Source organism: Orcinus orca, chromosome 21 (genome assembly GCF_937001465.1).
Source record: "Orcinus orca chromosome 21, mOrcOrc1.1, whole genome shotgun sequence".
In the NCBI taxonomy this organism is placed as follows: Eukaryota; Metazoa; Chordata; class Mammalia; order Artiodactyla; family Delphinidae; genus Orcinus; species Orcinus orca.
Window position 1 is genome coordinate 19178476 of NC_064579.1, and position 288358 is coordinate 19466833.

Sequence of the window (288358 nt, forward strand, 5' to 3'; positions counted from 1 at the left end):
TTACAATGCTGAAAAGGTAGAGGAACAACAGTCATTTCACCACTGATTTACATGGGAGTTATTACCTGCAACATCTGTATGCCCAACACAAGTTGATTTAATTTGCTCAAATTTCCTGGTAATCATATACATCAACCTAGAAAGGACATTCTTTCCTTTCTTACTTTCTTGAAAAAAGGAACAACCACCCAGTTCCTCCATTTGAATTTAATGCATTTTCACCAATGGCAGCCTTTGAGAGTAGCTTAAGAGTTGGAAGGGTTAAGGAAACTTTACTTGGTATCATTCTGGGAAAATAGAATTCTAGCATTTTGGCCTTTAGGGTTTGCTTACTAGACAGTGAAATGCAAAAACTGAAGGAAGATAAACTCTCTATTTGTAGTGAGGCTATGTGAAAATGGAAGGTGTTTAATCACTGAAAAGACGAACTATGTCATCTCCTTTTTTCCTCTGGAAATACAGGGTTATTCCCTCTGGTGTAATCTTTTTCTTTTTCTCTGTCCAGTCCAGACTTAAATGATACCAGATGTTGGCGATCCAGCAATATTTTGCTCATTTTTCAGTTGGAAAATTGGTTTTCTTCTTTTCCTCATTTCTTTCAAAAACAAAAGGTAAAAGAAAATTTAACAAATTATTATTGACTGCAGCAAACCATGAGTTAATGTCAATTATGTTCTGCACCAGTTATTAAAGAAACATTTATTAGGTGGACACTCTGAACAGAACACTACACCAGACTCAAATTGACCCCAACCTAGTAATATAAAAGTCTCAAGGATTTCTAGAATTAACAACTTTATATAAACAAAAAGCATTTATGTAAAGTTGACCTATAGCAATGGCTGTATCAGTCTGTTTGAGCTGCCATAACAAAGCACCATAGACTAGGTGGCTTAAACAATGGAAACGTATATCCTCACAGTTCTGGAGGCTGGAGATCAAGGTGTTGGCAGGTTAAGTTTCTCCTAAGACTTCTCTCCATAGCTCTCAGATGACTGCCTTTTATTGTGTCTTTACATGATCTTTTTTCTGTGCACACACATTCCTGGCGTTTCTTTTGTGTCTAAATTTCCTCTTCTTATAAGGACACCAGCCAGATTGTATTAGGGCTCATGTAAATGGCCTTATTTTAACTTAATCATCTCTTTAGAGGCTCTTTCTCTAAATTACAGTCACATTTATAGGTACTGAGATTTAGAGCTTCAACCTGGGACTTTGTAGAGGGGTGGACATATTGCAGCCCATAATGATGGACCGGATGAATCTGGCCATGGATGAATTTGGACAGGAAATGAGGTATTGAGTTGGATGACAGCATGGATAGGTGACAAGTACAGAGAGACAGCAGCTTCTCACTGACCAGCCTGTGTCTTATAAGCCCCATGAACTAGAAGCAACCCTGAGAATGCAGGCAGGGTGAGATCTTAAATTGAATGAAGAAACACTGAAATGGCTAAGATTGCCCTGAGTTAACTAAGACTGGTTTCTACCATCTGAAAAACATAGCCATTAAATGCAGTTATAGGAAAATTTTAAAAGTAGCTTTCCTCTGGCCTGTATCTGTGACTCGGGATTATACCTGCTGCATCCATACTTTCTACATTGTGTAGCTATACCATGAGACTGGGCTGCAGATAGCTGAAAGAAATTCAGGCTCATTGAAGAAAAGCAATGTATTGAACAGTTTCAGGGAACTCGCAGAATTAATGGAAGACTGTCCAGAGCAGGTAAAGGAATGACAAGCACCAAGAATCTCCAGGAAACAAGAAGCAGGAAGCAGAAGCCAAACAGCTGAATAGACCTAGACAGGATGCTGGGACACTATACTGGTGACTGCGACCACTGGGGTGAATGACTTGTGGCCATTCTACTAGTCCTTGCATCACTAGCTCCAGTAAGAAGTGTATGCTTATTTCCTGTGAGGCACTAGAATAAGGAGAGAAAGGTCTGGCCCCTGGGCTTTGTATCAGAAGACAGTCTCTTGGAATTTCCCTCAATTCTAGACTGTACACAGTAGGCAAGATCAGTGTTCAGTTGAAGATAGGGATGACGAAGAGCAGATGCTGGAAAACCACACTATGACATCACCCACCTTCCTAGCACAGAAAGAGCACCCAGTACAGCAGCTGTTGCTGTTTCTCTAATAATGATTATTGCATGTGATCAATTCCAAAAGTTCTCTAGGGAAAAGGAGAAGGGAAGATTGATGTAGCCTAGAATAGTTGGATAGAGTTTAATAGAAGATGTTCCGGTGAGCAGATCTTGAATGCATAGCATATGGATAACTAGATTGGGCATTGGACATAACCCAGGGAGGAGTAGTGTGAGCTCAGGTACGTAGATGGAAGGGAACTTGATGGATGCTGAGTGTGAAGATGGTTGCCTGAACTGACTGGGGGCTCCTTCTGGCAAGTTGTGACAGACCAGTTTGGATACTTCCAGGGGGGAGATGTATATAGAGGCTCTTATGTTTCCACAAGGAGGGGTTTGATTTATTGGTTCAAAGGAAGCCATGGTAGGTTCTTGAGCAACAGTTTCCCAGGGGTACAACATCTCCTTTGTTTGAAGTTTAAGGACAGAACAGCAGAAGTTGTTCAGGGGCCTAGGAAGCTCAGTTGTCATCAATTTTCCTTTTAGCTACTGTTAAGTGGTTCCCTGATCCCTAATATTTCTTTTTCTTTGGAAATTTTGTTAGTGCGCTTCTTTCTTCGTATTTTTTCTTTCAGTTTCAACAACAACAAAAAACTATCATATCTGCTACTTATTTGTTTATAAAACAATTTGAAAAAATTTTGTCTCATCATAATAACATGGAAAATAAACTTTTTTGAAATTTTTTCCTGTTGCAAACCAGTTTTTATTTAGAGCTGGGAAATGTTTTTGTTACCAAACAGAAACAATAAAAGCATGAACAAGGTAGCTGGGACAATTTTTGGTATTCTGAGGTTTGCACAAAACACTGATTTGGAAATCCATGTTAGATGTAAGTGTATTTCAGTTCAAACTTTGTATTTTAGCTTTACAATAAGCATTTATTTCCCCACATGCCTTACTTTATGGAATATTTTTTAGAGTTTATTTTTCTCTAAAGTCTTTGATACATTTGATTGAGTTCGTTCTATGCAGAGGTCAACACAGATCTTTGATTTTTAAAAAGAGGTTTGGATTTAAAACAACAACAAACAACTCTTCAATTACTGCCATAACTCCTGCCCTCTGCTTCTCATTTTCCCCACCTTTGATCTTACACGAATCCTTAGTAAAGTACTGAGCTGAGATGCTGGGCAGGCAGTGAAGGGCACAACGGGAATTACTAGAACAAAATGCCATGGAAATGGTTGTGCATGAATTATGCCTCCAGTGAAGAAAACATTGCTGTATCCATTCCCCCTTTGCAATGCCCCATGGTTGCTTCTACCATCAGGAGGTGGGGCCTGTTTCTCCAACTCCTTGATTCTAGGCTGGCTGGCCTCTTGATTGATTTCGATCAGTAGAATGTGGTGGAAGGGCCGTGTGGAAGAGACTGAGGTGCCCCAAACGACAGGCACCACAGATCCTGGAACTCTCCAGCCCCTTTGAGTCACCCAATCACTGCAGCTAAATGAGTGAGCCCCAGTTAGACCAGCAGAAGAACTGTCCAAATTGCCAGTGCACAGAATTATAGGGAATTCTAAATCATTGCTGTTTTTATATATATATATATATATTTTTTTTAATAAATTTATTTATTTTATTTTTGGCTGTGTTGGGTCTTCGTTGCTGTGCGCGGGCTTTCTCTAGTTGCGTCAGGTGGGGTTACTCTTTGTTACGGTGCGTGGGCTTCTCATTGCAGTGGCTTCTCTTGTTGTGGAACATGGGCTCTAGGCACGCAGGCTTCAGTAGTTGTGGCATGTGGGCTCAGTAGTTGTGGCTTGCAGGCTCTAGAGCGTAGGCTCAGTAGTTGTGGCGCATGGACTTTGTTGCTCCGTGGCGTGTGGGATCTTCCCAGACCAGGGCTCGAACCTGTGTCCCCTGCATTGTCAGGCGGATTCTTAACCACTGCACCACCAGGGAAGCCCCAGTCATTGCTGTTTTATGCCACTATTTGGAAGGAATTTTGTAGCAGGAGCAATAGATAACAGATACACATGCTTTTTTTTTTTTTTTTGGCTTAATACTCAGTTCAGGCTCCTTATGTATATAATACCAAATATGAATCACTTTAATTATCTACTACGTGTCATAGTTAAGAACTCATCAAATATAAAGCAGCTGTCTCTACAGGTGGAAGTGTTCACTCACGTCATTGTACCTACACAGGGCGATCAAAATTCAGTGTCTTGTCCTCAGTTTTGTACATAGGGCCTACACGACTGATTCACGCTAATCAATCTATCTGACAACATAGTATTTATTCAGAATTCCAATTTCTTAAAATAAGATTTTTACTGCAAGGTGGTTAGAATTGTTCGTCTCTGTTGAGGATAAAATTCTGATCTCTGCATAGCAATCTAAATGAAAAACCAAAATAATCCAAGATGTAAAGAGGATCATTTGGGATGGTATTATAGTGTCACATGGTCCTAGTGCCCCTTTCGATGATAAACAAAGGAATCCAGTAGTTCATCCCAGCAAATAGGACCACTCCCACTCTGAATAGTGCTGGAAACAATAATAGCCCCTGTTTCCTGTATTCTACTTTTTAAGACTCCACATGAGCATGGTTTCTAGAGAAACCAGCATGTATCACCTGACATCATTGCATTGTGATCTCATTTTCCTGGCTGTGAACTCTTAATGGAGATAAAAAAAAACAACTCAGTAGTAGCACATTTACCACCATTTACATATTTATTTTATTTTATTTTATTTTATTATTCAGTGAAAGATTCTTTAAATTCTGTAGAGCTTTACAGTTTTCAAAACTTTCACACACATAATTTTATATAATCCCATAATAACCTTTTTTTAAAATCCCCCTCTCCTATATTGCTCCTCTCCCCTTCCCTCTCCCAATGGTAAGCACTAGTTTGTGCTCTGTATCTGTGAGTCTGCTTCTTTTTTTGCTTTATTCACTAGTTTGTTTTTTGTTTTTTGGTTTTTTTTTGCGGTACGCGGGCCTCTCACTGTTGTGGCCTCTCCCATTGCGGAGCACAGGCTCCGGACGCGCAGGCTCAGCGGCCATGGCTCAGGGGCCCAGCCGCTCCGCGGCATGTGGGATCTTCCCACACCGGGGCACGAACCCGCGTGCCCTGCGTCGGCAGGTGGACTCTCAACCATTGCGCCACCAGGGAAGCCCTGTTGTATTTTTTTTAGATTCCACATATCAGTTGTATCATACAGTATTTATCTTTCTCTGTGTGACGTATTTCACTTAGTATAATGCCCTCCGAGTCCATCCATGCTGCTGTGAATGGCAAAATTTCATTGTTTTTTTTATGGCTATGTGGTATTCCATTGTGTGTATATATACCACAGCTTCTTTATCCATTCATCTGTTGATGGACACTTAGGTTGATTTTATAATTTGGCAATTGTAAATAACACTACTATGAACATTGGGGTGCATGTATCTTTTCTAATCAGTTTTTTCTGGGTTTTTTTCGGGTATATACCCAGGAGTGGCATTGCTGGGTCATACGGTAGTTTTATTTTTAGTTTTTTTGACCACTCACGTATTTTTGCTAAAGATGCTTTGTCAATCTTGTCCCCACATTTTTCAGCATGTCGCTTTATTTCTCGTATGTCCCAATTAAATTAACCACAAATCTCTGAGCCACTTTTACATCTTTGGCACATTCTTAAAGTTGATATAATCATTTACATTCTTCTGAATACTTGCAAACCAAGGCTGCATTTATTATATTAGGAGCTCCAGTCTCTCAAAAGCAATACTTTAAGACATTATTTTGATACAATAATGGTGCTAAAATGTCATATTTAAAGAGGTATGGCTTAAAAAGTTTCAGGTCTATACTGTTTATAGCTCTCTTGTGCAGTACATAATTACTGGATATCTTTACCCCAGTGGAGAAAAGATATTTAAGATACTGAATTAAGCATTATTTTCCTCAAAATTAACGTCTGTGCTTATATTTGCACATTCTTAATTTTTTATACTTCTTCGTCTTCTGGTCGTATCAATAAAACTATCTAACCAACCCTCCTCTCATCCGCCATCAAAATAAAAATAAATGAAGTAATCAGTCAAAATGAACAAGACACAAATGTAGCTTATCAAAATTTTTATCACTCGGTATATTAGTAAACATCCTCAGTAGCGTGCCACATTTCTTAAAAACCTCAATGCAGTTTATATAAGCAGTATAAAAAATAAAGGTTCCTAATTACTCTTTCACCTTTGTATTTTTAAAAGGAACGTATGTAACTTATCACGAAAATGAGAAAGTTAGGGAACAAAGTAAAGTTTTATGCCCCTATATTTTCATCATTCTAGTAGTAATATTTAATTTTCTATTCTCTATATGTTATAAATAAGGGAAACGCCCCAATTAAAAGGTTGAAAATACTATTTTCTATCGTTTGAGGGGAATTTTCAGCCAAAATATCTGAGTGGCACTTGTGAGGACAGGTGGACCCTTAGTATCCCTAGTCATTTTCTTCATTTACTTGTTTGGGTCAGAATGAGCTCAAGTGTGTAAGAGCCTCCAAGCCTTCGAAGCCCTTTCTGCCTCAAACCCAATGATGACTTGTCAATAAGATGTTGTCTTGCTGGTGACCACTGTTACTAACACCATGAAGTTAGGGACAAAAGTTACAATGATGGCAGCTTCTAATTCTTTGTGCTAACAAAGAGACAAAGGGCAGCCAACCAGACACATTCAATAACTGTATTTTAAAAGTTGTAAAGAAAGCCACACTTGATAAGTTTACCAGTATTTCTGATATGTTATTCAGGCACTTTGGTCCTTGTGTATCTTTGATTATTAACTCTTGATTGATTATGGCTTTTGAAAATCGTCATTTATATTTAGACATTTCTACATTGGACATACAGTTGTTAGAATCTTTTATAACCTTTGTATTGAGAAATGGGTCTAATACCCAATATGGAAGGTGAAATAGGACACACCATATTTTTCTTTGGTCTTTTTGTGAACAGGAATATCATGCTAACTCTATTTTTTGAGAGAAATAGATATATAAAAATAATATCTTTAAGACATTATCTGGCATTCATTTATAATTATCATGTATAATGTATGGTACAATTACTTTTTTTAACATGTCTGCATATTTTAATGCACCAACTAATCTATGAGTAAAATGGGGATAAAGACTTTTTGAATGTGTCATTATACCTCCAATAATAAAACTAACATGAGTAACAAGAGCAATACATAAATAGCATCTGTTCATTGAGTTCTTTGTTCCAGGCACAATGCTAAATACTTCTTATATATATCTCCTTAACCCTCAAAACCATTCCATGAAGCAGCTATTTTCCATATTTTACATATAATGGAACAGAGGTTCATATAAGTAACTTGCTCAAAGTCATGTTTTGCTAAAGGGAAGGTTCTGTTGTTTTTATTAGTGGTAGTAGCTGCGGCAGTGGCAGCAGTGAGCTGTTTACTTTCCCTTCCCTCCATTAGATCGTTTGCACCTTGAGGTCCTCTTGCTCACATTTTCATCCCACATGAAACTCTCACGCATCATTAATATAATGCTGAGGATTGAATGCCGAGGGTTAGTATGGGTCTGGCTTAAGCCCCGCTCCTAGAGGATCACATCTGTGTAAGTCAGGGGCTTCTACATGTGGGGAATCGTTAAGTGGGGGAAGATTATAAAGAGGTTTTCCTGTATATACTTTGTAATAATTTACAGTGTTTGCTCAAATGCATATCCTACATGGCAGAGCAATTACACAGGTAATAAACCATGTATCTGAGAACACAGAATACATAACATCTAACCTTTCCCCGCATACTTGATTTCTCCTGATTTATTAATAACTTTCTTATGTTTAAGTGATTTTTCTTATTATGTATTGCTTTGTATCTCACTGTGGCGTGACCTTAGCCAAGCAGTTGCTATATTAAAATTCTCTCATGATACTTCTTAATCCTACATTTGCTGGCGTATAAAATGTTTTGTTTTATAGCCGACAATATGGTTAAGCAATAGGGAAGAAAGATGAAAGCAGGAACATGCAAAAAAACCATTAAGAAACTTATTAACAAGTAAAAATATACAGAAACTAGAACCAATTCATTCTCTTCTGCTGCAACCAGTTATAAGCACATCATGGCATTTTCTGAAGCAGAAAACATTTCTACAAAGCTGTTTTCAATGCTGTATCAAACACTATACTAATTTGAACACAAAAGTTCTTCAAGTGACAGGTGATACGTTATAACACAATATTTTTAAATGTTTCATGTTATTTAAAATACAAATGACAAAGGGAGCAAAACTACTGGCATTCTCAGTTTATAAGCTAGGTTGTTTATCTTTGTAGTTTAATGACATAATATTTTCATCAGTGAATTCAAATAAGCTCGCATCTTGATTTGACAATAGATCTGTTTTTGTTGTGTTTGTTCTTAGAAGCTTTTTCACTGAGAGACAGGAATAAGTGATGGAGGCTCTAAGTAACTGAGACCATGCTAACATATGACACTGAATAAATCATAAGTGCTGATTCATTTTCACTGCTAAATGATTTGATTTGTTACAGTTAACGCTATTTGTTTACTGAAAAAGGTGAGATAGTCAGACATGTTTTTAAAATGAATGTAATGGCAAAAGTGAAAGTGAATCTGTTTTTAAATAAGTGCCTAAAGAAAACAGATATGACCTTTAAAGATTTGAGTAGTCTGACTTCCTATGACTCATTAAACTATTGTTGTGAATGGAAAGCTAGTATTTCTAATAACAACTTTGTCGACTCTCTTTAACTTACATATATTACTTCTGATTCTCGAAAGGACATCTGAGAAGTAAATACTATTCTTCTTCTTTTACAGATGAGGAAGCACAAGGCCAGAATAGTTCAGCGAATTGCCCCCAAAGGCAGTAAGTATACACTATAACTAAGATTTCAGCCCAAGTCTGTCTGGGGCTAAAGTCCATTCCCTTTCCAACGTAACATTCTACTTCCTGAATTTCAGTAAATTGGAGCAACCAAGCCTGTTTATTTCAAATTTTGTCTTTTGTCTAACATATGATCATAGTCCTCAGTAAATTCGAAAATAATTAGCCACTATCCATTAATAATCACAGTCTGAAAAGAGAGTTAAACCAACAAAAAGACTTTTCTGTCATTGCAAGTGCCTGCACGGATATAATCGGTCAATCAAAAGGTAACTAATTTCTCAAAACTCTACAGATATTTTAGAATGTCTTATGAATTGTATACTGTTAAACATTTCTATCTCAGAGCTTAAGATACCTAGTACTTATTTCTGGTAACAAGGAAAGGATTGTTTGGTGATCTGAAATCTCAAACTAGACAATTTAAATCTTTCTTATACTGGGATATAATATGTGATTAAAACTCTCCACCAAAACAAAATAAGTATGACAGGCTGCTATATGACAAGGGAGTTTCCTCCTGGAATTCTTTAGAGGAAATTTAAAGTTAGGAAAAACTAACAATAGACAAGAGAACTATTATTTCATATATAATCATATTTCAATGTGCAGTTATATACAATAATCTCTCTTTGTGTAATTCAAAAAAGGTATTTTATATGTAGTCAGTAAACGTTTCAGGAACATAGTGTCGAAATGGTGTGCTGTTCTTTAAAGATTTATCTTTGATTTTAATACATACAAGTTTTACAGTAAAAACAAGAGAATAATTGCCAAGAATTAGCATTTCTTTAGCACTTAAATTTTCATGACACTACCCAGCCTTACAAAAATGAGAAGGCATTTATTATGTAGAATCAAGACCACCTTCTTCAAGGAAAAAAAAAAAAGGTCTAGCAAGTAGAGTTCGGAAACATAATTCATTGGGTGGGGAAGGTTTTCAATGAAATGATCTTTAAGGCTCTTTCCAAGTTCCAATTCTATATTCTCATTATTCTAATTGTAAAAGCTGATTTGTTCACTGAGAGGCAGCAAGGAAACATCTGTATAAGTTGTGTTGTTCACTCAGTAGGGATAATGCAATGGAGGGGAGGGATGAGCACTTGGCTAGAGTCTGGTGATATCTGTTTAGTCCTGTGTCAGCCACTCACGGAACAATAACCTTGTTTGAGTAATTTGAATTCTTTGATTCTCAGTGTTTCTTTATAATCTATGAAATGGAAGTTAGAAAACTGACACGGGGGAATTTTTTAAAAAGGGAAAGAGTTTGTTGGCACAGGTTTGTGTATATCTGGATGGCAGCGTCAAGTGTTAACAAATAACTGCACCTAAATCAGAGTATTCTGCAGCTGTAATGAAGCAGAGGCTGTCTGTCGGGGGGCGGGGGGCGGGGGATGTGTATACACCTGAGATCCTCTTTCCACTCTGACACTGACCATGCCAAGCGAGGCCAGTACCCTCTTTGGGATTGAGGTGCCTTTGTAGAAGAAAGGTGTGGAGTCAATGACTATAAAGATTATTCCTTATTCTTTTTGATTCTTGAAACCCCTCACATTCCCTAACAAAAGAATTGGAGTTCAAGATTTAAAAAGATGGAAACAAGGATGGTACCAAAAATATCTTGGACTAAAATTACTCAAGAATGATTGAAAGCCTCCAGAGAAAAGGCATTTTTTTTTTCATCCTTTTAAAATCTTTTCTCTGCTGAAATCTCTTAGTATAAGAGTAATAGTGCTTGTAAATTTTGGAGATTAACCCTTTGTCAGTTGCTTCATTTGCAAATATTTTCTCCCATTCTGAGAGTTGTCTTTTGGTCTTGTTTATGGTTTCCTTTGCTGTACAAAAGCTTTTAAGTTTCATTAGGTCCCATTTGTTTATTTTTGTTTTTATTTCCATTTCTCTAGGAGGTGGGTCAAAAGGATCTTGCTGTGATTTATGTCATAGAGTGTTCTGCCTATGTTTTCCTCTAAGAGTTTGATAGTGTCTGGCCTTACATTTACGTCTTTAATCCATTTTGAGTTTATTTTTGTGTATGGTGTTAAGGAGTGTTCTAATTTCATACTTTTACATGTACCTGTCCAGTTTTCCCAGCACCACTTACTGAAGAGGCTGTCTTTTCTCCACTGTATATTCTTGCCTCCTTTATCAAAGATAAGGTGACCATATGTGCGTGGGTTTATCTCTGGATTTTCTATCCTGTTCCATTGATCTATCTTTCTGTTTTTGTGCCAGTACTGTATTGTCTTGATTACTGCAGCTTTGTAGTATAGTCTGAAGTCAGGGAGCCTGATTCCTCCAGCTCCATTTTTCGTTCTCAAGACTGCTTTGACTATTTGGGGTCTTTTATGTTTCCATACAAATCATGCAGCTAAATATCAAAAAAACAAATAACCCAATCCAAAAATGGGCAGAAGACCTAAATAGACATTTCTCCAAAGAAGACATACAGATGGCCAACAAACACATGAAAGAATGCTCAGCATCACTAATCATTAGAGAAAAGCAAATCAAAACTACAATGAGATACCATCTCACACCGGTCAGAACGGCCATCATCAAAAAATCTAGAGAGAATAAATGCTGGAGAGGGTGTGGAGAAAAGGGAACACTCTTGCACTGTTGGTGGGAATGTAAATTGATACAGCCACTATGGAGAACAGTATGGAGGTTCCTTGAAAAACTAAAAATAGAACTACCATACGACCCAGCAGTCCCACTACTGGGCATATATCCTGAGAAAACCATAATTCAAAAAGAGTCATGTACCAAAATGTTCATTGCAGCTCTGTTTACAATAGCCAGGACATGGAAGCAACCTAAGTGTCCATCGACAGATGAATGGATAAAGAAGCTGTGGCACATATATACAATGGAATATTACTCAGCCATAAAAAGAAATGAAATTGAGTTATTTTTAGTGAGATGGATGGACCTAGAGTCTGTCATACAGAGTGAAGTAAGTCAGAAAGAGAAAAACAAATATGGTGTGCTAACACATATATATGGAATCTAAGAAAAAAAAAAAAGTTCATGAAGAACCTAGGGGCAAGACGGGAATAAAGACACAGACCTACTAGAGAATGGACTTGAGGATATGGGGAGGGGGAAGGGTAAGCTGGGACAAAGTGAGAGAGTGGCATGCACATATATACACTGCCAAACGTAAAATAGATAGCTAGTGGGAAGCAGCTGCATAGCACAGGGAGATCATCTCGGTGCTTTGTGACCACCTGGAGGGGTATGATAGGGAGGGTGGGAGGGAGGGAGATGCAAGAGGGAAGAGATATGGGAATATATGTATATGTATAACTGATTCACTTTGTTATAAGCAGAAACTAACACACCATTGTAAAGCAATTATACTCCAATAAAGATGTAAAAAAAAAAAAAAAGTGCTTTCTAATCCAGACAGAGAAAGTCATAGGTTTTTTGTTGGGAATATTGTAAGGTAAGTTTTTTTTAACTCTCTAAGTTGATAATATGAATGTTTTATGTGTATGAATTTATGGCTTAGTATTTAACTTGGTTAATAAAATTGATTTAGAAAAAAACACTTTACAAAAAAAAAGTTTTGAAAAAGTGGTTTAGCGGTTCAGAACAGTGGTTGTTAGATACAGAAAACAAAACTCTTATGCTTTAAAAAGTGAAGGAAGTTTATTGGCTTACAAATACAAAAGCCCGAGGATAGATGGACTTTAGTCAAACTGTGAGCAGAATTCTGTCTCCACGTTTCTTGATTTACTAGCATTTCCATCTCTTGTCGGTCATCGTTACCCTTAAAATGTTATCCTGTGTTCATATGCTGTCTGTCAGCATTTTTTACACATCCAATGTGAGAAAATGACCACTGTCCTTAACTACGGAATGAATGCCCTACATTTGCTATCACTGGCCCATCTTAAAGATGGGCTGAACTTTGGACTAATTTGTTTTGGGCACAGTGAGTGGGGCCTGGTCTTGGTTTAGGATAGAGTTAGATAATGAAACACTGATAAAACAATCTTAATAGTAAAAAGCAGTGGGAAAGCAGCAGCTATCCTTGTATCTGTGGATGAAGTAAATCCCATCCAAACTCCCTGGCTGCCATACAAAATGAGTGGAGAAGTGGTATAGGATGGAGGTCGGTAAGATAACCACAGTACCTACTGCAGAATTCCACCACTTTAATAAATATTATCAAGAGTAGTAAGTTTCCCCACAGGAAACTTGGGGACAAAACATGAACTCCATGCCTTCCCAGAGTTATAGTGGCAGAAAGAAATTAAAAGACAACCTAATCTAGTCGTCATACTTTGAAGATGGGGAAATTGAGGCTCAAAGAGGTCAGATAATTTGTCCAAAAAATATAGCAGAACTTGGAGGTAGTCTCCATATCACTGCCACTAGTCCAATGCCCTTCCAATTACCATAAGCCATTTATTCATTCAAGATGTAGTGACCATTGCTGTCTCCAGTGTTGCCTATTGAAAAGTGTCTGGCTTCACAGCCCACTTCAAATGCCACCTCGTCCATTAGAATTTTTTTCAGTCTTTGAGTCAGAAATTTCTTCTCCATATTATACACACTCATGGCATGCTTTACTTCTCTCAGTCACCTTCTACTTCGTATTATATTTTTTGCCTTTATCTCTCTTACTGGAGTGTGAGTTCCTTAAACAAAAAGGCTGTGTTCTGTTCATTTCTGTATCTTTCAGAGTACTGCCCACATACTAACATTTGAATATGTGGATGAATGAGTAAATGTTTTGGCTCAGGAAATAGTGATTTGAGAATTTCTTAGGAGTAGACCATCGGCACCCTTCATAATTGACCAGAATCACATCTATCATCCCTTAGTTGTAGCTGGGATTGAACCAGGCTTGCTTTCGGTGACCCAACATTTGGACTCAGGCCAAATGTTGAAGTGAGTGCAGTCTGCTTTCTTCCCTTCTGCACAGTTCTTTTCTCCTGAAGAAGCTGGTGTGGTGTGTACACAGATAGCTGCACCACAGGTAGCTTTCCCCAGCCCTATCAAGATGTAAACTGTTCTATTCCATTCCAGCAGACTCTTCTAGGAATCATCTGAGATACATTTATTCTAACATTATGCTCCTAATGCTCTCAATGGCATTTGATTTTTACAGGCACTCTTGAGGTAGAAGTTCTAAGAAATCTAAATTAAATGTTGAGTTTGCAAGAGCATGATAAGGTAACATTGTGACCTTTAAACACAAGATGGTCTTCTATTTCTTTTTTCTACTTAATTTCCATTTCTACTTGCCCATTCATAAGGCCAGGCCAACCTTTACTATGTTATGGTTCATTTTACAATAGCCCTTGAAATTATGTCATGATGGAGAGAGGAGCAGGGATTGAGGGAACATGGCAAACTTCTCTACAATAAAATATACTTCATTGGACCCACTGGGACTCCAGTCTTTTTTGACAAGTACAAACTTGATGATATGTTTGTTATGGGAGAATCTGAAATAACTCTAACATAAGTGTCACTGCCTCAAAGTCATAACAGAAGTATTGTAGACACTGTGATGTGAGAAAGAATCTATGTTTATTAAGAGACCACACATTAAAATTTTTAGGGAACTGAATCTGCCCAGAGGGAGATATACTGAGACATATTGAGATGGGCCCCTTCTTTCTGTCAGTATTACATTATGATTAATTTGAACAGGATAGTAAATCTTGAATTGCAAATGAGATAGCTAAAACTTAGCAGTTTATCTTTGCTGTCACAGTACCACATATCAAAAAGAGAACCCTTCATATTAAATGAAAATGGTCTCTAAAAGCAATTTTACTGTATCATTAGAAATTTGGGGTGTGAAATAAGTAAATTATTTCATAAATAGATAGTCTCTAGGGGAAAAGTTAGTGATTTTTTTACACTCCACCTCTCTCTTAGGTTATATTTTTACTTTATTTTTCATACATTTTACCAGAAAAATATGGATTGACTTCTTAATATATGTCTAAACAGCATAGGTCTGTATATAACAATAAGATCAGAAAATGAAAATGGGGTGTTAAAAGTAGTGTTTATAGTGGCAAACACAATATAAAAATGTGGATTCAAATTGCCTTTTATAATCCTATGTTTTCAGTCCCTTGGATATTTATAACATTTTTTGGCTTTAGAATTCAACTTTTCCACACTTCATCTAAGTGATAAGGTGTTTCTTTTGGAAAGCTCTAAGAAAAATAATCCTTTCAGCTATTTTTGAATTGTGAAGGAATAGTTGCACTGATAACGAAAATGGCTGAACACAACCATTTAAATCCGGCATGTGGTTAAGCCTCCAAATAGCTGCATTTAAAGGAAAGAATACAAAGAAGCACACAAAATGGTATAGCCTCTTCTGAGTGCCTAGCTGGCATTTACTGAAGTTTGATTCCAGGTTAAAGGAGACATTTGTCCTTGCTTGTGTTAGATGTGATTTATTTCTGAACAAAATTTTTAAGGATATATGATTCTTATGGAATGGCAATTTGGGTTTTGAAGAAATGTGGTATTATTGATTCATTTTGCACATCATCCAAATTTGTACTTCAGATGACAAGGGATGCTTGAAACAGGATGGAATTCTATCTTACTGTACTCAGGAATCCCCATTCTATTTTATTCCTTCCTCCCCCTACACTTTGAGTATGGGAAGAACCCACATTATCATTTTTCTGATGGAAATAAAGATAAGCCAACTCACATCATTTTTATTCTTCCCATTCAAGCTTCATGGGGAGCAAACCTAACCAACACATAGTGATATATTAACCCCTCATTTATCTTTTGCTGTCAGAGGTATTTTTTCCACAAAAGCAGACTTTTAAGAAAACTAAAATCTATATACTTAAGTGTTGAATGTTTTTCTATTAAATAGTTTTTTTAATCCTAGAATGCGTTACAAATTTATTTCTTATCCTTCTTAAAAAAGGGTCAGATAGCTATAACCTCTTACAGTTTTATAATATCTCAAAATTATTTATTGTAATGCTTAATGTAATCTACTAAAATATAGAACACTATGGAATCATATGAGTATATAAAATTATTTGACCCTATAATAAAAGACTGTATATTTATGGTTTTATTTTAGTAGTTCTTGAATAGTTAAAAATTATTTGCCCCTGCAATTAGTGGTCCAGGTATTTGTGTGGTTTTGTTTGTTTTTACCATTTTATATGATGTTCTCTCATCTCTCACTTTTAAACTGCCAGTTTTTGCTTCTTTAAATATGATTCTTCTAGTAGTCATTCACTCCATCTAAAGTATTGCTTATAGTTTTCTTTGATCTGGAAAATGGAATAACTCACTGTTTTAACAAGCTAAGTACTTTTAAAATATGAATCTGATCATGTCACTTTTCTGCTCAAAACCTGCAGTAATTTCCCATCTCATGCAGTGTAAAAGCCATTCTTTATAATGGTCTCCCAGCGCCTCCGTGGCCTGTCCCCACTGTTTCCACATTCCCGTCGCCTTCCACTCTTGCCCTTGTTCACTGTGCTCAGACTTGCTACGTGATTTGCTGTCCTGGAACCCACCATGCATGCTCCCACTTTAGGGCATTTTCACCCGTTCCCTCTTCCTGAAATACTTTTCCCCCAGATATCCATCTGGTTAACTTGCTTACATCCTTTAAACCTTTACTCGAGTTTTGCCTTCACGATGACGTCTAACCTGATCCCCCACCCTATTTAAAATTACAACCTGTGCATTCTCTGCAGCGTCATGTCCCATTACACCACTCTATCTTTTCCAAAGTATTTATCACCTTAGAACCTATAATATACTTTAATAATTTATTATCCCTTTTTTTCTTCTTCCTCTTACTAGAAGATTAGTTCCAGGAGGCAAGGATATTGGTCTTTCTTATTTATTTTTCCCCTGGCAGATAAAATAATAGAACATCATGAAGCACATAGAAAGCATCAAGCAATGTGTTTTGAATTAAATGAATACATTTTCAAATTGTGTCCAACATTTTAAAATCAGTAAGAGCTGAAAGTGTTACTGCTGATCATGAAAGTTTCAAAATTTTTGTCAAAATTGTTTTATCATTTATTGTGACTGCTCAGATTCATTCTATGTTAATTTAAAGATTCTTTAATTTGAATCAGTGAGATTTGTGGACGTCTGATCTTTAGATAAAAAATCTGTTACTGTTAATAGAAACTGAAGCTATTTAATCCAAAATGTGACTTTAATCCTATATGTTAACTCTAAACTTTAACTAAAGAACAATAGAAAAGTGCTTGATATTCATTTATTCTTTGCTATCTATGACTTTTCCTAATTATTAAGGAAAAATAGTCAAGAAATTTTAGAAATAAACAAAGTGTATAATTCTCCAAGGTCACTGCTGAAATAACCTCCCTGCTGAAATAACTCCCTTATAATACCTCAGTAAGTATAGACTCCCCACATTTATTCTGATATTCTCATCAATCTGTTCTAAATTAGTTTTAAAACACTAGAAAGACAGAAGTTTCATTTATGAAATGCAAACATATATTGTCTTTATCAAACTCCTAAAAAATAGAAGCAATACAAGAGAGTTTGTCATTTCTGATATGCAGACAGAGGGATATCACTACCACGTTAAAAAATAAATCTTACAGTATTAGTCCAGGGCAATGTCTGAGCCTAATAGCTAAGTTTAATGAACACAAACAGAAAACTAAAATAATAAAAGATGTGTGCCCTCCTCTGTTTGTTCACAGTGTGAATTACTGAGCTGCAATATAAACTAAGTTTATCATGCAAGGAGTTGAATCCTAATCAGTTAAAGACTTAAGTAAATGGGAAAAGCAAAGACTAATAGAATAAAGAGAAAATTTTTCTTGTTTGGATTCAGCACATAACAACATTTGATACAATAGAGCCAAAAAATATTTTGCAATGCCTAGGACTAAACTTTGTGAGATGGAATGCAGATAAAGTATCTATTAAATGAGGTATAACTCAAGTTATTAATATTTAGGGGAAATCACATTTGATAGTAATTGTTAGTGGACTAATAGTTTTTGTAACAGTGATTTATTATCTTCATAATAAGTGGACATACTAGTACATATCAGTAGACCAATTAGAAATTACAATATCTAATTGTCAAGGGAATATCAGTATCATGAGAAATCAGTTCATATAAATAGGTGTCAAAACATGATTAGATATTACTTATCTTGACCATGGAACCTAATCATAAAACGATTTTATAAAATTAGACTTGCAGAGCAAGCACTGTCTCCTGAGACTGAGTATAAAAGCCAGTCAAGAAGAACACCCTGAATCGTGGAACAAAATGAAGGAATCACAACTGACTGGAACTCTAATGACTAGAACTAGAAAGCATTAATATGTAAAGTGTATTAAGCAATGAAACTTGCAATCTGTGGAAGTGTCAACTGCCATGGAAGTGAAAGGTCTCCGTCATCTTGCCATCAAGAGCACATTGCTGTATACCTGTATTGTAGTCAACAGTTCCAAACGATAACAGAGAATAGATGAAGATGATAGGGTGTGTGCACTCTGATGGAGCTTCGTGAGGAAAACTAGTAGAGGTGCTACATGGCTTTGGTGTTTCTAATCAAATATGCCTCCAATTTTCAACTAAAAATCTATGAGTAGTTTTAGCAACTACCCCATGTTTCAACATGTTTCAACATGTTTCAACAACTCCATATCATAGACAAAAAAATTCTCATATTTGGAAATACCTATGTCAAATTTAAAGCACCTCTTCCAACAAGGTTATACCATCAATTGAAGTGCTTTGTAATGATTTGCCTTACATGTCCTTTTATCTTTTCTTCTAGACTTTCTATTAACCAGAATGTTGATGTAACAAGTAAGCTTCTTTTTTTCCCAGTGTATTAATTAGGAGAAAGACTACACTGTTGTAAATAACAGGCTTTCAAATCCAGTGAATTAAATATGACATGTTTTATTTATCCCTCATGTAACTGGCTATCCTAGGCCACGATGGCAGTATACATCCTTATGATCATTAAAGGCCCAGGTTCCTTCTATTTTGTCGCTGGCCATCCCCTAAAAAGATACTGTACTCATCTGAAAAATTGAAACTTGATAACTGCCCCATGGTCACTTCAGCAGGGAGGAAGGATAGGAGTGGGTGAAGTCAACGTCCAAGAGAAGCAGTTTGACTTAACTTGGAAATAGATTTGACTTTTTACAAATCACTTCCCCTTACATCTAGTTAGCCTGGAGTGTAGATTCCTGAGCTTAAGAGTCCACTTCACTTTGCTCAACCACTCTTTTGGAAAAGAACACTTGAGCTATATGTTTAGTTGAGTTCATTAAACTGCATGAAATCCCCAAGTGCCAGGGAGCAAGCCTGGCCCTTTCAAGTAGTATTAGCACTTCTTAATATAGTTACTGTGAAAATGCAAAGTATTTTTCAAGTCTCATGTAAAGGATTTCTACAGACATAGGTATTATTATGCTGGTACTAAGAACATGAAAATATTACACAGAAAAATCTTGGCTGGCATCATATTTGAAAATTCAAATCAATTCACATTTTTCAGTATGGGTGTTCTAGGAGTTCAGTTTGCTTTCTCCTACCTGAAATTGAACAATGAACCAGAACAGGAAAGATGGAGTGATTTTGGTGGTACTTGAGTGACTTTTAAGGGTTCAGGTTCACTTGGATTTGAATAATTGCTCAACTAGCACACTAATCTCTGTTTAACTGGCTGCTTGTCATATATGTATGCCCCAAACTACTCTGAGTACAATAAATGGTATGAAAATAGGATTGCCTGATAAGTGTGCCCAGATTTCCTCACCTAGACCAAATATTCAATCAGACATATATTTATTTTGTACTCTAGGGTATGTACAAGGCCTCTATGATTATTCAAGCAAATATTTCCTGCTTGAGAAAGTATAATTTCTGTTGGAAAATATGGTTTCTATCCATGCGGAAATAAATGCTAAGCCTTGTTTTACACTGATATCACAGAGTACTTACTGAAGACCTTAATATTAATTGGAAATGGTTTGGATTCATGTGGGATTTGGGTTTGTGCATACAGGTAATCTCTTTCTCCTCCAGGTAATGATCCCCCTCTATTCCATTAAGAGAGTGTTTTAGGTGTTTTATCCTGGTCACAGTCTGTGACTTCAAGGCAGGGGTTATCTGAGAGGCAACCAGCATTTAACTTGCTTTTTATTTCTATTCTTCCTCAGGTAAAAAAATAAAACACATATCTGCAACAGACCAATATTTGGGGCCTGAAACGGTCTCCTTCCTTTACAAAGGGAATTTTTATGAGTTAACCAATTGGGCAGTAACCGCTTTTTAGAGTGACAATTAGTGTAATGAAATAAATTCAGGGTTCTCATCTTGCCCTCATGATTCATTCATTAACAGCATTCCAGGCATCCCTTTGACACTGTAGAAGACCAAATATTTTCAGCTTATGGCCATCTTTCAGAAAAAGGGAAAGTCTCCTCCAAGATGCTTTCAGATGTTTTATTTACTTGGTCTCCACTGAAACATTTTTTTTTAAATTGTCAACCACACAATTTCAGTTGGTTTCAGCCTTTGCAATATGGATTACTTTGAAAAAAGTTAAATATAAATCTTGGCTGGAAAGCTGCTCTTTTAATAATCTTGACAGATCTTTAGAGTGTGGAAGTTTTATTCACATGAGGTCTCTGTCCTTCTCATCAAATATTCTTTATAGGCTTTACCTTTTTTGTCTTCTCAGTACTGAGTCTCTTGGAAATTGACAAAATCCCATAGTAGATTGAGGGACAATAGAGGTAGGAGATATGGGTGACAATTAAAGCCACTAGAGGAATATATTACCTAAGGAGGAAGAAAAAACTAGACAGTGAATAGCTAAGTGAGTGGTGAATAATGAGATCCCATTGTATGCAGATATTGTGCTTTCTCAGAATTTTTGTACTCCATGGTCCCTTGCTTGCCCTGTAATTTTATTTGACAATGAACACGAAACTGACACATTAGGTGGCATCCTTTCTTCCCTCTTATTCTCTCCAGTTTTCACTATAGATATTTGAGTCATTTATTTATAATCTGGAACTTCAGTTGAATATTAAGAAATATGATTGCAGTGGATAATTTGGGGGAAAATAAATTATTTATTATTTGATTGATTCCAAGCATATATGATCTTATATTCTGCCAACAAAATATATACAAATAGTAATTTAGTGAAGCCTCATGATATCAAACTTTATGTGCCAGAGCACCTTCACAATTATCAATAAATTAAGACATGTAACTAAACTAAATTTCTTCCTTTATCTCTTCCTTTCTCCCTCCCACTCTGCCTTCTTCCATCCATTCTCCCTTCTCTCCTTTTTTCGTTTCTTCCTCTTTTCTATGTCTAGTTGTCCATCTTAACCAAGTTTTCTTGTAATTCCTCAAATCATATTTTATTACTGAAAGTTGTTGATTTTGTTCAGTTTAATATTATTTAGTCTGAATTGAACTACTTTATACAAGTCATATTCAGATATTACTGTGTTATTTTAATAGATCAAACTATCTTTATTTTGTTTTTGACTTATTCTATCATAAAAAACCTGAAATGTCAAATAAACCACTTACACATGTCACAGTGCTTTTAGAGCCTATTCAAGAGGAATACAGATTTTGAAACTGCCAAAAATCACATTATAAATCTTAATGTGTATTACCAATGTTCTTAAGTTCTATGTACAATCACTGGTAATTTTAATAAATCTGCTTAATTTCAAGCTCATTCACTATTTTCCATTTGAGAGGACATGTTTAGAATTTATGTCACAGAGAGTGGTGGGTTGAGAGTAAAGATGATTAATGAGAAAAAGTGAAAGAAGAACAAATTTCAGTTAGCCACTTGAAAAAACACTAGACTTTATGTCAACTTCAGTTTCAGATAGAACTCAGTTAAATATCCAGCATTTGCACACAGCTGAGATCTTATATGTTACACTGCCTTAAGTTTCTATTACATTTCTCATTATATCACACATAAAATATTGGGGCAGGCACTGACATTCCAATTGTTTATCTTATAATGGCTATATTTGACTGAATTTTCCATGCACTATCAACATTGCTGCTTTAGAAGGAAAAAAATATCCAAGGAAGAACTGACATTTTTAAAAGGTAGGAGGAGCAAAAGGTTGCTCCCTAAATACTCTGAGTGAGATATATCTGAAAGTAAAGATTTGATGGGAAATACGGTCTTAGACCATTAATAATAGAGTTCTGGGAACTGTCAGAAGCCAGTAGAAGGGGAAGGTCTGCTTTCCAGATGAAGCGCCATCTTCAAATATTGATATGTATTAGTTGACTTTTTATGACAGTAGATAGCAAACATTGTTGGTTTACTACTCAACATCTCTTTCTTCTTTGCATGCTAACCAGAATTCCATTTTTCCAGTTATGCCACCTCAAGGAGTGGTACCCTAGCCACAGTTTGTTTTTGGTCAAAGTCAATTATAGTAACTCCATTCCTTTTGTCAGCGACTTGTACAGGGGTGGACATATAACTCACTAACTCACTTTTGGTCAATGAAACTTGACAAATTTAAGAAAGACAGGAGTGGAGGCTTCTAGAAAAGTTTTTCTCAGTCATAAGAAGATACTAAAAAAAAGATGGTCCCTTTATACCTCTGCTATGTCTGAATATGATTCCTGGAGTTCCTTCAGCCATCTTGCTATCTGAATGAAAATGGGACAAATAGAACGAAGAAAACAGAGCCAAGAGAATTACAGAGAAGTGAAAACATTCTGGCAATACAATGCCAGGAGTGACCCTGTCTCTGGACCTATTGTTTTGTGAGCTAATACACTATAACTACACTATTCAAGTTAATTTGAGTTGGTTTTTCTATTACTTTTAGCCAAATAGTTTCTACCTGATAAAACATTTCTTTTTAATTAAATTACCAGGCTTGTCCTGGACCTTCTGTTTAGCAAACTTTAGTTTTATATAAAGATTGTTAGTTTTCATTACGTTAAACCAACTAAGTAAAGCCAAGAAAACATTTCTAATTTAGGTTGGCATGCCTCTAATCTTTCTCTTTAATCTAACCCCCTTACCCTACCAGAGTGATTCTCACAAATCTGATCATAACACTTCAGTTTAAAAACTATCTAATTGTGTTCTACCATGTAAATAGTTGCATAAAACTCCTTAGTACATTTTTTAAAACATGGTTTTTCAAGCATTACTTCTTCTGTGATTCCAGTTGCTTTACTGGAAGCATTTGAAGCCTTGTTATGCCAAAGAGTATCAGATTATATAATCCACCATACATCAGAGTTCCTGTTTCCCAAACTTCTGTCACATGGGCCACTGGGAGTTAGTCCATGGAAATACTTAGAATAACAATGAAGCAACCTATTAATCTAAAGATGTAGTTGTCAATAACATCAGATGCTACCGAGACCAATCTATGAGTCTGATACTCAAATATGCCTTACAGCATTTAAACTCAACTTCTTATACAAGACTGTATTGTCTTAGTTCCTTATAACTTTAAAAATGGCTGTCTTGACAACATTCCATAATAAATTAGTCAAGGACGAAGCTTCATATCTTTTCAAAGTGGTCTCCACACTATTACTATGTGATTCTAAGATTTTTAGCAGTTTTCATAATTACAAGTACTACTTATTTATTGCTTATTATGGACTTGGCACGTACACAGGTTCACAGAGGCGCACACCTGAAATAACATATGCAGATGTGTTGAAAATTCACTAGGAAATGGAAACACAAGGCTATTTTTGTTGACCGTTATCTTGTACCATCATTTGAAGTTGTAGTAACTGTCAGAGCAGCACCAGATTACTTTGTGTTTCCAAAGGTAATGCAAACTTTTATGCCACTCTAAAACTTTATTATATTTTTATGAAACAATTTGGCTAATGTAGCGCTTGTGTAATTCTAGGGTATGTAACCCAGAGAGTTTTGAAGGTGGTTGTTACTTTGAGCAACATGAAGTACCTTTCAGCTCCATTGTCTATTTTTTTTTTCTTATATATTTTCTCCCTACATCAGCTCAGTCACAGTTGGGTGAGTAGTGTAATACTCTTTCATTCTGAAATATTCTCCATGCATTGCTGTTATTCTTATCCTTGGTTCCAAGGGAAATCTATTCTGCAAAGCAACAGGGAATTATGGTTAAAGCTAGCTTTCTTGTAATACCTTGAATGTGTCAGAGAAAAGTTTTAGAACAGGAAGGGTGCAGTGGTTACTTCCCAGAGAGAATAATCACTTGCAAATACAGTATCCTTGTACCACAACAAAGGCTAAGTGGGACTGATCCTGTGCAGATTGTGGTAGTTCTTGCTGTGTGTTGCAACTTTCATCCCTAGGTCAGAGATTTAAACTTGCTGAAATATGCACGTACCTTAAAATTTTGCCATTTGTCTCAGTTGTTTTTGCTTTCTGTTTTGTATCAGTGCATACAAAGCAGCTGCAAAACAAATGTGGGGGAGGGGTCAGTTTGTCTGATTTCATCAGGGATAAGGGATAAGACAAAGCTCCACCATGTAGACCTGAAGAGACGTGTTCAAGGCCATAAGTCACAGGTAGCCAGAAAGACGAGAAACAAGAATTAACAGATTTATCCTGGGATCAATGGTAGCTATGTGATCCTTGATTCAGTGAAATTTGAGAGTTTCTGAGGCATTTGTCTACTTCTTGTAGAGTATAAAACAAGGTGATATCTGCCGGCATGTTTTGGCCATCTGAGTTCAAAAGGATTCAGACCAATAAATATAGAAACTCTGTCCCTTGGAATACAACTTCCTCAGAATGCTAATAGATAGTAGAAGGAAGAGGGAAGGATTTATTTGCATAACTCTGGGGAATTCCAGTTCAAATAAGATAAACAAGATTCCTGCAAGACTTTTCAGATCTTTTAATGGATTTCTAAAACATATCAGCTCATAAAAACTTTCTAAATTAAATATATGGTAGAACTAGTGCGCTACAGAAAATTCTTTAGGAAACCTTAAGGTAGTATAGTTGAACCTTGAACAACACAGATTTCAACCATGTGGGTCCACTTATATGTGGATAGTTTTCAGTAAATATGTACTACAGTACTACACATCCATGGTTGATTGAACCTGTGGATGCTGAACTGTGGACACCTAGGGCCAGTTGTAAAGTTACATGGGGATTTTCGACTGGTCAGTGCCTGTAATTCCTGAATTGTTCAAGGTAAACTTCAAGAAACAGAATCTGCTACATTGGCACATGCATTTCTATATTCCATAACTAAGAGTTGGGTTTCTAAATTCCTGGTGTGTAATTGTGGTTTAACCAGTTCTGTTGAGAAAACAAACTAGAAAGTTGACTTCTTCTGTTTTCATTTTACCTCATCCTAGTAAAAGCTAATCAGTCCCATAATGTGAATTTTTACCCCATTCTATTCTTGTCAGTTCCATATTGCAAGCTGTGAATCATCCCTAAACTACAATCATATATCTCCAGCAGCCTATACAACTATTCAATAGGATATCTTAAACCATACTCAAACTTCCCCCTTAAATGGATTGTCTAGCGGGTCTTCTAAAACATAAAAATATAATCATCACCACCACAACAGCAATAACAACAGTTACTAACATTTATTGAGACATCATATGTCAAGCACTTACATGTTTCTTAATAAACAATAATCCTCACAATAAACCTAACAGGTAGGCACTGTTATTATTCCATTTTATAGTTAAGAAAGAGAACCTCATAAATACTATGTAATTCGCTCTGTGTTCCTCAATAGTAAACTGTTGAAACAAGATTTGAACCAGTTTTTGCTTTAGACCACACATTTAATTGCTATTATTTCATCTCTTAATGTTTACTCTTTCTGTCTACAACAGTATAGTTTCCTGATAATAGAGGCTTAATAAACATTTTGGAGTTCTCAACCCTAAACTTAAATTCCATTTAGTCATTTAGTGTTGTAAATTTCTTTAATTATACTTCTCACATTTAGCCTGTTCTTTTCATTCCTATGACCAATATCATATGCTTCCTTCACTTGATTTGTTTTTATTGAAGTATAGTTGATTTACAGTGTTGTGTTAGTTTCAGGTGTACAGCAAAGTGATTCAGATATATATCCTTTCCATTATAGGTTATTAAAAGATACTGAGTATAATTCCCTCTTCACTCGATTTTTTTGTTTGTTTATTTTTGTTTTTATTTCCATTACTCTAGGAGGTGGATCAAAAAAGTCTTGCTGTGACTTATGTCAGAGAGTGTTCTTCCTATGTTTTCCTCTAAGAGTTTTATAGCGTCCAGTCTTATATTTAGGTCTCTAATCCATTTTGAGTTTATTTTTGTGTATGGTGTTAGGGAATGTTCTAATTTCATTCTTTTACATGTAGCTGTCCAGTTTTCCTAGCACCACTTATTGAAGAGACTGTCTTTTCCCCATTGTATATCCTTGCCTCCTTTGTTGTAGATTAGTTGACCATAGGTGCATGGGTTTATCTCTGGGCTTTCGATCCTGTTGCATTGATCTATATTTCTGCTTTTGTGCCAGTACCATATTGTCTTGATCACTGTAGCATTGTAGTATAGTCTGAAGTCAGAGACTCTGATTCCTCCACCTCTGCTTTATTCCCTCAAGACTGCTTTGGCTATTCGGGGTCTTTTGTGTCTCCATACAAATTTTAAGATTTTTTTGTTGTAGTTCTGTAAAAAAAAATGCCATTTGTAATTTGATACGGATTGGATTGAATCTGTAGATTGCTTTGGGTATTATAGTCATTTTCACAAAATTGATTCTTCCAATCCAAGAACATAGTATATCTCTCCATCTGTTGGTAGCATCTTTAATTTCTTTCATCAGTGTCCTATATAGTTTTCTGCACACAGGTCTTTTGTCTCCGTAGCTAGGTTTATTCCTAGGTATTTCATTCTTTTTGTTGCAAGGGTAAATTGGAGTGTTTCCTTAATTTCTCTTTCAGATATTTCATCAGTGTATAGGAATGCAAGAGATTTCTGTGCATTAATTTTGTATCCTGCAACTTTACCAAATTCATTGATTAGCTCTAGTAGTTTTCTGGTGGCATCTTTAGGATTTTCTATGTATAGTATCATGTCATCTGCAAACAGTGACAGCATTACTTCTTCTTTTCCGATCTGGATTCCTTTTATTTCTTTTTCTTCTCTGATTGCCATGGCTAGGACTTGCAAAACTATGTTGAATAATAGTGGTGAGAGTGGACATCCTTGCCTTGTTCCTGATCTTAGAGGAAATGCTTTCAGTTTTTCACCATTGAGAATGATGTTTGCTGTGGGTTTCTCGTATATGACCTTTATTATGTTGAGGTAGGTTCCCTCTATGCCCCTTTCTGGAGAGTTTTTATCATAAATGGGTGTTGCATTTTGACAAAAGCTTTTTCTGCATCTATTGAGATGATCATATGGTTATTATTTTTCAGTTTGTTAATATGGTGTGTCACATTGATTGATTTGCATTTATTGAAGAATCCTTGCATCCCTGGGATAAATCCCACTTGATTGTGGTGTATGATCCTTTTAATGTGTTGTTGGATTCTGTTTCCTAGTATTTTCTTGAGGATTTTTGCATCTGTATTCATCAGTGATATTGGCCTGTAATTTTCTTTTTTTGTAGTATCTTTGTCTGGTTTTGGTATCAGGGTGATGGTGGCCTCATAGAATGAGTTTGGGAGTGTTCTTTCTTCTGAAATATTTTGGAAGAGTTTGAGAAGGATGAGTGTTAGCTCTTCTCTAAATGTTTGATAGAATTCACCTGTGAAGCCATCGGGTCTTGGATTTCTGTTTGTTGCAAGATTTTTAATCACAGTTTCTATTTCATTACTTGTGATTGGTCTGTTCATATTTTCTGTTTCTTCCTGGTTCAGTCTTGTTAGCTTATACCTTTCTAAGAATTTGTCCATTTCTTCCAGGTTGTCCATTTTATTGGCATAGAGTTGCTTGTAGTAGTCTCTTAGGATGCTTTGTATTTCTGTGGTGTCTTTTGTAACTTCTGCTTTTTCATTTCTAATTTTATTGATTTGAGTCCTCTCCCTCTTTTCCTTGATGAGTCTGGCTAATGGTTTATCAATTTTGTTTTTCTTCTCAAAGAGCCAGTTTTTAGTTATATTGATCTTTGTTATTGTTTTCTTTGCTTCTGTTTCATTTATTTCTGCTCTGATCTTTATGCTTTCTTTCCTTCAACTAACTTTGGGTTTTGTTTGTTCTTCTTTCTCTAGTTCCTTTAGTTGTAAGGTTAGATTATTTATTTGTGATATTTCTTGTTTCTTGAGGTAGGCTTGTATTGCTGTAAACTTCCCGCTTAGAACTGCTTTTGCTGCATCCCATAGCTTTTGGATCATCGTGTTTTCATTGTCGTTTGTCTCTAGGTATTTTTTGATATCCTCTTTGATTTCTTCAGTGATCTCTTGGTTATTTAATCATGTATTCTTTAGCCTCCATGTGTTTGTGTTTTTTATGGTTTTTTTCCCTGTAATTGATTTCTGATCTCTTAGTGTTGTGGTCAGAAAAGATGCTTGATATGATTTCAATTTTCTTAAGTTTACTGAGGCTTGATTTGTGACCCAAGATGTTATCTATGCTGGAGAACGTTCCATGTGCACTTGAGAAGAAAGTGTAATCTGCTGTTTGTGGATGGAATGTCCTATAAATATCAATTAAATCTATCTGGTCTATTGTGTCATTTAAAGCTTGTGTTTCCTTATTAATTTTCTGTCTGGATGATCTGTCCATTGCTGTAAGTGAGGTGTTAAAAGTCCCCCACTATTATTGTGTTACTGTTGATTTCCTCTTTCATAGCTGTTAGCAATTGCCTTATGTATTGAGGTGCTCCTATGTTGGGTACATATATATTTATAATTGTTACATCTTCTTCTTGGATTGATCCCTTGATCATTATACAGTGTCCTTCCTTGTCTCTTGTAACATTCTTTATTTTAAAGTCTATTTTATCTGATATGAGTATTGGTACTCCAGCTTTCTTTTGATTTCCATTTGCATGGAATATCTTTTTCCATCCCCTCACTTTCAGTCTGTATATGTCCCTAGGTCTGAAGTGAGTATCTTTTAAACAGCATATATATGGGTCTTGTTTTTGTATCCATTCAGCGAGCCTGTGTCTTTTAGTTGGAGCATTTAATCCATTCACGTTTAAGGTAATTATCAACATGTATGTTCCTATGACCATTTTCTTAATTGTTTTGGGTTTGTTTTTGTAGGTCCTTTTCTTCTCTTGTGTTTCCCACTTAGAGAACTTCCTTTAGCATTTGTTGTAGAGCTGGTTTGGTGGTGCTGAATTCTCTTAGCTTTTGCCTGTCTGTAAAGCTTTTGATTTCTCTGTCGAATCTGAATGAGATCCTTGCTGGGTAGAGTAATCTTGGTTGTAGGTTCTTCCCTTTCATCACTTTAAATATATCATGCCACTTCCTTCTGGCTTGTAGAGTTTCTGCTGAGAAATCAGCTGTTAACCTTATGGGAGTTCCCTTGTATGTTATTTGTCATTTTTCCCTGCTGCTTTCAGTAATTTTTCTTTGTCTTTAATTTTGGTCAATTTGATTACTATGTGTCTCGGCATGTTTCTCCTTGGATTTATCCTGCCTGGGACTCTCTGTCCTTCCTGGACTTGGGTGGCTCTTTCCTTTCTCATGTTAGGGAAGTTTTCAACTATAATCTCTTCAAATATTTTCTCGGGCCCTTTCTCTCTCTCTTCTCCTTCTGGGACCCCTATAATGTGAATGTTGTTGCATTTAATATTGTCCCAGAGGTCTCTTAGGCTGTCTTCATTTCTTTTCATTATTTTTTCTTTATTCTGTTCCACAGCAGTGAATTCCACCATTCTGTCTTCCAAGTCACTTATCCATTCTTCTGCCTCAGTTATTCTGCTTTTGATTCCTTCTAGAGTATTTTTCATTTCAGTTATTGTATTGTTCATCTCTGTTTGTTTGTTCTTTAATTCTTCTAGGTGTTTATTCTTTAATTCTTCTAGGTCTTTGTTAAACGTTTCTTGCATCTTCTGGATCTTTGCCTCCATTCTTTTTCCGAGGTCCTGGATCATCTTCACTATCATTATTCTGAATTCTTTTTCTGGAAGGTTGCCTGTCTCCACTTCCTTTAGTTGTTTTTCTGGGATTTTCTCTTGTTCCTTCATCTGGGACATAGCCCTCTGCCTTTTCATCTTGTCTATCTTTCTGTGAATGTGGTTCTTGTTCCACAGGCTGCAGGATTCTAGTTCTTCTTGCTTCTGCTGTCTGCCCTGTGGTGGATGCTCAAACAGTATATATATATTCTTTTTCAGATTCCTCCCCATTATATGTTGTTACAAGATATTGAGTATAATTCCCTCTTCACTCGAGTTTAGTAAAAAGTATTACTAATCTCTAAGAAGTAATAGCCTCTTCTATTCCAACATAGTTTGCATATAGCTGCCAGATTAATCTTCTGCAAACATTGCTCTCACCATGTCACCTGTCATTCAACCATCAGTATTTGTCCTTTTTCTTAAAGTCCATAACCTGCAAGTGGTATTACATAAATTTTAACATGTACTTTTCATTCTTCTTATGAACTGAGCCTCCATTCCAACAAAGAGAACTACCAGTCATGGCTTCAAAGCACCCTACAAATTCTTGGTTTGGGTTTTGGCATACAATTCCTCGATTACAGAATGGACTGTCCCTTTCTTTTCACTATTCAAATTCTGCCAGTGCATTATAAATGCATGAGAATTCTTTTATAAGTCACCACATTAAAGAATGTCAAGATATTTTGTAAGATACAATTATGAGAAGTCATTCAAATTAACTATATGGTTCTGCTTCATCCTTCAGTACACTTTGCCAGCACTGCAGTTTAGCTATTGTCCTGTAAGGAAATTGGTCCTGTGATACAAGACTCTTTATCCACTTAATAAACAGTTTTCGGCCGATAATATATTTTTCTTGCTATATTTCAGGGTTAAGACTTTGTGATAAGCCATTTAGTTGATTGTGGAGGAAGAAGAGAGCTATAATAAACTCATTGGAAGCTTCTGTCCATTTATTATTTGTGTGTTGCATAGAAATCCTATAGATAAACTGATCTCTCTCACTCTTCCTCTAAAATTAAAAACTATCTAGTTAAATAATTTGGGAAAATTACTCAGTCATCCATAGTTTCAATTAAAACTCCCACGAAAAGAATGAGGAAGGCAAATAATTTTGAGAGTATTTTAAATATCCTCTATCCTAGATATCCACTATCTTAGAAACAGTTTCACTCTTGGCTCCAGGATAATTTGGGGCTTACCCACGATATTGGGTTCAGTAATTCAAAAATATCAGTATTTTCTGGCACTTCTTAATATAATCTTAATCTATGTCCACAATTTATCTAGCAGTGTTAGAGTTGATTTTTCAAAATTTTAAGCAGTGTATATAATGTTTTAACCTTTGTAAATACAGTGATAACATTTTTCTGTAGTTCTTTCAAAGTTGTCTATGTCTATGAGCATAGAGGGATGTGGGGAATTGAAAGTATTATGATATTTAATTTGATTAATTACCTCATTATAGCTTTAGTTTTCCATCTCCCTCTGTGAGTGAAACAAGCCAAAATATAAGTTTTCTGAAATATTCCAGGTATCAAATTTCAGGGAGATTATTTTTAAGGAAATACTTAAAATCTCGTGAATTATATCACCTAACCAAGTTGTGTTTATCAGTGGTAGGAAATGATGAATATTCACTTAAAATTAGTTTGCATCTTTAAATCAATCCTATAATTTTGTATTTCCTATTCAATTAAATGGATGGGTTGAATCAAAAAGCTGAGTTTTATTTTCTCCTATGTGAAGAAATATATACTGGGAATCTCAGTGCTGGCTGCATTCACAGTAAGTTTACAATTCAGTGTAACATACAGCTTAAAATGATCTGCAATTTGATTCTTAAATTTTTAAATGCCAGGCTTGTGAATTGGAGATGTTAAGGAGGGGTTTCAACGTCTGTATGTAAAACACAGCACAATTTGTATGTGGACAGAGTTACCTGCTTCTATTACACTGCATATGCTCCAGAGAGAGTTTTGTCTAAAATGAAAGAAAATACTCCAGTCATTTTTTAGCTATTAACTTGTGGAACTTCTGATCTAGCGTGATTTATTGCTATCACCACGTGCAGTTACATATCAATCTACTTTGAGCTGAGAAATATTCCCAGGTCTACAATAATTTCCATTTTCAAATTGGAGCATAGCAGCTGATGTACTCTCATCATCGTGAGAGTGGACCATAGGTTTTTGGGAGTGAGACCTAACTTACTTAGCAGTCAACACCCTTTCCTTCTTTCCCTTGTCTCTTCTCTGACACTGAGTCATGTCCAATCTAAAATACCCATTTCCTGATAAAACATTACAAGAAAGCAAAATCATGTTGATAGAACACACTTGTAATAACTACCCTACACAGCTCCAGTTTCAAATGCAATGAATGATTCACCCAGCTAGTTCAGCTGAACTGAGAGGCTCCCATCTCCTTTCATGGAATTTATTCGAAGACCTAGCAGTTAAAACTACTCTGACTAAACTTAAGTCATGTTAAGTATTTTGCAATATAGAGATGGGAATTTTAAACCAGTAAGTGTATATCTATGTTTGTGAAAGAAAATTACCTCTGATTTAAACACAAAAACCAGATAAACAAAAAAAGAAATTTCCTGTCAACAAAGTGAAAGAAAATTGGGGGATTGCAAGCTAACAAAAATATTTTTGCTTCATTTTAAACTTTTCCTAATGATCAAATTAATTACTTCAGTTTTTAATTGGAATTTATGTATGGACCTGACAGATTATCAAATTCATATTCCTGATTGCCATAATAGCCCTAGCCTTTTTAAAGATGAGGCTATGTAATTAAGCTTTAGAAAGAAACTGTGTATCAGTGAGTTCTGCCTGAAATAAACTGAAATTAATATTATCATGAACTTGCATGTATACATGCATATGGATGTCTTATAATAAATTCTACATTCAAAACTTATTTTCTTTCTCCACAAAAACAGCATGTTGTGCAATTTGCCTAATTATTCATTATCCCTATTACAACTTCCTTCTCAGCAAATAGCCAGATTAGTTCCCAGTCTCCCTTTGGTTGAGAAAGGAAAGCATATGACTGAATTCTGACAAATAGAGCAATTTAAAACACTTTCAAATCTCAGTGTGTTTTCTTGGCTTCTGAACCTCTGAGTGTTCTTCTGAATTGGTATTTTTGTCAGAAATCTCTGTAAGGGCATGGAACAATAAAATAGCCATGCTTGAATATTTTTTTATGTCCAGAATATATGTGCTCTGTAATGAAAAAATAAAGTGTGTTTTTAAATAAATTAACAATGAATTATATGTACAGTAAACATATGTTCTAGCTTGCCCAGAACTTACCAAGTTGACACATTTTTCTCTGGCATAAGTTATTTTTTAAATTTTTATTGGGGTATAGTTGATTTACCATATTGTGTTTCAGGTATACAGCTAAGTGAATCATTTATATATATATACATATATCCACTCTTTTTTTAGATTCTTTCCCCATATAGGCCATTACAGAGTATTAAGTAGAGTTCCCTGTGCTATACAGTAGGTTCTTATTAGTTATCTATTTTATATATAGTAGTGTGTATATGTCAATCCCAATCTCCCAGTTTATCCCTCCCCTGCTTATCCCTAGTAATCATAAATTTGTTTTCTATATATGTGACTCTACTTCTGTTTTGTAACTAAGTTCATTTGTACCCTTTTTTAGATTCCACATGTAAGCAATATCATATGATATTTGTCTTTCTGCATCTGACTTCACTCAGTATGACAGTCTCTGTGTCCATCCAGGTTATGGCATAATTATTAATATGGCTCCCTTTCACTCTCAACCTATTGTCCTAGGCTGCAATGATCTAGTTCTTGTCCTGTCTTTCCTGTGCAAACCACTCCTCAGGATAAGCTCATAGATGATGAGTGTTGGTTCTCTTCATGGACGTATTCTCACTAGTAAGTGAAGAATAATTGACAAAATGAGATGATTACCACTTTCAACACCCCCTAATGCAGTAATGGATTTAGGCGGGTGGTCATCAGTGGCTGCTGACACACATCAGAGAGCCACCAGATGAGCTCCCAACACTTAGAAATCTTTCTTGCAAAAACAGCAAACCCAAATCTGATTAAGCCTCCAGATTTAAATAACAATGTTCAGGAAACACAGGGACAAAGGACACAGTAAGTGACATTGCTGGAAGAAATTCTGCAAAATCCAGTGGGTAGAAAATTCTACAAGACAAAAAAATTAGTCTTTTGGAAAAAAAAAAGTCACCAAGAGAAAGAAAAAATGAGTAGGGAAACCTAAAGGTCAAAAGTTTTAGACTTCGGAAAAATATCGACCAGTTGCAACATATGGATTTGATCTAGATCCTGATTCAAATAAATAAACTTAAATAAATATGACGTACACAAAAAAGCTCTGGATATTTAATTATATTAAAGAAGACTCTTAATTTTAGTTACATGCTGAAATATTTACAGATGAAATGATACAAAGTTGGGAATATGTTTCATAGTAATCCAGGGGGAAGGAGAAATGAGAGGTGGTATGGATGAAATAAGATTGGCTATAGTTTGATAATTGCTGAAGCTGGATGGTAGATATGGCCGTTTTATTATATTATTCTATTTTGCCTATGTTTCAGTTTCTAGAAATAGAAATTTTTTTTATAAGGACTGGAGAGCATGGATTTCATTTACTTGATTTATTCTTGAGACCACATTGTGAAATGATCAAATGTCATAATGCTTCGTTATCTTAGTATTTATGAGAAAACACATCATGTTGCTCTTTTACTTTGCATCATAGATTGAGCACTCAACTTTGACAGATTGTCAGTTTGTGCCTTTATTATTCTTAAAAATTTTTTTTGTGGACGACTTTGATACATATTCATACTTATGTTTTGAATAAAGATAATCTAGTTCTTTTTGTTTTTCAGCTGGAAAAAAAAAAAAAATGGGTGTGTGTGTGTTTCTTCCCCTACTGGGTCTCCACTATCCTGCCTTTCAGGAGACACTTCCTTGTTATCAATTGTCACATGTCATGAGGGATCAGAGGGACCACTTCTTTGGGCCTTCAGCCCCACTGCTTTGGTTTCAGTTTCAGACACGAGCCAGGCCTTCAAATCCTTTTGGTGAAGATTCTAGAAAGAGGAACATGAACTTCTTATCCCCTGTGAAAGTAAGAGGATATAAATTATAAATGAGCAAATAACTGGTAAGGAATAGAAAAAAAAAAATAGAACAGCTCAACTCAAAGTGGATAAACGTAGCTGTAGGTGCACACCTTTAGTTGAAGAAATGAACAAAGTGCCATGGACTCAAAATAGGAGCCAGAATATGTGACATCTAAATAATAAAAACACCGTCTAGTGGCTCAAGACTAAAATCTAGCACTTACTAGATGACCTTTGACAAGTCTTTGAACAACTTTTGAGTCTCACTCTGTTTATTTGTAAAATAAGAAATTAGAAATCCTGTGTGATAAACTTGTATGAGCAATAAATAATGTATGTGAAAATACCTGGCATATGGTAGGAGGGATCATTTTGAATTTTATGGGCTACTGAGTACAAGTACAAAAAGGTATTTATTAATGTAGTACATACACTCAGTTATTCTACCAAATATTTATCAAGTACCTACCACAAGCTAGGCATTCTTCTTAGTGCTGAGGATACAGCAGTGAACAAAACAGAAAAACGCCTGCCTTCATAAAGCTTAAATTCTAGCAATAATAACTCATATATAATACATGGTTAATATAGTTTTCAGTATATATTTATTAAATTAAGTTGCTTTAAAACTTAAGCTATTGTCTGAGCAGTTGCACACTCACACATTCTAAGAATGAACCTTCACTCACATCTTTCTGTCATGAGTAGAGATTAATAGTGAAATTCAGGTTAATTTAAGAACCACTTCACTCATCAGTATTCTCTGAGGGTGAGAGTAGTGGTCGATGTGTTTCCTAAGAACTTGGCAATGTACTTCCAGCACTTCCTGAGCCAAACTGAGGCAGGTGGTTACAATCTGCAGCAGTTTTACTTAACTACTTTCCTCCATTTTGCAAGCTTTGCTTTCTCAAGTTCAATGACACTGCACCTGAGAACTCATCAGTATGCAAAGACACGTGCAACTCTGACTCCTACAGTAAACATAAATCCCTCTTAAAAAAAAAAAAGAACGCCACAAGACAGCACTTTCCTTTGTAGAATTTGTCACTCATCATTTCAAGGGTTGTGTTTTTCTGGGTGTAAAGCTTGTTTTGTTTCATTTTCAAATTTTTCATGGATCCAAATGGTGAAGACGCACAGGTGTGAGGATTTCAATGGCAGTGATTGGCCTGCCCACCCACAATGAATTCTAACTAGAAAATTAAGGCTGTTGCCAGCGTTTGCCAGCTTGATTGCTCCATCCAACATTAATTCATGAGGTCTGAGGTGCTTAGCGTGCCACAAGGAGATCCTCCCCATTTTTCTCTAAAACCTACTGGGAAATCTTATTATACCCATGACTAAAAATAACATACCCAGACCAGGCAATGTAATTGAAGTGATTTATTTTAATTGTTTGAAAAATAGTTTGCTAGATAGTTTCAGTACATCCCAGTCATCGTGATCCACTTGGCATTAACATTCTGTAGTACCTCGGCCCCTCTTTTTGACCAGTTAGGAAACAATGTTCAGTTAGGGTAGTGTTTCCACAATTGCTGGATTGCAATAATTTCCTAAAATAATTTTGACTTGCCTCAAATCCACACAATCTTAATTTCCATAATAGGGATTTGGGAATTCATAATTTCACAATTACTGAGGAGGCAGGTAAAACACCAACTTAGAGGATATAGGGCTGAAGATCACAAATAAACTACAGACATACGAACATACCATGCAAGGAATCCAAACTGGCCACACCATGAGACACTGGATTATGATGGTGAAAGCAAATCAGCATTTCTGATTTCAAAGTGCTTACAATCAAGTACGGTGGATAGAGTGGGGCATAGTAAGTATAGTCTTTAGAAAGAACATTACAGTTGACATTTGGGAAATGGCTGGTGAAGGAGTGAGATAAACTGTAGATGACAAGTCAATAGTTGAGATTATGTGTTGAATCCCAATCTTGATGACTTGATATTTAAGATATGATAAACCATAAAGGCTGTTCTCCCATTTCTAAGAAAAAAAAAAAAAGAATGTGAAAAATGAAAACTTAGTTAAGGCAGGATTTTACAACTTATACACAGAATAGTTGTATCTGAGGTAATAGCTGAGTAACCTTTCCAAACATAATTCTGCTATCCTCAAAAGCATTGACTTACAGTTTGGAACCCCAAGAGGAATTACATAAATAGAATTATTTGAGATTCCAAGAGAGAATATATACATAAAATTGTTCATCCTCACATAGTCCTTTCATATTTTTCATTTCTAATTTTCTCCTTGTGTTTTTGTATTAGTGGTTTCTTTATCTACCTAACAAGTGGATATTCATGTAAAGCTGAATTTACTTAATATTAGAAAAATATTTTTAAAAATTCCACCTTTGTTCTCCAGATACTTTATTTGCACAGATGAAAGATCTTTCTCAAAATTTAACATACATAAATCAGTGATTTATGAATTAATTAAAAAAAACTTTTTAGTGAATGACACATGGGCAAAGAGTAACAGGCAGTTGCATATCCTTTAAATGACAACTAAATGTGAAAAACTACTAGTTTCTTTAAAGAAGAAAAGCTTAATACCCACAGTACGTATCCGTCTCGTCCCCTATGGCCCTGCATTTCACAAGAACTGCTCTTGAACTTCTACATGTGGTTCATCTCTAAAAGGGAAGGCTTTGGGGAATCAATATTCATGGATTTTTCTACAGTGTTTACTAGCATTAATAAATGCAATATAAAATAATCATTTTCATAGAATTCTCTTTAGTTTCTTTAGAAACAAAAACATTTCACATAAAACTGGTCAGTGGTATGTTATCTGAATTCAGAAGCACAAGGAAAGAAAAATCCATAAATAAAGATTTCAGAAGTAGGGATGATTAAGTTTTTCCAGTTTTATTGAGATATAATTGACATGTAACTTTGTGTAAGTTTAAGGTGTACAACTGGTTCATTTGAAATACTTACATAATGCAAAATGATTATCATAATTGTATTAGCTAACACCTCCATCCCATCATGTATTTACCATCTTTTTATGAGTGATGAGAACATTTAAGATTTACTCTCTTACTTGGCAACTTTCAGCATATAATACAGTATTATTAGCTATAATTATCATGTCATATATTAGATACTCAGAACATGTTAATCTTATAACTGAATGTTTGTACTCTTTGACCAATATCTCCCCATTTCCCCCACTACTCAGTCCATAGTAACCACACCATTGTACTCTTTATCTGAGTCAAACTTCTCTAGTTTTCGCATATAAGTGATATCATACAGTATTTTTTTTTCTGTCTGCCTTATTTCACTTAGAATGATGTCCTCAAGTTTCATTCACAAGACAGAATTTCCTTCTTTCTCATGGAAGAATAATAATTATATCTATCTATACTTTTTTTTTATCCATTCATCCATTGATGGACACTTAGGTTGCTTCCATAACTTGACTATTGTGAATAATGCTGCAGTGAACATGGCGGTGCAGATCTTGTTTTCATTTCCTTTGGATATATGCCCAGAAGTGACTGGGTCATATGGTAGTTTTATTTTTAATTTTTCGGACCCTCTATGCTGTTTTCCAAAGTGGCTGCATCAATTTTCATTCCCATCAACAGTGTGCAATGGTTCCCTTTTCTCCAGACCCTCACCAAATACTTGTTATATCTTGTCTTTTGATGATAGACATTCTAACAGGTGTAAGCTGATACTTCATAGTGGTTTGATTTGCATTTCTGATGGTTAGTGATGGCAAGCACCTTTTTCATGTATCTGTTGGCCGTTTGTATGTTTTCTTTATGAAAATGTCTATTCAGTTCCTCTGCTTATTTTTAACATCGGGTTGCTTGTTTTTTGTTTTTGTTTTTGCTATTGAGTTGTGTGAGTTCTTTATACATTTTAGATATTAACCCCTAATCTGATACATGGTTTACAAATATTTCCCCCATTCCATAGATTGCCTTTTCATTTTGTTGATTGTTTCTTTTGCTGTGCAGAAGCTTCTAAGTTTGATATAATCCCACATTTTTATTTTTGCTTTTGTTGCTTGTACTTTTGTCATATCCAGGAAATTGCTTCCAAGACAAATGTCAAGGAACTTTTTCTTTATATTTTATTCTAGGAGTTTTATGGTTCAGGTCTTTAATCCATTTTGAGTTTATTTTTTAGAGTGGTGTAAGATAGGGGTCCAATTTCATTCTTCTACATGTGATTATGCAGTTTTCCCAGTACCATATACTAAAGAGACTGTCCTTTCCCCAATGAGTATTCTTGACTCCCTTGTCAAATATTAGTTGACTGTATATTCCAGAATTTATTTCTGGGCTCTTGAGTCTATTCCCCTGGTCTATGTCTATTTTTATGACAACTATATTGTTTTGATTACTATAGCTTTGTAGTATAGCTTTGAAATCAGAAAGTGTGATACCTCTGGCTTTGTTCTTCTTTCTCAGAATTACTTTGCCTATTCAGGGTCTTTTGTGGCTCCAAATAAATTTTAAGGATTGTTCGTTCTATTTCTGTAAAGAATGGCATTTAATTTTCATAGGGATTGCAGTGAATTTATAGGTAGTTTGGTGTAATATGGATATTTTAACAATATTAACTCTTCTGATCATGAGCACAGAATACCTTTTCATATGTTTCTTCAATTACTTTCATCAAAGTCTGTACTTTTCAGCATATGCATCCTTTGCCTTCTTGGTTAAATTTATTCCTAAGTATTTTATTTTCTTTGATGCTATTGTGAATAAGATTTTTTTCTTTATTTTTAAAAATGTTTGTTGTTAATATATAGAAACACAACTGTTTTCTGTATGTTGATTTTGTAGCCTGCAACTTTACTAAATTTGTTGATTAGTTCTAGCAGTTTTTTGGTGGAGTCTTTAGGATTATATATTTAATATATATTATAGTATATATTATATGTATAATATACATATATAATATATATATATTTGGCAAACAAAGATAATTTTACTTCTTTCTTTCTTATTTGGATGATTTTATTTCTTTTTCTTGCTTAATTGCTCTCGCTAGGACTGCCAGTACTACTATGTTGAATAGGAGTAGTGAAAATAGGCAGCCTTGTCTTGTTCCTGATCTTAGAGAAAAAGCACTCAACCTTTCACCATTGAGTATGATGGTAGCTGTGAACTTGTTATGTATGGCCTTATTATGCTGAGATATGTTCCTTCTATATACAATTTGTTGAGTGTTGTGTCATGAAAAATGTATTGTGGTAAATGCTTTTTCTGCATCTGCAGAGATGGTCATATAGTTTTTATCTTTCATTTTGTTAATGTGGTGTATCACAATTGTAAATTTGCGTATGTTGAACCATCCTTCATCCCAGGGATAAATTTCACTTGACCATAGTGTATGATTTTTTTTAAATAACATGTAACTAATTTTGTAATATTTGTTGAGAATTTTTGCATGTATAGTTATCAGGAATATTCCAATCTTATTTTTCACATTATTCTTAGTAATGTTTTAGTGAGGGATTAGCTACTAATAGGACATCTACTTATTTATATGAATGTTATATTTTAAGAAATTTAACATCTCTACTTGCAAAAAATAATTTTTTTAAAGAAACAAGATTCAAATTGAAAATTTGGGACTATTAGTTTATGTCATCAGTAAATATAATAATGTACTTCCTTTGTATATTATACAAAGGACATTGTACAAAAACAATAACTGATTTTGGATGATAAGTTGATTTAATAGACTTTCAATATTTGATTTCATCTGATATACGTTATAATGTATGAATTCCATTCTTCTGTTTGATGTCTTTCAGATAGCTATATGATAGATTCTACACACCATTCCCAGTTGGAGTGGCCTCTGTAGTAGGCAATGCCCAATTAACATTTGTCTAATGAGATTTGTCCATAATAGGAATAGAAAGCTATCTATGATCTGGGAGCCGTTACGTATCTAGGAAACTGTGCTACAACAAAAAGAGCAAAGCTTGTGTTTGTCAAGATCTTTTATTTTCTTTACAAAGTTGTTTTTCTAAATAAGATAAAAACGTCCCATCAAGATTTTCTTTAGGTTGACCCACAGGATTTGTTTTTCCTTAAGGATTTCAACCACACTGATTTTCTAAGATTATTCTCTCTAAATCCTACCTGTGTCAGATAATATGGCTGGACAACAGATGAGACAACTGTAAGATTAAATTTTTAAAAAACAATAATTTAAAAGATACTCTTCTTTTATGATCTTAAAAACTAAATTTATAATTCAGTGCGTCCATTTCTAAATTCTTTAACGTTTAGGGTATACAAAGAGGCTTCAAATTCCAAATGAAAACCTAAATTAAGTGTTTAAATCTGTATTTTAATAATCAAAATTCTACCAACTTACAACTTATAAGTTTTTTTTTTTGAGAGAGAGACTATGGGAAAGTTATTTATTTAATTTATCTATCTATTCATTTATCAAGTTATTTATTTATACATTTCTCTTAGGACCCATATCTTATTAATATCAGTTCTCCATTGACTAAGTTTGTTTTAATGTAAGCATGAATGGTATAGAACATTGTTCTAAAAATGTAAATGCTCTTATGATTTTATGAAACCTGACTCTGTCAGAATTGAAAATAAGGTGAATCACAAATTCTTGTTTTTGTCATTTGACATTTGCTGTGGTTGGACTTCACATTTTTAAGTCTCATAAGTAATTTTGATTTTAATAGCACTTTAAAAATTTATGATTTTTTACAGTGTATAGGAGACAAAAAGAGATTTTGACAATTATTTGATCTTTCTGGTTTCTAGTTCTGATTCTACTGCTAACTAGATGTCTAATCTTAAACGTATTTCTTAAACTTTCTTGGCACCTGTTTTACTCATCTGATAAACGCAGGCTTGGACCAAGTCCATAATTTTGTATACTTTTTATTCTGCCTTGAAATGCATGATGGAAGCTATTCTCCTCTCATTCACACTTCCAAGTTGTTCCTAAGAATGTCCTAGATTCCTAGGGTAATTATTACCACTGTGAACAATTGCAAGTTAATTAGTGTCTCTGAACTTCAATTTACTCACTGGTAGATGAAGATATTATTAACTATACAAAGAAAGGTATGAAAAGAGTACAGGGTCTGGCATAGAAGAAATATTTATCAAAAGTTAGTTATTATAATATTAGGACCAAATCTTATATAATTATAGTGTGTTATTAAATACTTATATATTGTTACAACTATTGTCATTATTATTTAACTCCAGTAACATTTTACCCCATTAAAAAATGTATTTAAGTACAGTATTTTATAGGAGCGATTTTGTATCTATTAACATTTTATAATGAAGTAAATTATCTGAACTTCTATGCTGCTCATGCAACACAGTTTAGGAGCCCTGAAGTACATGATTGGAAAATATCCTTTGTGTGCCATAATCCTGTGTTCTCTAGCATCCCTGTATTAATTGACTAGGGCTGCCATAACAAAATACCATAGCCTGGTGGCTTTAAAAACAGAAATTTATTCTCACATTTCTGTAGGCTGGAAGTCCACAATCAAGGTGCTTGCAGATTTGGCTTCTCCTAAGGCTTCTCTCTCTCCTTGGCTTATAGACAGCTACCTTCTCTCTGTGTTTTCACATGTCCTTTTCTCTATGCGCATGTGCTTTCCTGGTGGTGTTCCCTTTTGTAAAAAGGTCCCTTGTCCTATTGGATTAGGGACCTACCCATATGACCTTATTTAACTGTAATTATCTACTTAAAGGCCCTATCTCCAAATACAGTTACAATGGGAGTTAGGACTTCAACATATAAATGTTGTGGGAAATAAATCAGTCCATTACAATCCCATATGGCCATGCCTTCCTTAATCAGTAGTGGAGAATTTTCAAAGCATTTTCTGGGGTATATTAGCTCTATATAATGTCTTGTTGGATCATGCAAAAAACAAAGATTAAGTCCTGAGAGCAGATACCATGTTTTGCTTCAAAGTTGTATGTGTGCCCTTAAGTTACATTTAACTCGCTACTCATACAGAACACTTCTGTGACCAAATGTGTAGGTCACATTTCAGACTGATTCTCTGAAAACAGCTTGATATTCTACAATTCAGTTCATTTCTGCTGCTAACTGGAGTTAGGTCAGATCCCACAGGTTAAGGGCTCAGTCCAAAAAGACTGCCCCCTATTTCAGATGCCAATCTGAAGTAGTAGGTCCCCAGGTTACCCACAACTTCTACAATTTAGATGTTCCCATGACCCCTTCCTTGGGCTGTATAATTTGCTGAAGCAGTTCACAATCCCAAGAAAACAGTTTAACTATTGCCAATTTATTACAAAGGATACTTTAAAGGATATAATTGAACAGACAGATGAAGAGGTACATATGGTGAGTTCTGGAAGAGTCCAGACCCCAGGAACTTCTTTCTCTGTGGAACCAGAATATGCTACACTCCCAGTGTGTAGATGTGTTCACCAACCCAGAAGCTCTTGAAACCTTATATGGGGGAATTTTTATGGAGGCTGCATCACAATAGGCATGATCAATTATTATCTCAATTTCCAGCTCCTTTTATTTCTCAAACAAATAGGGGGTGGGGTGTAAGTTCCAAGCTTCTAATTGTGACTTGGCCTTTCTGAGACCAGCCTCTATCCAGGAGCCCACCAATAGTTGTCTCGTTAGAACCAAAGACAGTCTTATCACCCAGGAAATTTCAAGGGATTTAAGGACTCTGTGTCAAGAACCAGGGTCAAAGATCAAATATTAAAACACATTATTCTCATAGCACTTCTGTTTACAAGGGGTTTAGGATCTCTGTCGGGAACCAGGTATATATTTCTTATTATTTCATAGAAATTATTTCAAAAAAATGCTTACTCATGGTGTGGTCCAGACTACATTTCCATCAGAATGGCAGAACACATATTCTGAAATGTACTTATGCTATAAAACACACATATGCTGGCTGAATTATAACCATAAACATTTAAATGCATTGCTGAGTCTGTAAGAAAGTACCAGAGAGCCCCAAAGGCCTCTATACCCAAGGCTACCTTAGGATCCTAAGAAGGATGGGGGCTCTTGTCAAGAAGTGGGAGAAGCAGCTTCCTCAGTGATTTATCCTAGTGAACAAGAACTCTTCTGTCATACGCAGACATAAAAATACAATATTCAGCAGAGCCAAGCTCCCATTCAAACTATCATAAAATATGATATATTATGTCCTATTATGAAAAACATCTTTGAGCTATCTATATACTAGATTAAATATGAAAACTAAACTTAAACTAATAGACTGAATCTTTCCTTTTTATTTTATTGGCCCAAACTATTCCATGTATTCTGTTCATTCTATTCTTTGTGTAATCAAAAAGCTCTATTTTTCAGGCTTACCACATTTCATTGGAAATAGAACATTGAAAGGGACCCCCAAACTTTCAGGGTTTGTTTATGCTAGTAATATTTTAAAAGGGATAATCCGACTTCGAATTACTTCCTTACTCCTTCACCAAAAATCATGTAATCAGTGCATGCACCAGATGGGCTATGCTCATTGACTGAAAACCAGATAAACTCCCTAGCTGTGCAATGCAAAAAAAAAGAAAAGAAGAAAAAAGTTGCATTCAAGAAAGTTAATTGTTTTCAGAAAACCATACTTTGAATGGAATTGGAGCAGTGCTATGATAGTGGAGAATACAAAATACAGACACCATAACCATTAAAGTCAAAGTAAGCCAGGATTTATTTGCATTTTTTAATGGGCATGCAGAAGGAGGCAGGTGATATTACAGTGTTTACACCAAACCGTGTGAGTTAAATGGGCTAAAAGAAACAGTTGGATTATCCATGTGTCAGCATTCTAATCCTGTCATGCTTGTCAGCACTGTAATTTCCAACATATCACTTAGTTTAAAATACAGTAGGGGAGAGCGGGAATGTTTGTTTTCTTCTGATGACCCATATGACTCAGAGAGCAAGTGAGGGAGCATTGCAAATTATAGTGGTTTTGTTCACAGCTGTATAAATTTATTTTTTCTGTAAAGCAGGTACACATTGAGCCATATTTCCTAGGGCCCAAATTCCTGAAACAGTAATTTTCCAATCTTCTCTGGTTGCAAGAAACCAAACAGCTTCCAAGTTTGCCTAACTACAGTGAAACAATTTTGGAAATGAAAGAATCTTGCTTAAGATTTACTTTTGGATGAAAGTTTTCAAATACAACAAAACTAGGCTCCACAACATAGACGTATGCCTACTTTTATCCCTGTATGAGCGCCCTTATATAATATTTAAGAAATTATTTAAGAAAATAACAAAGGCCATGGGAGTCCAGACTTATATTTCCATCAGAATGGCAGAGTAGATATTCTGAAATGCCCTTCTGCCATAAAATATGCAGATGTTGGATAAATTACAACCATAAATTTAAAAAAAAATTTTTTAATTTATTTTTTTATACAGCAGGTTCTTATTAATTATCCATTTTATACATATTAGTGTATATATGTCAATACCAATCTCCCAGTTCATCACACACACACACTGCCGCTTTCCCCCCTTGGTGTCCATATGTTTGTTCTCTACATCTGTGTCTCTATTTCTGCCCTGCAAACCGGTTCATCTGTACCATTTTTCTAGGTTCCACATATATGAGTTAACATACGATATTTGTTTTTCTCTTTCTGACTTCACTCTGTATGACAGTCTCTAGATTAATCCACGTCTCTACAAATGACCCAATTTCGTTCCTTTTTATGGCTGAGTAATATTCCATTGTATATACGTACCACTTCTTCTTTATCCATTCGTCTGTTGATGGGCATTTAGGTTGCTTCCATGACCTGGCTATTGTAAATAGTGCTGCAATGAACACTGGGGTGTATGTGTCTTTTTGAATTATGGTTTTCTCTGGGTATATGCCCAGTAGTGGGGTTGCTGGGTCATACAGCATAAACTTTTAAATGCATTGCTGAGTTTACAAGATGATGAAGATTCCCCAAGGACCTCCAACCCTGCTTCTCCCCCCAAAAGTGTAAGCTGATACCAGAGTGGTAAATAAATATGAAGACTGGGCTGCCCTGAATGCAAGGGACTTTGGCAGGCATAGAGAGCTTTGATGGAAATCAGACATTAGATCTTAGGTCTGGCAGAGGAGAATCTAAATCTGAGGGTGCTGTACAAATAGTGGACAACTGAAGTATAAGTTTTAAGCTGGGAACTGTCCTTTTGGGATAAATAGAATCAATCCAGAAAACAGGTTATTTTTGTAGGCTCCAGGTGAGGAAAAAAATGATGCTAATTTTTCTCTGAGAATTGCTGAACTTTTCTCACGTGGGTCTGCGATTTGAATTTACATTCCCTGCACAATCAGGGAAATCTCAACTATAAAAATTAACTTAAAGTTCTGGCAAGTAGGTAGCACCTCCTGTCAGGAGTAAAGGAATATCCTTTTAATGAATATCATCCTTAATCCAGGCCCTCAGTGTTCTTAAGAATTAGGTTTGGACAAATAAAATTTAACAATGAAAAATATAACAAATATATGAGTAATCAGGACCTATCAGACTTATACCTAGGACTTTGTAGAGTGGAAATATCAGACACAGAATATAAGATGTCAATAAAAGTCATTGACATTTATAACTCAATGGAAAAATTAAAGAGTAATTTAGATATACCTGAAAAGAGAAGTAGTGAGACAGAAAACATTTTTGAGAAAATTATATATGTATTTACTTCCACCAAACAATTGATAAATATACCTTAAAGCACACATAAAACATTAAAACATTTGACCAGATATTTTTTTAGAGTTTAAGTATGATAAGTAGCATAGATTTTAAGGGTACAGATTTTACCATCTGTTAGGATGGTAGGATCTGTAGGTTGTTAACTGTAGAGTTTTTAAAGATGCTTTTCATCTAACCAATGATTTTCCTTTTGTTCCTAATTTTCTGCATGATATTTAGAAATTAAATATCTAATAATTTTATAAAATGATTTATCTGCATCTTTGAAAAGGATGATATGAGTATTTTTCTATATTCTTTTAATATGGTGAATACATTGGTTGATTTTTAAATATTTTAAACAATCTTGCTTAAGATCCTAGAATAAACCTCATTTGCCTATTGTGCTTTTTGTCATTTGCTGGATTCTAGGTTTTTATATGTTTTTAATAATTTGAGTCTATATTCATGATAGATACCTGTTTGTAATTTTCTTCTAATATCTTTATCAGGTTTTTATACCAGTTGTGTGGTGGCTTTATTAGATAAGTCATAAATTTTTCCTTCTTTCACTATTTTCTGAAAGAAATCATAAGATTGGTATTATGTCTTCATAAAACATACTATAGAATTTACCAATTAAGCCATTCATAACTATATTTTATTAGTGGAAAAGTTTTAAATTATAAATTTAAGATACACATATTTTTTCTATATCTTGATATGTCCATTTGTGTTTTAAAAGGAATTTTTCCATTTAATCTAATTTGAATTTACTGACATGAAGATTTTAGTGTTTGTATGATAGAAAGTGATATCCTTCTTTCATTCCTCATATTAGTAAATTATTTCATTTCTTTTTGTTTGATCAGTCTTCCTAAGTGTTAATTAATTTTATTAATCCTTTCAAAGCATTAGATTTTGATTTTGTTGATTTTCTCCATTGTCAGGTTTTCTGTTTTACCTATTTCCATTTTCATTTTTAATGAATCCTTTTTCCTACCTCCTTCTTGTTTAATTTGCTCTTCTTTTTGTCACCTTTTAAGATATAAACTTAGATAATTTATGTTAGGCTTCTCTTCAAGTATATATTTCAAAAAATTAAATGTAAAATAACTTTTAATTTCCCTTGTGTTTTTTTCCTTTGATCTTGGAAGTTTAAAGTTCACTTTTTAATTTTCAAATATTTGAGTATTTTCTAGCTATTTTATTATTTGTGATGTCTATTTTAATACTGCTGTATTAAAAGAGTAAGAATGAACATACACTCCTTAATAATTTTGATCCTTCAAAGGTTATTAAGGCTTGAATTATTAATCAACTTCCACGTTCATTTAAAAATATGTATATTCTGAAGTTGTGGTGTAATTTTCTGTAAAAGTCAATTAGGCAATTTGGTTGATAGTGTTGTTCACATCCTCTATATCATCATTTTTTTCTGTTTTTTTTTAATCAATGATTGAATGATAGGTGTTAAAATCTCTTTTTGTCTATTGACCTATTCTCCTTAGTTCTGTCAGTTTTTGCCTCATTTTTTTTGAAACATTGTTATTAGTTGTATTTAAACTTGTTTATGGCTTTCTGTTTCATTGAACTTTTATGATTATGAAATTTTTATCTTTATTTTTGGTTATATTGAATGTCTTGAAGTCTACTTTTTTTCAATAGTGTATAGCCATACCAGTTTTCTTATGCCTAATGATATCTTGGTCTGTATTTTCCTTCCCATGTATATATGTTCCACCTGTCTGTTTCTTTATATTTAAATGTATTTCTTTAAACTGCATATTGCAAGTTTGAACTATTAAAAAATAATTAATTTTATTATTTATTATGGCTATTTCTACTTTTTATATGGTATACTCAGTGTATTTTAGTTAATGTTAGTAATTGATAATGTACTGGTTTAAGTCTACCATCTTGGTATTTGTTTTCTATTTGTCTCACTTCTATTCTTTGTTTTGTTCTTGCCTTTATGCTTTAACTTGGATGAATGAAATATTTTTTAGTGCTCAATTTTACCTCTTCTGTTATCTTTTAGCTATAACTCTGTGTGTGTTGAGTATTATTTTAAAGACTAACTATGTGTATTACAATAATATTTCAACAATATCTCATAGTAATAATGGAAAAGACACAAAGTAAGTAAAGAAAGTAGGCAAGTTATGAAATAATATATACAGTTTTATCACTATTTCTCATCACACACACACAGAACCCACTTACTAACACATTTTTAGTATGTATTATATTTTCCTCTGTATGGTAGATATGACATACGTATGATAGGATAAACAGTTTTGAAATTTTAAAGAACAAGAAATACTTGTATTTTTAAAGGGCCTATTCCAATCCCCTATTGTATCTTCATATTCACCTATTTCCAAGTTCTTAAAATATGAATTTAAGAAGGCAAGGCTTATACTTTCCATTATTTCTCTAAATCTTGTTTATTGTACCTAGTAACTAAAAGTTAGGTACAACTGCTTGAAAAAGTATAAATATGTTAAACACTGACCCTGTGCAAGCTATTAATGAATAATATACCTCCTTGGGGTAATACAGAACTTGAGCAATTGTGATAATCATAGGTTTTAAGTGATGAGTACTCTGTGTATCATTTTACTGTGGTTTTTCACTAACACAGACTATCAGCCTTATACATAAACAAATGTTTGTGCCAAATTCAAATTAACTTTAAAATTAACTTTATAAGCAAAAACCCACTTTTAACAATCAGACTTTAGTTGAGTTTTATATGAAGAAAATGATTCATTATTGGATTCCTTTAATTAGCAATCTTTCCTCAGGTATTTAACTTATGAATAACTTACTAGAAAAAAAAAGAAATAGCTATATAGAAATTCATCTATTGCACCAAATGAAGCATGCCTGTTGTTGAAAGTATCATACGAAAATACTCTTTCAATCCTTTAATTTCCCCTTTAAAAAAATTATGTTGATTATAATTTTGATTTATAAGAATTGTTACTCTAAGATCTTTATTTGAGCAATCTTTTTCAATTTTATTATCCTTTAAAGGTTGATGTATTTTAACATTCACTGTTATAGTATTAGTGATGCCATACATTATCTTATGCAAAATGAAATGTTTATCTTTTACCTGAATTTTTTGCTCACTTACCACATCCCATTTGTTAAATTATCTCTCAGCCTGAAAACCCAGGCAGACTGTAACTTATCAACTAAAAATTAGAAATTACATTTGCCAGTTACAAGAAAATGGGAGCAAACTGATGACACACTATGATATAAAATGAAACTAATGGTATCTATACTAATGAAATGAATGTCATCTTTCAATGTTGTGAAACATTTATAAGTATACTTTCAATACATCTGTACCATTGTATTAGATGGCATGTATAACCAGCCACGTGTATTATAAAAACATTCCCATATATTCATAACTTTGTTTGGCAGATACCATATCATGAAAGGTAATTTTTATATGGGAAAGCACCATGATGTCTATTTTATTTTACATGTATATGTAAAATAAAAATTGACCAGTATGTGAGGTAATGTATAAATGATAAGAAGAACAAAAGTAGATAAACCTTTCTAGGTTTATCTAGGCTGTTTTCAATTTCAAATAATATTTTACGCACGTAAATATAATTTTCACCAAATTAACTGTAAAACATGAAGTACAAAGAGAGGTGCTGATCATACCCTAATATTCCATAAAGACAGTGAGGCAGCCTTCCCAGTGAGGAGCCTAGTTATCAAAATCAAATATTATCATTCTTTATCATATTTATCATATTTTATAATTTATAAAGAGAACTCAGGGTGTTGATGAAGAACCTTGTCTAGGTTTGATTCTGTTGAGTGGAGATGGTCCAATTTTCCATCTTCTCTAAAAGATCCATTTTAGTTATATAACTAATGATTTTTTAAGTTTTTATTTTCATTTTAGTTTTCTTTTTAGCTAACCTACTTCCAATTTTTCCATTGCTTATACTTAATTATCAGTATGACAAATCACAAGCATGGTCTCAGATTTTGTTCTCTAATCTATGGAAAGAAGATTTGGGAAGGTTTGGAATGGATCCCCTCTATCCCATTTCCAATATTTGGGGTCTTTGAGCTTTACATTTTATCATATGTATCATTAACCTGCACTAAAGCAAATAATTAATATGGTGAGAAGTTTCTCAATAATAATGTCTTCTTTAGTGCTGAGGTATTTTTTCAGAGAAAACTCTCTCTCTGTATGAGTAGTTCTTCTGTGCAACCAAGGTTTTCAGCTCTCAAGTAGACAAGTGGGTCCAGATTAGCTGTACAAGAGAACAGCTTTTTATTTTATGGATTCATCACCCGCAACTGAAAAAGGAGAAGGAGGTACTTCGGATGGAAAAAGTTTTCTTTTGTATGCCAGTAGCACTGCTTTTAGCAATGCAGCTGAATTGCAAAGTTTTCTAAAGGCAGAGTGACAAGCAGATACTTGTTATAGCGATCAATGAGCCTGGCTCACCAAAGAAAGGTATTACATTGCTAAGAAGAGAACTTGCAAAATGGCAAAAGCACTCTGCCACTAAATGCCCAAGAGATAGTCCTCCTTCACTGATTCTTTACAATTTCTATCAGCACATCAACAGAAATTAGCGGCTGTGTTAGCAATCTGAGACATTCTGTTCAATTTAGTAAGCATTCAGATACAGCATGCGATCATGTTCTTTGCATTGATCTGTTACTCTGCAAATATAGTTAGCTCAAAGTTGTAAAATAGCTTTGGACATAAAGGGGTTCGTAACATTTGTAATATATTCTTCATATAACATATTCCTTTATTCCTCGTGTGAATTTTTCATGCATCCAGAATCTTTTATTTTAATCAGACTTTTAGATGGAGCTTTAGGCATCTGTCTTCCTGATAGGAATGCCAGCTCCTTATGTAAAAGTTGGGGGAAAATAAAACCCATCTCCAGACTTTACACGAAATACATAAACCTAAATATTCAGAAAAGTTCAGTCAGCACTTAGGTTTCCTGAACTGCTTTGTAAAACCCAAAGGAGTTGCTGAGAAGATGGTGAATTTGAGGGGCCATTGAACACAGGCCATTTTCCAATTACAGGTACACCTGTGCTGTATGGCTTTATGCTGATTTGTTGTGAGCATTTTACAGAGTGTTATTTTAATAGTCCTTCAGATTCCTCATTCTTCAGTCCAAAATGGCCTGGGGATGTTGCTGGGAGGTTAAAACTTACCAGAGACTTCTCACTGGGTTAATTTGATATCCTACCCACTGTGTAGAATGTGTGGCCTGGTTGAGTCTCAAATGCCACCCATACACACTCTAATTAACAGCTTCAGTGTATTGGCTTCTGGGGGGAAAAAAAGAGTGTTTTCTTTCAGTTAGTGAGAAATGAGTGTTGGAAAAACCAATGACTCAGCTCTTCAGCAGTGAAACTATTTACATGGGCAAGAAAGGCTGCTGCAGCCTTCTAAAAATCTTGCTGCAGATATTTTTTTTCCTCTTTCCTTATGAAATTGTGGTTCAGGTAGAGCCATGCATTTTCAAGCATTTTTTGAACATCTATTGCTTAAAATAAACGTGCTTTGCTGCCAGAGGATCCAAACAATAATTACCTTAATTATTTCTGTTTACACTTAGAGAAATGTACTATCCAAAACTGTAATATGAGAGTTGTTGGGCTTTTAAACACCCCCTTTCTGTATAGTTAGTAAACAGTAAAGGATGGATATAAAGTTTTTCTGTATTTATGTGGAGGTTTCAAGAAACCACATTTTTAAAGTGCAGCTCCAGCATTTTCTAAATCCTTCCAACTATATTTTGGAAATCTCCTTTGGAGAAATTGTTAATGAAGTAGCATAGCTTGCTTTTCTAAAGACAAAACTACATTCGGAATCTTTTCTAGCATTACTGTTGCTGTTACTCAAAATTTCAAAGTCAGAATGTCCTGGTAGTAGTGAGACACAATGCAAAAATAATATGTCTGAGACTTTCTTTACATGTGACATCAAGAAAAGACATACACACTAACCCTTCTTATATATTGTTGGGCAAGTGGAGTACCAAGCTTCATGCCTTTATGTTCTTGACTGTCACATTACAGAAAATATTCCAGCACTGAAGTTGGTGCCTTCTTCTTTTAATTTTGACCCTGTAAATTCAGTTAGAGTATATACTTTTTTTTCTTCAGCAGTACTTAAATTTACTGAAAAAAATAGCTAAATTTATTAGCTTACCTTCAAAGATTTTGTTTTAAAAAATCACATAGCAGAAATGAATAAAGATATCTGACATTACACCAATAAACCAGCAGTGGTAAAGCCAGGAAATTCAAAGTGTACTAGTAATGAAAACAATTGTCCAGGAACTTCAATGTACAGTTACCCTTGTGAAAGGAAAACCAAAATGGAGTTGGGATTGCTAAGAGAGCTCTCTAAAATGGTGCCAAGAGGCCATTACGGATATGTGACTTACATACATCTTAGCCTGAATAGAACCTGACTTTTGACCTGATGAAGTCATCCAGAACATCTGGCAGATACTCCCGACAGTCTAACTTAACAGACCCCTATCCTAAAACAACTCTTGACCCCTTAAGGGCAGATATTTTCTGTCTCACATCAGAGTCAATCAGAATTCTCACCAGGCAACTCTTGACAACCTCATGGCTTTTTTTGTCTATATAAGCCCCTGACTCTTTCTTTTCCTCGGAATACTCTTTTGAGGTTACCAGCATCTTTGTGTCCCGAACTGCAATTCTTAAGACCCCATATAAACTCTTTTCTTATTGGCAGCCTTCTGCATTATTTGGGGAAGAGGAATTGACACCCTAAGGGTTAATTAAATACTACTTTTAGAGTCAGATTAATAACAAGGCTCATATTAACATTGGCTATACCATTAAAGTTGCTATGAATCTGAGAGTAAAATTCCTTTTTGTGTCTCATTTCCTCACCTACAATATGGAAATAAAAATATGTGCCCACCTCTGGTAAGACTAACTCTTTTCATATTGAATCAGATTCCATTTATGTATGAAGTTGTACTGAAGGTAAAATAAGCTCTTGGTTACCACTATTAACTCTTACAGGCCATTTCAGTGAATATATTAAGGTAGTAATTTCTTTATTGGCCTTTCAGCTGAGGATGGTAGGGAAGTCTAAAGTCTTCTCAGGTTATAGTAACAACTTCAGAGCTTAACTGGTGCCTAATATATTAATAGCTCTAAATAGTGTTCAACTCATTACTAGTCAATGCCACATCTGTAAAAGTTGGAGTGACTCTGTTCGTATAAACTTTCAAGTGTGTATTCTATAAAAAGTTTTGAAATTATCAATACTTTCTTCTTCTCTCTTATTTATCCTTTTCCCAGCAACATAGAAGGAGGTTGAACAAAAATTAAGTTATACATAAAACCAGTGGGAATAGGCTTGCTAATAAAATCTAGCGGCACATTTGTGATCGTAGTAGAATTCTTTGGATTGTATTCATTGTTAAATCTGAAGCAGCATTCTCTCTCTTGGTTTCTTATGTATTTTTTCTAAGCAATTGAAACTGCATGTGTTCTTAATTTAGCTCATTCTACAATTGATTATATTAAGGTTAAATCTAGGAGGAGCTTCAAGATGGCGGAAGAGTAAGACACGGAGATCACCTTCCTCCCCACAAATACATCAGAAATACATCTACATGTGGAACAACTCCTACAGAACACCTACTGAATGCTGGCAGAAGACCTCAGACCTCCCAAAAGGCAAGAAACTCCCCACGTACCTGGGTAGGGCAAAAGAAAAAACAAAGGCAAAAGAATAGGGACGGGACCCGCACCAGTAGGAGGGAGCTGTGAAGGAGGAAAGGTTTCCAGACACTAGGAAGCCCCTTTGCGGGTGGAGACTGCGGGTGGAGACTGCGGGTGGCGGAGGGTGGGGGGAGCTTCGGAACCGCGGAGGAGAGCACAGCAACAGGGGTGCGGAGGGGGGAAGCTTCGTAGCCGCGGAGGAGAGCGCAGCCACAGCGGTGCGGAGGGCAAAGCGGAGAGATTCCCGCACAGAGGATCGGTGCCGACCGGCACTCACCAGCCCGAGGGGCTTGTCTGCTCACCCGGCGGGGCGGGTGGGGCGGGCGGGGCTGGGAACTGAGGCTCGGGCTTCAGAGGTCGGATTCCAGGGAGAGGACTGGGGTTGGCGGCGTGAACACAGCCTGAAGGGGTTAGTGCGCCACGGCTAGCTGGGGGGAAGTCCGGGAAAAGGTCTGGAGCTGCCAAAGAGGCAAGAGACTTTTTCTTGCCTCTTTGTTTCCTGGTGCGCAAGGAGAGGGGTTTAACAGCGCTGCTTAAAGGAGCTCCAGAGACGGGCGCGAGCCGCGGCTAAAAACGCTGACCCCAGAGACGGGCGCGAGCCGCAGCTAAAAGCGCGGACCCCAGAGAGGGGCGCGAGCCGCGGCTAAAAGCAGGGACCCCAAAGACAGGCATGAGATACTAAGGCTGCTGCTGCCGCCACCAAGAAGCCTGTGTGCGAGCACAGGTCACTCTCTACACCTCCCCTCCCGGGAGCCTGTGCGGCCTGCCACAGCCAGGGTCCCGTGATCCAGGGACAAATTCCCCGGGAGAACGCACGGCGCGCCTCAGGCTGGTGCAACGTCACGCCGGCCTCTGCTGCCGAAGGCTCGCCCCGCATCCGTACCCCTCCCTCCCCCCGGCCTGAGTGAGCCAGAGTCCCCGAATCAGTGGCTCCTTTAACCCCGTCCTGTCTGAGTGAAGCGCAGACGCCCTCAGGCGACCTACACGCAGAGACAGGTCCAAATCCAAAGCTAAACCCCGGGAGCTGTGCGAACAAGGAAGAAGAAGGGAAATCTCTCCCAGCACCCTCAGGAGCAGCGGATTAAATCTCCACAATCAACTTGAAGTACCTGCATCTGTGGAATACCTGAATAGACAACGAATCATCCCAAATTGAAGAGGTGGACTTTGGGAGCAACGATTTATATATATTTTTTCCCTTTTTCTTTTTTTGTGAGTGTGTATGTGTATGCTTCTGTGTGCGATTTTGTCTGTATAGCTTTGCTTTTACCATTTGTCCTAAGGTTCTGTCTGAACGCGTTTTTTTTTTTCTTTTTTTTAGTATACTTTTTAGCACTTGTGGATTGATGGATTTGTTTTTTGGTTTGGTTGCTCTCTTCTTCCTTTTTTTATTTTTAATTTTTTTTTAATAATTTTTATTTTAAATAAGTTTATTTTATTGTATCTTTGTTTTTCTTTCTTTCTTCCTTTTTTTCTCCCTTTTATTCTGAGCCGTGTGGATGACAGGCTCTTGGTGCTCTGGTCAGGCGTCAGGGCTGTGCCACTGAGGTGGGAGAGCCAAGTTCAGGATATTGGTCCACCAGAGACCTCCCAGCTCCACATAATATCAAACATCAAAAATCTCCCAGAGATCTCCATCTCAACGCCAAGTCCCAGCTCCACTCAATGACCAGTAAGCTACGGTGCTGGACACCCTATGCCAAACAATTAGCAAGACAGGAACACAACCGCACCCATTAGCAGAGAGGCAACCTAAAATCATAATAAGGTCACAGACACCCCGTAACACACCATCGGACGCGGACCTGCCCACCAGTAAGACAAGATCCAGCCTCATCCACCAGAACACAGGCACTAGTCCCCTCCACCAGGAAGCCTACACAACCCACTGAACCAACTTCAGCCACTGGGGGCAGACACCAAAAACAACGGGAACTACCAACCTGTAGCCTATGAAGAGGAGACCCCAAACACAGTAAGTTACGCAAAGTGAGAAGACAGAGGAACACACAGCAGTTGAAGGAGCAAGGTAAAAACCCACCAGACCAAACAAATGAAGAGGAAATAGGCAGTCTACCTGAAAAAGAATTCAGAATAATGATAGTAAAGATGATCAAAAATCTTGGAAATAAAATGGAGAAAATACAAGAAACATTTAACAAGGACCTAGAAAAACTAAAGATTAAACAAACAATGATGAACAACACAATAAATGAAATTAAAAATTCCATCAAAGGAGTCAATAGCAGAATAACTGAGGCAGAAGAAAGGATAAGTGACCTGGAACATAAAATAGTGGAAATAACTACCACAGAGCAGAATACAGAAAAAAGAATGAAAAGAATTGAGGACAGTCTCAGAGACTTCTGGGACAGCATTAAATGCACCAACATTCAAATTATAGGGGTCCCAGAAGAAGAAGAGAAAAAGAAAGGGATTGAGAAAATATTTGAAGAGATTATAGTTGAAAACGTCCCTAGTATGGGAAGGGAAAGAGTCAAGTCCAGGAAGCGCAGAGAAGCCCATACAGGATAAATCCAAGGAGAAACACGCCAAGACACATATTAATCAAACTATCAAAAATTAAATACAAAGAAGAAATATTAAATGCTGCAAGGAAGAAACAACAAATAGCATACAAGGGAATCCCCATAAGGTTAACAGCTGATCTTTCAGCAGAAACTCTGCATATAAGAAGGGAGTGGTGGGACGTATTTAAAGTGATGTAAGGGAAAAACCTACAATTGAGATTACTCTACCCAGCAAGGATCTCATTCAGATTCGACAGAAAAATTAAAACCTTTACAGACAAGCAAAAGGTAAGGGAATTCAGCACCACCAAACCAGCTTTACAACAAATGCTAAAGGAACTTCTCTAGGCAAGAAACACAAAAGAAGGAAAGACCTACAATAACAAACCCAAAACAATTAAGAAAATGGTAATAGGAACATATTGATAATTACCTTAAATGTGAATGGATTAAATGCTCCAACCAAAAGACATAGACTGGCTGAATGGATACAAAAACAAGACCCGTATGTATGCTGTCTACAAGAGACCCACTTCAGACCTAGGGATACATAAAGACTGAAAGTGAGGGGATGTAAAAAGATACTCCATGCAAATGGAAATCTAAAGAAAGCTGGAGTAGCAATTCTCATATCAGACAAAATAGACTTTAAAACAAAGACTATTACAAGAGACAAAGAAGGACACTGCATAATGATCAAGGGGTCAATCCAAGAAGAAGATATAACAATTGTGAACAGTTATGCACCCAGCATAGGAGCACCTCAATACATAAGGCAAATGCTAACAGCCATAAAAGGGGAAATGGACAGTAACACAATCATAGTAGGGGACTTTAACACACCACTTTCACCAATGGACAGATCATCCAAAATGAAAATAAATAAGGAAACACAAGCTTTAAATGACACATTAAACTGGATGGACTTAATTGATATTTATAGGGCATTCCATCCAAAAATAACAGCACACTTTCTTCTCAAGTGCTCATGGAACATTCTCCAGGATAGATCATTACTTGGGTCACAAATAAAGCCTTGGTAAATTTAAGAAAATTGAAATCATATCTGGTATCTTTTCCAGCCACAACGCTATGAGGCTAAATATCATTTACAGGAGAAAATCTGTAAAAAATACAAACACATGGAGGCTAAACAATACATTCCCGAATAACCAAGAGATCACTGAAGAACTCAAAGCGGAAATCAAAAAATACTTAGAAACAAATGAAAATGAAAACACGATGACCCAAAACCTATGGGATGCAGCAAAAGCAGTTCTTAGAGGGAAGTGTATAGCAATACAATCCTACCTTAAGAAGCAAGAAACATCTCAAATAAGCAACCTAACCTTACACCTAGGGCAATCAGAGAAAGAAGAACAAAAAACCCCCAAAGTTAGCAGAAGGAAAGAAATCATAAAGATCAGATCAGAAATAAATGAAAAAGAAATGAAGGAAACAATAGCGAAGATCAATAAAAGTAAAAGCTGGTTCTTTGAGAAGGTAAACAAAACTGATAAACCTTTAGACAGACTCATCAAGAAAAAAAGGGAGAAGACTCAATACAATTAGAAATAAAAAAGGAGAAGTAACAACTGACACTAAGAAATACAAAGCATCCTGAGAACCTACTACAAGCAACTCTATGCCAATAAAATGGACAACCTGGAAGAAATGGACAAATTCTTAGAACTAGCACAACCTTCCGAGACTGAACGAGGGTGAAATAGAAAATATAAACAGACCAATCACAAACACTGAAACTGAAACTGTGATATAAAATCTTACAACAAACAAAAGCCCAGGACCAGATGGCTTCACAGGTGAATTCTATCAAACATTTAGAGAAGAGCTAACATCTATCCTTCTCAGACTCTTCCAAAATATAGCAGAGGGAGGAACACTCCCAAACTCATTTTACAAGGCGACCATCACCCTGATACCAAAACCAGACAAAGATGTCACAAAGAAAGAAAACTACAGGCCAATATCACTGATGAACATAGATGCAAAAATCCTCAACAAAATACTAGCAAACAGAATCCAACAGCACATTAAAAGGATCATACATCATGATCAAGTGGGGTTTATTCCAGGAATGCAAGGATTCTTCAATGTATGCAAATCAATCAATGTGATACACCATATTAACACATTGAAGAATAAAAACCATATGATCATCTCAATAGATGCAGAAAAAGCTTTTTTAAGTGTCCATCGACAGATGAATGGATAAAAAAGATGTGGCACATATATACAATGGAATATTACTCAGCCATAAAAATAAATGAAATTGAGTTATTTGTAGTGAGGTGGATGGACCTAGAGTCTGTCATACAGAGTGAAGTAAGTCAGAAAGAGAAAAACAAATACCGTATGCTAACACGTATATATGGAATCTAAGGGAAAAAAAAAAGGTCATGAAGAACCTAGGGGCAAGAGGGGAGTAAAGACACAGACCTAGTAGAGAATGGACTTGAGGACACGGGAAGGGGGAAGGGTAATCTGGGACAAAGTGAGAGAGTGGCATGGACGTATATAGACTACCAAATGTAAAACCGATAGCTAGTGGGAAGCAGCTGCATAGCACAGGGAGATCAGCTCGGTGCTTTGTGCCCACCTAGAGGGGTGGGATAGGAAGGGTGGGAGAGAGGGAGACGCAAGAGGGAAGAGATATGGGGACATATGTATAGGTATAGCTGATTCACTTTGTTATAAAGCAGGAAGTAACACACCATTGTAAAGCAATTATACTCCAATAAAGGTGTTTAAAAAAAGGGTAAATCTGTGTTCTTTACAGTGATTGTAACCTTGTAGAAAGTGTCTTGTGTAAAAAATTATTTTAAATAACATTTGCTAATGACCTTTCCTTCATTTTTGTTCATATATAGGCAAAATTAAATCTTTACTCAGAAGGGGTAGCAAAACATGCATCTCATTGTCATATAGCAAAACGAGGACACTCAGATCTAACACAGGAATGTTGTATCTACCTGTCATGAAAACAGCAGCTAAAGTGTTTGTTCCTTCCTGAGGGATCATCAGTCAATGAGGTTTTGTTTTAGAAATGGTTGTAGGTGGAAACAGCTAACGGCAAACCCTGAATAGTATTGTGTACAAACTCAGAATTCAGGAAATTATGTTGATAACAATGGCTAATATGAGGCACTGTCACTCAAAGTACATTTAAAGTGATTTCTGATGATCCATTGGCCAAATCACTCCCCAGGCAGTATGTGATAGCAATACTCCGTCCTGTAGGCAGGCCTTAAAATCAGCACACCCGTTAGCCCCTAGGCCAATCACAGAAATTATCTAGTTTTGTTTTACAGTGGCCTAAAAATACAGATGGTTTGTTAAAGCATTGCAGCTATTTGAATGCCACTTTTATAAAAGACTTACTTGGTCTCTCTTCCTGATGCAGGTCTATAGTAGACTGAAACTTCCTTTAGTTCAGTTAAGTACTGAATTATCCCAGGACCACCTTGTTAGGACTCCATTTTAAATGCACCACAGGAAGCTAGACTGACTTCAGAAAAATCTTTGATTCTTAGTAGCCTGGAAGATAGAATCAGGTTAAGGCAGGTTTTCTCACTATTACACCCAAAAGTCAAATGCAGATTTATTAAACTTGGGAACTTTTCCATTCAGACATTTCATAATCAGGTTGGTATCCATAGAGCCTGTGCACATATTTGGTGGTGAAATAACACTCTGTTGACCGGGACCTCGCTAAGGAGATCCTGGTTTGGGCAGGAAGCACACAGGGATTCTCTCTGCCATATTGGTCACCGATCATGGTTTTTACAGTGTTTTATCCTATTATATTGCAGATGCTGGATCATCATACAAGTGGTTTGAGGGAATACTGACTTCCAATAAAAGTAATGCTACAGTTTCAGACTTTGCAATGGCTGACCAAGGAGAAGTCAATGTCAAAAAGGATTCTTTATTGATGACACATGATGAAAATCATCCAGGAAAATGGCATGAGTGTAGGCGGTGAGTACCGAGAAATGTATTTTAAATTGCTTTCCTTTTGTAAGTGTGATTTTAAGGGACAGCCACAAAGATCCAAGGAGGAAAATGAGTCATTCCAAAGAGAAGAAGCAGCACAAAGAAAAGTCAGACTTTTTGAGATTAAATTTATGGTTTGAGAAAATGAAATTTTCATTCTGTAGTACTAAAATATCACATGATAACATTTACATTTAAACAGTGCATTCAGTGATACGAATGGAGTTTAAAACACAAATGCAGTCACTAAATACAAATTATTTGCTAGAGATTTACAAGAAGCATAGAAGCCCTTCAATTCACTGGAAATGTGGGGTCAGCTACACTTACTTGTTTGCTTCCAAGATAATTTGACTTTCTTTCAGATTTGATCTAACTGGGTTAACCAAGCAGACTAGAAATATTGCTGACATGCACACAACACATGCGGATCTGACCTGTTCTTATGAACTTGGTATAAACCAGACTAAAGAGGTAGGGATTTTAGAAGAAGCATTTTGCAAGTTTCCAATTTTGAAAATATTATCTCTGTATTGCAAAGAGTAACACAAATGAAAATCTGAAACTGGATGGCATAAGAGAGTAGAATGTGTTTTTTGGAAATACTGTACATATTTTTGACTATGTTCTAGGAGGACAAAGCTAGAAAAAGAAATTACTTTTTATATGCAATATACTTAGCTGGAGCCCTGGGATCAAATGATAGGCTCATGATGAATAGATACTTTGGGACAACTCAGAAGTCCCTTGGCTTTAAAATTCCTTGATACTGTACTTAACCTTTAGAACTTTCCAAAAGCATACTGCACACAAGTTCCTCCCTTGAAAATTCCCATTTTGAAAATAAAGTCTAGAATTACAGAGAAAATTATGACCAAGTGCCTGTGTCCAAAACATATATAAGTGGCCTTTGAAGAGGGGTGCCCTGGGAAAGGAGTGCTGACTAAAAGTAGAGGTGGTGAGCTAGGGGGCTGGACTTGAAAATATACTTTTCTTTCAAGTTAGAGGACATGCCTTTTTACATTGAGGAGTATCAGTATCTTTTCATTTTGTAATCAGTGCCTCGTATTTCCTGTTTGCATATATTTATTTTCTAAATGCAAATTTATATTGCAGAAATTCTCCTTGATTTAGAATTTTGTTTTGCCAAATCAGACTTTGTTCTCCAAGAGAATAGATATTAGGTGAGTTTCACCACTCTTGAGAAACACTATATATCTCATTTTACGGGTATTTTGAGCAAGGGACTGACCAAAGGCAATTCATGAAGTAAGAGAGCAAAAGGAGCCTTTAGTCCAACCTCCTTTTTTACAAGCAAGAAAGTAGAGGGCTTGAGAATTTATAGAACTGGAACTTAAGCTCCTCCTACACCCTATTTAGTTCCTCACTAGGAGTTTATTTATGGTTTATGTGGATTTCTTTGTTATTGTTTAACTTTACAGAAAAATATGTAATCAAACCATTATTGATGAACTATTCTAAAGGTGGCATAAGTTTCTTTTCTTTTTTCAAATCTTAAATTAAAGCATACATTTGACTTTTACAACCATTACTAAAGGTCTGCATTCACCGCAGACTCTCCACTGTATTGTGACTCCAAACTGGGGACATATAATTAAAGGTAAAATTTTGTGTTCCAAGAGATTTTTCTGTATCAGCTGAGGCACAAGGAACGTAAAAGTTCTTTAAAAAACAAATAACAGGAAGCAATCCACGTGTCTGTCAAGATGAATGGATAAACAAAAGACAATATATACATACAATGGAATATTTTTCAGCCTTAAAAAGGGAGGAAATTCTGATATTATGCTGCAGCATGGATGAACCTTGAGGACATTGTGCTAGGTGAAATAAGCCAGTCACAAAAAGAAAATACTGTATGATTTCACCCTAGGAATGGTGGTTCCTAGGGACTGAAGGAAAGGAGAAATGGAGAGTCTTAGTTTTGCGAGATGATAAGAGTTCTAGAGATTGACTGGCAACGTGAATGTACTTAACCACTACTAAATTGTACATGTAAAAATGGTTAAGGTGGTAAATTTTATATTATGTGCACTTTACCACATTAAAAATTTCAAAAAAGTAAACGTAAAAAACAAACAAGAAACAAACAGATAAAAATAAACAAAATAATCCCAAAGGAAAAATCAAGTCTGATGGTGAGAAAGAAATAAAGCACAAGTTTTTTTTTTTTTTTTGCTTTATGTGGTTTTCAAAGAAAAGATAATTAGCAAGATTGCCATTTGGAAAGTAGAGAAACCAGAGCTAATGACACAGTGATATTTATTTATTTTATTGACTTATTTTTGTATTTATGATTAAGAAATTATTATAATTTGAATGGGTGAAGAGTCAGCACAATCCACAGGTTAAAGCCCAAAGTCTACTCAGACTGTGTTTGACTCCTAGCTCAGCTATTTAGTGATCATTGCCGTTGAACATGTTACCTAATCTCACAGTGCTTAGATTTCTCATATTAATATGGGGGTAATCATACTGCTTATCCCACAGAGTTGTTTCTAGGACTTAAATTAAAATAGCTACTGCACATAGAAGCATTTAAAATCTAACACTTGATAAACATCATACAGTATGTGTTAAATTAAAAATTTTAAAATAAAAAAAATTAAATAATTACCAATTTCTTTATAGTACCCAATCTGTTGTGAATTATTAGTAGAAATAATAATCAAAATAATGCTTTTGTTCATTTTGTCATCTAAAATCTCTCTCCTAACATAAAACTTTAACAGATTATTAGAATGTTCTTGCATTTTCTTCTGTTTTTTAAATGACAATACTGAACAGTGTTTAACGTTGAAAGAAAGAGATTAAACATATCGGGAATTCATATTTATTATCAGGAATTCTGGGCTGAGGAAGAACAATTACATTTCTCTTGTTAGGTATCAAATGCTGGAATCACAATGATTCATTGCTTAGTTGTGCTCACATTTTTTTTTTTATGCCTTAGAATCAAATATCAGCAAGTGGTTTAGATTCGATACTGATGATACTGTGCATATAAGAATCTATTAAAATGATTCAAGTCATGTGAATAGGAATATTGCATGTCACATTTAAGATGAGTTTATTGTTTAGCAATGTATTTTGAATAATGTATTGCAGATGTGTCTTCAGCGATATGTAAGAAATTAGAACACAATTATTAAATTTAATTGGGTCACATATAATCAATATTCGTGCAAAGAAGATATAATAGCAAGAAAAAGAAAAATTCCCTAAGAAATGCATATGAAACATCTCTCACATAAGATGAGATAAATGTTGGAGAAGCTATAGTAAAATCCTTGAGGTAAGGCTAATCCAAATCAACCAATGAATCAGTCTTCAGGGGAGTTTATCATTAAAATCTTGGAGTCAAATGTATGTTGATACTATTATTACATTCATAATGTTAAAATTTTAATTGGCTACTATTTCAAAATTTAATTTTGCACATTAGACTCGTGCCCCAAAGTAAGAATCATAAAATATTGCAGAATTCATTGTGATCTCTAATTTTCAACCAGAACAAAACAAAAACCCATGAGCAACAACAAAGAGCCAACTTAAATGAGGCTACATCTAAATTATTTTTAGCAATATAAAATGCTTTAGAAAAGATATTACTAGATTCCAGTTGTTTAAGTGCGTATAAAAAAAATCTGATATCTCTCCGGAAAAAAGGTCCACTTTATGTCTCCAGATTTTGAATAATAGTTAAAAGCTCTATCCACTACACCATGTAACCATATTCAGTGAGTCCATGAACTCTTAAAAGGCTATGATCTTCTTTAAATTATAGATAACCTAATTGATAGAAGAATAGTGGCTTTAATTGTTCCTTATTCATTACAGATACATATAACTGATTGTTATTTAAAAGCAAAGTGAAATGAGTTTGAAAAACACGTAAAGTGACTAGCTCCTATGACTCCAGAAAGGAACCAACCAATCATAGTATGAAAATGTCTTATAAATCTTCATATAACTTCTTCGTATAACTCAATGGTTAAATTCAAAAGGAAAATAGCTTTGAATTGCCAAACTCTATTCTTGGATAAACACGTCTTGTCTAGTTTTCTGGGCGTGGCTGGCTCATTCAGAGATGGGTAAGTTATGAACATGTGGAATAGCTTTGGGCAAACCTTCCTGGTCTGACATCTGCTGTCAAGAGGAGTTCATGTTGTTAAATATAATGTCATGCTGGATGAGATAGGGAGCTCTCACGCTATCAAGTGGTACCTAAAGGGAGCTTTTGACTTGTTCCCAAGCTTTATAATATAGAGCATGATAAATAATGAGGATGGTACAATAGCCCAATCTCCCGACTCCAATATGCACTGAAGATTGCTGCCAAGCCATGTGGAAACACTGCATCGATCATGTCATTCTCTTGCTAAAAGACTTCAGTGGTTCCTCATTTATACCAAATTCCTTGGCAGTGTAGTTGAGGCCCTTTATAATGTAAACTAACCTATTTAATATACTTATCTTTCACTATCAACCTATTAAAAGCCTTCATTTCAGCTTACCATTTACAAGCCTTCAGATATGATCATATATTCTCTTTGCCCATACTTTTTAGATACCATGAATATTTGGCCCATTTTTCTTTAACTACAGAATACCTTAATTATCTTTCAATATGAATCAAGTCTGTATTTCTCCTTGAGAAACAGAATCTAGAGTGATTTTTATTCCCTTTTAAAATCCTGGAGCCCTTATCACTCATTTTCACCTGGCTTATTCATCCCTGCATGGTTAGCACTATGTTTAATTTTCACACACTCCTTCATCATTTCAGCAATTTAATTAGAAAAAAAACAACTAGGGAAAAAGGGGTGTGTGTGTCTACACACACACACACACACACACACACACACACACACACTCACACACTACATGCAGGACTGCATGTAGTATCTGGTATCTATTACAGTGTGTTTCCCTTGTTGGATGCTTAATAAATATGTGCTGATTGGTCTACAAATATGTCATAAACCCACAAAAGATAATTCTGAGCAATTAAGAATTGGTTTATCTGGAGGAGGCAAAGAATCGTAAGTCTGAACCACCTCTTCCCCCTAGCAACCAGTGATGCTGAAAGAATGGTAACCAAGCTAGATAACCCAGTGGATAGACTCAACACATGCTTAGGGTACCATTATACCGTTACAAAAAACTAGATACTTCTTGAAAGAACATCTGTATCCAAAACACAAAGCACATCAAATTAGTCATCATTAGGAAAATCAGAACTTGCATGACTTCCTTCCTCTTATTTTACAGTTTAACATTATTTTTACTTTGGAATCACCATGGCGGCAGGAAAGTGAAGGAGTGATAATCATTACTTAGAGTATCTAAAATACATAACCCAATCCTGAATCCTAGACGAGACAGAGTAGACTTTAATGGCCATTTTGTACATTTTTTTTATGATATGAACATTTATAAAACTTGTATATGCATTCCTTTTCAGCAAATTTCCAAGTAGAGAGAATGGGAATAGCCTACTAAATTGTGAACTAGGTGATTGGCGGGGGTTTCTCAGTGTAATGTGTGTTTTGTAGGAATATATTGTATCTGAAAAATTACTTGATCTTGTCAGTAGCTCTGACAGAAATGAAGAAAGGAAGGAGGGAGGAAAAGTGAAAAGAAAGAGACAACAAGGAAGGAAGGAAGGAAGGGAAGGAGGGAAGGAGGAAACAAATGAAAGAAATCATGAAACAGATGTATTTTTCTCTGTTTTAATATGAAACAAACTCATCATGTTAAAATCAATATTCAAGATTTATTTATAGAAGTTGGGAACTACATTATGAGAAAATATTGTAATAAGGAGAAAGATATGACAAATGAAATTTTAAAATAAGTGTTATTTTTAATATCTCCTATGTATGTACCCCTTGATTTTTATAGTTAAATGGTAATATTTGGATGAAGATGTTCCACTGAGGTTTTTTAATCACTTTGTCAAGTTTGGGGGTCAAGTGTAGAGATATATGACCTGGTGTTCTGTGGTCATCTTCTTCCTCTGAGCAGAGGATTCAGTGGAAAGAATAAAGCTGCAGATTTTCTTCAGATTCTCATAACATTCAATAGGGTAATTTCTGAAAATTGTAACACCTATTTATGCTTTTCTTAATAAGAATTACTGGGATGTAGCTGCAAATGTTTAATTTGTAGGGAGAATGGATAAATTAGTGTACCAAGGTTGGTGTATCAAATCCTGGGTAGAATTTCTGAGTTGGAAAACAGCAAATTTGTAGAAGTCAGTCTGAGGAACTCAATGGTCACACAGGGTAATTCCCATCACCCCCACCCCTTCACCCTTGCAAATCACCATGCGTATGCAGAGACCACAGAGTCCTCTGCCTTTTCCTTTACTTGGGTACACACTTTGATGTGTTATATATCTGGGGAGAATTATACTTTCAGATGGCCCCCAGGTGTGTGGGATATACTTACTCGGATTGTCATAGATAGACCGTTGAAAATAATTGGTATGAAACGAATATTTTGTGAGACTGCCTCCACTTCCTACCCAGGACTGTTTTTCCCTTTCATCTGTTATTCTGAGGTTCTGGACTCTGAGAGAGCTAATTTGGCTTCCCAAGACTGCCTGAGGCATTCTTCTTATTTATTACATTAGCAGTCAGTTCTAGTCTTGAAAATAGAGAAGGCACATTCTCAGCCTGGGTGGTGCTAATTGGTGTTCAGGTACCCACACTTTTTCATGTGCTGTCAAACTGGACGAAGTGTGACTGAGGGCAATGGGAAAATACATAGAGCAGCTATGCAATCCAAATTTTAACTTCCATAATGTGTTCTGGAACATGATATCTACAAGCCTAAGGGCGTGTCTGTATTGATAGTTTATGAAATGAAACACTACTCTTGCATTATATCTTTATCATGAGTCATTTCAAGCTTCCCAGGAAGAGTTCACTGCCCCTGCTTTACACATAAGCTTAAATGCATCAGTGAAATACACCAAGTGATCTGGGAGTGAGGTCCAAGAGGGAGGGGATATATGTATACGTATAGCTGATTAACTTCGTTGTAGAGCAGAAACTAACACAACATTGTAAAGCAGTTATACTCCAATAAAAAAAAATATTGCTGAAACAGTTTTTTAGGTAACAGGGAAAAACTTGACTGGCTTGTCTCATCACAAACCCCAACAAAAATGTAGACAGAAAAAAAATCAAACCTAAAATTACAAAGCAATAAATATTTACTCTAAATAAATATTTGTGTGGGAGTAGGGGGGAGAGGATATAATGGCTTTTTAAAATATAAAACTAAAAGCAGGGCTTCCCTGGTGGCGCAGTGTTTGAGAGTCTGCCTGCTGATGCAGGGGACACGGGTTCATGCCCCGGTCCGGGAAGATCCCACGTGCCACGGAGCGGCTGGGCCCGTGAGCCATGGCCGTTGAGCCTAAGCGTCCGGAGCCTGTGCTCTGCAACAGGAGAGGCCACAACAGTGAGAGGCCCGCGTATCGGGAAAAAAAAAAAAAAAAACCTAAAAACTAAAAGCAGTAATCATAATGAAAGTGATGAAAATATATGACTATCGAAAAAGTCCTAATAGTCAAAACAGCATTAACCAAATGAAGCACCCAAGAAACCCAAGAGAGTCAGTTTTAACATTTTCTAGGCCCAGAGAGCCCAAAACCAACTTACGATGCTGCCATATGAAGGAAGATTTTATTTCTTCTTACTTATATCATGTTTTATTTTATTTTACCAAATTCGTGTAGAGTAATACTATCAGGCACTGTTCAAAACAATTTATAAATCTGCTCCTGTTTGAAGATTAAAAAATATTGAGAAACATAATAACATATCTAATCTTGTTTAAATAGTCGTGGTATTCTAAATTTAGGAAAATATAAGGTATTAAGGATTATCAATTTTAGGGAAGGTGGAAAAGAACTAAAAACAGCTCAATTTTCTTTATCCCTCAAGAGTAACGATTACTCATTATGACCAGGGAAAACTCTATGTTTTTAAGTTTATTTGAACAAAATATAAGCAGTATGTTTATAGACCAGGCATTGGGTCAAGGAAATAGTGCACGTAGATATTTGATATAAAATTTATTACAAAATAATTTTTAAAATACTAAAGGTCCTTAATTTTGATATAGTCCACTTTTTGAAAAATCACACTTTAATAAGTTACAATGTCATTATAATTACTTTTACATGCACAATTTTATGTATCAGCTAAGATAAATGATATTTTATATTATCATATGTTGGTGCAGCTTATCAATGACCAATACAGTCAGTGGCATTATCTATAGCTGGGTTTGTAGGTATATTAAAATATTATATTGTGCTTTTATAATTATGTAGAAATTAAAAAAATATATTGTTGCTGGGAAAAAGCAGAGGTGTCACAAACTTCATAAAATTGAGAGGAGTTGTCAATCAGCAGGTATGCTGAGAACAGAGAATTTTTAGCCTTAATGAGTTGCTTATTGGACTGAAGCCAGCTGAGTCTACATTCAATCAGGAGAGAAAAGAACAAAATTAAAACTACTGATGAAAGTTAAGCAATAAACCATCCAATCTATGCTTAAAGGAAGTGGGTAATTAGGGATTAGGTAATATGAAGCTCTCCAGAAATTAAACCCTGACTTTCACATGTTTTAATTGTTTATAATTCTGAAATGCATATTTTGAGTTGAATTTCTACTGAAAGATAACATCAGGAAAAGTTTCCAAATCGTAAGTGTATAGATGGATGGATTATCATATAATGAACCTATAGATCACTTTAGGTAGTATGGACATTTTAATAGTATGATTCTTCCAATCCATGAAATTTTTTTTGTCCTATACAGTTTTAATCTAAAATCAATAAGGATTTGAGTTTTCTACATGTTTTAAAGTAGAAGGTATTTCCTGTTTGTTTTTTCAATAAGGGTATCCAGTTGATATAGAACCATTTATTAAAATGGTCTTCCTATTTCTACTGCTCTGCAATCCCACTTTTATTATGTATCAAAGGTCGACTTATATATAGGTTTATTTCTAGATTTGCTATTCTAATCCATTAGTCCACTCACCTCTCTACCCTATTTTAATATAACTATAACAAATCTTGCTGTTGGGTAGGGTAAGTTATCTCTCTTTTACTCTTCAAAATTACCTTAGCTAGTCTTGATTTTCTAAAAACTTTAAAATTATCTTGTCTTATTTTCACAAGAAATTCTTTGGATTTTTTTTTTTTCCCCCTGCGGTATGTGGGCCTCTCACTGTTAAGGCCTCTCCCGTTGCGGAGCACAGGGTCTGGACGTGCAGGCTCAGCAGCCATGGCTCACGGGCCCAGCTGCTCCGCGGCATGTGGGATCTTCCCGGACCGGGGCACAAACCCATGTCCCCTGCATCAGCAGGCGGACTCTCAACCACTGCACCACCAGGGAAGCCCAATTCTTTGGATTTTGATTGAGATTTTAGTCTGGGGGAATTGACACCTGGTCCCCAAGATTCTTAATGGCAGTGGAACTATTTCTGTGAAGTTAAATCTTACCAGATCTCAGCAGCTCATTCGTTGCTGTGCTATATCCTTATTACAGGTAAGGCTAGCACACCATTCAGAAAGATATGTCACTAATTTGTGGCTTAATGTTGAGTATTTACAGATACATGAACATTCCATGTTCTTGAGCCACACTCATTATCATCAAGTTACATTATCATGTGGTGGGAGTGATGTGAGCAGGTATACTCAGGTGTCTACAAATTTTCCAGTATCTCAGAAATTCAATCTTACTACGTGTATATTGACTAGAGTTTGGTATATATAAGAGAGTTAAGACTTGATTGAAATAAATTCCAGAGATATGATGAACTATATGCATTGGAGACGTTTCCAGATAATAATTTTTTAAAAAGTTATGTTTGAAATTACCTGGAATGATGATTCGAGTGAAATAAAGAAAATATGTGATCTGAAAATTTAAATAAAAAATAAATTATACAGTCTTCTAATAGTTAACATTAGTATCAAAATACTCTAAAATTAAAGTGAAATATAGAAAGTCATCTTAAAGATAGGAGAATGGCTCCAAAACCAGGAAAACTTTACTTTTCTCTATAGCCCGAAGATTGTTTGAAAATGCACCATCGCCTCCTTCAAGTGAAGGAAAAATTTCCCCCAAACACAAGATGCTGGTGCTGCTTTCAATGTGTGCTTTCAATATGTGACTATACCTGATTACCAGGTATAATCAGTGTTGCTGCTTTATGTGGATAATGACTCCATTTGTAGCAAACACCATTCAGAAAAAATGAGACGTATGAACAGGTTGCATATGCCTCTCATATACAAGTATGCAGCGGCAAACTTACTGGGAAAACTACTTAGGACTTGCCAAACTCCTCAGACCTCACATCATGGTGGTCTTTGGTTGTAACAAATATGGCTCTTTCAGTCATTTTTATCCTATTCCTATTTAGGGAAGGTGACTGGCTTTCTTTCTGACTCAAATATTGATTACTGTTCTTTCTGACTCAAATATTGATTACTGTTCTCCCTCCCCAAACTTTCTGCTAATCACTCTGGAATCCTCAGTCTCTTTACTGAATGTTTCCTTCACCTCTTTGCACTGAGGGCAAAATGTGTATGGCTAATTCTGCCACTCCTCACATTACTCATTATTAGGATGTGCACATGAGTCTGTCATGCTCCCCAAGACACTTCCAGACCACTACTTTTCCATATTTCTCAAAATACTTTTTGAATATACCTCCTTGACTCTTGTTCTCATTCACTGAACATTTTATCTCTTGTATCACATTCTTTCTCTGTGTTCCATGTTTTGCCATCAAGCTGGTAGACATAGCTACATGGATAACTTATCTAATATTAATCTCTGAGTTATTTTACCTCCTAAACTCTACTGATCTTTTTGTTTTTTGTTGTTGTTTTTTAAATTAATTTTTATTGGAGTATAGTTGCTTTACAATGTTGTGTTAGTTTGTGCTGTACAGTAAAGTGAAACAGCTATACATATACATATATCCCCTCTTTTTTGGATTTCCTAAAGCTCTAATGATCTTGTAAACATTTTATTTCTGCCATTGATTTGACTGCTATATTTTCTCCCAAGTAATCAGGTATTTACTGTCTTCAGTTCTTTCTTTAGCAAGCGTATACTTTGTTAAATTACTTCAATCAGTATCCTTGAACTTTCTTACCTGATTATTCTATAAACTGGACTAAAATGCATTTTATATCATAATATTGCATGAGGGAGTTTCATGCTTACTGAGTATTAGGAAGACAGACAGTAACAATATTACTTTTCCATAGATGAGCCCAAAATGGAGATAACAGGTTAATGGCCAGAGTATGATTTGGAACTTCAATAAACGCTTTTCAGTACAATTCCTTCTACTGAATGTAGGAAGCAATAAATATCTACTGAGAAAACAAGCAATTTATTACATTAAGTGAATTGTAACATGTAAGTGAGAGAAACAAACATTTTCTGAGCCGTGCTACATGCTCTAAGGTAACAGCCCAAACTCCCACCTGGGGTTTCCAAATCCATGAGCTACCCCCTACTATGCTGATGAATTCCCTCCCATCTTTCGGTATAAACTTCCAGAGGTCAAGTAGATGTAAATGATCCCATGTTCCTGGTTTCTATGACCAAGCTGAACCAATTATACTTTCCTCCTAGGAATATGGAATTGGGTCTCAGAGAGGCTCGATCAGTAGGATAAGTGCACGACATGGAGATAAGCCGAGTTACACACAAAGTAGAGTACTTAGAATCAAGATCCATTAACTCTTAATGTAGATGTCCCAGGAGGCACCTGGTTTCCTACCACCCTCAGTTCATTCGTTCTTTCTTTCTTTCCTTCTTTCTTTCCTTCTTTCTTTCCTTCTTTCCTTCTTTCCTTCTTTCTTTCTTTCTTATTAATTTATTTAAATAATTGTGATATAATTGACAAAATTATAAGATAAAGTAGACAATGTGATGATTTGATATATATACATATATTTTTATGTATATATATGTGTATATATATATATATATACACACATTGTGAAAGAATTCCCCCCCACTGAGTTAATTAATACATCCATCACCTACCTTTCTTTTGTGAGAATATTTTTCTACTCTCTTAGCAAATTTTAATTATACAATACAGTGTTATCAACTATAGTCACTATGCTATATATAAGATCCTCAGATCTTATTCATCTTATAATGGGACATTTGAACCTTTTTACCAGCCTCACCCTATTTCTTCCACTCCCGCAGTCCCTGGCAACCACTTTTCTACTCTCTGTTTATGTGAGTGCAAGTTTTTTTTTAAGATTCCTCATATAAGTGAAACCACACAGTATTTGTCTTTCTCTGCCTTACTTATTTCACTTAGCATGATGTCCTCAAGGTCCATCCATATTGTTGCAAATGCCAGGATTTCCTTATTCTCCAAGGCTGAATAGTATCCCACTGTGTGTATGTGTGTGTGTGTGTGTGTGTGTGTATATACCACATTTTATTTATTCATTCATCTGTCTACAGGCACTTAGGTGGTCTGACTACTTTTAAATATTCATTGAATCACATGTGATGTGTAGTTTTATGATAACGCCTCACTTCTCAATCCTCTCAGTCTGTCCACATATTATTTGAGAAAGATTGAATGGTTTCCTGTTCCTTGCCACCATAAAATTCTTGTAAATTGGACGTTATTATTTGTCAGATAAAGAAACTGAAGCTCAGAGAGGTTAAAAGTTGTCAGACGTACCATAACTAGGAAGAGGCACAGTCTAGACACAAAATAAAAGAATGACGATAATGGGAGTCATTATTAAAAAAAGAAAAGAAAAAGAAGCATTGATCAGAATGATATTCATTGATAATAACAGATTCTTGAAAATTGAACTTCCGTAAAAGTGTGGAGGGGGACAATAATTCAGTTTTAACACAGGAAATGTATATCAGTTGAAGTTTAATAGCCAAGATAAGTGAATACAGTTTCCTTCCTCAAGACATGGCAGCTGTAGTTGCCACCTTTGGTTTTCTCTTTATATTCCCAAGTCTCCCATCCCCGGGGATAGGCATTAACTAGGTGAGCACTTTCTCACCTTGAGGTGAAGCAAATTGCTATCTTTGATGGCAGAGATGAGAAACCTATGCTAGTGATATTTTGAAGTAGGAGAACATTCTTTTCCATAGGATTTCTTTTAATCAGCCTTTGGAAGCCACTTCTAGTACAGATTTATATACCTGTGGTTTATCACTAATTTAATTATGCTTCCAGAATGAATTATGTTTTAATTTTAGAATTCCTGAGGCTTGGTTACAATTTTATGACTACCATAAGCCTTTCTCAAGGGCGTAATTTTTATAAAGCAATCAAGTGCAAACATTATGGAAGACCAGGGGTATTCCTCCTCTCCTCTCCTTTCTGCAAGCAGTACTTTTATAGAGCTTTCAGAAGCTGTAAGGGAGTACATGAAACCATTTCGTTTTACTGCTGGAACTGCTTCTCCTATCAAACTGTTCATTAATTATGCCAGTTACATTTTGGATGGAACTAGAAGGTGCAAAGGGTAAAATATGAATCAGTGTATGATTTTAGTACTTGATTTTGTCCAGAATTTGATATCCCTTTAGGGTTATTTCTGCTCAAAAACAAGGTATCTATAAAAATTACTTATTGTTTTTATTTCTAAACTACATGTATTGAATACCTCAAAAGCTCTACCACACAGAGCTTAATAGAATCGTTTATGTTCAAAACATGCATATGCTTTATAATAAGATAAACCATATGTAAACTAAGAGAATTTCCTCTGTAAACGTTGAGCTTGGTAAGGAATAAAATGGACAGCCATGCACCCATCACCCAGCTTAAAAAATAGAACATTTTTAATAATAATCTGAAGCCATCTTTGTGTCTTTACCAGAGTATATCCTCTGTAGTGACCTAGTGGTAATCACTATCCTCATGCTGGATTGTGTACCCATTGTTCCTTTTCTTTTCCTTATAATTTATCCATTTTTATGTATATTTTCACAAAATATTGGTTTTACGTGTATTTGAATTGTTTATCTACAGAATCACTATATATATTTTTAAACCTTTTTTGCTCAAAAAGACCTAAGATTTATCCATTTTGATTCATGTAGCATGCTATAGGTCCATTCTATATATCATTCATTATTACTGTTGTAAAGCATTAGATTATATTGTTATGAGATTCTTCATTGACTCTATTCATAGATATTCAGGTTATTTGAAATTTGTTGCCCTTACAAACAATGTGGCTGAGAACATTCTCATATCAATCGCTGTTGCCACATGCAAGAGTTTCTCTAGGGAAATGATCTCCCACATTCTCCATGTAATAAAACACAAATATTCATCTATCATACTGGAATAAACAGTTGGATCTGCTCACAGGAAAAGGTGACTAGCTTATGGGCTCTGGCTGCTCTTGGCCCTGTTCCCTCCACCCTCCCAGGACTGCAGTGGAGATCTCAGACACACCCACAACCCATTCATGGTATCAGTATGCCCAGATGATGTCCAGGAATGAATTGTGAAGTCTTCAGGAATAACCATCTTAATTTTTCTGAATAATACCAAATAGTTTTTGAAGAAAAAAAAAAGTATCAAAGTAGTAGCAGGAAAAGGCTGTTACAGTTAAATAGGGATAATTGAAAATAAATGAATAAATATTAATATAATTAACTTAATAAATGAATATTTTAAAATTTTGCTGGCAGATAAATGAGGAGGGCAGAGCACCCAGGGGCTTGGAGCCTCTGGGAGCTATTATTCAGCCTTGGCCAAAAGGGAAGGGACAGGGGAGTGAGCCGCTACAAAAACCTAGAGACAGTAGCTATTGGAGAGTACCACCTGACAGCATCAGTGGCCTTAAACAGACACAGCCTAACATTGAGACCTCTCAGGAAGGGAGCCAGGGAAATAAAAACTCTTGATTCTAGTTCCCTCACATCTTCTGATCTGCTGGTCTCTCCCCAGCCAAACCCCTAGAAGCAAAAAGCAAGAAACACACTCAGTGTAGATATTAAAGTCACCCTTTTGGCCTTCAGAGAAGGATGGAGGAAAAGTGGAGAATGGACACAGAGTGGCAAATGAAAAATCACAGTAATAGCAATTTACACTCCTGCTAGAAGTGTATTAATGTCCAATGATTCCTATTCTTGCCAGCAATTTATATTATGCAACAATTATGCATGATAGCTATTACATAAATATTATTCCTCCATTTATTTATTTATTTAAAAGTCTTTCAGTAAATCCTTATATTTTCTCCATAAAAATCTCCAGTCCACCTTTTGTTAACTTAATCTTTGGGACAGCAATGAATCAAGAACTCAAATTATCAGTATAAAATTGTTGTTTTAACTAGTATTGTTATGATTTTAATAATGACATTATACATGTTTTCTTTTTATTAGATATTATCTTCAAAGATTGTTCTCTTCGTTTTTTTGCACTTTTCTGTTGGGTTTATTATCTTTTTGTAACTCAGTGCATTCATTAAATATATCACATACTAATCATTTTTCTACAAATGCAACAAATATTTTCTCTGAGTTTGTGGAGCTTATGAACAGAAATTCTTAATTGTATAATAATTTAGTGATTAATTCTTCCTTTCTTCCATTTATATTTCAGTGTGTTTTAAGAAATCCTTTTCTTGAAATCATATATTCTCTAATATTCTTTCCTAAGTTATCAAAATTTAAGTTTTTGATCCATCTGGAATTTATTTTTGTATATGGTGTGAGGAAGGGATCTGATTTTACTTTTTACTATATGATTAATTTGTTTTCCAAATGCATTTATTGAACCATTAATCTATATGACAAATGCTAACAATTTCAAATATCAAATTTCCAAAAAATGTATTAGGCTGTTTCAGGGTTCTGTAGCACATTTTATTCCATTAATTTATTGTGCTAATGCTGAACAAGTGGAAAACTATCTTAATTAATAAAGATTTAAAACAAATATTGGACTTTGGTAAGGTAATCCATCTTCTTTAATCTTTTCTAAAGTATTGTCTAGACTGATACTATCAAATAGATCTTTCCATGTTGATGGAACTGTTCTTTATCTTCACTGTACGTACAGTGGCCACTAGCTACATGAGACTACTGAGCGCTTGAAATGTGGCTCATGTGACTGAGAAATCGAACTTTTAATTTTACATGGCTGTCAGCTACTTTATTGGACAGGCCATATCCATTTATTCCTAGCACATTTTGTCTTCCATATAAATTTCACTATCACCTTATAAATTTCCATGAAATACCCTCTTGCAGTGGTGCTTTGGATAGCATTGAATCAATAGTTCACAGTAATTATAACTAAGATCTTTAATATGGAAACTTCCTATTCATAAATTTGGCATATCCCTCAATTTATGTAGATATTAAAAATTCTTTCAACAAAACATTATAATTTTCTCCATGAAAGTGTTGTTCATTTATCCCTGTCATTTTTTTGTTGTTGCTAATGGAAATAGCATATTTTACATTACATTTTTGATTGATTTAGTGCCAGTTTATAAAAACTGATTTTATGTCTTGGAAAACTAGTAAACTATTATTTCTCATATTTCATGGGATTCTCTTTGTATAATTTGAAGATGTGCAAATAATATTTTTTTCTTTCCTAATCCTTAAAAAAAATTTTTTTCCCTTTATCTCACTGCACCGACCAACATGTTGAAAGTGTTAAAAAGAAATATTCTTGTAATGATCTTATTTTAAAGAAAATTGATTTTATTTCACCACTTGGCTTAGAGTTTTTATAAGCATCCTTTATTAAGTAAAATAAGTTAATTTCTATTCCTGGTTTATCACAAGTCTGTATTATGAATGGGGTTGGATTTTATTATTGCTTTCTCTATGTTTATTGAGATAACCATATAATTTACTTCCATTAAAGTACTGTGGTGAATTATATTAATAGTTTTTCTGGAACTGAACTACCTTTGCATTTCTGGATAAACACAATTTGTATTTTGATGAATTCAATTTTTTAATGTTGTTTAGGACTTTGTCTTTATGTTGAGGCGGGGGTATAAACCTGTAATTTTCTTTCTTAGGTTACAATTTTCTGGGTTTGGTATCATAGTATACTAGAGACACAAAATATTTCTCATCTTTTTCTATTTTCTGGAGAAGTTTGTGTATAATTGCAATCACCTTCTCCATAAGTATTACACAGAACATTTGCCTTGGCCTGATACTTTCCTTTGTTAGGTATCAAACTTGTTACTAAATATTTTAATAGATATAGGATTGTTCAAATTATCCTTTTATTAAGTTACTTTTAAAATGTTGTTTTTAAATTTGTTCTATAATTTATCCATTTCATATAATTTTAACATTTATTGCCATGATGTTGTCCAAATATGCAGTTATTTTTTAGTCTACTCTTGCTGCATGTGTAGTTATATCTCTTTCCATTTTTGATATTGTTTTTCTGTTCCATTTCTCTCTCTCTCTCTTTCTCAGTTGGTATCAGTCTTGCCAAAGGAATTTGTCAGTGTTATTATTCTCTTCAGTAAGCTAATTTTGGGCTTGGTTGATTGTCTAGATATGGTTTAATCTCAATTTTTGGTTTTATTTTTAAAAATGTTATTATTAGTGTTATTTTTATTTCCTCTGCTTTCATGTGGAATGTTTTTTTCTGTTTTGGATTACTTTTTGATTTAGACATTTAACTCCTCCATGTTCAATCTGCCTTCTTTTCTAAAATAATACTTTAAATTACAAATTTCCCTCTAAATACCATATTCTGTATATCCCATGTATTAAGTTTATAGAAGCATTGCAATTATTATTCAGTTCAAATAAGAATTTGGTATTTTTGAATTTCAAGCATTCTTTCACCAATGAGATTAATGTTGCTTTTTTGTGTAATTTCCCAGTGTCTGGTTTTGGGGGTTTTGTTATATTTTTGGTATTTAATTATGTTTATATCTAATTTCATTATAATCAGAAAATATTTTCTTATGAAACTGATTATTTGATATTTACCAATGTGTGAATTATGACCTCCGTCTTGATTTTGCTCTTTACTATGTAGATGAAAGGAATGTGTATTATCCAATTTTGGGATGTAGTATTTCATATACTCCCATAGATGTTCCTCAAAAAATCAATTTCTTTACTGACACTTTTTTTTTTTGGTACTTGGTCTTCAATTAATGTAAGTTATGCATTAAAATCTCCCCCCTTTGGTGGTGTTTCTTTTCCATTTTGAAATTATGCCATTAGATGCATGCAAGTTTAGAATTGATACATATTTCTGATGATTTGAACTTTTATTAATAGTTAAAGACCTTCCTTATCTCTAGTAATACTGAAAGTCTATACTGTATAGGATGAATATAGCTACTCCATTATTAACATGATTGTGTCACATGATACAATCAGTGTTTATCACACGTTTATCACTTTATAGATTGGCCGTTCCTATTTTCTTTGCCATCTTTACCAACTCATTTTTTCTTCTTCCTGAAACCTATTGTTTGTAAGTTCCTCTTGTAAATATTTTGGCCTTTTCTTAGTATGTTTTACGTTTTTCCCTGATACTGAAAGATAGTTCAACCAATGTATAATATTAACTTGATCATTATTTTAATCTAAGCAGCTGAAGATATCATGCTGCTATTTTAATGGTTTAACTCTTATTGTTGAGAAATCAGCTACCTGCCTAAAAGCCATTCTGTTTGGTAAGCTGCTTTCTCTTTGATTTTTCCCCTGGTGTTTTGTGTTCGACACTCTCACTACAATGCATCCAAATACTGATTTCTTTCTATTTATCTCTTTTGGGATTTTTAGTTTTTCTGGGTCCAACAATTAGTGTGTTTTGTTTTTCCATTTTCAAACATTCTAAGCCAGTATCTGTTCAAATGCATCCTCTCATTTTTATTAGACTTTATTCCTCTATTTCCTGTGGCTATTTGTGCCTTATCCATATTTTCACATAATTATTTTTCTATGCTTCATTCTGTTATTTCTTCAGGTAATATATATTCTACCTCACTCATTTGTTTTTTAGCTGTGTTTAATCTACTACTTAATTAGTCCATAGAATTTCTTTAGAAAATAATTATATTTTTCAATTTTAGAAGTTTTAATAATTATTTCTTATTAGTTTCTAATATACACAGGCAGTTTTGTAGTTTCTGGTCTCATTATTGTGCTTTGAATATCCAGTTATATTCTTTAAACATTCTAAAATACTTATTTTATAATTTCAGTCATCTCTTTCCAATATCTATCTTACAGTATCTGTTGTAGGTTTTTTTTCGGTTCTCTCTCATTTTGATTTGTTTCTACATGTGTTTCATAATCTTTATTTCAAACTCATGTTTTATGAAACATAGTTTAAAATGGATTTCTCTAGTCTAGAGAGTATTTGTTTTTTTGTGTACAGGTGCAATACTTTGCATTACCAACCCAGGGCAGATTTAAATTTAATTCTCAACTTAAATTGCTTTTTTGGTAGGGTGAATTATGAATTCTAGTGTAAACCCACCTGAGAGCCAAAATTTATTATAAGTTATAAGAGAGACTTTTTTCAACTGTACCCAAAGGAATTGCTTTATTTCTTTACCACTTTCCTTTGAGGGGTTAGTTCCCCCGAACTAACCCCTCCTCTCAGCCACTCTAGTGAGAGTTGTTTTTGGTCTTTCATAACTTGGTATAGGAATTTTGAACTTGGTGTGTTTTGTAAGCCTCAACCTTTGTCTCCTGCTAAGACTTAAAATTTTAAAAGGATCACTTATGTGGAAACTACTGAAAGAGATAATTTGTATCTTTATTTCCTCTGAATTATATGTGATATTGAAATGATTTACAGTTAAGAAAGATGATTTCTCTTTTAATATATTATTCAGAATATAGCACCTCTGGAGCCCTCATAACATCTGCAGGGATGGTATTTCAGAATCAGGAGAAAATATTTACATGATTGATTCTGGTAGTTCTAGGGTGTAGAATTTTGTAAATTACTGAAAAGATAACAAGTTACAGGAAATTAAGAGATATGAACCCCGCCATCTTAGATTCCTAAAAATCATCAACTAACACAAGACAGAAGGCATTTTGAATGTATTAAGCTTAGTAGTTAACATTTGAAAGTGTGCGTTCACTTTATTATAATTCTTTTTCATGAACATATATTGCCTTCTTTTTAAAACTAAACTTACAAATTTTGAAGAATAAAAGAGGAAAATTTTTATTAAGTTTGGGGCACCAATAAATTCAGCAGTTAGCAAAGCATTCTGTCTGGGTCTGGGAATATAAAATTTTGTTCTTCTGATTGTCTCTGATTTGAATTGTACTCATTTCTTCTTTCAACCTGGTCAGTCTTCATCAATTGCCTGTCTTGCCAGTGGGTATACAGAATATGAGGAGGGTGAGAATCCCCATTAGTCACTGATGGCTGTCATGTCAACATCAGACCTTATTTTGGAGTTAAACTTTGCCTTTATCTTAATTCTATTATGAGATATGAACTCCTAAGAGGAAGTCACTAACAACATCTATATATGAATTTATAAATTCTCTTTGTCTCTTTATAGAGAAAATCAGAATAATAGGCAAGCAAAGTCCATCAAAAGAAAATAGTGACCAACAATACTGAAAAAAACTATAGACAGCGTAAAGTTATAAATAACTGTACATTTACTGAGGTGAATTCCTACTTTCTTTGGTTGAAGTCCTTTACTTGGTAAAAAAATTGTTCTTGTAAATCAGTCTTGTTGAAAATTTTCAAATAAATCTAAGATTCATATGAATTATTAAGAAAAGAAATAAAAGTAACCATACCAGTTTTTAAATAATTACTGAGAAGTTTTGGATTCTTACTAGAATTTCCACATTGTATAGGGGTTTATGAGGAAAATATATGAGTTGAAGGAAGGAAAAAACCTTCACTGTCAGGGACAGTGTCCATGAAGCATGGTTTACCTTATAAAATGACATGCAAGTGGATAGTTAATGATTAATTTATTTAGATAACAATGAACAGGTTGGAAAAACTTTGAAGAGAGAACATAGTGAGTTTCTAGGACTTAGAACCTAGTGTGTTTAAAATTTTAAAATGAGTTTTCACTCTCAGTCTTTGATGCTTAGATTTTTTAAGTGGACTTTCCCTCCAAGCCATTGTTTTTTTTGTTTTTGTTTTTTTTTAAATGTCCTATCTGTGCTATGGGCTTCCTAGCCTGAAGTCAACTGTATGTGAACAACTGTCCCCTTTATTCTTACAGCAAAGATACTATAAGTATGACTTGTCTATTTTTTCTTAATTTTTATTCTTATATAGCAGTTACATTTTATATTGTCATGGATGGTTGTGTTTTATAAGAATACTATAATTGAGATTTCATATAATAGTGATTTGTATAGAATTGGAATACAGTGCTTTTACTGCCATATTTATGTTTATTTGTAGGAAAAAAGTTTACATGTTTATTAATAACTTAACTTTGCATAATATTTATTATTTATAACTCACTTTAAATTCATTATTTATCTAATCTTTAAACCAAGCCTATAAGTTAGGAAAGACAAGTATTTCTAAAACATTGGACTAAAAGACTAGTTAGTCAGTTTTTTGATTTTATAGATAAGGAAACTTTCAAAGATTTGTTCATGGGCAGAGAGCTAGTTTGTGGACATATTTTAGGTTTTAATGAGGGAGACTTGAAGAAGTTAAAGATTTACTAAGAGCAAAGCTAGCAGGGCACAAAGCAGACAGACATTTGAAATCAAGCCTTCTATCTTTAATAGCCTATATTATTTTGCATGTTATCATGTTGTCCTATGTTTGATCTATTTTTATTTGGTTTTACATTTTTGACAAAAAAAATCTTGATTATTGAAAAATCAATCTGGCTCCTCCATAATAGTCTATGATTTGTTTCCTCAATTGAATATATATTTTTAGTTTAAGCTATCAAGTAGAAAATTGAATACCTCTTGCTATTTTTGCAAACTACATGCTGACTTCAACCTCGGTTTTAGCATATAATAGGAAGTGGGGTTAAGAATGTTTGGACCAAAAATCCCAAATCCCGACCCTTAACTTGAACTGACCTTAAGTGCACAGGAAATTTCTTAGAAGATTTATTTCCAGATGAACAAAATTGCTTTCACAGAGAGGGTGCAATCAGAACTGCATATGGGGAATTTAAAATGTAACATAGCCTTTGTTTTTTGTTTTTCTGTTTCTAATTTTTAAATAAAATATTTTCCATTACACCACTCACAAAAATTAACTCAAAATAGATTTTAAAATGTGAATGCAAGACCTGAAACTATGAAATTCCTAGAAGAAAACATAGGAGAAAAACTCCTTGATATAGATCTCGGTAATGATTTTTTTGAAATCACACCTAAAGCACAAGCAACAAAATCTAAACAAGTGGGACTATATCAAACTAAAAAGCTTCTGCATATGGGCTTCCCTGGTGGCGCAGTGGTTGAGAGTCCACCTGCCGATGCAGGGGACACGGGTTCGTGCCCCGGTCCGGGAAGATCCCACATGCCACGGAGTGGCTGGGCCTGTGAGCCATGGCCGCTGAGCCTGCACGTCCGGAACCTGTGCTCCGCAACGGGAGAGGCCACTGCAGTGAGAGGCCTGCGTACCGCAAAAAAAAAAAAAAAAAAGCATCTGCACAGCAAAAAGAAACTATGAACGAAGTGAAAACAGTAGGAAAAAATATTTGCAAACCATATATCTGATAAGGGGTTATCCAAAATATAGGAAGAACTCATACAACTCCATAGCAAAAAACAAACAAAAAAACTCCATAGCAAAAAACCAAACAAAATCCAATTTAAAAATGGTCAAAGAACCAGAATAGACATTTTTCCAAAGAAGATATGCATATGGCCAACACATACATGAAAAGATCTTCAACATCGCTAGTTATTAGGGAAATGCACATTAAAACCACAACAAGATATCACCTCATGCCTGTTAGAAAGGTCATCATTAAAAAGACAAGAGATAGCAAATGCTGGTGTGGATATAGAGAAAAGGAAACCCTGGTTCACTGTTGATGGGATTGTAAATTGGTGTAGCCATTATGGAAAACAGTGTAGAGGATCCTCAAAAAATTAAGAATAGAACTACCATATGACCCAGTAATTCCACTTCTGGGAATATATTTAAAGGAAACGAAAACACTAACTTCAAGATACCTGCACCCCCCCATGTTCGTAGCAGCATTATTTACAACAGCCAAGACATGAAAACAACCTAAGTGTCTATCAAAGGATGAATGGATAAAGAAGTTGTGTGTGCGTGTGTGTGTGTATATGTATAATATTATATATAATATATGTATATATATAATAATATATATATACATATATTTTTTTTACAATGGAATATATTATTCAGCTATAAAGGAAATCCTACCATTTTCAACAACTTGGATAAATAAAGGCATAATGCTAAGTAAAATAAGTCAGACATAGACAAATACTGTATGATCTTACTTACATGTGGAATCTAAAAAAGTGAACAAACAAAAAATACCAAACCCAAGTGTTGGTAGAGAAGGAAAAGGAAAAGAGATCAGCCACCTCTGTGGCTGCCAGAGGTGGGCGGAAGGGAAAATTGGAGGAAGGTGATTAAAAAGGTAACAAACTACCATTTATAAGGTAAATAGGTCCTAGGGATATAATGTACATGATGATTATAGTTAACACTGCTGTCTCACATATAGGAAAGTAATTGAGTAGATCCTAAGAGGTCTCATTACAAGAAGAAAATTTTTTCTTTACTTTTTAGTGTATCTGTATGAGATTATGAATGTTAACTAAACCTTTTACAGTAAACATTACATGCTGTATGTAAGTCAAACCATCATGCTGTACATCTTAAACTTAAATAGTGATGTATGTCAATTATCTCTCAACAAAACTGGGGGGAAAAGTTTGCCATTAAATATCTTCAGAAGCATTTATTTATTTTATGAAAGTAATATAATAAACCAAAGTGAATTGCCGTAACTTATAGTTTCAAATATCAATACCTCAATTCCAATCAAACAGATAACCTCATTTGTGTTTATATCCTTACTTCATGAGTTGCTTTGTGAAAAAAAAAATTGTTTAGGTTTTTAAAGACTATATTACTTTATATACATGGAGAAAAACATCAAGCAATTGAGGATACAAACATAAATAAAAGGTAATAAAGTTGTAGTAAGAATGAACAGGGTAAGAAAGGAGGGTAAATTTTAAAAAGAACTGGACTAAATAGTTTTAGTTGGCTGAGTAAAGTCAAGTGAGTCTGTTAAAAGGTAACTTCACACATGAGGTTTCGAGGGAGCCTGTGGCTGAGATTTCTCATTGCCAAGGTATTTTTGCTCTTCTACTTTTGGAAAAGGTATGGCTAGCATAGAAAAATGCTGACATGACTTCTGGGCTAGTTTAGTTGTATTCAGTGGCAAAACAAAGCAGGGAGGGAGAATTTTTACTAGGGGCTAGTTATGCTGCTTTATAACCATGAATGTTCTAATTACAACCCGAATATGGATATGGTTATCCACATTCATAGACTAGCAGAGTATCACCGGTTGTCAGGAAGCCAACTCTGCAGCATGGATTAGCGTAAGGAATTGTATTAAGGAATGCTCTTGTTATCACTATTATTAATAATGATTAATTATGATATTTAATGATAATTAATGATAATTAATAATTAATTATGATAATTATTATTGATGCTATCATTGTAACTAACTGTGTTGAAGGGATGGAAGTAGACAGACCAGGCATAGGAACTGGTGGTAATGCAGTCCTCAGTTGCTACCAGGAGGCTCTCAAAAGCTGGAATGGCCATTCAAAATTGTCCTGAGTTGAGGCAAAGGGTTTGGTTTTTTTTTAATATCATTTTTATTATGTTAATATAAATTAACGCAAACATAATTACAATACCATATGAAAAACTATATAGGATACTATAATAAATACTTTATGTATCCACACCTTGCTTAAGAAATCATCCCTCACCGCCACCCAGTTTGGTCTTTATGTAATTGCATCAACCAGTCATTTGGTGTTGGCTGCCCTTAGAAGAAGTGGTATGACCTTGAGAACGTGAAGAGGCTATGCAGAGCTAAGTGTTTTTCTTGGATAAAGCTTGACAGTTGAAATCTCTCAGTTGGCAACCTTCTCAAAAACTAGGGAATTACATTTTTCAGCCTTTAAAGGGATCTGAATGTCACAGAACAGTATCCCATGCATAGCTAGGATTTACTTTATTTAAGTACTATAATTTACTCCTTCAGATTTCTGCTGGATTTTTCTTGGGAGAAACTGAGTAGAGGAAGATTAATGAAACAAACCACAGCCTCTGTTGCTTAGCTGTTTATAAGGCTGTAACTTATACTCATTGTCTCCCTCCTTTACTCTTCATTCTAGCTTCCTCTCACCCTTGGCTACAACCTCCATTGTGTAGTCATCTTACTTTGTAAGATTACCCAGATCTTCAATACTGAGAATCTAAAGTTTTGGTTATCGTGGCTTTCTCAGGCTACAGGTTCTACTTTATCCATATGCCATCAAAATTGGACAGCTGAGTCTTCAGGATGCCCAGGTGGATCACAGGGATGCTAATGGTGCCCACCCTACCCACATTGTTTATAGCAGCCATGCCTCCTCATGATGTTCAGGGCCAATTACCCTCCCCAACCTCACCCCAGAAAGATGATTCTTCTTCTTTGTTTTTCTTTTAGCAAGCAGAGCCTAAACTCCCTGGCTTCCAACAGCAGTCTTATGTTTGATACCATTGCTGTGACTTACTCTGTGGCAGTGTCCCCGTTTTGAGAGCCAGGACTTCAAAATCCACAGAGTCTAGGGTTGCAGAGAAAGAAAGCATAAGATCTCCAAGTGGGTTACTGGAAGTGTTGGTATGTGAGGCCACTTCTTGCACCCTTAGATTCCCCAACTTTAGTGTTTTACCTGTTGGAGGACATAGCACCACATGATGGTCACTAATTTAATGAGTAGTGTTTGCCTGGAGGATGATGCTCCTTGTGCATTAGCTGCACTTTCAAAAGGCTCTTCTGTCACTCTGTTAGGTGAGCAACTTCTAGATGGTGCAATATGTGTTAAGAACCACACATCCTATCCTTTGATCACTGCCATGTTTCCTTTGTTACAAAGTGAGTCTTTTGGTCTGATGTCATATGGGTTCATGATTGGTGCATCAAAAACTGTTTAAGGCCTTATAAAATGATGCCAACTGAAGTCCTTCTGGTAGGGAAGGTGAACGCATGTTTAGGATATAACAATTCCTATGAGAATAAATTGCTGTCTTGGGGTGGAAAAGGTGCAGTGTAATCAACTTCAAGTATCTGGTTTTTCTCCTTGAGGGATGATGCTCTATTCGAGGCTCAGAGTTAACCTTTTGCTGACACACTGGACATTCATCATTGGCAGGATCCCATTCTGTTAGGCCCATGCATAGCCTCCATCATTGCCACCTAGGCTTCTCCATGATGGGAATCGTGTGCCCATATGCCAGCACTAGGGCGACTAATGACAGAGCCTGGCACACATCATCTGTCCAAGTCATTCTGTCTAGGTTGTTTAGTAATGCCTTCTTACTGAATGTTCTCTGATGGGCGTTACAACAGAGTAACATAATATTCACACCTTGTTGCCACTCCCGTAGGTCCATCAGCCCACTTTTCCTGAGTATTCCATCCTGTTCCTGATCAAATATCCTAGCTTCTCATCACAGCATGAGTCAATATATATTCTAGCCTAAGGACACTTCTCTTTTTACACAAAACCAATAACTGATGCACCACCCAAAATTCTACTAAGAGGATTTCTCCTCCCCATTGTCTTTCAAGATTGTCCACAACCAGGGCTACACTGAACTAACACATCTGTGAACCAAGCTTTGGCTTCTTCCTTTGTTAGTTTGTGTATAATATTCTCTGGAAGATGGCATGGCCTTGCTCTGGAATCTCAGGACTCTGCATTGTGATTGTCCCATTAGGGCTTGCCAGAAATACCACACAGCATCCTTTCCTCTACTGATGGATCTAATAGCATAGTTCATCTGAACCAAGAGATGGGGCCACTTGGACCTTAGCTTGGACCTTCTAGGCTCTGGACTCTATCCAGCGTTGACAGCATTTATATCATCCTGTGTTTGGGTCAAACTCATATTCCCTGGTATAAAGAGTGTCAGTTTCAGAACCCAAAGGGACGTACCAGACATTTTGCTTCCTTGCTCTGTGGTGGTCTGCTTCTGGGAAAGAGTGTGGTCTTGGACAAGGCAGCTATCTTCAGGTGAGAGTAAATCCAAGAAAGAACTAGGAGCTAAGATTAATTGCTGAGCAATGTTCTTAGATGCTGGGGGGGAAATTAATTACAAAACAGAGATCTGGATAGTAGAGCACAGAATTCATGATACTGAGGGTAAGAGTGTGAGTAACTTGCCCATGGTCACAGTGTCAAACACAAGGTTGAGATTGATTTTGCTTTGCTCCAAAGTCTATTAGGTCATGATAAACTATGTCTCATGTTCAGACAGACCTTGTGTTAACTTACCATCATTGCACATATATTTCTGCTGTTGTTTGTATATTTATTTAGTGTGTGTCACAGATAAGCATAACATTTTAGCCTTTCAAAGCCATACAAATAAATACTCTTAATTGTACACATAAAACTCTAGATGGTACTTACTAATTTTGTTATTTTTCTGAATGAGCACTTTCCTTTGCACATATTCAATGGATTCATTTTAACCAATAAAATGAACAAGGTTAAACCTGGTAAACATTACTCTAGCTCATTTTTGGCATTTCAAAAGTGAATTATAGCAAAGGATAATAGTGCTTGTGAAAGCACAGACAAGCAAATACAGTGATCTCCCAGGTCAGACATTTTAAATCATTTAATTTTTTGAAATATAGGTAATGAAATAGTGACTTGCCTCATTTTTTCCCTCAGAAGAAAGATAATGATTTCCCTGTAGGAGCTCGTAATGTGGCAAATGTCTAAAGAAAATGGCATAATGGAAAGTGAATGCATTATAGTTCTCTTTGTCTCATTTCTGGAAAAAAAAAGCATTCTTATAAATTATGTTCAATTCACAATTTATCCAGACATTCTGGCAAGGAATAGAGAAATTTGTGACAAATATTAATGACAAATGTCTTCTGGAGACAGATATAATTCAATTTGGCTTAATTTTATATTTTATTACAAAATCTTTACAAAAAGGGAAAGATTAAATTAATATACATATATCCTCATACTTTGGTCTTTACGAGTAAGTAAAAATAAGAAATGAGATTTTGAGTAAGACTTTTGATACTTCTGTCAGCCAGTGTGTTCCTGTCAAGCAACAAGGGACCAAATATGACAGGCACATAATTTTATTGTCAATTTAGTTTGCCATTTACAATGCAGTATAGGAGAATAGATTTTTTTAAAACATCTTCTACTAAGAAAAATTAGCTTGCATAATGGAATAGTCTTTTACATATGTCAATCAAATGACCACTAAACCTATGAATCATCCTAAATAGGAAACTACGGTGAATAAAATAAAATAACTTGAAGCAGAATAAAAAAGAACTTTAGAATCCTTTCACATTAATACATATTCTTATTTCTTTCTGATGGAGTTGACCTTTTTTTTCACCAACAGTAAGAATACTTAGCACATTGTCTTTATTTTTGTTTGTTTGTTATATTGAAAATGGGGGTAGTGCTTCACTGTGCTTTCCAGATTTCAGGAAATAGTTTTAGTGGTCACTTAAGGTGCTTTTTCTCAGGTCAAAGAAATAATCCAGCATTTGGCAGCAGTAATTGAACAGACTGATAACTTCACAGAAGTGTAGATAGGATCGCCAGAGCTGCCATCGATGAGAGTTTGAAAAGTACTTCCTAAAACCAAAAGTGAGTGCAAATTAATACCAAGCAGCAGTAGTTTTGTTAAGATGGAATTAAAAATCAGGTATTAAATATATTTTAATTAATCCTACTATGTCCAAAATGTCATTACTCATAGTCTTTAGCCTAGTCAGAAGCTTTTCTATTATCATCATGACAAAAAAATCTTTCCAACCTTAAAATTCTATGAAGCACTATTTTAATAACATATTAGGATGTCTGAAAAAAACTTTATTTAATTTAAAATTACTAGGTTGTCATTTTAAAATAAAATAATCACCTGTTATATTTAGTAGAAAGAATACAGATGTAAGTACAAGACCCACCTTATTGGAATACCATTTCTCTGTATACTCTCCATTAGTTGATTCCTTGGGTATCCCAAAATAATCTTGAATTTTAAATAATTAGGATCATTTATTGAATGTTGCTATATTATTACTGAATATTTTCCATAAACTACTATTGACAATCTATTTGAAAACAAACAAAAATATTAAAAAGCTTTTAATTTTAACAAGTACATAATTCAGTTAAACATATATCTTCTATTTCTCATTTTGTTCAAAGATATTGCTGTAAGTGCAGCTTTCTCACATTGTGATAAAATAGCTATTTGAATTATTTAATTTTTTTTTCTCATTTACAGTCATGCCACATTAAAAGAACTTCTGATAGGGTAGTGTAGGCTATTCAGGTAGGCACTTTTCAATGAACAATAAACTTTTTGTGCGGTTAAAAGAAGATTCTCCCATTTTTCCTTCCCACTGCAAAATGGATACCAAATGTGTTTTGGAGAGTCTACAGAGGAAAAAGTTAATTTCCATAGTTTCTGGACCAGAAGAGAGAAGCCAGCCCAACCACTGATAAGTATTCTCTAGGTTGCCCATTGCCACCTGCCCAAGTGTTTTATGATTGTTTGTTTTTGCTAATCCAATCCAAGTATAAATAAAGTAGCACTAACACCTTCCTAGGAAGACAGAGACTTCCTTCTTCTGGGTATTACTAAGTAACAAATCATCCCAAAATATGTTAACTTAAACCAATTTATTATTATTTCTCATAGTTTTCTGTTTTGATTTGGGCAGTTCTATGTAGTTTTCATTTGAGGTCTCTTAGACAGATGGTGGCTGGGTCTGTCATCATATCAAGGCTGGACCATCTCCAAGAAGGCTTACCACTTTGCTAGGAGGTGGAACTAGCTATCAGCTCGGAATTCACTTGGGACTGTCAATGACCATGACTGTAGGTAGCCTTTCCATAATGCTTGGGCTTCTCATTACATGGAGGCTAAGTTCCAAGAGGGAATTTCCCAAGAGCGAGCATTTCAGGCTGCTCAGAGAGAAGACAGAAGGATTTGGCTTCTTATGACCTATCTTCAGAAGTCACACAATATCACTTTTACCTCATTCTGTTGGTCAGAGCAATCACAGAGCCTGCACAGATTCAAAAGAGTAAAGAAATAGACTTCACCTTTTGTTGGGTTAGTGGCAAAGTCACACTACAAAGAATATGTTAAAAGTCAGATACTTTTGCAGCAGTCATTTGAAAATAAAATCTGACATAGAATTTTAAAGTTATGCTTCATGCTAATTACAAATCAGCTGCAATATATTGAGAAAGAGAGAGAATATAAATACAATTTGGGTAGGAAATTGTAGCATGACAAAATAAGTATACTCTTGTTGAGTAAAATTGTCAATTATAATTATCATTATTACTAATTATAATGATCAAAAATGGAGGTTTCTGTGAAGCATACAGTTCTCACGTATGTCTTATATATTGGTTGCTACTGCATTCTAACAACATGGAAGATTAAAACTACTTGGAATTCCATCCAAAGTGACATTATATATTACCATTACATTTCTCTTGCTAATAAAGTTGAGAAAATTCTGCTTCTTGTAATGAAATTATAACTTCCTCTCAAGGAACAACCTTTTTACACACTTCAGAAACTCACATTTTCATCCCTATACCTTACTACTCTCCATATGGTTAAAGTCAGCTCAGTTTATCCTGTAGTGTTGGTGAATCCAGATAGAAACTTTCTCTTCTACTTTTGGGGGAGGTAGGCAAAGAAGCGGTAGACACATACGTAATGGCTTTTGTAGCTCCCAGTTTAATGTTACATTCCTTAAACTTTCTCTGTACCTCAAGATGAGCCCTATGCCAGCAATAACTTTGTTGCTATGTTTTGAAATACTAACTGCCCCCATCGTGTGGAAGCATCACAATAAAATGGTTAAGGCTATAGTAAAGTATAGTCATGCTGAAAACTGGTTGCTTTTCTACTTCAGACTTTGCATATTATCCTGTCCTAAGGAGATGAGTAGTAATCAAAGTATCAAAAATTGCCTGTTATATATATTTTAATTTATTTTTATTGAGGTAACCTTGGTTTATAACATTATATAAGTTTCATGTGTACACCTTTATATTTCTACGTCTGTCTGTATACTTACCACGAAAAATTTAGTTTCCATCTGTCTCTATACAGTTGATCAACTTTGCCCATTTCTCCCTCTCCTCATGCCCCTTCCCCTCTGGGAACCATTATTCTTTTCCCTGTATCTGTGTGTTTTTCTTAATTTACTTTGGTTTGTTCATTTATTTTGGTTTTTGCCTGTTTGTTTTTTGTATTCCACACGTGAGTGGAATCATATGATATTTGTCTTTCCCCATCTGACTTATTTCACTTAGCGTAATACTTTCAAGGTCCAACCATGTTGTTGGAAATATTTTATGTTTTTTTTTTGGCTGGGTAGTATTATGTTATATAAAATCACATATATATGATATATATGGGTATATATATCATGTGTATAATCACATCTTTATACACTCATTCATTCATGGGCATGTGGGCTGATTGCATTTCTTGGCTATTGTAAAATTTATGATGGTGGAGCAAAGAACATACAATGGAGAAAGGATTGTCTCTTCAATAAATGGTGTTGGGAAAACTGGAGAGCCATAAGCAAAAAAATGAAACGACCACTATTTCACACCATACACAAAAATCAACACAAAATAGACTAAAGACTTGAATGTAAGACGTGAAATCACAAAACTCCTAGAAGAAATCATAGGCAGGACACTCTTTGACATCGGTTTTAGCAATATCTTTCTAGATACATCTTTTCAGACAAGGGAACCAAAAACAGAATTTTAAAAATGGTACTACATAAAAGTGAAAATCTTCTGCACAGCAAAGGAGACCACCAACAAAACAAACAGAACTAAAGAAGACCTATTGAATGGAAGAAGATATTTGCAAATCATATATCCAATAAGGAGTTAATATCCAAAATGTATAAAGAACCTGTACAATTTAACAGCAACAACAAAAACAACCCAGTTAAGAAATGGGCAGAGAAGCTGAATAGACATTTTTCCAAAGAAGACATACAAATGTCCATTAGGCATATGAAAAGGTGTTCAGCATCACTAATTATTAGGGAAATGCAAATCAAAACCACAATGAGATATCACCTCATGCCTGTAGAATGGCTGTTGTCGAGAAGGCAAGAAATAAGAAGTATTGGTGAGGATGTGGATAAACAGGAACCCTTGTACACTGTTGGTGGGGATGTAAATTGGTGCAGCCACTCTGGAAAACAGTATGGAGATTCCTCAAAATGTTAAGAATAGAACCACCATATGATCCAACTATCCCACCTCTAGATATTTATCCAGAAAATATGAAAACACTAATTTAAAAAATTATATGTACCCTATATTCATCTCAGCATTATTTACAAGTTTACTGTTATATTAAAGATTCCACTATATTGTTTTCTCTGATACCAGACTTCACACTGGAAATCTGTGCTTAATTTAAATCCAAAATATATTCAAAATTTGATTTATGTCAAAGGGATATTAAAGTGATTGTTTTATAAAATAATTCAACCATATATTCCCAAAGAAGCTAAAATGCACATTAATTTCAGTTACAAGAAAACTATTATATGTCAGTTAAAATGTTTTTAGTTCCAAATGTTGAAAAACTATCTTACATTTTTAAAAATAATGAGTATATGGCTCATGTGACTCAGTCCAGGTGAGACTGAAATGATATGTCTAAGATTTAGGTCCTCTTATCCCTAATGCCTTCTACTGTATTTCCTCCATTATCAGAAGTCTTTCTCCTTGTGACTCAAGACTCATTGGAATGCATAGAAATTACAGAAAAAATTGGATAATGTCTAAAGTTTGGGTTGCCAGATAAAATATAGAATGTTCAACTAAATATCAATTTCAAGAAAACAAATAATTTTTGGTATACGTATGACCCAAATATTGGAAGGGATATATTTGTTCAAAACATACTCATTTTTGTATAAAATTCAAATTTAATAGGGCATTCTATATTTTGACTTGCTAAATTTGATAACCCTAGCTAAAGCAAATGTTTCAAATCAGTAAGTTTTTTAAAAAAAAATGGTGCTGAAACAATTGATAAACTATTGAAAGTATAACTTTTAATCTCATACTGTCTACCACAATAAATTCCACATGAATTATGAAATTAGAGGTGACAAAACTACAGTTAGAAAAATGTATATGGGGAAATAGATATGATTTTGTATGGGGAAGAGCTTTACAGAGAGAAATCCATAAGAAATAGAAGCTTTATTATAATGTATAGAATGTATATATTCTATAGAGTGATTTAAGGGAATTGACTTATGCAGTTGTTGGAGCTGGCAAGAATGAAATCTACAGAGAAGGCATGCAGGATGGAAATTCAGGGAAGAGTTGGTGTTGCATCTCAAGTCTGAAATGTGCAGGCTGGAAACTCAGGCAGGGTTTCTGTGTTGCACTTTTGAGGTTGAATTGTTCTTTAGGAGACCTCAGTCTTTTCTTGAAGAGAGCTGATTGAATGAAGCCCACCCACATTATAGAACATAATCTTCTCTACTCAAAATCTTCTTTAAAGTTAACTACATCTAAAAAATAACTTCACAGCAACATCTTGTTTGATGTTTGCTCAAACAAGAGAGCACCATTGCCTAGCTAAATTGACTCAAAATCCAGCATCACAGATTTTTTTAAATATATAGTTTATAAAAATTATATAATTTAAAATATATAATTTTTAAAGAGAAATATTAACAAGCCAGAAATTACTCAACCTTGCTAATGATAAAATAGAGAAATTAAAACAAAAGCTCAATATAACAACCTAGCTACTTCTTACATTAATATAGGTCTATAGTGTCTTAATCTGTTTTCTTTGGACCCAAGAACACCTTTGAAATGTACATCTCATCTTCAAAACAGAAAAATATCAATTTTAAGTTTCTTTATGCCAAACTTGTTAAATTTCTACAATGCATAATTAAGTAAATATGTCATCTGTATTTATATTATTATAGTTTATTCTCAAGAATTAAATACACTTTGTTTAGTAGAATTTAATAGTTACTGAGTCAGAATGTACATTTTCCTTCCTTTAAGCAGATCTCACTTATAAATATATAATCATACAGATATAAGGAGATAAATCGAGTAAGAAATAGAAGCAACAGTTCCCTTTAAGTAGCAAACTTCCCTGGTTCTTAAAAGTAATTTATTTTGGAATTTGTTTTGGAATTAGTAAGCTAGATTTTCATAAATAGTAAATTCAAAAGAATAATTATTAAGGAGTTCTCTTAGGGAAAGCTGGGGAGGGGGACAAAAATCCCTTTTGGATAAATATGCACAGGAGTGGAGAGTAAGAACGTTTCAGCAAGTGTTGCAAAATTATTTTGTCTAAGAAAACTTAAAAATAAGTTATATTTATTATGTATTCGCCAGGCTCTATTTTTTTTTTTTTATAAATGCTATGAATTTATGAATGCCCCTCAAGGCTTCTCAAAGTCATTTTGACAGTAGCTTGAATTATATAGTGTAAAAGGCAGGCACCAGTTGGGACAATATTATACCAAAAATTAAATGTCAGTGAACACTAGCATTACAACATCAAAGCTGTAAGCCACATAAAATCAATGTTTTGCATACTAAGAATATGTATTTGCATCTTATTTGTGTTGTTAATGTTTATCTTCAGTGTAACCAAGGATAAAGTATTCTCCATGGAAAATCCAATATATTTGTTTCTAATGTTCAGTAAGCCTTACTTATTTAAAATACTGGGCTTTACACGTCTTGGTTCCCCTAAGGCTTTATTATTTAGCCTCCATGTTGTTTCTTAATAATCCAAGGATAGGTGTTTATAAAGTAGGGAATTTCCATCAAAATGATAGATACTTGAGTATATAGTGCACATGCAGTTACCTCAAGGCAAGTTAGTTACATAAACCCCATGGCCAAATATCCTCAGTTGGTCTAAGGGATAATTTAAAAGAAAGAAGGAAGAAAGGAAGGAAGCAAAGAAGAGGGAGTAGGGGAGGGAGGAGAGAAGGAAGGAAAAAAGGAAATACATTGAGTGCTTGTCATGTAACAATTGCTGTCTACACATTTGCGCTTTTCATACTTTTCCTCTATTCTCTATATTATCTTGCAAATTGTATACTAATTTATTAAAAAAGGAAACATAGTTTTGAGTAGTCAAGTAATTTCCCAAGGTCAAATAAAGTGAGTTGGAAGAATTGATCAACATAAAAGCAAGGATGTGGTCTCAACTCATAACTAATTCCAACTTGAAACCCCTAGGAAACTGTGGCACAGATTGAAGCAGGAGGTCTGGCCCATTATACTTAATGGTTATCAGTTATTGGACAAGGTTGACCCTAAGAGGTGGGAGTGCCTGGATGTGTGGGTGAGACAGTTAGCAGGTGAGATAAATCTTTGAGATAATGGCAACTTTCTAGAGAACAGGACAGCTGTAAATTATCAGCCAATACTACAGCAGATGGAAGTAAAGAGCTCTGCCTGTCCCTAATACATCCACTCTCCAACCCTATTCACATAAAATTAGATTACAATGACTCCCAAATCTCAAATTGCCATATTAGTAGGAAGTAGAGTCTTTGAGACTCTCTCTGCCTCCTCACCTATATTAAAAAATCCCAAAGGCACTTATCCAGTCCAGAGTTCTATGAATGTCAGAAACTTTAACTGATATGCCTTTCCAGATGCAGTGCTCAATTACAAAATTCTCATCAGTCATCTAAATTAAACCTTGTAGGGAGTAGCTTTTCCAACTCATATTAAAGTCTCCTGCAAATCCCCCTCCCCCAGGTGGCAGGTGTCTGAATCTGTCACCTTCAGTATTTGTATCTTAGAGTCTTCATGACTCTTTCCAATGGCAGAGGCTTTCTGAGATCCTTCTGACATGTTTTTAAAGTAATTGTGTCTGCACAGTCCTGTGAACATTTGATAATGCCTGTAAATAACTGCCTTCACTCACAGATAACACCTCTCACTAGCAGCTCTCTCTCATTCTCTCTCTCTCCCTTTTACTCTTTCTCTCTTCTCTACACCTTTATTTCACTCTCTCCACATATACTTTTACGCTCTTCCTCTGAAAAACTAGGTGGGTGTTCAACTTATATTTAAATGATCAACAGGAAGCAGTCAGTTTCTTTCCTGAAAACTCAGGGATGCTGAAAAATGTTTATTGCCAGTCCACATCTGGAGACCAAAAATTACTGGTTCACTTTTAAATGATAGTTCCTCAGCTTTAAAATAGATCTAGATAGATGATAGATAAATAGATAGTCTCTCAAATGGGCATTGTATTATATCTGAGTCTATTCATGCTATATAATGATAAAATAATGAGACTGAATGTTTTCCTTCACAGTGATGATGGTGAACAATTATTTATAACAGTAATGCCACCATTATCAAAAACATTCCTATAAATCATCTTTTAGAAATTCTATTAGATGTAATTTATAAGCCATGCAAAAAAATTTATCCCATTAATATATAAATATTACTTCTTTCAATTATAAAGTAGGGCGTAAACTATAAATAAATAGACATTATCTCCTCCATTATTAAATCTCCCAGGTATACATAGTATATATCATCATTGTATGATGTTAAGGATGAATATACACTTAATAAAATCTTAAATTACCTAAAGCAAAATCTAACAAAAGTTGCCATTATAATGGTGAACTTGTTGAACTCTCCTTGTAATATTGACATATGTATATCATGAAGAAATACATCAAGTAAAGAAATATTAATAAAGACAGATAACTTGAAATTAAAATTTACAAGCATGATCTACTTGGTAGCTATCAACTCTTATGCCAAAAGATCATTTTTTTCCCTGAAAACATGGAACATTTACAAAAATTTAAGCAGAGATTTGTTCATAACAGAAGTGTCAACACATTTAATAGAACTGCTATGACACAGATCCCATTCTCTGATCTAAATACAATTGCTATATTAAAAATCAAATTATATTAAGAATCAATAATTTAAAAGATTACACATATACATTTTAGAAGCTAAAAAATGCACGGCATAAAGAAAATACAGAACTGAAATTACAAGACATAGTTACTGAAGTGCAATGTAAATCCTACATAACAAAGTGTGTGGGTGCAGTCAGAGCTGCACTTGGAGGTAAATTTATATTTTTAAATTAAGGAGTCAAATACTCAATTCAAGATACTAGAAAAATCAGAGCAGAGTAAAACCAAGAAAATTGAAAGAAGGATATCATAGAAATAAGACAATTTTAAAAGGAAAAAGAAATAAATTTTATATCTTTTTTAAAAATATTTTATTTATTTATTTTTTTGGTTGCATTGGGTCTTACTTGCAGCACCTGGGATCTTCATTACGTAATGTGGGATCTTTTGTTGTGGTGTGTGACTTTTCTCTCTCTGGTTGTGGCGCACAGGCTCCACAGCCCGTGAGCTCTGTAGTTTGCAGCATGTGGACTCTCTAGTGGAGGAGCACGGGCTTAGTAGTTGCGGTTCATGGGCTTAGTTGCCCCACAGCATGAGGGATCTTAGCTCCCCAGCCAGGGATCGAATCTGTGTCCCCAGCATTCGAATGCGGATTCTTTACCACTGGACCGCCAGGGAAGTACCAAAAGAAGTAACTTTTATATCTTTAGAATTGCTTATAAAATAAACAAAGTTGTAGAAAGACTGATCAAGAAAAAATGAGAAAAAACAGTAGTTTATGTAGGCTGTAATGCCATAAACAGTATTTCTAAACTGTAAGAAATTATGAATATCAGTGCTAATAAACTTGAAAACTTCTCTTAAGAACATTTTCTAGAAAACATCAATTTCTCTAATTGATTAAGATGAATAGAAAGCCTAAAAAAGGAAAAAATTCCTAAGATTAAAGACTAAAACCCTATCCAATCAAAAACTTTATAATAGAATTTTACCTCAATTAAAAAAAAAACAACAACTCGGTGTATCTGAAAAGTAGTTAAGGATAAAAAGCAATAACGATACAGAAGGTATGAGGCTAAAACAACCTCTATTAAAACGGGGGGAAAAAAAAAAACAGTTTAAAAAAACAATTTTAAAAAGTCTTATTTTAGAGCTAAAATAATAAAATCACAGGTAAACTACTTGGAAATATAATTCAGGAATGTTTTAAAAGTATACTCTTATCAAGTAGATTATATCTCAGGAATATAAGAATGATTTAATATCAGAAAGAAATACATCAAATAAGTACTCCACATTAAAAAATTTAAATGTGGGAAAAATAAACATCTGATCATTTCAAAAGATGAAAATATACTTAGCTAACCAGGAGACAAAGACAATTTATTGAGAAGCTTTCCTACTTAATACATAAAAGGACTATCTCTTTTATTCAGCATTCAAAAGTACAAGAGGTACTAGCCAATGTAATATAATAAGGGGGAAAAAGCATAATTATTGGAAAGGGAGAGACATATATAATTTGATTTTCTATACACATAATCAAACAAAATTTTCTATGTAGAAAAGTCAAATAATTCTATTCAAAGTAATAAAATACAGAATAATCAAATCAAATAGACAAAATTAGAAATCATACAAATGTACTAATAGATACAAGGTCAATATGTGAGAATTAGTAATAGTTCTATATACCACTAGAATCTAATTAGAAAGTATATTGAAAAAACACCCTATTCATCATAAAACCAAATATTATAATATACCTAAGAATAAATCTAACACAAATGGGCTAGATCTTTATGGAAATATTCCAAAGCATATTTGAGGGCAATAAGTAAGACCTGAATAAGGGTACAGATACACTACATTAAAGAACATAAGGACTAAGATTGTGAATGTATCAGTCCTACCAATATGATATGAAATTCTACACACACACACACACACACACACACACACACACACACACACACACCCCAAGTTGATTTTAAAATCAAATATATTGAGGTTATAAAATAAAACATAATTAAGGAAATTTTGAATTAATAGTTTTATTTTACTCCTTTGATGCTTAGACTTTAAATGTGGTTATAATTATTTCAGGGACGTATTAGCACAAAGATAAGCAAATGACCAATGGAACAAAAAGAGCGTTTATGGAAACAACACAATAGAGATGGCATTTGAAAATTAAGGAAGTAATTACTTGAGCATATTTAGTTATGCAGAGAAAAATGAAGTAAAACCAGATTCTCAAAGTCCAGGTAAGGATTGAAGACCCAAATATGATATGTGACTTTACAAAAATTCTAGAAGAAAATATGGGATAGTATCTTTGTGATCTTGGTAGAAATGTATATTTTTAAAAAGATACAGAAACTGAAAATTATAAGTAAAATTTAAAAGTTAATGTTTTTACTATTAAAAGAAAAGAGGCTACCGTACTAAGCAAGGGCATCCTCATTCAAAGATATTTGCAGCTTTTACAAATAGCAACTAATAATATCCAGATAGAAAATCTACAGAAGCAAAAACCTGAAATGACATTTTACTTCATACCCAACATCATTTGCCAACAAATGATGGCAAGAATATGGAGAAATAGAAAATCCCAAACTGTTGGTGAGAGTATAAGTGAGCTCAAAACATTTGGTGAGCAATATTGTCATTCCTAGTAAAGTGAAATGTTCATAATATATATAACCATGTAGTTATTCAACAATTATATTTCCAGATTTATTCTTTAGAGGAACTCTAAATATTCCCAGAATAACATTTATTGTAACATTCTTCATATTGGTGAAAATTAAAAGCATCTTAACATATGTAACAAGAGAATGAGTAAATTGTGGATCAAAAATATCAAGTTGAATATTGCCACATATAGTATGATATTTATATAAAAGTTGACCAGGGGAAAACCTTTCTACTTTGTTTATGGATACAAACATACAAATTTTAAAAAATAATATTCATGGGGAAGATCAAACAACATCCAGTTACTGGTTACATATGAGGAAGGAGGAAACGTCATGTCACCCTTTTTCCTATATAGCAATTATATAAAATTATACAGAAATAAAATAGATGCAATCTTATTAATTCAGTTATAAAAATAATAAAATCATATCTATTTTAATATAAAACAAGTGAAACCCTTTGATCACTAATGAGGATGGTTTAGACATCTGATGGGCTGTGAAAATTTTGGAGAGAAAAGCGTCTTAGCCTACAGAGAAAATATGTCTCCTTGAGGAAGGCAGAGTAAAGTTTTCTTTCTCTCCATGGTTCTGTATACATTTAAAAAGAAAAACTTATCTGGGTACCACTTATTGGAGAACTCAAAAGACATTTACTTAGAACCTAATATAGCAAGATAAAAATTATTGTAAAAGTTACATAAACCTTTTTAAAGAAATTCATAAGTTATATATTATTTACTCAGTCTTCTAAAAATCCACGGGATTTTTATCTTTTAGATCTCCAAAATGAATAGTAATACCGCCTTCCCATATTTTCTTAATTCCTTCCCTAAGCCAGTCCTTTATCTACTTGGTCAAACGTCTAGGAAATGGAGGCAATAAATGAATTTGCCCTGAATCGTCACCAATTCAATGTTTATCTTGTCATCAGGAACAAGCACCAACAATTATCAACATTTTACGAAGTCCAAGGAAGGGCATATAGGCTTCTATAAAGATTCACAGAATGATAATTTTGTAAACCACCAGAGTGTAAAAGTATCCTTTATTTTATTTATTTATTTATTTATTTTTTAAGATGTTGGGGGTAGGAGTTTAGTAATTTATTTATTTATTTTTGCTGTGTTGGGTCTTTGTTTCTGTGTGAGGGCTTTCTCTAGCTGTGACAAGCAGGGGCCACTCTTCATCACGGTGCGCGGGCCTCTCACTATCGCGGCCTCTCTTGTTGCGGAGCACAGGCTCCAGACGCGCAGGCTCAGTAGTTGTGGCTCATGGGCCTACTTGCTCTGCGGCATGTGGGATCCTCCCAGACCAGGGCTTGAACCCGTGTCCCCTGCATTAGCAGGCAGATTCTCACCCACTGCACCACCAGGGAAGCCCCCAGTGTCCTTTATTTTGGAAGAAAAAATTTAAATTGTCCTTACTAGAGGGTTTTAAAATTACCTATAGTAGAGCAAATGTCAGTACGATTGAAAGCACAAAATTTAGCTGCCAGGTTGATTTTTTTAGAGAAAAAGAGAAGCATTGACTGCCTTTTGAATGTAGATATTCAACCGAAATGTGTTGAAGAAATACACAGCATTTCAAGAGAACTATTTTATATCTTAGTTAACTGCATCTAATTCTCAAACTACAGGGAATAACCCACCGATATCCAGTACAGAACTAAAAAACAGACAAAGTCGTTTGTAATGTACTGTTTTAAAGAATGGGAGAATCAGAGTAATTTGTTATATCAAATTTCACCTCAAATACCAATTCTTCAAGGAAGCCTTTCCTACGATGATTGCTAGTATCACGCTATACTTCTCCACTGTTACATTTTTCACAGTTGAATTTTTCATTGTAGCATTTTTCACACTAGCCTCCGTGCTCCATGTTGGCAGGGGCAGTGTCTGCATTTGCTCGCCATTGAAGCTTCAGTTATCATCTTCCACAGAAATTGCAATATGCCAGATATCGTCTAAGAAATTTGCAAGGATTAACTCATTTAATCATTACACCAATCCTTTAAAATAAGTACTATTATTTGTCCCTGCTTTACAGATGAAGAAACAGATGCAAGAAGTTAAGTAGTTTATCCCAGGTTATACATCTGTTAAGTGGCAAAATCAGAATTTAAATCTAGGCAGTAGAGCTTGCCCATGAAGGAAGCAGTGATCAGTGCTTGGGAGTTGAATATGGCTAAAAAGTATGGGACTACTACTAGAAAAAAAAAAAAAAAGGAAGCAAAAGAGAGAAAGAGCTTCAGTTCTTTCCATTAAGGTTTCCTTAAGTCTTTGGTTGAATACTGGAATACCAATCTGTACAAGCATAGGATAAAACTTTTGGAAGTTTGAAAAGGAGATGCTGCAAGAGAAAATATAACTCCCAGGAAATCAAAATTGAACCATTGCAAAAACTCACATATGACTGGGAATCAATCTTTTTTTTTTTTACCTGCTAGAATAGTGATAACTTGATGAATACCTCAGGCATTAAATGGAAATAGCAGATGGATCATGTTTTAGCTGTGGGGCTAAACTAGCCTTAGAGTAAAGACTACTCCAAACTCATCCTCAAATTAAAACACACACACACCCCTAGAAAGCATCTTTAAGTAGTTTTTGTCTTCATAACTCATTCAAAACCCTTTAAAGAAACACAATACTATTCATCATTCAACAATGAAATTTCAGTGTCCAGAATCCAGGCAATGATTTTTGGTTATCTGAAGAAACAGGAAATTACTACTAATTTTTTTCAAAAGTAGTCAATAAAAACAAATCTTGAGATGACAAAATGAAGAATTATCAGACAAGAATTTTAAAAGAACCATTTTCAAGGATTTAAAGAAAAACATGAATATAATATATACAGAAGATGTGAAAAAAATCATATGAGACCACCAGGGATAAAAAGTAAAGCATAGGAAATAAAAATTTTACTTTATTAAATTCGTACCAAATTAGATATTTCAGAAGGAACACAAAATAGTGAACTCAAACATATAGTAATAGAGGCTATGCAAAATGAGACACAAAGAAAAAAAAAGAACTGAATAAAATAAGAACCTAAGTGATTTGTGGAATAGTATTAGCAATCTATGATAAATGAATTTCTGGAAGGAGAAAAGAAATAAGGAGTAAGAAAAGTAAAATTTTTGAGAAATAAAGTAGAAAAATTTACAAACTAGAAAAAAAATTAGGAAACTTGTGTGTGTTAATTCAGTTTTATTTCAGGGAAACTTGAACAGTTGTTTTGGCAGATCAGGACACCCATTTGCTAGTTTTTTTGTTTGTTTTTTTTTGCGGTACGCGGCCCTCTCACTGTTGTGGCCTCTCCCGTTGCGGAGCACAGGCCCCCGGACGCACAGGCTCAGCAGCCATGGCTCACGGGCCCAGCCGCTCTGTGGCATGTGGGATCTTCCCGGACCGGGGCACGAACCCATGTCCCCTGCATCGGCAGGCGGACTCTCAACCACTGCGCCACCAGGAAAGCCCCATGTTAGTTTTTTTATTTTTTATGAGGTATAATTGACATATAACATTATATTAGTTTTAGGTGTAAAACAAAATGATTCAAACTTGTATATATTACAAAATGATCACACAGTAAGTCTAACAACTGTTTGTCATCGTTCATAGTTACAAAACTTATTTTCTTGTGATTATAACTTTTGAGATTTACTCTTTCAGCAGCTTTCTTTTTTTTTAACATCTTTATTGGACTATAATTGCTTTACAATGGCATGTTAGTTTCTACTTTATAACAAAGTAAATCAGCTATACATATGCATATATCCCCATGTCTACTCCCTGTTGCGTCTCCTTCCCACCCTCCCTATCCCATCCCTCTAGGTGGTCACAAAGCACTGAGCTGGTCTCCCTGTGCTATGTGGCTCCTTCCCACTAGCTATATATTTTACATTTGGCAGTATATATAAGTCCATGCCACTCTCTCACTTCGTCCCAGCTTACCCTTCCCCCTCCCTGTGTCCTCAAGTCCATTCTGTATGTCTGTGTCTTTATTCCTGTCCTGCCCCTAGGTTCTTCAGAGCCTTTTTTTTTTTTTTAGATTCCATATATATGTATTAGCATACAGTATTTGTTTTTCTCTTTGTGACTTACTTCACTCTGTATGACAGACTCTAGGTCCATCCACCTCACTACAAATAACTCAATTTTGTTTCTTTCTATGGCTGAGTAATATTCCATTGTATATTTACGCCACATCTTCTTTATCCATTCGTCTGTCGATGGACACTTAGGTTGCTTCTGTGTCCTGGCTATTGTAAATAGAGCTGCAATGAACATTGTGGTACATTACTCTTTTTGAATTATGGTTTTCTCAGGGTATATGCCCAGTAGTGGGATTGCTGGGTCATATGGTAGTTCTGTTTTTAGTTTTTTAAGGAACCTCCATACTGTTCTCCATAATGGCTGTATCATCAACTTTCAAATACACAGTACAGTGTTATTAACTGTGATCACCATGCTGTACCTCACATCCCCATTATTTACTGATTTTATAACTTGAAGTTATACGGGCAAGAGGCTGCTTTCCTCATTTACACCTAAGGAATCTGAAACCTGAAAGAATCTCAAACCCTGATGTATGTCCTAGATAGTAGAACTAACACAGCTGAGTATTCTGATTCCATGTCTATTTCTCCTTGCACTATGCTGGGTCCTTTTATAACAGATCTGTAGATTCAAAGACATAACCAATATGTAAATATTATACACAAATATTAAAGATATAAGCTTATATATGCAAAGAATATCTCTGGAAAAATACACAAGTAACGGGTGAGGAGGAAGAGTTTTCCCTTCCAATGAAAAGGGAAACTAGGTGGCTGGAAGGCTGTACGTGAGGGAGTCTTCTTTACACTCTATATCAATTCATATCTCTTAATATGCATCATGTCATATGTGCCTATATTTAAAAAATAAAATTTAACTAAATGATAAGGATAAAACAAAAATAATTTTATTTCTTGAATTTTATTCAAATTTTATTGTGAAAAAAAAGAGTCCTGTGCACTGCAAATACACAAAAATGGAGATATATCATCATATACATGTATACATACCTACCATACATACAACCACAAAGTAAATCGTTATTATTTCTATTATGTATATGAAAGAACTGTGATGTAAGGAAGATTGAACAACCACACGAGGTCACATAGCTAACAAGTAATGGTGCAGTTCAAACTCAGCCTTATTCCAATGCTCTTTACAACTTTACTATATAACATCAAAAAATACATGCATGCATACATACATATACACATACCTACCAAAAAAAAAAGTAAATAGAAAGATACATTAGAAAAAAGCAAAATAGAAGAATTGATAAATTAAAGAATTGGTTGCTTGTGGAAAAAATAATAAAACTAATAAAAATATCTAATCCAGAAAATATAGAAAAGCACAACCATCTAACATTAAATTAAAAAAAAAAAAAAAAAAGATAAACCTAAAGCACTACTTTAAATTTTGAGAGAATACTATGTACAACAAAACTATTTGAAAATGTTGATAAAATGGATGAGTTTATGGGTGAAATAAAGTTAAAAATAATTCAAGAAGATTTAGAACACCTGAATAGATCAGTAACAAGGGAATATACTGAAAGATGCACCAGTGTATTATTTGAGAAATTTTCTGGGCTGAGCATTCTTTTAGAGATAATGAATTTTGTACTATTGAAAAAATAAAATTTCTATTTTATAAACAATTCCAAACTAGAAAAAGAAGAAAAGATTCCTACTTTATTGGATTAGAAATTCTGATAATGAAGCATTAACAAGAAAGCACACATGGTTTATATGATGAAGTGGGACTTACCTCAGATCTTTTAGAATGGTTCCAAATTAAGATGTCTATTAACACAAACCATCTCAAGGGTAGGTCAAATAAGAGAAACTATGATTATGTAGACAGATACCAAACAAACTTTTGTTGAAGAGAAAAATAAACAATATTCACTATGATTAAAGTTTTTCATAAACAAGTTATCAAAAGCATTTTTTAAATGATAAAGGGAATCTCAAGACAAAATTAACCATGAAAATTACTAGTGAACTAAAAAGGCATTTTCTCTGAAGATCAGGTTCTCTGCTATTATCATTACAATTTGAGATAATTCTAGATGTTCCAGAAGGATTTTTTAAAGTTAGAATAAAATTGTAAGTATTGGCCAATGTTATCATGACATAGTTGGAAAAACTAAGAGACCAACAATGAGAAAACTATAAAACTCATATGAAAGTGAAAAAAGGGAAACATTTAAAAAATAAATAATTAAATACTTAATTCTTTTTGAAACGTGGATATTTGTAAAAGAAACATAATGAAAAGAGATAGTGTACAAATAATCACAAATAAATATATATTTTCCTTTAAAAAATATTTATAGTAGTAACTATGTTCGAAGTACTGTTATTAGAGCTATAGATACAAAGGGCAAAGTTCTTACTCTCAAGTAGTATATATTCTAGGATGTGTTTGGGAGAGATAGTTAATACGTGTATATATATACAATCTAATTTTAGGTAATAAATATTATTCAGAAGATATTCAAAGAGAATAATAGGGTACAAGATAATAGCAGAAGGTCCTATAGCATTGGAGGAATATTTATCTGTGTTGGTCGGGGAAGGCCTTCTAAGGAGATGACATTATCCTGCAGAAAAGAAAAAATCAGAATTTGCTCTTGGTTTAAATTTAGATGAACATTTGATATCCAATAATGTTAGATAAACTAATGAATATGAATGAGCAATTCAGTGGACAGGCTGAGTCTTGAGATATAAATTTGAACATTTTCAATATATAAATATTATTTAAAACCAGAGACTGAATGAACTTACTTAACCTGTACTTAACTATAATCTTAATAAGGAACATGAAAAAATTACAGAATTGATATTTAAATACAATGGGATTTTGAATAATAAGATTTGAATAATTGGTGATTAAGGTGAATTCCTAAATTTAAAAGTTCCAACAATGTACACATCTTAATTAAAAATAATGCTGTTGGATAAATGGCACCAACAGACTTGTTTGATGAAAGGTTGTCACAAACTTTCAATACGCAAAAAAACACAATATCTAAAAAGCACAATAAAGGGAAGAGCAATAAAATGAGGTGTGCCTGTATTAGTAAAAGCTTAACTTAAGAAAGGTTCTGGTCCCTTATTAAACTCAAGAGATACAAAAACACTGGTGTGTGTAATCATGGTCTACTAAGCAACAGAGTGTTTACAGGCCTTCAGAGGCAATGGAAGATCCAGCGAGGGGCTCACCCCCAGGGAAGGGAGTACCAGGGGATGAGTAGTTGGAGTAGTTTAACAATGAGACTGGTTTACTGAGGTGAGTCACAATAAAACTCTTTGGACCTGCTGTTGGTGGGTAGACAAATTGTAGAACAGAGAATCTAGGCCACTTTTTGTTGTAAAACAATTGCAAAGTGTTGCTTCTAGTGTCTGACTACTTTCCAACAGGGACGCATGACATTTCTTGTTACCCTAGAGTTCTGGGTTATTTAATGTTTTAGGTCCCGTCCTTAATTATGCTGTAATGTTCATATGAAGTGTACAAGAGCTGATATATTTGCTTCACAAACAGAATAATTGTAGAACCATCATGAATGTTTCATTATGTTCAGTTTACAAATTAACTGGAGTTAGCCTGAAGGTTTCAGCAGAAAACAGAACTAGGAATTATGATATATCCCTTTTATTGTAGTGAGGAATATATTTTCTTTTTTGATTCGTCACTCTGGCCTAGTTTATTTTCTAGTAAAACATGCATAACAAAATACCATTGCATGATAAAGGAAAATGAAGTACAGGAGTTCACTATAAGAAAAACCAATATGAAAAATTAATTAGGAAATTATTATATTTCATTTACAAAATATTCAGAGTTCTTTTTAAAAAATAAATGTACTGTGTAACTCACCGTGCAGTTTTTCAGAACTCCTGCTCATTCATTCATTCATTCAACTGATTTATACATCTCCCTATTATGTCCGTATTTTCCAGACATCATTTAGGGAAAGAGATATAAAAATTAATGGTATACAATCTCCAACCGCAAAGAGATAAATGGAACAAGTATATAAACAGGTGATCTCACAATGAAATAAGCACTAATAAAAATATGTTGAAAATGCTAAATTTATTTTAAGGTATAATGAAGTATACAAATGTGTTAGTGTGCTATTTTACTTTTTAAAAAGTGCTACAGTATATTTAAAAATGTGTCATTTCAGGTAGTAAATTGTTGCTTCACTATCGTACTGAAGGGAGAATCTGGCATGGGGTAATGAACATGAGTTTTTAAGGATTTAATTCAAATAGTCCCTAAATGAACTTTAAGTTTAATTCCTCTGAGTCTTGGGTTTTGTGTTTTTTAAATAGGCATAATTTTACTTACTTAACAAGTTTTTTTTCTTGGAATCTTAAAACAAAGGAAGAAAATAAAGAACTCTGTATACCTTAAGAATCTACATACTTTTTATCGTTACTTTAATTGTATCAGTCTCCTAAGATTCCAAAAGAATTAATACAGTTTTCAAATTATTGGATGTATCATATATAGAGAATCTGAAAACATATATCAAATCAATAATATTTTTTTCTTTTTGAAAAACTGTGTGGCTTGTATGAATCTCATAATACTAATTTAATAGGAATGCATGTGAAGCACTTGCTATTGCCAGTATGGTTTCTACTTCTGCGGTGCTTCTACTATATCTACTATTACTACCACAACCAACCATTATTACAAATAGAAGTTTACATATTTCCAGATGCTCTATTTTCATTTGCTGACTATCAGCTCTACAAAAAACTACCAGAAAATTTTGTTACAAAAAGGTTAAGTTCATTACACTTATTGCAGTAAAATAGAATATCACCTTGACATTGTCTTAGTAGTATCTTAAAAGGGGAAAATCAGGAGAAGATATTTACACTGTTTTTAGCTATGGGATATGTGATTTTTAAGGCAATTCTTCAAAGCCTTGAAACTCGTTGGAACTGGACAGAAATTATGATATAAAAGCTTTAGATTGATGGGCACAGTAGAGGGAGGATCTTGAGTAAGTCTTGAAGAGCAGCCATTAGTCTTGATAAACAAGCTATTTTGCTTTCTTTAATCTTATCTACAAGAACAAGTTTTTCTTGGAGCAGGCAGTTAAGTTAGTTTTGCTTGTTTTCAGTAAATTTTAGCATAGGACCAGAGAAGTATGTTGGTTTAATATTCATAACCATGAGCTTGAGGGAACATTCCAGAATTTGACTACCAATTTGGATTTTTGAGAACTAAAAGATGAGAAAAAAATTATAGGGAAAGTAAATGTAAACCACAATCAAAATGTTGCTAGCAACCCTCCCCCCAATCAAATTTATATATGCACACATACATAATGTGATCATATCAAGCAAAGTTATACACACTTTAAAGATATGAATACTCCATATTTATAATAGAAGTTAATGGCTTGAAAAGACTTTATAATGAGATATGCTGGATATTTTTCCATATCATAAATTTGATTCCAAAGGAAATATGTTATTTGTTCCAAAATTTGAAAGATGAAGTCAGAGAAGAGATGCCTGGATTAGAGGTGAGGTTTCATAAGACATTTGTAAGCTTGTATCTTTGTTTCACTAGTGTCTTTTGAGTTATGACTTAGGAAGACCAAGTTTGGATATTACTTTCTATTTACTGCTTATCCATATGTAGTAGAGAAGCCATCAAAAATGAAAAAAAAATCTTTGAGTTATACGTAACCATATTTTTTTGTAAATACTACATGCAATTTCTCTACCCCTGTCATTTTTTTTTTCTTGTAACTCATTGCTGTTTATTTTTTACCTGTTGCACTACTTCTTTTTTATTGGGGTATGGTTGACATACAAAAAAGTTGTTCATGTATAGTGTATATACATCTTGATGAGTTTGAAGATAATATACACCTCTGAGACTGTCACCATAAATAATGCTATAAATATAACCGTCCTTTTAAATAATTACTTTTGAGAATACATATTGCTACTTTCAGACATATGTCAGCAATGAAACTGGTTTGAAAGTTGTATTTTGTTTAGAAGTTTCAAAATGTCGCAGGAGGGAAGAGATATGGGGATATAGGTATATGTATAGCTGATTCACTTTGTTATAAAGCAGAAACTAACACACCATTGTAAAGCAATTATACTCCAATAAAGATGTTAAAGGAAAAGAAATGTCATTCTAAAGACTTGGGGCTTGGGTTTTTAAGTCTGGTTTTAACTCCTGGATATGGCATTTGCCACTTGTGTGACTGGAAAATTTAATTTAATTAACCTACTGAAGTCTATTTTCTCTACCCTAAACTGGAAATAATGACATCTCTTATGGGACTAGTGTGGGGATTAAATGAAGAAATGATAGGCAAATGCTTAACATATGGTAAGAGTTATGGGTTGAATTATGTCCCCACAAAAATTCACATGTTGGAAGTTCTAATCCCCAATACCTCAAAAGGTCACCTTATTTGGCAATATGGTCATTGCAGATGTAACAGTTAAGATGAGGTCATCAAGGTGGACCCTAATCCAATATGACAGCTCTCCTTATAAAACGGGGGGAAACTGTGCATAGAGACTTGTATGCAGGGAAAACATCACATGAAAATGAAGGCAAGTGAAGATCGGAGTGATGCTTCTTATAAGCCAAGAAATGCCAAAGTTTGCCAACAAACCACCCGAAGCCAGTCAAGAGGCCTGGAACAGATTTTCTCTCACAGCCCTCAGAAGGAACCAGCTCTGCTGACACCTTGATCTTGCACTTCCAGCCTCCTGTGAGGCAATAAATTTCTGTTGTTTAAGCCACGCAGTTGGTGGTACTTTGTTAGAATAACTATAGAGTGAAGGATCAGCAAATCTTTACCTCTTGTAATTGTTTTACTATTGCTCACAGATGATTCAGACCTTTGAGTTCCATAAAATATGATATAAAATCGTTTAAATATTCTTTCATAAAATCACCAAGATAAGTAATTTATTATTAATGAACAATAAAATTTCTAGTTGCTTTATGTTTCAACATTCTTATATTATTATGTCATTTATGTTTTATTTCTAGATAGGAAAAGGTGTCCCCAGCATCAAATTTATGTAAAACAGCAAACTTTATTATGTTCTAACGGAAGCAAAATGATATTCTGTATTTTAACAACTCATTTATTTAAATGTGTATTTATAACCAAAGTTAATTGAATTATTTTATAAATATCTTCCAAAACATAGATTTACATATAAGCGTTTTTAAAGTGATTGCTGAATAATTTCAAGACATATTCTTTTCTTTTTTGCTACACACTATTTTTGGAAAAGTGTAATCTAAAAAAAAATGTGCAGTTTATTTCTTTTGCTAAGGCTATGAAAAGAAACTCACATTCAAATGGCAATACTGTGAAAACTGGAGGTCTTGGGGCTAAAGAAAGATCCCAAAAAACATTTAGAAAAATTCAAGTATTTATTGGTTATGCCAGCTAGGAAGGTTTCTTAATTGAATGGTGTTTGGAAAGCAACAGGAATGTACTGTCAAATGTATAAAGTCAACATCTCTCCAAGAAAGAAGACAAGGAAGGGATTGGTATTTTATTACATATTTTCCTATGAGGTATTTTATAGTAGATGTAACATAGCATTTATTATGACCTGAAAGCAGGGTAAATTGATAATTTTCTGGAGGATTCCTCAGTGGAAATGACTTCTAAGAGAGAAATTAAGATAGCATCAAAGCATTTTCTGTCATTATTACTACCTACTAGCATGGAGAGAAACACATAGCCCAATTCCCTCAGGAATTGCTAGCTTAACACCTAGCAAGAAATCCACTTTGCCATCATTTGAGTAAATTATATAATGAGAACAGGCATTTGTCAGGATTTTCATTTCTTACAGCAATGAAAAGTAGCAGTAAGATAAGAAGCCCTCTGTGATATTTTGATTTATAATAAATATGTGTTTGGTCTTCATCCCCATTTCTGGCACAGAGATCCCAAAACCTTTGGAATTTCTTAAGTGATGAGAGACATAATGATGTTTTTTGTTACTTTAATAAGGTGACTTTTGGAAAGCCCCTAGATTACCTAAGGATGGGGGCTGGTAGCCAGGAGAACCAACCAGGTGATTAGAGGGTTGGAATTTTCAGTCTCAATCCCACCCCCAATCTCTAGGTATGGAGAGAGGCTGGAAGTTGAATGGATTGCCAATGGCCAATGATTTAATTGTTCATGACTACGTAATGAAGCCTCCGTAAAAACCCAAAAGGAGAGGGTTCAGAGAGCTTCCAGGTTGGTGAATGCATGGCAGTTCTGGGAGAGTGGCACATCCAGAGAACATGGAAACTCTGCATCCTGATGATGGTGTCTGAGAATTGCTTATGGTGTGAGGAAGACTGCCTCTCCGCCCCACTCACACCCATTGGAATTGGGTCCAGGAACCTTAAAATACCCTCTTTCCTTTGAAAAATAAATATGAGAACAACAGTGACCCAATAATCATTTACTAATTCATTTAACAAATATGTACTGAGACCTGCTAGATGAAAGGCAAGTAACTAGACACAGAGTGCACAGTTATGAATAAAGAAAATAAAGAGTCTGTTTCCATAAGATGCATCTACTATGGGAGACAAGTAATAAAAAATTATGTAATCTACACATTCTGAAATTCTATGAAGGAAACAAAGTAGGTGTGTTAATAGTGAATATTGAGGGCCTGAAAGAAGGGAAAGTCATTTTGATTCTCAGTCAGAACTCTCAAAGGAAGAGTAATGTTGAGACTGGGACCTGGTCGACGAAGCGAGCAAGGCTTGCACCCAGCAGGTGAAGAGCATTCTAAATCCCTAATGAACATGTGCAGAAGTCCTAGGTAGGAAAGAACTTGCTGTCTATTCTGGGAAGAGGGCAATAGGTTAAGCCCAAAGATATAATAAAGAACAAAGCACAGAACGTGGCATTATAGGTCATAATAGGAAGCCCTGATTTTAACTTTAAAAAATATTGAAATGGGATTGAAAGTTTTACAGCAGGAAGATTTTTAAGCCTATTATTTGCTTTTATGATTTAGATCCTGTGTGGAGATTACTCTAAAAGAAGACTTGAGATTCAGTGGGAAACCGGTGAGTAAACCACCACAGAGGTGGAGGACAGATGATAATTATTTGAACCAGGCTGCTAAGGTTCCTAACTATTTTTTTAAATTATAACCTGTTCAAATGTCACCCATTCAGTCTATAAATTAGAAAGGTTATCTCTACTTCTAAAAATGAGTTTTGGGCATATTTCTTGTTTTATTATTATTATTATGGAAAGTCTGTCTGAAATATGTTTACCTTGGGTAGATTAGTACTCTATTACTCTTTCAAACTAGAAAATAGAGGGAATTGCATAAATTTAATGTGTTATTGGAGGTGGAATAAACAGAAAGTGATTTAGAACTGGTTCGGGGAGATGAGCATGCCCCCAAAGAGTAGTTACTCGATTGAGCAACTCAGAGGTTGGTGGTAACCTTTCCACGGATGGGAAAAATCAGGGAGAAACATGAGCCAATAGGAGTACGTTTTCACCTTACTAGTGTTTGTCTGTTGCTTTTAATATATGTTTAAAATGCAAGGGTGTTTCAGGTGGAATCTGAGTTCTGGTAGTCTTTCTGATAATTAAAGAATTTAAACCATTCCATTTGTTAGGCAGCCACTGTGCTTAAAGCATATACCTACAGTTTCCATCTCTTCTCATTGTCACTCCAGTTTCTCACAGTTAAAAAAGTTAATTAATACAAAAGTGAAGGTGTGATGATTACCAACTTCAGTCCTGATAATTTACTTCTTGTTAAAATTGTTAGTTGTGTTTCTGCATCTCTCTGTTTTTTAGCTTTATTTAGATGCATTTGAAATGTGTAAGAATAGGTCTTTTAAGCAAATTTAGTTATAAAACAAATTAACAAAAATATGCTTTGTAGAGCTTTGGTTCTCTGAAATGAACTGCAAATAAAGGTTCTGTGATCAAGTACCTACTGTTTTTGATCACGTATAGAAAATTCATATATGTTTCTTGTATGATTTATAATACAGATTAAAAATTTGGAAAATTAAGTAAAGCAATTGAACTTGATCAAATCAAAATAAAACAAAACCACTACTAACAGCCCAAAGTCCTATTTTCCTTTGTTTAACCCGAGTAGTGCCAATCTGGCTGCTTATGACCACCGGGACTGTATGCCTTTAAATGGAACTCCAGTATCTTTGACAATGTGTGTTTTCACCCATTGTATGCATGTTTGTTTGTATTATCAACAATAAGTTTCCTTTTTTTGATCAGTTTACCAAGAGGTGATGTTTGCTTCTTGAAACAAAAAACCTATGCTTGCAGCCTTTTTCACATTCTGGCACTCTTGGAAAATCACAGTTTGTTCGGCATTATGGGATATGTAAATGAAGCTGGTCACCTTTGTCTATGGCCTCACAATATTAGGCACCCAAAGGGCTAAGGTATTCCAAATCTCACTCTGATTTAATCCATGGCATACAGATGTGTGAGAAGCTCTGCCCTGATATGTTGTTTCCTAGACTTACAATACATCAACAACAAATCCTTTTTAAAATTCTTTAAATACATATAAATACAACATGGAACTAATATTCCAAGTAAGAACATTGGCAAATACTGGTGTAAGAATCCCAGGAAATAGCACCATGTATCTGACACGGTAGCTTCTCTCAAAGAACATATGATCGTGGATGTCCTCTTTACCTTTGCTGGGATTCAAACAGACTTTGAGCATTATATAGAATGGATTTATACAAATGTTGTGCAAAATACATTTAAAATTCATGATGATTAATACAGTGTCCCACTTTGTTGAAAATACAGGGAAATATAAAGATAGTGTTTTATGGTTTGTGTTCTCACATTGATTTCCTGATGGTCTGGCTTTTAAACCTGTTGCCTTCAACCAGTGTTTAGAATATCTTTGCTTTTTTGTTTCTTTCTACTTTTTTAAAAAATCTAGTTTATCAGCCACAAAATTGCTCCTGTGATTCCTTATAGATGGTTTAGGTGAAAAGGGAAATTGTGTTGATTATTACTTGGCAAATGCCTTCCTTTCTCCTTATTTCATTAATCAGGAGTTGTGAGGGTGCTGCTGAGTTCATGGTAAAGACATTTGAGCGTCATCAAATATTTACCAAGAGCCTACTTGATTTCAAAGTGGCACAGGATTTTTTTGGGATTCTGGCTCTCGCATTTACTGCAAGTGTGGTAAATAAGGGTATCCAGCTTAGAATTATTGTGACAATTGCATGGAGTAATGTGTGTTGGGGGACTTATTTAGCACAGAGTTTTGCTATTTTTAATCATTCAATAAATCATAACATAGAAAAATTAAAAGCTACTTTGGATGTTACAGTATTACAAAGATTAAAAATCACAATGCTTTTGGTGACAAGGTAGAAAATAAAGGATAGGAAAAGAGTCTGAAAGAGTCTTGTCCAAGAGATGATCAAGTTCTAACTAGAAAAATGTTTGTGAAATTGGGCAGTAGAATTACCAGATGGTGTGAATGTCTGGAGGATATGAGTTTAAGAAATGGGATACAAAACAGGGGATCCCAGAGTCTGTCTGTATTACTTTGTGCTGTAATGGTGCTGCTCCTTCTGTGTTGGGTTGGAAACACAAGCTTTAACAAAGTTATACTTTCAGTGAAACTGCAGGTAAGTTTTCATGGCAGCATCTGTAAAGACTTCATTCCTCACACCTTTTCCTCTGAAGACCCAAGGTGAGTACAAACAGTCGTCTTTGACTATCTGTCATTTATTGGCCTTTATGAAATTCCATGTTCTATAACCTATAACATCTTTTAGGTACCTGTTTTTTGTTTGCTTGTTTTGTTCATGTTTACATATTAACCTGCTTGTAACAACTTATAATATTAAGTGATCATATGAAGCTTGTGATTATGGTCAGTGTTTGGAGGATTAGAAAAATAATCTGTGATTTTATTAGGGGAGAAGAGAAAGCAAGTAAAGAGAAGAGAGGCATTTATTGACTGGACTATAAACTTGAAACAACTGTCTACTCTTCATGTAAAAAAACTAAATCATACAATTTTTCACATACATAATTCCATTTCTCTGTCACAGGGCCCAGTGGCAAGGCCAGGTAGAAAAATCACAGGATTGGAGATAAAACATGACCACTAATCACTGTGGTTTTTGCACACAATTAGCACGCAGCACGGGTTAGTCAAAATGGAGAAAATAGGAAAGGGGGTAACAAACCACTCCAAGGAGAAGACCTGGAAGGAGGCATCTCAGTATGTCCTGTGGTCTCTGGTCCAGCAAGGGACAAGAGAAGCATGAGTGGGAGGTCACCCTCTGCTCCTACGGGGCCATGGGCAGTGTCTATCTGAACCAGCTCTCAGCAGATGGAGTTGGCAACTCAGCAAAGAGCCTTTAAGTTGCTTGGTTCTGTGGTCTCTTTTTAAGGAGTCTGTCAAGTGGAGTGGAATGGTTATGCCTCAGGGGGTCTTGTCTATCAGTTTCTCCTTCTGTTCCAGTGACACATGTTGCAAAACAAATTTCTTATCTAAAGTAACGCTCTTAGTTTATCACTCTAAGACACTCGCAGTCCTACAGCTCATGTATAAATCTGTATTTAGTGCTGGTTCTCTTTTGGCTATAACATGAGTTAGATTAAATAAAATGTCTTAGCCTTGCTTTCTTCTTTAGGATAGATCAGTATATTGCAAAGGGTTTTCTGTGAAGTACTATTTCTGAAGATGCTCCTCAAAAAAGTGTTCTAGGATCACATGTGAGTGCAAAATGCTACACGAAATACTATGGTCTTAGAGATTCACGATGCACATGGCATTTTAAAGGCTCCGCGAGGATAGTCAAAAGTGGAAAAAAAGAAAGAAAAAAGCTTAGCTTTGTTCAACTTGGTTTTTTCAGACCTGTTTAATGATGTACCATCTTCTTTATCTACTATCTCAGAAATACTGAAATAGAAGACCATTGAAAATACCTTTCAGAGGTAAATGTTCATGGTAGTTTTTCCAAGTCCTCAACAGAAACAAGGCATGCTTTAGTGAAGACTCTTGATTGTAAGAAACATGAATCTAGCCCAATGAGATTAAATAGAAAAGAAAATTCAGTAGATTACACAAATTTGGGATGAAAATAAAGAGGAGGGATGCAGCAGAACCTTAGGAATAAAATAAACCCAGGCAATTGAATAAGATTCTATCTTCACCTTATATCTCTCATTTCTTCTGCATGCCTAGGCCTGGCATTATCTTCTTTCTTAGTCTACATGGTTGAAAGCTTGGTTATAACAAATTCCAAGTTTAGATGTTCCTCTTCAGTCTCCTGGAGAAACCCTCCATAAAATTTTTCTTGGCTTCAATATAGCATTTTTGTGGAAAGCTGATTTGCCCAGCTTGAGTCAAGGACCCATACCTGGGCATATTGCCTGTTACCAGATAAATAAGGTCCTGTTGTAAAACCATGATTCCTCCCATTGTAGCGTGTAAATGGAGCAAGGAAAAGCAAGGTGATTCCTCCAGATATGGGGGAGTGAACTGGGCACAGAAAACAATAGCTATAAGTATGTGGTCAGTACAAGATTTTATTAACTGAATAGCCACATTTTAGGAATTGGAAAAAAACTGCGAAGCCAACCCTGATCCAAATTCAAATTTGGGGCCAAGGATTTTTATAATTACAGTAATGTTTGAATATGTAGTCTGGAAACATTTACTGTTAACAAGAGAAATAATGACTGGTCCAGTGTTGTTGTATATCTTCCCCGATTGACCTGAATCTATAGTGTATATAATAGAATATTTGAGAAGTACTTAACTCTAAAGATAATTAGCTCCTCATGTCCTTACTTAAGTCTTTGGAACTATTGCTCTAAAATTTTCCAGGCAATAGGCAAAAACTAATGAGTGTTCTGTGAGTCTTTCGGGGACCAGTCAACCATTGTTGACTATCAGCAGCTTAGCCATCACTGAGAAAAGCAAGATTCAACTTAGCTCCTTCTTGAGGGCAAGAATTCAAAATGTTAGGCCGGTGTATGTACTGAAGTTAATTTTGTATCAGGAATACATTTTTTCCACATCCATATTATTTGTACTTCTTTTAGGAAGGGAAAATTTTTCTCTAAAGCTCAACTTGACGCAATTAATTTCATTAGGTCCACTTAATTAATTTTAGATAATTGATAAATTTGTCACATTACTGAAATAGCTGAAGTTGTCACATTCCATACATATTATGCTTCTGGGAAAGAAATAAGAACCATTCTAGAATATTCAACAATGTCAATTCTCAGCTCTCAGGTTTCCTGCAAATCCAATCGTTTAGTGTAACATCAATGTACTGTGAATATATGGGTTTTCCTAGAAGCACTATCAAGTGCTATCAAGCACATGATTCATAGAGATTATCGAGGATTGTTTATTTCCTAGCTTCTATATGTCTTCTTAACCAATACTTGAAGCATCTGTCCCCTTTCACAAAAGCTTTATCCCACCTTGCATGCCTGAAATTAACATGGCGATTTACAAGGCTCTAGATCGGGTGATTCAGGACTAAGTAAAACTATTGACAATCTGGTTCTGATTTTAGTCCAAGTGGGAGAAGCTGGACTTTGATCCTGAAATAAAAACTCCATTTCAAATTATACTTTTCATAATCACTATAGTAATAATAACACTGATGTGTTCTTTTTTTAAAATGAAGGTTTTTATTCAGTACCCTTGCCAAAAGACCATTCACAAAGAGTCTACTAAGAATCAAGTAAACATAGTTTCAAATCCTTGCTATTAGCTTAAAATAATTCTGACTGGTGTGTTATTCTCGTTTGCTAGGTTCCATGTGTGTTTGTGCATATATTCTCTCTCTTTCTCTCCCTATGTATGTAGGTATGTATGTAGGTATGTATGTATTTATTCATCATAATAAACCAGTGAGGTATATATCGTTATTTGTACTTTAACATCAAGATACTGAATTATAATAAAGTTAAATAACTTAGACAAGGTGATATGGATGTAAGTGACAGACACAGGACTTGAAATTGACACTGACACCAAATTCCATATCAGGAAATTGAAAGAGGTAATACACATAAACAATTTTCAATAATATTAATTGTTTTTGTTATTTTTACTATGCATGCAGTCTTCCCCTCCGGGTATTCTGTGCTTCATTTCTGACCTAAACAATTCCTAGAAATCTCTCTTAGAAATCTCTGACGATTCCTAGAAATCTCTCACACTCTTGTGAGATTTGTTTCTGCCTTGCTTTTGCTGGCTGACCTTATTCTAACTACGGCTTTGTCTCAGACCACCATCACAGTTTCTGGGGCCAACTACCTAAGTACGTTCTAACAGGTTATTGTGGAAGGTGCAGACCCATGAATTGATTTCAGGCTTCTTCCTATCTCAGTTTACTCATAAAAACATCACCATTTATTCCTGCTTGGATTTCCATGAGACTAAATATCTATTTTCTTTCTTGTCATATTCCCTGGATACCTTCTCTGGCACCCACTCAATGATTCTGGCCCTAGGAGTTAGAGCAAACTTTAAATATCATCTAAGCTCTGATATAGAGTAAAAGGGTGTGTTATTAACTAATAATTATGCTGGACTACGGATATATATTGACTATGTCCTGAGAAAAAGAGGTTGCATGGTTACTCTACTTTTGTGGACTTTAACCCTGCAGACTATCGCTACATATTGATATAAATCCTATCTCCTGAATCTTTGACTAGAATTTCTGTTGTTAACAAATCATTTAAAATTTTATAACACTAATTATAAAAACTGCATTTATTGACCTATATAAGACATATAAATCATTATGCTAATCCTGTATATGGAACTGATTTATCCTTGTGTAAAATACTGGTAAGTACTATACTGTAATTGTGACCAGTTTTTTATATATGAAAGAGTATTGCTTAGAGGTTACTTCTTTTGTGCCAAGCTTATTCCTATGGTTTGTGGCATCTATATTTTAACAGATTTTGACAAAATTGAGAATATTTTAGTTGTTGATTATCTTTCTGAGACATATTCTCTTCATCTAATGAGATTAATAAGATGGTTCCTGTCTTAGAAGACAGTTGTACAATTTGCTTGTGTAGATAAGAGAGTAGTCAAGAGTCCCCAGGTGTGTGGTAAAATTCAAGTGACAGACATTGTAGCAAGAAAAGATAGTTCAATAGACAGTTTTATCAAGGATACAAGGAATGGTGTGGACCATATGACCAGAGCCAGAAAAAAAATTATGCTGGCTGCACCACACGTGAAAGTCCATAGGGCATACTTGGAACTGACAGAAGAAGAAACAGGGATTGCAAAGACCAAAAAAAAAGAAAACAAAAACAAAAAAACACAAAGAAACAGGGACTTCCCTGGTGGTCCAGTGGTTAAGTCTCCATGCTTCCGATGCAGGGGTTCTGAGTTTGATCTCTGGTTGAGGAATTAGGATCCCACATGCCACATGGCCCTGCCAGTAAATAAATAAGTAAATAAACAGTAACATTCCACAACTAAAACAAATAAATGAAAACAACAACAACAACAAAAAACCAGCCTCAGTTGAGGAGTATAAAAATATTACCCTTCAGACAATACTACAGAGCTACAGTAATCAAGACAGTATGGTACTGGCACAAAAATAGAAATATAGATCAATGGAATAGGATAGAAAGCACAGAGATAAACCCACGCACCTATGGTCAACTAATCTATGACAAAGGAGGCAAGGATATACAATGGAGAAAAGACAGCCTCTTCAATAAGTGGTGCTGGGAAAACTGGACAGCTACATGTAAAAGAATGAAATTAGAACACTCCCTAACACCATACACAAAAATAAACTCAAAATGGATTCGAGGAGGGGATTTGGTTCAAGATGGCGGAGTACAAGGATATGCTCTCACTCCCTCTTGCGAGAGCACTGAAATCACAACTAACTGCTGAACAATCATGGACAGGAAGACACTGGAACTCACCAGAAAAGATACCCCACATCCACAGACAAAGGAGAAGCCACAGTGAGACGGTAGGAGGGACACAATCACAATAAAATCAAATCCCATAACCGCTGGTTGGGTGACTCACAAACTGGAGAACACTTATACCACAGAAGTCCACCCACTGGAGTGAAGGTTCTGAGCTCCACATCAGACTTTCCAACCTGGGGGGTCCGGCAACAGGAGGAGGAATTCCTAGAGAATCAGACTTTGAAGCCTAGCGGGATTTGATTGCAGGACTTCAACAGGACTGGGGGAAACAGAGACTCCACTCTTGGAGGGCACACACAAAGTAGTGAGTGCATCAGGACCCAGGGGAAGGAGCAGTGACCCCACAGGAGACTGAACCAGACCTACCTGCTAGTGTTGGAGGGTCTCCTGCACAGGTGGGGGATGGCTGTGTCTCACCTTGAGGACAGGGACACTGGCAGCAGAAGTTCTGGGAGGTACTCCTTGGTGTGAGCCCTCTCAGATTCTGTCATTAGCCCCACCAAAGAGCCCAGGTGGGCTCCAGTGTTGGGTTGCCTCAGGCCAAACAACCAATGGAGAGGGAACCCAGCCTCACCCATCAGCAGTCAAGCGGATTAAAGTTTTACTGAGCTCTGCCCACCAGAGCAACAGCCAGCTCTACCCAACACCAGTCCCTCCCATCAGGAATCTTCCACAAGCCTCTTAGATAGCCTCATCCACCAGAGGGCAGACAGCAGAAGCAAGAAGAACTACAGTCCTGCAGCCTGTGGAACAAAAACCACATTCACAGAAAGATAGATGTGATGAAAAGGCAGAGGGCTATGTACCAGATGAAGGAACAAGATAAAACCACAGAAAAACAGCTAAATGAAGTGGAGATAGACAACCTTCCAGAAAAAGAATTCAGAATAATGATAGTGAAGATGATCCAGGACCTCAGAAAAAGAATGGAGGCAAAGATTGAGAAGATGCAAGAAATGTTTAACAAAGACCTAGAAGAATAAAAGAACAAACAAACAGAGATGAACAATACAATAACTGAAATGAAGAATACAGTAGAAGGAATCAATAGCAGAATAACTGAGGCAGAAGAACGGATAAGTGACCTGGAAGACAGAACGGTGGAATTCATTGCTGCGGAACAGAATAAAGAAAAATGAATGAAAAGAAATGAAGACAGCCTAAGAGACCTCTGGGACAACATTAAATGCAACAACATTCGCATTATAGGGGTCCCAGAAGGAGAAGAGAGACAGAAAGGACCCGAGAAAATATTTGAAGAGATTATAGTTGAAAACCTCCCTAACATGGGAAAGGAAATAGCCACCCAAGTCCTGGAAGCCCTGAGAGTCCCATACAGGATAAACCCAAGAAGAAACATGCTGAGACACATAGTAATCAAATTGGCAGAAATTAAAGACAAAGAAAAATTATTGAAAGCAGCAAGGGAAAAATGACAAATAACATACAAGGGAATTCCCATAAGGTTAACAGATGATTTCTCAGCAAAAACTCTACACGCCAGAAGGAAGTGGCATGACATATTTAAAGGGATGAAAGGGAAGAACCTACAACGAAGATTACGCGGCAAGGACCTCATTCAGATTCGATGGAGAAATCAAAAGCTTTACAGACAAGCAAATGCTAAGATAATTCAGCGCCACCAAAGCAGCTCTACAACAAATGCTAAAGGAAGTTCTCTAAGTGGTAAACATAAGAGAACAAAAGGACCTACAAAAACAAACCCGTAACAATTAAGAATATGGTAATAGGAACATACATATCGATAATTACTTTAAACATGAATGATTAAATGCTCCAACCAAAAGACATAGACTGGCTGAATGGATACAAAAACAAGACCCATATATATGCCGTCTACAAGAGACCCACTTCAGACCTACAGACACATACAGACTGAAAGTGAGGGGATGGAAAAAAATATTCCATGCAGGGGCTTCCCTGGTGGCGCAGTGGTTGAGAGTCTGCCTGCCAGTGCAGGGGACATGGGTTTGAGCCCTGGTCTGGGAAGATCCCACATGCCATGGAGCAACGAGGCCCGTGAGCCACAACTACTGAGCCTGCGTGTCTGGAGACTGTGCTCCACAACAAGAGAGGCTGCGATAGTGAGAGGCCCGCGCACTGCGACGAAGAGTGGCCCCCGCTTGCCACAACTAGAGAAAGCCCTCGCACAGAAACGAAGACCCAACACAGCCATAAATAAATAAATTTAAAAAGAATAACAACCCAAGCCAAGCTGTAGGATGTTATTTGAAATTCAAAATAGATTCTCAGGAAGATAAATAAACCAAGTGCCCACTGTTTTTTTTTTTAAAAAAAAAAGATATTCCATGCAAATGCAAATCAAAAGAAAGCTGGAGTACAGTACTTATATCAGACATAATAGACTTAAACATAAGAATGCTACGAGAGACAAGGAAGGACAATACATAATAATCAAGGGATCAATCCAAGAAGAAGATGTAACAATTATAAATATATATATGCACCCAACATAGGAGCACCTCAATACATAAGGCAACTGCTAACAGCTATAAAAGAGGAAATCAACAGCAACACAGTAATAGTGGGGGACTTTAACACCTCACTTACACCAATGGACAGATCATCCAGACAGAAAATTAAGAAGGAAACACAAGCTTTAAATGATACAATAGACCAGACAGATTTAATTGATATTTATAGGACATTCCATCCAAAAACAGCAGATTACACTTCTCAAGTGTGCACGGAACATTCTCCAGGATAGATCACATTGTGGGTCACAAATCAAGCCTCAGTCAACTTAAGAAAATTGACATCATATCAAGCATCTTTTCTGACCACAACGCTATGAGATTACAAATCAATTATAGGGGAAAAAAACCGTGAAAACCACAAACACATGGAGGCTAAACAATACATTACTAAATAACCAAGAAATTACCGAAGAAATCAAAGAGGAAATCAAAAAAATATGTAGAGACAAATGACAATGAAAACATGATGATCCAAAACCTATGGGATGCAGCAAAAGCAGTTCTAAGCGGGAAGTTTATAGCAATACAATCCTACCTCAAGAAACAACAAACATCTCAAATAAAAAATCTAACCTTACACCTTAAGGAACTAGAGAAAGAAGAGCAAACAAAACCCAAAGTTGGTAGAAGGAAAGAAATCATAAAGATCAAAGCAGAAATAAATGAAATAGAAACAAAGACAACAATAACAAAGATCAATAAAACTAAAAGCTGGTTCTTTGAGAAGATAAACAAAATTGATAAACCATTAGCCACTCATCAAGGAAAAGAGGGAGAGGACTCAAATCAATAAAATTAGAAATGAAAAAGCAGAAGTTACAACAGACACCACAGAAATACAAAGCATCCTAAGAGACTAGTACAAGCAACTCTAAGCCAATGAAACAGACAACCTGGAAGAAATGCACAAATTCTTAGAAAGATATAACCTTCCAAGACTGAACCAGGAAGAAATAGAAAATATGAAAAGACCAATCACTAGTAATGAAATTGAAACTGTGATTAAAAATCTTCCAACAAACAAAAGTCCAGGACCAGATGGCTTCACAGGTGAAGTCTGTCAAACACTGAGAGAAGAGCTAACACCCATCCTTCTCAAACTCTTCCAAAAAATTGCAGGGGAAGGAACACTCCCAAACTCATTCTATGAGGCCACCGTCACCCTGATACCAAAACTAGACAAAGATACTACAAAAAAAGAAAATTAAGACCAATATCACTGATGAATATAGATGCAAAAATCCTCAGCAAAATACTAGCAAACAGAATCCAGCAACACATTAAAAGGATCATACACCATGATCAAGTGGGATTTATCCCAGGGATGCTAGGATTCTTCAAAATATGCAAATCAATCAATGTGTTACACCATATTAACAAACTGAAGAAGAAAAACCGTATGATCATCTCAATAGATGCAGAAAAAGCTTTTGACAAAATGCAACACCCATTTATGATAAAAACTCTCCAGAAAGTGGGCATAGAGGGAACCTACCTCAACATAATAAAGGCCATATACCACAAAAACCACAGCAAATGGTGAAAAACTGAAAGCATTTCCTCTAAGATCAGGAACAAGACAAGGATGTCCACTCTCACCACTGTTATTCAACATAGTTTTGGAAGTCCTAGCCACAGCAGAGTAGAAAAAAGAAATAAAAGGAATACAAATTGGAAAAGAAGAAGTAAAACCATCACTGTTTGCAGATGACATGATACTATACATAGAAAATCCTAAAGATGCCACCAGAAAACTACTAGAGCTAATCAATGAATTTGGTAAAGTTGCAGGATACAAAATTAATGCACAGAAATCTCTTGCATTCCTATACACTAATGATGAAATATCTGAAAGAGAAATTAAGGAAACACTCCAATTTACCCTTGCAACAAAAAGAATAAAATACCTAGGAATAAACCTACCTAGGGAGACAAAAGACCTGTATGCAGAAAACTATAAGACACTGATGAAAGAAATTAAAGATGCTACCAACAGATGGAGAGATATACCATGTTCTTGGATTGGAAGAATCAATTTTGTGAAAATGACTATACTACCCAAAGCAATCTACAGATTCATTGCAATCCCTGTCATATTACCAGTGGCATTTTTTACAGAACTAGAACAAAAAATCTTAAAAGTTGTGTGGAGACACAAAAGACCCTGAATAGCCAAAGCGATCTTGAGGGAAAAAAATGGAGCTGGAGGAATCAGACTCCCTGACTTCAGACTATATTACAAAGCTACAGTGATCAATACAATATGGTACTGGCACAAAAACAGAAATATAGATCGATAGAACAAGATAGAAAGCCCAGAGATAAACCCACGCATCTGTGGTCAACTAATCTATGACAAAGGAAGCAAGAATATACAATGGAGAAAAGACAGTCTCTTCAATAAGTGGTGCTGGGAGAACTGGATAGCTACATGTAAAAAAATGAAATTAGAACACTCCCTAACACCATACACAAAAATAAACTCAAAATGGGTTAGAGACCTAATGTTAGGCCAGACACTATAAAACTCTTAGAGGAGAACATAGGGAGAGCACCCTATGACATAAATCACAGCAAGATCCTTTTTGACCCACCTCCTAGAGAAATGGAAATAAAAATAAACAAATGGGACCTAATGAAACTTCAAAGCTTTTGCACAGCAAAGGAAACCATAAACAAGACCAAAAGACAACCCTCAGAATGGGAGAAAACATTTGCAAATGAAGCAACGGACAAAGGATTAACTTCCAAAATTTACAAGCAGCTCATGCAACTCAATATTAAAAAAACAACCCAATCCAAAAATGGGCAGAAGACCTAAATAGACATTTCTCCAAACAAGATATACACTTCGCCAACAAACACATGAAAGAATTCTCAACATCACTAATCATTAGAGAAATGCAAATCAAAACTATAATGAGGTATCACCTCACACTGGTCAGAATGGCCATCATCAAAAAATCTAGAAACAATAAATGCTGGAGAGGGTGTGGAGAAAAGGGAACCCTCTTGCACTGTTGGTGGGAATGGAAACTGATACAGCCGCTATGGAGAACAGTATGGAGATTCCTTAAAAAACTAAAAATAGAACTACCATACGACCCAGCAATCCCACTACTGGGCATATACCCTGAGAAAACCATAATTCAAAAAGAGTCATGTACCACAATGTTCATTGCAACTCTGTTTACAATAGCCAGGACATGGAAGCAGCCTAAGTGTCCATAGACAGATGAATGGATAAAGAAGATATGGTACATATATACAATGGAATATTACTCAGCCATAAAAAGGAACGAAATTGAGTTATTTGTAGTGAGGTGGATGGACCTAGTGTCTGTCATACAGAGTGAAGTAAGTCACAAAGAGAAAAATACCGTATGCTAACACATATATATGGAATCTAAAGAAAAGAAAAAATTGGGTCTGAAGAACCTAGGGGCAGGACAGGAATAAAGACACAGACATAGAGAATGGACTTGAGGACACGGGGAGGGGGAAGGGTAAGCTGGGACGAAGTGAGAGAGTGGCATGGACTTATATATACACTACCAAAGGTAAAATAGATAGCTAGTGGGAAGCAGCCACATAGCACAGGGAGATCAGCTCGGTGCTTTGCGACCACCTAGAGGGTTGGGAAGGAGACGCAAGAGGGAGGGGATATGGGGATGTATGTATATGTATAGCTTTTTCACTTTGTTATAGAGCAGAAAGTAACACACCATTGTAAAGCAATTATACTGCACTAAAGATATTACCCAGAGCAAGAGACTGTTCCTTGATGATCCTGCTAAATCAGACCTCTTGCTGCTCATCCCTAGGACCCATGGACAGAGCTCATTCCATGAAACATACCACATTGCTTACTTGTCTTCATTGCACAAAGCTTTCCATTTTCCCTACTCATGGATTAGTGCCTACCAATATATGAAGTACAGATATTTACTCATAATTTCCTTTTCCTATTGAACATATATGTTAATTTTTAAACAGACTTACAAACGAGAAATCATTTAAAATTCTCTGACGATTGTTTTGCCAATCAACATTTATGTAATTCATCTCAATGCCAGTTCATTATTCACATTTGATGAGTACCGTGACCATGTTATGAGAATGGGATTTACTTTTGCCATCACAATATATCCAGAGGGGTTTTCCACAGATAGTTTACATAACTAAATTTGTCTTCTACTTAAAACATACCATAGTAAAGTACATGCTTAAATCAGAACATCAATACCCCATGTTTCCATTTTCAAATTAGTATATGGTGATAAATTAAAACAAGTGAAAAATAAAGAGCTACGAATAACATATATTGTCTTTCAGGACTATTTTCAAATGGCAGGGAACACATAAATACCCCCATCTCTTTGAAAGACATTAGACTCAATTCAATACTTTAAAGCTATTTTTCAACAATTGTGTTTTTATCTATATATGTTGTTCAGCAACTTTTTATCCATATATGTCATTTTTCACTTAGGAAGTCCCTGTAAACATTGTTCAAGCATTAAGTTTAAACAGTAATTCATATTTTTGTAAGGAACTGTATGAATGTAGCAGCTTTATATAATTTATGAAGGAAGTTTTACTGGATAAATGCCAAGTAAGAAATAGAGAATGTTTCAATTATTACCCAGAGCAAACATGCTCACTGCAGAGCAGGGACTGTGTCTTGACTTAGCATTAGACTTTATATAGACAGCATCAGGAATAAATGGCACTAAAATAAGTATTTGGATTCTGAAGAAAATGTTGGATACTTTGTTATGGCCACTTGAGACTAGACAATCATACCAAAGTATCTAAAAACATTTCTCAGCACATCTTCCCCCAAAACCCAAAATGTCTTATGGTCCTCAGATACACTGGCTGACTCTATAGATGAGCAATGTCAAGGAATTTGCCCATAATTATACAATAACTAAATCCAGTTTTGCTTCAACGCATGAAAAGTGTTGTTTCCAGTATCTTGTATTAAGTCAGTAAATGTTATATGTTCTCTATAGGCAACTTACGCTGTTGGTTTGCCATTTGTAAAATATGTTAAAGTATTTTATTTCCAATAAGATCCGAAGTTCCTGGAGAGAAAACACTTCCTTCTACTCATTTCAGTATATCCCCCTAGTACCTGGCAGAACCTTGAAAAAAATAGAAGAATATAGATATTGATCATTGTAACATTTTATTCATCTACCTGACAAATATTCACGGAGCACTAACCATATACCTGAGCACTGTTTCAGGCATTGGGGATGCAACAGTGAATAAAAAATGCTCTTGTGGAATTTATGATTAATCAGTTCATTCATTTATTCAAAGATATTATTGAACACTGACTAGATAGCACATACTGTGCTCTTAGTAAAAATATAAAGGTGAAAATTTAGTCCATTTCTTACCTTAAGTAAAGACTTTTAGTGTAGTTGGAGAAATAAATAAATAGATCATTATGCTTCAGTGCTGTGATAGAAATAAACACAAGTGATGGGCCCCTAGTTCACATTTGCACAGAGAGAGCAATAAAGAAATGCTTCTTGGAGGGTATGATACTTAAGCTGACACAGAAAGTACTAGATTGCTTTGCAGGTGAGGTGACATTGGAGAGGGCAGAGGTGGGAACTGGGAGTGGAGAGTGAGCCCAAGCAGACCCAAGCGCATGTGCAAAGCAGAATACTGAGCCAGGGCATATCCCATGACCGGAAGTGAAAACAGTTCAATATTGCTGCATAATAGAAAAACAAAAGCCCAGTGCAAATAAGAGAAGCTTCAAAGGGCAAGCTAGACACCGATCACAAAGAGCTTTGTATACGTGTGGAACAGTGTGGTCTTTTTCTAGAAGTCATTTGGGAGCTATTATGATCAATGCAGACTAAACTTCAGTAAATTGTATTCTGAGGCTTAAATAAAATATCCTTTCTCAAATTCTATAAACATTTTTGAACAACTTTCGTGTTCAAGGCATTACACTACACTAGATTTGTAGAGAACATAAAAATAATGTAGTATTATAAATCTTGTCCTCAATAAATCTGCAGCTTATTAGAGGGCATGAGCTAAGTACATAAATGAGTACATAAATCGAAGCCCCCAAGAGACAAGTTCTAAAGGACAGAAAGAAATCATATTATTTTGATGAAAAGATGAAGCTTCAGGGTTGCATCTGTATCAGGATTTGAAGGATGGGTTTTACTTCAACAAAGAGAATTAGAGTAGAGGAACAATCGTGAACAATGCAGCACTCTGGAAAATTAGAATGTAAACAAAGTAAAGGTCTTGAATCAGCCAGAAGCCAGGTTTTGCCCTGAGTGTATAAAGTGTGTTGACGTGGTTAACTTTGCAGTTTGTCTATTCTTGTTGTCATTCAGATCTTAGGGCAAATGTCTGCTCCAGAGAGAGGCTCTCCCTGCTTATGTAGCTAAAATGAAACTTCTCATTTATCCTCCACCATGTCACCCTGTTTTATTTGTTTATTTTTTCTAATTTTTTATTATAGTCCTCCCTTGTTTATAATGTAAGTGGAATAAGAGTATTGTATTGTGTGTATTTCACTACTATAACCTGCACACGTGTAATAGGCCCTCAATACCTGTTTATTGAATGCATGAAATAAAAGACCAAGTCAATAAGATCAGAAAATAGTTGGAGGCTATAACATAGAAAGCTTGCATACCAGGCAGAGATGTTCGCTAGGGCAGTGCCCATGGAGGGATCTTTGCTGAGGGAATGGCCTGACTGGAGTTCTGTTTCTGAACACCTGGAGGCCATGAAGAGGTTGGATTCAAGACTGAAAGATCAGAGGGAAAGGAAATATCCAGAAGCTACCATAAGAGCTCTGGCAAAAGAAATCAAGCACCAGAGCAAGGACTTAGCAGTAGAATTAGGAAGAAGGAGACATGGGGCAGCTAGAATGGCAAGATTTGGTTGCCAGTGACTCAGTGTGCAAGAAGGAAGTTAAAGAGGACTGTCAAGTTTCTGGAGTCAATAAGCCGGAAAACAGTGAGTCCAGGGATATTTTGAGTTTACAGTGCTGGCAAAACATTCAGATGATATCCACTTGGAAAATCAGCTGCTGAGTCCAGGAGAGAATTAGGGCTGCAGACCCACATCTGACAACTTATTTATGTAGGTGTGTCCAGGCTTCCTACCCATAACCATCCTCCCAGTAGGAAAGCCTTTCAAGTGGCAAAGGCGTCAGCAAAACTCATGAGTTTATTGTGCTCTTTACTGCCACCCCTGTATCTTTTTTTTTTTTTTTTTGCAACTGACAGAAGCATTTAAGCTACTTGAGCCCAAGATACACAGCCTGATATCACACTCTATAGCTCCCTTCTCTAGCAGGTCAGTTTTTCCTGATGCGCAGCCATGTTCAGCCTTGTACATCCCTGTACAGTTTCTCTCAGATCTCTCCTTGGCAGAGGTATTTTAGTTCAGTTGTATGTACTTGAGACTTTAATATGATTTCTCCTTGTTGGAGACAATCTGCTCCCATGATTGATATTTCTAAGTTTTGCATTCCTTTCTACACAACTCCACTTCCTTTATCCAGAAATGTGTTGTGATTTATTCCCCTGTTTAAACCAGATAAATTGGATTTATATTATAAAAAAGAAGCCTTTGTGCAATTTTGAAGAAAAAGATTGATGAGGGAAATGGGTGTACCTTAATGATATTGGTGGTCTGCAGTAACAGGAACTGAAAAGCGATTGGGTGGAACTATCTTAATATAGCAGGTAGAGCTCAGTCTCGTTGTTGAAGAGAAGTTAAAATAATATCTGCAGATTTTTAATGATTTAATTTAATTCTTTCATATGGATGATATTTCTGTGAGACTGAAGTGAAAAAAATATCAAGGCAATGATCAAAAATGGATGTGTTTATAAATTAGGATATGGAAACAGAAAAGGAACCAGGACAAAGATAGAAGAACCAGAATAGAATAGTGTTGGTGAATAATGATAATGATGATGACTAATATTTGTTGTCCTTTTACCAGGGACCTGGTAGAGATCTAACCACTTTATTGATACTATCCTTTTAAGATTTAGTAATGTCCCATTATTTTACTGTCCATTGGATAGTGGAGGATTTAATATTAGAGAAGTTAAGGAACTTTTCAAGGTCACAGAGCTAGTGTGTAGATATGACTGCTGGTCAGTTGGACTTCAAATTTCCAAGCCATCAGTGAGTAGACTAAAGCCAAGGTAAAAAAAAAAGAAAAGTTTTTAAAAAAAGAAAAAATACTGTTTTAAGAAAGAATGGCACTACAAATACACCATTGTAAAGCAATTATATGCCAGTAAAGATGTTAAAAAAGAAAAGAAAAGAAAGAATGGCAGGCAAGTGTCTTAAAGGCAGCAAATAATCAATGAAAATAACAAGGGAAAAGGCCACTAGGTTTGGTAATTAAAATGTCATTATTAATGTTTGAGAGAGCAATTTTTTTTTAGAAAGAAGGAATGGTAGAAATCAGATTGTATCCTATAAAAAGAAAATGATGTTTTCTGTAAATGGGAGATTTGGGGAAAGCTGAAAACAAAGTAATAGTGAACCAAGCATTCAATTCAAATTCTCATTTGATTTTTTAATTGCAAATTTTCATTCATACATGCAATATGCAAATAAATACATATTAATGAAGTTGTAGTTCATTTAAATCTTTCAGAATACTTTGTTCTAATCTTAATGTAAGAAAGAGAGAGAATGATTATCATGTACTAGCTAATTTAAGCTGCATGCTAAGGGCCAGTGTTCTGTGTAGAGCAATGTTTAAAAATAATAACAAGGATTTCTTTAAAAATATAAGTTAATGCTGTGCAGAAGGTCGTCCATTTATCTTCATTTCTGAGGTCAGAAGCTAAATTCAGTTGTAATTCAAAATCTGGCAATAGGACGACCTTTAAGGTGAGCTGTTCCAGTCTCTGACATGTCCTTGTATGTTCTTAGTCTAAATGTTAATATTTAAATAGTAAGACTGTGTCTTTTTTGTTAAAACTTTGTTATAATTGTTATTTCTTTAAAAAAAAAAGTCTGTCTATAGTTCATTTGGACATAGATAACTTTTAAATAGTAGTATTTGTTTTTGCCTCTAGTTTCTATTTTTATGACACATAGAGTAAGCTTAAATGTCATTGGACATATATTTACATAAAATTCAATCATTTCTTTGGGGAAATGTGAAAGATCAGTTGGGTCTTAAATTTGCAAAAGATGCTGGTTCCCCAGGACAACAGTAATGACAGATAAATTGGGTTTTCCACTGTGGAACTCCCCATAGTCTTGTGCTATAATACACAGAGTGGAAGGGCTGCCTTGGAGGATTTTGTTGCTAAAATGCCTATTTTCTACATTTACTTACTTGTAGGAAAATCTGCCATGAATTATGGAATATAGAAATTTAAAAGAATATCCTAAACTGTAAGTTTATATTTTGAAGATTTTGCAATATATAAATGAATATAGAAAGAGAGAAGTGTTTTATCTGAGAATTATAGTCGTTGAAAAATACAAAAATGTACAATGGTTTGAATATGGATATGAACTTAGAATATTTCCGAGAAAATTCTCTTTTTGGTAACAAATAGGTTATTTTTTATCTTATGTGAAATCGCCAAGACTGTGTACCTTTAAAACTATCCAGGTGTCAATGCAATCAGAAGTAGAAGAATAAATAATGAGTGTTTATTCCTTTGTTATTGATTGGCAGGTCTGGAGAAAGACAATACAATTGATTTTAAATGTATATTGGCTTATATTACATTCTAATCAATTGTGCTAATACACAGCAAACTGAACTTTACATTTTATTCGGTTGTGGCTTAATGCCAAATTCTTGAAATTAATTAGTTCCTTGAATAGGGAGGAAGTGTGGATAATTGAAAGTATTATTTTAATGATTATTGTAGAATAATCAGTTTTTACATTCTACTTAGGCAAAAGATCTCATTAGGCTTCAAGAACATAGCCATGTTCAGTTTCTATTTATTGTCACCCATAGGTTGCTTAGCTTAATGCTACATGATCAGCCTCAAAATAAGAGGTGCTACTTTAAATTATTTTCGTTAAAAAAAGGAAAATGCATTCATAACAGTGGTATCATAATTGGATTCTCACCTGAGTGTAGTTTTAAAAAATCTTTGTTCTATTTACTTCTCGAAGCATTTAACTCTTTTGTGCTGTTCCGTCCTCTCCCTTTCTCCACAATGTATAGTACTTTGCATTAGTACAGTCTGCATCTGGTCTACTAAAAGTGAATAGTTCCCTCTTTTTTTTTTTTAGAAGATGTTGGGGGTAGGAGTTTATTAATTAATTTATTTATTTTTGCTGTGTTGGGTCTTCGTTTCTGTGCGAGGGCTTTCTCTAGTTGTGGCAAGCAGAGGCCACTCGTCATCGCTGTGCTCCGGCCTCTCACTATCGCAGCCTCTCTTGTTGCGGAGCACAGGCTCCAGATGCGCAGGCTCAGTAGTTGTGGCTCACGGGCCCAGTTGCTCCATGGCATGTGGGATCCTCCCAGACCAGGGCTCGAACCCGTGTCCCCTGCATTAGCAGGCAGATTATCAACCACTGTGCCACCAGGGAAGCCCAATAGTTCCCTCCTTATACCAAATAACCACAGATTAACAATGTTTGTTGTTTAATAAGTTTATGCTGAAAAGTCATTTTATCATTAACATGCATCCAGTTCTGTATTTGATTTATGTTCCATAAAATGTTTTTAAGTCCAAATTTCTAGTAATGTCAGAAGGTTTTATAATGATATTTCAGTGGTCTCAGATGAGTCTGAATCTTACCATTATCTCCTATAAGTACCGAAAGCTTATCTTTAACAGTCAGTCCAGCCATTGTGATCTCAGTTTGTACCCGAAGTATCAGACTTCATTCCATCTCTTCTGCCTGTTCTATATTTTAGGCATAATGTTGGTGTGCAGAGCAACTGTGTTTTTTCTTAAGTTTTTGCATGCTAAACAGACACATTCTTTAAAAACCCATGGGGTATTTACTAACTGTTCTCTCTGTGCTTTGGATACCCTGGTTCTGCTTAAATTACTTTCTTCTCAAAACTTCTGCTGCGTAGTGTGATGGTTATAGATTTCCTTTCCAGCAGTGCTATTGTAGTTTATGTTTGTTGTGCCTTACCTAAAATTAATTTTGAAAGACTCATCCCATAAATGTTCTTTTCTAAATATTCTGGTCTTTATCACAGACATTGGAAAAGACAGGTAGTCAGGCCAAAGGGAATTGTCACTTGGATAAACAGGTGAGCTTTGGTCTAAAACATTTCTTTGTTTAGAGACATTTGTGTTTTGTTCAGCATATAAAAATGGCATAACTATGAGCTCAGAATATATACATCACATTTGAAAATTTGAAAGTAGTTATCAGCCCTTAATTATCAGCTTCATCTGACACCCGTGTAATAGCCAAGGAAGCTTGGTATAATATCTGAAGTTTCCTCTTACCTACTTCAGATCAAGTGACTGGGTGAAAGTAGGATTTTAATTCTGAATATCAGATCTATAAGCTTGAATGGAATTCTAGAGTACTTGAACAATGTTGACAGTTTATATGGCCTTATGACATTGCTAAATAGTCTGACTTTTTTAAAAAGGCAGAAGTTATCCTTTGGTGTTTCCAGAGTCTGAAAGTCCCTCTCAGACACTTCTTTGTGTGTGTTAAGAACATGACTTTAGGAGATTATCATTAAATATGTTCTTATATGAGTAGAAGGAGAAATAAAAGAATAAAGGCATAGTTTTTTATGAGGAAGTCAGTGGCAGAAGACCTGAAATCTGAGCTATTACACAAACGAAAATTATAGTGGAGTAATAAAGGGTGGGAGGAGAGAGAAAGGAGCCTGGGCATCAGGTCTGGGGTGAAGAGGAGGTGTAGTTGCAATAAAAAGGAGAAAGATCTTCCCAAAGGATGAACGGCACCCAACACCACATCCGTAATTATCCAAATCCCTGATCCAAAGCTTATAATTCTTCTCAACCCTGAAAGAATTCAATTCTTTCAAAATAGTTTCCTTTTAAGTAGAGGAAAACCTGTTTAGGAGGTTCTTTTCTGAGATCAGCGTATTTTCTTGACATCAGTGTGATTTTTGATAATGTACTGTCGATTATCTCATCATTTCTATTACTATTTCTTCTAAGATATAATATTATAAATACTTGAATTAATGTAATGATTAAAAATAAGCATAGGGCAAAGACTGAAATAATCTGGGGGAATTATAAAGAATTAGTATTTGCAATACATGTTTTTAAATGTTCCAATGAAATTCAGTGCTCCACAGGCAAAATTACTATGTCATTTTTGTTTATATAAAATAATCTGAAACATGACAAAGATATCCACTACAAGTGAACTGAATGAATTAGTCAAAAGTAAATTTCTCAAAATAAACTCCAATATCAAATGTCTGAAAGAAGTATTAGACCTAATTACCAACTTTTAGAGAATGCTGAGGACAGAGGAGCATGTTAACAAAGTACTACGTAGATAAACTCAGCCAATCCAGACAGAAATTACAAAACAAAAGATTCAATGTCTTCAACAAACACATTGCAGAGGGGTGTGGAGAGAGATAGAAAGATGAAAAGAGACCTATAGATTAAAGAGATAAGACTATATCTCTTTAATGTGTGGACTGTAATTTGACTCTGATTTAAAGGGATAAATTGAACATTGTATATGTATGAAGGGATTTGTATAAAATATATTTATAAAATAATTATTAAATTTGAGCACTGATGATTAGAGAATAATTTTTAATGCTTTTTTAAAAAGTGTGAAAGCAATATTGTGTTTATGTTTTTTAAAAGTTATCTTTTTAGAGGTATGCAATGAAATATCTACTGAAGAAATAGTATAATGTCTGGGAGTAGAAAAAGTTAGGAGAATCAAATAAACCAGATTTTCCATGAACTGTAACTATTAAGGTTGAGTAAAAAGTAGATGGGAGTTCATTGTACTATTCTGCTTACTTTTCTAAGTGTTTGAAATTTTCCAAAATAAAAAAGTCAAATATATATGCTAGTTGTAGGGTATGAAACACTTAATATGTAAATGCAGCCTATTTTTGAATCACCATTTTTCCATGGAAATCTCTTTACAAAAGAAGAAAATGACTTGAGAATTCACAAATCCTATCCCTTCAACCTTTCTTCATTTTTGACGAATAATCTTTACTATAAGGTATTCATTGACCAAAGATATATATATATATACACACACATATATATATGTATGTATATATATATATATGACAGGGAGATGTATACACTGTAGTCTCTAACCATTAAAAATTACCTTGGAGAAAAAAAATAAAAAATATAAAATGAACTTGAATTTCCACTCAGGAATATAGAGTATTTCATGACTCTGTCAACGGAATAATCACATTGTACAATCTTTGTAATATCAAATATGATCATTGTAAGAATCTTTAAAATATTTTTAAAAGAACATATTAATTACATCGAATGTTTTCTAACTTAATTTCTGGGTTCTCAATTTTGCATTTTCTGTTCTTTGTTTAAACTGCTGCGTGCCCAAATTCCCAGAACACTTGCAGTATAGTGCTCATGAACTTCACAAGACCTCATTCTTGATGAAGCAGGATATAAAATAATAAAAATCATGTCCCATTTGTTTCTTTCTGTACTAAACCATGTTTCATTGTTCATTTTCCCAACCTTTCTAAAGCTTAGGTAGTTACAAACATTCCCGTATTTTATGTATGGAGAAACGAAACAGGGAGAAAATTGTATCCAAGAAAATGAGTGTGCAGGTTTATATTCTCACCTGGGAACATCTTGAGGATCAATACAGGACTTTAAATGTATTTGAGAAATGTGCTTCACGTATAAAATGATAATAGCGATCTTCGTACATGTAAACAGGCTTCATTTATTTTAGCTGTTAGTCATGAGATATCCCTTTATGTATAATTATGTGTTTGGTTCCAGGTTGATTGTAGACAAAGATTAGTAGAAGATTGCAGGTTCTTATAAAACATTAATAGAACTATTTTTGTATTATCTTTTCAGAATAACTCCTGGGTAATATTCTTAGAACTTTGATTAATCTTCTTATCAGAGTTTGGCATTTATAATTTTCAATGAAATGGCATACTCTTTATACATTAAATATAATCTTTCATGGACCATAACAGTTTGAAGGTACCATGAGAGAAGAAATAACTTGGAACAGTGCAGAATGCCTATCCCGAGAGGCTTGGAAAAGAGAACCAGATTGCCTCCAGACTAGAGAGAAATGAGGTAACATTCAAATAACAACATTGTTATTTGATGCGTTGTTATTTGGTGCAGAGATATACAATATCAGCACTAATTCCAGAACGTTCTTAGTTATATACTTAGAAAACAATTTCTCCTACCTCCTTATTTTCTAATAGTGCTTATGCTAGCTTCTACCAATGAGAAAAACCTATTTGCAATTCTCTTAATGTTACGCCTTTACAGCTTTTGCATGTTTCAAAGTAGCACAAGTATTTTCCTGTTTTTTTCTCATAATACTTTAAAATTTTGGTTTTTAAAATACTTGGCTCAAGTTTTTTGAAGTGTCATTTTCAAAATAGCAGAATAAGATCATTTGAAGAGATAAGACAGAATACAGGAGCCACCATTTTGTAAAATTCTATCTGGAGCCCAGTAGTTTGAGATTTGTCTGTCTATGAAAACACCTTTATTGATGGTTGGACATTATTAGGACAGTACCATGATCTGGAGAAGAAAACTACAAATTGCTAGGGAGGTAAACTTTGGGTGAACAGACAGCACAATATGTTACCGTAGTAGCTGATCTCTCCACAAGATGGCGGTCATGGTTTAATAGTTGGTTTTAATTAGTATATTCTAAATATATTAGTATATTCAGAATTTACAATGTTGACATTACCAACATTCAGTGATACTGAGATATTAAGTTACAATATTTAGGGAGGATATTATGCAGGTAGTATTTATATTCCTGCAGATTCTTTCTCTTGGCTCCATTTTATGTTTGGTAGGTACCACCAGCCCAGCCGGAGAAATAGAATGAATAGAAAGTGGGTCACCAGTTCTAATCTTGAATGTGGAAAGGAAGAGCGGAAGAGACACAAAATCACCTAGCAATTACAGTATGTATCAAAGCAAACTAAGGCAGGAGCCAGGCCATTAGAATAGTGGGTGGTGTTTCTTGGTGGGTAATGGGTGCTAATGCTCACTCCTGAGCTCTAATTCCTGGCTCTGATTATTAGTGAAAAAGACCTGGAGGACAGAACAGTCAGCGGGACCCTGCCCTTGGATTCTTGGATTCTGTGTCTGGAATCATCATTGGTTTACTCCAAGTTGTCCCATATTTTACCTCTGACTGACACACTGACTCAGATATAGAGTAACTTGTGCCTACAAGTTGACACACATCATCAGATTGGGTTGACAGCTAAAGAAATAAATCAGGAGCTAATATTAAATCTGAGTATAATTGATTGGAATCCTCAACAAGAGGTAAATATGGATGTAAATTATGTTCTATTATAATACACTAAGATAAAAACCATGAAATTTTGTCTCTGAATTTGACAAAATTTGGATATTTTTAAATGTATTTTCTTGAACTGTTATAATTTTTCTTTTAAATAAAGTAATGGGACTATGAAATGGCAGTTATTCTTATAGCTTGAAATTCTCTAATCTCTATGTAGAAAAATGTTTTAAAATTTTTGTTAGAGAATAATATCCCAATGAATGTTTCAGAAATTGTTGACAGTTAATGTTAATATTAATAATCTACATCAGGTTTGCTCATAGTTCCAATCTCTAAAAAAGATTCGTTTTAGCTAAGTGTATGGAATGTATGTGTATATGAAATTGCGATCTATACAACACCTTAAAACTGTAAAAATGCATTATTCTATTTGGAAATTTCCTCAAGAGATCAAGAAACTCCAAATGCTTTAGTATGGAGTACAAGGCAATTCAGTCATTTTAGAGCTTAATTCATCAACATTCATGCATCCTGTGACAGAAATATGTCTGCAGTGCTTTGACTGTCCTGCACCTCCAAGATTTTACACATACTGTTGCCCTAGTTTTTCACTGCTTTATCCTCTGTTGAACTAATGAAACCAATAAACTAAATTAGTGTTCACTAAACATCATTTATACTCATACTACCCTACCATTTTTATTTTCTACGAGTAACATCTACATTCTTATTTACTTAATACTTTTTATGAATATATTGATTCTTTTAAATTTAGTCTTACTCTAAACAAAATACACTGAAACTATGGATTAAAATAAAATAGAAACTTCTCCCGGTCAGGTTGGAGAGACTGGTACTACACTAGACTTATCTATCTACCTTAAACAACTGAAAAAAACTATACACACTGTGTGAACAATTTGATTCCAAAATCAGACTTGCAAGACTGACCCCAGAGAAAAAAATCAAACAAGGTGAGTCATACAATGCCTTCAAGTTTCTGCCTAAAGATACTTGTTAGACCATGAAACAGAAGACAGAAATGTCAGAGAATTGAAAAAACAGAGATATGATTTCAGGTAGGCTGCGTCAGCTGGAATTTATAGTAAAGAGTTCGTGGAAAGGAAAAACCTAAGCAGCACAATTCCCAGAGTTCACACTGTGCTGGAGACTTGATTTCTGACAAGCCATTTGGAGAAAACACAGTCAAACACCCAATGCATTCATTAGGGACCAAGAAGTGTTACACCATAGTAATATGTTTAAACTACCTAGCAAAAGGCTACTCTCAGTGGGCTCTAGTATAATTTAAAAATTATCCTCAGAAGGACCAAACGTGTCTTCAAGTTGCTTAACTAAGGGCCTAAACAGAGTTCAAAACTAGTTAAAGAATAAAAGACCCAGGTACTCAATGATGTAGCATTTATAATATCCAGTCATTTTTAAAGTAAATAACGAAAGAAGCAGGAAAATGTGACCCATACCTAGGTTAAAAAAAAAAAATAGTCAATAGAAACACATCATGTAGCTATAGAGATGATGTAATTACTAGCAAAGATTTTGAAATAGCTATTATAAATATACTCAAAGACTTTAAAAATGTAAATATGGAGGGGAGAAAAGGAAGATAATAAAAAAGAACCAATGAAACTTCTAGAGTTTAAAAATATAATACCTGAAATAAAAACACTCACTGAGTAGATCTAGCGACAAATTAGACCCTGCAAGAGGAAGTGGTCAATTAATTTAAAGATATAGGAACAGAAACTATCCAAGTTGAAGCACACAGAGGGAAAAAAAAAAAAATTAGATAAACATATACAGAATCTCAGGGAACTGTGGGAAAGTACCAAGAGGTTCCACATTATATGTAGTTGAAGTCCCAGAAAGAGAGGACAGAGTAGGGGTAGGGGCAGCAAGAAATATTTTAAGAAATAATGTCAAAATTGTTTCTAAATTTGATAAAACCTATAAAATCAAAGACCCAGCGATATTACTGAACCCAAGGCAAAAAAGCATGAAGCAAAATACATCTAGGGACATCATAATCAAACTGGTGAAAAGGAAATGATAGTGAAAAAAATGATAAAAGCAAGAAAAGAGAAAAAAGACACCTGTCATGTAGGGAAACAAACAAATTGCAGATTCTTGGTCAGAAATAATGAAATTCTGAAGTCAATGGAATGACATTTTTAAAGTACTCAAAGGAAAATCAAAACTGTTAATCTAAAATTATCCAGTAAACACTACTTCAAAAATGAAGGAATGTATAAACTTCTTCGAGGCACGTACAGACTAAGAGAATTTGTCTCTAATAGACCAGTACAATCTGAAATGTTAATGACATTTCTTCATGTCAAAAGGAAATGATATAGGATGAAGAGTTGAAACTACAGAAATAGCATAGAAAATGTTAAATATTTTAATAAATATAAATACAATTTTAAAATTTATCTTATTTTTAAAATTTCTTTAAAAGATAAGTGACTGTTGAAAGTAAATATAATAACAATATATTTTAAAGTTGCTAACCGAAAGTTCAAATATATAACAATAAAGTCAAAGCACAGGATATAATAAGGGAAATATACTATTTGTAGATCTCATGTTATATTCGAAATAGCACAGCTAACATGCAAATAATATTATTTGAAGGTATACCATAATAATTTATAAATGCATACAGTAAACTCTAGAGCAACCACTAAAAAAATGAAACATAGAATAAACTGATAATAAAGGTAAAATCAAGTCATAAAATATTCTCAATTATTACCAAAAAAGAAGGAAAGAGGGTTAAAAAAAGAGCAAAGAGTAGATGGCAATGATAGAAAACAAAAGGCAAGATGATAGGTCAAAATGCAACATATTAATAGTTAATGAAGTAGAAATGATCTAAATAATCCAGTTAAATTTTTTTAAAATGTCAGAGTGAATACAGAAAAGACCAGTTATGGGCTATCTAAAAGAAACAGCATTTCAATATAAAGAAAGTGATAGTTAAAGAGTAAAATAAGTAAAAAGTATACCATGCAAACATTAATCAAATACATTTGTGCTAGCTATATTAATATCAGGCAAAGTAGACTTCGTAAAAAGCAATATTACCAGTGATAAACAGAGCCATATCAAACGATAAGATGACTAATACATCAAGTCATACTGTTCTTAATATGTATGCATCAAATTCCAGAGTTTCATATATGAAACAAAATGGAGAAGCAGTTAAATCAACAGTGATATCTGAAGATTTCCATATTCTTTTCTTTTCAACTGGTAACTAATAGTGTGAAAATCAGTAAGTGTATAGAATATTTGAATAATATTTCAACCAGTTTGACATAATTGCCATTTATAAAAGAATCCACTCAACAATGGCAGAATACACATTTTTTCCAAGTAAACCAAACAGTGTACTCTGATATCAATACAAAAAAACAAGTCCAGTGGTCCTTTTAAACACTAACACAAAAATCCTTAATATTAGCCAATTAAAAGTAACAATATGCAAAAAAAATTATGATACAAAGAACATAAAGACAAAAAAAGAGGTAAATTACATTCATAACAATTAAAACTCATCTTCAAAAGACCTCTGTAAGAAAATAAAAAGCCAAGCTACATACCAGTATTATCAACTTTTACTTCTTCAGCCATCTGAGTAGAGTGAATTGATAGCTATATTATTTGCCAAAGTGTTTGGTCAGATCAGTTGCTCATAGTTTTGAAAATTCAGTTGTTCGTCATTTTGTTATTGAGTTTTAGGATTCCTTCTATATCCTAGATACCAGTTCTTTTATATATATATATGAGAGGGAGGGTATTTTTTTTCCTAGAGTGCATACCTTGCTTATTTTCTAAATATGGACAAAGTTTTAGTTTTGATTAAGTCTGGCACACACACACACTACACATATATAATTATTTCTATGAAATGTTCATAAAAGCTTTGCCTACTCTCAAGGCATGAGGTTATTCTTCTGTGCTTTCTTTTTCTCTAAAATCTTTACGGTTTTCGATTTTATGTTTGGGTCAATGATCCATCTTGAATTAATTTTTTCATATGGTGAAAGGAAGGAGCTGAATTTCATTTTCCTTCATATACATGTTGAGTTATTCCAACATCATTTGTTGAAAAAACTTTTCTCTTTATCTCTAGATTGCATTGCCATTTTTGTCAAAAATCAAATGATTTTAAAAGTATGGGTGTATTGGGGACTAAATTTTCTGTTCCATTTATTTCATTTGTCAATCACTATAAAACATCAAACTGTCATGGCTACTAAAGCCTTAAAGTGACTACTGAAATAGGGAGTAAAAATTCTCCAGTTTTATTATTTTTCAGTATTGTTTTGGATACTCTTGATCTTATCATTTGTACATAAATCTTATAATCAGCTTTTAATTTCTCCAAAAAATATGTGCAGTATTTTATTTGGAACTGATTTGCATCCATGGATCAATTTGAAAAGATTTTTGTCAGTGTTAATATGTCATGAACATATTTGTCTCTTTAATTTATAAGTTATAAGATGTATTATAGTTTTCAGAGTGCAGGTATTGCACACATTTTATCCTACTGTCTTGTGGCTTCCTAGTGACAAGTCAAAAGCATGTTTAATGACTTTTTCTCTGTATCTAATACGTTTTATTTACACATTAAAACATTTCATTTACATATATTTTAAGATTTCCTATTTAAGTTTGGTTTTGATAAGCTTGACTATTATATGCATGTGCATAGATTTCTTCATATTTATACTGTTTGGAGTTTGCTAAGATTTTTGAAACATAAATACACAACTTTCAAAAATTTGAGGGACTATGTGACTATCATGTTTTCACGTTATGTCTGTCTCTTTCTCCCTCCACTTGGGAATTCAATTATACATATGTTAGACTTTTCTGATATTGTCCCATGGGTTTCTGAGCCTCTGTCCATTACTTTTTAAAGTTTTTCTCTCTTTTTTCTCCACATCAGATAATCTCTATTGAACCATCTTAATATGTACTGATACATTCCTCTGTCATCTCCATTTCTTTCTTTACTTCATCTAGTGAAAATTTAATTTCAGGTGTCGTATTTTTCAGTGCTAAAATTTTCCATATGGTTCTTTTTAAATTTTTCTATTTCTCTCCTGAGATTTTCTATGATCTCCTTTATTGTGATTATATTTTCCTTTATATCACAAAGTATAGCAATAATAGTTGCTTTAACTCCTTTGTCTGCTAATTCCAACATTTGGATTATCTTGGGATTTGCTTCTATTAATTTTCTATTATCTTAGAGTAGCATATTCAAGGTTCCTTATATGTCAAATATTTTTTTATTTTATCCTGGATGTCACAAATATTATATTGTGGAGAATCTAGATTCTGTTTTATCTACCAAAATGTCTTGATGTTTTGTTTTAGGAAACAATCAACTTGCTTGGAGTCAAACTGCAAATTTTATTGCTCAGACAGGACCTTAAATCTCTGTTCATTTATTTTCACTGCTGCTAGTCTGGCCTGCAGTTGCAGAGTAATAAACTGAAGCATGTAGTAATTAAGTGATTTGCCTGTGGTAACACAAGTGAAAGAACAGTTTTTAAATTCATGTTTGTGTGATTTAACAATACCCCCAAACTTCTAACCACTATATTGTACTTTAATTTATCTGATTATTAGATAAATGATTTAAATTCTAGTATTAGAAATTTCCCAAAAATATTTTGAGAAAATATACTTTATTATTGTGGGAAATTCTAAATTCCAGAAAAAAAACAGCAATTTCAATTAACTTCTACTTGAGGATAGACTTACCTTGTATATTTTTGTAAGATTATTACCATCTAAAATAGTAAAATGAACATGATAAAGGCCTAGAAAGCAATATATTAGTTATAAAAATCTTAAAATTATATAATCTTCTGTAAGAAGCAGAATGTTTTATGAAAAGATTTTGGGTTTTGACAGCTATCATTTACTAATTGTGTGTGGCCTTGAATAACACATAAGATCCTCAATATTTTGAGGTAGATCTATGGATTGAATAAAACATCATAAGAAGGACCAAATGTAGATCTATGGATTGAATAAAACAACATAAGAAGGACCAAATGTCAAGGAAAGAGGTCTCAATAAATATACTTTCCAAATCTACCATAGATGAAATTTTGCACCAAACTGTGTCCCTCCTGCAACTGATATAGGAGAGAGACATCCTGAATTAATCACTAACTGGCTTATTCCTCAATATCACTTCTGGGGCAATTTTGAGCCACTCCTCTTGTATCTGTCTCTGGAGACAAAGTGATAGACAGTAGTTACCTGGAAAATTGCCAGATTACGCAGCAGAGGCAGGGGTAAAAGGAAGGTCAGAGAAGAGGAAAATGAGTTTGAAACTCAATCGATGCATTGTGGGGAATACTGCCATGATTAGAACTCATTGAGTATAAAAACAGCGTTAAGAATAAAAAGGAGAGGACTAAAAGCACACAAACTTAAATGAGAGAGAAAAGCAGGAAGCAAATGAGCACAGTGTTTTCAAGGGAAAAAGTGTGTGTTTGGGGAAGGAAGAGGATTTAAATTATATTATTCTAGTAATGAATATATGGTGTAATTGAAATACAGTTTCCGCCTTCCACATGTTGTTTTCTTATTTTGATATAAATTTAGGTATCTATTCATCTATAATTAATATATTTGAACAATTACAACAAATCTTTACTTTTCTCTTTATCCTTCTGCTAATACAACTTTCCTTCTCTTAGAAATGGTCATTATATATTTAAAAACATAAATTGAAAAATATATGTAATTATTTAAAATAGCCTTAGGGTGAACTAGTGTAAAATATTTCTTTCCTTTTAATTTTTCACACATTTAAAAGCTTTTAAACTCATTAAAAAATACATTTAAAATGTATTAAGGAACTTCCCTGGCGGTCCAGTGGTTAAGACTTCGCCTTCCAATGCAGGGGGTACGGGTTCAAACCCTGGTTAGAGAGCTAAGATCCCACATACCTGGTGGCCAAAAAACCAAAACATAAAAAAGAGAAGCAATATTGTAACAAATTAAATAACGACTTTAAAAATGGTACACATCAAAAAAATAAAAATTTAATTTAATTTAAAAAATAAAATAAAATGTATTAAGTGTATGCTATGGCCTAACACTGTTATAGTTATTTCGAATAGATTAGCAAACTAATTACATCTTATTGTCAAATAAAATTTGCTCCTATTGCCCTCTCCTAGTTTTTTAACATTCTTGAACAATTTTACATTATTTATTATTATAAGCATTTATTATACTCTAGATATAACTATTTTTTCAAAAAAATCTGAAAGCATATGGTATTCTTTTTATATAAAATCCTTGTATGAATAACTTTCAAAGTCATGGGCTAGGCAAATAGTCATATTTCCTTCCATGGTTTGCTTAATATCAACATAGAAATTTATTACATGAATACAATATTTTAAAAAGAAAAAAATATGCATTGATACTAATGAATCTTAATCTACAAAGAGAATGATTGAACTCTGAGTTATTTTAATTGCTTTCATTTTTCATTGAAAGCCCTGTTCTTACAGGCTGTATTCCAATTTCTCTAACTTTTTCTTAATATGGAAAATTAAGTTTAAGCACTCAATAAATTAGTATTATATTATAAGGAGCATTTTTTCCTTATTAGAAATTCTTTTTTGCCCAGACTTCTATTTACAGAACTACCAGGGACGTTTATGTTCTAATCTAACACTTTGGATATATTTTTATATCAAAATTATCCCCCAAATATAAATGATTATAAATTAGAAGACATAAGAGGGAAAACCTTGGGGCACAGAACAGAGTAGATGAGAATTCTGAGAAGCAAAATACTTCTGATTTTAAGTAAGCACCAAGAAATGTCAGTGGAGATCATTACAGCAATAAGATTGTATTAAATTTCAAAAACCATTCTGTAGTAACCAATATTGTAAAGATACCCATGTTTTGTTTCAGTAAGCAGAGTATCTATTTTAAAAGGCCTGCTGGGTTTTTTGTTGTGTTGCTGCTGTAATGGTGGTGGTAAATTGCCTTAGTAAATCTGTATACACTATCATTTTTGAAAAATTACCTAATTTCAAACTGAAAAGAACCGTAAAACTCAAACATTTAAGAAAAAAAAATGAATTTTTAGAAAGCATAGCTATAATTTTCTTTGAAAGCAAATACATAAAATAAATAGTTATAAGTTCACTATCTTGATTGTGGTGGTTGTTTCACTGGTATATAAATATATTCAAACTTATCAAATTATACAATTTAAATATGTGTGGCTTATTGTTTGCTAATTATAACTCAATATAAGGCCATTTAAAAAAAATAGGGACACTGGAATTTCACTTTAATGTAGAATTGTCTTGAGGCCTTGCCCTTTGAAAGGCCCTTTGGTGCACAGAAATCTTACCAGTCACTCAGTTATAAAGATCCCTTGACCAGCTTCATTCAGAACTGTACATCATAATAAATAGTTTTGTAATGATGCTGTAATGAATAAATGAATATTAATGATAATTTCAGTATGTATTCTTTTACAATGTAGTTGTCTCTTGGGGTAAAACAGAATATCATTAATCCTTAAAAAAGAAGGAAATATAGACATCTGTGACAACACGGGTGAACCTGGAATCCATCATGCCAAGTGAAATAAGCCAGACACAGAAGGACAAATAGTACATGATACCACTTAGATGAGAAATCTAAAATAGTTACACTCATAGAAACAGAAAATAGGATGGTGGTTGACAAGGTCGGGGAGGAGATGGAAACAGGGAGTCATTACTCAAAGGGTACTAAGTTTCAGCTCTGCCATATGAAGAAGTCCTAGAGATCTCCTGTACAGCATAGTGTCTCTAGTTCACAATACCGTATTATATTGCAATACTGTATTGCTAAGAGACTTGTACTTATGTTGTGTTCTTATTACAAAAAGAAAACCCCAGAAGGAATAAATAAAGAGGGCAGGAGAAAACTTTTGAAGGTGATGGAAATGTTTATGGCATACATTAAATATGTACAGCTTTTTGTATGTCAATCATACCTTGATAAAGTGGCTTAAAAATAACATTTTCCTGAAGTGAATAATGAAAATTGTGAAACCTTCCATCTGTCTCAAATTAACATATGAATAATATACAACCCCCCAAACATACCTTATGGGTGCTTATAAAAAATACAAGAAAATGGTTCTAAAGTTGATCCACAGGAACAAACATGCAAGAATAACTAGACATATATTTGAAAAACAAAAAGTAATGAGGGAGACATGATACCACATGATAAAATATGTCATAAAGCCCTCATAAAAAGACAGCGTAAGGCTATGCCAAATGAGACAAATAATGAGCAAAACAGAACATATAGCCCTGAAATAGACCTACTATGTAAAAATTATGCATTCTGAAATTAAGAAGCATTAAATGTATTATTCATCCATTATATTTGGGGAATGACTAATTTGAAAATGTTCTAAGGGATCCTTTACCTATTTCATAAAATAGCATTATTGACCATTATTTATGTAGAAAAGACCATTACTGAACATGAAAAAAAGCTTATGTTTTACCTTATTGACTCTAGTAAAACATGATGAAAAATTTTAAACTTGTCTACTGGTAGATTACTACAACCACATTCTTAAATAACCATCAGAAATATAGAAGCAGAAGTATAGTAAATAGATATTTACTAGAATAGGTAAGGGGGTGATTATGCTATGAAAACAATTAAAAAGTAATTTACATTAATGATCATGAAAAGTAGTCATTAATACTTCCAGAACATAATTATCCTGATAGCGAACCTATGCACTCCTAGTTAGATTTGTTAGATAATAATTTATCTCAGTAAACACACATTAGTGTCAACCCCACTCTTACCAGTGGACCTCATAAAGCAAGATGGTTTCTATTGGAGCATTTTAATTAGAAATATGGACTGCTTCTCCTGTCCCTTGATAGATATAACAGAACTACTACAGGTTAGGGTTTTTTTAAACCTCTACAGATTTTTAATATGCGTTTTTGAAAAAAAAAACTCGCAGTTACTAAATTTAAAGCATGAGAACTGAAAGAAATGAATTTAAGTCAATGGTATTAGATTATCATCTCAATGAGAAGTGAAATCAGCACTTTCAAAATGTTAGGGAATCTAAACATTTTTCCCCCCAGTATGAGAAACAATGGGCACCTTAAAATAGCAGCTTCTGTTGTTACTTAAGATTATTAGTTTAGAGAAGCAGTAGACATTATCATACTGCTAAAATAATTATAGGTTTTATTCAGTTTTAACTTGTCACTATTAACAGCCTTTCATTGCATGGGTCAGTATTGAAATGTATAAAAGATGTTTCTTTCTGCTTTCAAAATTGCCAAATATATATAGACAGACAAAAATGGCCCAAAAATGTATATTTCTTCTTTCTTTCTTTATATTTTCTTGCTTTTTTTTCTCCCTAGTACATATTGAAAGCACAAAGTGTGTTGCAGCTGTAAAGAACTTCTCAGGAAACTGGGACAGAATTTCCTAGAATTAACCCTCCATTAACACTGAAGGAGTGTAGGTTCATTTGTTTCAGAAAGATTTTTTGAATTGAGAGTTTAGATTATAATTCTGATGGTTTCTTGCTTGGAAAATTAATGAGTTTGACTGGGAATAATAGTGATTTTGTCCTGAAAGTAAAATAATAGATTTTTCAAGTTTAAGTTGAACTTGCTTTTGGTGGAGGAGTTTAGGGAGTATAGACCTGATCTAGGAGAAGGAAACATATGCATTAGCCTTGTGTATTTTCCCCAAGCCTTTATTCCCCATTACTGAAATGAAATGGAGTAACACAAGCACATAACCTATGAGTTTGGATGAACTTGCTTTATCATCCCAAAGTTCTCTTTATTTCCTTTGGTTTCATATTTTAGCTTAGCTGTAAGGGCCACTGAAAACTCCTGTCATCTTGTTTTAATGAATTCTTCTCAAGCAATTGAATAAGCTTGGCTCATTCAAGAGATCTCATATTAGGGACCTTTGAAAACTAGCAAAGCAAATTGTAAATAGCAAAAGATTCCCTTGGCCTTAGAGAATTAGGGAACTTCCTCAAAACTGACTTTAAGTTTTGGCTTGCTCTGATCCAGACCCACCCTGAGGTGCTATAAAGATGGTAGGTTTGTCATTCTGTATCTTTCCTACACATACTAAAGTGTTAAAATTAGCTTTTAAGTTTTATTCAATAAAAACCTTATAGTGCTTTCTGATTAAATAAAACCCATAGTCATGACTGATAAGAATATTTCATGTGTATGTGAGTGTAATTCACTAGATTAATTAATTAGTAACAGAAACTAGCCTTACCATTACCTGAATCTCAAAAAAATTCAAATATTTTATCTCAATTTGCTACAAGTTAACTATCTTCTAATACTGTATTGGAAATGTCAGTTCTCTGCATCTCTCTTTCCATTCAAACACCAAGTCCCGTATATTCTTTCTTGGTAACATCATGTTCTAGCTAAAGTATTTAAGGATATAACAATTCCCATTAATATGGAAAAGTCTACATAAATGAAAAAGGAAAAGTGGATGTTTGGGGTTATACAGAGTACAGCATAAAATAGGATTTGGTCAATTTGTTAAGGTTTATATTTTTCTCAGGGTGTGAAACCATTATAAGCCAAGATGATATCCAAAATTTTACCAAACAACTGGTGCAACAAGGGCGCTGAGACTGCACTGAGATGGTCCATAGACTGGTATGGTTAGACGTCTCTGTTAGCTGAGCATCATTCCAACTTATGAATTACATAATATACTCTCAAATGAGGTGTTTATTGTCTTGTTTTGTTTTTGTTTGATTTTTTTAAGTGGGCTACTAAACATCAACATCTTTCCAGCTCCTGTAAATTGCAGTTGATTAAATCATTTATTCTCCCACAGTCCTAGATTCAGTATACTCAATATGATTAAAGGAAATAGAAGTGACTTTCCTGAACTTTTACCGAAATATGTATGTACAGATGCATGTAGCAAAAATGTTGAGACTGTGTTTAACAGAGGTGTGTTAATCAGAATTCAGCATGGTGACAGATCAGTGGAGGAGATATTCTGAAGTAAAGACTTGTCATACTTGCCACTACCTAATTCTGTAGTACACAAGTATAGGTAAAGCATTTGAGGTTGAGTGATCCTGAGAGTAAAAAAATAACAACAATAATATCAGTGACTGTGAACATTTTTTTTATTCCACTCTTGGTGGCATGAGAAGAAACACAAAATATAACGCAAGGCAGCCACATCAGAGCCTTTCAAACAAGGTGGAATATTAATAAATATATCAATAACATAAATGAAGAACTTGTTTATAAATACTTTTTATTACTATACTTTTCTCTTTCCCTTCATTCATAAAGTCCACATTTCTCTTTTATAGCATTTGCTGGATTGAGAGTGAACAGCATGCTAAAAGAAAACAGACCTATCTGTGTAACTATAAGATGAAACAATCAAGTGAATTATTTTTTAAAAAATAAGTCACTTTCCAAGTGGCTAAGAAACATGGGAGCAGATGATGAAATAATAAACATCTTGCATTATTTCATTTAGAGTAAGCTGTATAAATTCCATCATAAAATAAAGTACTTTGTACACTCTGAGAAATATGTCATCATCAACAAATACTTGTTTTATTACCTGCAGGAAGAACACAGATGGCTTGATCTGCTCATTTTGGTCTTTATTAAAATAAATTTGCTAAAGAGCATGTAGATGCCTTATTATTTTCAAGACATATTCAATGCTGTAGAAATATATTGAGATCTCATTCAGAAAGGCTGTTCAGGACCCATATGACGTCGTCATCCACTATGAAGACATTTGATGGAAAATTATTTTTTCTCCATGCAATCATAGTAATCAGTACGGTTAAAATATTTTGACATTTTCAAATGGCACCAAGGTGACAAATACCAGGAAGGGTTTGAGGAATAAGTCATCTTATCCATTCCTTTCTCATTACAAAAAAAGACAGTAATATGTACCTTACAATGTTCATAGTCACACTTCACTACTTCACTTTTAAACTGAGTCACAAGCTGAAAGAGAACTTCTTTCAGTTTTTACAAGGAATTCAATCCTATGGAGAAAAGATACTTCCCACACCTTCCTGGCTTGCCATTGTTTCAGGATTTCTCTAATTTCCTTGGTTAAAAAAAAAACAAAAAACAACTCTCCTTTATTTCTCTTATATTTTACCCATATCTTTCAGTATTGTGTTATATGATCTTATCTTTTATTTTAATGTTGTTATAATACATCTAAACCCTTTTATCTTTTTTTTTTTTTTTTTTTTTTGGCGGTACGCGGGCTTCTCCCTGTTGTGGCCTCTCCCGTTGTGGAGCACAGGTTGCAGACGCGCAGGCTCAGCGGCCATGGCTCACGGGCCCAGCCGCTCCGCGGCATGAACCCGCGTCCCCTGCATCGGCAAGCAGACTCTCAACCACTGCGCCATCAGGAAAGCCCCTTTTATCATTTTTTATTTTTAAAAAGTAAAACACAATTCCTCTTTTGAAAAGAAATGTACAAAAACTGTGTTGGAATACATACAGAGTTTTAATCCATAAAGTTATTCATTTCTATTCTGGGAAAAATACAGCAATAGTTCATAAAATGTGTTTTGAATATAAGAATAGTTAAATAATTAAATGACAAATGTATTTTGGCTTGAAGTTTTTAGGAATAGAATTGCTTCTATTTCCTATTTCCCTGCAGTGAATGTACATAGTCAAAAAACAGATGCTACATTTTATGCTTATTGGATGTGAAGTACAGTAGTCACTAAGAAAAAAACAAATATTTCAAGTGCGTGTTAGTGAACATTTGTAATACAAATAATTTTGTATAATTAACTGTCATTGGTTTAGTGGTTATTTTTTCGAGCCAGGGATTATATTCAGTCATTTGTATATTAATATCTAAATCTGCTGTGGTATAACTTCAGTTTCTTCTGGTCTATTTATGAAATGGAAAAATAATTCTTAACACTCAGAATGTAGTCAGTTATTCCATTCAATTAATATATTTATTGAGCGAGAATACAATTTTGGAAGAATTATACTGTGGTAGAAAGTGACACATAATTATTTTCTAGAAATCATAAAAAACTACCTCACTTTCCTAAAGGTTTTCACTGCTGAGATCAGAGCTCTTCCCTATTGGTAACACTACCTGATATATATTTGATGAAGGATCCCATAATATCTTACCAATGGTGGTAACACAGCTTTTGATGATGGAGTGTATATTTAAAAACATCTGTTCTGAGGTGGAAATTATACTTTACTGAGCAGAGTTTTAATGCATTGTTAATTCAGAAACTCCCTATATAGCCTCTAGGTTTAGAAGTGCACAGCTGTGAAAGAAGATTTAATATGGCTTTTGTGTTTGTCTGCCTTGTTGTTTATGTAGTTGCAGCTCCAATTGTATAATATATGCATAATATAGCACTGTTAAAAATATTTCTCTTATAAAATGCTAAATGTTATCCATTAGAGTTGAAAGTTTAGGTTTACTGAATTTACCATTTCTAATTTTAAGTTTAAAAAAATGTAAGGCCCTTTTCTGGAGTACAAATGTATAATAAGGGGGTTTCCTTTTGAGGTCCAAAAGTTTTCTCTCCAAGGAAAACATCTTAATTGAATAAACAGTCAAATGATATTTCCTTATTCATTTGCATTTTCATAAGTGTTAGCATAATTATTTATAGAAGAAGATACTTTACTAGATGTATTTAACCAAGAAAAGCAGATAACCAAGAATATACCATGACCAAGTTGATGTATTACAGAAAAGCAATGTTGGTACAACATACAGAAATCAATTAATGTAATATGCCACATTAACAGAATGAAGGTGAAAAAACTTACATGATAATCTCAATTGCAGGAAAATAAATTGGGCAAAATACACCTTTCATGATAAAAATACTCAGAAACGTAGAAATAGAAAGAGACTTCCTTAACATAATAAAGAATATTTATGAAATATTTACAGCTAGATTATACTCGATGGAGAAAGACAGGATGCTTTCCCCCTAACATCAGGAAAAAAGCAAGGATGCCCTCTTTCATCACTTCTGTTCAACATTGTCCCGGACATTTTAGCCAGATCAATTAGACAAGAAAAAGAAATGAAAGGCACCTAAGTTGGAAATAAGTAAGTAATACTATCTGTATTCTTACATGATATGATCTTATATAAAGGAAATCCTAAATAATCCACATAAAGTATTCGCACTTATAAATAAATTTTAAAAATTTAGGATTAATAATGAACATGTAAAATTTATTTGTATTTCTATAAACTATCAGTTAACAATCTAAAAAGGAAATTAAGAACACAGTTCTATTTACAGTAACATTAAAAATAATAAAAATCTGTGAAACTTAGAAAACATGAAGATAGATCTTCCTGACATTGTATATGACAATAGTTTCTTAGCTATGACACTGAAAGTACAAGAAACAAAAGGAAAAATAGATAACTTGGATTTTAAAACTTTTGTGCATCAAAGGAAACTATAAAGAAAGTGAAAAGACACTCCACAGAATAGGAGAGAAATATTTGCAAATCATATATCTGATAAGAGTCTAGTACCCAGAATTTATAAAGAACTCTTACAATTATCAACAACAAAAAAATCTAGTTTCAAAATAGGAATAGGATTTGAATAGACATTTCTCCAAAGGAAATATACAAATGGTCAACAAGCATGTGAAAGATGTTAAATGGTACTCATTAGGGAAATGCAATTCAAAAGCACAAGGAGATACCACCTCACACTCACTAAGATGGCTAAAATAAAAAATTTAAAAATGTAAAATAACAAGTATTGGTAAGAATGTGGAAAAATAGGTGTTTTCTGGTGGGAATATAAAATGGTGCATGTGGTGTGGAAAACAGTTTGATGTTTCTTCATTAAGTTCAACATACAATACCATGTGACCCAACACTTCCACTCCTCAGCATATAAATTTTTGTGTTGACAAAAAAATTCGTACATGAATGTTCTTTGCAGTGTAAGTCAAAATAGCCAAAAAGTGGGAACCTCCTAAATGTCCCTCCATGTATGAATTAATAAATAACATGTAATCACATTTACACAATGGAGTATTATTCAGCAATTACAAGGAGTGAAGTTCTGATAAATGCCACAACACGGATGAACCTTGAAAACATGCTAAATGAAAGAAAGAAGCCAGACACATAAAGTCTGGTGTTAGGACCCATTTCTGTGAAGTATCCAGAATAGGGAAATTCAAAGAGAAAGCAAACAGATTAGTGTTGCTAGAGGCTGGGGGTAATGAAGAATGGGGAGTAACTTCTTAACGAGTGTGGAGTTTCCCTTTGGAGTGATAAAAACATTCTGGAACTACATAGTGGTGATGGTTGCACAGCATTGTGAATGTGCCAAATTCCACAGAAGTGTACACTTTCAAATGATTAAAATAGTGAATTTTATGTTATATGTATTTTACCACAATTTAAAAAAATCATCTGCATGCTTATATCTGGGTTCTTGAATCTCTCCATTGATCTATATACCTAATTCCTTTACAAATACCAAACAGTCTTGATTACTATGGCTATATAAAAAGCCCTGATACAGGGTATACTGATTTTTCCCACTTTTTCTTCTTCAAAATGCTTTAGCTATTCTGGTTCCTTTGCCTGTCTCTCCATGTACATGGCAGAATAATCTCGTCTATACGTACAGAGTCTTATTGGGACGTTGATCATCTCAACAGATACAGAAAAAGCATTTGACAAAATTCAAAATCTTTTTATGATAAAAATTCTCTACAAGCTGGGTGAAGAAGGAATATGCCTTAGCATAATAAAGGCCATATATGACACATATCCCACAGCTAACATCATACTCAGCAGTGAAAGGTTGAAGACTTTTTCTCTAAGATTGGGAACAAGACAAGTGTTCCTCCTCTCACCACTCCTTTTAAAAATAGCACTGGAAGTCCTAGACAGAGCATTCAGGCAAGAAAAAGAAATAAAAGGCATCCAGATTGTAAAAGAAAAAGTAAAATTGTCTATTTGAAGATGACATGACCTTATATATAGAAAACCCTGAAAACTCCACCAAAATACACTTAGAACTAAATCAACATATTCAGCAACATTGCAGAACATGAAGTCAACATACAAAAGTCAATTGCATTTCTATACACGAACAATGAAGTATCTGAAAAAGAAACTTTTTAAAAAAATCCCATTTACAGTAGCATCAAAAACAATAAAACACATAAATAAATTTAACCAAGGAGGTGAAAGATCTGTATACTGAAAACTATAAGACATTGATTAAAGAAATTGAAGAAGACATAAACAAGTGGAAAGATATTACATGTTCATGGGTCAGAAGAATTAATATTATTAAAATGTACATACTGCCCAAAACCATTTATAAAATCAGTGCAATCCCTATCAAGATTCCAATGGCATTTTTTACAGAAGTAGAAAAAAATTCTAAAATTCATATAGAACCACAAGAGACGCCAGATAGCCAAAGGAATCTTGAGAAAGAACAAAGCTGGAGGTATCACACTTTCTGATTTCAAACTATATTACAAAGGTAGTCAAAACAGTATGGTACAGGCATAAAATCAGACACATAGACCAAAGGAACAGAATAGAGAGCCCAGAAATAAACTCATTCCTATATGGTCAACTAATATTTGACAAGGGAGCCAAGACTACTCGATAGGGAAAGGGCAGTCCCTTTAATGAATGGTGTTGGGAAAACTGGATAGTCACATGTAAAAGAATGAAACTGGACCCCTATCTTACACTACTAGCAAAAATTAACTTGAAATAGATTAAAGACTTAAATAAAAGACTCTAAGCCATAAAACTGCTAGAAGAAAATATAGGGAAAATCTTCTTGATATTGGTTTTGGCAATGATTTTTTGGACATGACACCATAAGTACAAGCAACAAAAGCAAAAATCTGGTAGAGAGGAAAAAATACAGTTTGAGAAGAAAGTTTCTGAGTTGTGTATATTTATCTTGTAATCTCTTTTTTAAATCATTAATTCTGTGTATTGTTTAATTGATAGTTTAAGTTCTATAGCTATATATATATATATTGCTTAAAAATAATAACACACTTATTTTTAAAACTCATTTCTTCTTTAACTTGTTTTATTAAAACATCAATTCCATCATGACAGTTATGAAGGTTTGCATTCTTTTTGCATGGCTGAGTTTGTAAAGAAAGGTATCTAGAAATTATCCTTGAATATAATGCTGGCTATTTTCAGGTCACCACTCTATTAAATTAAGGAAGATCCCTTCTACTCCGTTGTATAATATTTATTACATGGAAAGGAGTAAAATAGATATACATAGTTTAGCTGAGACTTAAACTATTTAACTTTACAATATGGTCACTTCTAACAGTCTTTCAATATATTTATGTATATCCTTGTGTTAAAACATAATTACATCTTTGATATAAACTTTAATTGATCGTGATGCATTATTTTAATATTTACTGATAGATCTGTCTATGAAATTTACAGAGTGCATTATTTATAGTTGGGGGCAAGAGATAGAGTAGCAAACAAAATGTTAAAAATAATTTGGACAATGTGTGTATGTTTTTAATGGGGAAAACATCTTAGATTTAGTGTTACTTTTGTATTTTCCTAATAAAATGAGTTAGCAGCTTTCAGTATGCTCCCAGGCTTTGGAAAATATTCATAAAAGTCTATTACACTAGTGACTAACAAAACCTCATGTTGGCTTTCTCGTGTGTGGCCCACATCTAGTCCTATGAAAATCATTTTTGCAGCCTTTGTGGAGGAATGGTGCCCCCAGAGTGATTTTCTCTTCGCTGGTGAGCCATATTCCCCAAGGGTATCACTGATCCAGGGACATTTGTCTGTTATTTTCTCAGCATAAGAATTTCCTTACCATGGAGGTAGTATAAATTCACATTTCATAACCACCATATTATCTTCCCAGTCGCAAACACAGACTGGAGCTTTGAATTATCATAAAACCATAATATTCCCCGTATTCAGAGCCTAAAGAAAAGACGAAAGCATTTTGTCATCTTACTGGCATTTGTCATTATTTTCTGATATCCCTTTCATGGTGGAAGGAACCCCTTAAGTGCTCTCTTTTAGGTGGGAGACTAGCTTATCGGTCTCTGCTTTAAATGGTCCCAATATCTTGTTTCTTGTGCACCTATGGGCACAAAAAACAAAGCTTATAACTGTTAAGGAATATGTTCAGGTCAGATTTCCATCAAAGTGCCTCCAACTGCCATAGTGTTTAAGCATATTCCTTGCAATTCATGCCCTCTTTGTATCTGTTCCATAGGGGTTTCACTGACCTGCAATACTTAATTTGTTTAGTAAAGCACGATTCCTAAGTCTCTAATAGAAAGCAATTTTCTGAACAAATTAAAGAAAATAAAAATGATACTTATGTTAACGCTACATAGAAAAATAATTCAGATGTATAAAATATTTAAATGTGAAAAAATAAAGGAGTGAATCATTACAAGACAATCTCGGAGATCACATGAACATTTTAGAGGTGGCCCACTTGAATAATTCTAGAAACTCAGAAAGCATAAAAGAAATGTTAGGCATTTCACAAAATATTTCTTAACAATTAAATGGTTAAAATATATCATGTGTAGTAAATAGACAAACATGATTATCTGGGAAAAAATGTAACACAAAGACAGAAGATATGAGTATGTATATATATGTATATAGATATATATATATAAAATGACCTCAGACAATATTCTTTAAAAATATCTATAAATGGGCGTGGGAATCATTGAAGTAGTGTATAAACGTTGTTCAAATTAAAAACAGTCTATATTTTTGTAAATTCTTATTCTGAAGCCATTAAGGTTTTTTTCAAAAAATTAGAGTTAAAAGGAAAGGGAATTACTTAAAATCTTAATGTCATATGTTATCAAAGATAGTAAATCTTCATCATGAAGTTTAGGTTATGACAAAGCTTGGTCTTTGTTAATGAAATCCCTAAATGACACATTCTTCTTTGAAAAAAAAGAAAATAGTTAACACATTTTTGCACACATGTAGCATTAAACTGCATTAACAGATTGCTTTCTATTATAGATTTAGGAATCATGCTTTACTAAACAAATTAAAGTGTTTTTAACTAGTATATTGTTGATTTTGTTACATGTGAGAAACAAACTACCTAAGAATAAAGACAGGTGATGATTCTAAAATCTTTTTACTGTGAATTTATGATCTAGAGGGAAAATTTAATGGGAAAATGGAACATCAACTGTAACACCTGCTCAAATATTTGTAATGAAAAAATAATGGCCTCAGAAATCAAGGGGGTTTGTTATGAGATTAATATGAATTTAGTGAACTGAAAAAATTTAAATGTTTTTGCCAATTTTCCTTAAACTATATTTTATATAAGCCAGAAAACATCATGGAAACTAAGGAGTATTTCAAACAATTTTGCTCCTGATGAGCTAAATATTTAGCCTGCTATTTGCATTCTCATTCCTTTCACTAGAAAATAGCTGCACGGTTAAGTTAATTTCCATGCTAACCCAAAGTTGGCAGGGCCCCTACTGTTAAATCAGAGTTGACAAGGAAGAGAAATCAGAGCTTCAATTATAACACATTTTGCTATATTTAAAGTCTGACACACATGAATTGAAGTACAGCTCATATATTTTGGATGCCAAAGTGCTGTAATATAAACCATTCTTAATAGTCACAAGTATTTTTTGCTCTTGTTAATAACAAAAATAGAAATTGAGATAATATATTAAAAACTGAAATAGGAAGTTATCTATTTATGGAAAGAGTATATTTGTTTCTTGGATTTGTTGTGAGGCATTCAGAATAGCTTTCCAAATTCTCAGCCTCTACAAATTCAGTTTTTTCTGATGTATAGTTATCTGCTGTGCAGTTGGAGCGCAGAGCAATAGAGGAGGGAAGACCTCTGTTGAAGCCAAAACTTCCTACGCTGAGGATAAGGAACTAGGAAGAAATTGCTTCAACCAATTATAGCAAAGTGTCTTAGCTGAGTTCTATATGAGCATGTAGAGTCTGGCTGTTTGCTGTGCTGGTGGCCAGCCACCCATGTGATGTGTACTTATTGTGTTGATGCACATCGGGGTGGTGTGGAATTGGAAAACAGGTATAATTCTGTTCAGGCACTCTTGAGAACATGAATAAAGTAAATATCAGGATAGTGATAGATCTATTGCCCTGCCTATACTAATAAACTAATTTTGAGCTCCAGTAAAGAGAGGATTGGGACTGTGTCTTACTGAACAGTTTTCATAAGAGCCATTGTGAGAATCTGACACATATATAATGCTGCGTTGCTGTCTCATGATGCCCTGGGCATTGAGTGTCACTGGCTTGGAACAGTCAGATAGCATTTTTACTTGATAGGAGTAACATACCATCTTTATAGAGAAGGATGAGCAGCCAAAAGTAACTGGGAAGTACTTCAAGGGGTGAGACATTTCTCTGTCATAAGAGTAGGGGCCAAGAAAAATTATGGGTTATTATAGAGTAGGGGCCAAGAAAAATTATGGGTTATTATAGTTATTTATATATGGGTTATTATATAATAACCCATATATAAAATATATGGGTTATTATATGGGTTATTATATAACCCATATAAATATGGGTTATAAATTATGGGTTATAAAAATTATGGGTTATTATAGTTATTAAAATTATGGGTTTATATATATATAATATATATATTATATATATTATAGTACCCAAACTGGTGAAGATTAAGAACATTCAAGGTGCCTTTCTCTAATTGGCAACTTCTAAAGGAATTAGAGGTGAGCATGAAAAACTTTCTTGTCTTTTCAGATTTTCTATTCATGTTTTGGGCTTCACATATCCAATACTTAATTTATGACCTTTCTCTTCAAACCTGCTCCTTCTATTTTTCTCATCTTGATTTTTAAAATGTCAACTCCAGCCTCCAAATTGCTCAGACAAAGAAACCTGTAGACTTCCTTGACTCCATACTTTCAAACTCCATATCTGATCCATTCTGTTGGCTGTGCATTCTAAATGTATCTAGGAGTCTGATAACTTCTGAATAAACCAGAGTTGTCCACTGGAAATATAATGCAAGCCATATATGTAATTTAAAATTTTCTAGTAGCCACATTGAAAAGAGGTGAAATTAACTTTAATGATATATTTTATTTAAGTCAAATGAAAAAGTATCTAAAATATCATCTCAACATGTAATCAGTTTTAATAAATATTAATGAGGTATTTACTTTTTTTATATTAAGTCTTTGAAATCTGGTGTGTATTTTACAGTTAGAGCCCATCTCATTGCAGACCTGCCACATTTCACATGTTGAGTAGCAGCATGAGGCTAGGAGATCTCAAATTGGACACAAGAGCTCCAAATAATAGTTTTCTGAGGTCTCCTTCTACCCTCCCTCTTACAATTTATTCTCAGTGTACTAGCCAGGGTCCTAATAAAATCTATAAAACCTATAAAAACAGATCCTTATAAAATATATAAACACAAAATGGCTCACATTCTACATATGCGATGCTTGTTTCTTTAAATATGCAATTTCACATTTTATAAGTGATGGGACTCAGAACACGCCACCCCAAAATATGGCACCTTGGCATATTGCAAATCTTAAACTGAAGGAGTTTGAGAAAATGGCCGAAGCAAGAAGGTCACTTTGACCTCCCTTCACCTCACTCTTTTTCCCTGAAAGCAGAGGATAAATCTCCCATGTGAAAAGCATCCTCAGTGTACTAGGAGGAAGGAATACATTTTTATCACCAGAGGTGGGGAATATGGGGGTCACGAAATCTGTACAAACCTTATTAAACCAATCCTTATCTTCCACGTTACTTCTTCACATTTACTCCCCCAGCCCAGAATTCTGTCAATTCTTCACAAATGTATTGTTTCTTTGTTTAAAAAGTATAAAAGCTTCCTGCTCTGGTCACTTCTTTGGGTCTTCATTCTCTTGTGAAGGCTCCCATACACATATAAAAACTTAATAAGATTTGTGTGTTTTTCCCCTGTTAATCTGTCTTTATCAATTTAATTTTCAGACCTAGCCAGGAGCCCCAAGAGGGTCTCAGAAAATGTTTTTCTCCTCTACATGATTCACTAGTGCTCACTAATAAATAAAGCTCTATTACTATTTCTCAAATATGTCTGATTTTAACAATTTATTTTCACTGACAGTGTAAGTCATCACTTTCAAGGGGAAAAACTCTAAACAATGCATAAAACAAGGTAAAACCATTTCATTGTTACAAAACAATGTAAATGAAGAATACATTAACTGGCAGTTCTTTTGTCTTTCCAGCTACTTGCCCTGCAACAATGCACCTAAAACTTACAAAAGTTTTAAAGTAATTGAAATAGTTTTGAATTAAAGGCATGGCAACTACATATGTCTAAATCAGATCCTTATAATACTAATTATCAACTTAAACATCATCTATTAACTTTGTTTTGAGAATTTGTCCTTTTTTTTTTTTTAAAGATTTAATTTTATTTATTTTTGGCTGCATTAGGTCTTCGTTGCTGCGCGGGCTTTCTCTAGTTCCGGCAAGTGGGAGCTACTCTTCGTTGCAGTGCACAGGCTTCTCATTGTGGTGGCTTCTCTTGTTGTGGAGCTTGGGCTCTAGGTGCACAGGCTTCAGTAGTCATGGTGCGGGGGCTCAGTAGTTGTGGCTCACAGGCTCTAGGGCACAGGCTCAGTAGTTGCGACGCACGGGCTTAGTTGCTCCATGGCATGTGGGATCTTCCTGGACCAGGGCTCGAACCTGTGTCCCCTGCATTGGCAGGCGGATTCTTAACCACTGTGCCACCAGGGAAGTCCTGAGAATTTGTCCCTTCTTAATGCTGTCTTACAACCTCTTCCCACACCTCAATATTGTTAAATCATATTTTTTGGTTAACTCAAGAGGCAGTGCTTACATTAATTTGACCTGTAAATATTGATTATTTTTATTGACCACAATTTTACTTTTTTTTTTTCCTTGGAAGCTATTAAATGTTTAATATTATTTTATTGGCTTGGTTTTCTATGCACTTCTCACTATTCATCTTAGAACCACTCTCACATCAAACTACTCTAAAAGTTTTTTTCTTTTTTCTTTTTTTTTTATATCACAAACCTATCCATCCATTTTTTTTATTTCTTGGAGACCTACCTCCTCCACCCTCTGCCCAATATAACACAAATCTACTATTCAAGTCTTTAGGTATATTTCTCTGTTATATTTAATCATTCTGAATATTTGCCTCAAATAACGTAGAAGTTATATGTGTTTTAGCCCTAGGATTTTTGAAAATGTTTCTACTCTGTTATCACATTTAAATGATAGTATGGATGGTATGGGATTCTAGATTAAAGATACATTCATTGCTCTAGGGATTTAAACCTTGGTGCCACCATTTTCTAGAATCTAATGCTGGTGAGAATTCTTTTTTTTAAAATTGAAGTATAGTTGATTTACAGTGTTGTGTTAATTACTGCTGTACAGAAAAGTGCTTTAGTTATACATACATATGCATTCCTCTTTTTTTAAATATTTGTTTCCATTATGGTTTATCATAGGGTAATGAATATAGTTCCCTGTGCTATACAGTAGGACCTTATTGTTTGTCCATTCTATATATAAAAGCTTACATCTGCTAACCCCAAACTCCCACTCCATCCCTTCCCCAACCTCCTCCCCCTTGGCAACCACTAGTCTGTTCCCTATGTCTGTGATTCTGTTTCTGTTTCATAGATAGGTTCATTTGTGTCACATTTTAGATTCCACATATAAGTGATAACATATGGTATTTGTCTTTCTCTTTCTGACTTAGTATGATAATCTCTAGTTGCAACCATGTTGCTGCAAATGGCATTCTTTCATGTTTTTTTTTTTATGGCTGAGTAGTATTCTGTTGTATATATGTACCATATCTTCTTTTTTTTTAATTTTTTGCCTGTGCCACGCAGCATGTGGGATCTTAGTTTCCCGACTGGGGAACAAACCCATGCACCCTGCAGTGGAAGTGTGGAGTGTTAACCACTGGACCTCCAGGGAAGTCCCTGTACCATATCTTCTTTATCCATTCATCTGTTGATGACATTTAGGTTGTTTCCATGTCTTGGCTATTGTGAATAGTGCTGCTGGGGTACATGAATCTTTTTGAATTATAGATTTGGCTGGATATAAGCCCAGGAGTGGGATTGTTGTATTATATGGTAAGTTTATTTTTCGTTTTCTGAGGAACCTCCGTACTGTTTTCCACAGTGGCTGCACCAACTTACATTCTGAGGCCATTTTGCACCCCATGTTTTGCATACGCTCCTCACCCACCCGCCCTCTGCAAGCCAGCAGGATCTTAAATGTATCTTAAAGGTTTGGAAACTTCATGATTTATTCGTGAGACAGTCTTTTTCTTGTATTGTCATGGACACTCTTTTGACCCTTTCCACCTGGAGACTTAATTAATGGGAAATTTCGCTGTGTGATTTCTCTCATAATTTCTATACGCCATTTCTCCTCTTCTCTTTCTCTGTAACACATAACAGACAGCTATTGCACCTCTTGGATATTGATTTTGTTTAAATTAAAATCGGTCATATTTTTATTTTAAAGTGTTTTCTTTTTCTCTGTCCCTTTTTTGTCCTTCTATTGTTTTTTGTTTTGATGTTTTCTTCATCTCTCTAGTTTCTTTTGTCTCTGTGTTTACTAATTTGCACTGTGCCTGGTACCTCCATGCCTGAACAACCAGGGGTTCTGCAGAGGGGACAGATTCAGTCATTGTCAATACCCTCCTTCCAACAAAAAGCTCTAGCTTCCTCTCCTCTGCCAAGCAAGGCACTGTTTTCCTTTCTGCTTTCCACATTCTACAGTTTTACTGAAATAACTTCTTTGCTATCGTCTCCTCTCACAGTCACATTGTGTGGATTAATAACTTATTTCTTCTTTTTCCTCCCTTTACTACAGATAAAGACTATGAAGCCATTGTTTATCTGGAAGCTCCTTTTCAATATTTTAATTTTATAACAAAGCACTAAGAAAACATAAACCTAATTTAATTTTTCAGAAGATAAAAATAAGGCAAGAGTTAAATTTTTCATAAAAAGACCAATAGGCTAAGGATACAAAAACAAGTCAGCAATTTTAATTTATTTCTCAGGGCAATTTTCAATTTATTGTGTTGTTATTTCACGATCTGTTTTTTTCTGTGTTAAATCCCTGTTTCACAGGCCAGTGGATAGCCTTTTATTTTTTTTTCTAATTTTATTTTAATTTTTATTTATTTTTTAATTGAAGTATAGTTGATTTACAAGGTTGTGTTAGTTTCAGTTGTACAGCAAAGATATATATATATTCTTTTTCAGATTCTTTTTCATTATAGGTTATTATAAGATATTGAATGTAATTCCCTGTGATATACTGTAGGTCCTTGTTGTTTATTTTATATATAGTAGTGTGTCTTGATACCACTTTTATCCAGCAGTCACCCTCATAATTTTGCAGCACTTTCGTACACGTGTGAATTCACATCAGAAGTCAGGACCTCCTTCATCATGAGAGGCAGCAATATCTGCCTCTTTTTACACAGTCCCGTTACACTTCCTCGTCCCACTTTATCTAAGTGCTCTCAAAGATGGCTTGAATGACAAACATCATATCAAACACCCACTATATGTAAGTTAAAATACAAAAAGCTAGTCGACGTTTTTGGTACTGGCTGTGTCCTCAGAAGGCATCCTAATACAAGACAGCAGAGATTAGTGCAGAGAATACAGTATTGGAGCCAGACACACTTAAGTTCAAAACTCAGCTCTTTCACTTACTGAGAAAGAAAAAACTGAAATCTCAGTTTTCTAATTTGTAGAATAAGCATAATAATTTCTACCTCACAGGACATATATGAATTAAATGAAATAGAATAAATAAAATGCAGGGCATAATATATTCATGAAGTTTGACTACATTTACAAAAAACACAAACTATCAGTGGCATAGCTGTGATAAGTTTATTTCTCTCTTACACAAAGTACAGGTATAAGCACCCAGGGCATGGTGATTTAAGAAGTTCCTAGGTACTCACACCCCTTCCTCAGGAACATTACAGTACTATATATGAAATTTTAAAAGCTGTTAACAACTTTTTTACTTTTTCAAATCAATAAATATAATTTTTCTCCTTTCCCATAGTTCTTGAAACTGACAAACTTCTAGTATCATTCTCCTTAAAGCTACTAAACTATTTCTGCAATTAAGTGAAAAATTAAGACTTGCTTCTGTAATGAATAATTTGTAAAACAATATCTTCCCTTGGGTTTTTTTTTTTTTTTCAGCCCAGTGTACTGTTTTCCTGTATATTCAGTCATGATAATAGCTGAAGAGAGGCTAGAAAACAAATTTAAATAGTTACCCCAGTTCTGTCTTAAAAACAAAAGGAAACAGATTATGGTGAGAAATGTATTCATAAATGACATATTTATATCTGTATCTTATCAATAGAGATGGACAGAAAGATATATAGAAAGGGATTATAGTTTGCTTGAAACAATTCTTGTGGTATTTATCCTGAGGGCCACCAGCAACACTAGAGCATTGATGTGCTGTGTATATCCTTAGGCACATTCCGTCTCTAGATTTACTTTAAAAAAATATAATTTATTGCTGAGCACAGTGGTACTCTCATGTTGAAATTTCTCTACAAATTCACCAGTCTATTAAGAGTGTTGCTGTCTACCTGGACGACTCCAACTGCATATCAAAATCATTGATTAGTTTCCATAGATTTGGCACCTCAATGTAATAAATTTCAAAGTTTATTTTTTTAATCCAAACTTTAAAAATATAACTCAAAGACTAGTTGAAAAAAATGTATTCATAGTTAGAGAATACGTAGAGTTATACTTACATATGTACTTATAATAGGTCTTAAGTAAAGTTACATACATATTACTAATTCTATATAAGAGCAATACAACTAACATATTCTAGAAACCTGTCTCTCTAGGATGATGGTGAAATATTATTTAGTAGTAACCTGAGAAGAACTCTCCTGGTCATGATTGGGATAGTCTTTCTACATCATTCTGCTTTTTATGCTACAACCTCTAAACTCAACTCTGATTTTGAATATTTGGGTTAAATTTATTTCCTTGAATCAGAATGAATTACTAATTGCTAACAGTTCTGTCCTCTGTCTAGAGTTCTTCAAAGCTCATCATTTAAATTATTGAGATGATCTGTCTCAGATAATCTTTTTTATTTTTTAACATCTTTATTAGAGCATCATTGTTTTACAGTGGTGTGTTAGTTTCTGCTGTGTAACCAAGTGGATCAGCTATACATATACATACATCCCCATATCTCCTCCCTCTTGTGTCTCCCTCCCACCCTTCCTATCCCACCCCTCTAGGTGGTCACAAAGTACCGAGCTGATCTCCCTGTGCTATGTGGCTGCTTCCCACTATCTATTTTACATTTGGTAGTGTATATATGTCCATGCCACTCTCTCACTTCATCCCAGCTTACCCTTCCCCCTCCCCATGTCCTCAAGTCCATTCTCTACGTCTGTGTCTTTATTCCTGTCCTGCCCATAGGTTCTTCAGAACCATTTCTTTTTTTTTTTTAGATTATATATATATATATGTTAGCTTATGGTATTTGTTTTTCTCTTTCTGACTTACTTCACTCTGTATCACAGTCTCTAAGTCCATCCACCTCACTACAAAAAAACTCAACTTCATTTCTTTTTATGGCTGAGTAATGTTCCATTGTATATATGGGCCACATCTTCTTTATCCATTCATCTGTCGATGGACATTTCGGTTGCTTCCATGTCCTGGCTCTTGTAAATAGTGCTGCAATGAACATTGTGGTACATGACTCTTTTTGAGTTATGGTTTTCTCAGGGTATATGCCAAGTAGTGGGATTGCTGTGTCGTATGGTAGTTCTATTTTTAGTTTTTTAAGGAACCTGCATACTGTTCTCCATAGTGGCTGTATCAATTTACATTCCCACCAACAGTGCAAGAGTGTTCCCTTTTCTCCACACCCTCTCCAGCATTTATTGTCTGTAGATTTTTTTGATGTTGGCCATTCTGACTGATGTGAGGTGATACCTCATTGTAGTTTTGATTTGTATTTCTCTAATGATTAGTGATGTTGAGCTTCCTTTCATGTGTTTGTTGGCAATCTGTGTGTTTTCTTTGGAGAAATGTTGATTTAGGTCTTCTGCCCATTTTTGGATTGGGTTGTTTGTTTTCTTGATACTGAGCTGCATGAGCTGCTTGTATATTTTGGAGATTAATCCTTTGTCAGTTGCTTCATTTGCAAATATTTTCTCCCATTCTGAGGGTTGTCTTTTCATCTTGTTTATGGTTTCCTTTGCTGTGCAAAAGCTTTGAAGTTTCATTAGGTCCCATTTGTTCACTTTTGTTTTTATTTTCATTTCTCTAGGAAGTGAGTCAAAACGGATCTTGCTGTGATTTATGTCATAGAGTGTTCTGCCTATGTTTTCCTCTAAGAGTTTGATAGTGTCTGGCCTTAAGTTTAGGTCTTTAATCCATTTTGAGTTTATTTTTGTGTATGGTGTTAGGGAGTGTTCTAATTTCATTCTTTTACATGTAGCTGTCCAGTTTTCCCAGCATCACTTATTGAAGAGGCTGTCTTTTCTCCATTCTATATTCTTGCCTCCTTTATCAAAGATAAGGTGACCATATGTGCGTGGGTTTATCTCTGGGCTTTCTATCCTGTTCCATTGATCTATATTTCTGTTTTTGTGCCAGTACCATACTGTCTTGATTACTGTAGCTTTGTAGTATAGTCTTGCCTCAGATAATCTTAATCAGCCTTATAAAACTTCCCTATCTGTATGCATTCCTGTAATCACAGAACTCTATGTAGTACAGTGGATTTTAGTGACAATGAGCATACAAAGAGGATATAAAAATGTGCTTTCTCTTGCAAATGTCTGTGAAGGATGTATAAGCTTTAGAGAGAAATTTTATAAAATTTTATGATTCAAAAAAGGAGCACAGAATGTCTTCCAGAGATCAGTAAAAGTGTTATTGGGTAGGATCATATTGCAAAGAGAGTGGTAACTTGGGATATGGGTGTGGACAGACTGATACTCATAATTATGTATTGTAGACCCCACTGAGCAAATTCTGAAGGCTACCTGTGATCCTGATGGGTTTGTGGTATGAGTCATGGAACTACTAGCCAAGAAAAACCCCATTTTAGTCCAAATTTTTCAATCGAAAGAGGTGGGTGTTGTTGGGTTGGTTAGATCTGTTGGAAAAGCATGACCCTGGTGTAATGAAGCCAAAAAAATAGATGGTAAGATTTCCAAGGGCTGATGAGATTGTGTGCATTGGACTGTGTGAGAGGGAGAGGAAAGGAGTATACAGTGGACATGAGACCTGGAGTAAAGTACTTAATTCTGTCACTCTTTTTATACATTACCTACCACTTCAGGTAGAAACATACTCTGAATATTTGAGAACAGGCAGTCCTCCAAACTGAAACAATTATGCTTTCTCCAAAAACTTCTGATTCTTTTTTCCTGGGTGTTTCCTCATGTCCTGCTCTAATAGACCTTAGCATAAATGCAGTGCAATAGGGTGTAATGCACTTGTAAGAAAATAGGCTTGAACCACTGGGTCAAGTGTTGGCTCCATTATATGTTTGCGTGATCTGAGGTACATTATTTAAACCCTCCAAGCTTTAGTTTTCCCATCCTGAAAATACTGATAATAATAGTATCTCTGACATAGGGTCGTTAAAGAAAAATAAATTCCAAAGAATTGCTAAGCAAAATGCTCAATAAATTATAGATACACAAAATATTTTAGCTACACATTTTTCATGGTGGGAAGAAAGTTCCAGTCCTGGCTATTTGGGAGACAGACATATCATCTTCACCATTTTTATCTCAAAAGGGAGAATTGAATCATATGATATCATGATAGTTCTTTGTGTTTTAAATGTAATTAAACTATGATACTTAAATTTTTTATTTGATCAAGAGATGAGTGCAGTATTTTATAGTCTAAGATACACAGCGTAAAAACTGTGACAAAGCTATAGTTTGTTACTGTGATATCCAGAAATCTCACATACATTAAATAATATTCTGATTCCATATTTTGGGTCATTGATAAATACCCATTTTGATGTATAATCAAAATGTAGAAAAATCATTTTATACTATTTTTACCATTAAGAGAATCTGCTATAGAAAAAAATTCAGAGGCTCACTATTGTTTATATTATCTTTCCATTTTATTATACTTTATTGTATAATATTTAGCATACTAAAGAATTATAACTCTCTAAAATAGATATTTTTCTTTACATTTTACTTTCTTTGGTTGTTTTGTAATTTTGCATATGCCTGCATGTATACAAATATAATATCACAAATTAAGACACTTTCATAATCTACAATCTGGTTTAGTAATGCCTTCCCAAATGCTCTCGTTACAAATACTTGTCTTGTTCATTCTTGTTATAGCTCTTGAGGAGTTATCCATTCCTACAAATCTTGGTATCATAAGAAAAATGAATAATAGTAGTAATAACAGTAAATGTTGAAAGTTGGATAAGTAATAATACGCCGTGTGCTATATGAAACAACAATGAACTTCGAAAGTGAGATCAAATTTGTATTGGTTTTCTTCACTACTTTACACATGTGATAAGTTGTGGATTTGTGAACAAACCTTAAAGAAACCAAGCCTGTGTAAAATATTAAGTAATATGAAATTATTTTTGTTGAAGTTCGTAAACTCTGCAGACTGAGGCAACTATCCTTAAACAATTTATTTTAACAAGCATTGAGTGTAGCAGGTTTGCACCATAACATGATACTCCAAATTAAACTTTTGCGTCTCAAGTGACCTTTATAGCAGTTTTACAGTTCATAAATTCTCTACAATCTTGCTCTGTGGAGTAGTTCTAATAAATCTTAATTCTGCTGTAAACATTAGTGCACCTACTAAAATGGCATTTTCAGTCCTAACAAACACAAATGCAGGAATGGGTCTCCTCTGCCATATGGAGAATTTACCATAGAGTTCATGAAATATTAGACATAATTTTGGTAAAGAGGAAAAGCACCTCAGATTATTATCATTGCCATAGAGAAAACAAATAAATCAGATGCTCATTATTTATGTATATTTAAAACAGGTTTAAGAGTCATAAAGTCTACCATGGGGGAAAAAAAACCAATTTGTTAATGTTTTGAAGATTGGAGATTACATGATGGAGAAAGAAGAATTTAAGATATGAAAGCCTTAACCCCTTATATCTTGTAAACTTTCTGTATTCAGCACATGATTATGGGTGCTGATTAAGGGTTCAGCACATTGGTTATGTTTGATTAGTGGAATCTCATTCTATTCCTTCCATCAAAATTTGATTCATCTGGAATTTTAAGTTTGAGATTATATTTGGAGAAAATTTGTGGAAATCTCTATGTTGACTAAGTAGAGCATACTCTTTTATATCTGAGCTCCTTGAGACCAGGAGAACAGTGTTGGGTGAAGGCAAATATAAATGCTGAAATTTAATTAACTATCAGCTTTACCACTGTGTTCCTTATTACCTTGTTTTACAAGACTATTAAAAAAGTCAGGAATATAAATTAATATTATTTGATCTTTTCAGACTGTGCTGACAATGTTAATACAGAGAAAATAATTTTTCAAATAGACTAAAAGGGAAAAGCAAATGACTTTGTGTATTTCCTTCTCATTTCTTGTAGGCAGCCCCTCCCCCATCCTTCCTACTTCCTCTTCCCAAACTTCAACTAGAGAGATTGTTGGACTTCTGGATATAGCTTCCATGTCCCTTAACTTATCACCTTTTTCCTTTACCTTTTGCCTGATATTCTAAGAAAATGCCTAAATATAATCATCTACTTGATTATAATTTTCTCTTTGGAATTGTCCATTCGGCTATTTACTCCATCTGTTGAGCTTTAAAAATGAAAATTTCAATTCCCAAAACTTATCTGTGTAGATCCTTTATTATGGGGGAAAATATCCTGTTGCATATCTCCGAAGATATACAACCCATTTATATTTTTTCTCAAGTCTCTGTTAGCTTTATTTATTCCATTCTCTATTAGTTTTTCTGTTAAGATTTTATCTTCTTTTTATGTTGCTGGTTTTCTTCCTCTGTTGAGGATTTGGGGTTTCTGCTCATACTTATAATTGAGAATTCCTATTTATCTTTCTATTACGTTTACTTAAGTCTGAATCAGTAACTGAAAGGTAGGACTTGACTCCTGTGTGTGAGAGATCCCTGCCCTTTATAGGACCAGCAGTTACCTGGAGAATTGTCCTGAATCTTTGGTCCAGTTCCTGTATTTGTGTTATAACTTGGAGGTAATTTCATTACTATTTGCTCTTAGCATGGATGTTCCATAGGTGTCCACTTGTGTAATTTCTCATGTTTGTCAAATGTCCTAGCTTGTCTTAATTTACCCTCCACATAATCATGACAAATTTCCCAGGGCATGAACCACCCTCTCATCCACTGACTCTGGGCCTTAAGCTTCCACACATCATTCCTATCTATAAAAACACCCTCACCAGCACTTGTTTTAAACATTTATTTCCTTTGACTTTATTTCTCCATAGATTAGATATTGTGGTTTTTCTGCCTTTCAAGGATCCTATACATTTATTTGCTTTAATGACACTATGTCTTTTTCTTCCCCACTCTGTATCGCATTTATCATACTAAAAATTATATTTTCTGTCACACCATGGTATTTGAGGCCTAGGGATGTATGCCCTGTCTTAATGCAACATATTGATTATTTTATAAGCTAGCTAATCAGGATGGTAATCTTGATACCAGAAATTAGTATAGCAACCTTCTAACCTAAAGTTTTATAATCAGACAATGTGTCTTACTTACTCGGTACCATAGAAACAATGAAAGAGAAAACCAAAGCTCTTTACACATTGTGAGGACTATTTAATATGGGATATTTGAAGACCAGATCGCAGAATAGGCCCTGTAGAAAAGGATTTAGATATTCAATACTATTCATAAAACCTTGTTTTATCTTAGGTTTATTTTAATTATTATTCAAGCACAATCTTTTGTCTTTATACTAGTCTTTAGGAAATGGGCTTTTCTAAAGGAGGACATTACAAATAGTTTCATTAGATAATAAAATTTTTTATTAATGCCATTTAAAATTTTCTCCTACTTAAAAGGGTATTTGACTCATGAAAATGTCATATTGATTAAAATTCATAAGATTTACAATGTCAAGATTAAGGGGATCCATTAGTCTGCATTGTTAAATCATTTCAAGCACTTTTCAATCATTTTACTGTTAATCCAAGAAGTAAATTAATTCAGTATGAGTTATATCTGAAGACTGACTTTTCTTATGTAGAAATAAAAAGTTCAGTGAGGTGTGTGATGGTTTTAAGGATGATTTTTTTCACTATGAGAAAAATGTAGCCTGTTGATGTATTATCATCAAAAGATGTCAAATGGAAAAGTGGAGTCAAATTATACTGAAATTGCTTCTAGTGAACTGATTATTTACACTGGTACAGTGTCTCACCTTCCTTACCAGACCAGTAGAGGTCTAAGAAGCTGCTTGAGAGAATCACGCATAGTGTGGATTCATAACTTCTGTGTTTATTACTTGAGACCCTGAGTAATAATAGACAATCAATAACAGCATTAAAGTTTCTTGCCTTCTCATTTCTGGACCCATGTTCTCCCAGGAGATGAGGCACTAGAGCATAGATCTTCTTAGCCAGTCTGTCTTGTTCCAGATTAAGGGAGCATGGCGTGTCCACATTCCTGAGATCCAGGTGGAAAATTTCTTACGTGTGGATATTTGTATGGTGGTGATAATCGTGTCTGTTTCTTGAACATGATGTCTGGGTTATATGGTTCCCAAATACTCTTCATGATCCAAGAATGAGAGGGAGACACATGGACTGAGGTTTCTCAGAGAACTGCTTATAAGCAATAAGAGGTGGGTCCTGGGAGATACATCATTATCCCCCATCATAAAAGTGGAAAGTTTACATCATACAAGCAGAAAGTACCTTGGTCTCCTGAACTCATCCAAGACTGTTGGTATGTGAAGCTTGTAGATAAAGCAAGTTTCATTATAATAATGATTCACAACTTTTCTGTTTCTGTCTTCAATGTACAGAAGGCATTCAAACTTTCTTCATTTCATTTAAAATCCGAATTAAAAAGAGAGAAATTTCTGTTTATCATTATAACAAGAATAAACTCATAGACCACAGACAAGGTGAGCTAAAAATAGAATCAAGGTTATTAAAGGTCAATGCCTCAGATGGTCATTTCAATAATTCACCTACAACTTGATGTAGGGTCAAAAATGTTGTGGTGACTACATATTATACAAAAGAATATTTCTAATCACACATGGAATGGAAAATCAAAGTGAAGGGCAAATGGTTTCTTAGCACTGCTGGTAGGTGATGTCCCAGGGAAGGGTAGCAAGATTATCTGTGAGTGCACCTTCATACTGTAGGGGAAGAAACACTAGAGTAGGAGCTCCAAATAACCGTGGTGCAGCCACTGCTTACACTAGTGGCTTCTAAACTTGACTGCACAGTGGAATCACCTGGGATCTTCAAAACTCACTGATAACCCAGACATTCTGATTTTTTGGTATAGGATGTGACCTGGGATTTGAGAATTTTAGAAGGTCCCCAGATGATTCTAATGTGCAGCAAAGATTGAGGACCACTGGCTTAAGCCACTATTAACATGTGAATTTTCAGCAGTTTCATTTTCTCACTGGTAAATGGATTATTAACAAATTCCTGCCTTGTAACATTGTTGGGATGATTAAACAAAGATACTGTGTGAAAATATTTTGGAAAGGGGTAAAGTGATACTTTAAGGTAAAGAATCAATTAGTAGCTTATGAGAGTCTAAGAGGATTATTAAGGTTTTCTAGATGAGTTTGCAACTCTGGTGATAGTTAAATATTGATAGGTTTAGATTCTTTAAAAATTTAGAGATCTAACTGTGCTTCAGAATGTGTTTCTCTTTATCTTATACTCATATTCTGATATTGAGCTATCAAATTACAACACGCAGTGTGGCACACCAGGACGCACACAGGTTGCAATCAGAGATTGGTTCAGCTCTCTTGGAATCACTTTGATATCTTGAGCATGTTATTTAACATTTCTGTGCTTCACTTGTCTATAAAATTCAGAAAAATATGTGTCCTAACTATTTCTCAAGTGTAGGGAGAGAATCAAATGTGCTAATAGATGAAGGTCCTTTGAGAAGTAAACTTACTATTAACCTTCTACAAAAATAAAAATCAGCAATAATTCCAAACTGAGCAACAAGCAGCAGGGTATTGTGAATAGAATATTGACCTGGAAAATTGGTATTTTTTCTCTTTTTCTTTCATTTACTTCTTAAATAAAAGGGTCTGAAACAAGTACAACAAAAATCGTATCACCTGTTAAATGCTCCAGTGATTGGCATAGAGCTGTTTTTTATATTAGTACCTATACTATTATATGTTTAAAATAGTTTATAATTAAAATTTTAAAAATAAATTAAAAATTAAAATATGACTTTCAATGTTATAATTGAGCTTTGACAAGTCACATAACCTTTCTGGTCCTTACTTGTCATTTTATGAACAGTCTTTACTGTCTTCCAAACTATAACATTCAGACTCAAGTGACTAGTTGATCATCTGATGTAGAATTTTTAAAAGATTAAATATTTATGCTGATTATAATAGATACATTTACATGTTTCGAAAAAAGAAAAACAGATTTATCATGTGAGGCAATTGAGAAATGATTTCAGATGTGGTCATCCAAGAAAAAATGGCCACATGCAGTAGTGACTCCTTCACAATAAAGACGTAAGATTATAAAGGTAATGACAAGAGACATTGAATTTGGGCAAATGTAATATATATAAGATAAAGCTAGTGTCTTTGGAAAACCCAAAGGTTTAGTCAGCAACCTCAGTCCAGAAAAGATCCCAAGAACAAACTGGAGCCCATCAGTTACAAACTAGATTTGGTGGGCCTCTAGTTCTGTGTTTGTGTTTGTGTGTGTGTGTGTGTGTGTGTGTGTGTGTGTAATTGGAGGTAAAATATGCGTATCGAAATAAGCATTCATATGTGTATGGGTGTATAATATGGATATAAAAAATCATTGATATATTTAGTCTCATTCTGTTTAGCAACATTGCACCGTTTATGGCCTCAGTCTAAAGCCAAGTCCCTTCACAGGATATCTAATTGTCAACATTTATAAACCTTAGCTTGGTTTTCATGATTTTTTTCTAGGTTCAGTCCATGGACTTTATCTTTAGTAACTGTTTCACTATCATGGCCTCTGTTTGATATACTGAAATTCAAATTTTTCAACTAAGGATTTCTGGTCTTGTGTGCTATTTGATTTAACAATTTAATTAATTATTTTTTCAAGCACTAATCAGGCCAGACCCTGATTAGCTTCTGAGATCAGACTATATATCCTGTGCATTCAGGGTGGTATGGCTATAGACTTTTTTTGGCGAGGCAGAGGGCATAGGGCTGAAAGACAGCTAATTTATTATATTTTCCCCTTTTCTAGTACTTGCACAGAACGCCTGACAGCTAAGTGTTCATGTACATGTACACACACACACACACACACACACACACACACACACAGTCCTATTTCCAATGACAGCCAAGCTCTGCAGAGGAAACTGATAGGAAGACAGATCAAATGCTGTTCCCCTGCTCACCAATCTACTTCTCCAGACACACACTCACACCCACACACAAACACACACACACACACATTCATATCCCAATCTTTACCGTAACGTAGCAATAGTCATAAAAGTTTTAAAAATGCTTTGTGATTAATGTAAGGACGGCATTGCTATCTCATGCTAAATTGGACATCCACTATTCCTGCATGTTTCAGTGGCTTAAGATAAGAAGCATTTAATTCTCACAATTTTGTGGGCAGGAAGTAGAGCAGGGCTTAGCAAGCAATTCTTTGTCACATGGTTGGCAGAGGTCACTTGCAGATACTCAGCTGGTGCATAGGCCATTCTGGAGGGTCCAGCATATATTTGTTCACTCATCAGAAGTCTTGGCAGAGGAGCTGGAGGGCTGGGCTCAGCTGGACTGTGAATCAAAGCACTTACATGTGACCCCTCCAAGTGGCATTCCAGTCATCAGACTTCTTACATGGCAGGTCAGGGTTCCTAGGAAAAGCATTCCAAGAGTTTTGTTTGTTTGCTTGTTTTGGTGTCTTACCAGTAAATTTTTGTACTTTCCATATTATTTTTATGATATTTTTGTGATACATACATTTTTTTAATCTTACTTTTCTTTATATCTTGGTCTTAAGCCTTAAGTTCAGTTCTTCCATGTCACTTCAATTGTCATTTTTCTTGAATTTATACCTCTTTTCTTTTATTCTCAAATATATGCCAAAGAGAAATATTTTCTAAATAAAAAGTGGATTGTTACTGAAACTTCAGCATACATATGTGTTTCTTGAAATGTGATTCAGTAGGTATGTCCTTTTATAACTGCCCTGTTTGCATTCAGTATCCAAGATAGGCTTTCATTCAACAAGTACTTTTAGACTTCACCATATATGATTGTGCACTTAGGTGTATTCAAAAGTGATGGAAGAAATGGTCCCTATATTTTTACAGTTTGTAATCTATTGCAAGAAGTCAGATAAATATGAAAAAAATAATAGCAGAAATTTCCAGTGACAAAGAAAAATGTGCAGTTTATGCAAGAGTGCTATAAAATACAAGACCAAATGATTGGTTTGTCAGCAAGAGAGAAGGCAGGAATTTGTCTTGAGGCAGAGGACCCTGAGCCAGTTATTGAAGGAATGCTGTCTGTGAGTCATCAGAGACCAGTATGTGGACACTCACCAAGGAGTTGAAAGGGAAGGGATGTTTCCTTGGGTTATGGCCAGAAATAGCGTGAATAATCATGATAAGAGTAATGTGTCTAGAGGTGATGAGTATAATAAATAGCAGAAAGTTAAGGGGCTTATATGGCAAAATAAAGATCAGATTGTCTCATGTTCCTGTAAACTGAAGTCATTTATTACTCATTCTTCCATCTTTACTTGAGGAAATGAAACTACATCTATCTATCTATCTAACCTATCTTATCTATCTATTATATATCTCTCTCTCTTTCTCTACCTCTCTAACTTTCTATTACTTAAAAGTTTTCCTTTGCCTGTACCTGAGTTAATACTGTTAACACCCATGTTAATTTCCTGGTTTTGACAATATCATTTGGTATGGAAGGTATTGTAATTGGGGCAAGTTGGATGAAAGGTACATGGGAACTGTCTATTTCAGTAGACAGAAACTGCTATTCTGCTACTTATTGTGAGTCTTAAACTACTTTAAAAAGAAAAATTATGCTTAAAATTTTTAAATGCCTTTTCCTTGAGTATGGCTGATGGTAACCAAGATACAATGGGAAGAAAATAAGAATAAAGGTTATTAGATCATCTATTATTTTGTAAAAAGTTATCCTCTTTTGAGGAAACGGTTACAGTTTGTAAGTATATCTTCATTCAAGCTAGATAACTAAGTTCCTAAAACATTCTCTAAAAATCTGTTAGTCTTAAAAAGCAGTCCACTTTGGGGCCCAGTCACTCTCTAGCTGACCCAAAATTGGAATTCCAAAGATGCTGTTTGGTATTTCACAAAGGACATCCTAAGTGAAGTTCCTGCTGGGAGCTTCATGGTCAATTGCACCATCTTATTCCTCTAGAACACTGTTTATAAAAAGATCACAGAGAATCTTATCTTCTGTAGGCTGCTAGCCTCTAGTTCAGGGTCTCTCTACCTCAGAACTATTGACATTTTGGACCAGATAATTCTATGCTTTGGGGGGCTGTCCTGTGCATTGTAGGAAGTTTAACATCATCCCTATCCTCTACCCACTAGATTCCAGGGACATCCCAGGCTGTGACATGTGGCAACCCAAAATGTCTTTGGACATTGAGAAATATACCCAGGTGGGGAGGGGGTGGAAATTAGCTCCAGTTAAGAATCACTTCTGATATACAGTTTTATGCATATTCTCTTGAATATTTACATTAGGATATTCCCAGCTACCTCTTTAATGTTGAGTAGATATAACTGTCTATATTCTCCTCCCCTTGCCCATTTTAACTGTGTCAATTCTAGACTCAAGATAAGTTTACAGTCATCAAGGAAGTCTGTAGAATTTCAAGGTGTTCTGCTGAATTCATACAATGTGTCTTCACAAATTATAGCCTTAACCACAAACATTTTTCTATTTCTATTTATTTATTTATTTGCTGGCATAAACAAATTTTTGAGTATTATATAAAGTAATAAAATTAGTATTTTATGGCTTACAAAACACCAATTTCTAGTTACATAGCTTAAGCTATTTTTCTGATTTTAGAACTGCTATTTGTGGTGATATTCATTCAGGAAACTGGTATCAAACACCTACTTTATGTCAAATAGATGATTTGTCAGGAAATGGGTGAAAAAGACATAACCTCTGTCCTCATGGAACTCACTAATCATGGTAGATACAAATGTAATAATATCTTTATAGTTTTGTAATAAATTCCATTAACAAGATATGTGCTGGATGTTAATGTTTAACATACTGGGTAAAGAAAACACCCCACAAATTTTTAATAAGAGAGAAAATATTTTTAGGATCAATAATAATTTTGAAATTCTTAAACTGAGAAATTCAAGCATACTTTTGTTTCTTTATTGCAAGCTATCTTATTTATACTGCCTAGTAATCCTCTAAAAAGCTGGCTGAAAGTAAAGAAAAAAAAATTCCATTATGGACCTATTGAAAATATATTCCTGATTACATCAATGATAGTTCTGGGAGAAATGTTTCATTAAATCACAGCAGGTTAAGTAACAGTTGGTCCAGAAAATGTTTCAATTATACTTTCTAAATAAGGATTTAAAAGATGCCTATCTGTTTCCAGAGGCCCCCTCTCATGACTTTATTGCCCACTTGAATTATATTGGAAAGGAATTGTTTAAAGTATAGCATAAAGGAACACAATTGTTGAATGATAGTGAACACCTACACTTAAATGCCAGACCCATTATTCCTTATGATATTTTAATAAACAATTTATATTACCTGGATGATCTGAATTATTACTTCATTATCACATATCAAATCATTAAAGAATGACACTAAGAAGCAGCCTGGGATTTAAAGTCCTCCTCCCCTCTCCCCTGACCCATCCATCCTCATGTTATTCGTGACCTGAGGCTGAGTGTTCATGTAGGTTGAAATACCACCCACACACAAAGCAAGCTAATTAAGCCATCCTTTTTTTTTTTATGTCATCACCATTCATGTTATACCAACTCTAACAAATACAGTAAGATTTATAGTAAATTTATATCATTTGCAATAATACATATTTTATTTTTAAATGAAATGTCCCGAACTTGAAATACATTCCATCTTATTATTTAATAATGTGCAACTGTAATTCTACTTGAAGTCTGAATTGGGATGAACATCATCAGTTTTATAAAACATTGAAGGAGTATGCTTTTGGATTTCAAAAACTTAACACAATCTTATACAGTCACCAGTAAACCTTTTCAACTGGAAGAACAGTGAATATCACATTTAATCCTAAATCAGCAATATCACATTGATAAAAGTAAGCTCAAAAATAATCTCCATACCTTAAGTGAGAAGTAGGAGGGAGGTTATGTACAGGAAGACAAATGGAGAATGTTTAGACTATACGTGATAACAGCTCAGGCTGACTTAAACTGCCGAAATGTTCTGAAAGCAGAATGGGAGGCCCTAAGTTTTCTTTGGTTACCAGGATAAGGAACTGTTTTTTATCTCACAGATAGAAGATTATTTAAATATTATTCTTGTATCCTAGGCGTTCAAAAGGAGAGACATAATACATGTATCTAAAACTGTTTTAGATTATACAGTCTATTCTCAAAGGAACTTCAGGAATTAGGACAGAAATAGAAAAATAAGGGCATATGACTGCATTTAAAGAAAAACTGCATAGCAAAATAATTTTTTTCTCATTTTCCCCTGGGGATGGTGGCTTATAAAATTTCCATTTGTGCTTACTTTGGATTGGAAATGTGTACATGGGCTGGAAGAAGTTAAGTGGTTTAAGTGTTAATTATCTACTTTACCAGAAATATTCTGCAATTCTTTCCATCCTAATATTTTTGATGGGGATATTGTAAGAAACCTCCGACTCTAAAGCTTACCCTAGTTTGCTTCCATCTGCCTATAGACTATTGATTTTTTTCTGTGGATGCGGGTCATGTTTATCTGACACTTCCCAGCTTCTTTCTTCAACAACATCCCTGTCCTGAATAGTGAGTGAATAACAAAATATAATCTTAAGTGGAAGGAAGTGTGTGGTTGTATATCTTTTGAGTTTAACATACACAAACTTGGGCAATAATTATCCAAGTATTGGTCCGACAGTGGATGTTTTAACCACTGAATTTCAACTATTTTGGTTGCTAACAACAAGGTTGAGGGTAAGATGGTTGTAGATACCTGTTAAAAGCATTTTGTCTGTATGAGAATCATAGCTCTCACTGGGCATTAATCAGTTGATCTTAGTTCTCATGGTGCGTTAATCAAGGGTCTACTTTGGTTTCTTGAATTAGAGTTGGTCTCTCTGAGGCTGACCATGCCAGGTACTAGGAGAAATGGCCCTGTGGACCTTCAAGGGAGAGACAGAGAAAAACAGCTTTCTCACTTTTACCTCTTGTAGTCCACACATTCTTACAACCATTGCTGGAAAAATCACTTACGTTCATATTAAATAACTATATATTGATATATAAATACACACATATCTATCTATATATATATATATATATATATATATCAAAAGCATATCTTCAAGTATGAAGAAGAGAATGAGTTATTTTTCACAGAAATAATATGCTATTACTTTTGCAAAGGGACAACATGAATAAAAACAGAGCCATGTTTCCATAAGTTGCCTGATTGCAGTGGCATTCTCTAAGGCGCATAATAATTACCATTTAACTAAATGCTGTGGTAATTTAATTGTAAATTGGAAGAAATCAATAGTGTGTATAGTATAATACTGCTCACAAGGTCATCTTGAAGTCTGTTACTAGTTACAAGGTACTGTTACTTGTATGATTAGACGTTAAATACTCAAGCTTTTGCTCTAACTGGGGAGATCCGAAAAGTCTCTTCCCTGAATGCAGTATGTGCCTGAAGCCTCCATATGGAAGCCAGTCATGCAGGCGTGCGCCTTAGGAGTGTGTGAAGGAACCGCAGAACTCTGGCAAAGACCTGGGAGATACAAGTTAAAAGCATGGAAGTATGTTAGGGAATTGAAACGAGGTACAGGAGGCAGAGGTTAGGCAAACACTCACTGGCAAAGTTACAGTAAGAGTTAAACACAAAAACATATTCTACAAATCTTGGTAATCAAAACCAGATCGGAACCTCTGCCATTTGTGTGACCCCAAGTCCACCACACCTATAATTGAGCCCATGTAAACTAGACATGAAAACTGCTAATTTATCCAAGGAATTTGATCTAAATTCTGTTAACATTGTTGACAGAACTGTGTGGCTTCTAACCATATATTTGTTGCCATTTTATTTCTGCAACGTTAAGTAGAAAAATTTTTACTTCACCCTTTTTTATAGAAATATATAAGGAAATGATGATTTTTCGGCCCCCATTACTGGGATTCAAAGGAGAGAAGTTTCCAGTCAGTTACATGAGTTTGAATCTTTCCTATATATACCTGACTGTTTGCCCCATCCATCTCAGGGGAAGAACTCTAATGTGAAAGACAGGGATCTTCGATGCTGTAACTGAGATGCAGCTTCTGATTTTGACTAAACTTTCATAGAGCTGCACTTCCTGAAGAGATTTACCCTTTGAGGTTGTCAGAAAAATATCTCTTTAATACCACAAGGTATCCTGGAGTCCAGGGCATCAGCTGGACCCTAACTCAGGCTCTTTAAATCTATATTTTGAGTCTTCCTTAACTCTGATAATGATAGAAAGTTGTCAGTTAATGGAAGAGTTATCTACTTTTACTTTGGATGGTCCTCAGAGGCCTTCCTTGGATTCATAAGTAGAATTAACACAATGAATCTAAACAGAAGGCACCATCTGTGGAGAAAGTCTGGCTATTCAAGCCTTGAAGACATAGCTCCTGAGAATGCAGTGTGTTATGAAGCTGAAACTCAATCTACATACAGGAACTCAGCTTCAAATTTACTTCAGGAGTGATTTGCAATTATATTGCTTCCTCATATTCTAAACTCACAGCCGGGAAGTTATGTTAGTCAAGTTGGGCTGCTGTAACAGCATACCATACACTGGGTGGCTTGAACAACAGACATTTATTTCTCACAACTCTGGAGGCTGGAAAGTCCAAGGTCAGGGTGCTGCATATTTGGTTCCTAGTGAGAGCTCTCTTCCTGGCTTACAGACAGTCACCTTCTCACTGTGTCCTCACATAGCAGAGAAAGAGACGAAGTAAAATCTCTGGTGTCTCTTCTTATAAGGCACTGATTCCACCATGAAGGCCCCACCTTCTGATCTCCTCTAAACTTAATTATCCCCCAAAGATCTCATCTCTGATAACACCACATTCGGGGTTGGGGCTTCAACAGATGAATTTTGGAGGAACACAATTCACTCCATAGCAGGAGGACATCCCAAATTCTAATTTATATGATATTTTACTTTCGAAACAATCCAAAACCAAGCTGAAGAAGAGATTATGAACAGTTATATCAGGGAGAGTCCCAAATGTAGCTTATGATCAGGCATAATTTTAGTTAAAAGTCATGTGATGTTTAATATAACAAAAACTACTTTCAGGAAAGCACAAAAGGAAATCAATACTAGGATTACTATATTCATTTTGACCTAGCCTATGAATAGAAAAACCCAGTACATTTTCCATTAAGACAGCACTTTAAAAGAAAGTACTTTGTACTTATCACTAACTAATTTGCCTTAAGAGAGAAAAAGTGAAGCTGCCTTGTATCAGAGTCATTCTCCACCTATCTTCAGAACAAAGGGATTTTAAAATTTAGAAGATTTGCTTTTTTTTTTTTTTTTGCGGTACGCGGGCCTCTCACTGTTGTGGCCTCTTCCGTTGCGGAGCGCAGGCTCCGGACATGCAGGCTCAGCGGCCATGGCCCACGGGCCCAGCCGCTCCGCGGCATATGGGATCTTCCCAGACCGGGGCACAAACCCGTGTCCCCTGCATCGGCAGGCGGGCTCTCAACCACTGCGCCACCAGGGAAGCCCAGATTTGCTTTTTTTTAAGAAAAAGAGAGTCAGAAATTTATCTTGAGGTTCCATTCTAATTCTTTAGCTCTCTGTGAAATGGGGGAATCTGCAACATGTGTAACCAAAGTAAACAACCAAGAAAAGTTTTAGCCCAGATACTGTGCAGGATAGCTGTTGTGCGAGCTGCAAGGTTAAGGAAGATGCAAACCCTGTCTTGGGCTTCCTTTCCTAAGTGAAACGTAGAGGAGGGCCCTCCCCTCTAGGAAGACACCACAGCAGTTGGAATAGGATATGACATGTGTTGATGCACCATATTTGAAAATGGTGAGCAGGCGCTGTAATTATAGCATCTGCCTTTCCTAGACTAATGGGGAAAAAGAGAAAAAGATGAGATCAATGATATGTTTGATATAAGTCCAAATATGCCTTAATAAGAAATTACCCATCATGGATTGTATTTAATTAAAAGAAGAAATTTAAAATACAGATATTTTGGGCTTCCCTGAGATGAAGGTGCATGTGTATATGAATGATGTGCTTTTACAAGGTACCAAAGAAACTATGGAGTTTATTCACTACTGCAGAGATAAAAGCATCCTAGATTTAGAGTCTTACCCTTATCCTGAAAAAAGTAAAACTTTTGAAATAAAAATATGCACCCAGTAGACCTTAAATGTGAAATTTGCTTTTAAAAATATATTCAATGTCTTTATTATTAAAGTTTGATATAACTTGAGTTAACTCCTGAAGGACAATTTTCCCAAAATATTTTGGTACCAGTGTTGCCTTGTAACTAAAAGAGCCCACCTAATTAACAGAAGGACTAGACAATTTCTGAAACAAGTGTATGCATCCCTTAAACGGAACATGTACCATTGAAACAAACGTCTCTGTTTATCAGATATTATAGGATGTGATTTGCTGCAAGCTGTGAGGCAAATCTGGCAATCCATTCAAAATCAACATGAATGCTTGTAAAGCAATTTGTGTTCTGCAGTAAAAAGTGCTGGGTTGATCTCTAAATAAGGAAAAATGATGCTCCTGAAGGCAATAGCACAGATAATGTTCTGTTTTTCTTTACATTTCCCAGTGGGTGTACATTTTAATAAATTAATCTAGCACTGGCATGAATGTCACAGGTATTGCAGAACTTCTATGTGTAATTTTCATTCACTAACTCGTCTCTTCTAGCTTTGCTTTTCTAACACATATATGGTCGGGCGAAAATATTTGTTTTAGTTTTCCAAAATGTGTATATTTTTAGTCCATTCTCAAAAGATGGAGGAATAGTTTTCGCTGAATTAGTGTCCTGATTTGGCAGACACACTCCCCATTGGCACGTGCAAGCCTGGGAGGGAACAATGAAGAGGCCACTGCTGCTCATTATTGAGCTGTCATATTCACTCCTTCTTTAAACTGCTCTTGACTTTCCAAATAACATCCCTTTTAAAAATAGCTCTTTACGTTCTGGAGTGCTGGCTTGTGCTGCTATATATTTTAGCTTACATCTTTTCATCATTTATTCACAAGGCTACCCATCATCTAAAATAACATTAATCAGACAAAAACTTGACTAAAGAGTGAATATCTCTGTATATGAACACTGGCAAGCTAGCTGACTGGATTTCCTCAGAGGCATGTGCAGCTCACTGTAATTCTAAAACTTTGTTTTAGCTTAAATACATAATGTCAAGTTTAAATTTAAAAAAATGACTTACGCTTGATCCTTCAACTTTACATTTCCTTAGATGGATTACACATGTTAAGACAAATAAGATGCTATTTGCTATTTTTTGAAGAAAATAGGGGATAACATAACTGAAGTTGTTCTTTTTAAATATGTAAATTTTGTGAATCTTTAATCTATTGCTAAAAAGTAATGCTAAAAGTTCAGGCTCATGAGGGATTTAGTCGTAACATGGGGATTTTTACTGTGTTCTGATTAGTTTCACCAGTAGAATTTGAGGAACCCAGATTAAATAATTTTTGACCATAATTCTCTACTGAATGAACCTGGTGGAGCTGTTTCTGCTTCTCCAACGCTTAGCTTAACGTCCTTTGGCAAATAGCCCACTCTTGTCGATATGCCAGTTGGAACATGAAAGTGGGGCCCATTATCCTTTTTTCTAACATGTTATTATAGCATTTGACATAATTCCCAGCTACTACACCCACTGCAGTTCACCCACTGAGGAGCAGCAAGCCTGTCTTCTACAAAAATGAACTTATGGATGATGTATGTACATGGATAATATACTGTGCTGTTTGCTGAAGACTTGTACCCCGGAGTATCTTAGCTACTGACATATGCCAAATACAAGTTAAAGACACCACTCCAGTTCATAGTACATGCTACTTACATGTCTTTATTTTCCAGTTGGAAGTAGTCACTACTAGTGGCTTCAAAGAATGCTTATTTGTCAGCCCTACAACAGCATTCAGATCCCTTGAAGGATCTGTCGTTTATTTTTTAATGAAGGTGCAAGGAAATAACATTCAACGAATCCCATCAAGTCTGACATTAACCTAGCTGCCTAGAAAGGATGCTGGTTTCTTAGGAAATATTACAGTATATAATGGTAGGTAAGAATATGGTTGAGAAGGTTATGGAACTAGATTCCCAGGTTTGAATTCTGGCCCCAATACTTGACTGATGCTTAATTATGGATCTATTACCTAAATTCTCTGTGCCTTAGTTTCCTTGACTGTGAAATGGAATTAGTACTGTTGCCAACATCAAATGATTATTAAAGGGATTAAATAAATTGATATATATAAAATGCTCAAAGCAGTGCTTACCACAGAGGAAATACTCAATAAATGTTAGATGCTATTGTTGCTATTTACATTATTATTATTATTTAAAGTAAAGTGACTTTTGTTTCACAAATCCATGCAGTTTCATTTAAGCATCTTCGAGTGCATGCTCACTCCCAAACCGTGCATTCTTAAAAGAAATTGAAATTCTGATTTTAGCTTTGATTTTGTAGTTATGTTCTCAGACCTACAATGGCCCCTATCTGTTCGAATTTTATTACTTGTAGCATATTCCGAAGAATCAGATGATCATGGTTGAAGTGTGTTCTTGGCTCATATATAAAGACAAAGCTTTTACTTTGAGGTGAAGCTGAATGAATGATGCAGCTTAAGTCTCAAATCTCAGATACTTGCCCCACCTAATGGAATCTTAATAAAACGAGCATCTTACGTGGACCAAACTTTGCAAAGAGTTCATAAAGCAACAAAGTCCAGTCAGCAAAAATTTGTTCTAAAACGTATTCCAATACTTAAATTGTGCTTCTAGGAAAAGGTCAGTAAAACTCTAAATCAAAACCCACAGCAACATTTCTCAAAGAGATACTGCTATTTCTATTTGTTTTTTTGATTTGCTTTGGGTTGTTGTGTTCTGTTTCACTTTTTTGTTTTGCTTTGTTTCTGGCCTTTTAATAACTCTGTCCCAGTATATTGTTTGCTCACATTATTATTTTAATTTTTAATGAATTTATCTAAAAGGAGCATCTTTTTCATAAACATTATTTGTATTATGGTTGTCCAAATATATGATGCTCTAGTACAATATTATCCCAAAAGTCACATTGTAGATTAAATTGGCTTCCTTGGGTTGACATATACATTAAGCCATCACATATGGCATTGTTTCTAAAGGAAAATCTGCTATCAATTCAAGAAGATTTAAGCCTAAGTCTAGAATGTCATCTTTTTTTTTTTTAACATCTTTATTGGAGTATAATTGCTTTACAATAGTATGTTAGTTTCTGCTTTATAACAAAGTGAATCAGTTATACATACACATATGTTCCCATATCTCTTCCTCTTGCGTCTCCCTCCCTCCCACCCTCCCTATCCCACCCCTCTAGGTGGTCACAAAGCACCAAACTGATCTCCCTGTGCTATGTGTAGAATGTCATCTTAATGTCATGTTCTCTCTTTGCATAAATGCTAATTACCCTGTACAAGAAGCCTGAGTTTGCTTTACTTTCTGTGATGTTTTCAACCTGCTGGTTCTATTCAAAAATACATAAATGCATATTTTCTTATATTTTCCATTTGATGTGCTGAAATTAAAATAGTATTTTATTTGCTGCTGGTTATTACTGCTTAGATGTATTTATTTTGTCCTGTATGCCCTCAGTCATCTCTTAGGCTGGTTTTAAGTTTATTTACTTACTGTGAACTGTGAATGGTGAGGGAAATGAATTGGTGCAGGTGTAATCTAATCACAGATCATACACAATGGCTGCTAATAAAAATAGCCAAGTAAGCCTCAAGTAAAATGAGACTCTACTTCCAGCAAAAATGGAACTTTAAAACATGCTGACATTCATAGGAAAAAAGGGTATAAATTCATTCAAAAAGTACAGAAAAGAAAACCCTAAATGTTTACTAGAGAACTCAAAAGAGATAGAAGCAAACCCTTCAGTCAAGACTTGTGGAGCAGAAGCAAGAAGAACTACAGTCCTGCAGCCTGTGGAACAAAAACCACATTCACAGAAAGACAAAATGAAAAGGCAGAGGCCTATGTACCCGATGAAGGAACAAGATAAAACCCCAGAAAAACTAAATTAAGCGGAGATAGGCAACCTTCCAGAAAAAGAATTCAGAATGATGATAGTGAAGATGATCCAGGACCTCAGGAAAAGAATGGAGACAAAGATTGAGAAGATGCAAGAAACGTATAACAAAGAGCTAGAAGACTTAACGAAAAAACACCTAGAAGAATTAAAGAATAAACAGAGATGTACAATACAATAACTGAAATGAAAAATACACTACAAGGAATCAATAGCAGAATAACTGACGCAGAAGAACAGATAAGTCACCTGGAAGACAAAATGGAAGAATTCACTGCTGTGGAATAGAATAAAGAAAAAAGGATGAAAAGAAATGAAGACAGCCTAAGAGACCTCTGGGAGGGACAACATTAAATGCAACAACATTCATGTTATACGGGTCCCAAAAGGAGAAGAGAGAAAGGACCAGAGAAAGTATTTGAAGAGATAATAGTCGAAAACTTCCCTAACGTGGGAAAGGAAATAGCCACCCAAGTCCAGGAAGCACAGAGAGTCCCATACAGGATAAACCCAAGGAGAAACAGGCCAAGACACATAGTAATCAAATTGGCAAAAATTAAAGACAAAGAAAAATTATTGAAAGCAGCAAGGGAAAAACCACAAATAATATACAAGGGAACTCCCGTAAGGTTAACTGCTGATTTCTCAGCAGAAACTTACAAGCCAGAAGGGAGAGGTATAATATACTTAAAATGATGAAAGGGAAAAACCTACAACCAAGATTACTCTACCCGGCAAGGATCTCATTCAGATTCGATCGAGAAATCAAAAGCTTTACAAACAAGCAAAAGCTAAGAGAATTCAGCACCACCAAACAAGCTCTACAACAAATGCTAAAGGAACTTCTCTAAGTGGGAAACACAAGAGAAGAAAAGGACCTACAAAAACAAACCCAAAACAATTAAGAAAATGGTAATAGGAGCATACATATTAATAATTACCTTAAATGTGAATGGATGATATGCTCCAACCAAAAGACACAGGCTTGCTGAATGGCTACAAAAACACAACCCATATATATGCTATCTACAGGAGACCCACTTCAGACCTAGGGACACATACAGACTGAAAGTGAGGGGATGGAAAAAGATATACCACACAAATGGAAATCAAAAGAAAGCTGGAGTAGCAATACTCATATCAGATAAAATAGACTTTAAAATAAAGAATGTTATAAGAGACAAGGAAGAACACAACATAATGATCAAGGGATCAATCCAAGAAGATATAACAATTATAAATATATATGCACCCGACATACTAACACCTCAATACATAAGGCAACTACTAACAGCTATAATAGAAGAAAATGACAGTAACACAATAATAGTGTGGGACTTTAACACCTCACTTACACCAATGGACAGATCATCCAGACAGAAAATTAATAAGGAAACACAAGCTTTAAACGACACTATAGGCCAGATAGATTTAACTGATATTTGTTGGACATTCCATCCAGAAACAGCAGATTACACTTTCTTCTCAAGTGCACACGGAACATTCTCCAGGATAAATCACATCCTAGGTCACGAATCAAGCCTTGGTAAATTTAAGAAAATTGACATCATATCAAGCATCTTTTCTGAACACAATGCAATGAGATTAGAAATAAATTACAGGGGAAAACACGTAAAAAACACAAACACATGGAGGCTAAACCATATGTTACTAAATAACCAAGACATCACTGAAGAAATCATAGAGGAAATCAAAAAATACCTAGAGACAAATTACAATGAAAACACAATGATCCAAAACCTATGGGATGCAGCAAAAGCAGGTCTAAGCAGGAAGTTTTTAGCAATACAAGCCTACCTCAAGAAACAAGACAAATCTCAAACAATCTAACCTTACACCTAAAGGAACTAGAGAAAGAACAAACAAAATCAAAGTTAGTAGAAGGAAAGAAATCATAAAATCAGAGCAGAAATAAATGAAATAGAAACAAAGAAAACAATAGCAGAGATCAATAAAACTAAAAGCTGGTTCTTTGGGAACATCAACAAAATTGATAACGTTTAGCCAGACACATCAAGAAAAAGGGAGAGGACTCAAATCAATACAATTAGAGATGAAAAAGGAGAAGTTACAACGGACACTGGAGAAATACAAACATCCTAAGAGACTACTGCAGGCAACTCTATGCCAATAAAATGGACAACCTGGAAGAAATGGACAAATTCTTAGAGAGGTCTAACCTTCCAAGACTGAACCAGGAAGAAATAGGAAATATGAACAGAGCACTCACAAGTAATAAAATTGAAACTATAATTTAAAATCTTCCAACAAACAGAAGTCCAGGACCAGATGGCTTCACAGGTAAATTCTATCAAACATTTAGAGAAGAGTTAACATCCATCCTTCTCAAACTCTTCCAAAAAATTGCAGAGGAAGGAACACTTCCAAACTCATTTTACAAGGCTACCATCACCCTGATACCAAAACCAGACAGAGATACTACAAAAAAAGAAAATTACAGACCAATATCACTGATGAATATAGATGCAAAAATCCTTAAGAAAATACTAGCAAACAGAATCCAACAAGACTTTAAAAGGATCATACACCATGATCAAGTGGGATTTATCCCAGGAATGAAAGGATTCTTCAATATACGCAAATCAATCAACGTGATACACCATATTAACAAATTGAAAAATAAAAACCATATGATTATCTCAATAGGTACAGAAAAAGCTTTTGACAAAATTCAACACCATTTATGATAAAAACTCTCCAGAAAATGGGCATACAAGGAACCTACCTCAACATCATAAAGGCCATATATGACAGACCCACAGCAAACATCATTCTCAGTGGTGAAAAACTGAAAGCATTTCCTCTAAGATCAGGAAAAAGAGAAGGATGTCCATTCTTGCCACTATTATTCCACACAGTTTTGGAAGTCCTAGCCACGGCAATCAGAGAAGAAAAAAGAAATAAAAGGAATACAAATTGGAAAAGAAGAAGTAAAACTGCCACTGTTTGCAGATGACATGATGCTATACATAGAGAATCCTAAAGATGCCAGCAGAAACTACTAGAGCTAATCAATGAATTTGGTAGAGTTGCAGGATACATAATTAATACACAGAAATCTCACATTGTTCACAAAATCACAAAATTCTTTGCATGAGGGCCTCTAAATCTGGTTGGAGCGTTTATAGACTTTTTTATTTAACATCTTTATTAGAGTATAATTGCTTTATAATGGTGTGTTAGTTTCTGCTTTATAACAAAGTGAATCAGCTATATATATACATATATCTCCATATCTCCTCCTTCTTGTGTCTAACTCCTATCCCACCCCTTTAGGTGGTCATAAAGCACCAAGCTGATCACCCTGTGCTATGCGGCTGCCTCCCAGTAGCTATATATTTTACATTTGGTAGTGTATATATGTCCATGCCTCTCTCTCACTTCGTCCCAGCTTACCCTTCCCCCTCCCCATGTCCGCAAGTCCATTCTCAACATCTGCGTCTTGATACCTGTTCTGCCCCAAGTTTCTTCAGAACCTTTTTAAAATTTTTTTAGATTCCATATATGTGTGTTAGCATACGGTATTTGTTTTTCTCTTTCTGACTTACTTCACTCTGTATGACAGTCTCTTTGTCCATCCACCTCACTACAAATAACTCAATTTCGTTTCTTTTTATGGCTGAGTAATATTCCATTGTATACATGTGCCACATCTTCTTTATCCATTCATCTGTCGATAGACATGTAGGTTGCTTCCATGTCCTGGCTATTGTAAAAAGTGCTGCAATGAACATTGTGGTACATGCCTCTTTGAATTATGATTTTCTCAGGGTGTAAGTCCAGTAGTGAGATTGCTGGGTCGTATGGTAGTTCTATTTTTAGTTTTTTAAGGAAACTCCGTACTGTTCTCCATAGTGGCTGTATCAATTTACATTCCTACCAACAGTGCAAGAGGGTTCCCTTTTCTCCACACCCTCTTCAGCATTTATTGTTTGTAGATTTTTTGATAATGGCCATTCTGACTGGTGTGAGGTGATACCTCATTGTAGTTTTGATTTGCATTTCTCTAACTATTAGTGATGTTGAGCATCCTTTCATGTGTTTGTTGGCAATCTGTATATCTTGTTTGGAGAAATGTCTATTTAGGTCTTCTGCCCATTTTTGGATTGGGTTGTTTGAATTTTTGATATTGAGCTGCATGAGCTGCTTATACATTTTGGAGATTAATCCTTTGTGAGTTGCTTCATTTGCAAATATTTTCTCCCATTCTGAGGGTTGTCTTTTCATCTTGTTTATGCTTTCCTTTGCTATGCAAAAGCTTTAAATTTCATTCGGTCCCATTTGCTTATTTTTGTTTTTATTTCCATTTCTTTAGGAGGTGGGTCAAAAAGGATCTTGCTGTGATTTATGTCATGGAGTGTTCTGCCTATGTTTTCCTCTAAGAGTTTTATAGTGTCTGGCCTTACGTTTAGGTCTTTAATCCATTTTGAGTTTATTTTTGTGTATGGTTTTAGGGAGTGTAGTAATTTCATTCTTTTACATTTTTATTCTTTAGCTGTCCAGTTTTCTCAGCACCACTTATTGAAGAGGCTGTCTTTTCTCCATTTTATATTCTTGCCACCTTTATCAAAAATAAGGTGACCATATGTGCGGGGGTTAATCTCTGGGCTTTATATCCTGTTCCATTGACCTATATTTCTCCTTTTGTGCCAGTACCATACTGTCTTGATTACTGTAGCTTTGTGACATAGTCTGAAATTTAGGAGCCTGATTCCTCCAGCTCCATTTCTCTTTGTCAATATTATTTTGCTATTCAGGGTCTTTTGTGTTTCCATACAAATTGGGAAATTTTTTGTTCCAGTTCTGTGAAAAATGCCATAGATAGTTTGATAGGGATTGCATTGAATCTGTAGATTGCTTTTGGTAGTATAGTCATTTTCACAGTGTTGATTCTTCCAGTCCAAGAACATGGTATATCTCTCCATCTGTTTATTTCATCTTTAATTTCTTTCATCAGTGTCTTATAGTTTTCTGCATACAGGTCTTTTGTCTCCTTAGGTAGGTATATTCCTAGGTATTTTATTCTTTTTGTTGCAATGGTAAATGGGAGTGTTTCCTTAATTTCTCTTTCAGATTTTTCATCATTAGTGTATAGGTATGCAAGAGATTTCTGTGCATTAATTTTGTATACTGCTGCTTTACCAAATTCATTGATTAGCTCTAGTAGTTTTCTGGTAGCATCTTTAGGATTCTCTGTGTATAGTGTCATGTCATCCACAAAAAGTGACAGCTTTACTTCTTCTTTTCTGATTTGTATTCCTTTTATTTCTTTTTTCCTCTGATTTTGGGGCTAAATCTTCCAAAAGTATATTGAATAATAGTGGTGAGAGTTGTCACCGCTTGTCTTTTTCCTGATCTTAGAGGAAATCGTTTCAGTGTTTCACCATTGAGAATGATGTTGGCTGTGGGTTTGTTATATATGGCCTTTATTATATTGAGGTAAGTTCCCTCTATGCCTACTTTCTGGAGGCATTTATCATAAATGGGTGTTGAGTTTTGTCAGAAGCTTTTTCTGCATCTATTGAGATGATCATATGGTTTTTCTCCTTCAATTTGGTAATATGTTTTTTCACACTGATTGATTTGCATGTATTGAAGAATCCTTGCATTCCTGGGATAAACCCCACTTGATCCTGGTGTATGATGCTTTTAATGTGCTGTTGGATTCTCTTTGGTAGTATTTTGTTGAGGATTTTTGCATCTCTGTTCATCAGTGATATTGGCCTGTAGTTTGTTTTTCTTGTGACATCTTTGTCTGGTTTTGGTATCAGGGTGATGGTGGCCTCGTAGAATGAGTTGGGGAGTGTTCCTCCCTCTGCTATATTTTGGAAGAGTTTGAGAAGGATAGGTGTTAGCTCTTCTCTGAATGTTTGATAGAATTCACCTGTGAAGCCATCTGGTCCTTGGCTTTTGTCTGTTGGAAAATTTTTAATCACAGTCTCAATTTCAGTGTTTGTGATTGCTCTGTTTATATGTTCTGTTTCTTCCTGTTTCAGCCTTGGAAGGTTGTGCTTTTCTAAGAATTTATCCATTTCTTCTGGGTTGTCCATTTTACTGGCATATAGTTGCTTGTAGTAATCTCTCATGATCCTTTGTATTTCTGCAGTGCTAATTGTTACTTCTCCTTTTTCATTTCTAATTCTATTGATTTGAGTCTTCTCCCTTTTTCCCTGGATGAGTCTGGCTAATAGTTTATCAATTTTGTTTATCTTCTCAAAGACCAGCATTTAGTTTTATTTATCTTTGCTATTGATTCCTTCATTTCTTTTCATTTATTTCTGATCTGATCTTTATGATTTCTTTCCTTCTGCTGACTTTGGGGTTTTTTTTTTTCTTCTTTCTCTAATTGCTTTAGGTGTAAGGTTAAGTTGTTTGAGTTGTTTCTTGAGGTCGGATTGTATTACTATAAACTTCCCTGTTAGAACTGCTTTTGCTGCATCCCATAAGTTTTTGGTCATCATGTTTTCATTGTCATTTATTTCTAGGTATTTTTTGATTTCCTCTTTGATTTCTTCAGTGATCTCTTGGTTATTTACTAGTGTATTGTTTAGCCTCCATGTGTTTGTGTTTTTTACACATTTTTTCCTGTAATTGATATCTAGCCTCATAGTGTTGTCATCGGAAAAGATACTTGATATGATTTCAATTTTCTTAAATTTACCAAGGCTTGATTTGTGACCGAAGATGTGATGTATCCTGGAGAATGTTCCATGAACACTTGAGAAGAAAGTGTATTCTGTTGTTTTTGGATGGAATGTCCTATAAATGTCAATGAAGTCCATCTTCTTTAATGTCTCATTTAAGCCTAGGTTTCCTTATTTATTTTCATTTTGGATGATCTGTCCATTGGTCAAAGTGGGGTATTAATGGCCCCTACTATGATTGTTTTACTGGCGATTTCCCATTTTATGGCTGTTAGCATTTGCCTTACGTATTGAGATGTTCCTGTGTTGGGTGCATAAATAGTTACAGTTGTTATGTCTTCTTCTTGGATTGATCCCTTGATCATTATGTAGTGTCCTTCTTTGTCTCTTGTAATAGTCTTTATTTTAAAGCCTATTTTGTCTGATATGAGCATTGCTTCTCCAGCTTTCTTTTGATTTCCATTTGTATGGAATATCTTTTTCATCTCCTCACTTTCAGTCTGTATGTGTTCCTAGGTCTGAAGTGGGTCTCTTGTAGACAGCATATATATGGGTCTTGTTTATGTATCCATACAGCCAGCTTATGTCTTTTGCTTGGAGCATTTAATCCATTTACATTTAAGGTAGTTATCGATATGTATGTTGCTGTTACCATTTTCTTAATTGTTTTGGGTTTGTTATTGTAGGGCCTTTTCTTGTCTTGTGTTTCCTGCCTAGAGAAGTTCCTTTAGCATTTGTTGTAAAGTTGGTTTGGTTGTGCTCAGTTCTCTTAGCTTTTGCTTGTTTGCAAAGGTTTTAATTTCTCCATCAAATCTGAATGAGATTCTTGCTGGGTAGAGTTATCTTGGTTGTAGGTTTTTCCCTTTCATTGCTTTAAATATGTCCTCCCGCTCCCTTCTGTTTTGCAGAGTTTCTGCTGAAAGATCAGCTGTTAACCTTACGGAGATTCCCTTGTATGTTTTTGTTGTTTTTACTTTGCTGCTTTCAATATATTTTCTTTGTATTTAATATTTGATAGTTTGATTAACATGTGTCTTGGCATGTTTCTCCTTGGATTTATTCTGCATGGGACTCTCTGTGCTTCCTGGACTTGACCATTTCCTTTCCCATATTAGGGAAGTTTTCAACTATAATCTCTTCAAATATTTTCTCAGTCCTGTTTTTTTTCTCTTCTTCTTCTGCAACCCCTATGATTTGAATGTTGGTGCATTTAATGTTTCCCAGAGGTCTCTGAGACTGTCCTCAATTCTTTTCATTCTTTTTTCTTTATTCTGCTCTGTGGTAGTTATTTCCACTATTTTATCTTCCAGGTCACTTATCCGTTCTTCTGCCTCAGTTATTCTGCTTTTGATTCCTTCTAGAGAGTTTTAAATTTCATTTATTGTATTGTTCATCATTGTTTGTTTGCTCTTTAGTTCTTCTAGGTCCTTGTTAAAAGGTTCTTGTATTTTCTCCATTCTATTTCCAAGATTTTGGATCATCTTTAGTATCATTACTCTGAATTCTTTTTCAGGTAGACTGCCTATTTCCTCTTCATTTGTTTGGTCTGGTGGGTTTTTACCTTGTTCCTTCATCTTCTGTGTGTTTCTCTGTCTTCTCATTTTGCTTAACTTACTGTGTTTGGGGTCCCCTTTTCGCAGGCTGCAGGTTTGTAGTTCCCGTTGTTTTTGGTGGCTACCCCCAGTGGGTAAGGTTGGTTCAGTGGGTTGTATAGGCTTCCTGATGGAGGGGACTGGTGCCTGGTTCTGGTGGATGAGGCTGGATCTTGTCTTTCTGGTGGGCAGGACTGCGTCTGATGGTATGTTTTGGGGTGTCTGTGACCTTATGATTTTAGGCAGCCTCTCTGCTAATGGGTGGGATTGTGTTCCTGTCTTGCTAGTTGTTTGGCATAGGGTGTCCAGCACTGGAGCTTGCTAGTCATTGAGTGGAGCTGGGTCTTCATGTTGAGACAGAGATCTCTTGGAGAGCTCTTGACAATTGATATCCGTGGGGTTGGGAGGTCTCTTGTGGACCGATGTTCTGAACTCAGCTCTCCCACCTCAGAAGCAGTGGCCTGACCCCTGGCTGGAGCATGAAGATGCTGTCAGCCACATGGCTTTGCAGAAAAGGGAGAAAGAAAAAAAGAGAGAGAGAGAAAGGGGGAGAGAGTGAGAGAGACAGAGAGAGAGAGAGAGAGGGAGGGAGGGAGGGGCGAGGGAGGGAGGGAGGGAGGGGCGAGGGAGGGAGGAAGGAAGAAAGGAAATAAAGTTATTAAAATTATTTTTTTAATTGTTAAAAATTAAAAAGTAATTAAAAGGAAGAGAGCAACCAAATCAATAAACCTACCAATGATAATAAACTCTAAATACCAAACTGAGATAAACATAAGATCAGAAACAAATTAGATGCAAAAAGCAAACCCCAAGTCTACAGTTGCTCGCAAAGTCCGCTGCGTCAATTTTGGGATGATTTGTTGTCTATTCAGGTGTTCCAGAGGTGCTGGGTACATCAAGTTGATTGTGGAGAGTTAATCCACTGCTCCTGAGGCTTCTGGGAGAGATTTCCCTTTCTCTTCTTTGTTTGCAGAGCTCCTGGGGTTCAGCTTTGGATTTGGCCCCGCCTTGGTGTGTCGGTCTCCTGAGGGCATCTTTTGGGAAGTCTCAGGTCTTTTTCCAGCATTCAGTATGTGTTCTGTAGGAGTTGTTCCACATGTAGATGTATTTCTGATGTTTTTGTGGGGAGGAAGGTGATCTCCATGTCTTACTCCTCCGCCATCTTGAAAGTCTCCTTATACACTTTTAGATTGATGGATGTGTGCTTAAGGTATGAGATTAAGATTAAAAAAAAAAAAACCTAAAAGATCCCCAAACTTCTTTAAGGGAAAAAAATTTTTTTGGATAATTGTGGTTGGTTTTTTGTTGGTTAAAGGGAGGAACAGTTGTTACTGTGACACTGAGAGTGGAGTCAAATGATATAAAAGAGAATTGAATTGGCCACACATTCTTAAGAAAGGTGGTTTAAATACTGGAAGGGCCATGATGCTCTTCGAGATCTGAATAAAGAGTTATACTCAATGCTGAGGAGACCCTATCCCCTTGCATTAATGAGAAAATGGAATACGGTTACAGGGAGAGGTACAACAGTAGCTGTCTTAGTCTCTTTGTGCTACTATAATAAATAGCTCAGACTGAGTAGCTTATAAACAATAGAAATGTATTGTTCACATTTCTGGAGGCTGCAAGTCCAAGACCAGGGTGCCAGTGTGGCTGGTGAAGGCCCTCTTTTGGGTCAAAAACTTCTGGTTGTATCCTCACATAGTGGAGGGGGCTGGGGAGCTCTCTGGAGCCTCTTTTATAAGGACTCTAATCCCATTTGTGAGGGTGGACCCCTCCTCTTAATACCTGTACCTCCTAACACCATCACCTTAGGGGGTTAAGATTTCAACATATGAATATTGAGGGGACACAAACCCTCAGACAATAGTAGCAGCTCATTAAGTATACCACAGCTGGAGACTGGCTATGTTGCCCCCTGCACCAACCAGGTAACTCTTACAGATTGTAAAATCCTCGGTCACTTTCATAACCCTTGAGACTTTTCCTCAATCTGGATTCCCAAGGTCAATCTAATTTCTCATTGAAAAAGAGATTTTTCACTTTTCAAAAGTTTTTAATATCTGACATAGCTAAGTATGTAGCATTTAGGGATAAGGAGAGCTCCTTGAGTTGTCAAAATTCATTACATACAATGTATATTGTTATTCAGATCCATCATATTAACATTTTTATATAGTGCTGATTTATTATTGCTATTATTGAATTGACACTAAATGATCCAAGCATCTTTGATTTTTCCAATATTTGTAATTTTTCAGATTGCATGACTGCTTTTCATGAATTTTTGTTCTCTTACTGCTTTCAGACCACTGTCATTTTTTTTGTCATTACATATGTATAGTCATTTGTATATAAAATGTTATATATGTTTGTATCTATATAGATATAGATATATACACATATATATGTATGTGTATTCATTTCCTCTGAAAGGGGCTTTAACTTCATTGCAGCTTGGGCAACAATTTTACTGTGCCTATTTGAAATGATTTTAAAATAAGAATTAACATAATCTAAATGGGAACAAAATGTACTTTTTTTATAAGTAAAAAGCCTATGTTTCAATGCAAGCAATTTGTGAAGTGAATTTTGCCTAAAAGTTCTCTCTCTCTCTCTCTCTCTCTCACACACACACACACACACACACACACACACACGTGCGCGCACACACACACATATTGATATATTTATATAGTTCTGCCCCACCACATATAGGGCAAAAGTTTGTGCAGTAGTTACCCCCTTATCCATGGGGGGAAATGTTCCAAAACTCCCAGTGAATGCCTGAAACTGTGGATAGTACTGAATCCTATTTATACTATGATTTTTCCTATACATACCTATGGTAAAGTTTAATTCATTTATTAAGCACAGTGAGAGATTAACAATAGTAGTAAAATAGAACAATTATAACAATGTACTTTAATAAAAGTTATGTGAATGTGGTCTCTCTCACTCACTCCCTCTCAAAATATCTTATTGTACTGCATTACCCTTCTTCTTGTGATGATGTGAGATGATAAAATGCCTACATGATGAGATGAAGTAAGGTGAATAACATAGGCATTGTGTAGCATTAGGCTACTATTGACCATCTGATGATACCTCAGAAGGACTTGGATCATCTGTCTTGGGTGATCCAAAGAGTTTGAGGAGCAGTAGTTAATAGTCAAGGCATTCTTGAGTATAACATTTGAATTCATTATTTTCTCAAAAGGCAAATTACATATAAGCATTAACTTTTATTTTGCTGTATTTAAATCATATCAATTTTTTTTGATTAGCATTTTTCCAGAAGACTTATTCTCCTGTATTTGAGTACCTTAAAAATTTAATAAATTTTAATTTGACTTTCATTAAGACATCAGGTACTTATTTTATTTATTAATAGTACTTGAGAGTAATATATCTATAAATACAAAACCATATATATTGTCATATATGTACATATATCTATATGTGTATATACATATATATGTAATGCTATCATTCTAGAGGGCCATTCAGTAAAATAAACGTCATAAATGAACTTTTCTCCATGTGCTGTGTGATTTAAAAAACTACCTAGCTAAATGCATACAATTTGTATACAGCTTATAGAGTTTGTCAAGATATTACTTTTTCAATAAACTTAGCAAACTAGGGTTTAGGATACATTTATTTCAGAATTGTTTTTTATTTAGTTAAAATACCATTGATCTGTTTATTTCAGTTTAGTCCAAGGTAAAAATTCATGAGAGATGCTCATTTTTGTTCTTTAGAAGTCAAATTATTCACTATTAATTGAAGTCAGTTTACTTTGTATAATTATACTTTTGGCAGTGAATGAACAAGAAATTATAAAGTTTGAAGCTGCTGCATAGTTAGAAGTTCTTTTAAACATCTGTGCTTTTAGAAAGAAATTATATGTAACCTTATTAGCTCATTTATTTGGACTTTTACCATTACTCTGGAGAGAGAGAAATAGCTTTTTATGAAATTCATTTTGTCCTTTGCAATTTGAGGAATTTAGCAGTTAATGGAGTTTAAAAATAATGTAGGGCCTGAGGGAAAACAAAGATTTTTTTAGATTAACCTTATTAATAAAATTTTGATATAAGATATTTTCCAAATTACTCTTTCTTGTCGTCATTATAGATGACTTTGCTTATTGAACCATAGTCTTAGCATATGATAATTTAGCATATGATAATTCTGAGTTTATATTAATTACATAGGTATATATAAAATCATTTGTACATAGAGATTTAAATCTTGTTTTTCAGCTATAAAATGCTTAGGCTATATTTAAAGACTGAGAAAATTACTTGCATAAATAATTCATTTTTTAATATTTCTTAAGCTAAAATTTCTTTACAAAGTAGTTTATTTTTCACACATATTTACATTTCAGGAAAAACAAGCAATTACATTTTTATCTATTATAATAATGAATATTTCAGTAAGGAAAAATGTTTTTCCTATTTGTTATTGTCATTCTTTTATCGATACTAGTCTTAATGATATTAAAATGAATGCCCCCTGTGAGATTAAGATATCAACGCTAGCTTCTCACTAGTTCTCTTTCCATAATATAATATTTTGATTTGTTTTTCAAAATTTACTGCTACAGACTTTAAAATTTAACTTTTGTGCTTTCATAATTATAGTGATATATCAAAGCAACTAGATGTCTGTCATCCAAAATGAGTTTGTACTTACAGGGTAAACTTAGAAAGCTGCATGAAATCTTTTGGAGTATATTTAATTTAGATGACAAATATGCAACTTGCTATTTTTTTTAAATCTAATTTCCTTTTGTACTTCAGTTGCTAAGATATTTGGAGAAGTAGATAGTGCATTCTAACCTGCAGGGCACATTTCTCACGTTTTTATTTTACATCCTGAATTGTCGACCTATTCAACCAGCATGGTTAAATTGATTCTACACAAGGTTGCCATTTAAAAAGAGCAACAAGCTAATCCTGTTTAGTGTCTAAGCAGTAGTAATTTAGATGTATAGGGAAGTACATAATGTATTTCAAGAAATAACTTACCACAAGGAATTACTTAAAAACAAATAATGGCAATATAAAGTGACATTATATAACAAAAAATGTACCCTATTTTGCATACACAAATTTATATGGTTAGAAAAAGGAATAGTTCTCTAAATGGCAAAATTAATTTTCTACAGTTTTGGAATAAATCTCGGTGATTCTTTTTGTTCTTTTTAATGCTTTTAGCTAAATTTCATTTATCATTGTATATTATAGGTCTACTTGGCATCATATGAGTCAGAGTACTCACATGATATGAGGATACACAAGTTCAATATCTGAGCACAGCATATTGATTTCTAATATCTGCAGATGCTAAGGCAGTGATGATGGCTTCTGAATTGCTGCCCTCAGTAAATCTACAAATCCATGGCTAATATCGTTAAAAGCACAGAGGGACATTATTGCCGAGACAACACTCTTCTGACTGCATTCACCTTATCTCAGCCTCATGTTATTTCATTTGCTCCCCATGCATCCGTGAGGTAGAGAGGAGCAATCTGCTTTTTAGAAGATACATTTTTGACATAATGAAATGTTCAAGTTTTTCTTCACTGAGCAACATTAAAAGGTACTTTTACTTTAAAGGCTAATGTTTTCTTCACCAAGCCTCAGTGAAAGGTAATTTACCTTAAAGGGTAAAAATTTTAAGTTACGTATACCTAACCAGCTTTTTTTTTTTTTTTTGAACCAATAACCATATAGGCACACCTCAGGATTTGGTTCCAGATCACTTCAATAAAAGGAATATAATAATCAAGTCAAACACATTTTTTGGTTTCCCAGTGCATATAAAACTTATATTTACACTATACTGTGGTCTATTAAGACTGCAAAGCATTATGTCTAAAAAAACAATGTACATACCTTAATTTAAAAATACTTTATAGCTAGAAATGCTAACCATCATCTGACAATGCAGCGTTGCCACAAAGCTTCAATTTGTAAAAAAAATACTCATTATCTGTGCAATAAAACAAGGTATGTCTATATTTGCTTGAAAATAAGCATATTGATTTCTCAGATATCTGGGACATTTTGCAATTTGCCAAGCAAAGTATTTAAAAACTGTTTACTAGCTATATTAATATTAAAAGACTTAAATGTAAGAGTTGGCTATTATTCTATTAATAATCCTTTATCCAACAGATATTTTGATAAAGACTATGGCGTTTTTTCCCCCCTTATTCTTAAACCATGTTGTAGGGACACAAAAACCTTGTATATTAGTTCAGTCTCCTCAGAAGCAAATACCAAGCAGGATGAGACTTGTAACTTATGGGAGGCGGAGGGGACTGTGAATGATAAAGGAGGAGGGAACCAGCAGAGAGCCTCAGGACCAAGAAGCAGGTCTGGCACTTATGAAAGGGGAGAGAGAAGCAATGATTAGAGAGGAATAGCCTCAGACTGCAGAGCATTTCTAAAACAGTATCAGCCAGAACAGTAAGGGTCCCCCCCACGCAAAAACAAAAAAAAGTTCCATTGTAGAGCAGTTCCAGACCAGCCTGCAGTAGTACCCTTGCTGTTTCAGTTGCTGATGGGAGTAACCTGGGGAGAACATGGCCTCTGCATGAATGCAGTGAGAGACCCAGAGAGGAAGCACAGGGGCCATCAGTCAGCTGTGCCCCCTCCCACAGGTTCTTTTGAAGATTTGAGAGGCGTACTTCCATGACTGCCATTCTGGAAACATTATCAATAAGATGTTGCTATGTTAAGCAATAACTGTGAGGATGGGCCAATTTTTTTTGTTTGTTTTGTGGTACGTGGGCCTCTCACTGCTGTGGCCTCTCCTGCCACGGAGCACAGGCTCCGGACGCGCAAGCTCAGTGGCCATGGCCCACGGGCGCAGCCGCCCCGTGGCATGTGGGACCCTCCTGGACCGGGGCACGAACCTGCGTCCCCTGCATCGGCAGGTGGACTCTCAACCACTGCGCCACCAGGGAAGCCCGGCCAATTTTTTTATTCGGGGTAAAAGAACATATGTCAAAGTATTATAAAAATCTCCTTTTTATTCTTTTTCCATTAAATATTCCTATAAATGCTAAGCAGTACATACACACATACACACAGAGGCAAGTTCTAAAGAACCAGAGTCATCCCTAGATGCCAGAAAATAAAAAACTCAGTCAAGTTGTAAGGGGGAAAGGTGTACTGATAACCGCAATGCTACATTGTGCCGTGGGGTGCCAGATCAGATATAGACCAGAGTGAAGGAGACTGAACTTTTAACAACACAAGGATTAGGTATGTTCTAGTGCTGCACAAAGCTAGAAATTTCCCCATAAAAATGATTTGTTCTTTGAATATATCATTCCTTTTATGCCCTCCATTGTTTGTGATGAGAAGTCAGATGTTAGTCTTATTGGGGTTTCTTTTTATCTGACAGGTCACATTTCTTTGCAAGGTTTTGTCTTTGTCTTTCAACATTTTTACATGATTTGTCAGGGTGTAGATATATTTTTATCCTACTTGGAGTTCACTGACCCCTGTTGATGTGTAGACGAATGTTTTCTATCAACCTTGGGAATTTCCAGCCATTATTTCCTTGAAGAATTTTTTCAATCCTTTCTCCTGTCCTGCTACTCATATGATACATACATTGGTGAGTTTGTGTCCCACATTTTTCTGAGTGTCTATTTTTCTTCACTTTTCTTTTCTCTCTATTCTTCAGATTTCACAGTCTCTATCAATCAGCTGTTCAACTGATTCTTTCTTCTGCCAGTTCAAGTTTACTGTTGAATCCCTCTAGTAAATTTTCATTTCAGTTATTGTACTTTTCAACTTCAGAATTTCCATGTGGTTCTCTTTTATTTTTTAATAATTTCTATCTCTTTATATTCACTACATAATGAAACACTGTTACACATTCCTTTACTTCTTAAGAGTCGTTTGCTTTAGTTTTTAAATGTATCTATAAAGGCTGCTTTGAAGTCTTTGTCTATTAAATCTAACATCTGGGCTCCCTCACAGGCAGTTCCTGTCACTTGCTTTATGTCTCCCTGTGTATGTGTCAGTTCCAGTGTCTTTGTATGTCACCTGTTTTCTGTTGTCATCGTTGAAAACTGGAGATTTATATTGCAGTAGCTCTTGATACTGATCCCCATCACCGAGGCTTTTTGATACTGATACTTGCTTGTTTATTTGTTTAACAACTTGGCTAGACAATTTTAGTGAAGTCTGTTTCACCAGGGTAAGAAGCCTCTGATGTACATTCTCAGAGCGCACAATCACCTAAGATTACAGTAGTTTTAGCAGGGCTCTTTCTGACCGTTTCCTTCCCGGTTCTCTCTGTTTTGCTCTCTGCCTTTATGGATGTAACACCCAGCTCTGAGGCTCCACTAATTTCTGGTTGATTGCTCTGTTGTTTTCAGCAATGCCTTGGAGCATAAATCGTTTCACAGTCTAATTCAAATAAATATGGGCCTCATTGTTGGGATACTTTTTGAGGTCAACTTTTGTGGTTTGTTTTGACCCCAGGAGAGCTCTTTTTAGCAGTCTCTTTCCATGGTGCTCTCCAGCAAACTAGCTGTCCTGTGGTTTAGCTTGCTGCTCTCATGGGATTTACCACCTTCTATTAACTGTTTACTGCTAAAATCTCCATTATTTTCTCCAGCCTCCTTAGCCTTGAATTTACCACACTCTGTTGCAAATAAAGTCAGTTTCTTCAAGGAGAGCACCAAAGCTCTCTGTTCTTATAGGCTGCCTGCCTCTCTCCTTGGGTAAAATCCCCAACTCAGTGTTCTGGAGCTGGGATCAGGATAGTCGATCTGCTTCTCTTGAAGTGACATGCCTGCTTTTCCAGTGGAGACAATAGCCTCTGATCTCTTAAGCTTGCCTCTCCCCACATTAAAATTACATTCCTATAAAGGATCTGGGGGCAGAGCAATTCGGGCCCTAGAATTCTTCATCTGCCAATCCTGGGGCAGACTCTCAATCCTGTGAGTGTAAGCTAGGAGGAAGAGGGTTGCTGACATCTTGGCTGCACTCACCTGGTATTTAGCCTTTGCCACATAGAGCTGGGTTGGGGTGGGTGGTGAGAAATGCTGGTGGCCTGCCCCTCCTAAGGAGATACCAAAACCATAGGCTCAGAGCTAAAGGGAGAAGAAGCACCACCTTTTTGGCCACATCTTTCCAGAGTGGAAAGGGGAGAAATGTGATCAAGAAGAAAGGAAAAGAGGGTTTGAACTGTTTCTGAGTTGTTTATTTAAAAATAACTGAAGCAAATATGTAAATGTTCACATTTGTTAAAATTTCCTAGTGCGTATGTCCTATTCTCTCTACTTTTCTATTTTAAATAATTCCTTAAAAAAACTCACGAAAATACAAATTTATCCTGATCCTCAACATTATTATTTCTCAGTGTTTTTTTTTTTTTTTTTTTCTTTGTGGTACGTGGGCCTCTCACTGTTGTGGCCTCTCCCGATGCGGAGCACAGGCTCCGGACGCGCAGGCTCAACGGCCATGGCTCACGGGCCTAGCCGCTCTGTGGCATGTGAGATCTTCCCAGACCGGGGCACGAACCCGTGTCCGCTGCATCGGCAGGCAGACTCTCAACCGCTGCGCCACCAGGGAAGCCCAATACTGTAGCTTTTTAAATTGGTACAGTAATATAACTTTTTCTAAATTTTTACCTTTTTAAAGTGTTTTTTAGCTCTTACTGACTCCTTACTTCATATAATGCTTACAACAACTTGTTCATTTCCAAGAAGTTTTCATTTTGATTTGAAATTAATTGAATATATACAATAGTTAGGAGATAATTGACATTTTTATACTATTGAGCCTTCCAATCTATTTAAGAATTTTTAGAAGTTTCTCAATAGTGTACAGGGATATTGGACTTTTAAAATATTTATTTTATTTATGTTATTCCCAGTTATTTGGTTAATTTTAGAGTATTTAAAATTATACCTTTTATGGACATTGTTATTTTTATATAATTTCAAACTTACAGAAAAGTTGCTTTAATAGTCGAGGAACTCCCATATACCCTTCATTCAGATTTGCCAACTTTTTTATATTTGCGTAATTCTCTCTTTCTCTTTTTCTTTCATATTATTTTTTTCTGAATCTTCTGCAGTCTACATTCAAATTTCACCAGTTGGTCCAATAACATCTTTTACGGTACTTTTTCCTAGTTCAACATCTACTTGAGGATAATGCATTGCATTTATTGTAATGTCTCTTTTTTCTCCTTCAATTTGAAGCAGTTCTCCTGCTTTTTTTCTTAACCTTGGCATTTTTGAAAAATGAAGGCCAGGAATTTCAGTTATTCTGTAGAATTTTCTTCAATTTTGATTTATCTACTGTTTCCCCATTATTTGTTTTAGTTTGCAGGAGTTTTGAGGAGGGGTAGTGGAGTTAAGGTGGCAGGTTAGGGAATGCCAAGCAGTGTGTTCTTCTCAGTGAATCATAAAGAAAGCACATGATGTTGGTTTATCCCAATTTGAGTAACATTAACTTTGGTCGCTAGATTCAGGTGATGTCTGTCAGCTTTTCCACCAGAACATCTATTTTTTTGCTTTCTAATTAATACAAAATTTATGGGACGATGCCATGTAAATGTTCAGTCCTTCATCAAACTTTCTATTTTTACTATTTTCACATACATTGATAATTTTGTAAATCCATTTCTTCTTCTATATTTGTTAGTTGGTATTCTTCTGTAAGAAAGACTTTTCCCTTCTTTGCCATTTACCTATTTATTTATTCATTCATTTATTTATATCAGCATGGACTTGTGGATTCACATTTTATTTAATTGGTTATATTCCATTACTATTATTATTTATTTTCATATTCAGATTGTCTCAGATTCAGCCAGTGGAAGTCTTTAATCTGTGTATTTTCACAGGCCTCTTGTCATTTTTTGAGAACTTCCTTACATTCAAGAATCATAGAATGTCCCTGACTCTTCTTGTACTCTTCATGCCTCAGTTCTGGAATCAGCCCTTTCTTCAGGGAGCCCAGATTTCTCTTCATGAAGGATACTATTTATAAATAAAGATTTGGGCAATAGGAAGGTTCATGTGTCTAAGCCCCCTAAGGGGAGAGGACCAGGAAATATATTTGTATATACAACCTCTACATTTATTATTGTGTCTATCAATTATCTATTTCTCTTTATCTACCTATATATAAATATATATGTATGTGTTGCCTGTACACAAAATTCATACATTCATATGTATGCTATGTGTTTATATACAAACATTGTGTAAATTTGAGTCCCTTCTTTATAAGTCCCCTTCCTTGACAGTGAGTATTCTGATTCCCATTATACTCAGTGAATTTATTCATTTCACAAGCCTGAATATAGAAAGTAGTTTCAGAATTGTTAATAAAGACCATCACCAAAAGCAAACCTACTAACTAGAATCAATATTTGTTTAGAGTTCTTTCTTTTCTTCTTCTTTTTTTTTTAGGTAAAATGTACCTATAAAATTCATAAATTTTAAGTACACAATCCGATGAGTTTTGGCAAATAGATATCCTATCCCTAAGATATAAAACATTCTATCTCGCAAAAAATTCCCTCGTGCCCTATCCCAGGCAATTTCTCCATACCCTGACCCTCATACACACACACACATGTGCAAATGTGTGTGCATCTATGTATAACTACATTTTAAGAGGTGACATTTCCAGGGTTGTTGTTGAATATCCTGACTGACGAGGTCTCTGCACCCTGTGTGATAAAAACCTGAATGTCTAAAGCCAAAATTGCACAATAAATTCAATATTATATTGTTTCAACTGTCTTTTATTGGACTTCTGTGATTGAATATATATGATGTTAAATTTTTTATTCAGTTATTCGGGAGAAGATCAAGTTTTAGCGTTTTAGAGTGTTCAAATGAGCTAATAAGATTATTTCTTAGTTTGGTGTGCAATGGTATTTAAACATACCTGGTTAATGAAGCTAACTCACCTTTGAAAAAATTTCAGTGGACATAATTCTGTCATTTATTACATAGTGAAAGAAGAGTAACTCTATTAAGTCAGGTTATACATCATGCCCTATATTCTGCTTGTTATGCCAGGATGGAAACTGTTATATGTATATAATGCCAATCACTAATTGGCTCTTCTGCCATTGACTATTGTAGGTGGTGTTCAAGCAAAAGATCTTAGAGTACACCTGTCATTTTTTTTTTTTCATCAGACCCAAACCTGGAGTGTTGGTATGCAAGCATCATCTTTAGTGTCTCTCTCACCTTTTGTGAGTGCTTACATACTTCTCCTTGACCCTCTCTTTTTTTCTTGCCTAGTGTGTTTATTCTGTAGCTGCTGTTACACCTTGACTCCTGCCTTTTCCAAATGTCCCCACCCACACAAAACAGATCCATTCTTTGGGAGCACACTTAAAGTCACTAGTCAAGTTATACAACAGGTTACTCAAGATGATATTCTAGTTAAATATGTCAGCTAGTGTTCTGTAAAAAGAAAAAAATGTTAAAAATTGAATACAAGGCAATAGAAATTTACAAAATTGTTTGAGATGCAAAGGGCAAAAGTTACAAAGGCTGTTTTAGAAAATTCCAAACTGCTAGAACTGCAGCACTGAAGTGGTTAATTCAGTGGAGGGTGCTTGAAAGTTGTGGACAAGTTCCCATATCTGCCATCTGCTGATGCTCACTCATGTCCCTGCAGATACTACCAAAAGTAGTGGGTTTTTCTTCTCTTTTATCTTTCAGATATCATATGCTAACTCACATTGCTGAAATCTAATGACAGCACTGCTGGCAACAGAGTTAGAAAAGCGTTACTCTCTGTTGGATATCAGGGGAGAGACTAAAGGGTGGAGATGTTACTTAGCATCAGCAAGTATATCTCACATAGTAGACTTTTATATACCTCGCCTCAAATTATATTTTCATTTTGAAAGCAGTCTATTATTTTAATCCATGGAGATTTGGTCATGTAGTCATATAAGCTGAGATGAACCAGTTGCCATATATGGTTTCCTTAGTGAATCAAATTAACTATTAACTAGGTTTTAAGCTCACGATCAATATTTTTATTTCTATAGGACTTGATACCACCAGATGTCATTTTAGTTTTTTGTATCAAGTTTAATGGGAAAGTCTTGTTATTTAACTTTAGAATAATGAAAAAATAATATTCAGGACCCTAAATGCCATCTTTTCTGAGGAATATTTATTAGCAAATGGATTAGATTAGAAAACACAAAATGATGTTTTAAGAAGAACGTCAGACTCAGGTGATTACAGTGGTTTAGTTAAAGGTGTGGCACATGAGGATAAACTTATAAAATTGTGCTAAATGAAGAGATTAATTTATGACTGGTAAAGACAACTATAAGCTTAGAATCATTAGCACAAATTGTCTAATTCCAAGATGCAGTGTCTGCTCAAGTGGAGGCACAATTAGTGGACAGCAACTGGTCACAGTACCCAGGTCAGCAATTCAGATCCTGCAAGGTCTGTCAGTAAGGACATTTTCATTAAAACTATAGATCAAGGGTTCAGGGGCAGAAGTAATAAGTCTCTGCGTGCACAGGTAAAGAGGGCAGAATATAAGACCCTGATATAATATATAAAGTAAGAGTATGGTGTTGGTGAATTAAATGCACAGAACCTTATTCTGAAAGAAAATAACTTATCAGAAGTACCTTCAAAATAAAAAAGGAGGAAAGAGTGTGATCACAATTGCTGGGAAATTGCTCTTCCAATGTCAGAGCAGGTGAGAAGGGAAGTCACCTTGATGCTGAATCACAGAGAAGCTAACTTCAGCTTCTTAACAAAAAAGTTGGATTGTCTCAAATTCCTTGCAGGATATATAAAACTCTTGTTAGAAGACTGATGATGGTGGACATGAGAGGCAAATGAGATTGTTATACGTAATCCACACAAAGGAAGAAAACTAAGATGTTGATTATATAATGACAGAGCGTATGAATTTGGGTGGCACATAGACCTGAATTTTCAACTGGGGTGTCTTACGCATATTACTTAAACTTTTTGAGCTTCATTGTTATAACATCACTTCACAGAGTCTTTCTAAATTTAAAATGATATGACATATGTAAATCATTTACCATGGTGCCTGGCACATAGACAAAATTTAATAATTGTTATTCATAATAATAACAACATAATGATTTTGCTAAGATAATTATTGAATTATTGAAATTATCAGTTAGGATGAAAAATAGTTTATTTTTTAAAATAAGTGAAACAATGCACTGGTGAAGTTAATTATAGAAGCTGTTATTATTCATTATAGTTTCTTTAAGCAGAGGAATATTTATTAAAATAATATAGGTGAAAGACCAGTGAACTGAAAACTACAAAACATTAAAGAAATAAATTGAAGAAGACACAAAATGTGAAAAGATATTCAGTGCTCAGGGATTGGGAGAATTAACATTGTTAAAATGACAATATTACCCAATCAGTCTAGATTTTAAATCCTATTACAAAGCTATAGTAATTAAAACTGTATGGTATTTGCATAGAAACAGACATATATCAATGGAACAGAAGAGAGAGCCCATAAATAAACTCACTCCTAGATGGTCAATTTATGATAAAGGATCCAAGAACATACAATGGGAAAAGGAGAGTCTCTTCAATAAATGGCATTGGGAAAACTGGACAGCCACATGCAAAAGAATGAAACTGGACCACTGTCTTACACCATGGATTAACTCAAAATGGATTAAAGACTTGAACGTAAATCCTGAAACCATAAAACTTCTAGAAGAAAGCACAGACAGTAAGGTCCTTGACACTGGTCTTGGCAATGATTTTTTGAATCTGATACAAAATAAAAGCAACAGAAGCAAAAATAAACAAGTGGGACTACATCAAACTAAAAAATTTCTGCATGGTAAAGGAACTGTCAACAGAATAAAAAAGCAGCCTGGAGAAAATATTTGCAAACTGGAGAAAATATTTGCAAATCATATATCTGAAAATGGGTTAATACCCGAAGTATGTAAAAACTCATATAACTCAATAGCAAAAAAAAGCAAAAAACAAAACAAAACAAAAGTTTGATTCAAAACGGGGCAGAAGGTCTGAATAGACATTTTTTTCAAAGAAGACATACAGATGGCCAACAGGCACATGAAAAGATGCTCAGCATCACTAATCATCAGGGAAATGCAAGTCAAAACCACAATGAGGGGCTTCCCTGGTGGAGCAGTGGTTGAGAGTCCGCCTGCCGTTGCAGGGGACGCGGGTTTGTGCCCCGGTCTGGGAAGATCCCACATGCCGTGGAGCGGCTGGGCCCGTGAGCCATGGCCGCTGAGCCTGCGCGTCCAGGGCCTGTGCTCCGCAACGGGAGAGGCCACAGCAGTGAGAGGCCTGCGTACCGCAAAAAAAAAAAAAAAAACACAATGAGACAGCACCTCACACTTGTCAGAATGGCAGTCATCAAAAAGACGAGATAACAAGTGTTGGTGAGGATGTGGAGAAAAGAGAACCCTCAGGCACTGTTGGCAGGAATGTAAATGGGTGCAGTCACAATGGAAAACAGTATGAACATTCCTCAAAAAAATTAAAAAATAGAACTGTTACATGATCCAGAAATTCCACTTCTAGGTATTTATCCAAAGAAAATGAAAACACTAACTTGAATAGATATCTGCACCCCCATGTTCGTTTCAGCACTATTTATAATAGCCAAGATATGGAAACAACCTAAGTGTCCATTAATGGATGGATAGATACATACACACACACACAAAAGAATATTATTCAACCATAAAAAAGAATGAAATCTTGCTATGGATGGACATTGAAGGCATTATGCTGAGTGAAATAGGTCAGACAGAGAAAGACAAATACCGTAAGATCTCTTTTAAATGTGAAATCTAAAAAAAAAACAAGCTCATAGACACCAAGAATTGATTAATTGTTGCCACAGGCAGAGGGTGGGTGTGGGAGAAATAGTCAAGGGGATCAAAAGATAAAATTATATAATTTATTATAATAATAAATTAAATAATATTAAAATAATTTTTAAGTGTTAAGCTGCTATATCAAAAAGCAATATAAAGTTTTTGTTCGCATGAGTCTAATAGGGACCATGTGACTACTTACACCTTGCAGGCATCACAAGAAAGATAAAGAGAGCAGTAGGACCATTATGGGCGCTCTGAAGAGTCAGGCTTATGAGGGGACCACATCAATTCTACCCGCATTCCATGAGTCAGAATTCAATCACTTATCCACAACATAACCACAACAGAGGCTGGGAAATCTAGTCTTCCGTGCCTAGGATGAGGCAATGTTTTATTTATTTTACCTTATTTTATATTTAGTTCAATTTTGAGTTTGTACCTCAGACTTTAGTAGTCACCCACGATGGGCTTCTCAGCAGCATTGATTTCAACAAACCTCATTTTTTTTTTCTGTTTGAATTCTATGACCATATTAAATGGTCATTTTTTAAAAATGGAAGTATGGTTAATTTACAATGTTGTGTTGAAGTATACAGCAAAGTGCTTCAGTTATACATATATATGTGCATATATATATTTTTTCAGATTATTTTCCATTACACATTATTACAAGATATTGAGTATAGTTCCCTGTGCTATACAGTAGGTCCTTGTTGTTTATTCTATATATAGCAGTGTGTATATGTTAATCCCAAACTCCTAATTTATCTCCCCTCACCCCGACTCCTGCTATCCCCTTTGGTAACCATAAGTTTCAACAAACCTCATTTTTATCTTGGATGCATGTTCTTTTAATAGGTTGATAGAAATAAACTCTCCTCCCTGAATTCCTGTTCTTTCTAATCTTGTCCTTTTATCAGAAATAATCACTCAGTTATTCACCTCTTATCAAACTGTCATTTTATTCTAGATTCTAGAACCTTGTTACATTACATACCTCACATTGAAAGGGACTTAGAGATATTGCCTCAGGAAATCTCTATACAATTAAATATCTTCATGGCTCTTTATGTTTTATAGATGTAGTGGTTGTGACCTAGAGAAATTAAGCAACCCAGGGAAATCTGACTAGGGAACCCCACCCTCTTATCCTCTATTTCTTTTTGGAGGCCCCCTAACTCAGCATTTTGAAACTATTTCTCATTGAAATTGGCCTTCAGTGCTTGCTTAGTGGGCAGTAATTTAAAGCCTTTTTTTTTTTTTCTTTTTTTTTTACAAAGCATCTCAGGGAATGTCATTTGCATTATGGCCAAACTAGCATTCTTACAGCAGCAAGCCTTAAAGGAAAAAGCACTTAGACTTTATTATATTTATTGTTCTGAACCTCATAACCAAGGATTATTCTGTAGTAGTCTTCTCTGCTGTTATTTCTCATACTCAACTTCATTTGCAATGAAGACTGCGTATGTAACTAGTATTTGTTCCTTCTATGATCTCTTATGAATAAACAATGAAGGATTTACTCAGTTTTCAAATTTACACTTCAACTATTTTCTTCCCAATGTTATTCAGGGCAACCAAAATATAGGCTAATTTTTTTTAAATGTCCACAACATATTTCTTCGACCTACTATGATCACTGCAACTATGTTAAATGAGGGCAAGATACCTTAAAGAGAAGCTATTTTCTACTTAACTCTGTATGGCTAAACTAATCAATGGGAGTAGTGTTAACATGAGCTTTTCTTACTTAATGAATATGAATTTATGTGTCATAATTAAGTGATTTCAATATCCTTTGAAGCTTTTTGCAGACCATTCTACCATCTCCATCCTATGGCTCCTGAAATACTTGAGTAAGATAAGATGTTCACTGATTATGAGCAAATACTCTGAAGATTTTATGCTAATTTGACAGTGTCATTTAATCCTATTGATTAGGGTTTCCTGAATTAATGTTTCCTCAAATCCATGTCACTGAAAAATGAAATCTGGTTTCAGCAATACCGAAAAGCATCCCCTATATAATTGTTATTCCATAGGTGGGTTCAATTCTTACATATAGTTATCATGAATGTTTAATTGATTGCTGTAACGAGCAATATTTACAGGATTACCTTATGGGATTAAATTTGCATTTTTATATCTGTTTCAAGCTGAGAAGATGATGTGATATTTCTTTTCACAATTACTCATTTGTTTTAAAATTGCTTTAAATATTCTCTTATGAGCTAAGAACTGATTCCAATTGTGTAAATTAATGAGTCTCAACACAATTGATTCAGTGTGTCTGAGCAGCCCAGAAGTATACTGAGTGTCTACTGCATTTTGACTTTATTTGTAAATGGCAAAACTATCTCGATTTTATAATAAAATTTATTTGAGCTTAGGTCTCTTAAAAGTGTTAAAGGCAAAGTTTTGGATATGCAAGAAAAAAGAGTAGCTCTGAACCAAGGTATTTATTGTAAGTAACAAAATAGATCACTTCACTAATTATAAATTCTAAGTCATTTAAAGCTCTTTAGTTTATTTAGATATTTACTTATTTCTTAATGCTATAAAAATGATTTCATGAAGCATAAAGCTGGCAATTAGTTAACTAGCATAGTTTCCTTTAGGATTTTAATCCTCTCATAAAACAAAAGAAATAAAAAACGAAGCCTGAAACACCAGTAAAATCGTTTCAATAGTAACAGCAAGCATTCATTGCTATGTTACAAATAATAAGCCATCAGGGGACAAGGAATTATGTAGATTCATAAAAATCAAGTCCAGACTGTATAGGTAAGCATCCAACTTGTGTGTGCGTGCGTGTGTGTGTGTGTGTGTATGTGTATTTTCTTATTAGGTTGTTCAGTTCCTTTATTTTTTTTAAAAGACTATTAGTTTACACTTAGGAAAAAGTCATAGAACATATGCAGTATAAAAACTTCTCTTTTTAGAGCATAATCATAAAGCACAGCTTTATTATTCATGCTTTAATTTCAGATATTCACCTATATTTCAGATTTAAAGGAAACCCTCTAAAGCATGAAAACCTAAAAACACCTTTATTGGAGGGCTTTTATAAACTTTTCAGGACTGTCTACATGAATTTTTATCAGTATTGATAAACCACTTGAGAGTCTTTGGTTATTTAGGATTATTTTATTTAGGTAGAGCACATTGCTGATCTCTGTAGGACATCTTGATGACTGTGTTTCAGAGGCCCTTGAATAAAAGCCAAAGTAAAATGGGATTGAGGGTGGTAGTGGTGTCAGGGAAAAAGAAAAGTATCACCCTGAGAATTGCTAAGTGCTAAGTGTCAGGGCAGCATAAAGTGTATGTTGGGTAACATGGGCCAGGATCTATATCGGTATCTGTAGTGAGTGAAATGCAGCAACTGTGAAGACAGATCTGTTGATGCCTAAAAGACCACACACTCGGAGAGGTGGTGAATTTTTCAGAGGGCTTTGTTATTCCAGCTGGGCACCAAGAATAGTTTATAAGCCCTCACATATATCAATTTACCTTATTGAGCCTGAAATTTCTAAGCTATGAAATAGTTGATTTTTGTAATCCAGCAGCTATGAGAGATGATTGTCCAAAAATCACTTGGATTATGCAATGCTGGTTTTAAACTGTATTAAGACCTATGAGGTTTTTGAAGACTAAGGGAGTGAATGTGGCATTAATTGTCTGAGTCACAATTGATGGCCAAGACAAACTGGAAGAGAGTTAGACCTTGTAAGGCACTAAAGTCAGCCCAGCTGTATAAAACAGATACCTTGAAAATGTGTGTGTTAAACTTAGTCTCTAAAAGTAAAATGGCTTTTAATCACTTTCTTTCAGTGAATCTCATGTTAAAGCAAAAGGAGATCTACTTTCTTCTTGTAGAAATAAATCATGCAAACCTGAAGTTTGATAGACTCTGGTTTGCTTAATTAAGGTTAGTACAAGCTCAGAATTCCTTATCCAGTAGCCTTGATACCAATGTCTTATAGATTTTAGAAAGGCAGTAAGGGGTGTATATCGTATATTAAGTAATACCTCAGGGTCCTGGGCAACACGCTACTTCTAACATTAATATTTATGCAATGAAATATATTAGTATTTATAGTAGTTGGGACAAAGACCAAGAATAGCTTAATGCCAGATTGGAATAGGTTTTGTTGCCCTAATTTGCCACAAATTTATTAAGATATGTATGACTTACAGAGCTTTTAGATATTGGAATTACAGACCTGCAATTATTCAAGTTAGTCATTTATGAGTCCAAAGTTTCTCCACTTTCTGTTTCTAAAGCAACATGGAGGGAATGTAATGTAATTTCATCAACACTGAAAGGACTCTGCAAAAGAAAATTCTGACCCTCAAGTGACAGTAGAGATGGCTTAAAAACAATCACCTTTGGAAAGATATAAGATTGATTTAAATTCCCTCCAAAGTATAATTAGCTAATATAAGTTCATTTCCTGAGAATGTTTTGATAATGAGGTCAGGTGCTTTAAGGGTATTGGAATGAGGACAAGTAAAGAGAAATTTTCTTTAAAATTTGGATTACACTAAGTTAACCATCTCCTTGTCTGAACCCATTCTAATATTTCCCCCTACAATTTTTGCCTTATAAGTCATGTCAAGGAATTTAAATTGTATTCTACTTGTAATGGGAATTCATGGAAACCTTAAGCAGGAAAGTGATCAAATAAATCAGATCCACATTTTACAAAAAGCACTGCCATCACTGTAGAGAAAGGAGGAAAGAAAAATTGGAGGGAAGGAGGCTAATTAAGAGGCCACTGCAAAAATGTAAGTAAGGTTTGATGGTTTAGAACTGCCAAATATCAACATTTTAAAACTATGCTTGAGGCAGAACTGACACAACTTAATGCTTGTTTTGATATGAGGAATGACATAGGAGTTGAAAATGGCTCCAAGATTTCTAATTGAATGGTGGTAACTTTCACTGAAATAGAACATAAAAGGTGGAACAATTGTGTGTGTTTTGGAGGGAGTAGGAGTGGAAGTGAGATAATGGGCTCAGTATTGGGCACATTGGGTTGGAGGTTTCTGTGTAGTACCCAAATGGAAATATCCATCAGACAGTTAGCTATAAGACTTGAACATTCAAGGGAGATATATAGACTAGTCATGTAAATATTTTCTCAGGAATATATCAGTGTTAAATGTAGCTCAGGGAGAATGTAAAGTGTGAGGTGAACACTAAGACCACCATTAATTACAGTTTGGTTTCAGAAAGAGGCACCCACAAAGCAGACTGGAAAGAAGGGGTCAGATTTTTAGGAGGAAAACCAAGAATGCACAGTGGCTTGTATAATAAAGTAAAAGAATGTTTCAAAAAGATCATATTGTTAGGTGAAGAAATTAGCTACTTGTAGAAAAGAGGGTGAAACACTTACTGGATATAATAGCAAGGAGCTCATTAACAGCCATTGTGTAGCAGCTTCACGGAGTCATGGGCAGAAGACAGACTGAGAAGCGTTGAAGAAGAGTTAGTAAAAAAGTTTGGTGTGAGGGTGAAAAGAGAGATAGCACAGTAGCTGTTCAAAAGAGAAAAAAATCACATAGAGAGACTTGAGCTTGTTTAAGAAAGAAATTAATATAGAGAGGAATATTGAAAATATATGAAAGACAAAGAGTAAAGTAGGACAGAGTCCCCTGCGAGGGAAGACATTCAGGAAATTGTATAGGTTTGGTTACAAAGAGTTCACGGTTTATGGCTTCTATTTTCTCCAAGAAATAGGAGCTGAGAGAGAAAGGAGGCTGTAGATGTATGAGGTTTGAAGTGACAAGAGGATATTTGAAATAGCAATGGTGAGAAATGAGTGAACTGACTAGGAAAACATAAGAATTAATTCCAATATTGAGTTTTTCAATGGAAGTTGCAGACTGAAATGTGGTGGCCTAGGACTATCAATCTGTACAATTAATTAATTTTTATTTAGCAGGACCACCAAGGAAGAATAATGGTGATTGCTATATGTGGGAGATGACAAGATATTCAAATCAAGAATGTGTAGACTGGTGAAATTTGTATTGATTTTTTTAAGTCCAGAAAATGCAATTGAACAGAGCATTTTATGGAAGTTAAGAAATAATTGAGTAAGAATGCATCATATTAAACTAATCTTTCTCCTTTAATAGGATTAGCAAACTGGTAGACAAGTGTTATAACATATGTTACAGTTGATAGGGCATTTATTTGTTAATCTTATATAAACTCCACAAGTGATTAGTCTATTTTTTCATATTGCTGCAAAAAACAAGTATGACTGTTGTTGGCAGAGAGCAGGTCCACAATAAATATTTGTTGAGTGAATTAATGAATAACTTTGTGATCAGAGATGTGGTTTAGACAATCACACAGGTTAATTAAGACTGAGAGTGTTGACTGTAGGATTGATGTGAATCTGGAGCAAAATCTCCAGTTGTGTGTCCTTTTTGATCTTGTCTGATACAGTCTGGATGAGAAAAAGACAGTGTGGATGGTTATAAAATTTTTATTTGATATACGAACAAAATGACCTTGAATCAGAATAAATAGAAAAGCCTGCATTTCCATTTAAATTTAACTATACAAATATAGAGTCCAGGAGGTTAACAAAAGATAAACTCATTGTGATGCCAAAGGCATACCTGTAAAAAATTAATCCAGTTATAATTCCATGTCAAAAATGCTCTAGTTTAGGGTGGTATTACTGTCCTGTGCACTGATGTGAACACATTTGGAATATTTTGTTCAGTTTTGTGCACCTTTTGGGAAACTAGATGATGATTATCTGGAAAATGGTAACTAAGAGCTCCAGACTGCTGAGGGAAATGAGCATGGTGAGCATGAAGAATGAGAGGCATCTGAAGAAAATTACAGCATTGTCAAATATAACAAACAAAAAGATCACTGTCTGGTATATTACAGAACTCCCTGCCTTACTGAAGAGGTTGGACTCACTGACCTTTAAGGTATTGTCATACTCTTAAGATTTCTCTGCATTTCTTATTCTGAAGGAAACCTAGACAGTTTTATATAAAGGATACAAAGGATAAAATTAACATTTTATTCTTCCTCACTAGTAGCAGTACCACAAAAGCAATCAGTTCCTCTTCAATTGAATCTTTTCAGTAAGATATTTTCGTTTCAGAATCTTGTTGAGCCAAACATATTTTTTTCCTTATAAATAGTTGTCTACCTTGAAACTGAAGGAGAGTTTATAGTTAATGGATTCAGATTCACTGTGTGTAATTTTATCTTGCCTACATTTATGAAATATGAATATTTTCCCAGAAGATAAATTTACATTCAACCAAAATAGTTGATGAGGCATTGTACTCTAGATTTTTTAGATTTGGTTTCTCAAATTTCCTAAATGAAAATGTAAGCTATAATTTTATCTGAATCAATTTGAAACAGTCACTAGTTAATATATATACCAGTTCAACACACAAAAATAGTTCAGATATTCAATTAGAATAACTACTACTAAAACAGTGAAGCCAAATTATTATCTTTATTTAAAATACTTTTTAATGGTCTTCTTTCCTATAAGTATATAATATAAAAATGGAATTAAGCCAGAGTTTATGTTTATGTCTGGCAAGTATTTCTTTTTGATACCTAAAGTTTCACTAATAATATTTATTTCAGATGAAATCCTTGTAAATACATTGTTTCTGATGTTTTGCCAAAATAGTTACATGGTTTATACCTTTAATGAGAAGATTCAGTTAACTAGAATTAATATTAGAAAAAAAAAGATTTACATATGTAATTACATTTAAAATTTTGGGGGTTTTTAAAAGATTCATAGTGATATTCTGTTAAATAGATTATAAACATGTTTTGTGTCTTAGAAGGCTTAATCTGTTTGTCAGCTTAGCTGTAAATATGATGTGCATCTAACCACCACCATCCACATACCTAAACTCTGATATCTTAGAAATAATATGAAGCAAAAATCTAGACTTAGGGACTTCTCTGGCAGTCCAGTGGTTAAGACTCCAAGCTCCCAATGCAGGCGGCACAGGTTCGATCCCTGGTTGGGGTACTAAGATCCCACATGCCGCACGGTGCGGCCTTAAAAAAAAACAAAAAATCCGGACTTAAATCTACTTTCCACATATACTGACTATAGAAATGCCTTAGTGTTTGCACAAAACTATAAATAATGTGGGCCTAAACTAGAAGCAACTAATTGGATGACTAAGTATCTATAAAATGAACCTTTTGAACTATAATTCTGTTTATTATTTTCCAAACTTAATTTCCTCACTTCTAAATTTCTGCTGTTTTAAATTTAAAACAATAGTTTTAAATAGTAGGAGTAACTGATAGGCAGTCTCTTTCCTTCCCTTGGAAGTAGGCATTTAACCCCAGGCCAGACACTAGATTTTTAGGAAACTAAAAGATGTTTTGTGAAACTACTTTGTAACTTAAGGGTGACAGAGGTGGCTTTGGAGAAGGAAAAAAAAGGAAGAGAAGAAGAGATACCTTCCAAGTGTGGTTAACTGCTGCTGTAGTTTTCTACCAAAGATTAGTATGTTATCCATACTATTCAGCAGTGATAAGAACAAAGGGAAAAACTAAAAGAGGGAAGGGGATTTAAAGTGGTGGTGTGAGTGTGGGTTGTGTAAGATTTTTGGAAGCGATGACTAAGAAATAACCTTATTACTGAAAGTTTCTGAGTAAAGGTTGGAAAGACTGAGGAAACCAGCAGTGGGAATGGCAGGCAAAAGAGCATTTGAGGCAGAGCAAACAGCATGTGCAAAGGCCCCAAGGCAAAATCGTGCTTAACAAATAAGGGAGAAAATGTAGATGTGTAGAAGCTGAGGTCAAAGAGGTAATGGGGACCAAATCTTATAGTTAAGGACAGTTATGAACTTTGGTTCTTACTCCAAGTGAATTGGGAAGCCATTGGATTTCTGCATAATCAGTTCTTCTTTTTACTATGTAAAATAATCTTTTTTATTGCCTTTATCTTCTCTTTTTTCTTCCTTGATTTCCCTTTAGTACCTTTTACTTTTAACTGTTAACTCAGACTGTTAACATTTGTATCTCATGCAGTTCTTACATTTCTGTTGACCTTACCTAGAAAGGTTTTTGCAGCTTTTGAAATTGACAGCAGCTGGTTTCTAAATCCTTCTCCTCCTTCTTCCTCCCACCCCCTCACCCTGCTCTCTCCCCCTCCCTCCTTTCCCTCCTCCTCCCCCTCCTCTTCCTTCTCCTTTTGTAGTAAATATATTTTAAATATATTCATTTAGCTGAGCCTTGAAAGAAATACAACTTTCTGTACTTATCCATGGTGGTTCTCCTGGACCAAGGATATTCTTCTGCTGTGAATGCTGAATTCTCTGATACTGGATTGTTTTGCGTGTTCCATTTCAAAAGGCACATTGTGTATAATTCAGAATTATTCCATAGTTCAAAGCCACACTTCATGGAAATTTCCTCAAAATCAAGATATAATTCTTTCTGTTACTCTTCTTAGAACTATTCTATTTTTTTGTTGGTGAGTATCTTTCTCAAAATTTCCTTATTTGCATATTCATGAAGTGTTTTTAACATATATAAGGCATATTTTAAAACATATGCATATACATTTAAAACACATTTAACATATTTACAACAGTAACTTTATAGTTTGTAAACTGTGTATATAATATAGGTGCATAAAACACTACCAATTGACCATGTTAACCCAGGAGCTGCTCTACTAATTTCCAATCAAAAAACTAACCTGTAGATGTATCATTTCACGTGCACTAGTATGACTAAAATTTAAAAGTCCAAAACCTAAAAGTTTGTGAGGATACAGAGCCACAGGGACTCCCATGCCCTCCTGCTGGAAGTTTCACATGGTACAATGACTCCAGAAAACTGGCTGCTTCTTATACAGTTAAATCTATATCTACTCTATGATCCTGTAGTTCTATTTCTAGGTACTGATCCTCAAAAAGCTAAAACATAGGGCCACAAAAAGACATATTCAAGATGGTTTACAGCACTTATATTCATAATTTTTTTAAAAAAATGGAACTGACCTAAAGCCCCAAAACAGGAGAATAACTAAAAAATAATGGTATTTTCATACAATGAGATACTATTTAGGAATACTGAAAAATGGTACAACAAGAATAACTTTTAAAATTACTGTGTTAAATTTATGAAGCTAATTGAATCAAGGTAGAAATAAGCAAAAGGAACGTGTGATGATAGAAATCAAAACAGCGGTTGCCGGTCTGGAAGGCAGAAATAGACACAGATGTAGAGTACACATAATCATATTACATAACAGACCATTGATCATGAATATATACAACTGTTTTCAGATATATTATGATCCAAAGGGAGACAATGGAGAAATCAGTTAAGAACATAAACTTTGGAATAAAACTGCCTGATTTTATGTTCTAAAAGAAATACTTCTTAGCTATGTAACTTTGATCAAGCACCCTAACCTCTCCATGTCTCATTGTGTTCATCTATAAAATAAATAATTGTAGCCAATGCTGAAGGTCGTTATGAAGACTAAATTAAGTGTTAAAGGGAATTATGATATAAAGCATAGTATCTAATGGCCATAAATAATTATTAAATAAATGGCTTGTATTCTTGTATTCCTTAATACTTTAAAAGAGTAAGCTTCATATCCATTTATCTTGATAGGTTTTAGACAGATATTAAATAAATAGTATACATACTTTTATTCCTTAATACTTAAAAAAGAATAAACTTTATACCCGTTGATCATTATAGTTTTTAGATGGATATATAGCTTGGATTAACTCTAATAACTTAGTCTAAATAATTTATGCTCTAAAAAATTAGGGCTTCCCTGGTGGCGCAGTGGTTGAGAGTCCGCCTGCCGATGCAGGGGACATGGGTTCGTGCCCCGGTCTGGGAGGATTCCACATGCCGCGGAGCGGCTGGGCCCGTGGGCCATGGCCGCTGAGCCTGCGTGTCCGGAGCCTGTGCTCCGCAACGGGAGAGGCCACGGCAGTGAGACGCCCGTGTACCGCAAAAAAAAAAAAAAATATATGTTTTAGGAGTGCCTTTAAGGAGCATATATCCTTCCAAGATTCCTGGAAATATCTGTTATAAGAAAAGCAGGGATAAATCCACCCTTTTTCTCCCTAATTTCCTTTTTTCCCAGCACTACTATCCACAGTATAGGAAATAGATTTAAAAAATATACATTTATCTATGTACCATTGTACTTTATCAGTGTTTGTGTAAACATGTAGATATATATTTAGGTGCAGCTTTATTTAAAGCATGCATTTAATTGAATTATTTTATCTGTTTAATTATTTAAATTATTATTTAAGGCATGAAATGAATTGTCTACATGTTAACACAAACACTGATAAAGTACAGTGGTATTAACTTTCTCCATGTGTACAGTCAAGTGCTGAGAAGGCCCAGTAACTGTAATACATGGTTTATGTATTAAATATGATTTAACTTCCATGAATGAATTTGCTAAAATTTGGTTTTTCAAGAGATTTTGACTAAGTGGAAAATTAGTCATTATCATTTGTGGGTCCAGAAGAGGTACCTTTAGAAGGAATTCTGTCCCCCAGGAAGCTGATAGACATCCTTCCTAGCATATCCGCTAAAGTTGAAACTGCTTGATAATGAAGGGTTTGCAGACCTTTATTTAGCAGGTTATCCTTCTGATGTTCAAATTCATGTTTCCCTGAAGTCTGATTTTTGTCATTAATCTTTCCTTGAGGTTTCTCATCTTTTCCTGTGGCCTTGATATTGGATGTTTAAGATTCAATTTAAGTCTCTGAAGGCATCTTGTCTCTGTGCTTCTCAACTTCAGTGGCTGTAATTCTCAATCTCCACGACTATCTGCTCAATATGGTCCTTGCTCAAGCAGCTTTTGTCATTGGTGGTTATAATTCTTTCTTCAGTTCCTATCCTCTGATCCACCACAGATACTTTAAGGATACCATGGGCATTAGCATCAAAGGTGATTTCAATCTGAACAATGCCATGTGGCTCATAATGAATGCGAATGCCTGGGATGTCAAACCTTCCAAGTACGTTTTTCTCTTCATCATTGCCTCACCTTTATAAATCCAAATAGTTGTCAGAATGCAAAGTGAAAGCCTATATTTCCTTTGTGGAAATGGCGTTACACTTGATAAGAACAATTATGCTTTCATTATCAATTTCAACGCCAAGGAAAAGATGAGTGACACCCAGAGACAAAAATTCCTAACGTTTTCTCATTTGTCTCCAGACAACTTGGCTTCCCGGGCAGCTGCTCCATCAACAGTATTCTTATTGAAGTTTATGTTTTTGCTTAATTATTTACCATTTAAGAAGTCCTGCAGAAATTTCTGAGAGTTGGGGATACATATAATGTCATAACTATGACTTGTCAAGCATAAAGCTTTCTTTATGGGCAGGCTTCATGTCCACTTTCAATTCTTCAAAATGTTCATGAGTTATGTACTTATTTATATACAGAAATCTATCTCAGTACTGGTCTGAGTTTTAGTTGAGTACTTCAGCATGCTCACAAACTGTACAGAGGCAAGAAACAACATTTTTATCTCAATGTCCTTTTATACTTGCACTTGAATTTGGTGATGAAATGGTTAACTATTTGGCTGTCCACTCAAGAGTGCACATAGTCGTAGACTTGATTTAAAATATTTCAACCTTAATAGTAAGGTTGAATAGTAAGGTCATCAAGATGACCACTTTCCAGGTCAAAGATTAGCACACTTACTTTGGCCTCAATATCTTGTCCAAACCATAAGTGATAGATAGCAGTGACAGTTGGCTCATTGATGATTTCAGTCACAAAGAAACCAGCAAACATGCAAGCATCTTCATAACAGTGAGAATCACTAAAGGAAGTGATTCTATGACAACGTTGATGATAGACTTCTGAAATTTTCTTCATCTTTGTCAAAACTATAAGCATTATCTTCAGAGGATCTCCAGTGGAAATTCCACTTGAAATTGGTCAAATTGCACAGCATTCACCACCATGAATGTCCAGTGCTTCTTATCTGAAAGGGAAATTGCCTAACCAAATCCATACCCAATCATACGCTTGCCATCAGAAATTCTTTTGGTGTGGTCATAGTAACATGGGTCTTTACAGCAACACCAATCAATCAGGCTGTGTCAGGGAGTCAATATGACTTAGAATTGTCTTATTTCCCTGCTTATTGGCAATGGTCCTCATTTTTCCATGTTGGAAAACACCTATCCTGGAATAGATGGTTTCAAAGTTGTTGTCAACTGCTGGCATCTTTGACATATTTTCTAGGGAGGATAGATCTGGCTTATAGGAGAAAGATGTAGAGAAGACATTAGAGCTAGTGTCAAGTTCAGTCCACTGAAGATATTTTAAAATACAAAATGGAAAAGACATTCAAGAACAATCTTTTCAAACTGTTATCAGATTTGAGAATTTTACTAAACCCTACTTCAATGAAGATCCTAAGTGGAAAGTACTATTATTTCTACAATGCTGGGGAAGGAGGTGGAGGTGAGAGTGCCCCCCACTCACAGCAGTGGTGCAAAGGACCTAGGGGCAAGTCAAAAAAGTCATGCCCCAACAGCACTGTGGGTGAAAACAAGCGAAAAAAGAATGCAAAGATGTCTTAAGTGAAATGAAGCAAGCCAAGGGACAATGTTTGGTTACATTGGAAATAGGGAATCAGACAATAAAGAAGCGCGGGTCAAGAGAGATGAAGTGAGAAACAGTGTGGGCAAGTTTTGTAAATGTTGAGCTGACATCTCTATGCGATTTTATATATACCTCTAGTATTTTAATCCATGTATTGGGCCCAATGACAGAGCTGTCATCCAAGTGATAGAAGCTTCCTGTGAGTGGGAATCGGTTCCCTTTGAGGCATTCTATTTCATCACTAAAACATTTCTCAAGTGACGTGGATTAAATACCCTCATCAGCGAGTCTGTTCTTCTATAAATTTGAGCCTCTTTCTTAATATCCTTCTTATAATGGAGAACCCAGAATTAAGCTGCTCTAGGAATTCTCTATCCAATATATTATAGATCAGTGACCTTAACTCATCTCTAATGGATTTATATTTCTAATAAATTGCAAGAAATGTCAGGTATTCTGGCACTCACAACCTAGTACTCATGTTGAATTTCCTATCAGTTCTGTTCCTTACCTTTTTCACTTCTGCTAAGCTATATACATGTCCTTAGCTTGTGGTTATAATTGTGATATTATTTTTAAGTTCTATTTTTCTGTTTTAATTTTACAAAACATTTTGCATGCTCATTTCCCAGTGAGTGAATAATTTTACAAAAGAGGGGCAAAAGTGTGGCTTCATGGTCAGAATAACATAAAGGAAAAATATTTTTGTACTTCAGATTTAACAGTTTCTTTAATTCTTACTCTCCAAAAGCTGAGAGTGATATTTCCAAAGGCATTGAATATGGAAACCTATTATTAACAGAGCATCCAGCTGGACAAATATTTTCAGGATGCATTCTGAGAAATTCTGTTCTAGCCTATCAAGTATAGCTTGAGTTTGGATTATGTCTTTACAGTCCACTCCAAGTTTGTGGCAGCAACAAATAAGTTTTCTATGCCTCCAAGGCTGCCTCTGAATTCACAACAAATCTTGGGGAACTTACTACTAACCTACCTAATTGTAATATTGATAGTATCCATCTTATGTCTTTTCCACAGGGTTATCATAGAGACTCTATCAAGTATCTTAAGTCCTGTGGATCATTCTAGTATTCCTACCATTTTGTGTGTAATCCCTGTCAAAGGAAGAGGTATCACTGGTTTGATAAAATTAATTTCAGAATTATTCCAGGAGGTTGAAGCTAACTTTATAATTTTTATTCATTGAACTGACTTACATCCCATCTTTCTTCTGAAAATTCTCTGAAGTTGTAGCTGATTTTTAACTCAGAGTATTTAATTAATTAATTTGATTATCTCTAAGGATGGTTTGTGGTGGTTTTGTTTTTTTAAAGGGCCACAAACTCACTGACATTCTTCCCATTGAGAGCTGGGGAGTCTGCATTCCCTGCCTTTGAATCTGAGTGGGCCAGCAACTGCTTCAACCAATATAATACAGCAGAAGTCACGTTAGGTCACTTCTGAGGGTGCTTATAAAAGCCATGCAATTTCCTCCTGCTTCCCTTGGAATGCTCACTGTGAGGGAAATCAGTTGCTATGTAGCAAGTCCAACTGCCCTGAGATCAGTAGGCTGGAGAGAGCACATGTAGGTGGTCTGACTGAAAATCTCCCTCTGGGCTCAATATTCCAACTATCCCTACCAATGTTCCAGACTTCTGAGCGAAGCTGTCTTGGACCCTCTAGACCAGCAGTCCCCTACCTCTTTGGCACCAGGGACTGGTTTCGTGGAAGACAATTTTCCCATGGCCGGGGGGGGGATGGTGCAGGTGGTCATGAGAGTGATGGGGAGAGATGGGGAGTGGCAGCTGAAGCCTCACCTGCTCAGCGCCCCCCCACCTCCTGCTTTGTGGCCAGGTTCCTAACAGGCCGCGGACTGCTACCGGTCTGCAGCCTGGGGGTTGGGGACCCCTGCTCTAGACCACCGCATCCACCAGCTAGGTTCCACTGAGCGGCCTCAGCTGAGGCCGTAAGCAAAAGAATCACCCCAATCCCAACCTGCGTAATGCATGTGATACTATAAAAATGCTTGTTGTGTTAAGCTACTAAATCTTGGGGTAATTTGGTATGCAGTAGTAGTGACTGGAAGATAAACGATGTCGTTTTTCCCTTGTTTTAAAGTAATGAATGTAGCACTGGTCAGTTTGGAGGCAAAATACAAGTACTATTACCTGGTAAATGCCTTCCTTCCATCTACATTCTTATCTTTTTATGTGATGTCACTGTAGCAATTCTTTTTTATTTTGGTATATATTTTAAGAAGTTAAAAATATAATCAAACTGTATTTTGCACAAATTACAAAGCACTATCTCAAGAAACATACTCTCAATTTTACAGATTTAAGGGATCAAATACTAATAACTTTCTAGCATGGATATCCTGTGTGAAATGAGTTAAGTATTAACTGTGATGTTATAGTTATAAATATTTTAACTGATAGTATTTATCAGTCTTATAGAGTTCATAAAATTGAGATTTCAGAGTTTTTTTTTTTCTTTCTTTCTTTTTGTCAAGAAACTGGAACTTTGAAGTATTCCTAGATTAGGTGAGTCACCTTGAAATGTAATTGGGTCACCTAGTCAAATACACTGAGCTACTTGCCTAGCAACTGGGATACTTGTAACAGCTTGCTCTTCTTGTAGGCCTACTGATAAACCTCACAGATCATTGGGATATCAGAGCTGTATGTGTACCAGCTAGAAATTTAATTTAAAGCAAATACATTTAGATAAATAGTAATTTTTAATTTGTGAAAAGTCTATTTTTCCCTCCTCCATAGCTCACTTACTGGCCAGAAGGAAACAGGATAGCTCTACATATTAGAATTTGGAACTCAGAATAGCCAATATGAACTCATCTAAGCCGACTCTTTCAATTATTTATTAGACTCGTAAATTTCCACCTACTCAAAAGACTTGCTCCAGTAATTGTTCCTCCTCCTGAAATTTAATCTTTTTCCTCTCTCCTGTATCATTCTATATCAGCACCTAAGAAAAATTCTTCCATTATAAAAACAAGAACTCTCCCTTTTATTCCACATCTTCATTTGGCTACTTTACATTCTTCTACTCCCCTTTAAAGCACAGCTCTCGGTCTGAAATTCCTCTCCTTTTGTTCTGTTTGAAGCCCACAATCAGCTGAATACGCTCTCCATTCCACCAAGACTGTTATCAAGATCACCGATGACCTTCACATTGCTAACGTCAATGATCAGTTTTCAATATTCATCTTACTCTTCCTATCGGCAGCATTTCATGCAGTTGATTGCTTTCTTGTATTGAATCTTTTTGTTTGTTTGTTTTAACTTGCCTTCATAAAATCCACAACCTCTTGGTTTTCCTCCCTCCTCTTTGGCTATGTATTTTCAGTCTTCTTTTCTGGTTCATCCATTTTCCCTAACTTCTAATCGTTCTACCTCTGTCCTCCAGCATTTTCCCTTTTCTGTTGGCACTCACTTACTATGTGATGATCTCATGGCTTCTAATATGACTTCTGTACTGATGAATTCCAAATTTTATACCTTCAAACTGGGTCTCTCTTACAAACTCTGTAGTTGTATATTTAGTTATTTACTCAACATTTTAACTGGCTGTCCCAACGCCAATTAACTCTAAAACTTAGCTCTTGACTTTCTTCTCTCTCCTCTCTCAAATTTGCATACAACAGTAACTTGGATTTTATTGGAAAAAGTTTATCTTAGAATACTGTTCATGGATTTGGAAATTTGCAAAGATCTAATGACTTTTACCTTGTAAATGCCAATGTTCTATTCTACCAATAGTTACCATTTTGTGTGTAATCCCTAGTTTTCCTCTGCCTACATAAGAAAGAGAAAAAAAACTCTGGTCCAAAAAGTATTGCACCCATATATTATTTTATAAATTGTGGAAGATTTTTATATAACTGATTTCATTTGATTCTCCCCAAAACATTAAAGATTGGGAAAACAAGACTTTTAAATTATTCTCATTTTTCAGTAACACTGGTAGACTAAGAAGTTACATGACTCATCCAGGGTCATTAGCATTGTATCAACGGAAAGACTAGAACTCATTTTCTTTTAATTTTAGTTCCATGCTTTTCCAATAATAAATGCTTTCATCTATTTGAGTTTTGAGTTACCAATACAGAGGAATTTCAGGGACTTCACAAAATTCTCAAAAACTTTTAAATATAAAATTTTCATTTTATATTTAAAATATATGTTGTAACTGTTTCTCTAGTTTTAAATTTTATCTTGATCTATTTGCATATTCCTGTATCTATGTTGATTGCTTTAATTATTGGAGTATGATCTACTAACATGTAGGGTCATTACTCACTCACTGAACTGTTTTAAAAATTATTAAGTTCTTTTTGAACATTTTCTTCTCTGAATTATGTTAGAATCAGCTTGTCAAGTTCCATAAAAAATCCTGTTGGGACTGCAATGGGGTTTTGCACTAAATTTACATTTTAATTTGTAGAGATTTGACAGCTTCTTCTCAACCAAAACATGGTCTGTTTCTCCATTTATCCAAGCATTTGGGCATGTCTTTTGGTAGGTTTTTATAATTTTTATAGTTTTTATTGTGTTTTTAGTTTTCTTCTTATTGTCTGGCATATTTTATGTTAGGCTTAGTGTCCCCCCTCCTTTTTTCTTTTTTTTTTTAAAGAATCTTGATTGCTATAGTGAATGGGAATATGTTTCATCACATTATCCAATTAGTCTGCTCTACCAGAGGAAATTATTAATTGGTACATGTTGATCTAATATCTGACCACTTTCCTAAACTGAAGTCCTACAAGTTTTTCAGTTAACTAACTTAAAATTTCTAGGCAGACACTTTAACACAAACAGTTAAGGTTTTGCCTCCTCCCTTATTTTACTTTTTATTAATCTTGCATGGTCTTAAATGTCTGGTTCTGTGATAGAGTGCTAATAGCATCTTTGTCTATTCCTGACTTTAATGGAAAAGTTTACACAGTATATATGATAGTTTATGGGTTTCTGGAAGATAACTTTTATCAAGTTAAATATAATTCCTCTGTCTTTTAACCTTCTCCTTGTAATTTTCATATTATTTTCATTATTACTGCATTCTGAGAGAATGCTTCAGCTCAATTTCATAGCTTATTAATTTGATTTTCAACTGTGTTCAGTCTCCTCTTTGGCCCTGTTAGTTTTGGTTTTCATTTAATAAATAATGATTTTATTATCCAAGAAATGTCTGTTCTTTTTTATAGCAATCTGAATCTATTTTAAAAACTAGGTTCACTGGAATCTCAGAAAGAATTCTAATTATACTTATAGTTTCATTGACTTTTTTCTAACATCTTTTGCTTTGGATTTTTATTTTTTATTGAATTTGGTGCCTTTTTCCACAATGTTATCTTTCCCCCAGTGTTGATGATTTTCGGTTGTTGTTATCTTTACCATTAAGTGCCTAAATGAGGAAAAATATTTCCTCCAGACTAAGTAAAATGTCACTATGAGAGTGAATGCAGGTTTTTACTGGGAGAGCATCTTTGGTTGATTCTCTCAGTATCAACAGTGCATATCCTCTCTGCTGTTTGTGATATTGATTTGGCAGCATAACTTCTCTGAGCTTCAGTTTCTCATTTGCCAAAATGAAAACAATACCTTTCTGTTAATATATAAGCAAAATACTGAATATACTTAAGTAAACATGGAAGTAAGCACCCAACAAATGGAAACAGTAAGGAAAATTGAATTCTTTTCATAGTCTTTTAAAACACAGGATCAACTGCATTATTGGGATTAATACTGAAAAGTGTTTGCTCCATCTAGGAAAAAAGCATGAGCTCTATGACCCTTTATGATACTGTGTAACAGCTCTCTAAACAGTCTCATTATTTCACGCTTACTATTATAAGGCTTACCATACAACAGCACTTAAAAAACTGTACAATTTTCTTGTTTATTTGCTTTGCTTTATTTCGGTGAACCTGTATTATGTACTTAAACTGTATCAAGCATCATTTTAAATGCCTTAAATCTATTAACTTTTATAATCTTTATAATAACCATATAACATAAGAACTATTATTGACTGAAACTTGAGGCAGAGAAGATTTAAGTAAATCGACCACAGTCTCGTTTTCTTTCGTGACAATATGATGTTACCCACTATACTATCTGGCCAGATTATAAAATGAGATATTTATAAAACACATTAGGCCCAGTCTAGCTCATATACGATAATAGTATTATTACTGATAGCAAAAATAATAGCTATACTAATTATTTATCTATTAGTTCCATGTATGTCTTTCTCCTAGACTCTTCTGATGGTAGGTATGCCATATTCATCATTGTATCCCAAGCTCAAGGAATAGTAGTAAATATTCTTTGGTTTTTTTCTTCACTCTTCATACCTTTTATTATTATTATTTTAACACCTTTATTGGAGTATAATTGTGTACCTTCTTGTGTTAGTTGCTGCTGTATAACAAAGTGAATCAGCTATACATATACATATACATATATCCCCATATCCCCTCCCTCTTGCATCTCCTTCCCACCCTCTGAATCCCACCCCTCTAGGTGGTCACAAAGCACCGAGCTGATCTCCTTGTGCTATGCAGCTGCTTCCCACTAGCTATCTGTTTTACATTTGATAGTGTATATATGTCCATGCCACTCTCTCACGTTGTCCCAGTTTACCATTCCCACTCCCTGTGTCCTCAAGCCCATTCTCTACATCTGTGTCTTTATTCCTCTCCTGCCCCTAGATTCTTCAGAACCTTTTTTTTTTTTTTTAGACTCCATATATACGTGTTAGCATACGGTATTTTTTTTCTCTTTCTGACTTACTTCACAGACTCTAGGTCCATCCACCTCACTACAAATAACTCAATTTCGTTTCTTTTTATGGCTGAGTAATATTCCATTGTATATATGTGCCACATGTTCTTTATCCATTGATCTGTTGATGGACACTTAGGTTGCTTCCATGTCTAGGCTATTTTAAATAGAGCTGCAGTGAACATTTTGGTACATGACTGTTTTTGAATTATGGTTTTCTCAGGGTATATGCCCAGTAGTGGGATTGCTGTGTCATATGGTAGTTTTATTTTTAGTTTCTTAAGGAACCTCCATACTGTTCTCCATAGTGGCTGTATCAATTTACATTCCCACCAACAGTGCAAGAGGGTTCCCTTTTCTCCACACCCTCTCCAGCATTTATTGTTTGCAGATTTTTTGATGATGGCCATTCTGACTGGTGTGAGGTGATACCTCATTGTAGTTTTGATTTGCATTTCTCTAATGATTAGTGATGTTGAGCATCCTTTCATGTGTTTGTTGGCAATCTGTATGTCTTGTTTGGAGAAATGTCTATTTAGGTCTTCTGCCCATTTTTGGATTGGGTTGTTTGTTTTTTTGATACTGAGCTGCATGAGATGCTTGTATATGTTGAAGATTAATCCTTTGTCAGTTGCTTCATTTGTAAATATTTTCTCCCATTCTGAGGGTTGTCTTTTCGTCGTTTATGGTTTCCTTTGCTGTGCAAAAGCTTTTAAGTTTCATTAAGTCCCATTTGTTTATTTTTGTTTTTATTTCCATTTCTCTAGGAGGTGGGTCTAAAAGGATCTTGCTGTGATTTATGTCACAGAGTGTTCTTCATATGTTTTCCTCTAAGAGTTTGATAGTGTCTGGCCTTACATTTAGGTCTTTAATCCATTTTGAGTTTATTTTTGTGTATGGTGTTAGGGAGTGTTCTAATTTCATTCTTTTACATGTAGCTGTCCAGTTTTCCCAGCACCACTTATTGAAGAGGCTGTCTTTCTCCATTGCATATTCTTGCTTCCTTTATCAAAGATAAGGTGACCATATGTACATGGGTTTACCTCTGGGCTTTCTATCCTGTTCTACTGATCTGTATTTCTGTTTTTGTGCCAGTACCGTATTGTCTTGATTACTGTAGCTTTGTAGTATAGTCTGAAGTCAGGATTCCTGCATCTCTGCTTTTCTTTCTCAATATTGCTTTGGCTATTCGGGGTCTTTTGTGTTTCCATACAAATTGTGAAGTTTTTTGTTCTAGTTCTGTTAAAAATGCCATTGGTAGTTTGATAGATATTGCACTGAATATGAAGATTGCTTTGGACAGTATAGTCGTTTTCACAATGTTGATTCCTCCAATCCAAAAACTTGGTATATCTCTCCATCTGTTTGTATCATCTGTAATTTTTTCATCAATGTCTTAATAGTTTTCTGCATACAGGTCTTTTGTCTCCTTAGGTAGGTTTATTCCTAGGTATTTTATTGTTTTTGTTGCAGTGGTAAATGGGAGTGTTTCTTTAATTTCTCTTTCACATTTTTCATCATTAGTGTATAGGAATGCACAAGATTTCTGTGCATTAATTTTGTATCCTGCTAATTTACCAAATTCATTGATTAGCTCTAGTGGTTTTCTAGTAGCATCTTTAGGATTCTCTATGTATAGTATCAAGTCATCTGCAAACTGTGACAGTTTTACTTCTTTTCTGATTTGGTTTCCTTTTATTTCTTTTTGTTCTCTGATTGCTGTGGATAAAACTTCCAAAGTTATGTTGAATAATAGTGGTGAAAGTAGGCAACCTTGTCTTGTTCCTGATCTTAGTGGAAATGGTTTCAGTTTTTCACCATTGAGAAAAATGCTGGCTGTGGGTGTGTCTTATATGGCCTTTATTATTTTGAGGTAAGTTCCCTCTATGCCTACTTACTGGAGAGTTCTTATAAATGGGTTTTGAAAGCTTTTTCTGCATCTATTGAGATGATCATGAGGTTTTTCTCCTTCAGTTTGTTAATATGGTGTATCCGTTGATTGATTTGTGTATATTGAAGAATTCCTGGGATAAACCCCACTTGATCATGCTGTATAATCCTTTTAATGTGCTGTTGGATTCTGTTTGCTAGTATTTTGTAGAGGATTTTTGCATCTATGTTCATCAGTGATATTGGCCTGTAGTTTTCTCTTTTTTGTGACATCTTTGTCTGGTTTCGGTATCAGGGTGATGGTGGCCTTGTAGAATGAGTTGGGAAGTGTTCCTCCCTCTGCTACATTTTGGAAGAGTTTGAGAAGGATAGGTGTTAGCTCTTCTCTAAATATTTGATAGAATTCGTCTGTGAAGCCATCTGTTCCTGGGCTTTTGTTTGTTGGAAGATTTTTAATCACCGTCTCAATTCCAGTGCTTGTGATTGGTCTGTTTATATGTTCTATTTCTTCCTGGTTCAGTCTCGGAAGGTTGTGCTTTTCTAAGAATTTGTCCATTTCTTCCGGGTTGTCCATTTTACTGGCATATAGTTGCTTGTAGTACTCTCTCATGATCCTTTGTATTTCTGCAGTGTCAGTTGTTACTTCTCCTTTTTCGTTTCTAATTCTATTGATTTGAGTCTTCTCCCTCTTTTTCTGGATGAGTCTGGCTAATGGTTTATCAATTTTGTGTATCTTTTCAAACAACCAGCTTTTATTTTTATTGATCTTTGCTATTGTTTCCTTCATTTCTTTTTCATTTATTTCTGATCTGATCTTTATGATTTCTTTCCTTCTGCTAACTTTGGGGGATTTTTGTTCTTCTCTCTCTAATTGCTTTAGGTGTAAGGTTAGGTTGATTATTTGAGATGTTTCTTATTTCTTGAGGTAGGATTTTTTTGCTATAAACTTCTCTCTTAGAAATGCTTTTGCTGCATCCCATAGGTTTGGGGACATCGTGTTTTTGTTGTGATTTGTTTCTAGGTACTTTTTTATTTCCTCTTTGATTTCTTCAGTGATCTCTTGGTTATTTAGTAGCATATTGTTCAGGCTACATGTGTTTGTAATTTTTACAGATTTTTTTCCTGTAATTCATATTTAGTCTCATAGCGTTGTGGTCAGAAAAGATACCTGATATGACTTCAGTTTCTTAACTTTACCAAGACTTGATTTGTGACCCAAGATGTGATCTATCCTGGAGAATGTTCTGTGAGCACTTGAGAAGAATGTGTATTCTGTTGTTTTCGGGTGGAATGTCCTATAAATATCAATTAAATCCATCTTGTTTAATGTGTCATTTAAAGCTTGTGTTTCCTTATTTATTTTCAGCTTGGTTGATCTGTCCATTGGTGAAAGTGGGGTGTTCAAGTCCCTTACTATTATTGTATTACTGTCAATTTCCCCTTTTATTGCTGTTAGCATTAGCCTTATGTATTGAGGAGCTCCTGTGTTTGGTGCATAAATATTTACAACTTTTATATCTTCTTCTTGCACTGTTCCCTTGATCATTATGTAGTGTCCTTCTTTGTCTCTTGTAATACTCTTTATTTTAAAGTCTATTTTGTCTGATATGAGAATTGCTACTCCAGCTTTCTTTTGATTTCCATTTGCATGGAATATCTTTTTCCATCCCCTCACTTACAGTCTGTATGTGTGCCTAGGTCTGAAGTGGTTCTCTTGTAGTCAGCATATATATGGGTCTTGTTTCTGTATCCATTCAGCCAGTCTATGTCTTTTGGTGGGAGCATTTAATCCATTTACATTTAAGGTAGTTGTCGATATGTATGTTCCTATTACCATTTTCTTAATTGTTTTTTGTTTATTATTATAGGTCTTTTCCTTCTCTTGTGTATCCTATCTAGAGAAGTTCCTTTAGCATTTGTTGTAAAGCTGGTTTGGTGGTGCTCAATTCTCTTAGCTTTTGCTTGTCTGTAAAGGTTTTAATTTCTCTGTCAAATCTGAATGAGATCCTTTCTGGGTAGAGTAATCTCAGTTGTAGGTTTTTTCCTTTCATCACATTAAATACGTCTTCCCACTCCCTCTGGCTTGCAAAGTTTTTGCTGAAAGATCAGCTGTTAGCCTGATGGGGATTCCTTTGTATGTTATTTGTTGCTTTTCCCTTGCTGCTTTCAATATTTTTTCTTTGTATGTAATTTTTGATAGTTTGATTAATATGTGTCTTGTGAATTTCTCCTTGGATTTATCCTGTATGGGACTCTCTGTGCTTCCTGGACTTGATTGACTATTTTTTACCCATATTAGGGAAGTTTTCAACTATAATCTCTTCAAATATTTTCTCAGTCCCTTTTTTAATCTCTTCCTCTTCCAGGACCCCTATAATTCAAATGTTGTTGCATTTAATGTTGTCCCAGAGGTCTCTGAGACTGTCCTCAATTCTTTTCATTCTTTTTTCTTTATTCTGCTCTGCTGTAGTTATTTTCACTATTTTATATTCCAGATCACTTATCTGGTTTTCTACCTCAGTTATTCGCTATTGATTCCTTCTAGAGAATTTTTAATTTCATTTATTGTGTTGTTCATCATTGTTTGTTTGCTCTTTAGTTCTTCTAGGTCCTTGTTAAACATTTCTTGTATTTTCTCCATTCTATTTCCAAGATTTTGGATCATCTTTACTATCATTACTCTGAATCTTTTTCAGGTAGACTGCCTATTTCCTCTTCATTTGTTTGGTCTGGTGGGTTTTAACCTTGCTCCTTCATCTGCTGTGTGTTTCTCTGTCTTCTCATTTTGCTTAACTTACTGTGTTTGAGGTCTCCTTTCGCAGGTGGCAGGTTTGTAGTTCCCGTTGTTTTTGGTGTCTTCTCCCAGTGGGTAAGGCTGGTGCAATGGGTTGTGTAGGCTTCCTGGTGGAGGGGACTGGTGCCTGTGTTCTGGTGGATGAGGCTGGATCTTGTCTTTCTGGTGGGCAGGACCGTGTCCGGTGGTGTGTTTTGGGGGTGTCTGTGAACTTATTATAATTTTAGGCAGCCTCTCTGCTAATGGGTGGGTTTATGTTCCTGTCTTGCTAGTTGTTTGGCATGGGGTGTCCAGCACTGGAGCTTGCTGGTCGTTGAGCAGAGCTGGGTCTTAGTGTTGAGACAGAGATTTCTGGGACAGCTCTCGCTGATTGACATTACGTGGGGCCGCGAAGTCTCTGGTGGTCCAATGTCCTGACCTCTGCTCTCCTACCTCAGAGGCTCAGTCTTGACAGCTGGCCAGAGCACAAAGACCCTGTCAGCCACATGGCTTTTGGGAAATCTGAGGTCTTCTGCCAGTGTTCCGTAGGTGTTCTATAGGAGTTGTTCGACATGTAGATGTATTTTTGATGTAATTGTGGGGAGGAGGGTGATCTCCACGTCTTACTCCTCTGCCATCTTGAAGGTCCTCTCTCTTCACACCCTCTGTTGCTAGAGAATCCACATTTCATCTGGAAAGGACATAAATCTGGCAATCTCACTTCAGGACTAGCCCATCCACCGTTTTTCCCTTTGTGCTTAGTCTCTTTCACTTGCTCATAGCGGGCCCCATGCAGAGGCCTTGCCCCTGGCCCTTCAGACCAGAGTTCCTCGTGAAACGGCTGAGCCAACACCTCAGCTCGGAACATGCTCTGAAGCTCCTCACAGGACACTCAACTCAAGATGGTGGCGGGCCGTGCCAGTAAATATTCTTTGAATGAGTGGCTACTCAGATGAGGAGTCAGCAGTAAAGACAGAATGATCTTGCACATTACCATTGAACTCTCAAAGAAACCATGCTAAAATTATAGTAAAGGTGTGAAAAAATTGCAAAGGCAGAGAGATGGAGTAAATAGAAAACAGGATGCAAAATATAAAAGTAACAGTTATAAACAGTAATTTATTTGGTATGCCAGAAGAAAAACAGTACTTTATTTGGTATTCAACAATAATAGAGGCTTCAATACTGTATTTTCAATGATGAATAGAACAGCTAGACAGGACTGCAATGAGGAAATGAAGTCTTAAAAATAGTATAAACCAAGTAGGCCTAACAGATATCTATAGAAGACTCCACCCCCAAAACAGCAGAACATACGTTTTTCTAAAGTGTACAGGAAACATTCTTCAGGATAGGCCATATGTTAAGCCATAAAGCCTGAATTAATTTTAAAAATTGAAGTCATACAAAGGTTTTTTTTTTACCATAGTGTAATTTAATTAGAAATAAAAGAGGGAAATTTAGGAAACTTAGAAATATGTGGAAATTAAATAAGACACTTGTAATTAACCAATGGAAATGGATCAAAGAAGAAATCACAGGGAAATTATGAAATACTTTGAGATGACTAAAAATGAAAACATACACTCCAAAACTTATAAGTTGCAGCAAAAATCAGTGCTTAGAGGGAAAGTAATAGTTGTTAACACCTATACTAAAAAGAAAAAAGATCTCAAATCAATAATCTAACACCCTACCCTAAGAAACTTGATTTTTATAAAAGAGTAAGCTAAACACAAAGCAAGCAAAAGAGAAAGGAAATAAGTATTTGAGTTGAAATAAATGAAATAGAGAAGAGAAAAACTAGAAAATCAACAAAATCTAAGTTAAGTCTTTGAAAAGATAAATGTTGATGAAATTTGGAGTAGGCTAATTAAGAAAATAAGAGAGAAGACTCAAATTACTATATTCAGGAATGAAAGAGGAAACATTACTATTAACTTTACAGAAATAAAAAGGATCCATGGGCTTCCCTGGTGGCACAGTGGTTGAGAGTCCACCTGCTTATGCAGGGGACACAGGTTCGTGCCCCGGTCCGGGAAGATCCCACATGCCGTGGAGCGGCTGGGCCCGTGAGCCATGGCCGCTGAGCCTGTGCGTCTGGAGCCTGTGCTCTGTGATGGGAGAGGCCACAACAGTGAGAGGCCCGCGTACCGCCAAAAAAAAAGAATAAAGGATCCTAAGAGTGTATAATGAACAACTGTATATCAACAAAATAGACAACCTATATGAAACAGACAAATTCCTGGGAAGACACAACCTACTGAAACTGAGTCAAGAAAAAATAGATAATCTGAGCAAACTTACAAACAAGTAAAGTGATTGAATTCATAATTTAGGAACTTCCCAGAAAAATAAATGCAGAACTGGATGGTTTCTGTGGTGAATTCTACTGAATATTTTTAAAAGTATTATGAATACTTCACAGACTTTACCAAAATATAGAAGAGGAGGGAACACTTCCAAATTATAAGGCCAGCATCACCCTAATATGAAAATCAGATAAAGACATCACAAGAAAACAGAACTATAGGAAAATACCCTTTTATCAATTCAGATATAAAACTCCTCAACAAAATGCTGATTAACAACACATTAAAAAGGATGATATACTGGATTGGCCAAAAAGTTCGTTCGGGTTTTCCATAGCATCTTATGGAAAACACCTGAAGGAACATTTGGCCAACCCACCACCTGGGACTATCCCAATAATGAGGCATTGCTTAAGGTCTACATTTCTATCAGTTCAATGCAACATGCTAATAGAATAAGGCACAAAAATGACATGATTGTCCCACTAGATGCAGCGCAGGGTTTACAGAGCAACTGCTAATGGGTAAAGAATTTCTTTCTGGGATGACAAAAATGTTCTCAAATCAGATTATGGTGATAGTTGCACAATTCTTTAGTCTGCTGAATTGTATACTTTAGGTAAATTTTATATCTGTAAATTGCATCTCCATAAAGCTTTTTTTAAAGTTTCTGGGAAAAACAAAACCCAAGCTCTTATTCCATAGCTCATAAGTGATTTCCATAACGTGGCATAGCTAGATGGATATGGCCACCAAATTACTATCAGCATTGACAACAGTTTCATAAAGAGTTACTCCTCATAATATGATGTTAACACCTTTTTTAAACATGTAATACAAAGAATACCTCATTCTCACATTAGCGTTCTACGTTAGTCAGAGCAGAGTCTTCCCCAACAATCATTTTTCAGCTTAGAATGGCTCACTGAGTGGTTACTGATTCAAGTGACTATCTTTGATTTAACATACAGGCTTCCCTGTAAAATCCACTTTCAAATGTTTACAAAGCATGAAATGTCTTTCACGTTATCATATTTTCCTTCACTAGGTGCACTTGAGAAAATGCAACAAAGCATGTTAGCTTATCAGGTTGTGCTGCATTTTCCTGTGTGGTAATCCATGCTCTTTCCTTTCTTATTGAAAGCCATTGAATGGGATGAAGAAAATCCTGTTTCTTTCCCACATGAAGCACAGTTTGAAGAAGGCTAAAATGTTGATACCGAATTATAATGCTGATTTGAGAAACTCTGTTCTCACTATTTATTTGAGAACTCTTTGACCATCTAATAAATAATAAATATAATAGCAAATCTTTAATGAGAGCTTACTAAATGCCTGGCACTACTCTAAAACTTTTAGATGCCTTACCTAAATTAATATGAGTATTATTATCATTTTATTAGTGAGATATTAGTGACACAGACAGGTTATTAGTTAAAAAATTGTAAGTTGGATAGATATAGATTATATCCATTATACAAATATAGACATATTTTTAAACACTATGTAACTTCTGATACGGCTGAAAATAATGTCTGTTCTAAAACCCTGTGATGTGTTGTTACTTTTTGTATATTTATTCTTCCATTGAACTTCAGGTTTTCCTATGTATGTTTCAGTTAATAGCTTTAAATAAGTGTTAAAATTTTCAAGTGAAAAAGTATATTTTAAATTAATACTTATTTTAGCATGTAAGTGTGTCCTTGGGGTCTTGCAAACTATTACACTGCCTGAATTAATTTTCAATATGATTCTACAAGCTAAAATACTATCTAAAAATGGAGATAAGACTTCATCTGAGCTATACGTATGAACAAGTAATTTTTTTAAAAAGCTAGTAGTTATTTATGCTAATATTCATAAGGGACTAATGTGATACCATCATCCCTCAGAACTAAAAGGGAAATTTTTCAAAAGCACATGGAATTCCAATGTGATTTTCGTTATGTTAACAACATTTTCAATTTGGTGTTTTTAAAAATAACAATACATTTTTCTTTTTAAGTCTAAAGGAATTCTTTTCATCATAAAAAGTATTACTTCATAAAGGAAAACTCAGTAAAATTATTTATTTAACTGGCATTTTACCATAGTATACTTATTATTACAAATAGTCATATTTGTAATTTGAACAATACAATAATAATTTTTAAACTGCATATAAGTTTTAATATTTTTCATGTTTATCTTTTCTTAATTAATCTTTACATTTTTTTCACATATAAATAAATTGTTGTTAGTTTTTATCCATTTCAGTAAAATCTAGAACTTGTATATTCTTAGTACTAAAGCATTGCTCTATTCTAAAACCAGCTATTGAAAAGAGAATAGAAAAAGTTAATAACTTGTGGAGGACCACACTTTTGAGAATTTACAGAGGAAGGATTAGGGGCAATATTCTAAGAAGTTTGCTGTTATATATTAGTACTGAAGTTGCTGGATTTTTAAGATATCAAGTGAGACTAATTCATGAAGAGGTAAATATTGATTACGGTTGTAGAAATGGACAAAAATAAGACTCTGAAACACTATGCCTAGGGGTTCATTAATCTTAATGCATATAGAAAGAACAAAGAGTTCCCACAACTGAAATATCAACATCCATATTATTCCACAGTTTACAACTAAGGAAATATTGCTACATTTTCTGAAACATGAGTGTCTTAAAAAAACTCCTTTGTGTAATACCTCCAAAAGCAATTTTTAACAACATGAACAGCAACAACAAATGAATCATTCATTTCACAGAAATCTCTACATCAGATAAGAGTAAGACAGATGATTTGGTACCTGTTCTCAGTTTATTACTTTATTGGAACACTTTTTATGTTAAAGAGTAGTGCACTTCTTTGGAGGGGACGGGTGAATATGTCATTTGCTGACCAATGAGTTTTTCTTTGTTTTCTTCCTTTTGACTTTTCTTTCCACCCTCAAGGATATAAGCATCTGTAAAATGTCATGTCTTCACAGAGATGGATAGCTCTTTTAGAAGTATCAGTAGACTTGTTAATAAATGAATTAATCTCTGGACCCAGACAAGGGAGTAGTCAGTAAGAAACCAAATTAATAAAATAATGTAAAGTGGAAAGATAATTAACTACACCAAACCGTAATGATAAATGTATTTGCATTATTTAGAGAACAAAAAGAAAGGGAAAAAAGGCTTATTTAGTTGGACTGCCATCCAACTTTTCTTTGGGGATTAATGAGAAATAGGTGTGCTCTGTAACTCTGGATAAAAAATATTAGAAAATGTTTTATTCATAGGATATTGTCATCTGGCAAATCACATAAGTGACAAATATCATTACATACAAAATGTTGGTACAATCCTCTTATGTTAAAAGCTGAAAATCATTATAAAATATAGTATTAGTATATGTATTCTCATTCAAAAAGAAATCACTTAAATCATTCTCCATTAAGGTTTTTCAAAATTTTATGCTTCAAGATTATAGAAAAACAATTTAGAAAAAATGTTTTTTGACTGGTCATACACTATGAAACTGTAGTTTTATTGACTGTTAGAAGGGAGAAAGTTTGTCATTAACTTATTAATGTACTTTATTAATGTAAAGAGTGGTGCCTCTTTACCTGGGCTGTAGTAAACAATGGAAATACTATGAACAACAAGAGTAAGAAAACTTAGGTCTTCCATTCATGAGAGAGAAAGACATTAAACAAACAAATCCCCAAAATATATATAATTACTAATTGTGGGATGCACTTTGGAGAAAAAATATAGGACTCCTAATGTCAAATGGAGACAGGGAGTCAGGGAATGCTTCTCAGAAGAAATTATGCTACTTCTGAGTATATTATAGCATTATACTACACTATACTGAGACCTGACAAAGATAGTAGGATCTTGAGGGTTTTAGGCTGAAGGCAGAATAAGTGAAAATCTTTCAAGATAAAGAGATTTATATGCATGAGAGGAGAAAAATTCCAGTGTGATTGGAGTGTACAGTGAGCAAGGCAGGGTGGGGAAAGGGATACATTAGAGTTAGAAAGTTAGGTAGGACCCTTAAAGCTTAAGCTAAAAATTTAAAAACTTAGCCTAAGTTCAACAGAAAGCATTTGAATGTGAACTAATATGTGTTCTGAAAAGATTACCCTGACTGACCTGTGGAGGGAGAATAGAGAATCAGGAATGGCAGTGGCGAAGCCAGTTAGAAGCCTGCGCACAATACTGCGATGGTGAGAGAGGACATCACCGTGAACAATGGAGTAGCATGAAGATGGAGAGAGTTTAAATGGATTTGAGATATTCCTGCTGTCAATGGAATCAAAGAAGCTCAGACAAGATGTTGGGGTGGATGAGGAGGAAGAATTAAAGAAAACTGTCAGTTTTCTGGTTTAAACCATTGAGAAAAATCAGAATGACACATAGGTTATCTTACACATCATTACAGTAGTTCACTCCACATAGGGTTAAGATTAAGATTATTCATTAATTGCAATAATGATATAACCAAGTTTTAAAAAGACTTCGAGAGTAAAAATGTATGCAATTATTTAAGTGAAGGAATATTTAGAAAGTTAACTGCATTGTTTGATCTTCAGTGAATCACTGCTGAAAAGAGTGGTAATGGGCCTTGAATTATTTTAAACAACCTAAATAATTTAGTCTATGAACATAACTATATTCGGTGAACATCAACCAGTACACTCTGGCAGGGAATCCCAATATCCATATAAGGACGAAACTCAAGTGAGATGTAGTGTTAGGTTGCCAAAGCATTATGGACATTTGCAATTGCCCAACAGAAAGTAACGGGCAAACAGAACAAGAAGATATAAAAAGTTACCCAATCTCACTGTTATAATGTGAAAATAAAGTAAAAATATAACGAAAGAGAACTGTTCACTTTATTAAATTAGCAAATACCGAAAGTTTTGTTAATACTCTGCCTTGAAAAATGTGGGGAAAAGCACTTTCATACCTTGTTGGCAGAAGTATAAAGTAGTAAGAACTCTATAGAGGCAATATGGCAACACCTATAACAGTTAGAATGCACATGAATTTGAACCAGAAATTCCACATCTTGAAATGCATTTGCTGATGTATTTATACATGTACATGAAAATTACTCTGTCTTGATATATGCCCCCACAAATAAAGCTTTATTCATTATAGTATACTATATGACATATATAATATACTATATGACATATATACTTATGAATCAATACATGTATAACATTTAAAAAGATGGCATCTTCCCCCAAAATACATTTTAGTAAAAGCAAATAAATAAAAGTACACAACCATATGCAGAATAAGGTAGAATTAGGGTTTAAATAAAATAGGAAGTGTATGTATAGATACCCATCTCAGTACAAGATAGGTGTGAAAGGATAAAAGGGAACTGGTAAGAATTTTTATCTCTAGGAAATGGGAGTGAGGAATAAGATCTTGTTTTCTCTTGTGAAACCTTTGCACTTATCTTACCATGAGAATGTATAATCTATTTAAAGAAAATGACAGAGAGAAGGAAGAGGAAAAAGAAGGAGAAGAAAGAGAGGGAAGAGGCAAAGCCTCAATAGATCACTAGCCATCAAAGGTACTTTTGTAGCCAAAGAGTTATTGGTGATAACGGCCAGTCACCCTTTGAGGTATTGCCAGCTCTCACTAGGATGAGCAAACCTGTCCTGACTGAAGATGCTGCATTATTGTGGCCTTGCGGATATGGTCAGAGCTTACAGACTTACTTCCTAAAATATTTGATGTTTACTATGGAAAGAGTCCAGGACAAAGGCTGAGTTACTTTTCTTAGAGTATCTTGGCACTAATTTTCATTATTGTTAAAAATGTCGAGAGCAATTTAAGGACCAGCTTGATTAAGTTCTCTCCATATTATATGATTTTTAAAATTTCTTAGAAATCATTACTTTTGTCTATTATATAGCAAGAAACACTATCTCCTATTCTCTCTGTTTGTTTCTTTTTCTTTAATATCATTCTTGGATTTGAACTCAGACATGCTAATAATTTGAGTTTATTTTTTTAAATGCTATTTTTAGTGCCTTAGGAACATTCTCCTCTTTGATTCTTAGAAATCAGACTTTATGTTGCTATTTAAAACAAAAATTCCTTAGCCACACACATTTTTAAAAAATATATGTTAAATTTAGAATATCTTTTTGAATTTTAATATAATTTAAATTCCATAGCATGTTTTATGACTTCAAATAAAAATATATAGTTTAAAATAATAGACTACACTGCACAAAGTATGTTTTGGAAATAATGAGAGTTTTCTTATTAAAGCATTATCATGCCAATTAATAAGACAAAAGACTGTTTAAACTATTTGCCTTTACATGTCCATTCATTGTTAGCTCTCTGTGGAAACATTTTCTAATTTAATGCATTTTGAGTATATTTTAACAAATTTCCCAAGGTTTGTATATTTTAAGGTGACGTTTACTAACTCTCTTTAGCATTTCATAGAGCATATAATTCCTCTCTATCTGGTTTTGTTTATACATTTCAAAATTATTTGCTCAAGAAAATGCTAAAGAGAGTTGATAAACTCCACTTTAAAATACACGAACTTTGAGAAGATAGGTAGATATAGATAAGTAGATAGACATATATATATATATATATATATAAAAATAGATAACTGCAGCTTTCAAATTAAAATAATTGTATCTGATTGAAATATAGTATAAGCCGCCATGTTGTCTTATAAGGAAACAATTTTTCTTCTTTGCCAAGATAATTTCATTTTTTTTATTATAAAGTGGTCTGAGGTAAGTTTATGCTATACACTATTCAAAAGGTGAAATTTTTAAAACATAAGCTTTTATATCTTAAAAATTATTTAAAAATTACTTTAAATCTTCAGATTTTAAATCCATATAAAAATATAAATTAAGAAAAATGAACAAAGACGTTCATATTTTTATCACGCAACGTGACAATTACCATACAAAAGTGAGCATAGTTCAATGTATAACCCTACCTGATTTAATTGTGGTTGTCTAGATCACAAAGTTCACTTTATGAATTGGGCTCAATAAATACCCTCCTTAAGGAATGCAAAGTTAAGTGGAGGAGCTCAAATAACCTTCTGACTTGGCTCCTTGGAACTTCCTGTAGTTGTTTCTATGCCTATGGGAAACACACTGAGCTAGAAGTTGTCAAACCCAGTGCAATAAGATCTAGCTATAAATTGTTTGAAACTGACTACCTTTTAGTCCTCAAGAATTAGGTGGATAAGAAGATTAAGATGTAGGAATTATAATCAATAGATATATTTTTTTTTACAGGTACTTTTTAGCTTTCCAAAAATGGTTAAGATAACTAAACTTAGAAAAAACTAAGCCTAGCCATTCCCAAAAAACTACATTCCATGACATATTTCAAATACTGCATTATTAAATATGATTAATTTGGAAACTAGTAGCATCACAAATATACCATTTATTTTACTTTATTTACTTAGTATTAACCTGTTCTTGATTAGCTTTAAAAAAAATGCTGACTATCATTTTTACAAAAGGCTTGGTAAGCTATGCTGTGATCTATGGTGTTTTTAATAAGTTTTATTTAAAATTTTGTAAAGTGTTTAATACAAAAAAATTTTAATGCACAATATACAAAGTGAGAATTTAAGGTCAGACTGATAATATAAATAAAACTCGTTTTATCTTACTAGATATTTCCATGTCCTCACCTAACTCATTATATGCAATAAAGAATATTAGTTGAATAAATATTTTTAAAATAAAATTTTGCAGCTTTATAAGAATGTAGCATCTGGGATATCTAACTGCAAAAACTGGCATGCATTATAAGGGAAAGTTGAATAAATGAAGAGGATCCCCTTAAAATAGCTGATGAAATAGCTAAAATTGAAGAGTTAAGAAAAATATCTAGAAATATAAAGGATCATCCATTTTCAGAGAAGTGAAGACAGGGAGTATGAACTATGAAAGTCCAAAATAGCAAACCTGTGCTGGAATGCAGGAGCAATTTCTCAGATGATTTCAATGAGATTATAACATTTGGGTACAACTCTTATCTCCCAGCCTTCCTTCTATGTAATTTGGTCTGTGATGCCCAGTATCTAAGAAATTAACTTGGCTTATGCTTCTTAGCTCCTTTAATGAAATGATGAGTCTGTTCATTTATTCATTCAGTAAATATCTACTGAGAAACTATGAAGTTCTACACATTTTTAGTAGCATTAAATAAGACAGAGTTCCTGCAGGAAAATAGAACATTTGTCAAAAGCAGAAACAGGTGCTTGATTCTAGGAGCTTTGAAATAGTAGAGAGGTGCTAGAAAAAAAAATTCATGCAATCTTCACATATGAAGTGACTTCCTTTTCCCCAAACTGATTCAAAGAGGATCTCTTTTCATAAATAGATGCTCCCCTAACCAGTCACAAATCAGGGATTATGAATTGGAAAATTGGGCTGAATAAATGTTATATTTTGGGGGGAGTATATTTCTTCAGAAGTGCATAGGTGTCATGGAATTATTCTAGATGTCAGGGGTCTTTTTATCAGCCTCATACCACTGAACTTTAATCTCTTTAAGACACTAGCTGTAAAGATTGTTGAGGCACAGTTTGTTGCCTGGAATCAAAAATGGTTTCTGACTTGTATGATTCTCTCACATCTCCACTATCAAATGGTCTCAAAAACTATATAAGTCAGCGGTTCTACAAGTACAACATGGACAGTGTTTAAAGGGTCCAATTCTCCCAACTACATATGGTCTTTTCACTGGCATTTGGCAGTAAGGTCAGCGGCAACTGACCTTATTTTCCTCTTCAGTGTACTAGGATACACTTTATCTCCAAGAATTTAGTCAAGCAACAAGCTTTAGTTCTAGGCTTTGGAGAGAAAGGGACAAAAAATTGTAAGAGAACAGCAGACAAAATCTAGATTTCCCTGTTAAATAATATCAAGAAAGATGTTTACATATTTGCAATTTGAGAAAAAAATTTAACTCTTATTATATCCATGAATACAGGACAAACTATTTAGAAAATTTCTAATTCCTTACTCCAGTTCTAGGGTCTTATTTTGGATAATCTCAATTAACTTCCATAAATATTCAATGTCTGGGCCATGATTATTGTATGATATCTTTTGAAAAAGCCAGAAAGCATTTGTTAAAAGGAAAACCTTCTAGAGCTGAGAAAGATGACTGTTCCTCTAATCTAAGCCATTAATTTCATCTCCTATCTCACATAATAGTTCCCTAACAGGAAAAATTGGATGGAGAAGAAATTTGGAATGGTTGGAATTTTTATTCCCTTTATTTCTCAGAGAATATTTTCTATGAAGAGATGGGGTTGAGGGGGTGTTGGGTGAACAAGAAGGTTTGGAAAATGGGGATTATAAAGACTATTACATAATTATATAAAAGGAAGAGAATCTAAAGAGGAGAATGAATGATACAAATGATAGAGCAACCTTATAAATTAGCGCATTTAGAAAAAAAATTATCTCACATCTCGCCACTATGTTTTCTTCATGTATTCTGTTTATCTGCTTTTGGGTAGTTTACCTAGAGGACGTGGTTGTTGAGTTTCTAATAGAGACTGCTTTTGTTAGGTTCATTTGTAACCCAAGGAAATCGTGGACTGTTGCAGACTTTAATTCTACTGAAGAGAGTAGATTATAATTCTTTTGTGTGTTTTCCTCTAGTATAATTTTCCTTCAGTATGAAGAATTTCTTTTAACTTTTTTGGAGTACAGGTTCACTCTAGATGAATAGGTCCAGTGTTTATCTGTTTAAGAATATCTTTATTTCACTTGCTGTTTTCCTTATAAAATTGTACAACATATCTTTATTTGAAAAAATAAATGTGATCAAGAATAAAAATATATTTAGCAAAAACAACAAAAAATAAATAAAATAAAATACCTTAGAATTTCCTGGGTGTTAGGAATGTCTTTTGATCTAATGAGGCAACTCTGAGTAGGTAGGTTCCTGGATGGTTCCTGGATGGGAACTGGTCACCAGAAGGTAAAGCCATGACTAAAGGCTTGGAATTTTCAGCCCACTCCCCCATTATCTGGAGGGGAGAGAGGGGCTGGAAATAGAGTTCGTACCTGATCATGTCTGTGTAATCAAGCCTTCATGAAAATTCCAATAGTATGGGGTTCGAAGAGCTGCTGGGTAGGTGTACACATCCATGTACCAGGAGGGTGACATACCCCAACTCCATGGGAACAGACGCTCCCGCACTCCTGACCCTTTCAGACCTCGCCTTACGTATCTCTTCCTCTGGCTATTCATCTGTATCCTTTATCATAGCCTTTATTATATTAGATACTGATATATACTGTTTCCCTGAGTTCTATGAGCCATTCTAGCAAACTGTCAAACCGAAGGAGCTGATCTTGGGAACCAGGATTTATAGTCAGTGGGTCAGAAATATGGTGACAACATGGGACTTGCAACTGGCATCTGAAGTGGGGGCAGTCTTCTGCAACTGTACCCTTAACCTGTGGGATCTGACACTAACTACAGGTTGATAGCGTCAGGTCTGAATTGAATTGTAGGACACACAGCTGGTGTCACAGAATTGCTTGACATTGTAGAAAACCCATGCATCTGGTATCAGAAGAGTTGTGAGTCTGGTAGTAGCATGACAGTAAAATAAACACACAGGAGTGTTTCTTTGTTTTCCTTACTCAGTGTCCCTACCTCAGTAAAGGGCAAAAAGTGACTATTTGTCACATTCATCACTAATCATGGGTCTTACTGCCACGGTATGCTTGAGAGACTTGCTTTTTTTTTTTTTTTTTCTTGAAGTATAGTTGATTTACAATATTATATTAATTTCGGGTGGACAGCATAGTAATTCAGTATTTTTACAGATTATACCCCATTAAAATTTACTACAAGATAATGGGTATAATTTCCTGTGCTATACAATATAAAAACACCCAATGGGGAAAGGATAGTCTCTTCAACAAATGGTGTTGGGAAACTGGATAACTACTTGGAGGAAAAGGAGCTACTTGGACCTCTATCTTGTCTCACTCACAAAAGTTAACTTGAAATGGATTAAAGACTTAAACATAAGATCTGATACCATAAAACTCCTAGAAGAAAAAATAGGCAAAATGCTCCTGATATCAGTCTTAGCAATGATTTTTTGGATATGGCACTAAAAGCACAAACAACAAATGCAAAATCTAACAAGAGGGACTATATGAAAGTAAAATTTTTCTGCACAGCAAAAGAAACAAGAAACAAAATGAGAAGGCAAGCTACAGAATTGGAAGAAATATTTGCAAATCATATATCTGATAAAGATTTTACACCTTAAACTTACACAATGTTATATGTCAGTTATATCTCAATTTTGAAAAAGGTGATTGCTCTGCTACCTGTGTCATTATTAAGAAAGGAGTCTATAGGAATAAGAAAGGAAAAGAAAAGAGATGCAAGGAGAGGCAGCAGTGGGAGAAAAAAGAAGAGAAGTCAGGATGTTGGAAAACTGAATTAGATTCCTTCTACAACCACCAAATATTACTTTTGGTAAAGTACGCTAATTTCACTGAATGCTTGTTGAAAGTGGATTTTTTAAAATCAGTTAACAAAGAAAGTTCTCATTAGAGTTGAATGAGATATAACAGAAGCAGCACTCACAGACACAGGAGTCCGGGGAAATGGACCATGAGAGCATAAATTCACAGTAATTCACATAAATCACGAGGAGAGCTTTGGATTACACAGGCTGTGGAATTGGGTGTTTCAAGCTAAATTTACCTCTTCTCCAAAGGGCAGGGATTTAGTAGCTGACTGCTAGATTACATCCAAACAAATCAGAGAAAGATTTACTTGATTTCTTTGTGATCAAATTTCAAATGATTGATTCAGTTAAACAAGAGGCTATAACTTCAATTTCCTTTTTGAGTTAAATGTATGATTGTTCTCATTAGAAAACAAATGTTATAAGCTTTGTGGACCATAGTATTTTGCCCTTCTCAGTTAGGCAGAACTGAGAATAAAGGTGCAGCTTAGAAAACAACTCAACTTGATTAACCTTCAGAAGACCAGATGCATGTGTACAGCTTTATGCTCTGAGATTGGTGGCTGACACTGTTACTAAGACAGGTCTCACTCACTGGCTGATCTTGAGTTACAGAGAGATGAGGCTTGCAGAGAAAGGCAAATACAAGTTTTATTGGTACAGAGAGAGTAACACTGCAAACTAATGACTTCTGTCCCTTTAAATTATGGCTGGCAGGGGTTTGATATAGCAAGCCAATCTCTTTCGAATAGCCCATCAACATCACCTCAGCTTCCATGAGCATCAGTTTGTACCCTGAAGTTTAGCTGGACCATCTCTCTGGAGGCCTTTGACTTGGGGCTAAGTTTTTTTTTTTTTTTACTTCTTTAGTCTAAGTTTTTTTTTTTTTTTTTTTTTAAACATCTTTATTGGAGCATAATTGCTTTACAATGGTATGTTAGTTTCAGCTTCACAACAAAATGAATCAGTTATATATATACATATGTTCCCATATCTCTTCCTGCTTGCGTCACCCTCCCTCCCACCCTCCCTATCCCACCCCTCCAGGCGGTAACAAAGCACCGAGCTGATCTCCCTGTGCTATGCGGCTGCTTCCCACTAGCTATCTACCTTACGTTTGGTAGTGTATACATGTCCATGCCTCTTTATTGCTTTGTCACCGTTTACCCTTCCCCCTCCCCATAGCCTCAAGTCCATTCTCTAGTAAGTCTGTGTCTTTATTCCTGTTTCACCCCTAGGTTTTTCATGACATTTTTTTTTTTTCTTAAATTCCATATATATGTGTTAGCAAGCTACAAATAGAACTACCATATGACCCAGCAATCCCACTACTGGGCATATACCCTGAGAAAACCATAATTCAAAAAGAGTCATGTACCAAAATGTTCATTGCAGCTCTATTTACAATAGCCCAGAGATGGAAACAACCTAAGTGTCCATCATCGGATGAATGGATAAAGAAGATGTGGCACATATATACAATGGAATATTACTCAGCCATAAAAAGAGACGAAATTGAGCTATTTGTAATGAGGTGGATAGACCTAGAGTCTGTCATACAGAGTGAAGTAAGTCAGAAAGAGAGAGACAAATACCGTATGCTAACACATATATAGGGGCTAAGTTTTAACTTTGAAATATTACAAGGTTTACAATGGATTGGAGACTTCTTGTCTTTTTATTTGATTTTTGCTTTTAGGTACAATTTGTGAGCTTTTCTCGAAAATTAATGGTGAGTGTAAATTCCAGACTGGCCAGAGACCAAATGTTATAATGAAATTTATACTTAGTGCAGTTGTCCCCATTTTCTGGCCTTCCCTTCCAGACATGTCATTTCTTATAGTGACTCTCAGTGGTGACACTGGTGCCCACTGGAATACTCTAATTTCCATTCTCTTACATCTTCCTGCTTCTTCCCTCAAGTTCCGTAACTCCCAATATAATTTGTTATTTATCTCCTTCATTGGGAGTTCTTACAGGTTATAGCTCAGCTAAACTGTCAAATTATTTTAAAACAATAGATGCGGGCTTCCCTGGTGGCGCAGTGGTTGAGAGTCCGCCTGCCGATGCAGGGGACGCGGGTTCGTGCCCCGGTCCAGGAAGATCCCACATGCCGTGGAGCAGCTAGGCCCGTGAGCCATGGCCGCTGAGCCTGCGCGTCCGGAGCCTGTGCTCCGCAACGGGAGAGGCCACAACAGTGAGAGGCCCACGTACCGCAAAAAAAAAAAAAAAAAAACAATAGATGCATGGTGAATGTTGACATGATGCCATGTTTTAAAATAAACTGTTTAACGTTGGGCCTAACCCTGACATGACATTCATATTTAAAGGACCTTTCCAAGCATTTACCCAAATGAACAAAGAAGTGGGAGCCCTGCCTTCATCCACATGACCAAAAAAAAAAGTCACATTCATATTAGTGCCTGTATTATGATACCCACCAGCAAGCCCTCAGCTGCCCTCACTGGAATTTCTGCAAGTTTTAGGTTTGTGTGTTATGTGTTCTGGGCAGAAGTCCCCTTATGTGTCCCCTGCTCTGGCTTTCTGTTTGCTATCTGCTCATCCAGCTATTCAACAGACACAGCCTCTGGCATGTTCCTCTGCAGGGAGTGGCCCTTGTGAGAATGCCTCTGTGGGTCTAAGGGGACTTGCTCCTGTGCCCATGATGCTGCCCTTTATCACCAGGGCCTGGCTTAGCACCACTTATAACAGACTCACAATCGCCCATGAAAAAAGAGCTTTCATCTTTTCAGGTCCTCAGCTGCCGGTCTCTTATATGCAACTGAAATAAAAGAAAAAAGCACATCTCAAAAAAGCAAGGAACACTTTTCAAACACAGAACAATTCCAATCCTTATGAGAAAGTAAAAGCATTCTCAAGGGAACAAAATAAAAAGTAGCTCGACATGATACAGAGACACCATTTTCCATTATTATACAGAGTAATTTCTTCCTTCGAATAGAGCATTTCAGACAGATTCCTTTCTCGCTGCGATCTCTAAGCTGCATTTGCATAATTGAAGATCTGCTCAGGGTGGCACTTCCCTCCACAGCCTCCAAGATAGCATTCAAAGCTATATTCAAGCCTCTGCTTCCTGTAAGACAGGGCTCTGCATTTTTCTTTATCTTTCATATCAATGTTTCAAAAATCTCAAGATTGTTAAAAGACATATTAAGTATTTTAAGAGTTTAACTGAGCAAAACTTGATTGGGTTTGGGCAGTGCTGAACGAGAAATGGTTAGTAGTGCTCCAGCCACAGAAACTGGAGAGAGACGTACAGAGAAAAAGCAGAAGCAAAGTATAGACATTGTTGATTGGCTATAGATTAAAACTTAGTTGGCTGTTCGTGCTTGGTTTTCCTTAGCATTTTGATTTCACAACCTGAGGCATTTGCAGGCTTAGGTTTGGGTTTGCTTACCTGGGCTGCCAACATTAGAGCCACCTCAGTCTAGTAGCCTCCTTGTTTTATCATTTGACAAGGTCAAGTTTCAGTCAGGACTCAAACTCAGTGAACTAGGAATGAATTTCTTTTGCTTATGGCAACATCGGCAAGGAGGAAGAAAGTTGCCTAGAATGGAGATTGAGTCTTGGTGGACAGTCCAATGTGTTACATTAAGAGGACTCACTTCATGCTTCTGAGTCTTCCTAACAACTATAAAAGGCAAACCTGGACCACAGTTTGCTGATGAGTACTAAGGACAGAGAGAGGCAGCCTTACTAATGTGAAAGTGGAGGTTTTAGAGAATGTGCCATCCTCTCCCCAATTCACATCCAGAACAACCTTAAGCACCCCTCACTTCTTCTGTCAGCTTCTCACTGGCTGTTGCCAGAGCTTGACAGCTCTCATGCCTCCTTAGTGCTCTCTGGAGCCAGGAAAGTAAGTGCAGCAATTAGTTCTTGGTAGCCGGCTCTAGTCACTACTCTGTTTGGCCTAAGTGTGCTCCCATTCCCATAGCACCATACTTGATTCCGGTAATGAACTCAACTCTATGTCCTTGCTCAAGGGGAAATTATCTTTTGTTTAAAAGACAGGCGTGTGTGGAGTACGAACTTCTGTGCATTTGTATGGTGACTCTCAACAATGCAAATAACATGTTTAGCTAAATAGTCACAAAAATAATTTTATTAACTTTTTGCTCTGTACTTTGACCTTAAAATAGTTGTGCTATGGAGCAATTTCAAATTAATACATTAAAGTATTCTGTTCAGAGAAAAAGTTTTACTTTCTTTTGGCTTCTTCTTGGTAGTTCTTTTCATGCTGCCCAGATGCACAGGCAGGAGACTGTAAGGTGTTTTAGAGTTAAGGGAGGAGCAGCTAAGAAACTAATGCTTTATAGCCTGTGGGACATTTAGCTGTCCGACGACAGAGCATTCAACAGAATTAAGTAGAACAAAGTGCCTTCTTTTTTATTTTACTTTAATGACTAAAGGAACAAAAAGAACAGAAGGGCAAATCTACATGTCATCAACCAAAAGCAGAGGGGTTAGTATTTTTCCAAGTGCTTGAAATGCTTCTTTTAACTTAATGCCTTTATTTTTCCCTCTCCTGGTCCATATCTAATGCTAAAATCAGTTTTTAAATCGGTTCACATACACCCAATGTAAATTAGATAATAACTGATGAAAAAGGAGTATCAGCTTTTTCTCACAAATTCAAGAGCTGTATTTTTGTAAATGGTCCAAATATTAGTCATGTTTATTTCTTTTATGAACATAGAGCTAAGATAAAATCCGTTTTGCCTTTTTTCTTTAATTCTGGTGGCAAATGAGTTTCAGTGCTAATTTCTCTACTAATATCTCATAGCCACAACTAAATGTTTTCAAATGAATTTTTAAAAATGAATTATATTTTAAGAATATGAACTTTACTAGAGCTTTCAGTATTGGATCTTTGCTGAAATTAGGGCCAAGCTGCTGGGAAGAACATTCTGAGATTTTTCAATTCAGTAACATGAGAACAAAAAGGTCTTACAAATAGTATAAAACAAAAGGGCATGTCATTATATATACATATATATAATATAGATTTATATATATATTTATTATATAGTTAATAATATTTATTATTTATTATATAGTTCTGTTTGTGTGCATGTATACACACAAACTCAGGTCCAATAACACAAATTGACTTAAGACCCTTGCTTACAGTGGGATGTTGAAATGTCAACTAGTAGATGTGTAAGGAGTTGAGGGAACTGGGAAATCATTTTTCAACCATCACAGAAATGATTTGTTCAGGCAATAATTATCAATGCATTTTAAGTCCAGGGCAATATTTTGATGAGAAGTAGAATATTTGCATGGTCTTACAGTGTCTCCACATGGATTAATTACATTAAAAAATATTCTAACTATATAGTGGAGAAATTGGATAACATCTTGACAGAGTGATCAAAATTGATATCATCAATGAAGGACAGGTGAGCATCATGTGACCCCACCTGTGCTATGGCCAGGAATTCATAATCTGAATCTAATTGTCAGAAAATTATTAAAACCAATGTTATAAAAGACAAAGAGTCTTGTGGAAGTATTCTAGACTATTCCAAATTAAAGTAGAATAAAGAGACATGAAAACTAAAAACCATATCTGATCTTGGACTAGATCTTGTGCTGAACCGGAAAAAATGTTACAGAGAACAGTATCAGGTCATTTGAAAAATTAGAATACAGACGGTAGATTGATAAAAAGATTGTGTTGATGCCAGATTTCCTACAGTTGATAACTGTTCTGTGGTTCTGTTAGAGAATGTCCTGATTCTTATGAAATACACACAGATGTACTTAGAGAAAAGAAAACACAAATGGATATAAAATGTTAAAAATAGGTGGGCATAAGACATATAGGTATTCTTTTTCTTATTTTTCAACTTTTCTATAAATTTAAGATCATTTTCAAATAAAAGCTACCATCGTCTAAAAAGCAACATATACTGGGGCATACACACACACACACACACACACACACACACAACACATATAGTATGTGTAGGTATATATACACACATTTAGATCCTTATTTTTATATTCCCAGAGTACAGAATCAGCATCGTACAAATTACAATGAATACAGAGATGCCTGTTTTGACTTGGGTTAGACAGATCTCGCTAGGAGGTAACACATCCTAAGGGCATGAAAACAGTGAAGGGATCAAAGTCTTAGCAAGTGAAAATGTGCAGAGATTCTGAGTATAACGTGGCCTCTGTTACTAGAAGCCTATCAGGGTAGGGAGGTGCTGTTAACCAAAACCTAAAGCAGCTGTTCCCTGAAAAGTCTCTGGGCCGCCATCCCATGTCCATTTTCTTTGGGTCGGCTCTGCCAGTGGGGCACAGGGGACAACTGCAGTGCCCTTCTTCATCCTCCCCAAACAAGAAAACCTCGCAGCTTAAGCAGCTTGAGTCATGGCTGATTCAGGCAACAATAGTGCCTAGTGAGAAAATGGTAGTGTCTGGTTCCCAATGGCTAGAAGGTGAGAAAAAAATACTGGACATCCCCAAGAGTGTCACCCATATGACAGCTGACCACACTTGCTTCAAACACTCACCAAGACTCCCAAAACTGTCATCTCAGGGGGGAAACAAATCCAGTAATTGCCACAATTGCAACCCATTTAATACCCACAAGCTAATGACTTCTTGGAAAGCTCACTGTTTACAATTATATGTGAAGCCTACATTCACACATTTTCCTGTGAAAAAAACAAACTGCCACCCCAATCAAGAGACCAACCCCCAAATATCCATATACAATAAAGGCAGATATTCTTAAAACATATTTTACATTCATAAATACAAAGGCCTCAAGCAGAACAGAAAATCAATGTAACACTAGGAGAAGAATGCAGATCTCCTGTTTCTGCAATCAGATATTCTGCCTGGAGAACACTGCTTTAGAGAACATAAATAAAAAAAAAAATAACAATGAAAACTATTCATCACACAGACACTGTTTTCTCTACCCTCCTTTATCAACAAAACTACGCTCACTAAACATTGAACGGACACTGTTTTCTGTCGGTGGTCATACCAGTACCTACTGAGAAGAAAGGGGAAAAACTCACTAGATTTTAATCACGTAACTGTGGCAGAGGTTTTAGAAAGATCTACCCTTAGACTAGGACTGTTTGGGAAGTGAAAAAGTGAAAAGTGGAAAAAGGGAGATGATGTCAGCGTAGGTAGGTTAAAAAAATAGAGGAGAAGAGTTCATCTGAAGGGAAAAAAGAAAAAAGGAAAGATAGAAAAGAAGGTCATAGGAAAGTAATTTACCATGCCCCTGCTTCCTTCGAATTGATTTTTAAGTTATATTCTATTTAGACTGTCTATTGCAAACCAACCAAAAAGAGGGGAAAAAAAACCCTAAAGTTTTGGCAAATACATGCTTCTCAGTATGGTAGAATGTAATTTTTAATTATCTCATTAAAAAATAATGAACCAGTGAGGCAAGAATTTGGGCTGCCTCCTGCTCTCTGTGACTGCCAGAGACATTGGATTTATGAAAGAACAAAAGGTGTTTACCTAAGTTTCTCCAGTGATGAAATAAGCACCCATATACGTAGTTAGAAATGAAGCACCATTTTTTGTGAGTTCAGGTTATAAAAATGGTAACTCAAACCCCATTTACCCAGAAGCCCTGACTTATGAAAAAATAACGTCGTTTTTCCTTAGAAGCTAAGGGTTAAAGATATCTACAAAGAAATGCAAAAAAAAATTATTTGACTAAAATTTTATATAGTCAAAATTTTGTGACGGACCATTTTACTATGAAGATAACTGTAAAACAGGTTTAAATGAATAAGACCATGCAAATATAAATGAACTGAAATGTCTCTTTGTGTTGTTTATGCAGGGATGATGGGTTCATCTAGTAGTAGTCTTATATACTCACCTAGTAATACACTGGAGTTCTTGACCATTACTGATGGAAACATACAGGAGAAGACTGGTCCACTAACATGGTGGTGTCCGGTTAGCCTGGGCACCAACACACCCTTGATCCTATGGTTCTTCATCACTGACTCTCATTTCTCTGAACAACTTTCACAAAACTTTAATATCAACTGCTTTTTTTTTTAATACCATCAAAATCTCTTCTCTCTCAGAAAATAAGTCAACTGCCTTCTCCACTGAGAAAAATAAGGTCAATAGGCAAGATTCTCCCCCTAAGCTTCCTTGGGTTTCCCTACTTCCCAATCCACACCCTGTCTACAGAGGGGTTCATATTAGTATCTTTCTGTCTGACATTTCTCTTCAGCCTGGGAAGTGTTGGTAACCATTTTCTGTTGCACAGAATAGAAAAAAGTGAGAGTTAGTTATAACTAGAGAGAAGGATGGAGCACAGGTATATGAATAAGCAGAGACAAGAAGAGAGGAGTTTCACATTACCCTCTAATATCACTGTTCTCAATTTCCTTCTGCTCATAATGTCCAGCTCAGTTGAGGGATGTTTCAGAATCCTTCCTACAACATTTCGTCTTTTGCTTACTTGGGTTTCTGATGCACGACACAAAACATCTTAACTAACATAACCACTAAAAAATTTCTAAGTTTAGGAGATGGTATGGATTGCATTTTGTTCCCCCAAAAGATATATTCAAGCCCTAATCCCCAGTGCCTGTGAATGTGATTTTGTTGGGAAATACAGTCTTTGCTGATGTAGTCAAGTTATGATGCGATCATACTGAATCAGGATGTGCCCTAATCCAATGTCTGGTGTCACTATAAGATGAGGAAAATCAGGACACAGACACACAGAGAAGAGAATGCCATGTGAAGACGTAGGAAAAGAGTCTCAGAGGGAAGACAGCAATGTGAAGACAGCAGCAGAGATTAGAGAGATGCACCTGTAAGTCCAGGGATGTCAAGCATTGCTAGCCATTACCAGAAACTAGGAGAGAGTCATGGAACAGATATTCCCTCGGCCTCTGGAAGGAACCAAGAGTACTGACACTGATTTTGGACATCTAGCCTCAGAACTGAGAGAATAAATTTCTGCTGTCTAAGCCACTCAGTTTGTGAAAGGTTACGGCAGCTCAAGGAAACTAATACAAGAGAAAATATTATTCTGTGTTTGGAGCTGAGGACACTGAGGCTAAATGTTGAAGTGACTGTGGCTTAAAGCGAAGTCAAATATCTGGCAAGAAAACGGCTGACCATGTCCTGTGATATTTCTTTCATGCCATCCAAGTAGCACAACTGAGAAACTTTCATTGAATCTAATACATCTTGTCTTATTCTGTGATTGACCTCCTGCTTCCAGGTAATAACTAGTTTATCTCTATTTTAATCAATCAATTTTATAAAGAATAAGATAAAACATTATTAAAAGCCAAGGTGTTAAGCAAGAAAGCTGTAATGTAAAATGCTGTGACCATTACAGGTGACCATTACATTTTACATTTTGTGAAATCTCAAGGTAGCACTCAGCAGTGCTGAGCACCTTTGCCTAAGCTGTCACATTGCTAAGCCACGTTAAAAATACACCAGGCCTCACTGAATCTTTAAGGTTTTTTGCACTCTGGTTTTCTGATAGATTTTGGATCATATTAAAGTATCAAAGCTTTACTTTTCCATAAGAACATAAGATACACTGACAGTCACTATGAGGGATATAAAGGGAGTGAAAGAACAGTCATTTCTTGCATGCAGGTTATGTGCCAAGCATTGTGCTAAACATTTTTGTATCTTTACCTCTACTCCAAGTAGTACATATTATTATTCCCACTTTAAAAAGAAACTGAATCTCAGAGATGCTATATTATTGGTCTTAAGTCATGTAGGTCATAAGTAGTAGAGCTGGGTGAGATATCTGTCTGTGACCATAACCAATATCCATTCCATTCTACTGAGATGAGAACTCAGTACACAGGCTTCCTGCTCATGAATGAAAAGGATGAAAATGCAGGCTTAAGAAATAAAAAGACATAGCTGTGCAGAAACATGAGAAATTGTGCTAGGACTAGATTAGATATTTTTAAAGTTTCAGGAAAATAGCAGAGGAAATGGGATTAATGTTTAAAGAAAGATGAAGCCATCACCCAAGACTTCAGAGAAAAATATGGGTGTTCCCCCACTCTGGAGTAAATCAACAAAAGGAACAGTAAAGCAACATGGGGGTGATCGTAGGATAATGTGATAAAGAGTGTTCTGAGACAATTGTCTCCCTTCTCCATGAAAGCAGAATGGGTGATAGACATTGTTTATGACCTCAAAAAGAAGACTGTGACCTTCTCCCTAAAGATGGCTGCCTGTCGAGGGAGATCCCTAGTGAAGATGGTGGGACTCAAGAAAGAAGCAGAGCCTGATGGAACACTGGTTCTCCCTAATAGAAAGAGAGCAAAAGTTCCACCCCAGACCAAGGCTCTCCTTACTGTGCAATATGGACGTCCCCAAATTGTCTGCATGCTCCTGTAATGGATACCGTGTTGTGACACAATCCTTTTGGGATTGAAAAACTCATTCCCCCAGTGCTGGGAGTGTCACTCAAGAATGGACTTCAGTTGTCTACACTTTTGGGGGAGCACCTTAGGCTGAAGAAAGCTGCTCACCAGAATCATGTCCCCTTTCTTCCAGCAGTCTGTCCCTTCCAATGACTGGTACATACAAGACTATAAAGACCCAACCTGTCTGGCCAACTTCAGGCAACCATGAACGGCTTCTCTAGGTTTAGAACTCCCTGTGGAGTTGACTGAAGTTTTCAGCATTATGGCCCAAATTCTCCCTTTACCCCGCACCCCCTTATTTTGTTTCCTTTCCCAACAGGAGTTAATCTTGAGAGCAAATCCCAATTTCTCATGCTTATTTATGTCACAGAGACGGTTTTCTGAGAAACCTAATCTGCACCACTCTCTAACACACACCCTACAAAAAATCTTCTGTTAGTGTGCTCAATTTACCTGGATTTACTGGTCATTCCCCCATTCAAGGGAGAGGCTTATTGGGCAACTAAGACTTCTCAACAGCAGAGGAAAGCAGCATAATCACACTCATCAAACATTTTCACTTATAAATGTGCATGTTTAACTATGAAAATCAACAGATGTCTGAGAAAAAGCAACCCTATGAATGACAGTCACAAGAAACTACAGAACAATTGAGTATAGAAGAAGCAGGTAGAGATTCAGAAGCAATTTTTCAAAGTATATGATTCAGAAACTGAAAAAGGTACTTCATACATCAACGGAGATATAAACCAAGATCAAGAAACATGATTTCTTAAAATTTGAAATATTATGAAATTATAAAAGAAATTCTGAATTTAAAGACAATTTTAAAAAGGAAACTTGAGAAGATCAAGCGTAGAAAAAAGACCACAAAAATTGGAAAAGTGTAGACATATTGAGTTGTAGAAATACAGGAAGTTGTCAAAGAGAAAATTAAAACAATGGGAGGAACAGATTATTAAAAATTATATACAAAATCAAAATTATATACAAAATTATATAATTATATACAAATTTATATACAAAATCAAAATTATATACAGAATCAGCGGGGGTGATTTTTATAGGAAAAAAGTCTCTGAAGAGACAAAAATAATTCCCGGAGAAAATATCATGAACTTTCAATACTCTAATATGAAACAGAAAAGCATAAAAGCTTTAAGGAGAAAAAAGCTTTCTACAAGAGATGTCCAGTACAAGGACTGGATGATGATGTGAATGAGGAATGAACTTTCATTGTGCTAAGCCACTGAGATTTGGCGTTTGTTTCTAATAACAGCTAGTATTGTGTTAACATAAAAATGAACTCCACAAATTTGATAAGTCAAGCAGTAGCAATTAAGTGGATTATTTAAAATGATAAAAACAAGCAAGAAAAGCACCAAGTTTATAAATATTACAACTAGTAATAATGATGATCATGATAAGGATGAAGACGATGATGATAATAATGGTGGCAAAATCCAAAGGCAGAGAAGGAAGGGGAGTATAAATGCGTTAAATTCCTCATCATAGTGGGGGGTTAAAGGTGAAGAGATACTATATAAATTTGACAAATTGGGAAACAGATGAAAAGATATAATAATTTCCATTACAGTAGTAACTGCCATAAAAGTTAAAGCCCGTTAACCCTGTTGTCTCTGAAGAGTACAACTATCAGTGAAAGGAGATGATTGCTTTCTATTTTACTCTCTTTTGTACAGCTCAGTATCCTTTCTCCCATGTGCATGCATTACTTTAAAAATGTAAACATGTTTATTCTATTTTGCAAAAATAAATAATGTACATCCATTCAATGGAACACTATCCTGCAGATAAATTGAATGAAATCACACAGCATTTACAGAAGTCGAGAGAAAACTTAATATATTGTTAGGAGTGAGCGAAATAAGCTACCCAATGGTGGATATAAAATGAACTCAAGTGTGTAAATAAAACTGTACAAATAAGCAAACATACATATAATAGGAGGAGTAGAAAGGGAGAGAAGAAAGAGAAAGAGAGCGATAGAGACAGAGACAGAGGATACAGAAGAGAACTCCTCATGAGGTAATCAGAGAAGGTCCAAGCCTCCCCCAGGAGTGAATGTGCCCGGAAAGGAAGGGCAAGGTCTCCTGGCACCTGGACATCCACTAACGATAGAAATGACTGCAGTAGAGCAGGGCTGTCTATAACCCAGGATTTCCAGAATAATGATCGTTTATTCCCTGGGTTTGAAATTTCCTGGATTTGGATATTAGTGTCCAATAAGTAAATTTCAAGTTTCTTTAATGAAAATCATAAATTACTTTTACATGCTGACTAATATAGCTACTCAAAACACCATATGTTGTGAATTTTTAAGGAATTGGCTTGCTGACATTTTCTTCAGGGGAAAACTTACATTTAAATGTGTACCTTATTTTTTATTTATTTATTTATTTTAAGGTATTTAGTTTTTTTGTTTTTCTTTTTTTTAATTTTATTATTTTTTTAACATCTTTATTGAAGTATAATTGCTTTACAGTGGTGTGTGTGTGTATATATATATATATAGATAGACAGATATCCATCCCCATATCTCCTCCCTCTTTCGTCTCCCTCCCACCCTCCCTATCCTACCCCTCTAGGTTGTCACAAAGTAGTGAGCTGATCTCCCTGTGCTATATGTGGCTGCTTGCCACTAGCTATCTCTTTTACATTTGGTAGTATATATAAGTCAATGCCACTCTGTTTTATCTGAAATAGCATAAAAAAAGAATGTTTTTTTAAAACTTAAGTGGCCACACTGTAATTGTGATTCAATGTTAAATTAATCATATCCAAACTTCTTACCAGAATTATTCATTTTACTCTTTTCAACTCATATGAATGGAATCTAGTTTCATTTAGCCAAATTTCTCATTTTTTGATATAAATCAGCAGACCTAGAATCTGGCGGCTATAAGTAGGTTGTTTTGTGGTTGGTTCCCCCCCCCCGGAGAAATTCTGAAAAGATGTGATGATATTGTTGGTCAAAACATAACTGATAATGTTCTGGCCAGTAAATCAAAGCTGGATATACAGTAGATCCAGCTTTATTTCTTTTTACAAGCAACTAAAGTCCACCAACGAAAAAGAAAAAGTGAGTGTTGAAGAATGCTTTTTACTCAAGTGATTCAATGTTTTAGGCTGTGAAATAGACTAGTATTTCAGCAGTAGGTCCAACAAGGCATGCTAGACAAGAACTGTGTCTTCAGCAACCTCAGCAAGCAATTCTGAATGACTTTGCAGTGAATATCATACGAGGAACAATCATAAATGTGCAGAAGCCTGAGGTCTTGTAGCAATTTATAATACGCAAATCCTCCATTACACCAACATATGTTCAGTGGCAGAGGGTGGCAAAAGCTGTCATCGGCTTCTGTTATCATAGAGACATGCTGTCTACTAGTTCCCTGATTGAGATGTGGAGCAGTAAACCAGATGAAGGCAGTGCGCTGTTCAAGAGATGAGGATAATAGGGTGCCAGTGTGGATACAGCAGCAGCCTGGACGGAGATGACACTGACAGCTCTGTGGTGGGCTCTGCTGCAGATGCCACATTTGTCACTTTGAGCAGTTCCATCATGTCATTTCTGAGTCACCCTTAGCATCAAACAGCAGAACATAATCACCAACACAATGGTTCTGGAAGCCTGCTAGTTCCCTGGCAATGGGATGAAGCTTAGCTGAACTGATCCTGCCCGACTCTGCGTGCCTTGTGAAGGGAGACACCTCATCACGGGAAATTGAGAAAAGATCTGAAACTGAAGAGAACCTGCAGCGGTGTCTGTGAGAGTGCGGAATATCTTCAGTGACAGAAAGGAGAAGAAATGAGGAAGAGACAGAAAGCAGAGCCTCAGGAATGTGCAGTGCCAACCTTGGCTTCCAGGAGACAGAAGGACAGACAAGTAACCCTGGAGTGCAGAAATTGGCGGGGGTGATTTTTATAGGAATTTCAGCCTATTTACTCCAGTTCTGGAGAATGATGATGGTCGGCACATTCTTTTCCCTATTATGCTTAATGTAATTGATATCAATCACCAAAGCTCCTCTCCCACTCTTTCTTTCATTCTCTTCAGTAAAGAAATTTCAACTTATTTCAACCCAGTATTTGTCACATGCTCGCGATATGCCTGACAACGTGCAAGGGAGCATGAGAATGCAAAACAAGACTGACATGCTTCCTGCCTTAGGGACTCCAGTAATTTTGGAACGACATGATCCATGAAATGTTTGGAGAAGAACAGAAGACAGGATATAATCAAGTGTCACAGAATGTATTAGAGGAAATAAGTGCCATGGCAGGTCGCGAAAGGTGGAGATCAGATCTTGGACCAGGTACAAAAGAGGTACAAAATGCACCATGAAGGACTCAGGTAGAAAGGAAACAGCACACGATACATTTAGTAGGTGAACCTTTTCATAGAGGAGATAGTGAGGACCCTGGAATGCCCTGTATACTCTTTTTTTTAAAAAATTTTTATTGGAGTATAGTTGATTTACAATGTGTTAGTTTCAGGTGTACAGCAAAGTCAATCAGTTATACATATACATATATCTACTCTTTTTTAGATTCTTTTCCCATATAGGCCATTACAGAGCATTGAGGAGAGTTCCCTGTGCTATACAGTAGGCCCTTCTTAGTTATCTATTTTATATAGTGGAATTGACATACACGCCCTGTATAGTCTAGTGGGATAGAAAAGTAGACGCTGCCCCTATAAATATGGTCACTGTGGATGATAGTTGCAATGCTTAAGGCTTGATGCCTGTGGATCTGCCCACTGAAAAGTATGCTGATCACAAAGAATATCATTAATGAATGGTATTGAATGGTCCATCTTAAACATGAAAAAGCTGAGACAAGGAGATTTTATAAATGGTTGATGCTGCTTATCTTTCTTCTAATTTTAAGTACCAAGATTATTAGTGAGGAATCAGGAGTCTTCCCTTAAATCTTGAAGGACATATTTTGTGGAACATTGGAGACCCAAAGAAAAGGCCGATTATGGGATGAACTCAAACCTTGTAATAAAATAAGAGCAATTTAATAAAAAGAAGTCACCTTAATTATAATTATAAGCTCAGGCTTAAGTAGATGCTAGGAGGGTATAAGAGCACCTGCCCCCCTGCATTAATTACAAGTAAGTGTGCACATCCATAGTCCACAGCTGGCACAAGGGAGACTTACTGTGCACCCTAAGATAAGCAAACAGGCAAAAATAGTCACTCTGTCTAGCTCTAGTCCACAAAATCAGTGGGGCCTTGGGTCACCAATCCTGTAAATTGCTGACTGTATAAAGAAAATGGTTTTATCCATGACTGTTGTAATATTGATTATATTATGACACTTGCAGATATGATAGATATGATACATATGATATAAGAAAACTATTGTTTTCCATGATGAATAAACTAGGTATAGCCTCAGTATCCTAGGCAATTTTTCTTTCTCACCTTTTGACTGGTTTCCACATTAGCATGCAGAGAGCTGAAAAATGAGTGTAGCTTCAACCTTACAACAATAATCATAAAGTTTCAAAAGTAGATAAACAGCAACTCTTCTGGAATGCACCAGAGAGCTGGCTCAAAATCTAAAGAGAGAGAGGCACCAGCAGGGAGAAGATGGAATGCCAGCACTGCCCTACCAGGGCAAGATGCAGCCAGTAAGAAGAGCTCAGCTAAGGTGACTGGCAAATTGGTGGAGACCCTGCCAAGATAGAGTGGAGACCCTGGGGCCCCAGATACAGAGGGAGTCCACAACTTCTTGCGAAACTTTTCTACATGAATCCTACTAGGCACTCAGAGAAATAATGAGAGAATCCTAAGAGTCTCCTTTGTGTAGAACTGGGGGAGGAAAACAGTAGCCACTGAAGGAGAAGTGAAGAATTTCACCAGGATCCTTCTCCACTAACTCCCTTGTGGAACAAATTCCTTTATCTGTGTGTGGGGTGAGGGAGGGGAGTGGAGGAAGGGATAGATACATGAGGATCCAGGCCTATAGCTGCAGTTGCAGGAGGGGCAGTGCACTGAGAAGTCTGAATACCCTAGGATTTAAGAGAATGGTGTCTGCCTAAAACTAAGGCTTTTTCAGAACATCAGAGGTTGCACCCCCTACAATCCCCACAGCACACATACACTCATTGCCAGGTCAGCAGGTAACATGTAACTTATAGGCAAGAGATAGACCCTCTCTTAGGCAGAGCTCACCAGGAAGAACTGAAAGCTAGAGGGTGGGGAGGACATTGTAACAAAGCCCACTGGCAAACCAGCTCACACCCTAAACACAACATATTTCTTGAGGAAGTTTAAAACTGTGGTGCCCCGAGGGTGGCCATAGCATAACAAACTTCAAACCAGCTCAATGCCTAATTAGATTAGCTCAACTCTACCAGAAATAAAGGCATGCCCATTTGCAAGTGTGAAAAATGTTTACCTCAGTCTCTACAGTTCTAAAAGAGGTGTCTGGCTTTCAACAACAAAAACTGGAAAGCATACAAAAAGGCAAAACAAAACAACACTCTCAAGGAAGTAAGCAATCATCCAAACCAGACAGATACGCCACAAGTCTAGGAACATCTGACAAGGAATTTAATAACCATGATTAGTATGTTAAAGGCTCTAATGGGAAAAGTAGACAGCATGCAAGACCAGATGGTAATTTTAGCATAGAGAGGAAAACTTTTAGTAAAAATCAAATGGAAATAATAGAAATGAAAACTACAACTTCATCAGAGATGAAGATTGCCTTTGAGGGGATTGTTAGTAGACTCCAGAAAGGTGAAGAAAATGTTAGTGAACTTGAGAAACGTATAGAAATTACCTAAACTGAAAGAACAGCCAAGAGCTGTGGTACAATACCATACAGTCTAAATTTTATGTAATTGAAAACACAGGAGAAGGGAGAACATGGCAGAAGAAACATTTGAAGAACTAAATAACTGTTGAATTGTTTTACTTGGGAAGCCAGCCCTTCTAAAGGCTGAATGTCCTTAAAAAACTTCTCTGTAGATACTCTAATTCATTTCCTAAATGCTATTGTCTCTGTATATTCCTTTGACAAGTGATGAATAACAGAAAGACTAAACTGCAGATCTGCAGATCTAGTTTTTGTGTCAGCTACTTATCTTTTTTTGTTTTTTTTTTAGCTACTTATCTTTCTTGATGCAGATCTTTTTATGGTGTTTGGGCCAAGGACAATAAATGTGAAAAATCTGTCTTAGATATAAAACAAATCAGATTATAAAATGTCTTAAGAAGTTGTACAGCAAAGAAACATGCTTAATATTTTTCAACCCAGTATTTCCTAAATCTGTTTGACCTTGTACCTCTTCTTTATACATAATATTCATTAAAATTGTATAAAATTAATGTTAAGATGAATCAACTTGGAGTAATTATACATGGGAGCTTGGTTGCTCTCTATTTTCCTTCTTTTTTCAGGTGTATTTTGGTTTTCTAAGGCCTTGTATGAACTGGCCCTTAGCTGTTTCTCAAATTGCATCTTCCTTTGGTCTGCATCTCACTCACTATATTTTAGTCACGGGCTTCTGTTGTCCCTGAAACATTCTAAGCTCATTTCCTCCTTAAGACCTTTACACTTTTTGTTATTTCTGTCCCCAAATGTTTTTCTGTCAGATATTTGTGTGACTTTCTCTCATTTTATTCGGGACTCTGGCAAACATCACCCATTCTGACAAATCCTCACTAGTAACCCTTTCTAAATTACCATCTCCCTGCATCATTCTTTATCCATTTATTGTGTTTCATAGCATATTATTACCTACTGTTATACTTTGCATTCATTTTTTTCTTACCTGACTGCTATAGAAGAATGTAGATTCTATAAGGTCTGGAACTTTATTTTCTATCTTAATCACTACATCCCCAATGCCTAGAATGGTACCTGGTATCAATCTAGAATGACAAGCACCTATAAAAATGTTTGAAAGAGTGCAAGATTAATGAATCAGTCTGAACTGCCTCTATGGGGTCTGCATTCTTCTTTGATCCATCCCTAATTGGCCCAGCTAGCCTATGCCGTATCAGAGGTGATACACTAATTAGGAAACATTCTCTGTCTCTTAGTCTTAATTGTTAAAAGGTTAGTCATTACGATGTAAAGAATCTTTGACTTCAACAACTATAATTTTATTGCTCTAATTCTTTTCTTTTTAATTGATCTTGCACTAATTTAGGCAATGTAGGGGCCTCTGAAAATGTGCTCCACTGATATTTTTCATAAAAGATCATATGAGCCTGATTTGAATGATGTTGTGTAGCTTTCCCTAATTTAAGGAAAGAAAACGTTATCTTACTTTGGGAGATTATATACTCCTTTTCAAAAAATGGATTGTGGTTATTCATTCTCAAATCCCCCTGGACTGAGCAGTGGGGTTAAATTTAGCTTGATATCTTGCAACAAAATGAAACTAACCGTAATGTTGCTATTAACTTGTGTTCACCAGCCAGCTTTTATAATAGTGTTTATTTATTTTTACTTGTTGACGGTTTGCTTTATTTATTTATTTATGGCTGTGTTGGGTCTTCTTCTCCATGCGAGGGCTTTCTCTAGTTGTGGCAAGCGGGGGCCACTCTTCATCGCGGTGCGCGGGCCTCTCACTATCGCGGCCTCTCTTGTTGCGGAGCACAGTCTCCAGACGCGCAGGCTCAGTAATTGTGGCTCACGGGCCCAGTTGCTCCGCAGCATGTGGGATCTTCCCAGACCAGGGCTCGAACCCGTGTCCCCTGCATTGGCAGGCAGATTCTCAACCACTGCACCACCACGGAAGCCCACCAGACAGCTTTTTAAAAAACACACACACAAGTACCCAAACCTCATTTCCAGGGACTCTGATTTAAGTAGTGTGGGGATGAACTCAGGCATGGGCGTTTTTAGAGCTCTACCCATTGATTCTAATATGTAGACAAGATGGTAGGCCAATGGTCTAGCTCATGGATAAATTACAGCATATATAAGGCAGTTGAAATCAGGGAAGATGCAATCAGGGCAGGCTGTAACTATGAGGACAAGCTGGAATAAGGAGAGGAAAGTTTCAGACAAGACCAGACAATAAAACAGCTGCTTATGTAGAGAGCACTGACATACTAGTCAATCACAGAATGCTTGGGGTTCTAGTTGTCCAGGACTGTGTGAGTTCTCCTCAGGCCAGGAGAAAACCATAGGCTTCTATTCTTCGTATTCTCAACACTCTCAGTTTTCACCTCTAATGGTTAAATGGCCCATATTCCAATGCCAGTCTTGGTTTCTGTGAGGGTGCTGGCATCTCCTCCTGCTTTGAAAAGCTCTCCAAGGCTGTTTTGACATGGAGTCTCATAGCATGTTCATGACTTCAGGGGCCCAACAGGCACACCCAAGGATGCTTCATCTTGTACATCTGCTGGTCCTCCAGGTTCCTCTATCTCTAGAGTTGGAGCTGAAGAGTAATTCAGGCTCAAGTTCCTGGCATCTTGGTCTGTTCTGATCTCTTAGTTGTCTCACCCTGAATCATCCTGACTGTAACTAAATAATTTTAAGCTACCAGTAGAAAAGCATTTTTGTACATTTAGAAGCTATGAAACTTTTTTTTCTTTCTTTTCCTTTTCATCTAAGTCTAGTCTATCTATCTACCTACCCATCCATCCATCTCTCTATCTAATCTATATTTCTATATATAGATGTATACAGACATCCTGATATATGAAACATATAAGGAATCTATTGCCTTGTAAAGTATTCTTCCAAAAATGGAAGAATATTAAAGTACATATGGCAGAACAAAATATTAAAAGTTCTATATCAATTATGAGACTAGATAAAATGAACACATAATGAGCATCTGTGGTATAATAAAATTGTCTCTAATCTTTGTCCCCAGTTCCTGGTACAGAACTTCAAAAATTCTTGGAATTGCCTGAGTGATGAGTGTCTTTGTTATGCTGATGAAGTGACTTGTCAGGGATGGGGGTGGGGGGTATACCTATCTGGCTTCTAGATGGGGGCTAGTCACCAGAAAGACCAACCATATGATTAAGGGTTTGAACTTTGGGCCAGCCTGACCTCTGAGGAGGGAGTGGAGATTGGTGATTGAATTCAAGTACCTGGCCAATGATTTACTTGATCTTGCCTAGGTAATGAACTCCCAATAAAAACTCTGAACTCAAGACTCAGAGAAGCTTGCTGGTTCATGGACATACCATAAACCAGGACAGTAATAGACAATGACCCTACAGGTACAGAAGCTCCTGTGCACAGACCTTACCATTTGCACTTCTTTATCTGGCTGTTTATTCTTATATTTTATAGTAAAATGGTAATTATAAGTATATTGCTTTTTTGAGTACAGAGTCTTTTTAGCAAAATATCAAATGTGAGAGGGTTGTGGGAAGCCCCTTTTTGTAGCTGGCTGGGTTGAAGTGCGGGGGGCTTGGAGACATCCAAGACTTGCAGCTGGCATCTAAAGCAGGGGCATTCTTGTGAAGGATTTTGCTCTTAACCTGTGGGTCTGTCCAGTTAGTTACTGTCAGAATTGAATTGTTCATGTAAATACATACAAGTATTTACAAGAACACTTAGTCTTTCATTCATAGCCAATAACTTTAGATTCAACCATTATTATAATATATTAAAATATTTCTTTCCAAAAATAAGGACCATATTTAAATATTATAATAGTGACTGACACTAAAGTTATTGGCCATGAATGAAAGATTAAATGTTTGTGTAAATTCTTGTGTTTTATAGACAAATTTTCTATTAGGAATTTACATTCTGACACCAAATTCTCTGACACCAACTGGGTGTCCTGCAATTCATTTGTTTATTCCTTCCTGATTCAAAACTAAAGTAATGTCTTGCATACGTTTAAGAAAGAGGAAGAAGTAAATCTCTTGAGCTTTTATGAATTATTTATCTTTTCTAAAACTTATGACCATTGAAAAACTAACTTATTTTAATGTTTTAAATATTTTCTTTTTACATTTTCTCTTATTTAAGCAGTTGAAAATTGTTGATTTTGCATTTAGATTTTTCACTTATTATTGTCAAATTTCAGGGTAACATTTTATAATAAATAGCTCTATACTACTCTTTAAAGTAAAATATATATAATAATATTAAAAAATTTGGAGAATTAAATTCAGTAAACATGAACTCTCATTCTCCTATTCATTATCTTCCTCTTAAATATTCTTCTCTTTACTCTGGCTCCTGCACAAGAGAGATGTGGTACAGATGGAAAAATAATGCAAAGCCAGAGACAAAGAGAAAAGTTGTGACTCCAGGAGTGAACAAGCAAAGCTAACAATTACTGTTTTAAGTGAAATGATTATAAACTGGATATATTTTTAAAAAAGAAAAAAGGGAGCTAACAGCCCATTAAAAAAAAATCACATAAAAACGAGACAATAAAGGAGAAACATTATATTTATATTCATATATGTTTATCTATAGCTATAGATACACATATCTGTACTCCACAGTCGGTGTGTTTGTGTGTGTGTATAGATAGAGAGAAGGAAATGAAAATATTTGTCAATGAATTTGAGGACTAGAAACATTTTGAAATAGCCTCTTTCCCAAATTACAAAATTGGGCTTTTAGAATGATGAGTCAGCATAGTGTGGTTTTTAAGCGTGAGTTTTGAAATTACACATTTTGAACATTGGGGCTGTGTGAATCTGTGCAAGTTACATTTCTCTGCTGTAGTTAACTCATCTTTAAAAACTGGGGATATCGTGATCACTGGGGTGAGGATTACTGATACGTAAAACACTCAGCTCATCACCGGCACTTGTGAATGATAGTGAATTTGGCCCGGCTGATTCCAGACCTCACAGTCTATGGATACAAATGAGGATGTGAGAAGCCAGACTTTTGCAAAGATTGCCATGGACTATGTGTTACATCCTTTCATCTTTGTAAGCATGAAAACAAAGGATGGAGTGTGTTTAAAATGATTTTTTTAAGCTGTTAACCATTTTATCCCAAGCTCCATGCTTCCCTGAGGCTAAAACACATAGGTCCATGCTTTTCCAGGGCTGCACACCTGATGTTAATAATGTACTCTTTTGCATGATCACCACGAATAAAGGGAGCTCCTTTCTACTTCTGATTTTTCTCGGGGAATCGTGTCAAAATGGTGTAGGAGAGGCAGGAGGAAAACTCCCATTTCAATCAATGCAATGAAAGAACATTTAAAACTTAATTGGGTCTGGATTAAAGACATGACATTGTCTCCACCTATTTCTGTGGTTCAACCGTTCATCACCTATTTGTCTTTGAACCGAGCCTCTAGAAATTGGGGGCCCCTGAAGTAGGTATACAATGCTAAGCTGAATTTGAATGAGTAGTTGAAGCAATATCTTCTGATGTTTCTTAAACTGTCAGGTAATATAACAAAGTCAATGAAAATATCCTCACAAATTGTCACTACCCATTCATTTCAGGAGAAATGCTTAGAGGAGTAATTATGTCTACTGATTTTATTTATTAAAATAATCGATTACTTCTTCAAATTATCATATTTCAAGAAAAACAAAATGTATGGCTCATGCTTTTAAAGTCAACTTTTTTCATAGTCTGACTTTGTGAAACATCTCAAAATTAAACAAAATGTTTCTTAGACTTGAGTCATTTTCCCCAATCCTAGAGTGAGTGTAAGTCTAGAAAAGCTTATGCAGTTTAGTTTTCATGCATTTGCCAAGTTAAGTGAATCTTACTGTAAAGGTCAGTTAATGTTAACTATTCTAAGAAGCAAGCTGAACAAATCTGGGTTCAGACCTCCTCTTAATTACTTTGCAGTTTATCCTCCTGACTGTGTTTAACTAAAAGCACCATGAGCGTTGGATGAGCAAAAAAATAAAACTCCCTTCCCTTGACTAATCTTTCTGAAACTACTCTAACACCATGGTGTCACAGTTGGGTTTTGGATAATCTTGCTGGTTATACAAAGTATATCTTCTAGGCTGGGATCAACAGCTGCACACCTGCACATAACCTTCTAAAGCTTCATAGTCCCTTTCTGTCTGTAGTGAATGGAAGGAACCATCAGCTCTGGAAAGAAACAGCATGAAAAATATTGGCAATCCAAGCTCACCATGCAATTTAAATTTCAAAGTGCACAAGAGCTTTGGACGAGAATTTTATTTAATTATATTTTCTCCAAGAAGTATGCTTTGTAAAAAAAAATCTGTACCATGTCTTCTGTTTTATTTATTTATGTAACAACAGTCTATGTTTACCTGAGTAAAAATCCTCTATTTGAAAATCAAAATGAATTGGAAGTCCCTCGGATGTCTCTCTTTATCTACAAGAGATTTCACTCTGGTTAGGTGGCAGAATATACTAGAAGTGTTGAGCTAAATTGACATAAAAATCTTGCTGTAAGTCTTACACACCGACCACCTCACTTCTGGTTTCCGTTTCTTCAGTGTTATAATTTTTCTGACTTTTTGTAAATATATTACTCACAATAAAAAACAAAGACATAAATCAGGGCTACAAAATGAGGCAGGAGAGGCCAGGGGCACATTAATCACAAGTGGGGCAGGGTGATCTAGCAGAAAGTGTTTGAGAATCGATTAGATCTTGCCTCTGTCATATACCAGTGAAAAGCTTTAGGCAAGCGACATACATGCTTTTGTAGTCTCCTCTTCTGATATGTAGATAAGAATACAAAAATAGAATACCTCTTTAGAATGCATAACTGAAACCTGCCTACCTCGCAGGGTGATTATGAGGATCAAAATATGTGAAAGATTCTTGTATTGTAGTAAAGATACATAAGGACATTGAGGAAAAAAAAGGTAGTCTGACTCAGAACCCCACTTCTAGCCACTGCTGAGACTGCCTCTCAAAAATGTATATAAATGCACCTGGATCAAAATCAATGTGGAATGCTTACTTTCTTTATTCTTTCCCTCCAGAGTGTTTATATTTGTGGCCATAATTAGTCCTGGGAGCTTTAAGAATTAATAGAAGATTACTGTGGTCCCCATTGACCCAGACCCAGCTCAATTCTGACTCTATTTTCCATCTAAGGTGCTTTCATGTTGCCCTAGTGTAGAAAGTCATGCAAGAAAAAGATTTCATCTACTAATTCCCATTAAATTGTCGAGAGATCACTTTCCAAAAAAATTTACATTTTAAGTAAGAGGATATAGGGTGAGGGAAACGGTAAGCCCAAGGAAAATAATTACAAATGCAATTTCAATGTCTCCTTGAATTCTTTGGGAGGAGATGAAGAGCTTCTAAACATCCTTGAAACCAAAGCGTTTAAAGCGATCATCCACGCTTCTCTAGGAGAGCCACCAGGTAGCTGGGTAATGTTTGTGAGTGGAATGGCCTCTTGCATTATGGTCGCTGGATCATTCAGGCCATCGTGTATTTACTTTTTAGGGTGAAGTAAAAAACAGAGGCACAAACCCGCATAATTTTTTAAATGGTGTTTGTTCCCCCTCTCTGTGTTACAAGTATCTCAAGTTACAAGTAATATAAAAAACTTCTGTAAAAGCCTGAGAGTTCTGAAGGCTGTAGTCCTCTTTATATAGACCAGAAACCTGAGAATTTATGTAATGGGTCAGAATCACACCATTACTAGTATTGCTTGTCTCTGAGTTGGGTATAGAGGGATATACGGTAGTAAAGACACTATTTTCCACTTTGATGACAATCCTAAAGACTAAGCTATAGACCCTTATTAAACTTTATTTTTGTTTTAGTTTATTATTTTTCCCTTCCCAGCTAAACTTTTTTTTTCAGCTTTATTATTTTGTTTTTAAAAAACTTTAACAGCTTTATTGCAGTATAATTGGTATACAGACTTGCACATATTTAATGTGTACAATTTGATGAGTTCAGACTTATGCAAATGCCTGTGATACTGTGTTTGTTTGTTTTTAATCCATTCTGTCAATGTCTACTTTTGGATTGCAGTTTTTAATCCCTTTACATTAATGTAATTACCAATAAGGCAGGATTAATGTCTGCCACTTTGCTGTGTGTTTTCTATATTTCTTATGTCTTTCCTGAGCTTTAAATCCTGTATTTTGTGATGTATGGGTCAAATTCATTTATATATCCCATAGAAAATATAAACATGTCCAAAACCGAATCTATATCGACCTCTATTACATTATTTCTTTTGTGTTTTCTATCTCAAGGAAGACTAACATCCATTCAAGTGTATGAAAAATAAAATTGTCACTGGTTACGTTTCCATTTTCACTCACCCCATCCAGTGACTCGCAAATACCTACAGATACTACCTCCCCAAGTGAGTCCAGACCACCAGAGCAGGCACACTCATAGGTGTCTCTGCTCCATTCTTCTCTCTCTACGTCCTAGTATCCATTTGGTAGCTAGATAGATATTTCTAAATAAAGTAAATATGGTCATGTTAACTTAAAAATGTCAGTGGTTCCCACTGCTCTCAGTTTTATAGTCCTTACTGTGCTTTACAAGACCCTGCCTGACTTAGGTCCTTCTTGCATCTCTACTGCCATCTCTCACACCTTAAACACCTGGCCCCTGTCAAACCAAACTTCCTTCTACCATCTGACCTTAGTCTGCTCTCACCTATGGCTTTCTGTTAGTAACACATTTCTTTCCATCCTCTTTTTCTGTAGTTAGCTCTTATCAATGCTTAAGATTTCTATCTGATAATTACTCTGTACCAAAAAAAAAAAAAAAGAAAGAAAAACGTCCTTGGTACCTCTATTTGAGTTATCTTCTTCTAATGTTTACTTCCATAAATCCTGTACTCATCTTACATAACTAACATCACTATTTTTGAAATTTATTTCTTTTCTCTAGTCCTCAAATAATCTCAAATTCCATGAAAACAGGGACTTTAAAATTTTTGTTTTTTAATATATCCTATAGTACCTTCCCCAAGACCTACTGGTTACCAAATAAATATTTATTGAATAAATGAATGGATAGCTCAGTTTTCCTTAGTATGCCATTTTGAACCAATCATCCATAAATTGTTGAACTTTAAAAAAATTATTTTTAGGTGATGTCTCATTCAGACAACATAGGTGGGATTAAATGCATAAACCAGAGATAATCTAAAAGTAATTTTTCTATTTTTATAAAAACCTATTACATCTCTTATCTCCCAAACTTTGAAACTCAAGAGTCTTATCTCAAAATTTAAAAGCCATTTCAACATGAAATAAGAATTGCCAATTGCACTACTATTCTAGGAGTTTCCTTCCTCTAATTCTAACTTTATTAAAATGTGGGTTCCCAGTAAGCCATATGAAAAGACATCATTTTTACAGGTACATACAGGTACATAAGCAACTGTATTTTCCTTGCAATTATTGTTGCAATTATTGTTCCAGTGACAAAAAATTAGACCAAAGTCTTCGATGTTCATTGTAATATAAAGCTTATCAAGCCCCTTTCCTGGGAGGTTGGAGACCATTATTCATATATTGTGTGGATCATTCTCCTTAAGTGCATTAGACTACACTTTTCCAGAGTGAAACACATGTAACCTTCAGAAGCAAAACCTTGAAAGACTTGGCCTTCAATAACCTGTCAACTCACTTTTGAGATGGATATTTTTGATCATTTGTAATTAGAAAAAATCTTTCTGAAAGTGTTATCTGAGAACTACCTGAAAAATCACTTGGCAGGTTTGTTTAAAATTCTATAACTTTAAGCTTAAAAGTTTTTTTGCCTTGTTTTCTAGGAAAATACAACTTCCTATTAATTTGGTTTTATAAAAACAAACAGCATATTTAATATACTCTATTTTTTCTATATGACTTTATTTGTGGTATATATGAATACGAGCAGATATAGGCATGTTATAATAACATGAAATGATACAGAACAATTTTAAATGATGTAATAATGTGTATTTATAGTTGTTTGTATAGTGCTCAAGCTTTTAGACCTTTTTTTAGTTCATTGAGTTTGAAATTTTACTATTTCTGCTATGCACTAGAAGGACATAAAGTACCTTTGGGAGAAACTGCAAAAGAAAATATTACTCCCTATAAAAGTGTGAATACCTGTGTGGCCTCTCAGGTGTAGGAAATACATTTATTATGGATTAGTCTTTCCCCAAAGGGAGGTGGGCTATGGAAATAACAGAGGAGAATCGAAAATAACTGGCAGTAACAATGGATGGCTATTTGTTTTATGGTAGTTCTGAAAACTGACTGCCTTCTCAGTTTATAATAAGAGGACACATTCTGAAAAAAGGCTAGATGCCCTGGCATTTACTCCTTTCCTCTGATCAAAACGTAAAATAAATAGAATACCAAGGATGGGTATTTTTTTCTCTGTCTCCTTCTGTTGGAACAATGCAGAGACTAAATTTTCTATAATACAGGAGTTAGGTCTTCCGAGTCTGTTATAAAGACTAAGACTTTCTTATTGCTGCCAAAATTAAAATAATAGAAGTTATTTATTAAATACAATGTGTCAGGTCTTGTTACCTGCACATTATACATAAAATGCTGCTTAATCTTCACAATAAACCTGCAAGATAAGTTCATATTACTATCTTCAAATGAAGAAAATAAGACTCAGTTTGTATCACTGGCTTCAAGCCTTTAACCAAATAAATTACAGTTCAAGTGCTCAACTTTGATCTGTCTGACTCTAATATCCATGTTACTTAAAATTACTACCAAAAATATTTTCTCAAAAATTTGCAACACTAAATTCTATGCCAATGAAGAATGTCTGTATATGTCTGTCAAGGTAAAAGAGTGGCTCAAAGATAATTCCCAATGTTTTGAAGTTTACAGTGTGTTATAAATAAGCCAGACTGAAAACAGAAGATTAACCAGCTATTGTATAAAAAGTAGTAGCCTGTGGAACTGAATAACTTAGATTTTAATCCAGTCACAACACTTTGTTTGCTTTGAAAGTGCAAAGGATGAGTTTATGAACCCTAGCATTCTCTTTAGGACTATCACATTACAATTCTAGATTATACAAATATACAGCAGAATCTTGCTAAAACTATCCCCTCCATTTTATGTGGCTTTTTATTTTGTCATTGTCTTAACTGAATTTTAACTGTTTCACATTTATATTAATTTATTCTGCTTACACTATTCTTTGGAACATCAGGTAGGAGCAAGCTTAGCCATCAATCTCTATGCAAATAAAACTATCACACTGACAGAAATTCTCTCCTTTGATCAAACTTTGGTTCGGTTCCTCTGAGCTCTCTGCTCCACTAGGCCCAACCTCAGGTTTCAGTCTCTGTCCCTGTAGAGTCCAGTTTTAGCAAAATCCTGTCAAGTCACTTTAGAGAGAATCCCTACTCTTGATGTCTGATTATCCCGGATTCTTGACCAAATTCCTCATTCCCCACCATCCCCCAGGTGATGTCTGATCAGTCTAGCCTGCCTGCAGTAAGAATCCTGTTAGGACAGTTTAGCAAGAATTAGCCTACCCTTTTGGTAATTTTCCATCCCCCCAAATATGCCCTCTGCTATAAGTCCCCACTTTTCCTTGCTGTATTTGGAGTTGAGCCCCATCTCTCTCCCCTAGTGCAAAACCCCCATTGTAGTAGTCCCTTTGAATGAAGTCTTCTTTACTATGTTTCCCAAGTGTTAGAATAAATTTTTTTTTCTTCAAAACATCTCATTAGCTTTATCACAAACTTACTAAAGAGAAATCAACATAGTTCATAAAAATCTCTTTAGGATTCAGACAGGTGCTAATTAATCCTTTATCATTCTAAATTTTATTAGCAATCTGGTTTTTAAGATGAACGGCACAAAACGATTTTATTATGAGACTAAGTAAGAATTTGACAGGAAAACCATGTTTTCCCACTGAAGTAACAGCAACAACAACAACAAAAAAGAACTTACTTTTGGATAGCAAGCTAATTAATAAAATGTTCGCTTTTGAAAATCTACATCAGGCAAAGAATGACAGTAATTACTTGAAGAGTCCTCTTTAAGTTATTCAAATGTAATGTAATCATTGCTAGTGAGGGAAGGTGTAAAAACACCTTTTGCTATTTGAACAAGGTGGCCTCTTACACAGGTGTGCAAAGTTAGTCTCTAAGGGAAAAGAGGGTGTTTGTTTGGGAAAAGGACTTCAAACTAAGAAAGAGATTGTGACCTCTACCTTTTTTCCTTTGATGAGTTTCTCATTGAAGTCATGCATAGGGTTTACCAAAACCTCTGGTTCCACTTTACATCTTTATCCAGATATTGCCCAGGCAGAAAGCAAGTACTGTAATAGGGAGAACTAGTCTTCTTTAGTGACTGTAGCCGTTTTAGAAACATCAATAGTAGAGTGACAAGGCACTAAAATTTAGAGACATACAGGCGGGACTTCTTTTGGCTAAGGCTGTGGTAGCACATTTTCAAGGGATGAGGTTAGTGGTCTATATCTCTATCTCCATCTCTATCTCTATCTCTGTGTGTATCTGAAATCTGTGTATAATATAGTACATTTCAGAAGGGGTTTAAGTGATTAATTTTTTAATAAAATTAAAATGTTATTTTTGCTGCATTTTATTTATTACATTTCCCAAATTTTCTTCAGTGAAGGTATATGGCCTTTTAAGTATATGATTGGTCAAGCAAAAGAAAAAGAGATTATACAATATTTAAACAACAGAATTAGCTAACTTGATCAAAAAGCTATCACACCCAATGGTTGAATCATACATGTTCTTTTTAATCACTCGTGAAACCTGACAAAAGATATTCTATAAACAAATTTTGCCAAATGTCAATTGATTTCTCTCAGTAACAACCAGTAAAATTAGGCTAAATTCTATAACAGAAAGATAATACCATACCTCTGGATGATTCACAAATTCAAAAAATCATGAAATTAGAACAAATCTAGAGCTAGGTTTTATATATATATATATGTGTGTGTGTGTATATATATATATATATTTAAATAGACAATACAAAACATAAAAACTCATGGTATGCAGCTAAAACAGTACTCAGAGAGAAATTTATGGTATCAACTGCATAGTATCGAAGGAGAAATACTGATAATCAATGAACTAAGCATGCAATTTAAGAAATGTGAAAAAGAAAGTTATAGGTTAGAAACAATACAACAAAAATCAGTAAGGACATAAAAATTGGTTAGGAATAAACTAACATATTAACAAATGTTTGTTGAGAGCCCAATATTAGAATGCAAAAAGAACATATATAATAAACTGACCCCATCAATTTTAACTGATAAATATGAAATTTTGATGAAATAGATAAGTTTCTAGAGCAGATGATTTAAGAAGAATAGGATCTCTTGCCACTGATGGTTGTACTAGTGAGGTATATCAAATATTTGAGGAATAATATAGAATCAAATCATTAAATAAAGTATGAAAGATTAGAAAGAAGAAACAGTCTTTCTTTAAATATGACATAATTGTCAGTATAGAAAATCCAAAGGAATCTTAGTTTATTAAAATAATAATAATTTTTAGAAAGACTAGTGAAAATAAATCAATATAAGAATGTATTTTTATAAAGCAACAAAAATATTTTTATAAGATTCCATTTATGAGAGTATTAAAAATATAGTGTATATTTTAAAATTACAAAAACTTTAAACTTTATTAAAAGATGCTAAGAAGACCTATTCTAAATAAATAAGAGGATATACTAGGTTCATGGTTTGAAAGGTTATATAAATGAGTTTCAAATTTCCCCAAATGTTTCTATATGCAATGCAATCAAAATCCAATAGGATTTCAGTGTAATTTGAAAGCTAAATATGTAAAGATATATTAAGTATAAACATTCATGAATAATCAAGGTCCTCTTGAGGAATGATAACAAGGTGAGAGGGGTTGCTTTATCACATATTTATATAATATAAAGCAATGACAATTATGATAATATGGTAATGAAAAGTTAATAGTAAAACAATGAAAGAGAATAAAAAGCCAATAAAGTAATTAATATGAACACTTAATTTAGGACTAAGAAGTTCTGTTTATCAAAGACTGATAAAGAAAATGAAAGAACAACATGAAATTGGAAATATTATATTTTCATTTGATATCTCTTACAAAGGACTGATATTCAAAATATATAGAGATTCTCAATCTATAAGGAAAAGACAAGAAACATAATTTTAAATGTGCAACATAAAATAAGGATATCACAGTTGAGAGAACAATAAAATGATGATACATTTTGTAAAGAGATGCCAACTCTTTCGTAAACTGAAAAATGTGAAATAAAACCACAATTACATAATCAATAAACTCTCACCAGATGGGCCATAGCTGGTCTGACATAATTAGAACAGGCCCTTCCTCAAACACATAGCCAGTTCTCTCCTCATAATAACCTGTAAGATTTTAAAGCTGTGAGGGTGCAAACCTCAAGAGTTAAGTGAAAACCCCCCAAAAAAGGCAGTAAAGAATGTCCTGCAATCTTTGGGGCTTAGGGGACAGACACCTGCCAGGCTCTCAATAAAAAATTCATGAGGGCCACATACGAAGACTAGAAACAAACTAGAAATAGACTGAGTAGTAGTGATAATTGTAACCCAGCCCAGATCCAGCTTGGTTTCTAGTTGTGTCCTGGTGATCAGCTTCTTATCCTCTCTGCTTAACAAAGGAAAGGGGACCATTCGGGAGAAAATAAAATAATCTACAGTCTTTTATATACACTGTAGGTTTAAAATAAAAAGTATCAATGACCATACATGTGAAGAGGCAAGAGAATGTGACCAATAATCAAAAGAGAAAAGAAAGAGACAAAAGTAGTAAGCCTACAGATGATTCTAATATTGGAGTTATGGCAAGATATCTAAAATAATTAAAATCATGATTTTAAATATTTTAAATAAGAGGAAATGAAATAAATAAGGAAAAATTGTGATATGGAAGTGGACTTTTAAGGAAGAAACAAACAGATATTCTAGAACCAAAAAGATACAAACAACTAAAAGTGAGACCTCACTGGATGCATTAAACAGCAGACTGAACACAGCAGGTACCTTTCAGGGACAGGGCTTGTTTGTGAGTGAGCTGAACCTGGGACATGGAGATCTGGCTCTCAACATGAAGTTCTTCTCAGACCATCAAGTTAGTGTAACAGCAAACGTTCTGGAATTTTCTCCGTGATGAAAATGTCCAGTTAGACCTGCCAAATTTGAAACTGCGTATTTGCTGTATCTTAGGGCAAAAAGGAAATACAGTGAACAAGAAGAGCTGTATGTTGTATTATCAGATAAACCATTGTTCAAATCCTGTTTTTGCCATTGACCACCTCTGTGACCTTGGTTAAATTCCTTAATCTCCCTGAGCCTGTTATTTAACCTGTGAAAATAAGATAATAATAGATTCCCCTCAAAATCTGAGGGAGAAATAAAATTATCAACAAGAAGTTTATGCTGACCAGGTGTCTAGCAGATGATCAATCATTGCTAATTCCATTAATTTTCATTATGGATAAATTTAAAACAACTAAGCATTTCTCCAAGTCACACAGCCTAATGTTGTTTAATAAATGTTATTTATTGAGGGCTTCCCTGGTGGCGCAGTGGTTGAGAGTCCGCCTGCCAATGCAGGGGACACGGGTTCGTGCCCCGGTCCGGGAGGATCCCACATGCCACGGAGCGGCTGGGCCCGTGAGCCATGGCTGCTGAGCTTGCGCGTCTGGAGCCTGTGCTCCACAACAGGAGAGGCCACAACAGTGAGAGGCCCACGTACCAAAAAAAAAAAAAAAAAAAAAAGGTTATTTATTGAGAGGTTCATCTAAGATAATAATTGCTTCGTAATAGTTGCTTAATAATAGTCCTGGAACCTTGCCTATTCTGTTCAATTTTGGGCTTTCTTAGGAGAGAATAGGACAAAAACTTCTTGAGTACAAATTCATTTTTAGTTTTTTCGGTATATTTCTATTAAGAAGATATTACAGAGTTTGATATATTGTTTGCAAAGCTTTTTATGGTTTTTAGGATAAAAATTTATTGCTAATTTTCGGGGGATAATCATTTTTCTTTCAAAATGTGGTTACCAATCACAAATCATAAAGTTGTTTCTGGTAACAAATGTATCAGGATAGTATGTGCTTGAAGGGAATTATATACACAATATGGATTTTTTTCCCTCTTCTCCAGGATATGGTTTTGCAAGTTGCAACAAACCTCTATAGAACTGAGTTTAGGCAAAGTCTATCTCTATTAAATTGAAATGATATAGAATTATTTTCAGCTGGTCAAGCTATTTCAGTACACAAAACAGCATTTCCAAGTGAAAAGAAGTAGTAAATGAGCACCTTGGAAATGTTCGTAAACACAATCAACAATTCATTATGATATCAAGTATCTCAAAGTAGGCAGGATCAAAAATAGACACAGTAGGTAATTATAGCAGTGAGCATCAGCTTGTTAAGTCCAAACTTATCTTCCCTGATGCCAATCTCCTTCCTGCTGTTTTTATCAAGAGTAAGTAAAAAACTTCATCCTTTCCTTTCTTCCTTTTCCTTCTAATTGGATTATCAGTCAGAGGATGCTGCCAAGGAAAAGAGAAAATGTTTGTTTATTTCCACATTCACATTCTTTACAGTCCTTTTGTATCTTGACAAGAATCATGAAGGGGAAGAAAACAATTCTAATTCATCATGAGAATATAATTCTGTGTCACATTTTACATATTTTTATAAATTGAGCTTTGTCTGGAATTGATTTTGAAATGTTTGTGTCTACACTGAGTTTCTCAACTGGTTTTGGTGTTTTCTGTTTGCTTTTTTGTTTGCTTTTTATGAGGGTTGAAAGGGAGCAGGGCTTATGTGTGTTCAGATATTTAAAGAGAATATTCTTTCTAAAATTCCACCCTGGATTATTATGAAGTGAGTCAAATCCTTGTTCTTATCTTAGCTAGGTCTATTTTTCCTATCATCCCATGAGTTCACATACTGGTTATCTTGGTTCCTTTTGTTGGACTAAGAACTTCATTGCTGGTTTCTCTACTCTGGAGATAAATAAGATATATCTATGTATGCCTCTGCCTAGGCTGAAAATGAGCAATTTAGTGAGAAATTTTACCCATTTGCTTAGAAATCTACAAAGTTAAAAAAAAAAACTTTTTTTCCTTTTGTAAGACAGGGTTTATTTCTCTTTCTTTTTTGTTTACAGGCATTTCATTTTTTCTTGCTTTTATACAATGGTCATAACTTTCAATATAATGTTGAATAGAAATGGAGAGGGAAAACATACTC